Here is a 243,793-nt window from a genome sequence, read left to right as displayed (position 1 = left end):
CAAAATACTGACAACACCAAATGCTGGGGAGGATGTGGAGCAACAGGAGTTCTCATTCATTTCTGGTGGGAACGCAAAATGGTACTGACACTTCGGAAGAGATGATTTCTTGTAAAATTAAACATATTCTTACCATCCAGCAACTGTGTTCCTTGGTATTTACCCCAAAGAATTAAAAATTTATATCCACACAAAAACGTGTACATGGATGTTTTATAGCAGCTTTATTCATAATTGCAAAAACTTGGAAGTAACCAAGATGTCCTTCAGTAGGTGAATGGATGAATAAACTGGTATATCCAGACAATGGAATATTACTCAGCACCTAAAAACTCAGGAAAAGATATGGAAAAAAACTGAAATGCATACTACTAAGTGAAAGAAGCCAATCTAAAATGGCAATACACTGTATGATCCCAACTATGTGATATTATGGAAAAGGCAAAACTATGGAGACATTCAAAGGATCAGTGGTTGCAAGGCCTTGGGGGCGGGGCGGGGTAAGCAATGACCTGGTAGAGCACGGAAAGTTTGGGGGCAGTGAAAATACCCTGTAGTTTGACTACATTGAAAACAGAAATGATACAGCACTTTGATGACACCCAGTAGAATAAACCTGATTGGCTAAATCAGTGCTTTTTTCTCCTCATTTTCAAATGCCTCTGCACCATGACGCTAGTAGCAGAAATAGGAGCAGGAAAGGGAAAAGGACTGTAATGAAAGCAAAGAAATGTTACAGAAATGAGGGTTGTAGATGGGGCCAAAGGAAAAGAAAAGGCACATATCACAGGTGTCATGGATAGTATGTGTTAACAAAACTCAGAGAAAGAATGAATCATGAATAAACTGACAATGTTAAAGAACAAGACATTCACATTTCCCCAATTAATCAATGGTTCTATTAACTTTTCTGATAAAGACATATATTTCAAAAATGCTTTCTAAGAATTATGTATATAATTAGATGTTCTGTTGTGATCAGGTGCTGGGGACACCTGAAAAAAAAAAAATAGAAGGAAATGCATCATATTCATTCAGTGTCAGTGAATATCCCACCTTAAAGAAGTAACATTCTTTTTTGCAAGAGGAAAAATGGGACTGCGAAGACCAATGAAATATCAAAACAAGGTGAATAATGAGCTAGAAAGGTAATATATCGTGTCTCCCTGAATATAAGACCTAGCCGGACAATCAGCTCTAATGCATCTTTTGGAGCAAAAATTAATATAAGACCTGGTCTTACATTGTATTATATAAGACCTGGTATTATATTATATTAATTATATTATATTATATTGCATTACATTACATTATATTATACCCGGACTTATAGTAAAATAAGACTGGGTCTTATATTAATTTTTGTTCCAAACGACGCATTAGAGCTGATTGTCCGGTTAGGTCTTATTGTCAGGGAAACACGGTATAATGGCCAACAATGTCTAAACAAGAATTCAGTGGTTTTGAATTTCTGTGTGAGTACCTGGCTGTACAAGTAGCAGAGACCTAGAAATAAGGGGTTCCTTTCAGTGTGTCTGAAGGATGTTTGAATAGTATAGCTTCATTCTCTTGAAGGTTATCAGCTTTTTGGTAAAAGATCACCAATAGTCATCTTCTAGCCAGATTCAGTGATCTATTTCAATCTTATCTATCCTAATTTTTCTGGAGAAATGACACCAATAACTTTTCTCTACTTTAGGAAACCCTCTCATGCTGAGATTTCTGGGGTTACCACTTCTTTCCAGCCCTTGTCAATCCTCACTGACTTCAGATTCCCTATCATATATGAACTGTGGGTGTACCTCAAGACTTGGCGATAGAATGATAAAGATGCAGAAGACTTTTTCCAATCCTTTACAACTCAAAGAACAAAACTTTTAACCAAAGGTCTAATCCAGATCTTTCCCTATTTAATAATACAGAGGGTGCCAAAAAAAATGTATACACATTGTAAGAAAGGAAAAAAAACTATTAAGATTGTAATTCTCAATATATAGGTGACAAAAGATGAATACAAGTCACGGTTGACTTCTGCAATTACAAGAGTTGCTCAAAGTGGTTACCAGCAGCGTAATTTTAACACAGGTTTGGCACCCTCTGTGTGTCATTAAATTGACATTATATTGTATCTTGACAATCAATGTATTTAAAATAAAACTCTTCATCACACTTTTGCCTTACTTTCTATCTCTTATTTGCCTTCTGTTCCCTTGGATATTTTTGGAAAAGCTTTTATTTTTCCTTCTCTTCTTTTTGCGTAATAAAAATCTAATTCATCCTCAAACCTTTCCCCTAATTATGCCCAATTACCTAATTCTTATTTTACTAGATAACTTAGTGTTTGGTTACATATGGTCTTGTATTCTCCTTGATTAATGCATACATGATTCCCTTTTCACCTGAACTACAAACTCTTAAGAAATGTAATATCTTTTGTATCATACAGAGCTCTTAAAACTATAAACATTTGCAAAATTCTTAGTTATTGATGGAGGATCTTCTGCAATTACAAAAAAAAGAAATCACTAATGATAAAATCACTTTTTGACCCTGCCATCTGTTATAGTATTATATATACGGAGCCAATATACATCTCTCAATTGTCTTTTGAAATCATTGTGAATCTTAGGTTTACTTGCCTTTTCCTCCAAGTGCAATTCTAAAAAGCGTAGGTATGCCACAGGGGCAAAAGCATCAGCTGAATGTACCACTACTTCTGATGAATCTCTGAAAGACAAAAATTTTATAATGCATTTACCTACTATACACATTGTGGCAAATCACTCCTGCTGGTGACTATTAGTGACCAAAAAAAACCCCTCATTTTGTATTTATTTCAACTAGTATACCATATTTAGTGATTAACATCGATTTTTAATAATCCAATATTTAATTGAGAAAAGGACTGAGGATATTAAACTTTCAAGAAAAAGTGAAAAAGCTTTTCATCTTTATGAGGACACACAGTTCAACTTTCAGGTTCACGCAAAGCTCTCTGAACAATTTTGAGAACTTAAAACTCCTATTCAATTTCATTTTCAAAAATTTGCTTGGTATGGGCTAACCATTAAACAATAGTGCTTTATCTTCATTATTCTTTTCATTTTCAAGAGGTAATTCATTCAGTGTTTCACACAAAATCTCAATTATCCTTCACAAAAGCAGTACTGGTGATGGTTTTAAGCTCTAGATGAACTCTTCACACTGCAATATCATTGCTATTAAAATGGATTGCCTGACATAGTAATTACCACATTCAGGTAAAATGGTATGAATTGCTTGCTGGCACCATATGGATACATGTAAATTAACTCAACTTTTATCAAAGATACCCTGTAAAGCACATCTGAATAACTAAGATTATGTGTGAAGTTCTAATAACTAATTATTTTTTATTGTTGTTTATTAAGAAAGCAATAGTGCTTTGCATTTCAACTGAAATTTAAAAATGGAAATTCCGTATATTTCTTAAATGCCTCAGGAACTAGTTCCGTTGTTTATATTAACACATTATTAGCATTTTAACTATTGTAGTACACAACAAAATGAACCGTTACTTTATTTGAATATTTGCCACTAATCACTAATGTAAAGTGTTTTTTTAAATAAACTTTTGTAATGAAAATTTATTTAGTGGCAATAGAAGAAACCTCAAAATATTTGGCTCCAAAATACTAAAATTTTCATGGGCAAAATGTGTTTGCTTTCACCCTTGAAAGATCAGACATAAAGAAACAAACGTTTTATGGGAAAAAAAAAAGTCAACTACCATTCATGAACCTTTAGTATCAAATATGCATCTGTTAGTGCTTAGGAAAATAACATTAAAAAGGGCTTCTATGACACTGAAAGGAAAGCAACTTATAACAGAAACAGAATCATTAAAGAGTCAGGATCCTGATAGAAAGATACAACCCGCCTTCACAGGCTACATCAACCAAAAGTTCCCTCCAGATATACAGAGTAGGACGAGAAAGGGAAAGTGAAGAGGAGGCCCCTCTGACTTGACCCCTCTTGCCGTTTCTCCATTTGCTCCAGAGTTGCCAGTTCTGGTCCTATCTTGGCTCATTAGTCAGATTCAAATTCAAATTCCTGTGTATGATCTCACTTTGACGTTAAATTTCAATCTCTCTATTCCTGATGATCCAGCCTTGGAAACTGACCCAGAGCCTTAATTATGCCTAATGTAGGCAGCTTGGTTTTGATATCCTTGACAATGGAGTGCACTAAAACTGTACTTACCCCAAACCAACTCTGCGTCAGTAGAAAGGGTTTCAGGCCCTCCCTTCTCATGGGAGTTATCCCCACTAGAAATGGAAGGTTGGTAGCAAATAGTTCACTGAATTGGTATAACTACTGCATTCTGAATGAAGATTATTATCCACAGAAAATATATAATATTCTGAGCACAAAATGAGGAGAAATATGATTTTATGGATTCTATTAAATCCGTAACATCTAATTGACCAACGTCATTTCATTCAGTTATACAAAGTCAGAGTCAACTGGGAGTGACTAGATCTCAAATGAACAGTTTTTAGTTTCACACAGAATAATGCCACTATGGCTCTTTTCTCTTTCATAAACTATCATCTGAAACTCAGCTTTCAAGGAGCTCTGGTTTCTGTCTGCTTCACAGATTTCTCTGAAACTTAGAGCAGGATCTGCTTTGGAATATCCTCAGATTAACCCAAAAAATTAATACCAATTACACCACAACAAAAATGCTTTCCAGTTGGCTACCCTCCTCCCCATTCTCTATTAATACAAATAATTACCTCTTCTCCAATCGAGACTTCTCTGTAATCACGAGCTGGCCTATGTTCCCTTTCACTGCTGTGTCAGGCTTACCCCTCGCTAAAACTTCAAAAGGGCGGCTGCGTCACGTCTGAGCCTCTCTTCTCTGAATCCAGGCTCCCCAGGTGTGAGGTCAGGCTATACCTCCTCACTTCAAGACAAAACAAACCAAAAAAACTGGTGTTCTCTCTTGAGACTCCGCCATGGTTGGTTCCTGGCTCTCCTCTAACAAGACAACTGCACCCAGATACTCCCTGTGGACTCACACTCATCCTCAGACATCTCCAATGTCGTTTCTGTGAAGCCTTCTCTGGCCTCCCCACGCAGTGCTAGTTTTCTCCCATATGGGCTTTGGTAATGCATGTGTCGCGCTTTCAGAACGCATCTACTATATTATAATGATTTTGTGTACTTGTCGTCCTTCTTAGAGAGGGACCCAACTTTGTCCTCTTTGTCGGACTGTCCCACCCCACCCCCCAACTTGACCACCACCTCAGTACAGAGTAAATTGCCTGGTATTCATTAGGCAGTTGTTGAAGAAGCAAATAAGTGTATGGTTAACTTTTTTTAACTTTTATTTATTTTAAGTGTGTTTTTCCAGGAACCATTAGCTCCAAGTCAAGTAGTTGTTTCAATTTAGCTGTGGAGGGCGCAGCTCACAGCGGCCCATGTGGGGATTGAACTGACAACCTTGTTAAAAGCAATGCGCTCTAACCAACTGAGCTAACCGGCCGCCCTAGTTCAACATTTTAAAGCACAGTATCTTCACATTTACATACTAACTATTGAAACTGTGACACACCTACAATGGTTTTTCAATTACCTATCTTCACATGCTACATACCTTTTCATACATGTATACTGCATGTATACATATACAAGTATATATCTACATATATACCAGAATACCATCTCTAGCATAATAAAAATAAAGCTTAATAGGTCGAAAAATTTAAATACAAGAAAAATAGTTCATAAATTTAAATAAATTCCCAGGTGATAAAGAATAGATGTGAGAAGGAAGATAAGGAAAGTACTTGATTCATCCTCTCTACTATATGCCACATTTCTTATTATGCTCTGTGCTGAGTTATGTCTTGAATGCGTAGAAAACAGAAATACGTGGGAAAAATGAATATACCATGCTTTAACCATAGAATTTAGCCCTGCTTACCTCCCTCCCTTCCTTCCTTTTTTCCCACTGTTCCATTCATTTATCTATCCATAGATGCCATAATGAACAACTTTGCAGCAGTAGTATACTAATAGAGATAATTCAAATGGAAATATGTGGTTGTATCAGATACTGACATTAAGACAATAGGTTCATTAACAAAAAGAAGAAAATTATCATTTTTATTAAAACAACATTAGGATTTTAATTCTTACTTCTGATATACTACATATATACCAGGGGTGGCAAAAAAAAAGTATACAAGTGGACACTTGGATCAACGTTGCTCAAGCCGTAGCTGGTCGTAATCAGAAGTGTCTGGGTGCTGATGGGAACCACTGTGAGCACCTCTTGTAATTGCAGAAGTCAAATGAGACTTGTGTTCATCTTTTGTTAGCGGTATATATTATTACAATTATATAAATACAATTTTTCTTTCTTAAAATGTATATACGTATATTTAAAGTAAGAAATAAGAAAGTAGGTTATTTGAGGACCTATAATTGTCCACTTCTCTCAAAGTCTGGGCTGTAATTCTTTGTATCAAGGCTCCTAAGGCAAAAAAAAAAAAAAAATCACCTAATTTTCTGATCTAAAAATTTGTATGTAGAGGTGAGTAATCATGTACTAATTGACATGAAAATTGAATTGTAAATGACCTAGTTACAACTTTTAAAAATTACCTCCAAAGACTGTTATACCAGTCTTTCCTACAAGATTTTAAAAATGTTAACAGGAATTTGGGGCAAAATGTATCTCATAATAAACTGCTAGGACAATGATGATTTCTCTAAATTTCTTCATTATACAAGAAAGAGTCAATCTGTGTTTTTAAAAAAGTCCCTAATAATAATAAAATCATTTTTGCATGTAAAAGTTTATTTTTTCTCCTCTTAAAGGTGGTCTTCCCCTTTTTATACAAAAGAAAATTGAATCAGACATTTGAAATGGGATTCCTAATAATCACTTAGTTGTATGTCAATATTACAGGAAAGACTGTTAAATTTGTCCCAAAAGTGAATTTTAAGTTATAGGATCCAGTATTATTAATTGTTAATTGTTAACAAATAGTTACAGGGACTAAACTTAAATCTTTTAATTGTACCACATGGAAAATTATCTCTAAATAACTTTTTAAAAACAGTTTTAGAATATGCAATGCATATTCACTCACATCATCACATTTAGTGCTTATTGGTAGGTATGATAAGGAGATCTATTTTAAAGAGGAGGAAAGGTTTTGTACGTAGTAGTAACATACTTTTTCCATTAAATTGGGATGTCCCAACCTAAATCTCTAGTTATAACCTAAAAAAGGAATACACAAAAGTGAAATAGGATATATAAAATTAAACAACAATGGAATGCAAGTTAATCAACAATATTGAACAAAACATTTGTTAGCGCCAACTGTGTGTTATGAAGAGTTCAGATACAAGAACAAGTATGGAAGTAATGGCAGCTAAAGCCTTTAAAAATGAAAGGATTTAGCAAAGTGGGGAGAAGTGGAAAGGCAATCTAGGAAAAAGGAATAAAGTAAGAAAGTTATAATGCTGAGGTGAGGCAGAGACTATGAAGAAAGAAGCAAATAAGATGCTCAAGCATTAGAATTAGATTCGTGATTTACTGACAAACGAGTAAGAATGAAAAGATGGTGCTTCTTGTGTTCGTAAGGTACACAGCTGTATATTAGCACTTATTATGTACTGTTGACTTGCCCGATCATTCTTATAGGGAGAACTCCTAGAGCAGGGTGACAGCTTGCACAATCCTACCCACGTTATTCACCTCAGTAACATTCTAGCACTAGAGGGTTCTAACACACCTCCCCTGACACCTCCCTCTTTAACATTAGGTTGGTGCAAAAGTAATTGCGGTTTAAAAGGTTAAAAATGCAATTACTTTTGCATCCACCTAATAACATGACTAACTCCCCTCATGCCATTGTCTCAGTAAGGCTTGGATTTCCTTGTCTACAAAACGATGAGGTGAAAAAGATTAATTTTTCAGGTCTAAAGTACTATGATAAATTGATCTACTGGTTATGTCGTATAAAAAAGTACATGTCTTATAATTCTAGATTGTCCATAAAGATTTCTCTAGGACCTCAGCTAGTTAAGGAAATGGGAAAAGCATTATTCTTTGGTATTTTTCTCTTATCATGCTTTTTAAAACACTTGGTTAGTCTATTAATACGTAAATATATTGCAAGTTTCTCATTATACTATAACGTGACCCCAGGAAGCAAATGCTTTTCTTGAATAACCCAACAGTATTATTTCGTAGTAATAATACCTAATGTAGAGTTCATTCATGAATTGTTTTTTGATCACAGCCAGAGAAACACCTCCCATTTATAAACTTAATCTTAAGACTCTTATCCTTTAACATCCTATATCATAATATATACAGATATGTCCTCCTCCCACCATTTGGAGGCATTTTTACTATGTTTGAAAAACAATGGTGCCCAGAAAACAAACCTTTGGATATAACAGGTATTTGATAAATATTTGCTAAATACATTATTATGTTGATGATTATTAATGGAAAAAAAGCTAAGAGAAGCAAAAGTGGGTGAATATTACATGTGGTAATGAAAATGTCTTGGCCATGTTTCTATAAGATAAATGTATTTTTTTAGAAAATTTACCTAAAGTTGCCTCAGATGTACAAAGAAGTCACCTCTCAGTGCTGAAAATATTGAAGCTGTCCATTTAATACAGAATTCTAATCTTTCATCAGATTAGGTTTCTGGAATCAAGCATAATTCTGACAGTGTTTTCCAGGAGGCGTAAAAGCTTAGGAAAAGCAGATAAAGTGCTCTTTTTGCAGATGAGGAGAGTAACATAAATTTGAGTATGGATAATAATGTAACAAGCTGGAGAAAGTTCCTGTTTTTTGTTACACCACTGTTAACAAGTCACGGCAAAGAAATCACAACTCACCATAAACTGAATTCACTTAAAAACAAAGTTTATTTGTAAAAATAACCCCAAATAATTGAAGAGAAATGTTTAGTGTTAGCATTCTAAGTTGTTAAAGCCAAGAAAAAGGAAAAAGAGGATGAAGTTAATGGAACCCACAGGCTACTGATGTGGCAGTTTATCAAAGGTAGCTGTAATGAAAGATAAATAATACAGGCAATTCACACTTCATGAAAAGATAAAAGTGTCAGTGTGTAGGTACCAGTTTTACTGCAGGCCATAATCAGCAAGTAAACGAAAGTGCAATGTCTAAAAAGTTTATAGCCTTCTATGAAGGCCTCGTCTTGTCATGTATTGATTTAGGTATTCAGACGACTTCACTGGTATTAAACAAATTGAGTGTTTGTGAACTTAGAGGACATGTTCTATTTCTCCCAACAAAAGTTGCCTCCAGCTTAATGTTAAGTTGCTTCCACCACTTAAATTTCAGGAAAGGGAAGAAAATGCTGAAATGATATCTTACACAATTATTTTCTTCTTAAATAGAGGGCAATCCAAAGTGAACGTCTCGTACTCTCCACCTTCTCCACAAACATGGACTCCATATTTCTCAGAAAGCTGAAAATAAAAATAAAGAAACAGCAAACTTGAAATCAGATAGCAACAATGCTCAATTAACATACTATTTTGTCCTAAAAAATATCCATGTAAGAAGTTTTAATTCCAAAATAGATCGCAAGCTACAGGAAATTAACTTTATATTTCTGCTTAAAACATGTATTTAAAGCCGTTTGAAAATGTTATCATAGAGTGTAGAATTTTTAACCGTCCCAAAAGCCTTACAAAAAGGTGTAATCAACATTTTTGTGTATAATGCGAAAACAAAGATGACTATAAATTTTAGGAATGATACTAGCTTTAGTTTGAAAGGGCGAGACTAAGAAGGAAAGTACTATGTCATCATGTAGTAAAAGAGAATACCCAAAGCCAAAATGGGCTTCCCCCCTGCCCTTTGACCTGCATGTGGAAGGGGAAAAAATATGTTATATTTAGAGCATTTCTCAGGGACACAGAGAAAGAAATCTAAGGCCTTTCCTTAGGTTTCTGAACAAAAGAAGTCACAAGCATGGTTATTAGGCTTAAGGTTATTATTAGTAGTAAAGTTCCAAGGGTGCTGAGAACTAGTGAAGTTCCAAAGCCGTAGGCAGGTCTAGCTTCAAGAAAGGTTGAGATAGCTTATAATGTCATCTAATTAAACCTGAAAGACTAAAAAGCAAGCAAAAACACCAAAACCCCTGTGACTGGTATTACATGTAAGCTATATTATTTAAATGACTCTGATACCGAAAGTAACATAATCTCCTATTTGGCGGCTACCTGGCTGGAATCAGTGCTGGGGAGCCTCTCACCAGCTGTGTCACAGAATCTTTCTGCTCCTGTGTCGAAGCTTTAACACTGTGATTCCATCAACTTCCTTCGGAATTTCATAGTTTTCCGTGCGTATAGGCCCTCCTAGCCCTAAAATCTCATAGCCCAAAGGAAGAGTGACTGCGCTGATGCTTTCTGTTACTGCCAGAGCTGGGACTTGGGCCTAACCCTTCAGGGTTAACTGCTACTTATGCATTTATTTATTTGGTTATTTTTGTGGTTGTGCTACCATTCTGAATCTATTACATTTCAACTATTGACTATGTGCCTTTAGGGATTTAAAGCATGGGTCTATGAGAATTTTACTGTTTCCTCCAAGGATCAGTAATAATGTGAATGACACTGTAAAGCCAAATAGCAAGGGAAGTGAGGGAAAGGAAACTGGGTGGCATTTTGTAAGAGCTCACAAGAGCAAAGTAGATAAATTTTCACCACCTTGGGTCATGAAGCAAAGAATCCGCAATACAGAATTATGGCAGTTGGTCCTTCTGGGAGCAGATGACAGGAACATTAGTTTTCCATGTAATTACTGTGAAGATAAGCTTTTTTTAAAAAAACATTTTGAACAGATGTGAATGACTTGGGTCATTTCATGGCTTATAAGACTGTCTTGGAGTCTGAGCATTTAAAAGGGGAATTCCTACTAAATGAAAACAAAAGTACTTACATAATTCTATTTTTTATGATATACTTATTTATAGAGATACATATTCATATTCATAATAACTCCATCTGAATGCTACTGATTATTGAACTGAAAAGAAAAGGTTAAGGGCATCATGATTTCCTTGCTGAATTTTTTTATCTTTTTAAAAGATTGTAATAACCATGACTGTGAGAATCTCATTTTTCTCCTTTTAAACCAGCCCCATTAACCTGTTAGTCGTCTTAAAATTAGGGAAAACAAAGCCAAATGTAATTGCACTGCACCTTTACCCTGCCCTCCACCACCAAGAGAAAACCATGGGTTTTATAAAACTCGTCACAATTTCCTTTTAAAAAGATATGCTTACCACACAAAATGATTTCATGTTGCATATATTCATTCACAGCACTTACTTAAAAATCATTTATTGAATATCTACCGCAGGTTTGGCATTATTTTGAGTGCTGGGGATAATAATGGGAGCAGACCTAAATTTTGTATAAAACAGCTTACTATCAGATGGGATAGACCGAAAGTTAAAGAAGCAATTACAGTAAAGGACAGTGACAGCTTTGATGCGTGCACGAGATGCTGTGGAGTGGAAAGCAGGAGACTGAACTAGACGGAACTCCAAAGGCTTCCCAAGGTAACACTTAAGCTGAGATATGAAGGATGAGTAACCAGAAAAGGCTGGAGGCAGTGAGGGAGGGAGGGGGAGAGGAAAAGAGAGAAGACGAGAGAAGGAGACTCTTCCAGAAGGAAGAGCATATGTGAAGTCCCAGAGCACATGATGGGTACTAGAAATTAAAGTAAGTTTGCCATAGCTGGAGCACAACTAGATGAGCGAGAGTGTAGGACAGATTTTATGGGGCTTCATAAACCACGCTAAGTCATTTAAGGTCAACTAAGGTCAATTAAGAACCCATGGATGGGTTTTAAAAAGAAAACTGATCTGATTGCATTTGTCTTTTAGAAACATTCTGTCTGCACAGTGGAGAATGGGCTGATGGGGAGTAAGTCAAGAATAATAAGGAACTGTGAAGTTGCTGGAGAAATCTAGGTGGGAGGTGAAGCTTTCCTGAACTGGGGAGGGAGAGGAGAGGAGAGGGCAGATATTTTGAGAGAGATTCTTAGGAGGTTGAGATAATGATTAATTGAACAGAGGAGTAAGACTAAAACGAAAAAAAAGAGGGAGAGAATTCCCAGCTTTCTGCATTGGGAAACTGGAAGGACGGTGGTTCTGTCTGCTGGTACCTCAGCATGAGTAGCAGTTTGCTGGGAGAGTCCAATGATGTCATCCTTTTCAAACCTTCTGGGGCATGTGACAGCACTGTCTTGCATCTTTGTGACTCCTTTCCTCAGGCTTCCATGTTACTGAATTTTCTAAGCTATTGTTATGCTCCTCTGGCTCTTTTCCCTCCTGCTGCTCCTAAGTTATAAATACCCCTCATATTCTCTCTGTAAGATGCTCTTCCCTATCAGTTTATCCCCTTGGATAGTTCGTGCCCTCCATGGCTTCAAGAATCACCTTTATGCTATTCTGCTGCTGCTAATACACTATCGCTACTCATTAAAGACTATTTGTTTTATGCCTTAAAGGTAAGAAGATGATACAATTATTCAATCCAAGAAATTACTTTTAAGAATAAAACAGCATATAGGCTGTTTTATAGATTTTATATGCTTGATAGATTTCAAGCATAAATTCTAGTTCTGCTACTACCCAGCTATGTGACTTTGGAAAAGTAAGTCATCTTCTCAGTGATTCCTCATCTATAAAATGTAAACATTAATTATAGAAACCTCACAGGTTTGTTAGAGGATTAAATAAAATAATGCATAAAAGCACTTAGCACATAATATGGCCCTTACTAAGCACTTCATAAATACACAGCTTAACTGGAAGAGTAGGTAAGGGACATATGTAGTGAGGCACAGTGAAAGCAGCGTCGCAAACATAACTGGTTAAAATCAGTAACTGGGGACAGACAGTCTTTGGTTCAAACCCCGGCTCTGTCACTTTCTAGCTGTGTAAAATGGAGATGACACAGTACCGACGTCATAGGAGAGCAGATTTCAGGAACAAAATCATACGAAAGGAAAGCCCATGTACTGTCCAGCATATAATGCACACTCAGTTAAATAGCTACGGATTTTAGTTTTCTCTTTTCCAGAGGGGAGAACTAGACTGATTTGCAAAGGTTATGTAGCTTAGAACTAAACTAAACCAGAATTTAGTCATGTCCTGACTCTCTACAATATGATGATAAACAACAAACCTTGGTCTGTAGCCTGAACAGCTCAACTGTGCCCCAGCCCCACAGTGTAAAGACACATGCCTTTGGTTTATGTTACCATTTAAAACTCTGCATGTTGAACACCAAGTAATCATGTTCCTTCTCATTCCTGTTCTCCTCTGCAAAAATCTGTGCTTCTAAGCTCCCCAATCATTTACGTGTGAACTAATCTTTGATTTTTCCTTTTCCAGCTTCTGGCAATTTGGTGCCAATTTCTTTTTCATTCTTTCATCAAAACCTTTCTTTCAGTTTTGTTCTGTCTCTCTATCCCCACTGTCAGCGGCTTTAGATTCCAGTTGCTCACACCTGTATCCTGTAACAGTATTTTACACTCTTTTTCATTTCCAATTTCTTCTGCTCCCAAATCCATGAATACTGCTGCCAGACTAAATTTCCTGACATATCTTTTAATAATATAATTCCTGCAGATGAGCCCACTATATCTTATTTCTCATCCCAAATCACCTGGCCCATCTCTCAAGGCCCTTTATGATTACGTCCTAACTTCCCACCTTACCCGTTTCTTATTCCTTTACCAACACCAGCTCTTACTTTCATTTAAACCAAGTCCATCATTGTCCCTGCATGTCTTCTTGCCAAGAAATCTTCATTTGTATTGATTCACGTTGTTGCCACCACCCATGTAAATTTCACCCAACTCTTTCAAAACAGTTTATGTACTAACCATTCCATGATATAGTCCTTAGCTCCTCCATCTTCCATGTTTTAGCTCCCAATTACATTAATAGTAAATATCAATTTGGTTTTATCTGATCCTAGTTTTTAGTGCCCCTTCCCCCAACTTGTTAGACTCTATATTCCATGAATAATTCCAAATCTTTGGCTTATTTTGTGCTCCTTATAACAGTTAGCACAGAACTGGGCACATAGGAAGACCTTACAAATACTTATCATTCAATTCTATTAGTATCACATGACACTGGCAATTAAGAGTTCATCTATGACACATACTTAGAGAAATGTGAGGGACATTGTCGTGCAGGGTGTCCTGTGGTGTCTCTGGTCCCGCTCCCCACATAAGAACGCCGGATATGGTGAGGCCAAAAAGGAACACCCATGGAGCCATAGGTAGGGGAGTCATACCACTATACTCTCGCTGGCGGCTGGGTTGGAGAAAGAAGAACCAGGAGCCACACTATCCGCAACCTGCCATCCACCTGTCTCTGCCAAACAATCTCACTTGCTAGCAATCTGCTTCTCTGTAATCTGCAATCCACACTCTGCTGCTTGCCAGCTCAGCTATCATCTTCTTGCTAGCCCCCATATTTCTGCTAGCGTAGCCACAGCAGTTATATTAGTGGCCAATGGCTCACTGGTTACAGCTGACGGCCAACTAGCCACAGCTGATGGCCATCCAATCACAATTGATGGCCATTTACTACTTGAGCCAGCACCTTTCCACGTGAGGCCGAGAGCCTGGAAACTGCACTCCTGGCTCTGTCCCCACAGACATGTTCAAGGTCATATATTGAAATAGCTGCTAACTAGGGAGGACCTTCACCTCGTCTGCTTAAATACAACAATCAATGGACACTACTGCCAGGTCAAAGTCCTTTAAGTATACCTTTAAGAATTTTACTTTCTTCCTCTAAAACCTTCATGTTCTCTTCATTGTTTAGAAAATTAAATACTCACTTCAGTATTCAAAATCATTCACTATTCAGCTTTAACCTCCTTTTTCTGCTTCTTCTGCCAGTGCTCAAAATATACTACAAACAATCCAGCTAGTTAAAAATCCTATCTATCTTTTAAGTGCAGTATGGCTGTCAGTTTATTTCTGACATTATTCAGAATTCTCTCAACAACATGTAATAGTTTTCTTTGAAATTCTATGGCACGTGTTTTTTTACTTTCTTAGAGTACGTTTTGATATACTTTATAATTTATATTTCTAATAGTCATTGGACATCTCAACCATAAAGTTCCATATATCCTTCCAACTCTGTTTCGTTCAAATTCAAACTCTCCTGTCAAAGATGTTCTGCCTCCTCTTGACTTTCAAGGTCAGATAAAGGTGTTGTTTTCGGTGAAGTTGGCACTGCAGGGAACAGACTTTACATTATGTCTCTCACCCACAGCATCAAATTGGTGAAATTCTCTTTTTCTTTTTGTTTAAGTGATAGGTAGCTGGGATTGCAAATTGTACTTTTGTCGAACTCATAAGGAAGACAAATTAATTCATATAGAACACGGCTTGAAACAGAGCTTTAAGACTGAAATCTGCATTAGACTTAAGTTGGTTTAGCTCTTAAAGCTCACCCAGCAGAGTAGTATACTCCTTAAATAGTCAGTACACATCTTCTTACCTTTGGCTCAGGCTAGAAGTCAGATTTCCCAATTCTATGTCAACAGTCCAGAAAGAAGCAACCAAATCTATATACTCATCTTTTTTCTTCTTAAATATATTATATGGTTTCTTTCTTTTATCTAGTAGACAACTTAGACAATCTTAAGAAATCAAGTCTTGAAACTGCTGATGGTAAAGACAGTGGATTGAATTCCAAGCATCTACTCTCACTCCTTTCTAAAGCCTTACTGAAAAGTATTTCATAAGAAGTCATAAACTCACAAAGATGGAGAACACGTAGAATCAACCAATTTAGCAGAACCAAGAACAGTAAGTCCTAGACCAACAGCAGAGAATGTGGAGGACCAATCCATCAACACAATGGAATAATTCCTTTCTTCAAAACCACAGGAATTGCGGGCACCAGGTACCTCGAGAGGTGAAAGGAAAATGAAAAGGGTACCAAAATAAGGATTGATTGGCAGTCTGTTTAAGTCAGTTCCCTAGATCCTTTCCCTCTTGACTAGCAACTGTCTCCCCTCCACCTGGCAGAATGCTGGACGTTTATTCTCTGCAAAGGAACTGGCCTGAGAAAAATGAGACACAGCTGAGGGCAGAGGTACTATAATAAAAAAGAGGGATTCAGTTAATGTATGCACACAAGATTGTGAGACCTCTAGCCATTTTCCCTGCTGAACTCCCGGGGGGGGCGGGGAGGCGTGAGAAATGCAGCATGCCTTCATTTCAAGACTGGAGGCTGGAGAATCCTTTTCTTTGGAATATAATCAGTGCAAATCAAATGACCTAGCTTTACTTCCCTCTAGTGAAACTCAAGGTCACAAAGTCCCATCCATACACTTAGTGCTTAATATAAAAATTTTAGGCTCCTCCTTTTAAATATGAGCAGAACAGCAAAGATTAGCAAAAGCAACTCATAATGCAAGTAAGAGACCAAGCAATGTAGAAAAACAGACTATGCAGAGGAGAAGAAAACAAAACAAAAGTACCTAATATGTTTGAACATCTGGATAAGAGATTAGAAAATTGGCAATGAATATAGTGTAGAATTAGTGATAAGTACACCAAATACTAAATAAATGAAGAAAACAAGACAATTATTAGTTCAAGGGAAAAAATAAAAAGTTGTATAAGAAAGGTTTATTACCTAACTCAGCTGTGGGTTTTCATAGGTATCATAATGTAAACACTAACTACTGATTCAACTAGAATTGCAATATAACTATATGAAAAGATGGAAGGAGGGAAATATTACACATATGTGATGGAGGCAAAGGGATTAAAGATAGCTAAGTGAACCTTGGAAAATGTAACATATCACAAAAGTAGGAATACTCTTAATAAACATTTAAAGAACAGTTAAAACAGTCCTTTAAAGTTAAAGAACTTTAAAATGTGATGCAATTTTATATTAAAATTCATCTCCTATTTTGAACAATGAGAAGATAGTCCTGGGGGGGAAAACACAAAAGATAAAATAATTGTAAAATCCATTGTTCACTTATCAGATAATAATTTTAGGAGTCTGCGTAAGGTTAAAAAAGCAATGTCTAAAATTATTCCATAATTAATTTAGGATAATAAATGTACACACTTTAAAGTTGCATTTTTTGACCCAGAAATTATATCCCTACGAATTTATCTAGAGAAAATAATAATCAAAAATGTACATGGAGGTTTATTAGAAAAAATGATAATCATATAATCATAACATTATTTATAATAATTTTACAATAAATAAAATTATTTGTAATTTAGAAGTAACATATTTCCAACAAGAGATCATTTGTTAAATTTGTCATGATATATTCATATATAGAATATGAATATGATGGAATCTACACAACCATCAGTATATGTATTTTCAAAGTAGATTTGGTTATGTGGGAAAATAAACATGCCATAATGTTAGGAAAAAAAGGAGACAAGTTGTGTGTATAGTTAAACCCAATTATGTAAATAAAATATCTACAAGTATTTACCTAATTATGTGAACTTTAAAAATTTTTTTTTTATTTTTCAATTACAGGTGACATTCAATATTATATTAGTTTCAGGTGTATAGTATAGTGGTTAGACATTTATCTAACTTACAAAGTGATCCCCCCTGTAAGTCTTGCAGCCACCTGACTCCGTATATAATTATTACAATATTGTGACTATATTCCCTAAGCTATACTTTATATCCCTGTGACTATTTCATTAACTGCCCATTTGTACTTCTTAGTCCCTTCACCTTTTTCACCCAGACCCCAAACCCGCTCCGATCTGACAACCATTAGTTTGTTCTCTGTATCCATAAGTTTGTTTCTAACTATGTGAACTTGAAGAACAAGAAAGTCTCAGGAAATAAACCATTATGGGATATACCAACATGTTAGCAGTGTGCTAACACTGTTTTTTATTATTATTCTTTTTGCATATTAATAAATAGCACCTTTCAATCAGAGACTAGGCATATTAAAAAGTATATATGAGAAATGTGACAGTAGATCTTTCTAAAGAATAGCATGAGTGTTAAATAAACAAAGGAATGGATGGATGAACTGTCTTCTACGAGGTCCAATTGTGTTCTTCAGAATCCATCAGGCCTAAACCAGATGGCTAATCAAGAGCAAAGGAAAAAGTAATTCCTAAATGTCCTTCCTTATTTCACACACATTGTCCAACACTTCCTGATAGTAATTAAAGAAACAAACCTAAACCGTGCTGTCAATCAACTATTAATATTTTCCGAGCTTAGTAAAATGGCCTCACATCGAACATGGGGCAGAAGTACAATGCTTTTATTTGCTTCCCTATACTTTATTATATCTCAAATTTTTCAGCAATAGGCAAGTATCTTTGTTATTTTCTTAAAACTGTGATTTATCTCTATTCCTTATTCCCATTTTTTTCCTTGTCACAGGCAAACATTTAAAAGCATTTAATGTGTATTTTTTTCGTCTGTGCCCTTGCAAATTGTATTATTAAATGCCTGTATTTTAGATTTATTTCAATGTTGGTTTTATTCATTCAGCACTTTGCTGATATATGCACATTGAATATATTTTTCTAACTGCAGACTTGTCCTTCGTAATGTGCATCCACCACATTTAAAAATTGGCTCTCCCAGAAATGGACAACCACCTTGCCTCCAAAACCCTCAATACCAGCAAAACTAACCCTGCAAAGACTATTCTCACTAATGTCCCCTTAGTGAGAAATGCTACTTTAGGGATATTTAATCTAAATATTGCAATTTTGCCCTCCAGAATGGTAGTACCAATCTACATTCTTAGACGGGTTCTATAAATCCCTACCTGTCAACAATTGGCATTATCCAGCTTTCTCATTTGTGCCAAACTGGTATAAAGTAACATCTCACTGTTGCTTTACTTTGTATTTCACTGATTACTAAATCAGTTTGAACATCTCTTCATATCCATATTAAGTTATGAGACATTCTTTTCTGTATAGTGGTTCTCCATAGCCTTTGCCATTTTTCTGTTAAGATTGCTATTTTACATGTTGATGTTGATATACTAGTTCCTTTAGAATTTTAAATATTACTCCAATTACAATGTCTACCCATTTTCTGTGTATTTTGTAAAGCAGAAAACTTTCAGAATTATTCTTCAATCATGGCAAATTTTAGTTATAATAATAAACATTGCTAACATTTAGTTTATTGCTAACACTTAGAATGTGCCAGATACTGAGCTAAGCAACTTGTATAGCATTTCACTGTTATTAATTTCATGTTATACATGGGAAACTGACTAGATGAATGTTTCTGGTAAGCAGTAGAGTCAGGACTTACACCTGGATTCCTGGGTACAAAGGTAACTTGAAGATCACTGTCCCACGTTGCCTCTTACCCCGTGGGATCTGAATGAACTATGAAGTATTTGCAAGGACTGGACTATTTCTTGCCAAAGGTATCATCCTCTCTTCACCACCCCTGCCACCAACCCCTCTATAATTCTCACAATTAAATATGAATTTCTTCAAGGGAAATCATTATAACACGCAAAAATTTCCTTAACTCAAAATATTGACCCTTGGATACAGTAATATATTAAAGGGTTAATATATTAGCTAAATTGACTCGTATAACAAGTCATGTCGACCCACATTACACAAAGGGATTTGAGGCAGGTGAACAAAACAGGTTGTCTAACCCCTTTCTCTCCCTCCCCTACAAGTTCACAGTTTGTCTGTTTTCTCCCCTTTTTCTTTAGAATTCCTTGACTATTTAGGAGAATTGTGTCAACAACTTGAAAAATGAATATGTGGCTGATCTTTTATCTCACTTAATGAGGTTAATCCCATTATTCATAAAGATAAGGAGATAGAAGTATTCCTTAAAATCTGATTTGCCTTAGGCAATGATGCATAAGATAGAGTCCTAGATAATAAGCATTTAAAAAAAAGTACCTTCTAATTGCATAAAGAAGATGAGTTTGTCTGATGACTCATTTGCTTTTGTATTAGAATCATTGTTCTTTGGGTGTATCAGGCAATTGATGGAGTCTCCTTTATGAGTACACGCAAAAATGAAAGGAAAAAGGAGGAGGGCAAAAAACCTGGGCAGTCTGAATTAAAATCTGGGTTGTGTCAGATAACTGTTGTTAAAGAGGTGAGAAACAAATTGCTAAGAGTGTAAAATTTCATTAAGCACTTATGGAGCGCTCATGGACACACAGATTAGACTATACAGAAGCCAGAGAAAAAGACACTCATACTGCTTTGCATAATTTCTATGATTCAAAGTTGGATAGAAATATTTGCAAGGACTGGACTATTCCTGGTTTGCCTTTATTCTTAAGGTATAGCCCCCTTGAGGGGAAAGGGGGCAATGCTCAGGGCTTCCATTCTAACTGGAATTCTGGCCTCGCAAATTATCTCAGATTTTGTAATTCTTTAATGCCTTCCAATATTATTTTTGTGTTAATTTGAGACAATTTTCTAGTTGTTTGAATTGGGAGAGTAGGTCTGATGCAAGTTATTCCATCATAGCTGAAAATGGATGTCTTCAACATCTATTAAAATTAAAAACACATATAACCCTTTGACCCAGCATTTCCATTCTAGGATTTTATCCTCCAGATAAACTCACAATGCCCCAAAATTATGTACAATAACGTTTATTCTAGCATTATTTGTAATAGCAAAAGACATGAAAGAATTTAGTAAGGAACAAAGTCCATCAATAAAAAAAGGTTCAACGTATTATCCATGTAATAGAATATAATGAGGCTCCAATTTAGGTAAAAATGGATAAACACATGTATATATACGAGTATTTACAGATGCAAAAATGTTTTTGAAGTGATACATTAGAAAAGTGGTTAATTTGGGAAAGGACAGAAAAACTGGGGGCTTAGAGTTAGTGGGAGACTTTTCATAATTTTATAGGGTTCGGATTCATTTTTACATATCACATGCCTTAATTTTATCAAAAAAACATCATTTAAAAGAGAAATAAAATATACCATGAGAAATGTTACATACTAGGAGGCAAAGAAGAAAATGGCAGCTCAATGGAGGCTTACTTAAACAAGAAAACCTCACAATATTAAACCCTGAGTTTAGACTTTAAGGACAGATTGGATTTAGTCAGTGAAGGAGACAAAGCGTGCAGAGAAGGGAAGTGAAACATGAAGGTATGACAGATATTCGCTCTAGGGAAACCACCAATAGTTCTAAATTGATGAAGGATAGGGTAGATGTAGAAGACCATCTGTCTTACAAGCCTCATTCTCCACAAGGGCAGACTGTGCCACGTTAAGAAGTTTAAATTTTATTTTGAGGCAATGAGGAGAAACTCAAAAGTTCATACAAGGAAAGTATAATGTGATCATATTTGCATTTCAGATATATTATGATGGCGGTACCGTGGACAGTGGATTGACAAGGGTAAATCAGGGAGGAGACAGACTGAATTGTAAGACTGCTGTGATAACTTAGGGCAGACCCTAGTAGAGTGACAATGAAAATTAAAAGGGACAGATAATAAGATATTAAGAAAGTAGAATGAAAAGAACTTGGGGTCTTATTTATGAATAATGGAATATATATCATTATTTACAATTCACTTTTTTGGCTTAGGCGACTGAGGAGACCATGGGACCCTTCACTGTAAGGAAAGAAATGTTCCGTTCTGCACAGCTAAGGTTGATGTGCTGGAGGACATCTAAGAGAGGAAGGTGTCCAGTTGATAATACACATGTCTGGAGCATACAGACATGATGGAAGAACTGACTTCAGTGTCATAAAAATACAACTGGTAGCTGAAATCATGGGAGTATTCAATGTCACCACAGGAGGAAGGTTATGTATGGAACCACAACATATAAGGGGTGCAATTTAAATGGTAAACCCCAAAAAGAAGCTAAGAAAGTACTCAGAAAGGTTTCAGCAGTGAGTGGTAGCATAGAAGGCAATGGATGAAAATTTCAAGAAGGCGTACACTCTTTCAGAGAAAACTAGAAAGACAAGGCCTCAAGTGTGTTGTTGGTTCTAAGGAACTAGAAGATCATATCCTGGATCACTGTGTTAGAATTGCGTAGTGCTTGTTTAAAGATCAAATTCCTGGTTCTTCTGAACTGAAATTTCTTGGGGTTGGAAAAGAGTACAAGCGTTTTTAACAAGGTTCTCAGTAAACTGCACTCTCAGGTCTGAAAACAACTATGGCAGGTGGTAAACTCTTAAAGAACATTAACCTAGTTTGTTTAATTCAGCATATACACTTAGCACTCACCACCGTATATCTGTCACAGAACAAGTCCTTAAGAAATGTTAAATAATTTAAAGATGAGAGCGATGAATGGACACAGACAGATGAACACACGACTGAATGAAAGAACTAAAGAGCTAAACTTTGCAAAAATCTCGGCAAGATTATTGGGCTTGCAGTCTAGTGGGGTGGGAAAGGGGTTGACACACAATATACATGTAAACAGATATGATTCTTCAGAGAGGTCTGCATTAACTAGAATAGTCAAGGACAGCATTTCTAAGGAAGTAGCATTTGAGCTGTCACTTAAATTATAAAAAAGCATTAACCAAGAGACGGTCTGAGGAAAACAACATTTCAGGCAGAGGAAGGTCCTAAGGAGAAAAGGTAGGACTGAAGTGTGTTTAAGTCATGAAGACGCCTATAAGGCTATGACTCAGTGACACAGAGACTGGTAGAAAACGAGCCCGAAGAGATTGATAGAATGCTGATTATATAGAGTTGCATCCGCTGTGATCTCATAGGAGTTTAGATATTATTCTAAATTGAAATGAGAAACCATTTAAATTTTAAACAAAGTAGTGATATGATTTGATTTACACTTAAAAAAAAATCACTCTGGCATCTGTATGAATAATGGATCATAGCAGGGCAATGGTGGAAGTAAGCAAGCAGACCAGTTAGGGTTTGATGAAGTATTGCAGACAGAGATGATTATGGTCTGATGGTATGGTAGCAGCAGAGACAGGGAGAAGTGCATGGATTTAGAATAATTTCTGGAGATGGAGCACATAAGACCATGTTAATGGGTTGGACATAGTAGGCGACAAAAAGAGAAGTCTAAAGAATTTGGATTTTAGCCAGTAGGCAATGGGGACTCATTTATAGTTTTGAAGTGAGTGAGTGACACAATTACAGTGACTATATTAAAACAATTAACTTGAGGCAGCAAGCAAAATTAATTCTTTGGGAAATAAAATGGAAAATAGAGGCAAATTTCAAGGTGTCAGTAATACGTTAGACCTGAAGTGACAGGCACCTGAATTAAGGTGATGACAAAGGAAACAGCAAACAATGATGAATACTGAGGCCCCACTCAAGTTTGTAGAGAATTAATTTGTGCTGCCTTTGGGCACTGGAGCTTAGCAGAGAGGTGTGGACTAGAAAGATTTGGGAGTCATCAGAATAGAGAGAGTAATTGAAGCCTTGTGAGTGATTGAGACTACCCAGAAAAGGTTGTCAAGTGAAAATGCAGCCGAGACTAGGAACTGGTAAAAGAGACTGAGAGTGACTAGAATAAAAAGAGAAAAACTGGGAAAGTAATGCATCATGAAGGCCAAAACAAAAACAAAAACAAAAACAAAAAAAAGCTTTTCAAGAAGGGTGTTTAGAACTGTCAAATAAGGACTAAGCAGTATCTACTGCGAAATCCATCTAGAGGTGGAAGGAGAAGCCAGATGCCAGGAATAGGAGGAATTTGCACTATGAAGAAGTGCTAACTATGAATACAAAAAACACTTCTGAAATTTTTTGTTTGGAAGCAAGAAGAAGTGGCTAGACAAACAACTAGAGTGGAGAAAAAGAAGCTTTACGGTGGGAGAGGTGGTGGCATGTTTCAATACTGATGTGACGGAGACAATAAAGAAAGGAAGAAGATACTGCAGGGCTGACTGCAAGGTCTCTAAGAAGACAGGTGTAGGTGGGATCCAGACCACAGGTGGGGGATCAACCATATACAAGAGAAGGGACACACATTCCCACCCGTTACAGGAAGCAAGGATAGGCGTGGTCAAAGGTGAATTAGTAGAGGTGGTGCTGGGGACAGAGGATTTCCCATATGATGGCTTCGATTTTATCTGTGAAGAAATACCTCATCCACTCAAAGTGAGGGGAAAGGTGAAGGGATTTGAAATCTGAGGAGAGTAGAGAAGGAATGAAACAGTCATGAAGAACGGGTAGAGAGTGTTTTCTAGAGAAATACAAAATTACCAGGCTGTGTTGAGGAACTTAAGTTGATAAAATAATTTCTGCATTTTTATGTTTAAACCTCCTATGATAATATTCAGCTTAATTCATAATCAATATTTTGGCAGTTCCAAAACTGTACTTGTCTTTTCTACAAAGAAACTCTACGTGCTTGAAATCTGAACTCATAACTTCAAACTTAGGAAGCAGTGTACAAAAAGCTCCTTGCCAAAGGTATCGTCTCTTTCAAGTTCTCTTTCTTTTATCCTCGTAAATGAAGTTTCATTATTTACCTACATTGTTTTGGCAGAAGTGAAATTTATTCTGACCACAGTGAATAGATGTGAATGTAGACATAATGCAGGCCACAGAACAAACTGCCGTAAGCAGAGTCCTATCAGAGGGGCATGGAAAGCAACCATGTCCATTAGACAGACTTAAATAAGTGACACCAAATTATCTGGAAATCAGACATAATTTGTCACGATTATATTATCATTTCATTTTAATTTTAGTCTTTACTATTTGCTTGGCACGTATGAGGTGCTTAAAAACGCTTAATGAAAGAAGGAATTAACATTTTAGGGATTTCTAAGCATTTGGTACATATTAATAAACCATAAAATAATCAAATACAAATAACTCTGAAAGAAAATGTGAAACCCATAAAGTTAGTGAAGAGTGTAACTGCTGAGAGTTCATATCATAGCAACGGTACGTGGTACACGTATTAACAATATCTAGAGACAGTGCTGATGAATTAAGAGCCTGGGAGGGGAAAATGAGTATTAAAGGAGATCAGTTCTTTCGTAGAAGTAGGGTGATTTTCTTTCTTCCATCATGACTGTGGAATAAACAACTCGAATAATTACATTATTCTAGTTCAGGAAATACTGCCACACTATTCATAACAGTTGCCCCAAAACTCTAGTAAAACACAACACAGTTAATAGAAAAGAGAAAATAACAGAATCTTTCTTTAATATTTAGAACACATTTAGAACTTGATCATGATAGGGCTAAACAATGGTAAGGTGAAATCTTTGGATATTTTCTTTACTACTCTACAAATTAATTTCCTAACTGGTAAAAGAGAAGATGTTAGATTAGACGATCTCTAAAGGAAGTTTCCACTCACATTTTTGATGAAAAAATATCTAATAATGAAGACTATCAAATACTTTAGGAGTGTAGGACTTTTTGGGTAGCATAGAATGTCCTTATAATAAAAGTAAACTTTCTGACAGAGCAATTTCCTTTTCGGTATAGTTTACTCATTCTTTTATTCACATCAACAAGCTTGTAATAATTTTCGTAATTAATTTCAGACATTTTCATATTCATTAGAAGTTTACGTTTTTCATAAAAATATATCATGAATGTATCTGAGTTTTTCTAGAATAAAATTGATTTTATAATTATCATAACACGGCACTATTTTTCTACTCTTTAGATGCCTATATTCTGAGAAACATGTACTATAAATTTTTACCTCTAAGAGATAAGGCTGCATTTGATCCAGGGTTTTTCCAAGATGCTTATCAGGATCTAAACCTGCAAAAAAAGGTTAAATTTTTAAAAATAAATATCAGATTAAAAGTTTAAAGGCACATTCCCCTTCCCTTCGACCCTCCTCACCCAGGAAACCAGTATGTATTTTAAATTGCTTTGATCCTAACATAAAATGTACTTGCCCAATATTTACTTTCCTATTCCCCTCGAGGAACTGCTTTTCTTGCTCCTGAAAAATATTTCCTTCTAATTAATTTTAATTGCACTGTGTCAACTATCAGATACATTGTTTCATTTTTTTTCCTTCTTGAGGAATTGTAATTAGGATAGGAAAAAAACACATATTATTTCAAAGATATGATATTTAAATCCTTGATATTTTAATTTTTTTTAACTCCTGGACAATAGTGAGAATTTTCTGATTTATACCTGTTTTATCTAAACTTCAAACATATTACTATAAAATAAGAGTAGAAAATAGAAGACAGGTAAATTGTTATGCTAATATACCATGTTTCCCCGAAAATAAGACCGGGTCTTATATTAATTTTTGCTCCAAAAGACACATTAGAGCTGATAGTGTAGCTAGGTCTTATTTTCGGGGAAACACTGTATTATAGTTAATTCACTTAATAATAGTAGCATACAGACTCAAATAATTGCATTACCAAATTAAATATTTCATTTTGATGACCATTGTGTAACAATGTTTTTTCCAAGTAAAGATAGAGACAACTCTGAATAGCATGCATAACCCCTGCATAACCTCTGATAAAGATGCTGAACCATATGATAATATAATTTTAGAGTTTATGTAGGTGACGGGGTATAGGTGGACAAATATGGGCAGTAAGAACTCTTCCCACGAACCAAAACTAAACAGTCAGAAAAAAATAAATCACGTGCCACAAGTTGGCTATGAAATGAAAGAATTCATTTCAGATATTTACATCCATAATACATGTATTGGTTTAAATAAGTTAGTTTTATTTATTACTGGTTTAAACCTTTTAGCTTTAATGCAAACTGATTAATAATTACCTGCTTCTATTTAGATGCTTTTTTTGGTAACATGATATTTCTGATTATTACATATCAGAGCAATAAAAGGGAAGTCAGGTAAAGATTAAGGACTCTTCTGCCACTGAGTGTTAAATTACATCAAAGCCAAAAAGCAAACAACTGAGACTAGCAGAACTAAGCAGATTATTTAAGTCAACTCCCTTCACAGCAATCTTATTCTCATGGTGTATTCATTAAAACTCAAATTCAAATTCCAATTGTCCAGTGAACACATAGATGAACTAATTGTTAACTCTGTTCAGTTACTCTATTCCCACCAACCACTTTGCAATTCAATGTTTAAAATGAATGAGTAAATGAAATACTCTGAAACAAACACCCATGCAACTACCACCCAGGTTTAACAAGCATTAACATCTTGCTATATTTCCTCCACAACCTTTTCTTTAAGAAATAAACAGGAAACCACCAACCAACACATCACGAACACAATAGAATTTCACAGTATATCTACCCTTAATCAGTCTATTTCCCCTACTTCTTTCTACATGGATAACCACTCTCATGAAGATGGTGAATTACTTCCCAACTATGCTTTTATAATTTTATTACAAATGTATGTATCCAAAACAATATTTGGTATTGTTCATGCACATTACATTTTCACATGAATTATATAATTTTCAACTTGGTTTTTTTCAATTCACAATGTTAATGAGATTTACTTATATTGATTGCTGTGGTTCTGGTCCATCCATTTTAACTGTTGTAGTACATTCCTTTATATGAACATATCAGAATTTACTTATCCACTCTCCAGTGGGCACTGGCTTGTCTCTAATTTCTATTTTGCCACTAGTACTATGATGGGAGAGAATATATATAAGAATATATCTATATGTCTATATGTACGTGTGGGTGTGTGTGTGTGTGTGTGTGCACACAATCTTAAAGTCTAATAGATATTGCCAAAATGCTCTCCAAAGCAGTACTACCAATTTGTACTCCACTATCACGGAAATAGAATTCTCATTTCACGTATGTAAAAATAATTTAGTGTCGTCAGACTTTTTGTAATCTGAGATACACGTATATATGTGTGTGTGTGTACACACACAAACGTGTACATACACATATACCATGCATTATATATGTATATATAATATGTATATCATATACATTATATATGTGTACAGATATATTTAAAGTGTAACATACATATATTATACATTATATATATGTGTGTAGATATAATTGTTTTAGATACTGGTTTTAATTTTTATTTTCTGGTTATTATTCAAAGCAAGCACTTCTCATATTTTACTGCCCATTCATTCAGGTTTTCACTTCTGGGAATTGCTTATTAAAAGCACTTGCCCATTTTTAATGTTGAATTTCATATTTTATTGGATGATTCATAGTTTTTGATATATTCTGAATACTAATCCTTCAACATATGGGCGTTATAAATATCTTCCTAATCACTGGCTTCTCATCACATATTTTTTATTGGGGGAGGGTCTTTTGATAAATGTAAGCTTTTTATTTTAGTAAAAAGTATTGTTATCTTAAATTTGTTTCTTTTGTATTGTAATAAACCCTTTCCTGCCCAAGGTCATAATGTTAGTCTCTTCTACTTTCTTCTCAGTTTAAAATTTTTGCTATTCATCTTTAGATCTTTAATCCATACAGAATTTACTTTCAGCTATCGTTTGTGGAGTATTATAATTGTATCTCTCATTTTTGGATAACATAATAAGTGCTGTTTATGGAGTCCCTTCCCTACTGATGTACAAGCCACCTCTGCCAAACACAAAGTCTCTATACATATGTAAGTCTTTCATGTCACCTAGAATTTACTTCAAAATACTTCAGCATCAACAGTGCAATGTATAAGTGTCTGTTTTAATCTACACTAGAGTTGGTTAGTGGGCAAGTAACAGACTTTAATCAGAACCTGTAATTCCAGAAGCTACAACTTCTAGTTGTTTATTTTACATCAGCAAGAGACAGTTTGCTACTTAACATAATGGCTGTTAGAAATTATTTTCCTTGTGAAACTTATTTAAAAAATAAATCACACAGTACTTACTATGTGCAAGGCGCTGTTAAAAGTGCTCTACAAATATTAACTAAATTCTCCTAACAATCCAAGGAGAAGGTACTATTGTCATCCCCATTTAACATATGAGAAAACTGAGGCACAGAGAAATTCAGTGACTCTCCAAAGTCACCCACTGCCAAGAGGTAAAACCAGGGTTCAAACGCAGGCAGTATGGCTGTGGAGTCCATGCTTTTAACTACCATACTAAGTATGCTGTTTATACTGGGTTAAGAGTGTTTCCATCTGTCCCTCATTTGTTAAGATTTGTTTGTTTTTAGGACCATACTTTTAAAATCTGGCTATTATAGCAAGAACAAACACCAAGTTTTATACTTTGTCAATTATCTCTGAGATGTTTCCTCAATGTCTTCACCAATACTAGATATTCAATATAAAACTTTTGCCAGTCTGATAGAAAAATTGATATTTAGCTCATTTAATTTGCATGTTTTTCATTTTGTACGATTGAGGTTTAACGTGTTTTTCAGAAATTTATGGCCAGATTTGTAATCTTTTTTACTCTTCTAAACCAAGGCCATTAATCCTGTGCTTACCCAAAGTGGTTTTTTTAGGGTTTGCCATTGTTTTATAAATTTGCTTATCGCAGAATACCTTCCTGGTGATTGGATTTTTAGTCTTGGTAGATCTTGTCAGATATTTGGCAATTTGGGGAATCTCATCCAAGTGCCATCTTTTTGTTTTTGTTTTCAATGTTTCTGCCTTTTCAATTTCATAAATTTTATTCTTACTTTTACCATTTCCTTCCCTCTGCTTTTTTTGTTTATTCAATAGCTGATTTATTTCTAGCACCTTGATTTGAATACTTGATTCATTTATACTTACACATTTCTTATTTTTTTAAATAGAAAAAATTAAGTACTAATTTAGCTGTAGACCAGTTATTTGGAAGGTGGCACTTCTATTGTCATTCAGTTTTCAGCATTTTGTCATTTTTACTGAGTTATTTAGGATTACTCTTGTAAGTGTCGAAACATGTTTGTTCATTTTCACTATGTTTTGTTGTTTTCTAATTTAATTGCGTTGTGGTCAAGATTGTAGTCTTTATTGTGATAATTCTCCATATTTGGTAAAGTTCCTTTGTGACTTAGAACATGGTCCAATTTTATGAATGTTCCATTTGTGCTTGGAAAGCGTGTTCTTTGTCTGCTGAATGCAAGATTCTGTAACCACATGCACAACATCACGATCATAATGGTTAATTCTGCTGTTCAAATCTTCTATGGCTTTATTAGTATCTGGCTTCTAGAAACTATCAGTTTCTAATAAAGGGTGATAAAATCTTTCATTGTGATTTTGGTTTTAATAATTTCTTATAATTCTTTCAGTTTTTGCTTTATATATTTGACAGCTATGCTATACAAATTCATAACTTTTAATTCTTCTTGGTGGGATTATTCCTTTTATCAAGAAATAGTGAGCTTTCATTTCCATATACGATTTTTATCTTATATTCTATTTGTCAACATTACAACACCAGCTTTCCTTTGTTAGTATTTTCCCATCATCCAATCTCAAGTTTTTTCTATGCGTTTGTTTTAGAGGCTTCCTTATAAACTGCATATAATTTTTTTTAATGATCCTATCTTATAAATACAACTCTAAAGAACCGAGATTAACCATTTTACATTTTTTACATTTTACATTATATGTCTGGGTTTTTTTCTATCATCTTATTATGGATTTTCAGTTACATTAAGTTTTATGTATATATTTTCCTTTGCTATTTTTTTTTTTTTTGCCCCATATAGGATTGAAAAGAACTTTTGTCTTTTGTTTTCTCTGCTGATTAGGAAGCCGTAGATTGAATAATTTCTACTCTTTCAGTAATCACTTGTAATTTTTAAAAAATTTTATTAAATTTATTGGAGTGACACTGGTTATTAAAAAAATACAGGTTTTAAGTGTACAATTCTATAATACATCATCTATACATTTCATTGTGTATTCAGTACCCAGAGTTAGTTCTCCTTCAGTCACCATATATTTGACACCTTTTATCCTCTTCTACCACCCCCTCAACCCCTTACCCTCTGGGAACCACTAAACTGTTGTCTGTTTCTATGAGTTTTTGTTTGTTTGTCTTGTTCATTTGTTGCTTTCAGTTATATATCACACATATGAGTGAAGTCATATGGTTCTCAACTTTTTGTGATTTATTTCGCTTAGCATAATGTCAAGATTTATTCACGTTGTCGCAAATGGCAGTATTTCATCTTTTCTTATGGCCGAGCAATATTCCACTGTATATACATATACGAGTATATACCACATCTTCTTTATGTAATCATGGATCGAAGGACACTTCAGTTGTTTCCATGTCTTGGCCACCGTGAATAACACTGCAATGAACATACCGGTACGTATGTCTTTAGGGATAAATGTTTTCAGATTTATTGGGTAGACACCCAGAAGAGGGATTGCTGGGTCGTATGGTAATTCTATTCTTACTTTTTTGAGGAACCCCCATACGGTTTTCCATAGTGGCTGTACCAATTTACATTCCTACTAACGGAGTATGAGGGTTCCTTTTTCTCCACAACCTCTCCAACACTTGTTATTACTAGTCTTATTGATGATAGCCACTTCAACTGGTGTGGGGTGCTACTAGATTTATGGATGTTGGGTTCAGAGAGGATTTTATGAATTTGACCTCAAAGGCAAGGGAAGTAAAGGGAAAATAAATGAATTGGACTATATCAAATTAAAAAGCTTCTGCCCAACAAAAGAAACCATCAACAAAACAAAGAGGCAACCAACCGAATGAAAACAGATTTTTGCAAACAACGTCTCCAATAGGGGGCTAATATCCAAAATATAAAAAGAACTCATACAACTCAACAAGAAAACAAACAATCCAATTAAAAAATGGGCAGAGGACCTGAACAGACACTTCTCCCAAGATGACAAATGGCCAGCAGATATATAAAAAATGTTCAACTTCACTAGCTGTGAGGGAAATGCAAATCAAAATCACTTGTAATTTTTAACATGCATTCAAAACTGTAGTATTTTAGTGTAAATGTGTTACCTAAAAATTTATGAATCTTAGAATATAAATCTAAGAATTTACGTTTAGCATGCCTTTGAAGAGAAATTAGCATGTTTTAACTAGGCACTAAATAAGCTCCACAATTTCAGTTATTATTGTGTTAAATTTTAGTTGCATCGCTTTACCCAAGAAAAATTAAGCTTACCAACGTATATTACAATGCCTATGCTCACCATTGTTTCTCATTCATTTCTCCTGGAATTCAATCTATTTCTATCTGAACTCCACCTTTTATTTTTTCATTGAAGATCTGTGAGTGGTACTCTCCTAGTTTTGCATGTCTGATAATGTCCCATTTCACTCTCACCATTATCTAATTGTTTAGTTGTAAAATACTACTTCTTCATACATTAGTTGTTCCTAATGAGATTTATGCTGTCAGTCTAGTAGTGGTTCCTATATAAGGAACCTTTATTTTCTCTGTGCTATACTGTACAATTTTCAACTTACCTGTGACATTCTATAATTTCACAACAAGGTGTCTAAGCACATCTTTACTTTTTTTTATACTGCACAGCACCCAGTATGCACTTTCAATTACAAAACTCCTATTTCTAAGTCTAGTAAATTTTCAACTTTTCTACTTGTAAATAAAGTGTTTTCCTGCCATTTCTTCTATTTTTCTTCCTGAAAAATCTAATACACAAATATTGCAATTTTCCAATATCCTCCATATTTTTAAATTGCTCTTTCAATTGTTCCCCCCCCCCCCCCCCCCAGTTTCTCTATGTAGCCTTCTGGGTGAATTTCTCCTTTCTGCTTCACCAATTCTCTCTGACTTGGCTCATCTACAGTTTATTCTGCCCACTGAGATTTTTAAATGACTATGTTTCGTTCCCCAAATTTCTAATTGTTTACTTTTCACATCACACTGTTGCCATTTCATTCTGGGCGAGTTGTTTTTCTAATTGATTACTTTTTCTTCAATAGGTGCTATGTTTTTCTTTATCTCTGAGGTTCTCCCATATATGGTGCACTCTCAGTCTCTGTTTCCCCACAGGATTATGATCTCCCAAATGCTCTTCTCGGCTTCCTGGCTCTTTGTATTACAGCCCACAGAGTCAGTCATCCTTACTATTTTGTATGTCTTTTCACTTCTAGTTCACAGAAATGTTTATAATGTTTTCCAGCATGCCTACGTTTTTCATTTTTCCTTCATGTATTCATCTATTATGGTCATGGGTTTGGGGTGAAAATTTGGCAACCTTAAAGCATGAATGGAGAAGGCCAGCATGGGTAGATGTCACTTTTTAGCCTCCTTTCTAAATCCTTGATTCTCATATATATATATTCGTATATATATATATTCGTATATATATATATTCGTATATATATATTCGTATATATATATATATATATATATATATGTCACAACACACATAACACACTCAGCATTCAGGCACTAGGTTACACATCATTAAAATCATTTTAAAAGTCTCTCATGATTGAATCTAAGAATTTATGTTTTGCATTCTCTATAAGGGTCAGGGAGTAAATACCTGTCTAAAAAGCATGAAAGGGAATTTAAGAGCATATACTACAGGTAGGCAACGGAAGATCAAACTGAGGAGCTTCCCATTTTTCTTGCAGTCTTTTAATTCACTGTACAATCAGACCCTGGTTCTGAACTGTTAATGTATAGAAATAGCTGTTACATCTCATTTCAGAGATGGCTGCATTCCATGACTGATAAAGCAATTTGGCTTGCTTTTAAATAAGAGAGTCAGTAAAATATGTAAACATAAGCCACACTGGGCAGTTTTTCCACATGAATCTGCGATCATTATACAAGTACACCTTGGTAAAAATTACAAAATTATTTCAAGATTTTTCTGTATTCAAAGAAATATTTTGAATTTATTTATTCCTGAGCTATGCACTGAAAATGCTATGGAGCTGAAAGAACTAAAATAAAATCTGAAACTTTAGGGAAGATTTAAAAATATTTTCCTGAACCACATTATAGATCATTTCACTACAGTAGGAGAGTATTGTACAATTATGAAATAGCTAAAAGAAAAGAGCTACATTTCCTTTCTCTCAGAGATAATAATGAAATAATCTTTATGTGTGAGTTTTTATAGTTTGGAAATAGGGTCTGTGTCATGTTTAGTGAGCTTGGTAGATTACGCTATGATTTATGGTCTGATGCTTTAGACATTTCACACAGGGCAGACGAATCAGTAACACCATTTCACACACATAAAACAATAGATGATTGCAATGGATATATAAAAGCAAGGGAATGGCAGGAACTGAGAAATGAACAATTTTGACATTGTAAATTTATCAGAGGTCATATCTGGTGATTTTGGTAGGCTTCTTTGCCATGAACAACAATCTGGGAGTCCTTATCTTAAGATATAATACTATTGAAATAGACTACATTTTTCCAAAAAAAAAGTCTTCAAGTTATAATAATAAAACTTCTTATCTAGATTCAGTAAAATAGTCTACATATTCTTCTGAATGGGTCTTTCTACTTTAAATCAACATTGTATATAATACCTACTTGTGTCATGCTAACATCTTCCACTGTACTTAATTATAATGACTATTCGAGTCATTTTCTCCAGATGCCACTCTGTCCAAGTGCGGTCTGTCTTTATTTTTATTTTTCTGCTCATTAGAAAGTGACATGTCACTGGGGACCTTATGATCACCGCCTGTATGACACACATTTCAGATTGTTTTTATAAAATATTTTCTTGGATAAGATCCAGAGATCCTTATTAATTCGAACTACTGTCCTTGAGAAACCAAGGGCCAAAAGCTACCGTGATCTCGGAGATCTCTTCTAAATCAGTTGAGACTATATTATACGTGGGATGATATTAGTCAGGGATTTGATAGGAAGATTATTAAACCTAATCCAGAACAGATTCAGATATGAAACTTTTCTTAAGAAATTCTTTACTGCTTAGAACACTGATGATTCCATAAATATTAAACACAAATGAAAACATTTATTATGACTTACTTTTATAAGTATAATGAATGACTGAATATTTAATTTTCTTATACTTCTAAGTATTTTTCACAAGTTTCTCCTTCAGAAACATCTTATATTGTATTCACAGTCTTCATAATATTTACTTTCTCTAAATAGAACAACACAATTTTTAAAATAATTTTAAAACTAGGATCTGGAAAAACAGATGATTTTAACATGAAAAAACACAGCTTATCTATAATTATGAAGCTCAAAGATATCTTTTATCTTACCTATTTTGGTTTTGGTGTTTCTTAACTATTTGGTATACATAGAGAATTCTGACATTCAAGATTCTTCATAATTGAGAATGAAAGGTCGGGGTCAGATTAGCATCAATAAAATATATTTATCATTGGAATTATTTTTAAAATTTTATGCTTTAAATAAAATTTAGACAAACATTTTAAATAATGAAGTTAATGTTTGAGTTAAAATTTAACACAAAGCTTAGACAACATAACTTCTCAGTTTAATTTACTTGTTTTACCAACAAGGATCCACTATATTTCTAAGTACAACTAAAGAATGATGTTAATATGCCAATATATTTTCTCTCAAATGATTTTATTATATAGAATCATTTTAAAGTATAAGAACATATAATAATACCTCAGTAATTTTAAATTGATGTTATATCTTCATTCAATTTTCAATTTTTAAGCAGTAGCCATTTAACAGGGAAATGCAGGTAGTCCAAAAAGGATAATCTTCTCTTTCTTTAAATAAACCCTAGTATGTAGACCCACGGCAATTTCAGTATAATTTGAACATCTATCTCCTAATCTTTGTAATGCCATCATTCCCATTTTATTTGATATAAAATGGTTATTTATGTTAAAACCCTTTGAGGGACTGTGAAGAGCCTATGAAAAAGCCACAGTGGTTCATGGGATTTTTCAATGCAATTCAAATTTATCTAAAAGCTTCAATTTATCCTTGTCCTTAAAAAAGATGTTTCATTTTTAGATTCATTCAACACAGGTGCCTCTTTTCTCGTGAAGCCTGGGTCATGAATGGACATAAACTGTGCTTCCCCAGAACCCTAACAAGCTGTTCAATTTTCCTCCTGAATCAGTCAGCAAATGCCTCAGTGTATCTATATCCCTTATGAAAACCTTTATAATCATTGACATGGTTTATTTATTAATGTTGATATAAATACCAATATCAAGAAATACCAATATTATTAAAGATGATTACAATCCATAGGACCCAGGATAATGTTATATTTCAAGTACATTTTAACTCAAATATATAAATAAGTTATTAACAAAATTTTCTCCAAAGTATAGAAAAAATTTACTGTAAATCCTGACACCTAACCATTTAATCATGTCTTATAGACATTCCTTGATGGAAGCTAAGTGGATGAATAAACCCACAACAAGACCTAGGCACTGGATAAATCCATGCAGAATTAAGAAATTAATTAGGAGGAAGAATCATAATTTGCAGAGTTGACATCTATTCTACTTTACTTGCAAGTATCAATGGGAAGCAATTACAATTCAATTAAAATATTCAATTTTATTACTTTACTGACTGACCTTGAAGTTAATGCCTGTATTATTTAATTGTATCATCTATGAATAAATGTTAACCCTACAATGTTATGCCCCATTATTTTCAATGCATTTTTCAACTCAACTGAATTATATCAGTCAATTTATTATCTACTGTCATGAAAGCAAGTGGAGGTTTATTTCTTCGGGACAGCCCAATATATGATATGAGAGAAACATCACAAAATGTTTGATAATGCTATTTTTAACAGACTCAAGTAAAATGAAATGTGTTCTCATTTCAACTTTTGTAGCCTAGACTTTTACTGTAAAATCAGTAGGTGATATTAGAAAAGGTATAATCACTCTGAGAAGCAATTTCCAGTCTGCCTATAATTCCTGATAAATTCAATACAGACAGGAATGGAACATCCCATGTGTCTTTGAAAGTTAACTAGCACACACCCACCCACCCACACACACACACACACATACACACACGCACACACAATTTAATAATCTCCTCCTATTTCTACCAGGCTCACTGGCCACCAGAACAAGTAGATTCCATTTAGAAAGCTCTGATGGTTTTGTTGGTAAATATTACTTTTTTGTTTTGTTTTGTTCCCAGGCTCCAGTTGAGCACACAATTACTCGCTAATTGAGCACTTAAGAAATAAAACGACTAAATTTGTGTTAAAAAGAACAGATAAGATTCATTACGTGATCTCTAAAGTAAAAATAAGCTCAGATATTCTGAAAGTTGACCATTTGGGGAAGGATTTTATTTCAATTTCAAGATTTTCAATTTCTACAATTAGACCACTAAATGCTTACCTATCTTATCATGTTTTATAAGATGATATTTCTGAAATCTATGAACTGGTATTTTACTTCAGTGTAAGGAATAAAGGACACTCAGGTACTTTATGGATTCAATTTTAAGATCCATGGCATCTATGAAATGAATGGCCAATAAATCATACTATTAAGTATAATTATGCAGCTAATAATGATAATCAATACTTCTTGGTGGTAGCACAAATGGTCTTTTTTTTACCTTTAAAAATACTATACAGTTTTAATATGTAAAAAATAAATAAGAAGTAAAAGATATATTTCCAACAAAGACAATTTTTAAGGGAAATCTCAAATATTTATTTTAGAAGTATCTTCCTAATCTTTCATATTAGTTTTCCACATGATGAGTACTGAAAACTGAAAGAATCTCAATATGAATAGGGAGTGTTAGAAGGGGTGAAAGTTGAGGTTAAAAAAAGTAGACAAAAACCAGATCCTATAGAACCTTGTGCTTCATATTAAAGAGATTATACTTAAACATAAGGTCATAGCGAAGACAGAGAAGTTCTTAGCAGAGGAAGACAATCCAATTTGACTTTTGGAAAGATCACTCTAGCCTCAGTCTAATTCCTTGGCAGGAAACAGGACTGAAGGTAAGAAGGCAAATAAAAGAGTGCTGCAGAAGTTAGTGAGACAGGATGTGACAGACAGGGCGGTAGGTATGGAAGGGAGAACAGGTTTGAGAGCAGCATATAGTAGGTAGGACATACAGTGCTTGCTGATTATCTGAGTATGGGAAATACAGGAAACAGATGGTGAGGATGATTCTCAGGTTTCTGACTTTGACCAAATTAAAAGATGGTGGCAACAAACACCATTTACTCCAGACATAGGAAAAACACAAAACAAAAACAAAACAAAAAGAACCCAACAACAACAACAACAACAACAACAACAAACAGAACAGAAGAAAGCTTAGGAAAAAAAATAAAGGATAAATTCAATTTTTGGACACATGTTTGAGGTTCCAGTGAATCACTCAAGAAGAGATATCTAATTGGCAAGTAGGTATGTGAGGTATGGCATAGAGGTATGGTATGGCCTGGAGATACTAAGAACCAGAAATTATGAAATTGAGATGAAATTACTCAAGGAGAATATGTAAAGTGAGAAGAAAATATGCAGGAAACAGCTTTGACGAACATCCAACTTCAATGAACACTTGTCAGAGAGCTGTTTAAAATGAAAATCTGATCTGGTCATTTTTATTTTAAAACCTTTTTATCACACTGCTGGGCAAGATAGTTATGTGAGCGCCGACATCTAATTCTTTCCTTTTCTTTTTGTGACGGTTAATTTTATGTGTCAACTTGAGTGGGCCATGCAGTGCCCAGATAAAACACTGTTTCATACGTGTCTCTGAGGGTGTTTCTGGATGAGACTGGCATTTGAATTGGTGGTCTCAGTGAAGTAGACTGCCCTCTACAGTATCATCAATCCAATCCATCATCCAATTCATTCAGGGCCTGAATACGCGCGTAGACCAAGGGGCAGAGGAAGGAGGAATTCACCCCCTTTCTCCTGCCTCAGTGCTTGAACTAGGACACCTCATCTCATCTTCTCCTGCCTTCAGAATGGGATTTACATCATTTTCTGTCCTGGTTCTCAGGCCTCCGAACTTGCACTAAATTATACCACCAGCTCTCCTGAGTCTCTAAATTGCAAACAGCAGATTGTGCGACTCCTTAGCCTCCATAATCATGCAAGCCAGTTCCTCATAATCCACCTCTTTTTATATCCTATTGTTCTGTTTCTCTGAGGAACCCTGACTAATACATTTTCCCTCTCCATTCCAAACTCCACTGAAATGATCACTGAATAAAGGAGAAAATATCAGAACTGAAACTACCTAGAACTTGAACTAAATTCTACTTGAGTGAAGATGAAATAAAAAAATCAAATTCAGAAGAAAGTCTGTCTTAAGACTTTTCCAGTGAAAGAATAACTTTTTAGAAAAGGAACTAAAGGAGACTATGGAGAATCCTGATTACAACCCACACCACAGATCTTGCACTGTGAGATGCAATATACGTAACCTGGTACTTATGTAAGTTTTTACTGACTGTGACCTATATACACTTATTCAAGTTTGAGACATCAACTAATATAATAGTACCCTATCTGAAAGATAATTCACTAGATAAGCGCTACAAACTGTAACATATCCTTGCTCTAAGCAGTTTTAATATGTAAATGTTAGCCTTCAGCTAAGATAGAATAGTCTCACTTTCCAACCATGGCAAATATGAAATTATAATGGTAGTAAGGCACTAAACATAAATATTTGTTTGGACAACATAGTTATTAAATAGTCTTAATACTAAACAGACAAATAGAAAAAAGACTTGTTGACTTACCTTTCTAGGTTAATTATTATATGTTATTAGGAAAGTTGTTTTAGTGTAAACTGTCTGATAGTCATAAATGTTACTACAGATGGCTCACTTTTATAACAGTATGTGTTAAAATAAGATCTTATCTTGTTTGTGAATATTACATTTTGCATATTTTTTATTTTGAAATAGTAGAGGAAACTGGAGCTATTTAATTGATATGAAGGTAGAAAGACAGATTTCAGAATTACAGTATATATTTCTTGGAAAGTAATATATAATATTTTATACACACGTAGCTTTGGGATACACAGAATCTTAATCTATTAAAAAATTCACAGAACATAGCCATGCCAGCACCAAGTAGTTATAGGTATAACTTATTTTTAAAACAGCTTGTCCTACCTACTAAAAGAAAAGATGTGTTGTTAGCAATAAAATGAACAAAATTAGCACTTCCTCTGTTGTTATAATCTGTTACTCCCTTTTACAAACTGAGCAAAAGGTAATCTATTCAGAGAAGGGTGGCTATAGTACTAGTAGTATTTGTATTTAAATCTTAAGGAAAGATTATATTACATATACTCTGAATTTGATATTTAAACCTGATTCCCCCTCATTTAAGGTAAGTAATTTACAGTACATTTGGGAAATGTTAAAAGTCCCAACTTTTCACGTTTCAATACTTGAGTTATAAGTTTAAAAATTCTGTGCTAAAGTACTTTTTATAAAGGTAGAAATACGTTTCTCATAGCAATTAACTATTGAATGCATGATAGCTAACCTTTTTTTTTAAACAAAATAATTATCTGAACAAAGTTCAGGTGTAAAAAATGTTTAGAATATAAGAGAATAATGCAAATTGCTTTTAACCTTTACTGTTCAGCATTCTTTCCTAGGAAGGCTATTGCAATGAATAATATTAATTATGTCCATTATTATCCAAAAGAATGACAGAAGAGTACAATGTGTAGAAGTAAAAATTAATAAGCCTTATCTTGGATTATTTGGGCAGTTATAAAGGAGGAAACAGATTAATGTAACATATAGGAATTACCACGGGTGAGCATGTGTAGGAGTGGAATTCAGCAGTTGGGGAGGCTGCACAATTAAAGCTTTTGTTCGCATTAGTATGGGCATCTTTTAATGTTAACCCAAAGGGTGAGACTTTAAAAAATTTATGTTAAAAATCTGAAGAAAAACAAAAATGGTTAGTAGTCCTCCAAGAGGCAAGGAGAGAGTTTAAAAACTACCCAGGCTGCTTGGAGGACAGATAGGACACTGGTTATGAGAGATATACTTGTATGTATCGTGCCATTATTTGAAAGGTCAAGAGAAATCTGTAGTTTTTTTTCTTTGCAAACTGGAAAGAATTCCATACAGACATTTGAGAACATGTGGAAAGTATTTAGAATATTTTTTTTAACACTTAACAGTTTTTTCTTAATTAAATCCTACAAATACATTGTCAAGGAAAGGATGCATCTGAAAAATAAAAAAAGACAAAAGGTAACATGAGGACTAAACAGCCAACACAAGTGGTTGGACTAACTGCTGAGTTTCTCCCCCTCAGTGAGGACTTGCAACGAGGACAGCAAGTTAGAGGATGAGAAGCAGTAGAGAAATTTAGTTCAGTTTTATTTGGCATTGGCCTCTACTGTACAGGATACTGGGGAAACGACTATTCCAAGGGCACTTTCTGAGAAAATCAGTGGGGCAGTAGCAGAGAGCAATCTCCTAGGAGGAAATAATAGAGCAACTTGAGAAATTCCAGAGCAATAAATCACCATGACCAGATGGTATTCAACTGAGAGTTTCTGAAGGAAATAAAGTGTGAAATGGCTGTGCTACAGACGAGGATAGGCAATGTCTCCGGAAAACCAGCAACTGTTTCCAAATATTACAATTTTGCTAATATGGTATCTTTTCTGAAGGAAAGAAAAACAATCAAATTAAGATTTATAGAATTACACACCAATGGCTCTCCTGGTGATAATGGAGAAACTGATAGAGTTTAATTAAGAATAGCTTCCTTCAACATCAGGATAAGGTTAACTTGCTAAGGTCAAATCACCCACTGAGTCTATAAAGAGAACACTGTTTCTCTCCATCCTATTAAACTTATCTGGAAATGTCAATAAAATACTAGATAGAAGAAAACCAGTAAATGAAGCTTTTAGCAAGGTCACATGAGACTATTGGAGAAAATAAATAAGCACAGTCTCTGGGAGGAGAGGCCATAAGAGAAACTTCTGTCATTAACTGTAAAACTTGCTAAGTAATGAAAACAAAATTTCAGGAACAATTTCTCTTTTCTTCCCTAACATTGGGTTACCTCTTCCAGAAGTATCGATCACTTTCAAATTAAAACAAACAAACAAATTTCACTAAAGACAGGACGCAGGGTACCAGTAGGGAGGGAAGGAGTGCTCCCTAATCAATCAAATAAACAAACAAAAAACAAAAACAAGAGACCAACAGGCAACGGCAACAAACAAAAGCATGTAAGAAAATTTTTACTAATTAAATGGAATCTGAACGCCATAATTGAGTTTAAGTTTCTCATCATTGTGCTCTGTGCAAGCATCAAGTTTTAATGAAAACTAACAAGTAATGAAATAATGAGACTGATGTTTTAATGTGTTTAAGTGAGGGCTGTTGCCTTCAAAGTGGTCACCTTTGGACACTATATGAGCCTTCCAATAGTATGCATTTGCCTTTTACTCAGGCCATCTACAAAATTCTCTCTATAGAACTGCCTTCAGAGCCAGTGGCATATTGTTCTGAAATTATCCAATGGTGGCAAACCTCCGTCCTTCAAGGAGCCAGAAGCCATTAGGGGAGGATGGAAGTTCCCCTCAAAAACAACCTTAGCTAGCTCAGTTTTGTAACTTCTCATTATCTCTCCTGCCTCAGCATGAAGGGGCAGTATTATCTGGGAAAGCGCAAGGGCCATGTAATCGATGCCTGAAGAAACTCACACAAGGGCCTGTGACAACCTCTTATGTAACTATTTGAGAGCTCCAAACATGAGAAAGTTCCGATACCAAACCAAGACCTGTTTCACTATGTAACTTCTACTGGCTCTTACAATTATCCTCTGAGACCACAGAAAGTACCAGTGGGCTTTCAAATACTGTGAATTGCTGTAAAAATCTCTGTTCTCCTTGGCCCAGTAACCTGCTGCTTTCACTTCAGGCTAAATATATAGTAGTACCTTTACATAATCCTTCTATAGCACCGGTGGTTGTCCTTCCATTGTCCTGGACGCTCTCTACTCTACTGAATTATAGTTGTTTCTGTGTCCCATTTTCATGCAATCGTTCCCTATTTAAAAAAAGCAATTTCTATTCATTGTAAGAAATACAGAAAACATTAAAAAAAAACATAAAAATAAATTTTTCATATTAACACCTTCTGGAGATATCTGCTACTAAGCCGTTGACATTTTCAGGTTTTTTCTATGAATTCCTTTTTCATAGACTTTAATCTTATGTTACATACACACAAAATCTATTGTTTTTACACAGGAGGTATGTCTTTGAAAAACTGTAAGTAAAGTAAATCACATTTTAAGTATCAATAGAATTCAATATTAAAAGGGTATCTGTCATGGAAAAAAAAATCTATCCCTTATGTGGATATTACTTTGGTAATATTATTTTATCTTCCAACTGTATGGTGTGTAGTTTTTATGAGTTAGGAGTGGCAAAATCAAAATAGTGATTGAATGGAAGCTAGATCCTAGGAGATTGTGGACAGAAGACCTAAACCTAGTCTGTTAAAAAAAAAAAGAGACATACAGAGGGTGCCAAAAAAATGTATACACATCTTAGGAAAGGAAAAAACTGTATTAAAATTGTAATACTCAATATATACCGATAACAAAAGATGAATGCAAGTTATGTGTATATATGTTTTTTGGCACCCCTGGCATTTAGAGGAAAAGATTAATTTGTTGATGTGGATCTGGGTCTTGGAACAAAGTCAACCTTGTTAATTTGTAAAGATTAAATGGAAAGAAAAGTTATCACAATATAATACTTGTTCAATTATGTATTGTTTAGGTGAAACTTGAACTTTTCCAGTGAAAGGCAATAGAATAAAAGGGAACAAAGGATGGCAGTAGTTTGAAGTCATGCTAACGCTAATGAATTAGAGACACAGATATAATAATCGCATACCATCAGCTGCATTCACTTTTGACTGGAGTCTATTATTTGTTCATGCATTCAAAACTGCTTGGTTTATAAAGTACATATAGTTATTTAACTAAAAGATAAACAGATAACCTGTACTTTAACTTTTTTTGCCACTTGATAGGTTAAACAACCTTCATACTTAAAAAAAAAGCAATGCAATTATTGAAGCACGGGTAAACGGCCCCAGAGTACCCAAGCTCCATTACATTTGCTTACATCTAATTAGTCTTGACTGAGGCAGGTAAGAAATTTATTCTTATCTTTTTTATCCAGTAGCCAAATAAAATGAAATAAAATCAGTGATTTTCAATCTAATTACTATCTAAAACTATTTGTCGTATTTGCTCTCTAAGCCCCTCTAAACCTGGGCTTTGTGCAATAATCATTATAATTATGTCTTTAACTGCTTAATACAAACATTTCCTCCTAGAAAAATTAGTGTAAGGCATCATCAATGTCAACTATGAATTCACTTCCTATATCTTTCAAATTAAACATTTTGAGGTCATTTAAAAACACTGTTTAGAAATTGTGATACTGCTCCAATTTCCCAAAATATAACTACATCTGATCTGAAATATCTCTAACAAAGGAAATAAAAAAGTGAGATTAATAAGTATAGGGAGCCAAAATCCCCAAGATTAAACTACAGTTTAGACACCGACTTTTCTAAACCTGTCAAAACAGAAAAAGAAAAAGATACCTCCTAGCTCCAGTTCTAGTGAAAACCAGAGGCTTAACTGTCTTGCCTATATCCCGTCTGTTGCATGGGAAACTTCCAATGATCTTCTGAGGTGAAGACAAGAAAGAGAGGTGTGTTGGATTGATGCTGCAGCACAAGTACACAAGTTTCTTTTTTGCCAAACAGGAAAATGAAACAGCAAATGACATCTACGAGAGAAGCTTACCCACTAAGTTTACTTGTTCACATATATTACAGCATATTAAAAGTTGCTCATAATTATCCCTATGCCTACCTAGCAGTAATAGTAATGTGTGGAACATATTAAACTCATCAAAAAACTCACACATTCTGTTCCATTTTGGTAGTAAATGTTTAGTAGAACAAATGATAAAACATTGTTTAAGAAAATGGAGGCTGAAAATGGAAGTACTGGGGCTAAGTGAATCCTCTAGGTTGCAAGGCTAAGAAATGATAAACTAAGGCACTAAAATCACATATTTTGATTTTGAGTCCAGTACTATTTCTTGAGTACTATTTTGATTCTGAGTCAAGTTAAACCACACTAAACTAAAGTGCTCCTTAAACTAAGGTGCATAAACAGCAAAGTGCCACAAGCTAAAAAGCCCCGGTTAACATGGCACACCTTCGGAAACAATGATTTTGTTAAAAGAATTAGAGAAACAAATACCCAAAACAATGGAATATAATGAGGATGAGCATTTTGAGGTTAGGCATTGTGATATTGTGATTTATAGTAAGAAATATTTGGTCTTTGTCCATTTCTGGCACAGAGCTCCCAAAAATCCCTGGAATTTCTTAAGTGATGAGAACTATAAAAAGTGTTTTTTGTTATGTTAAGGAGGTGCCTTTTGGTCCCCGCCTAAGGATGGGGTCTGGTTGCCAGGAGAACCAATTTTGTGATGTTCATCAGTATCCTTTATCATTATCCTTTTATAATAAACTGGTAAACATTCCCCTGAATTCTGTGACTCACTCTAGCTAATTAATTGAATCCAAAGGGGGAAGGGGTCATGGAAACATCTGATTTATAGCCAGTCAGTCAGAAGTACAGGTAACAACCTGGACTTGGGACTGGCATCTGAAGTCCGAGGGGGGAGTGGGGATCCTTGGAACCTCAAGTCTATAGATGGTTGGTTAGAAGCACAAGTGTTAACCTGGGCTTGTGACTGGATTCTGAATTAGAGGGTGGTTTTCTGGGACTGAGCTCTTTACCTGAACCTAATGCTATCTCCAGGTAGATACTGTCAGAACCGAGTTGAATTATAGGACATGCAGCTGGTGTCATGAATTGTTTGGTGTTGGGAAAGACCTCCACACATCTGGTGAGCAGACGTCAAATGTTTTGCATGAGGAGTAAAGAAGACACACAGGAAAGAAACATAGAGTAAGAAAGAATTGGGTTTTTCCCTGATTAGGACTGAACAGAGTTTTTAAAAAGAGAAACGTATAATGGAAGGAATAACAAAGATAGCAACAGAAATTAATGAAATAGAAAACCAACATGTAATATAGAAAATCAACAAAAATCCAAAGATTATAACCAGCAAGTCCATACAAGACTCATAAAAGCAAGGAAAGAAAAAATTACCAACCGGAATGAAAAAGATTACATCACTACCAGTTCTAAAGAGACAGTAAGAAGACCTTAGGAACTACTTTACATCTATAATATTCAAAACTTAGAAAAAATGGACAAATTCAGAGAAAAACAACTTATTTAATTGAAATAAGAAATGAAAATCTGAATAGCCTTAATCTAACAAAGCGATTTAATTTTAAATTGAAACTTTCCCCAAAAGAAGTCTCCATATTCAGATGGCATAAGCAATATGTACTTCACACACTGAAGAAAGAATAATACCATCTTAAAGAAAATCTTTCAGACAATAGAAAAAGAGGAAATACTCCAAAGCTTTATGAGGCCAGGGAACTTTATTACCTGTGATTACTAGGAAAACAAATATAGGCCTCACTGTCCAGTAATGCCTACCCTAATCTAGGCTACCTGTGGTATCCCCATAAATTGGCATTCTTAGCTTGGCTTCTGACACTCCTGGTCATTGATCTTTAAAAACAATAACTTTCATCTGATTACAATATTCCATAATCTTTCCTGGGTAAGGAGACATGCCCTCTTCCTGCACTGTTGACTGATATGATGTTCCATAAAAGTAAATACTCTATTAGTCCAGCCCTTTCAAGTTCCATTGTCCCTCCAGGGCCATTTTGAGATGCAATCAATCTACTGGAAGACAGTTCCCTCTAGTGTCTCTATTTGGACTAGCGTGTCCTTTTCATCGTGATAAGCTTTCAGGAACATGATTCTGACCGGATGTCAGCACCCCAACACAGCACCAAAAATCCCTACAAAATGACAGCAGAGGCAATAGTAATCAAGCTAGAATATGGGTTATTACCATGGGCAATTTAGGAAAATGGTTTGCACACTAAAATGATGTAAGTCCCATGAGAGTGTCAATTGGTATATTATACCAAATACAGCTCTGCCTGGTGGTATAAGTTTTCCAAAAATGTACTTTGAATAATTTCAGAGAGGAATTATCAGTAATATCGATTCGTTATCTCTCTCTGAAATCCATCTCCCTCAAGGGTGGTGTTCCAATTTCCTTAAATGAATTCTACTTACATTAACATATTCTATATTTGAAGAACTAAATCAAGCTATGGCAGGCAGTAGATACCTGCTTTCCATTATAACTATGTGGAATCTTAGCAACATATTGTTTGTTTTTAATATTTACCTGTTTATTTTTTATTGATGTAACATTGTTTAATAACATTATACAGATTTTCAGGTGTACAACATTATAAATGGATATCTGTATACTCTATTGTGTACTCACCACCAAAAGTCTAGTTTCCATCCATTACTGTATAAGTGACTCTCTTTACTCATTTCACCCTCTTCCCACTCACTTTCCCCTCAGGTGACCAACATTCTGTTTTATGTATCTTTGAGTTTGTTTGTGTTTTGTTTTGTTCGTTCATTTGTTACTTTTTTATTTTATACTCCACATGAATGAAATAGTTTTTGTCCTTCATCTGGCTTATTTCACTTAGCATAATATCCTCTAGGTCCATCCATGTTGTAACAAAAGACAGTATTTCATCTTTTTTAAGGCAGACTAGTATTCCTGTGTGTGTGTGTGTGTGTGTGTGTGTGTGTGTGTGTATGTGTATAGCAAATAATGCTGTTGCGGGTACATATATCTTTTTGAATTAGTGTTTTTGTCTTCTATGGATAAATACCCAGAAGAGGAATTGCTGGATCAAAAATACTTCTAATCTTAACTTTTTGAAGAACTTCCATACTGCTTTCCACAGTAGCTGCACAAATTTACATTCCCATCAACAGTATATGAGGGTTCCCATTTCTCCACAGTCTCTCCCACACTTGTTATTTTCAATAACAGCCATTTTGGTGAAATCTCATTGTAGTTTTGATTTGCATTTCCATAATAATTGGTGATGTTGAACATATTTTCATATGTCTGCTTGGCCATCTGTAAGTCTTTCGTAGAAAAATGTCTATTCAGATCCTCTGCCCTTTACTTAATTGGGTTGTTTGTTGTTGAGTTGAATGAGTTCTTTATATATTTTAGACATTAACCCTTATCAGAAATATAATTTACAAATATCTTTTTCCATTCAGTTGGTCGTCTTTTTGTTTTGTTGGTTTCCTTTGCTGCTTACAGAAGGTTTTCAGTTTGATGTAGTCCCATTTGTTTATTTTTGTTTCCCCTGCTGTTTTTCCTATTTATTTATTTATTTATTTATTTATTTATTTATTTATTTATATTAGTTTCAGGTGTACAAAACAATGTAATACACATTTATCATTTATATCCCTCACACAGTGATAACGCTCCTCCCCCCATCTACTACCCCTCTGACATCGCATACAGTCATTACATTTCCACTGTCTCTATTCCTAATGCTGAACTTCACTGGTCTTTTGAAGTCAAATTCATAGAAACTCCATTGAATCAATGTCTAGAAACTGAGTGCCTTTGTTTCCTTCTATATATTTTGTTGTTGCATGTCTTACATTTAAGTTTAATCCATTTTGAATTAATTTATTATGTATGGTATAAAATAGTGGTCTAGTTTCATTCTTTTGCATATGGCTGCACAGTTTTCCCAACATTGTTCATTGAATAGACTGTCCTTTCTTAACTTGTATAGCATAAATTAATTGTCCATATATGTGTGGGTTTATTTCTGGGCTCTCAATTCTGTCCCATTGGTCTGCATATCTGTTTTTCAGCCAGTACCATATTGTTTTGGTTACTACGGCTTTGTAGTATAGTTTGAAATTGGGGAGTGTAATACCTCCAGGTTTGTTCTTTTTTCTCAGGATTGCTTTGGCTATTTAGGGTATTTTGTGTTTCCATACAAATTCGAGAATGTTTGGTTCTATTTTGTGAAAAATGTTATTGGGATTATGATTCAGGATTGCACTGAATCTGTAGATTGCTTTAGGTAATATGGACATGTTAACAATGTTAATTCTTCTATTCCATGAACATGGAATCTGTCTGCATTTCTTTGAGTCTCTCTTCAATTTCTTTCAACAGTGTCTAGTAGTTTTCAGTATAGAGGTCTTTCACCTCCTTTGTTAAGTTTATTCCTAGATATTTTATTCTTTTTCTTGTGACTATAAATGGGGTTGTTTTCTTCATTTCTCTTTCTAATAGTTCATTGTTAGTATATAGAAAAACATTTTTGTATATTGATTTTGTATCCCGCAAATTTACTGTAATCATTTATTATTTCTAACACATTTTGGTGGAGTCGTTAGGGTTTTCTATATATAAAATCATGCTATCTGTAAATAATGAGTTTTACTTCTTCCTTTTCAATTTGAATGCCTTTTATTGCTTAATTGCTCTCACTAGTACTTGTAGTACTATGTAACAGTGGTGGGAGTGGGCAAACTTGTCTTATTCCTCATCTTAGAGGACAAACATTTTTAGTTTTTAATCACTGAATATGATGTTAGCTGTGGGTTTGTCATATATGGTCGTTATTATGTTGAGGCACTTTCCTTCTATATCCATTTTATTGAGAGTTTTTATAAATGAATGCTGTATCTTGTCAAATGCTTTTTTCTGCATCTATGGAGATGATCATATAATTTTTATCCTTTATATTGTTAATGTGGTATAAATTATGGTGACTGATTTGCAAGGGTTGACCCATCTTTGCAATCCTGGAATAAATTCTACTTGATAGTGGTATATGATCTTTTTAATGTATTGTTATATTCGAGTTGGTAGTATTTTGTTGAGGATTTCTGCATTTATGTTCATCAGAGGTATTGGCTTGTAATTTTCTTTTTTTGAATGTGGTCCTGGCCTGGTTTTGGAATCATGGTAATGTTGGTCTCATAAAATGAGTTAGGGAGCATTGCCTCCTCTTCAATTTTTTTTGAAAGTTTGAAAAGCAGAGGTATCACATTTTCTTTGAATGATTCATAGAATCCATTAGTGAAGCCATCTGGTCTTGGACTTCTGTTTTTTGGGAAGTTTTGATTATTGTTTCTATTTCCTTATTAGTAAAGGGTCTTTTCGGGTTTTCTATTTCTTTATGATTCATGCTAGGAAGGTATTATTCTAAGAATTTGTGCATTTCTTCCAGGTTGTCCATTTGGTGGTATATAGCTTTACCTAGTATTGTTTTATGACCCTTTACATTTTACGGTATTAGTTGTTACTACTCTTTGCTTTCAGATTTTATGAGTCTTCTTTCTTCTTTGCTTAGTGAGTCTAGTTAGGAGTTTGTCAACTTTATGTGTTTCAAGAATCAGCTCTTTGTTTCATTTATGTTCTCTATTGTCTTTTTTTCCTCTATTTCACTCATTTCCACTCTGATTTTTATTATTTCCTTCCTTCTACTGACATTGGGATTTGTTTGTTCTTCTTTTTCTAATTCCTTAAGGTGTAGTGTTAAATTGTTTATTTGAGATTTTTCTTGCTACTTGAGGTAGGCCTGTGATGCTATAAACTTCCCTCTTAGTACTACTTTTGCTGCATCCCAAAAGATTTTGGTATGTCAAATTTTTATTTTAATTTGTCTCTGTATCTTTTGATTTCTTCTTTTATGTCTTCATTGACCCATAGTTGTTCAGTAGTATGTTGTCTGATCTCCACATATTTGTAATTTTTCCAGCTTTCTAGTTTCATAGTGCTGTGATCAGAAAAGATACTTGATATGATTTCAATCTTCTTAAACATACTGAGACTTCAACAGATGGTCTATCCTGGAGAATGTTCCATGTGTACTTAAGCAGAATGCGTATACTGTCACGTTGGAATGGGAAGTTCTGAAAACATCTATTAAGCCCATGTAGTCTAATGTGTCATTTAAGGCCAATGTTTCCTTGTTAACTTGCTGTCTGGATGATCTATCCATTATTGTAAGTCGGATGTTGAAGTTGTGTAGTATTGTATTGCTGTCTCTTTCTCCCTTTAGGTCTGTTAATTATTGCTTCATATACTTTGGTGCTCATAAGTTGGGTGCATATATGTTAATAAATGTCTTCTTGATGGTTTGTCCCCTTTATCGTTATAGTAGTATGTCCTTCTTTTCCTCTTGTTATCTTTTTTGCCTTGAAGTCCATTTTGTCTGAACACACACACACACACACACACACACACACACACAGCCAAAAAATGTATACACATTTTAAGAAAGGAAAGAACTGTGTTAAAATTGTAATACTCAATATATACTGATAACAAAAAATGAACACGAGTCTCGATTTGACTTCTGCAATTACATGAGGTGCTCAAAGTGGTTACCATCAGCGTCCAGACACTTCTGATTACAGTGAACTACTGCTTGAGCAATGATGACCAAAGTGTCCACTTGTAGACATTTTTTTGGCACCTCCAGGGTGTGTGTGTGTGCGCGTGTGTGTGTATGGTTACACCTTTTTCTCTGGTTACCATATGCTTGGTGTTTCACCTTCCACCTCTTTATTTTGAGTCTGTTTGTCACTGGAACTAAAATGAGTCTCCTGAAAGCAGCATATAGTTGATCTTGTGTTTTCAACCCATCTTGCTACTCTATACCTTTTGATTGGTAACTTCAGTCCATTTACATTCAGGGTGACTGTTGATGTATGAGGACTTGCTACTGCCACTTGACTTTCATTTTCTCATTGCTCTGTATTTCCACTGGCTTCTGTCTGCTACCTTAATTTGGTGGTTTAATATGGGTTTTTTTGTTGTTGTTTCCTCTTTGTGTTCCTTCTCAGCTCTGGATTTTTGTTTCTTGGTTACCATGAGGTTGTATAAAATGTCTCATAGATAAAAGAGTCCTTTTTCTTCTAATAGCATTATGTCATCATTTGCCTATACAAATTCAGTACTTTTTATCCTCCCCTTTTATGTTTTTGTTGTCACATATTGTTGTGTGTTCATGACCAAATCAAAGTAGCTATAGTTATTTTTAATGCTTTTTACCTTTTAACATTTATAATTAAATGTTTAGCACCCTATTCTGAAACAGAGTTGCAATTTTATGCTTCTATTTATTTGTTTTTCATTTACTCAAAAAAAGACAAAGTTTCATATACTTCTGTCTTTTTGTTTCAGGAAGAAGAAACCTTTCAACATTACTTGTAATGCGGGTTTTGTGGTGGTAAATTCCCTCAGCTTTTGTTTAGGAAACCTTTTATTTCTCCTTCATATCTAAGGGACAACTTTGCTGGATACAGTATTCCTGGCTGGTGGTTACTATCTTCAAATACTTTGAATATGTCATTCCAGTCTCCCCTGGCTTGCAGAATTTCTGCTGAGAAATATGGTAATAACCTGATAGGGTTTCCTTTGTAGGCTACTGTCTCTTTTTCCATGGCTACCCTGGGAATTCTTTATCATTAACTTTTGACAGTTTTAATATAATGTGTCTTAGAGAAGGTCTTTTTACATTGAGGTAATCAGGTGTTTTGTTAGTCTCTTGCACTTCTATGTCCAGTTTCTTTCCCATGTTTGGAAAGATCTCATTATTTCTTCGAATAAGCTCTCTGTTACCTTCTCTCTCTCTTCTTCTGGGATACCCGTTATCCTCACATTGCCCTTTCTAATAGAGACAGATAGTTCTCGTAAAGTTCTTTCATTTTTTAAATCTTAATTCTCTCTCCTCTTCCATCTGAGTCATTTTTAGATCTCCATCTGTGAGCTCGAGAATTCTCTTTCATATCGCCTGCTCTATTTCCAGTGATTTCTAATGCATTCTTCATCTCATTTATTCAGTTCTTCAGCTCCAGAATTTTTGCTGGCTTTTATAGTTTTAATCACCTTTGGAAAGTACTCTTTTTGTTCATTAATTTTATTCCTGAGCTCACTGAACTGCTTTTCTGAGTTTTCTTCTATCTCACTGAGTTTCCTGATGACAGCTATTTTGAATTCTCTATCATTTAGATCTCAATCTTCTATGACTTTTAGCTTGGTTTCTGAAAAAAATTATCATTTTCTTTTTGTGATACCATGTTACCACGGTTGTTCATGGTGCTTGATGGATGGTTGCCAACGCAACTGAAGTAGCAAACGTCTTTCTTATTTAGGTATCATTTTGATTTTAACAATTCATCAGGTTGGGAATAGAGGACTTTCTTTTACTTTCCAGTAGGTGACTCTGGAGTGCCATTCTTATTACTATTTGAAAAGGAATATTTCAGTTGTAGTTCTGGGAAGGAGTAAGGCATTTAATCCTCAAAGGGTAAGACTGCCAAATCCCAGTGTTAACCTACTACAGCAGGTTAGTTGTCATATCATTCATCTGCTCAACCTAAATAATCTTTTATATTCAACAATGTCTAAAATAGTGATGTGGCCCCTGAATGTTAATTCTAATAATCCATGACATTGATTATTCCCCAGGCTTTTGCTGGTATTTTCTATAAAGAGCCCTAACTCTTATACAGAATAATGCTCACTTTTTAGCATTCAGTAGTCACCTGACCTTGGTCTTCAACTGCCTATATGGTTTTTTTAGTGATTAATTTAGTTATTTTGTAAGCAAATATAACTTTCAAGAAGTAGAAGGTTTGCCAGAGATGGGTAAATATGGTCTCCTGTGTTTTCTCCAACTACCATCTCTTTTTTTGTTATTTTAAAGGGTCCTGTTTTTACCAGAGCGGTGAACAATAGTTGAGTCCTCATCATGATTTTCTATCCTATCTCTTTTCTTTCCCAAAGGTGTCTTATATCTGTGGGACAGGAAAAAAAAAATCCTATTGACTAGTCCAGTTTACAATAACAAAAGACTGGATTGTCAAATCAGATTCATACAAACCAGAGGCTCCTTACCTGGTATTACATTTTACTAATAATTTCAAGAATACAGGTAAAGGGCCAGGAGAAGCAGGGAGGGGGTAAGAACCATCAGTATCACCCTCCAGGTGTTTTCTGGATATACTAGACCTGTCTGATACAAGTTAACATGTAAAGTCTCTAAGCAATGCATGTAGTTTACATCACACAGAAGATAGTGACCTCAGTTGTAAAATATCTCTATTTCATATTCAGATAGTTACATATTTTACATGACATGTTCTATGGAGTCATGCCCCAAACCCAAAGATTCCAGGTGTATTTACCAAAATCAATCACAGCAGCCAGACACATCAAGCTAAAGACTGTCCAAAGATAAGGACTCTCCTCAGACAGTAAATATTAGTGACTTTGCTTTGTTTGTGTATGCCATGAGGCATGTAGTTAATGTTTATAAGATTATATGGCTTCTTCTTTCTTTCTTTCTTTTTAGGAGGTTTATCCCAGTTACTGGAAATAATGTGTTACAGACCTGCTACTTGGTCTTTCTGTTCCTAGTAATTGTGGAATTTTCTAATACATAACATATTACGTATCCTTGAGAATCAAAGTTTTCATTACACACACCCAGACAAGGGCAAAAAAAAAATCCCATTAAAAGATATCTGGGCATCTTGAAGAAATGGAATCCAGGTTAGAACTGGGGCAGAAAATATACAACGTGACCCATATGTTCATAGCAGCATTATTTACACAGTCATGAGCCACTTAAAGACATGGATATGTTCTGAGAAATGCGTCATTTGGTGATTTCGCCATTAAGTGAACATCATAGAGTGCACTTACACAAACCTAGTTGGTACAGCCTACTACACATCTAGGCTATATTCTTCCTAGGCCTAGTTATAGGCCGCACAGGATGCTACTGTACAAAACAACACGAGGTTACATCAAGCAAAAGGGAAAATGATGCAATCAAGAGACGTAGTAAACATGAGATATGTAGGAATACTGCTGGCATAACATGCCATGCTGTTTTAAATAAAGTTTTCTATAAAAGTAGAAAGAGTACACTTTAAAGTAACAATAAAAAGTATAGTATAGTAAACATATAAACCAGTAACATAATTGTTTATCATTATAAAGTATTAGGTACTGTACATAATTTTATGTGCTATACTTTTCTCTGACTGGCAAGGCAGCGATTTTGTTTACAGCAGCATCAAACACGTGAGTAATGCGTTGTGCTACAACATTGTGATGGCCACGACATCACTAGGCGATAGGAATGTTTCAGCTTCATTATAATCTTATGGGACCACCAAAGAATATGCTGTCCATGATTGACTAAAATGTCATTAGGCAGTACATGACTGCAACAGTGCCAAATTGAAAACTACTGACATGTCATCAATGATAAAATGGACAATTAAATTGTGGTATAGTCCTACAATGAAACTATACCATAATGAGTAATCAACAAATTATTGCTTCATTCAATAATGTGGATGAATCTCATAAACATAATTTGAGTCAAAGAAGCCAGACACAATAGAGAATATACTCTTGGACTCAATCATATTAACTTCAAAACCAGGAAAAACTAATTTACAGTTTTCAGAGTCATGGGAGTTGTTACCTTCAGCAAGTATTGAAAAAGAGGATATTAACAATGTTCCACATCTAGAGTTGGGTGTTGATTACACAGGTATGTTTACTTTGGGACAAATGCATTGAATTTCATCAAGCTCGTCGATTCTTTGTCGTACACTAAGAATTTGTGCATTTTTTTGCATTTATGTCACACTTCAATAAAAGGTTATTTAAAAACAAAACAAAACAAAACATGAGGTAGATCTATATTCATTGACATGGAAAAAATCTCCAAGATATATTGTTGAGGAATAAAGGCAAGTTGCTGATCAATACACAGAGATCAATACCATTCGTGTCATATTAAAAAAGCCATAAAACAATCATAGTATTTTTATATATACATATACACAAACCAAAAAAAAGTGATCTAGCAAGATGATCAGTCATCACTCAGGTGTGTATCTCTGGGAACAGAGTATTTGGTGGGAGAGGAGAGGCTAGATCACATACGAAATCTTTTCTTATTTTTGAAAATTTAACATTATATGGAAAGAGTGTTTTCATGTAATACTCATAATTAAAAATAAGTATTTCCAAAAGGCAGGATTGTTCTTAAATCCAATGTGAAGATGGTTATTTAAATAAGTCTAAAACCCAGAAATTTCTTTAGAAACTAAGCTGTTAATGTGAAAATTTCATAAGTTCCCTGAACCCACAGACATCAAGGGTATGTAACACAATTATTGGAAATATATCTTTATACATTAAGGTAGGCCCAACCCTTTTCTAAGACCATTCCATAATCTCAAGGGCCACAAAACTTTGCTGACCGCTTCTCCCCATGGAAAGATCCTATTGTCCCATTTTTTTTTTTAACTTAAAACCTTTTCTGAAAAAATTAAAAGCCAAGGGTGAAGACTGGAAGCCTATATTGCATCATTTATATGTTTCTGTGTCTTTAGAAGAAATGTGCCCCTCCATAAACCTTTCTTTAATACTGTTCTTGAGAATAACTTTCAGTTTTACATAGATAATCCACAGAAACTAGTCATCGTATGCACTGTACATGATAAAATCAGATATATACTTCTGTCATTGAGAGGCCAAGGACAAATTAGCCCAATTTTATACTTCACCCAAAAGTTTCATACATTTAATCACCATCTCTGACCCCTACATAGAGGCACGCACACAAATGAAAAGACAATATCAGTTATATACTATAAGAAAAGTGGTAGTAAGGTCATGTTCTATGGCTCTTTCTCATGGGGCAGGTTCTCTCTGGGTTCTAATCCATTCCATTCTGTATTAATAAAAGGGACTAAGGTTGTACTGTCTAGTGAGATGTCACATGTACTTCATTACAGAGCTAGACAATCTTAGAAAATCCAAAAGAGAGAGCAAGAGAATACACTCTGTATAGATTTACATAGAAACTTATATGACAAAAAGATCTATACTGAGAACTTCAATCATAAGAGTGGCTGAGCAACATTTTCTCAAAAATGAGAACACAACACCACCTCAGTCTTGCTCTTTTTAACAGCTAAGGTGATCAACTGCAAGTTCTCTAAGGCTTTCCACTAAAGACAATACTTAGACTTCAACAAGAAGGAGAAGCTTGGTGTTTTTATCAAGGAGAAATATTATGGGGCCTTTCTTTTAATGCTGTTTAAAAATGTGAATTTGTTTGTAAAATCTTCCACAATTTGAGACCTCATTATTTCAGAGATCAGAAAGGTAAACACTCTCAAATGAGGTACATAATTTAGGCTCTGAGAATTGTGAGGCTCCAGGGCATTTCCTGTAATGGGTTCATGAAATAAATGTACTGGGCTCAAACCCTATGGTTTCTCAAAAATGAACATAATTATAAAAATTCAAAACAACAAATTAATATGTTCGTGTGTAATACCCATATTTGAATTAGATTACCAACTGCCTGTTTTGTCTATGCTAACGGATCAAATGACATTCTCTCAAACATGATTGTCTCACCAGTCCCAACAAAAACCCACTACTCTGTTTATTTCTGATACCACAAACAAAGCCAATCATTCTACTTTAGCATTATTCAAAATATGTAAAAAAAAAAAATACAAGGAAAATATCATGTGTTGTGCCAAATACAGCTTTTAAAAAGCTTAAAAAAAAGCAACAATCTGTATTTCTTGTTACCTATGAACCTGAATTCCAAATCCTATAAAAAGAACTTAAATCAAAGGATCACAATACAATGCCAGTTGTAGAGGCAGTTACATATTTATAAAAAAAATTATGAGGCTCACTATTAATTACCTTGGTAAATGGTCAAAAACCCATTTTAAAATTTCGCCTTACTCAATTTCTTCAGCTGATGACTCCACATTTTTATATTCTAAATCATACTTCCTTTTTTGCTGTAACTGCTTATTAGTGAACTCAGATTATCTGTGTGGTACAGAAAGCTCCCTTAAGTCTGGCTACATACCCAAAGCTGCCACTTTTATGATGATTGCTTGAATGTTAGATGATATCATCTCTTGGAGCAAATCTTCTTGGTTTCTCTGCCAAAGGTAAGCTAAAGGCTGAAGATTAAGTCTTTTACACCTATAAAATAAAAAGAAAAAAATCAGATGACATCTTAATGTTCTATACTTGGATCCATAGCAATTACTTTGATTTTAAACATAATGCTTCTCTCAAGGATTTTAGCACTTAAAATGGTTTTAAAAACATGTTTCGCATAATGAAGTTTATATATACAACATAAACATATTTAATTTCCACAGGCTATACATAAACAGATAAAAATGAAATCTCCAGGCAGTTTAGAAGTATTAATTTTAGTAAGACTCTACAAGTTTATAGAAATCTATGCAAAAGAGCTTCCAAATGCCAATGGATGATTATTCTTGTTTTTAGAACTTCCTTGGGTATCAAAATTGTGAAGCATATGCAAAATAGGCAATTTAGCCTGATAAAATAATCATATGCCGATTAACTTTACAATACCTATGGTTACATGAACTATTCTTATCTACTAACTTTGAAAATTTTTAAAGGAATTTGACTCTGAAAAGAAAATTATAAGAACAAAATGTACAACATACTGAGCACCTACCATAATACGCTACAGGCATTGTACTACGTATTTTACATTGAGGCGCAAGGGAAAGAATCTGGGTTTTGGAGTCAAGATAAATTTGGGTTTGAAACCTACAGCTGCACTCACTAGCGAGGTGACACTAGCAAGTCAAAACCAAGCTCTGGGTCTTTAATTTCCTCATTCATAAATAGGGACAAAGATATTTCCTTTCAAAGACCTTGAGAAGATTAAGTGATTAGAAAGTGAAGTCATCCTTAACTCCTCTTTTCTTCACGTTTCTCATCCAATCTACCACACGCAGAATAGGATCACTCCTTCCCAACACCACTGCTAACACCCTGGTCTGAGCTACCATTCTCTCCCGTGTCAATATCTTCCTAACTTCTTTCCCTGTTTCCATCCTTGCCCTTTGAATATCAGTCTTCAATACAGCAGCCAGTGTGATCCTTTTAAAACATAAAACAAATCATGGGATTCCTCTGCTCAAAATCCTCCCCGTCACTCCCAGTAAAAGTTCTTACAATAGACCTACATGGATCTCGCTCTGGTTAGCTCTTATACTTCATTTCATACTCCTCTGACCTCACTCCAGCCGCCACCCCTGGCCTGCTCACACTTGGCCTTATACTAGCAATGCTCCCTACCTTCTTTACTTGCTTCATGCCTTTGCTTCAATGTTACTTTTTCAAGGAGAACTATAATTAAAAGTAATTAATTACAAGGAAAACTATGATTAAAAAAGTAATATAAAGAACATAGCACAATGCCTGGATAAAATAGGTATTCAATAAATGGCCAAGCCAAGTGACTTGCCCATGTCCCACTGTAAGTGGCTTAGATAAGATTTCAAGTAAGAAATACAGCTCTAAATCCCATTATCCATAATATCTCTGAGGTTACCTGACTGGCTACTCTAGCCCACACCGATCTCTCAGAAAATGCCACTACTTCGTAAATGTCCCTCATGTTTGGACATTAATTCATCCATGGTCTTAAAAATATTACTAGTTTTTCATGTACATAGAGACTGACTTCCAAAGAAATCAAAATCTTTCTTACTAGAAAGACCATTATATAATTTTCATTTGTAAAATGTCCCAGAGCATCTAGAGTAGTGTTCACACAGTTAATAAACATAAAAATGATAAAATTGAAACTACCCACGTAACACAAGCATTACAGTTCTTGCTGTTCTCTCACCGATGTTTAATGCCTACCATTTTTAGCTAAGATTTTTTATTTTTTACTGAAAAAAAACTCTTTCTGTCATTGCAAAATTCTTGGTTGTTGCTTTGATAGCTACGATCTTTTGACTATTTGTAGACTTAAGTCAAACTTCTTCACCTGTTTAAAACTTTTAACAGTTCAAAATATCATGCCTCAAATACATCTCCTTTGTAAATCATTGTTGCATTTGAGCTTGTGACATTTATTAAATGTTTGATATCTTGAAAATTTAATGATGCAACAGAAACTACAAATTGAAGACAGTCTAATTCAAAACTGAGTTTGTAGACTAATGGACTCTCAGTAACACCGCTTTAAAATTTTCAAAGATAAAATTTTTGCAGATATGCTTTATGGTATAAAATCTGGGCATTTTATAACCATATGTTGAAATGCATCTGAGACTGCATTTTAAGAAAAATCTTGCCTCTATCCAAATATGCTATGGGTCCTTCTTCCATTTAGCCTCCTAATCAAGGGCACATTTTCACTGGCTTTTTAACTTTTATAAATAGATGTCAGTCCTATCTACCTTTGACTACCCATGAAACCACTGGGTTTGAAACTATTAAAATAACAGATCTGTAAACTAAGTAATTCTTAGGGAAGATGACTAAAAACTGATGAGAATAATATCATTTCTAGCATATGGCTTAAAGAATATACAATTCATCAACATCTGTAGATCAGTTGTTTTCAAAAGTAGGTAGTCAGAATGTAAGGAAAACATTTTCAAAATAAACGTCTGACCTCCCCTGTTTCTACCTGCACTCTCTAGAGATACTCCAGAGATATTTCAATATACTCTCAATTATGAGATCATCACATTCCCCTTTACATAATTATGGTTTGCCTTACTTTCCTTTCATTTAGTTTTAAAATTCTGTATTTTTAACTGTCTTAAATTCACTGTAGAATTAGGAGAGATAAATAAAATAAAAATTTTAATTTGATTTCAGTTCCATTAATATGTAAGTATTTAATGAGATAGTCAATATGAATGTTTCTTTGTCAAGAATATGAAACTATTACATAAATACAGTTCTTATTTCCATTTATCATTTTGAATAGCAAAGTTATTTCCAGGTTAAGTTATGCTCAAGATTAATACTGGAGTCCACAGTTTCTTTTCTGCTAATATAACTATGTATAAAGTCTCTATGCAATATTTTACTAATCCAAATAAATTAAAAATGAAAAATAAATACATTCATGTGATGTTTTGCCAAACCAACATTAAATAATCAATATTATCATCTGACTTATGGTGTTTTAATAGATTAATGGAAAGGACTGTTTTGGTATTTGTAGATACATACAATATTTCACTAGTGCTACATCCTTTAGGGGATGAGAAAGAATGGGGAGCAACAACCTAAAAATTCCTTGAGAGTTGAACGGCTTTACACTTAAGTATTTCATTCATGAATATTTTTGGCTAATAACTGAATTCTAAGGACCACAGGGTAAATTCCTTAATAAGCTTTTTTAAACTTTGAAATGTTACTGCATTCTTTCTATTAGATTCTGATTTTTGTTACAAATGATATGTTAAAAGAGATTAGAAGAGTATACCAATTCAAATAAGGAAAAATTGAATACTTTTGACTTTAAAAATCTTTGCCTCAACTTATAAGTAATTTATTTCTCCTTATGGTAAGTTAAGAGTTTTCTCCATGTGTGATATAAGGATAGAAAAAAATTAAAAGTGCAACTTTTGTTACTTAGGTAAATATTTACAGTTAATTTCATAGAGCATGGAGAATACCATATCTATTTATTATTTGGATATAATTATATTTTTTATTTATTCAGATTCTTAAAGTACATATAATTTAAAAATATAAGACAAATAATGTTCTCTTACACATTTTCTACTCGAACGCGCTGATAGTCAGAAAGTATAGCACCTACAGATATTCCTTCTACTTCTTCTTTTTCCTGAAAATAAAGGAAAAAAATATAACTTTAAAAATGAATACACATATGACTCTGCACTATGCTCTGAAAATTGTAAATGAACTGTGTCTCATCTAGAAAACCACCTTGAAGCAAACTAATTTACTGAAAATGCAGTCCACATTCAGGAAAAAGAATACATATATTTAAGTCATCTTCTCAGCTGTGGGGAAAATAATTATTCTTTTTCTTAAAATCCAAATAACTAGAGACCACTTTCCATGGAAATGGCAAAGACTCAAGCAGCTCTTCTAAAATGTTTTCTCACTTAATGTATTTTTAAAGACTCACTGACATTCGAAGGAAATTTTTGAAAAATTTCTATTTAAGGACAGTATTTTCCCAGATTAATTTTTTTTTTAATTAAGCAATGACATAAGTAGATAAGGGAACATAATGATTTTTACTTGTATCTTACAAAAGCATGATTGACCTAGGAACACCCAGGAAGCAGAGATGGTAGAGCCATTGCGTAGGTAACAGTATAGTACAATGGATAAAAAATTCTACAATGGGAAGGAAGCAACGGATCATTATCAACAGAGTTACAACTGAGAACATCCAGCAGTATATATCCAGCAGAGTCCCGCAGGGAAGAGAACTAGTCTCTCCAGCATGGTCATTAATGACCTGGAGGAGAATGTAAATTCCAATATGATTGAGTTTGTAGATGACACAAATCTAGGATGGATTTAAAAAAAAAAAAAAGGAAGGAAGATCAATCAAGTACATGGATAGATATGGACAACTTGACGATTTGGAAGGATAGGTCTAAGATGAGATTCAATATAAATAAGTATAAGATAATACACTCAGGGAAGAATGACACACAATACAGGTATATACTAGGGAAGTGCTATTGAGAAAATAGATATGAAGAAAGTGACTGAGGGGTAATTACTAATAACAAACTGAATAGAAATTCTCTGAATAGGTGTAAAAGAAAATCCATTGTAGCACACGAAGTACAGAAGAAACTACTTCAGAGAGATGACTTCATTATTAATACTCTGGTCTTTCCAAACTTGGAAACGTACAAAAAAAACCCAACAGTGTTTCACATAAAAAACAAGTGTAATATTTGAGACATATTAAAATAATCCAGTGTGTCCTAAAAGGATGCCATACTAAATAAAAAAAAATGCAGAACAGGAATCTTTCATGCCTTTGGAGATAGAGCCAATTTAAAATTTCCCCTCCAAAATGATAGAGAAATATCTGCCCAAACCTCCCCAAAGTAAAATGACTCTTTCTATTAGATAAAGTTTCCAGGAAAATAGTGATTTCCTTTACTTTCCTATTTCAGCAACTTTGTGAGAACATTTGCTTATAACCTTTCTCTAACCTTCCGAAGCCATTTTCTTTTCATAAAAGTCATTGTATTCATTAGAAAAAGTCAAGGCATAGTGTTCCTCATTAAATGCAAATATAGCATAGATCATAGAGTAGTGAATAGTGTTGAAAGTTCAAAATTTCAGTTCTGCCGTAAGAAAACATAAAGTATTAAGTGTGTGTGTGTGTGTGTGTGTGAATGTATTTCTCTATAGATCATAGAAACAAAGATAAGAGCCAATGGTTTTTCTCTTTGTTAACTAAGTCAGCCACTGTTAAAATAATAATTGGCATTGATTACGCATTTAAAATGTGTTAACCTTCTAAGTTAGAACCAAAATGTGTCCAATTTTAGAAGAAAGGCTCTTTTCTTACAACAAATGGGGATAATGAGAAACCTAGTTTGGTTTCTCTGCTAAAAAATGTACAAAATAACTTAGAAAAACTAGTTGAGGTCAAATGTTGTGAGCCTACTACTGTACCTGTCTGCTCTTGATCTGAGGAAACTTGATAACCACAGTGAAAGGCAAAGCTAATGGTAAGACAGCCATGAGTTATCTATCTGGGAATCTATATAATCTACATATAGATCTAACTAGTGATTTGTTCAACAATACTGATTACCCACCAGAATTTCATCCCTACCACTGACTAGCTCTGTGATTTTGAGCAAGTTATGTAGTTCTCTGTTTTTGTTTCCTTACCCATTAAGTGAGGATAATATTAATTCATGTTTTCTAGGATTATTGTAAAGATTAAAATAATTCAGATAAATAATAGCACCTAGTAAACACTCAGTAAATATTTTCTTCTGTCATTTTCATAATCTTCTTCTTTATTACTATTACTTTTGTTATTGTTGTTGTCTTGTATTCTTTTTTAAAAATTAGTTTCCGGTGTACAAAACAATGTAATACTTAGACATTTACACCCCTCACAAAGTGATAACCCCCCCAGTCCACTACATCTGATATCATATATAGCTGTTACAATACCATTGACAATATTCCCTATGCTGTACTCCACATCCTGTGACTCTCTCTATATATATATTTAATTATAGTTGACATTCAATATTATTCAGCTTCTGGTGTACACTGCAGTGGTCAGGGATCTACACAGTCCATGAAGTGGTCTCCCTAAAAAGTCCAGTGGCCACCTGGCACCCCACATAATCTTTACACCATTACTGATTATATCCCTCAAACTGTATTTCATATCCCCGTGGCTATATTGTGATTACTAATTTGTTCTTTCGAATCCCTTTACTTTCTCCCCCATACCCCCTCCTGTCTAGCAACCATCAGTTTTTGGTTTTTTTCCTATATCTCTGAGTCTATTTCTGTTTTGTTTGTTCATTTATTCTGTTCTTTAGATTCTGCGTATAAATGAGATCATACGGTATTTGTCTTTCTCCGTCTGACTTATTTCACTTAGCATAATATTCTCTAGGTACATTCATGTTGCTACAAATGGTAAGATTTCATTCTTCTTTATGGCCAAGTAAGACTCCATTGTATAAATGTACCACAGTTTCTTTATCCAATTGTCTATCGGGCATTTCGGTTGTTTCCATGTCTTGGCTATAGACCCAATTAAAAAATGGGCAGAGGACATAAAGAGACAGTTCTCTAAAGAGGGCACACAGATGGCAAACAGACATGTGAAAAATGCTCATGTCACCAATCATGACGAGATATTCAAATAAAAACCACAACGAGATACTACCTCACTCCGGTAAGAATGGCTATCATCAATAAAACAACAAACGACAAGTGCTGGCGAGGATGTGGAGAAAAAGGAACCCTCATGCACTGCTGGTGGGATTGCAGATTGGAGCAGTCACTATGGAACAGTATGAAGTTACCTCAAAAAATTGAAAATAAAACTACCTTATGACCCAGCAATTCCACTCCTGGGTATCTATCCAAAGAAATCCAAAACACTAATTTAAAAAAATATATGCACCCCTACTATTACTTTTATAACTACTTCTGTTATTATTTCTACTGTTACTACTACTGACCACCACCACCACCATCACTACCACCACCATTACGACTATGGATTAAAGGTCTAACTTGACCTTTAATCTTCATTCCTCGGTGTTAACCTCCTGCTCTTTAGCTCTTCTCAACACTAGCCTACTAACTTATGATGGTCAATTTTATGTGTCAACTTGACTGGGCAAAGGAATGTCCACATATCTGGTAAACTATTATTTCTTTGAGGATGTTTCTGGAAAAGATTAGGATTTGAATTGGTAAACTGAGTCAAGAAGACAGTGCTAATCACTGTGATGAACCTCATCCAATCGGGTGACGGCCTGAATTAAGTAAAAAGGCAGAAGGGCGAATTTGCTCTCTGCTTGAGCTGGAACATCCACCTTCTCCTGCCCTTAGACTCCTGGTTATTGGGTCTTCACACTTGGACTGCGATTTACTTTATTGGCGTCCCTGTTTCTCAGAACTTTGGGTTTGGACTGAAACTATATCAGCTTTCTTGACCCTTCAGTTCAACTTGCAAATGACAGATCATGGGACACAGCCTCCATAATCAGATGAGCCAATCCTTCATAATAAGACTTCTGTATTATCTTTATATATCCTACCAGTTCTGTTTCTTTGGAGAACTCTGACTAATACAATTCAGACAGAGCGAAGAATATGAGCCAAAGCAATAAAGATAGCTGTAGTTGAAAGCATGTATCAAGAAGTGGAAGAGAAAAAGGCAGGGAAAGTTAAGTTGGGATCAGACTTCAGAAATGTGGCCTGCATCCTGAAAGCAATCAAGAACCCTTCTCTTAAGATGTTTTAACTTCTTGAAAATCAACTCTATATACAACTCTATATTGTATATAATTTATATACAATAAACTGCACCTATTTAAAGCACACAATTCAATGAGTTCTAACAAATGTATACACCAGTGAAACTGCCACCACAACAAAGATATAAACCATTTCAATTACACTGTACCTTGTTCTTCTTTGCAGCCCAACCCTACAGTTCTCACTCCTGGCTCAGACAACTACTAATCTGCTTTTATACATTAGTGTGCACTTTCTCAATTGTTATGCAAATAGTATCATATAATATATATCACTTTTTTCTAGTTTCTTTCACTCAGTATAATGATTTTGAGACTGATCCATGTTGGGTGCATCCATAGTTCATTCCTTTTTATTCCATTTTAATCCATTACATGAATATAATACATTTGTTTATCCAGTCATTGGTTGATGGATATTTGAGTTGCTTCCAGTTTGGGGTTCTTGTGAATAAACTGGCTACGAATTTTCCTATATGTCTCTGTGTAAATATGTTTTCATTTCTCTTGGGTCACTAACAATTTTAAGAAGTAATATATAGACAAGAAAAAAGATTAAGTCTGGGGACAGTGTACAGTGACAAGAGAGTGGAGAAAGGTCTAGTCTGAAAGAACTGAAGAACGGAGACAAGAGACCAAAATCCAAAAACAATTTAGAGACCAATTTAATAGGACTCGGGAATCATCTAAACAGAGACAAGAAGCATATATAAAGGGTAGGACCAATGATTCTAGTTTAAGTGACTTTTAGCTAAGAGAGAAAATATATATCAAAAGAAAATACAGTTGACCCTTGAGCACATGGTTTGAACTGTGTGGGTCCACTTATACATGGATTTTTTTTCAGTAAGTACATACGGTACTGTAAATGTATTTTTTCTTCCTCATTATTTTGTCTTCCCTATTATTTTAATAACATTTTCTTTTGTCTAGCTTACTTTATTGCAAGAATACAGTATATAATACTGTTAGTTACGACCACTGAAGGAAAAGTTGCAGTCATATTTAATGAAAGCAAGAACAAAACATTTGACACATATCATTGCCAAATTCCTCAAAGAATGAATTTCAGATCCTCAGTAAAATGAATATGATTAATCAGTCAATGAATATCTATTGCTAAATTCAACACAATTCAGAGAATTTGGAGAGTGGAACGCATGTTAAATTACATTCCTGTGATCAATATGGCCAAAAGGTAATCAAGGAGTGACGACCAAAGGTGGAGAAAATTTAAAAAAATAAATAAATAATGTCAGTAATAGGGAAGTTAGAGAAAAAGCCTGGACCCTAAATAGTCTGGCACATTGCTAAGCCACATGTGCTCTCAGACACCAGTGGAAACTAGTCAACTTAGGCCATTATCACTATCAATGATGGATGTATAAATTCAACTCAAGAAATAATAAAGTCAGCAATAGCATCACTGGGTACTAGAAACAGCAGCGCATAATGTCATTAAACCTTTATATCAGTCACTGCCCTCAACAGTGCTCTAAGGTAGGTTTTCATTACCTTCTTTTTGTTTTGCAAGTAAGGAATGCTAAGAGACTTTTATACAGTCAGCTATGACCAGACTGCCAAGCAGACATCACAAGCCCATTTGTTGCTTAGGGCACCTTTCCCCCCAATCTTTGTCACTCTGAAACACACTTGCGAGACTGCTGAGAGGCTAGTCCAGGCAGCTATCTGACCTACATGGCCAATCCTCACACTAGAGAAGGCACTTGCAAAAGCAAACACATACTCACAGACTACTACAAACACAGCTTTATTATTAGCATTATTTCTACAACTACCTATATGTAAAATGAGTTATACCAAGGATTTATTCAGAAAGAGCCAACATATCAACACAGTTTAAGGATCCAAGAGCTGAATACAGATGGTCAACCATGCTTCTCAGAATACATTTTTAATTGTTAATGTGGAAGAATCTCAATCTATAACTTTCTCAGTTGAGGTCGGGACATACTATTTAGAAAACAGATGATTTATTCAAAATTAGTAGTGTCGCTATGCATGCAAATGCACGTACATGCTATACTCGTACATGTACAAGTATAAATAAAGCCCAGCCTTTTGTCTTTTAAAGGAAACACAAGGAATTTAGTTGTGATATGCTTTTTCTCCCCTCTAAGGAGAGAATGACCAAACCTTCTGTCTGGAAGAACATCAGATTGCTAATATGATGACTTACCCTAAAAAGCAGGATTGAGTGAAGAATGAGAGATAAGGCACTCCCATTTTTTACTAAAAAGGGGGGAAAGGATAATATTTTTGAACAAATTATTCAGTTCTATAGAGAAGTAAAGTTGTATTTCTCCCAAAAGATTCCAGAATTTGACTATCCTTGGTAAAAACAACAACACTTGAATTCTGAGTTAGGTTACAACAGAAAAACAAAGCTAAAACAGATAATAGTTAATACATTTCTGGAGAAGAGATCAAGAAATAGAAGGAGATTTCAGGCCTAACAGCTTGGGAATAGCCATAAAAAATACCAATATCTTTCCCTGGACAGATGCTAGTGCCTGTCAAACCCAAAACCTACATACAGCTAGCTCCATTATAGCAATTTTGATAAGCAGAAAACAAAACAAAACAGAACAGAACAAAGAACCCCTCACATTGGGGCTACCAAAAGCTGCTGCAATGATGCAGAGGGGGAGAGAATAGAGGGCTCAATATACAGTGAAAATAATTTTGGAAAAACATTATCACAAGAAAAAAAGTGAAGTTTTGGAAACGTTCATGTGTATGAAATGGAATTTAAAGAAACAAATGAAATAAAAGGAGATGGAAAGAAAATAGTCTGAAAAGAAAGGTAGGTAAAAATAAAAAGAGAAGTAGATTTTTTTTAAAAGAAAGACTGTAAGGAAAAACACAATCACAAAAATAATTTTAGCATGAAAGTTAAGTAAGTTAAGTAGTAAGATCCAGAATCTGTAACACAGAAAAACAAGAACAAGCAATGTAGAAGATACAACGAAGATGCTCAGATCACAGAAGAAACAAGAAAAAAGATGAAATTTTGTAAAAGAGATAAAATAAAGGATAAGGTAAGAGAGCAGAAAATCCAGTAACTGTAATTAATGGTGCTAAAAAGAACAAATGAATGATAAATAATTAAACTATATTAGGAGAATATGTTGATAGAAGAAGACTTACCTGAGTCTTCATGGAGAACAAGTAAAATTAACCAAGAAGGACCAACCCCTAGACACAGCTACCAAAGGCTGCATTGCAGAGACGTGTGAAAATTAACTCTAGGAAATATAGATATCTATCTTCCTCTCTCAAATCAAGTGAATGAGGGGGAGAAATAAAAAACCTAAAAATAAAATAAAATTCACTTAAAATGACTTAGGGAGGAGCCTACATTACAAATTACAGAGAACAGTTGCCAAAACACAAAGTTTGCATCAAAAGGAAAGATAGGCTGAGTGTCAAACCACGATCTTCTGCCATAAGGGCCCAGTGTGATATGTAATACATAAATGCAGAAAATTCTAAGAATCACACTAATATCTCCCAACTTGAAAAGACAAGGATTAGACATGCACTAACAGGTATTTAGACATAGTTTGAAGATGCGATTATTCAAACAGCGTGGTGCTGACCCATAAACAGTTAAATCAAATCAATGAAACAGAACAGAATGTACACAAAAGACCTAAGTGTGTGTATATGGTATATGATCAAGTTGGCAGTGAAAATTGGTGGGAAAGGATTCTCTCTATAAAAAATGACACTGAACAATTTGTCAACTAGTTACAATAATAAAAATTGATATCTTTAGTCCTTGGATTTAAATACAAAAATAAATAAAAGCACAATCATTCAGAATACATGTGAATTTTCCTGCTCTTGGGAAAACCATTCTAAACATTAAGAAAGAAAACAAAACCTGAAAAATTTCACTAAGGCTCACCTACTCTATCAACCAATAAACATCTGTACCCATAGACTTTGCCTCCTCCTTTGAAAATGGGTAAACTGACACTGCGTAAGTGTCCTTTTGCTCAGGATCCCAATCCATCTGGACAACTTAAGGACTAAACATTTTCTTTCTTTCTTTTTTCCCTGCACCATCAATTTGCACTCCTGGTTCATGTTTATCATTATACAATATGCTGCAATAGCTGCTGAAAACTCATGTCCTCTTCCAGATACCACTATTTCTTCTCCCTCGTGAAGTACAACTCTTCAAAAGAGTTTACATATTTTTCTTTATGTCCTCATCACCCATTTCTCTTTTAAACCCACTCCAGGCAAACCTTGGGTTCTCGTCAGTGTACTAAAATCTCTCTTATATCAACCAGTGACAACTAAATTTGCCAAATTCAATGGTCAGTCCTCTGTCCTTACCCTGATTTCTTCCTTCTACCTCAATGGTTATTCCTCATTCTCCCTTACTGGCTCCTCATCCACTTCCTCACCTCTGTTTTGACCCAAAGTTAAAATGCCCAGAGCTCAGTCCTTGGCTCTCTTCTCTTCTCTACCTACATTCATTCCCCAGCGATTTCGTCTGGTTGCATGGTTCTAAATAACATCTATAAGTTAATAACTCCTGCTTCTTATTGAGATCCAGAATCCAAATGTCTGCTCTAATGTCTGTTTACTAAATATATCAAAGTTGAAGAGATTCAAAACAAAAAAAACCTCTTGATTCAGGTGCATACACCCATCCCAGCCGCAATCCTTCATGACTGCTCATCTTAGGAAACAACACCGCATATGCAAGGTTGTTCAGGCCAACAACCTTAGAGTCATCTATGATTTCTCTTTCCCTTATGACATACATCTAATCACGCAGTAGTTATATTAGCTTCATCTTCCAAAAATATCCAGAATCCAATCACTTCTCATCTCCTTCACCATTTCCACTCTGGTCCCTAACCATCATCACCTTTCAGTCAGACTACTGCAATAGCTTCCTAACTGGCCTAAGTCCACTCTTCCTCACTACAGTTTATCTCCACAGAGTAACCAGTGATCTTTCAGGATATAAACCAGAACATGAAGCTCCCTGATTGAAAATCCTCCAGTGGTTTCCCATACTACTTCAGCGTAATATGCGAGCTCCTTAAGATTCTATGACTTGGACCCTGTCAACTTCTCTGACACCACCATCTACCACTATCCTCTCAGTTCACACCAGTATTCCACATTGAACTTCTTGTTGTTCCTCAAACATTTAAGCTTGTTTCCATCTCAGGTTCTAAGAAAGAAACATACATAATTTATCAGCTAACAAGTCTATACAAGCCTAACTATCTATCTCCATTTGGTATCTGATTGTGGTGTTGAATCTTCCATATGAAGCAACCAATCAATAAGGGCCTAATATGCCATTTGTCCTTCTAATCATAACCTAGTCCTAAAGCCTTATTAATAACTACTCTCAAAATCAGTACCCTAAAGTACCGGGAACACAGACACACAATGATAGAAAAGGACATCTATGAAAGGTATCCAAGGTGGTGTTCTCATTCATATGCAAAGCTCTGCCACATCACAGCTCCCAATACAGAGACTGGGATGATGAAGGCAGTCAGCCACATGGTAATAGTGACAATTACAAGTTTAGAAGGTGGGCTTAAAGGTAGAAATCTAGACCCAAATTAGATTTGTTCACTCAATATTTATTTGTCTCCATACTGAGAAGTTGGTTCGCAAAGCCAATAAGATAAATTGAAAACACGCTGTCCTTTTATTACAAAGGAAATCTAGGCCTACTTATTCTAAAGATGAGAAGATATGCAGCTTGCATTTATCGGGGATATTATTTTCTTTGAAAAATGCCTCAGTTACCAGTATTATTCCGTTAATGAGTTCTTGCCTATTGAGAGAAAAAAAAAATGATCTGCCTGAATTTAAAGTGTTTTTCATCTGAAAGGCATTTAAACATTTTTTAATATGAACCATTCATTAAAGAAGCACACTTGCAGTATAGCTCTGAGTGGCAATATTTGGACGTCTGGCAACATGACATTACTAAATAAGAAACATTTGTGAATACCAACGATGTTCTAGGGCCTGGATAACTAAACAAGAAATTTATATGGAAGGCACGAGATGCTTCTTCCTTTAAAATAAAAGAAGGAAATCCTGCCATTTGCAACAACATTGATTAAATTGGAATGCATTGTTCACTTTAGAAGAGTTACATAGGTCCAGGTTAATAAAAACAACAGAAATGAATACTCTTTTGTAGGAAATAATACTGAAAGTGACACTTAGACTTTCTAAGTGATAGATGCAGGCATCTGACTAAAATTTTTTTTGACTTGTTAAAAAGGCTTTTGTTTTTAACATCATCGATATAAAACATTTTAAAATAGAAAATGATCACCATCTGGAGTTCTTCCATTTAACAGTGAGCTCATGACAGAGCATTAGGTCACGAATTTGTAGCGTTATGGTCTCCCTTTGTGAGCTCTCTCAATTAAATAGGGAAAAAGTTGTTAAAGCTGAACATTAAATGACCAAAAAATTGCCGAAAATCATAATCATTTGTTATTTATTACCATTTAAAAGAATGTATTATTTTATTTTTGTGTCTTCATCTTAGTTGCCATAATATGACACTCCCAGTTTCGAATATCTCAGGTGTTTGCTACATAGTGTGTCCTGAACTCAATGGAGAAATTTAGAGATTACTGGTCATCCTAAATCAAATTCAACCTATACATGAAGTCTAGAATGACAGTTGCTTGTTTGTCTTGAATTTCCGAAGAATGTTCTTCTTGCTAAAAAGGTGACATTTTCAGGACTTCTATAACACTTCAATAAAAAAAAATGCAATAAATAATAATTTTTAAAAGGATTAAACTGTTTAATCCTTGTTGGGAGAATAAAGCAAACAATCAAGAAGTATTTATTTCTAAGAAAACCAGTTTGGTAGCAAGCGTTTAATCTGTTTAGAAGCTATTTTCTAAACTCATTTTCTAAACGTCTATGGAAACTTCCTTTGATTAGTTTGAGGTAACTTTTAAAATGCAATTTATATAAAAGGGATTATTTTATTATCTTTAAAACTTACTCCAGCTTATTGATATAATTGATAAATAAAACTGTAAGATATTTAAAATGTGCAATGTGATGATTTGATACACATTGTTAAAGGATTCTTATTATCAAGTTAACTAACACATCCATCACCTCACATATTTATCCTTATGAGCCCATTTAAATTCTACTCTCAAAGCAAATTTCAATTATACAATACAGTATTATCGATTACAGTCACCATACTATACCGTAGATCCTCAGATCTACTCATCTTATAACAAAGTTTGTACCACTTTACCAACCTCTCCTTTTTCCCCACATTATTCAGCCCTGGTAACCATCTTTCCACTGTTTCTGTGAGTTCAGCTTTTTTTTTTTCCTTTTAAAGATTCCACATGTAAATGATAGCATGTAGTATTTGTCTTTGTCTGTCTGGCTTATTTCACTTAGCATAATGCCTTCCAAGTTCATCAATGTTGTTGCAAATGGCAGGATCTCCTCCTTTTTAAAGGCAGAATAATATTCCATTATACTCATATATATATATATATATATATATATATATATATATATATATATATCACATTTTCTTTATTCATCTGTCAATGGACACTTAGGTTATTTCTATACCTTGGCTATTGTGAATGATGCTGCAATGTACAGATTTCTCTTCAAAGATAATGATTTCATCTCCTTTGGATATATACCCAGAAGCGGGATTGCTGGATCACATGGTAGTTCTAATTTTAGTTTTTTGAGGAGCTGCCATACTGTTTTCCATAGTGGCTTTACCAGTTCACATTCCCACCAACAGTGTGCAAGGTTTCCATTTTCTCCATATCCTCCCCAACATTTGTTATCTCATCTTTTTCGTAACAGAGATCCAAACAGATGTGAAGGGATATCTCATTGAGGTTTTGACTTGCATTTTCTTGATAATTAGTGATGTTGAGCACCTTTTCATGTACCTGTTGGCCATTTGTATGTCTTCTTTGGAAAAATGCCTAATCAGATCTTTCAGCCATTTTTTAATTGGGTTTTTGTCATTTTTGTCTTGTTTTATTTTGTTTTACTATTGCATTCCTTATATATTTTGGATATTAATCCTTTATCAATGTGGTTTGCAAATATGTTCTCCTATTTCATAAGGTCCATTTTCATTTGTTGATGTTTTCCAAGGCTGTACTGAAACTTTATAGTTTGGTATAGTCCCATTTGTTCATTTTTGCTTTTGTTGTCTTTGCTTTTGTTGAATCCAAAAAAAAAATCCCTGCCAACACAAATATCAAGGAGTTTACCCCCAATGTTTTCTTCTAGGAGTTTTACGATTTCAGATCTTACTTAAAGTCTTTAAACCATTTTGAGTTGATTTTTATGTATGGTGTAATCTAGCGGTCCAGTTGCATTTTTTTGCATGTGGATAACTACTTTTCCCAACACCATACATTGAAGACATTATCTTTTCCCCATTGTATATTCTTGGCTCCTTTGTTGTAATTTAATTTACTATATATGCATGATTTTATTGCTGGGCTCTCTATTCTGTTCCATTAACCTCTGTGTCTGTTTTTACCATGCTGTTTTCATTACTATACTGTTTTGATTACTATAGTTTTGTCATATAGTTTGAAATCAAGAAGTGTGATGCCTCCAGCTTTGCTCTTTCTTAAGACTGTTTTTTTTTTTTTTGTGGTTCCATACATATTTTAGGATTTTTAGTTCTATGAAAATTGGCATTAGAATTTTGATAGGATTGCACTGAATCTGTACATCACTTTGGGTAGTATGGACATTTTGACATTAATTCTTCCAAGCAATAAGCATGGAGTTTAAATACATTAACATTGTTGAGCAATTGGACTTACATTTTTAAAAGCTTATGTAGGAGTATTGATTAGAAAAGTATAATGTTAGAAGTAGAACTGCTTAGGGAATCCTAAAGAAATCTAAGTAAGAAATGATGAAGGCCTACACTTAAGGCAGTAGTCATGACGAAGACAAGAAGGCAGACCTGTGATATAGGGAATAATCAATAGATTTTTGGTGGCAGGTGCTGAGAAAAAAATCGAGAATGTTCTCAAGTTTTTGGCTTGGTCACTTGATGGACAGCAATAGCATTGATTTTATAACAAATACACACATTTGGGTAGAAATATGATTGGTACTATTTCTGACATTGTACCTTATGTGTCTCTGGGAATTCAGTGATAGTTGTCTAGTAGATAGTTGGGTATGGAGCTCAAAAAATAGGTCTAAGTGGGTGATGTAAATGTGTACATCAGTGATAGATGAAGCCATCAGAAGAGATGAGATCGACAAGCATGGAAGTGCAGACTGAAAGAAGAAGGTGAAGAATAAAGTCATAAGCAACCATAACATTTATACAACAGGCAGAGAAAGAAGGTTCTTGAAAGAAAACTAAGGACAGAGAAACAAATAGAAAAAAACTAGGAGGGAGGGACAACACAGAAGCCAAGGTCAAAGAGGTTTCATTTTATTTTTTCAAAGAGATTTTAAAAAGAAGAAAGCCTACAATGCCATGTATCACAAAGAGGTCCAGGAAAGAAAGATTGAGGGCAAAAAATAATGAATGTGCCAACGGATTTGATTGTTATTGACCTGAACAAGAAGTTTTAGTAAATTGGTATTGATGGGAACCAAACTGAAGCAGGATAAGAGAATGGGCAATGAGAAAGAAAATAAATATAAGTAAATACTCCAAAAAAGTTTTGTTGTAAAGAGAGATGGTACAATCGCTAGAAGGGAACGTAGGATCAATGGGGAACATACCATGTTTAGTACTACAAGTTCACAAAACGTTTTGGTGGCACCACTATGGAAAGAATCTGACATGCCATCTCCCAATTCAGTTTTACTTCTACTAACATACATAAACATTATCCATTTCAGGAATGACACAGCCATGAGATAATACATCTAACTTCATAATCTCTTAAAGCATGGATATCCTTCAAAGAGCAAAACAAAACAAAACAAAACAAAAAACTCTTCCCCTTACCTCAATTATAAACAGTAATGGTACCTCAGAAGAAAGCATTTTAAAAGTTTATAATTTTCCTTCAAAAACATGTCCAAAATTAAATTTATTATAATTACTAAAAAAATTGTGATGTATGGCCAAAAGAATACATGATTTTAAATGTAATCAAGGAAGCTAGTACAGTGAATTATTAAAACAGAAACAAGGGAAGACCTGAGTTACAATGCTCACCTTAACAACATACCCAATAACAAAAGCTTGTACAAGTCTCTTAACTCTCGTAAGAACAGTTTCTACATAAAATACAAACAATATTTAGATCATAGGGTTAAATAAGGCAATTAGTATAACATGGGAAAGTGCTCAAATAGAGGGGCAATACTAATACTACTTATTCCTCATTAACCTCTTTTATTTTCTAATTTCTCTATTTTTATCACTAACATCACCCAGTCTCAAAACTTACAAGTAACATTAGACTTTACCCTCTCTGTGTGTGCTTACCTGGAGCCAAATAGTCGTTGAGATACAAAAACTCCCCATATCAAGTCACTAGGTATGGCAAGTTAGGCATTTCACTACAGTACTCCTAGTTCAGATTCTCTCAACTCGCCTGAGAATAATTATCAATGGAGCCACCACTATTCTCTCCAGCTCGAATTTCTTCTCCCTCCAATTGGTCCAACTAACAAATTTATCTCCCTAAAGCTAATCCCTTTATACTTCCCCTTCTGCCATTCACACTTCCCCCTCTGCCAAATGCATTTATCTTTCTAATATGCATTTATTTTTATAAATTCTTTCCCTAACTATCTACTATTTAAGATGAATACACTAATTTCCATCTCTACATCTTGTTCTTACTGTTCTTTCCATTCTCAATTTTACCCATCCTCTGGCCCATCTTCACCTAGTGCAATCCTACTCATTCTTCACAACCCAGGAAGCCACACCTGATCCCTCTGATCAGAAGCGATCTTGGTCTCCCTTTAAACCCATTATACCTCTTATTCTGTATACTTCTTGAAGTACTTTACATGTTATTTTATATGTAAAATTCTATTAGAGTCTGTAAGCATCCACATAGCACCCAGTATAGAGTCTTATATTCAATCATTAAAAAAACGCGTGAGAAAAATTCAGTCATTTCTATGGATTCTATAATAATAAATGTAAAGAGATAGCTATTTCATTTATGATTTAGCAATATTAAACTTATCTTTTATAAGAGTAGGACTTCAATGACTATATCAGTCAAAGCCCAACTAGAAAAACAGAAAGCATTCTAAGAATGTAAAGAAAAGTATAGGGAATTAATTACATGGGTGACAGAACTAAGAAGTCAAGTAGAGCACAGTGAGATAACCTGGGGACCAGCAATAGCAGAAGGCATTTACTACTCCTAGGTGAAGAGACGAAAGAGGTTTCCAGAGCCCAGGAGCTAAGTACCCTGGCAGAAGCTGAAACCTCAGTGGATCTGTCCAATAGGAGTGGAAGCAAGAGGCAAGCCAGCCACAGCGGAGACTCCACTCAGGGAAAAAGGAAAGAACCACGGTTTCCCCTCTCTTTCTGACCTTCAGTCTCCATAAGGGCTCCCACAGGCCAAATGCATGGGAAAGCCAGCACATGGGAGGGAGCCAAGGAATCCAAGCACACTCAGTCCCCTTGGCATACTAAGCAGTGCCTGAAAGAGCCAGGACCTGGACAAGTACAGTGATCTTTACTCTCACACTACACACTCACAACACTTCTGACACCAGATATGTGGGGTTTCCCACACCAATAAGACTGCAACACCAGCTGGGTGTCCTACAATTTAACTCAGTTCTGACACTATCTACTTGGAGAAAGCGTCCGATTCCAGATTCCACAGGTAAATGGCTCAGTCACACAAGACTGCCAGTGACACGTAGGAAGTCCGCAGGTTACCCCACTTCTGTCCAACTTGGGTACCCACTGGAGGTCCCCAGGAGCATGTTGGAACATTTTACATTTTGAACCAGGGGAATGCATTGCCTATTCAATAAATAAATACAATTAACAGCAGCATCAGGGGCAAAATCCTCGAAATCTTTGCCCTTAGCAAATTTGGCAGGAAATTGATTTATAAACCAAGTTAATTTTTTTCCCCTCTAAGAGAGAAAAATTCAAGGGGAAAATTCCAATTAGCCCTGATTTACATCTTATTGCCTGAAGTGTTGTTACAACTATAGTCACTAGGTTTAAAACTCTAGCAAAATGTTGCCACATAAACATATGGAAATGCACAAAAGAGAATTAAATACTGAGGACCAGTTACATTCTTAACTCTTCTTTGCTTTTGATATACAAAAAGCAAAACAAAAAACCACCACCACCAACAAAAATCACTCAGAGCTATAACATCAGAGTTTCACGGCAGAGACTGTACTTTTCAGAATTCTTTTAAGATTAATCTGTTGATGGCCTGCACGTGGTCAGGCTAATTAAGTCAAAACAGATCTATTTGCCAATTTTTCTTGGTAGATCATCTTTTAGTTATTCATTTTAGCATTCCTGAGAAAAAAAGAATGCTTACCACTAGCCAAACAGTGTTTCTATCAAAGCATATTGAAATACAAGTATAGAATTAAATAAAGAATTTTTTAATGTTTATTAGTCATCAATAAGCCAGCATTATCAAATTAATATCGGCTGCATAATTGCACTGAAAAGTAGTAAAGGCAAGAAATGTCTTCATTTAGAATATCTTTGGTATCAAAAGGCCCAGTACTAAGAAGGGAGAGGTTAGAGTATTGCCCCTCAAGCTACCTGCAAACTTTCACACTTGGGAGAATTGAAAAAAAGCTTAAAGGGCTACCGCCATTCTTGATTTTATCTCTCCTTCAGGCCTCACCCCTGCATCTGGACAAGAAGCACTGCTCCAGCAGATGTAGCAAAGTATATTTAATCTAAATGCACAGTTGTCCTGGTTCCAGCTGCCATCATTAAATACTGTGTGGAATAGAGATAGGAGGAACAGTGAGTTAAACAAAACATGGCAGTGGTCCTTCATAGGTCTTTCCATATATTAAACTGCGCACACATCCAATAGATTGATGGTGTGATTTTCTAGTTTCAGGGTCACACATCAGCTCTCAGGCAGATTTAGAAACACCCAAAGGTCAGTAATGATTTCAGAAGCTATAGGTATCAATGTTTATTTAGTTTCTCTGAACTCTCTCTGCAGTCGAAGACCTTCAGAAATCATAAAACTGGAGAATCTAATCGGAGCCAGCATTCCAAACTTGTGGAGGTCTTTCCAGACCCAGCATTGACTAAGACAACATCCGGTTTAATTAAAGAGACATCAGTGCTATTGGAGGACACGTTGATTAAACTGAATTATGTATTTCTTAGGTTAAGTCTTTGATATTCAGTGGTCAATGACAGAAAAGCCAACTTCTCTGATACAGTTGCTAAAGAAGGGCATTTTAATATTGCTTTGAAGCATTTTGTGTTTTGCCAGTTGTATTATAACATTTTAATAACGTTAATTTCCAGACATAAAGCAACAGAGGAACCTGAAATCAATGTATAAAAGACTAGATTAAAACAAACAAAAAACAAACAAACAAAACAGTCAAGAAGAGGGTAAACATGGCTGAGAAAAAATAATAATAATAGCAATAATAAGCCAAAAGGAACAATAATGGAAAGAATATTAAAAAGCGACATCAGCCACAATCTCTGCCCTCAAGAAGCTTACATGTAGATGGAAAAAAAGATATATGAATAGGGAATCAATAATACAAAACAGTAAACAGAAAGTATACTCAATTTTTATAAAACAAAACATTAAAACATTGCTGTAAGCGGCTACAAAGAGTACAGAAGAAATTAAAAGGACAGATTTGGGACAAGAGAAGGCTTACTAATTTTTTTTAAAAAAAGCTTTAAAAAGATATAGCTGTTTCGAATTTAAAAAATTAGATGATTTATGAAAGTAAAATATTCCTAACTGATTGAGTTTCCATGACAAAGATAGTATCTTACACTGTATATATTTCTGATAATCACCAATTATGGGTCTTTAGCCAAGATTTCTAACTTCTCTGGATCTCAGTTCCCTCGGTGGTAATAAGAGGTTTCAACTTCTTCGTGTGTGCATTCTTCAAATACTGTGCTGTTGAGACTAATAAATATGGTCATGTCTAAAGTTAGGATGATGGAATAACAAAAGATCTGAGAAGATACACCGATTCAGTCCTGCTGGTTTAAATCAAATAAATGAAACACAGCCTCATTTTTTCTAAAGCAGGTTATCAAAGAAATTAGTATAGCAGACACTAGGAATGATCTTTAATTCTAAAACAACAGAAAATTAGAGCACTACCATTAAACACAATCTAAAAATCTTAATTTTTGTAAAATTCCACACAGAAGCACAAAGCATCTGCTTTTTTCTATTTGACGGTTTCAGTTTATTGCTACTACACTATATTAAATATACAGAAGAAAAAACATGTACTAAAACTTTGCAATTACAAAGTCTTCAAGATCTATCCTATGGGATTACTTAGAGGTGAAATTTCTTTCAAAAAAGGTCCTATGATTAATCAGGTACAAGAGAAACTGACTTTAGATTGAATTACACTTGCCAGTAACAATAGGAATTATAGAGAAATCTCAATGCATTTATTTAGTCTTCAGAACATGCACTATAGAACAGTTATAAACACTAAGTGTTAAGAAAAATAATCTATGAAATACAGGTTGCAAAAAACTATCCAGATTTCCAGTTACTAAAGCTTTTGAATTTTTATAATATTTTCTTTCCATGGAAACCATTAAACTGTTGTAGAAATTAACACAACATGAGACTTTCAAAAACCAAACCAAATCAAAATAAAAACAAATATATTGTGAATTGTGACCAAAGACATTTAGAGGTCGCATAGTATTTTATTATGACTACAAAGATAAGACTTCTTAATTATAGGTTTTATTTTTCATATAAGCTGAAATGATTATATTATTTTAGTTTTTATTATACCCTGTGCATATCATTAATGAAAGCAGGAAAAAACCCTAGAGGCTTACTGCTAGATTAAAATATACAATTATACAATAACTATATATCAAAGTATAACATTTATTGTCTGAATTACATAAAAATTTAAATAAATCTTTTTAAAGATTTTCTTGTCATTGTTTTGTTAAGCGAGCTTTGGGGGGTAGGTTTTCTTTTAAATATTAACGTGGAGTTACTGTGCTTTGTTACACAGCATGAAATATTTTTCCAAAGAAAAAATGAATCATATTATGAAGTGTTAAGAGATATATAACAAACAAAGGTACTGCAAAGGCCTCATAGCATCAGTGTTCTCCATCAACCCAGCATATTCATTCATTAGAGTGGTGCCATCATACACATGGATGGTAGTGATACATTGGTCCTGGTAGACGTATTACTTTTACAGATCAGAGAAGTGTAATATTTTATAAACTTACAGTACATGGTGATTTCATTCATTTAGAAATTTCATTTCCTTGTCACAGACTAAAACGAGTTTTTCTGAACATACACAGTAGTTTCACTTTCTATCTCCAAAATGTTTTAACCGGCCAAGCAACCAATTGTTTAAATTGGTACGACTACACGGGTTTTCTTCAATTTCACATTCTCACTTTTTTCCTAGCCATCTCAGGGTTCAGCAAAAAGAAAATTAGTGATAATGCTTTCAATTTAATTAGTATATTACATGCACTGTAATTATTAGTGGGAAATGTTATATTAATGAATGTAAAAGTTAGCAGTAAATTACCTTGTAGCTATTATCAATTTCCCAAGCTACTGCTCCTTAAGATAACCCTCTCCCTATGGTCCTTCCGGTAATTTTTCTTTGCCTGATAAACATGATGATTAAATAGCACACAGAGCAAACCTTTGATACTTTTTAAATTAAATCCATGCCCAGCCTAAGGGCTGTGTCTGATTTCAACTAAATGTGTCAGTTAATCAGATAAAAAATTATCAGTAACTCAAAGAAACAGCAGCCTTAGGCTTCATCAGTGCCAGGGAAAGCTGAACAAAATAAGACATTCATACAATATCACATTATGTGTAAAGGTTACTGATAAGCCTATAACTAAACAGAACTGCCTACCACTGTAACAATGTCTGTCTGGAAAGAAATGGTATAGTCAACATTCAAATTGCTCTAAAATTTTAAAGAGAAAAATGTTATTTAGGGAAAAGTATAAGGATATTTTATCCATACACTCATACAAGCACACATATGCAAAAACACACATGCATGTGCACATATATAAACAAACCTACATAAAGATAGTAAAAATACACAGTGAAATGGGGAAGCGATATTCATAAAATGAGATACTCAGAGAGATTAAATTGAAATAGCTTATTTCTTATCACAATACTACTTCTAAAATAGTTTACAAATTATACCAAATAAGCCAAGTATCTAATGGTTTGTTAAGGGAAGGTGAACATGAATTCAAGATTACTATTTGTCCATAGTTCTATCTTGTGTCAAAAATGATTCAATTTCAGCATTTTTTTTAAAATCTGGGGTAGTCTACAATAGCAAGATCCTAAATTAATTAAGAAAACAGATCATTTTTAACCTGTAACAATGAGCACCAATAGTCATTTGTAATATTACCAATTAAAATAATACATATTGTCAGGGGCCTGATTATTTTAATAAGAGGATTTAAAAGTGCCTACCATTATTAGATAAGGAGGCTGGCAAACTCTTAAACTTTCAGAGCATATTATGATTTTCAAAGCGTTCTCAGATTCCTAATTAAGATTGCTTGAACTATAGAAGAAGGCTATCTTATAAACTGATGTATCCGTAGCAACTGTAAGAAACTAAATCTGAAAAGAATAGAAAAGTATCTTTGAAAGACATAATGGGCAGTACTATAAAAAATCCATTTATAAAGCAGGAGTCCCAAATCCTCGGACAAAGGAAGTTTCAAATTAATACCCCATCATCTTTATTCTTCTCTTCTACTGTGATCAGATAATGCATTCAATTGCGGCAAGATTCTCATTCCTCTTTATCAACTGCAACTTTTCAGTAAGTACACCTGTGACAGGAGAAGAACTCGTCTAATTCTATACAAATATAAGCTGCTAAATATCAGAGACCCACACAAATTAAAGTTTCCAACAGAATTTCAAATCTACCACCCACATAAGGATATAGGACCACTGTATCTTAAAGTTTTGATTCTCAATACATTGAGAAGCTTAATAGAGACCCTCTGAAGTCACTGCTTCAGTTAAGAATTATCTGAAGTGCAGAGGAAGTAGTTTTGCTTTCCTACAAGCAGCAACGTGTACCTTTCAGGAAATGCTTTGGCAGTGGGAGTCAATCCAGGACTCACACTGCTTAAAATGCAGTGTTAAGTCTTAGGTTAAAGCTTCTCCAAGACTTTTACACATTTCAGAGTTCGCCAAAGAGCAGCTGAAAACTTATCATCGTAGGGTGACAAGATGAAGTTCAGAGTGATCACCAAGAGGTGCCTTAATTTAGCTGCTTCTAGGAATCCCCAGGGCTTTCTGTGCTCTCAACCCACAGGGGTATTAAATGCACGTTCCCTCTGATCTCTGCGTGTCTCACATTAACGGTCACAACACTGCCCGTCTGAATGCTCCACAACTTCCAATCTAGGCAAGAGTGTTAACAGTTTGTTTAAATAAAAAGGATAATGGTCATAAGTATTAAAATTCTAATTGGAAAGAAAATTATCACTTTAGCTGAGACTCATTAATTACAATATTAGATAGATCCTTCCTCTAAAAGTAACTGAAAGACAAGTAAGAATAACGTTATTTATTGAAATAATGTATTTATTATTGGATTGTAAATGCATCTTACTGTACTTTCACATGTATTTTCCTGAATAGTAAAAATGTTACTATTTTAAAAATTACTCTCATAATAAAATTTATTTTGGTATGCAATAACTGATGCAAATCATATTAAACTTTGAAGAAAACAAAATAAAAGTTAATCTTGAATAATTTTCTGATTTTACAGTAATAATCAAATTTTGCTCCTGGGGTGGGTTCAGTCAACAAGAAGACTTTATAAATTTATAACAACATTAGCTAAAAAAGTATCAGGTAGATGATTATTTAGAGCCAAATACATATGCATTTTGTGGTTTCTCACTATAAAAGCCCAATATTTATACAGCATTTGCCTACAGGCAATTCTTTCAGAAAATCCTGTGTAAAGATGCACTCTATCAGAGACCTGATGATGACTTATATTTAAAAATGAATTTGGCACACAGACCTTGGAATCAGATGCCTGAATTCAAAACCCAATTTTTCCATGTACCAGTGACTTATCCTTGGGAGAATTCCAAAACCTCTCTGAGCCTCAATTTCTTCCTCTAAATAGTGAGAAATATAATTGTATGTAACCTGCCGGTTGTTGAAGGGACCAGATGAGATGTAAAAACTCAGTAAGTGTTAGGCACGACTCTTGTCATTATTTTCCATATTATTGTTGTGGTTGGCATTATTGCTATGATTGTGGTCATTCCTGGGAGCCCCAGGTTTGTGCATAGGCTGTCTTTCTTTCTTTCTGATTTTATAGTGTTTTCCAGAAATCGGTAAAATGAGTTTCAAAGAAATGCCCAAGGTTGTGCCCTGGACCTGTTAAGGTTATCCTGGGTACTTATGTTTATAGTTTTCTGACCCCTCAGAAAAACGCATCAGTCTTAGCCTGTGAGGACCCTGCAGGGAGAAAAAAAATAATAATAAAAATGAATTTGGCATACAGTAGCTTCCCAAGATGTAATCAGTTAAAATTATTCTGCAATGATGAGGAACCAATGAACAACCAGAGATAAATCTAAAGGCTATGTATGTTTCTACGCAATACCAAACTACAAAAATAGCAAATAAATTTGTGGGATTTTTCAAAGGATGCCTATAAAAATGCACAGTTTGCTATTTTTATCCTTCAATCAAATGTATAATGTTTAAATCAAGCACTATCATATTTTACATAATGCATGCTAATATCTAACTTAAAAACTTCATTAAAACAATCTAACAAGATCATTTAAACTATCCTATATTTAAGATTGGGCATTATCTTTAAGAAAATATTTTCAAATAAGTTAAGAATGAAGAATTTGTCCTGTTTTTCCTATATAAAATTTATTACGGGTCAACAAGATAATAGGTACGAGGGAAGTCTCTCTTTATAGAATACTGCAACTTATAAATGAAACAGGAATGATAAAATCACTAACATCACCATTTTGTAATCTCCTAAATAATAAATTTAAGCAACAATTATCAATAGCTGCTGACATCACAAAAAAGAGATAATCAGACATATGTCTCTTGATTCAAGAACATAAAACAGTGTTAGTTATTCTTAAAAAAAAAAATCAAAACTGAATTTTATCAAATTTCTGGATCAGTAGTTCCCAATAGAATTTTCAACAATGATAGCGATATTCCAGCTGCACTGTCCAATCGGTAACTACTAACCACATGTGGCTATTGAGCCTTTGAAACATGGCTAGTAATCTTTACATTTTACATATTTTTAATTAATGAAAACTTAAATTTGTATAATGATGTGTCACTAGTAGCTAATGTATATATAATGTATATATTGGACGGCACAACTTTAGACTCAACTATCAATTTACAGGAAATCATAGAGAGCAAAAAAACATATCCCCTACACTGTGGGGATTTTGTCAGTAGGTGGGAAACTCTACTGGACAAGGAACCTGGTTTATTCAACAAAGTTAAAAGAGAGAGAGAGAGGAAACATAGACTACTAGAGACTTAAAAGACGTATCAACCAATTACAACCCATAAAACTTACTTTGATCCTGATTTAAACAAAATAACTGTAAAAACAAAACTAACAAAAATTGTAAGACATTTACTAAACAACTGGCAATTTGGGTACTGAATATGTAACGAATTAAGAAATTGCTATTGATTGTTTCAATGTGTGTTTATGATACTGTCATTTAATAAAGAAAACCTTATTTCTTAAGAGATAGGTGCTGAAATACTTAAACATGATATACAATGAAACAAGAGGGGTTATGGTTTAATTGTTCATGAAGCTGTTTAATAGGTACATGGAATCATTATACTACTTTATGTTCTTTTTAAATGTTTAAAAAAATTTCAGAGGAAAAATTAAATAACAAAAGTTTAAAAAAGAGAAAGTAAGGCAGGACTTCTGATATGGTGGATTTACTGTTAGCAAATCTTCTCCCCGCAAAAGCAATGACAAACCTGGACAAACTGCCAAAAACAACTATCTTACAGATCTGAAAATTGATCCAACATCTATACCAAATTAAGAAGTGGTTATATATTAAAAAGTACTGAACTTTGGGAGTCTGTGCCATGCTTGCCTGGGGCTGCTCCCATACCAAGGCAGGGCAAGCTGTGAAAACCAGAGGTTTTATTGACAGAGGAAGCTGACTAGATTTGAAGAGGGACCTGGAAAATCCCCACACCCAGCAGCACTGTCAGTAACAACTGTGATCTCCCTGGCAAATGAAGTCAGAAGACCAGTGACTCAGATAGCCTGAGGCTGCAGTCCTGGCTGGGTTAAGCAATGGACTTTAAGAGTAGGCAGATATTTAACAGGGAGACCCAGAAAATGAGAAAGCATGGAACTAACTGATAAGCTATGTACACATATATGCAGTAGACACCAGAGAGAGACCAAGCTATAATACCTACACATTCCTGGCTGATGCTGTGTTTCCCCAAAAATAAGACCTAGCCAGACCATCAGCTCTAATGCGTCTTTTGGAGCAAAAATTAATATAAGACCTGGTATTATATTACATTATATTATATCATATTACATTATATTAGGCCCAGTCTTATAATAAAATAAGACCGGGTCTTATATAATATAATATGATATAATATAATTTTATATATATATGTAAATAATATAGTATTATATAAGACCTAAGACCGGGTCTTATATAATATTATATATATATAATTATATATATAAATACATACAATTATATATATTACGTAATATATATTACATATATATTATATATTACATATAATTATATAATGTATATAATTATATATAGTAGATACTATATATAATTATATACATTATATAATTATATAATTATATATTTATATATAATTATATAATTATATAATATAATGTTATATTATATAATATATATATCATATATATTATATAAAATTAATAGAAGACCTGGTCTTATGTTACAGTAAAATAAGACCGGGTCTTATATTAATTTTTGCTCCAAAAGATGCATTAGAGCCGATGGTACGGCTAGGTCTTATTTTTGGGGAATCACGGTGGTAAGGCTGTGCAGACAGGACACAAAAGGGAGGACTACCTGATTATAAAACACTCTATATTTACTCTAAAACCAAAATAATTAAGATAATAGTACTGGAGTAGTAATAGGCGTATAGGTCAGTGAACCAAAACCAAGAGTCTAGAAATAAACCTTTACATAATAGTCAGTAGATTTTTGACAAACTTCCATGGGGGCAATTCAATGGGGGAAAGGATAGTTTTCCAACAAATGGTACTGAGACAACTGCATATCCATATGCAAAATTATTAATTTGGACCCTTACCTCACACCAAATACAGAAAAAAGAAACTAAACAGACATTATAGCACAAACATAAAGGTAACAGCAAAACTACAAAACACTTAGAAGAAAATACAGGAGAAAATCTGAATGACTTTGGCTTAAAAACAACACTAAATGCACAACTGATAAAAGAGAAAAAGCTTACAAATTAGACTTCTTCATATTTAAAAATTTCACACTACAAAGAAGATGAAAAGATAAGCCATGGACTGAGGGAAAATATTTGCAAGTCATGTATCTAATAAAGACTTACATACAGAATATATAAAGAATTCTTACAACTGAATAAGAATACAAACAACTAAAATGTAAGCAAAATATGTCAATAAGCATTCTACCACAGAAGACATATAAATGGTAAATAAACAAATATAGAGATGCTCAGCATCTTTAGTCACTAGGAAATTGCAAATTAAAGTCACAATGGGATTCTAATACACACTCACTAGCATGCCAACAATCAAAAAGACAGATAATAGGAAGTGGTGGTGCCAATGTGGAGAAACTCAAACCCTCACTCACTGCAGGTAGGAATTTAAAATGGTGTCATCATGTTTGAAAACAGTTTGGCAGCTTCTTAAACAGTTAAGCATAAACTAACCATATGACCCAGCAATTCCTTTCCTGGAGTCTATGCATAAGAAATAAAAACAGGTGTACATACAACTTATAAGCGAACGCTCACAGCAACATTATATATACTAGCCCAAAAGTAAAAACAAATCAATTTTCTATCAATTGGTGAATGGATAAGCAAAATGTGACATATCTATATAATGGAATACTTACTATTCAGCAATGAAAATGGATGAATTACTGATACATGTACAAAATAGATAAACCTAAAAAAATTGTGCTTAGTGAAAGAAACCAGATACAGAAGACTAGATGTTAGATAGTTTCATTTATATGAACAGTTCAGAAGAGGAAATCCAGAGACAGAAAGCAGATTAATGGTGGCCTGGGGACGATGTGTGGGACAAGGAAAGACTAAATGGCACAGGGAAACTGGCTGTGATTGAAATGTTCCAAAGCGGGATTGTGGCGATGATTGCACCACTCTATAAATTTACTAAAATCATTGCATTGTACACTCACAATGGGTGAATTTTACAGCATGCTGCAAATTATGCCTCAATAAAGTTATAAAAACCCAATAATCAACAAGGAATAAGGGGTAAGAAGCTATAGATGAAACAAGTTTGGTAACATCATGATGACTTTTAAAACTAATTATATTAGTCATCTACTGCTGTATAAGAAAAACTTACCGGCTTAAAACTTATTACCCCAAACTTATTGGCTTAAAACAACAACAACAAAATATTTCACAGATCTTGTGCTTCAGGAATCAAAGTGCAGCTGAGCTGGATACCTCTGGTGTAAGGTCTCTCATGACGTTGCAGTCAGGCTGTCGGCCAGGACTATGAGCTCAACTGAAAACTCAGTTGGGGTAAGATCCACTTACATGGTTGTTGGCAGGATTGAGTTCCTTGTGGACGGTTGGCCTGAGAGTGTTAGTTTCTCACTGTCAGCCAGAGGTCTTTCTCAGTTCCTTGTCATGTGGGCCTCAAGGGGCAGCTCACAACATGGCAGCTAACCGCCTTCACAGTGACTGAGGAAGAGAGCAGCAAAGGAAGTGTACAAGACAGAAAGCAGTCTTTTGGTAACCTAATCTTGGAGTGACATCCCATCACTTGTGTTGTATTCTGTTGGTTAGAAGTCAGTCATTAGTTTCAGCCCACATGCAAGGGGAGATTCCAAGAGGCCATGGGCTCTAGGAAGCAGAGATCTTTGGGGGCCACTTTAGAGGCTGCCAAATGCAATAGGTGATGGGTACTTGGGTAAGTGACACTACTCCTTCTACTTTTATGTACGTATGTTTAAAACTTTTCATAATAAAAAGTTCAAAAAGAGAGAGCAAATGCTATTTGCAGAAAGTAACTGCACAGAAACATTTCTTATGTTTAACAGAATTTCAGAAGTTTCTATGAAGTAGCAAAATAATGAAGATGGCATTAAATGAAAAAACAAGGAAATGATGAACATTTACTGACCACTTACCATACACCAGAAACTTCTAAACACTTAACATGTACGTATTAATGTAATTTAATTTTCACAACAATCCTCTGAGTTAAGTACATATTAATCTTATCCCAATTTTAAAGATGAGAACAGAGAGGTTAAATAACTGTCCAACGTCACATAGCTAATAAAGTAGTAGAGCCGAAAGTTCCCTGGGTAGCAGGGAGGGGATGAGGACAGGGTGACACGTGAATACATTGAATTTCAGAATTAAGAATTCTTGGTTGAAGGGGACTGAGATTTTTGTGTGTGTGTTGTCCTGTGTTGTCTTATTAACATTTAAATCATCACTACAAGATTCAGGTGTCAGGATATGTTATTATGTCAAAATAACTAAATGGTCTTAATTTCCTTTGTTAATCCCCTTACAAGATTGGGTCATTATAAAGACAAATTTGTTTTCTGGTTCACCCTCTGCTCAAAACATCAGCATAGATTACCTTCAGATATAAGCTACCTGTAACAGCTAATTTAATTTTTCATTTATACATATCATAAATCTGGTCACCTTTTCTTTTTTAACCATCTTTGGTTCTTCCACCAAATCACATAGCTTCATTAGTCTCTGATCAGTTGAGAAGGCAAGACTTCCTTTTCCCGTACTTCATTCTCTGTGTCAAAGTCAAAGTCAAACATCTAATAATAACTTGTTTGAATAAAATACTTAGGAATTTATGAGGTAATTTCATATACATTATCATACTTGATCCTTCTTACAATGAGCCTGTGATGAACTTGATAGTTTACTATAGTATTGCTATATGCAGATTCTAGTTATACGATGAGTAGGTAGTGAATTCAAAACTTACATCCAGACTCCAGGGCCCTTCCCAGTACCTACTGTCCTTCTCCAAATGGTTCTGCAGTTTAGGAGACCACAAATCAGCAGCTAGTTTAAGTGATTAAATATCAGTTTAAAAAGAGGAATAAATTGCACATTATATAAAATAAAGTTCCATGGGGGCCATAAAAGAGACAAAAATGATGGGAAAGAAAATTATAATCAGGAAAATGGAATTAAGAAATCTGGTTGAGGGCCACAGACACTGTAATTCAGACATAATGAGACTTGATTTTTACTAGATTCCCTAAAAATACAAGATTGATACCGCGACTCTGCATAGCAAGCTATATAATCACCTACAAACTTGTAATTTCAGTCAGTGAATGTGGTAAATACTCAGTAGTCTGTCCAGCGTCTCTTTTTTGTAAAATGCCCACCCAACATCTATGTGGCTACCACAGCTATTTTTACAAGATTATCTGGTCCCCGTGACAATAACTAGTTGGTTCAATAATGGGCACTCTGAGCTGGGCAACAGTTTTCTTCTCAGAAATTTGAAAATGGAACTAAAAGATTTCAATCTGAGGCTAAGATGAACTCTTGAAAAGAGAGTTATAACCTTAGAAACTATGAGCAGCCATGTTTTCTACCACATGATCTGGGAATCTGAGAAAACCAATCTATTCAGAGAAAACCGAGTGGATAAGCAAAGAGAAGCAGAAATGAGAAATAATAGTTTTGAAAGTGCTCCAATTCCTAGTCCTAGTTTCATAAGATTCCCTTCTGTCCTTAAAACAGTTTTGTTTCGATCCTAGACCAGCTTAACTTGGTTTCTGTCACATGTAACCAGGGACCCAGCTAATACATTACATAAAAATAATATTATGCATATTAATAAACTAACTAGAATACCAAAACTTATTCTCTAAACTCTTACAGAAAGGACCTATATCCTTCTCATGTTTAAATTTCTCTGAATAGTCATCAAAAATATCTACTCAAGAGCAAATATTTAGAAAGATCTCCTTAAACAAATAATTAGACAAAGCTACTGAAAATGCGTAAGCCCAGAAGGAATACCCGTAAGCAGAAGGGGCTCCCAAACTTAAAGAAAACATGGAAGGCTAAAAGAAGACCGAGCAATTAACTCCTAACTTGGACTAAATCTATTATAGGCTCGCTAGCCCTTTTTCAACTACACCTCAATTCTTGGGTTAATTTGCATTTCACTTAAGAGTAAAGGCTGAGATTTGTGTGGCTCCACTTTGGTCCTCTTAAAGAAAAACAAAAATGAACATAGCTGAATTGTCAGTCATAAAGAGAGATTTGTAGTAGACCAAATGAATGTGAAATATACCTAATAAATGAAACAAAATATCTTCAGTCTATTTGACCAAAAAAGGGAAAAAATATGAATTATTATGTGTGTGACACCACATAGAGCCACATAATGATAGCAATCTGTTGTGCCAACATTTCGTTTTCTTTAGGTCCAGTATGTTACATAAGAATATTTTCTCATAATAAATTCTCGTGTGCCTCTTCATTCATGCTATTTTATTTAGCTCTTTTCTGAGATAGCCTCCTGGGACATGCATCTCATTTTCATGAGGGTCCCTGAGAGACTTGAGCATACAGTATTTACTTCAGTACAATGTCAACAACATATTGCAGAACATTTCATCTAAAATAATAATAGAAAATGTTGAGCCATCTTTCCATTTGGAAGAATGTGATGTCTGACGAAATCCACATTGCTTCAACACACTGTGCCATCTCAATTTGCTTTGAAAATTTAAAGATACATATATATTTAAAAAATGGAAGAATGAAGACAGATAAAAGGCTGTATAAACACGAGGGACGAGAACATTAAGGGGTATCTACATACAGTGTCTGACACAGAGGAAACAAGAACACCGTAAAGTCAGCTGAGTAACTGGCTTGGCCAAAAGGGAAATGACTGGATTTGTGGATAAAGAAAAAGTTTCTACAGAGCAGACTGTTACTGAAATTAGTGCCCTAAACCAAATTCTTTTAAGTTCTTCCATAACCACTTCCTCAGTGGCTCTGTTAGTTAATCATCTGATCTGCAATGGTCAACATCAAACATGAAGCCAATGAAGAAAGACAACTAATTCACCTATTATGTTATTCACATTTTTCATTCAGATAGGAGGATATTTGCCAGGTAACAAATAAAAATGCTTTCCCTCCCTTTCCATCAGTAATAGTAATCTGTACAAATAAAATTTCCTAAGATTGAAAAACACATTTTCTCTCACAAGGGATTATTTCCAATGGTCACCACTGACTGAGATTTTCCAGTTTCAGAGCACCAATAACAATAATTGAGCTGCCAAATTTAAGAGTGTACTCCTTGCTAAGAGTTTTATTTTCTTATTTAATCTTTCCTGTAACTCCATAAGGTATGTTTCTTTTATTTTTGATGTTATAAATAAGAAAACTGGAGTACAGAGAAATTAAGTAACTTGCTCAAGAACATACAACTACTAGTGCAATAGTGCACCAGAATCTGAACCTTGGCAGGCTGGGTTGAGGCTGGGCTTATAACCACCACACGAAAACAGCAGAGTAAAGGTACAGAAAGAAATGAATAATGAATTCCACTATTGTGGTTTACCAGACACAAGACAGAAATTAATAAATATAGATCCAAATGTATAAACTACTTTGATCTGATTTTCAGTGTTACATTTACCATTTTAAAAATATACAGTTCTGTTTCCTACCATAGGAATGCCACTATCTTTAAGTTCTTTGTCTAAGAGTAGTGGATTCCTGCTGACCCATCAACATTCGTTCATCTGTAATCAAAATAAAACATATTTAAGATTGTTCTCCTTGGTTACAAGTTGAATCTATATTCACAGATAAAGCAAAGCTAATTGGCTCACGCACTGTGACAAAATAAATGAATTAAACAGCCACAAATATCAAGTGTGCATGTGTCATATAAAGTGTATATGCACATTTTGATCCACAAAGGAATGATGCCTCACAAAATTATTTGAAATGATGGTTAGATTTCCAGGCTAACTTACTGAACTAATAATGTACTCATAGATATACTTGTAATGACAAAGACTAGAAAGCAGTAGTTAAAATATTAGTAATGAAACAACAGTAACAAAAAGAATTAGGTTTAAAACAATAAAAAAAAACTTTTATCTCATTACATAATGCTTGATGAAAAACAGGTTTAACTGGAGAAAGAACAGGAAGTAGAATGAGACATTCTGGGATACCTGAAGGGTCATTACAGGCATTTTTAAGAGTCTTAAAGGTTAGGTTTAGCCATTCTAGAATTTTAGAGATTAAATAATGCAATTCTGTTTTATTTGCGTGGAAATCGAGGATCTTGACGCTTCTTCATTCTATTTAACTTCACTTGGGGACACCTCTGTTGCTATCAAGAGCATGTAAAGTGGTTTGGAGTAGGAAGGGGAATATTGGGGCAAGGGTTAGATAAACGGTTTAGGAATGAGGGGCGGAGAGGAACTATGTATCTACAACATGCAGGGGGCAAATAATGAAGTCATAATGTGGAGAACTCTTGTATTCCATGTGGGAGTATTTTAATAGCATTTTTTCCCTCCTGCTGTATTTTTTTGAGTCTGACATTAAAATATACTATTATTCATCAATTTTTAGATTCTACTAAAATTAAAGATTTATATCCCAGTATAACATAAAATAGCCTTCTAGAGAAAGCTCTGGAACCAACTGCCTGGTTCAAATCATGATTCCACCATTTATTAGCTGTGTGAGACCTGGAGCAAATTACTTATGTTTCTGTGCCTCAGTCTCCTTATCTGTAAAAAGGAAGAATAAAATAGTATTATGAGAATTATTGTAACAACTATGTTAAAACATATAAATCGCTTAGAACAATGGCTGCTCAAAAGCAGGCAATTTTTAATTGCTCAAAAAATACTACCTTTAGTTATTATTACTCTTACTGCTATTATTAGTACTACCATTATGACTATTCTTTGCCATCTGAATGACCCAAAGTAAAATCTGTGATACACATTTTTTTCTGTTTATCTTTTTTGTGTGTTTTTGTGATATACTTTTTAATGATTTCTGATTAGCTCCAAATTATAACAATTTGTGCAATGCTCATTTTAACTTTTGCACATACTTATTACTTTAGAGCACTGAACTCCAGGATACCAAAGCAAAGAAACCAGAGTACTTATTTCTATTATTAACTGAAAATAAATTGGATAACAACATTGGATACCTATTTGGCAAAAACTAAAGAAACAAAAAATTGTGTTAAAATACTCAAGTGCTGATGATTATAAATATCTGGAGTTTCAGGAATCCCAAGTAGCTGAGCTTTTAAATTTTTCAATGAAACTCACACTTCAAACTAATTTTCCCATTTTCTTCCAAATCATTCCTTTCAAATTTCACAGAAACCAGGAGCCACCACAAAGCTTCAGTTTCCAATGAACAAAAACATTACATTCTTCCACTATTGTCCATTATAGCAACAATTAAATAGTTTCTGAGCTTCAAAGTTAGTTCAGGATTAAACAAAAAAACAACTCTTAACAAATGAGTAATTGAGAGAGACTTTAATCTGATGAAAAGTATCTACAAAAAGGCCACTGCAAGTATTTCACTTAGCAGTGAAATATAATACTAAACACTTTTATTCTGAAATCAGTCATTATTCATAGGTGATATGATTGCGTATGTAGAAAACCAAAGACAATTAACAGAAGCACTATTAGAATTAAGAAGTGAATTTAGCAAGGTCATTATACTTGTATATAAGGTCAATATTTGAAATTAAAATTCTATTCCTATATGTCAGCAACAAATAGTTTGATACCATTGTGCTATGTGCTGAATTGTATCTCTCCAAACGTTTTATAGTGAAGTCTTAACTCCTAGTACCTCAGGATGTGACTATATTTGGAGACAGGGTCTATGTAGAGATAATTAAAGTAAAATGAGGTCTAATCCAATATGACTGGTGTCCTTATAAGAAGAGATTAGAACACATACAGACACAGAAGGAAGACCATATTGAGACACAGGTTGAAGAGGGTCATCTATACTCCAAGGAGAGAGGCTTTAGAATGAAACCAACACCTTGATCTTGAACTTCTACCCTGTTTCCCTGAAAATAGGACCTAGCTGGACAATTAGCTCTAATGCATCTTTTGGAGCAAAAATTAATACAAGAACTGGTATATATTATATTATATATTTATTATATTGTATTATATTATATTATATTATATTATATTATATTATATTATATTATATTATATAAGACCAGGTCTTACAGTAAAATAAGACAGGGTCTTATATTAATTTTTGCTCCAAAGATGCATTAGAGCTAATTTTCCAGCTAGGTCTTATTTTTGGGGAAACACAGTAGCTGCCATAGCTGTGAGAAAATATATTTCTGTTTTTTAAGCCACCCACTCTGTGGTACTTTGTTATGGCAGCTCTAGCAAACTAATACATATTGGCACTAGCATCAAAAAATACCCAGACATAAATCTAAGTAAACATGTGGATGACTTCTAAACAGAAAACTTCAAAACATTATTGAGAGGAATTAAAGAAGACCCAAACAAATGGAGTGATGTACTACATTTATGGATTAAAGACTCAATATTGCAATGATGCTGATTCTCCTTAAATTAATTTATAGTTTCAGTGTAATCCCAATCAAAATCCCAGCAGATTATTTTTGTAGAAACTGGCAATTTAATTCTAAAATAGCTAAAAATAGCCATGTTGCTCTTGAAGAACAAAGTTGAAGAAATTACATTACCAGATATCAAGACTCCTTTTAAAGGTACAATAATTAAAAAAAAAAAAAAAAAGTTCTAATGAACCAATAGAAGAAACTAGAGAATTCAGATACAGATGTACACTAAACAGTTAATATCCACAACAAACTTAATTTATGACAAAGATGACAATGCAGTATAGTGAGGCCATTTCAATATATAATATCGGGACAAATGGATATCCACTTGGGAAAAAAAATGAATCTTTACCCCTAGTTCACATCATACACAAATAAATTTCAAGTGTATATTTAAATGTGTAAATAAACAATAGCTTCTAAAGGATACCACAGGAAGATGACTTTGGATAGTGAAAGATTCCTTAAACAAGGCATAAAAAATGCCTTATCTAAACATAAAGAAAAAAACTGATCATTTGAATTATTTTTTAATCAAAAGAGAAGATATTTTTCTACTATAAAATAAAAGGTATTTGCAATACATCTATCTGACAAAGGATTTGCATAAAAAATATAAAGAACTCCTAAATCAATATGAGAGACAGAGAATCATATAGAAAAATGGACCACAGAATCGACTAGGCAAAGCTCCCTCAAATATCAAAATGGCCAAAAAAAAATATGAAAAGTTTTCAATCTCAGCAGAGAAATGCAAATTAAAACCATAATACAGATTTCTGGTCAAGACGGTGGATAGGTAAATGTTGTGCTTGCCTCCTCTCATGACCACATCAAAATTACAACTAAACTACAGGACAACCATCATTGAGAATGGCCTGAAGTCAGCCGAACCGAAGTCCTACCTCTAAGCACATACAGAAGAAGCCACCTTGAGACTGCAAAAAACAAAACAAAACAAAACAAACCCCAAACAAAACCATGATGCAGAACATCATACACCACCCAAATGATTAACATTTATTTTTTTAAAAAACTGTCAATACGAAGTGCTGGCAAGGATGTGGGTCAACTGGAACTCGCATACATTGCTGGTGGGAGTATAAGCTGGTACAACCATTTTGGAAAACATATGGTGGTACCTACTAAAGCTGAACGTAGGTATACCCTGTAACCTAGTAATTTGACTCTTACACACATTCCTAACAGAAATGCATACATTTACTTCAAAAGATATATACAAAAGTATCCATCACAGCACCTTCTATAATGGCCCCAAAGTAGAAATAACCCAAATAGGAGGCAAGATAAATAAAACATGGTATATTCATACACTGGAATATTATGCTTCAATAAAAGTACACAAATTACTGCTACATGCAAACACAGGAGTATCTCATTGCACAAAGTGGATCAAAAGAAGCCAGACATAAATGCATAAATGTTATGATTCCAATTATATGATATTTAAGAACAGACAAAAATAACCTTGGTGATTGACACCAGGATAGTGGTTGCCTTTGATAAGGGGAGAGTTGTGAGTGGGCGTGGATGTGAGAGAACCACTAAGGTGCTCTTTTGTATAAAGCTTTGCAGCCTTAAACTATTCATTGAAATGCAGTCAAAATTTTTTAATTTTTATTGAAGTATAATATACATACAGAAAAGTGTATCAAAGGGGATAGTTAGATGAATACCTACATATAAAACAACCTATGTAACTACGACCCACACCTACCTACTCCTACAGCCTCTCCACATATCACTCTCAGCTTTCATCCGGGCCCTGCAGCCACATTCAGCCTAACACTACTCTCCAGGCTGCTCTCCGGCCTGCCAGGGGCCTTTTCCCACGCCCATCGATGGGATGAAAACGCTCTTCCTTTCCAGCACTGATTCAGGTACTGTCCAGCTGGAGAAACCTTTACACTCAAGCCTCACTTCAAGAATCCTTTCCTCATCTTTGACCAGTTTCAACTCCTTCTCATGGCCTCCTGTACTTTCCTTTGTAGCATCTGTCATAGCTGCAATTTTATGTTTTAGATAGTTTATTTGATTAATGTCTGTAGACACTAATAACTAATTACGTAATTAACTAATAATTAACATAAACATTAATTACTAGACTCTAAGCAGATGCTCACCATTATACTCCTAGCAGAGAGAGTAGGGCCTGTCATGCAATAAGTTCTTAATGAATATTTTTTAATAAATGAAATTAAAGAAATGTAATGAAATAAAACTATAAAATATCATACAAACAAGAAATGGATATTAGTGAGTTTTCCTTTATACTGAAATTGTAATTTTTGTTGTTGTTCATTAGTGAATTTCCAACTATTTACACATTTTGGAAACCATCATTGACATCAAGATACAAAGCTATCTGGCAGAGGTGGAATCAACTAGTCTCTAAAATGTGTTCCTTTTTCATACAGCAAGCTTCCTTGCCCTCCAGGGGGCACTCCTAGGTTGTTTATAACTATATCCATAGTCAGAAGTTGAGAAAGAAGAGCTCCATATCAAGGTTAACTAGTTAAAAAAAAGCAAAAACTAAAAGCAAAAAAAATCCTCTTTTGATCAGTTTCTATATTTTAGGGAGGAAAAGGAAAAGAAAGACTACTACCCTGTCAATATATCAAAATTTCAACCAACCCTCAATGAAATGATGAGCAAAAGATGATTCAAAATCATAGTTAAAAGTAATAAAACAAAAGCACAAAAATTAGTGAACGTTATCCAATGTCATTCCAAAACTATTTAATGAAAATACAAGGTATTTAAAAAACAAAGGCTAATCTACTAATGTTGCCCAATAGTGTAAATATAATGAGCACATTTTAGAAACACCAAATATTACATGGATTGAAGATAACAGACCAAAAGAATGCCATCTGTTAAAATGGTGTATTATGGTTGACTGTGAGAGAGCTGTGCTTTTTTTCCACGCTAGAAGGAAGTCTATGCAGCATTATATCATCACTGCAAACCATCCTCTTCACTTTCCGTAGGTTGAGCAGACCAAGACTATTAAGCCCAGTGTTAAGCAATATCACATTTTAATAATTAGCGCCTTCTCTCTGTTGAGTTTACAAACATCCCTTAGTTCAGAAGTTAAAAAAACCATGGCCTAATACTATCTCAAATGTCTTGCTAACCATGCTCCTGGATATTTGTAAATGCTCAGAGACTTGCCCCAAATCTAGAATGATAACATGTTAAAAAAAAAAAAACGTCCTCTCAATCTCTGGTCTTTCATTTTTAACAGCAGTCATGAGCTTACGTATATGGGTACTAGCTTCTTTCTTCCCTTTTCCCTCATTCACCCTTTCCTCTTTCTGTTTTAAAAATGAAATCACGTCTTGGGAGAGAATTAGAGAATTCTCTTATTCCTCGACTACCACAAGAAACAGATTTTTGCACACGTTGTCATGTGGTTATCAAAGCACAAGGTTAAGGTTATCCAGGAATCTTCTCCTCATCCCCCTCACCCCACCCCACAGCTCCACAACTTCCCAGGAGATCCACTTAAGAAATGGCCCCCAGTGGGAAATAAATGCTTCATTGTTGACAGGAATGGGCCATTCTACTGTGGGATTAGTCACGATTTGATCCTTAAAGATCCCCATGTAATTCCAAACAACAGACACGTCCTAATATTCTGTAAATTTTTTCCACAATACCAAGTCTAGTATTAAATTTAACATTCCAAGTAACGCAGCCCAAGTAATTTCATTTATGTTACATTCCTTTTTAGTCTCTATTCATACAGCTGTTTTTGCATAGATGTTGTCAAAGTATATGTGTAATTCTGCATCCTGTTGTATGCTTTTATGTGTTCATATACAGGCTTTAGCACTTAAAGGCCACACAAAATACCCCATACCTCTTAGAGTAGTGAGTTCTAGTAGTTTGTCATTCCTTGAGAAGGTCAGTTTATATAATTCTGTTTTCCTAAATTTGTCTCTAGCCAGTTCTAGAATATCAAATATAGAATGAACTTGCTCATTCTTCTCATACTCTTTCCCAATTCCCTCTATTTTTGAAAAAGTTTCACTTGAGATACTATGGCCATAACCAAAGAAAATAGTGTAAAGCAGAACTTCCAGAGCTTCTACAAAGGTAGGATCCTCCCCCCTTTTCTCCTGTCAAATTCTTTTTCTGATGGTTATGAGACTTAATTTACCTTTCTGATTGCAAATGCATATTAGGCTGATGTTTGTACTTCCTCTGTTCCAACCCATCACATTTGGGCCAAGTGAAAATTTTATTAATGGCACAGAATACAGAAATATCTCTGTCCCTTACCCCACCGCTGTGGAAAGAAAGCTGGTAAAATGTTTAGGTGTGAAAGGGGAATGTTCCCATTGTGTGTTTTGGGGGAAGAGGGGAGAATTAAGAGACATGGTCCCCTGGCAACTGCTATAGGGTTAGATGCTCCATCCAGGCCCCTCATGTCAACAGCATGGTGGTCATGGCCCAAATCAGCAGCGTAGCAATAAGAGAACTTATTTAAGTATTTAGGGGGACACTAGTCACATCAGCAGAAATCACAGGTTCACGGGTCTAGCAGATGCTTGCCTTATTGCTTCTGGCCACTGTGTTTGGCAAGTTTGCCTCGTGGGCATAGGTGCAAAGATGCCATGCTGGCGAGCTTCTCATTTAACTCAGGAAGTCCCTTGCCAATAGCTGCGGCAGTGTCAGTGGAAGCAGGAATGAGGTTCCTAGCAATAGCATGCCCGTAACAACCAGCTTTCGAAAGGGACCATCTAGTCTCCTGGGTGTCAACAAGGTCACAGACAGTAATGATGTGGCTTGCTTTCCACAGAGCAAAGAGGTCAAGGAGTTGATGAGATAATAGGTGAAGCTAATAATTTTAAGGACGTCGTCCTATTTTTTAGGTTCACCTCTATCATGAGTATAAGGAACGTTTTGGTTCTATCCTTTAAGTAAACCCTCTATTTTTCCAGGATAATAAATATATCAGTGTACGCCACAGCATAATCAGTATCGCCACCATTCTATACGGTGCTGATGGATCGGACCTTGGGAAGACAATGATGGGCTCTCTATCAGAAGCTTCCCATTCTCAGCCAAACCTACTTTCCGTAAGACGAAGTATATCGTTATGGTCAATGAACGGGTCATTGGTGGCTATGCTCTCCACCTTGCAAACGTTTGCAGCACACTAACCAGGAGCTCAATATGATCTAAGTCAATTAAATTTGATACTCACGACCTTTACTCAGAACTGCACCTGCTGGCAGTGAAATCTAGTGATCAAGGAGAGTAACAGTGCTAGGGCTAATTTTACAAATAAGTATTAATATATATTGACTTGGGGATCCCTGTCATGATTTAAATAATAACTCAACTTATCATTCTACAAGCAGTGTTGGGTATATTACTACATATTTGTGCACATGCAGGCTGAACTCCCATTGCTTTGTTCACTGGCATTTTATCTATTTAGTTATTTACTTATTTATTTAACAAATAACTGGGGTACCCTATACGAGGCAAGGCATCATGCCCATTTTAACCCGACATCTTTTAGTATTTTATTTCTGTTAGGAATAAACTGTAAGTCAGCACTTTTTAATATGTACTCTCTTTTCAAGCTAACTAATTTTTAACTTTAAATAAAATGGGGCTTAATTTTGATTATGCCTTATATGAGTTCCTCCACTCAGAACACTGGCCACTCAGTTCTTCCTTTTATTATCTTTGTCTCATTGCCCATTCTCTTTTCAAAAGATATTTCTTCTAATTCCATAATGACAATCAATAATAATAATAATAACGTAAGACATAGCAAAACATAGAAGCTTCCTTTCACACTTACGTCACTTTCTGTTGAAAACCACGCCTCTGATTAATATCTTATTTCTTTATTTTTGAGCAAAGTGATACTCATGAATGCCAGAGCAGCCTTCCTGTTAGCTTAGTCAAAAACTCAATTAGTATTGTCAACTGCCGACATGGGTCAATTTCCAACATGCATAACTTGTTCCAGGAATTTTCATCATGTTTCATATAAAAGATGAAAACCATAGAAAAGTTCGTTGCATATTACAACTTTTCTTCAACATCTTGGTGAAAAACAAAAGCATAGTCTGTTATATACAGAGAAAAATAAATTAGGAACCACTGAGTTGATCTGAGTACTGGAAAGTCAACCCAGTTGTTTGTTTCTTTCTTTTTTTTTTTAATAAATAAATATGTCCCTGAAAAGTTAACCATGAAATAAAATCCTAATCGTATTTTTGTTTCTTCATTAAGAAATTTCAGAAACTCCAGTTACTGTATTTATCTTCTGATAAATACAGCAAAAAAATAGGAAGCCATTCTAATTTTAATTTTGTTCACATACTTTTTTTTTGACTGGCACATAGCAAGCTTTTAATATTTTTTTGTTGTTGGCTCAAATGGCAGGATTTCCTTTTTTTTTAAATAAAAGTTTATTGGGGTGATAATTGTTAGTAAAGTTACATAGATTTCAGGTGTACGATTGTGTATTACATCATCTATAAATCCCATTGTGTGTTCACCACCCAGAGTCAGTTCTCCTTCCATCACCAAATATTTGATCCCCTTCACCCTCATCTACCTCCACCCTCCCCCCTTACCCTCTGGTAACCACTAAACTATTGGCTGTGTCTATGAGTTTTTGTTTCTCATTTGTTTGTCTTGTTCTTTTGTTGTTTTTGGTTCATATACCACATATCAGTGAAATCATATGGTTCTCTGCTTTTTCTGTCTGATTTATTTCACTTAGCATCATAATCTCAAGATCCATCCATGTTGTCACAAATGGTCCTATTTCATCTTTTCTTACCACCGAATAGTATTCCACTGTGTATATATACCACAACTTCTTTATCCATTCATCTATCGAAGGACATTTTGGTTGTATCCATGTCTTGGCCAATAAATAAAGCTTATTTATTAAATAAAATAATAAAATAATAAAAAATAAAGCTGCAATGAACATTGGAGCACACGTGTCTTGGCCAATAAATAAAGCTTATTTATTAAATAAAATAATAAAATAAAAAAAAATAAAGCTGCAATGAACATTGGAGCACACGTGTCTTTATGGATAAATGTTTTCAGATTTTTTGGGTATATACCCAGGAGAGGGATTGCTGGGTCATATGATAATTCTATTCGTAACTTTTTGAGAAACCTCCACACTGCCTTCCATAGCGAAGCACATGTGTCTTTATGGATAAATGTTTTCAGATTTTTTTAGTATATATCCAGGAGAGCGATTGCTGGGTCATATGGTAATTCTATTCGTAACTTTTTGAGGAACCTCCACACTGCCTTCCATAGCGACTGCACCAGTCTGTATTCCCACCAACAGTATATGAGGGTTCCTTTTTCTCCACAGCCTCTCCAACACTTGTTACTATTTAGCTTGTTGATGACAGCCATTAAAAGAAATTGAAGAAGACATAAAGAAATGGAAACACATTCCATGCTCATGGATTGGAAGAATCAACATAGTTAAAATGGCCATATTCCCCAAAGCAATATGCAGATTTAATGCAATCCCCATCAAAATCCCAATGGCATTTTTTAAAGAAATAGAACAAAAAATCATCAGATTTGTTTGGAACCACAAAAGACCCCAAATAGGCAAAGCAATCTTAAGAAAAAAGAACAATGCTGGAAGTATCACACTCCCTGACTTTAGCTTGTACTACAGGGCGACAATAATCAAAACAGCATAGTATTGGAAGAAAAACAGACATGTAGACCAATGGAATAGAATTGAGAACTCAGAAATAAAACCACATAAATATGGACAGATAATTTTTGACAAAAAAGCAAAAAACATGCAATGAAGACAGCCTCTTCAATAAATGGTGCTGGGAGAATTGAAAGCCACGTGCAAAAGAATGAAACTGGACTGCTATCTGTCACCATGTACAAAAATTAATTCAAAATGGATCAAAGACTGAAGCATAACACCTGAAACAATAAACTGCATAGAAGAAAACATAGGTACTAAACTTATGGACCTTGAATTTGACTCCAAAGACAAGGGAAGTAAAAGCTAAAATAAATGAATGGGACTATATCAAACTTGAAAGCTTCTGCACAGCAAAAAAAACCATCGACAAAATAAAGAGGCAACCCACTGAATAGGAGAAGATTTTTGCAAACAGTGCCTCGGACAAGGGGTTAATAACCAAAATATACAAGGAACTCATGCAACTCAACAACAAAAAAACAAACAACCCAATTGAAAAATGGGCAGAGGACCTGAAGAGACATTTCTCCAAAGAGGACATACAAATGGCAAATAGACATATGAAAAAATGCTCAACATCACTAATCATCAAAGAAATGCAAATAAAAATCATATACTTTTAAGGGGGCTGTATTTTAAAATAGGTCTCAGAGTTTTCCTCACAAGGATAAGAAGGACTATTCAATGGGTTAAAGATGCTCTCAGGCCAGACCTTAACTCCCCCAATTTAAGTATAATATTCACAAGATAAGTAATGTCCTTACCACCTAGCTGGTAGAGATTCTTAATTTGAATTTAATCTCTTATTTGATAAATAACCTAGAATTATGATGCTTTAGTTTTCCTAACTGGAAATGCTCACTTACGGTATGGGGGAAAAGTTATTTCTCCAAAGTCTGTTCATGCAAATTGATGCTTAATTTTAAATGCCACTCTGGACTTTTCTATATTTATAATTAAGATACAGCTAATTATTATTTTGACACCAAGACATCACAAGAATCTATAAACTTCAAATGAAGCATTCCATGAGTTGAAAATGATTGAAGTTGGGAAACAGCTACAGAAGGTTCATAATGCTATTCTCTTTATTTTAATTCATGTTTGAAATTTCTCTAAATCAAAAGTTAAAGAAAAAAATTAAGCATTGAATGAAACTCTAGGTAGTTATGAGAGAGGAAACAAAATAAAATAGCAAAATCTCTACACTACTATTTCCAACCACTGTTCCCCTATTGACAAATAATCTCCCAGTGATTTGTTTTTTCCTACTGATGAATCCAAACTTATAAGCACTCCATTTCTCAACAGTTAAAGAACAGCAAGTGGTTGAAATCAGGGTATTTATTAATCCTTTGTAATATAAATTAATGTAAAGTAACTGATAGTATTTTAAAGGTTATTCTCAATTCTAAAAATGAAAAAAAAAACTGTTTTATGTTAATTATAGTACAAATATTTAAAAAGGAATATCTGAATAATAAAAAAGCTAACTGGAATAACTCGAAGTAACCTACATAATAAAGAAAAACTGCAATACCATGCTGTGCAGACATTTGTTTAACTTATTTGTGGATATCTCATTCTGTTTTTAATTCATGTAAGTAGGCAGTGTAGACACCTAGTTGTACTGGTGCCATTACTACTACGAGAGTGGGAGAACTATTTGATTCTATAAATTGTTTTCTGGCATGCAATTCTTTCCTCACTGGTATCGTTAAGTGACCATCATAAAGTGACTGCATCATCTGTTGTCTGTTGCCCAGAAAATATAGCCCTTGAGCAGCTGCATTCATTTAAATTCATATTAACGTTGTATTCTCTCCTCTGAAGTATGGAAGGTTGTTCTCATAGGAGCTTTATTTAGCAATTGTTCACTACACTTTCTGGAATGTTTTATTTATATATTTATATATAAACATAGTAAAATATGTTTATTATTTACCTTTGACATAAGTAACGTCCTAAAAAGTGATCTTGGTACCAAGCATCCCTAATTTTCTTTTCAATTTAATTGAAGTTAAATTTTAAAAACCATCTCCTTTTCAAATTTCTGATTTTTAGCCACACATGGGCTCTGGGCAGTGTGGCAATCCTCAGTCCCCCCTTTTTTTTCTTCTAAGAGATCATTCCAAATATTTAAAATTGTCCACAAATCCTTTAATTATTTCCACCCCTTTGAGGTAGATGATCTGGCCTCTAAAATCACAGAGACAAACAGCAGTCCTTTATCATGACGTTTCTCCTTTGTAAACATATATTTTTCTGTCCAGAGCTAACCCCAGTACGTGTGCTTGTCACTGCATCACTTCCATATCTTCCTGGATCTTATTCAATCACTTGTACCTTCAATAATTTCTTTTCTACTGGCTACTTTTTCTCAATTTATAAACACATTCCAATCTCTTTCGTTTTATAAAACTCTTTCCCTTTTATTTCTTCCTCCTTATCAAAATAGTTCATGGGGGGATAAAACCTACTCTTAACTCTAAATAATAGCATAACAATAATAATAATCATAAGCACTACATAACACATGAAATCTGCGGAGCAATTCTATAAGGTAGGCAGTTTGTGTGTGTGTGTGTGTGTGTGTGTGTGTGTGTGTGTTTAATTTTCAAAATATTTTATTTTACCTGAATTTTATGTGGTACAAAAGTATTACATGCTTGAACCTGTCACTCAAATAGAAGGTTCTTCCCATTCTTCAGTCCAACCTTCCTTCAGAGGCAAATAAATAAGAGGCAAATCAAATTATGTAGAGTACATACAGAAAAATTTTGTTTACAAAAGCAAAAATATTTGAACATTTTATATTTAGTAAAACTTAGCAATCCAGTTATGTTCACAACTTTAGTTAATTGTTAGGAGGTACATTACATATACAAAAGAACTCAATAGACAGCAGACAGTTTAATCCTTGACTAAGGACAAAATGCCTGATTTAAACTTCTTCTTATATATTTTTTTTAATTTTTATCTCTATAAGTTTAATTGGGGAAGCTTTTTATGTCTTCCATGTCTCTACTTAACGTTTTAAACATAAAGAATGCAATTATAAAAACTGTTTTAATGTTCTTGTCTGCTAGTTCTAATATCTAGAACTGTCTGGGTGAGTTTCATTTGCTTGATATATATAGTACACATTGTGGGTTGTATTTTTCTGTTTGTTTTTTATGCCTTGTGATTTTTTTCCCCCAACCTTTTTTTTTTTGTTTTGTTTTGTTAGTTTCAGGTGCACAAGACAAAGTAATACTTAGACGTTTATCATTTATATCCCTCACACTGTGTGAACCCAAGGTAGGCAGTTTTTATCTTCATGGCATGGAAGAGGAAACTGAAGCACAGGGAGGTAAAATAACCTGCCCAAAGTCACCAAAGCTAGTAAGTGGCACCTGGAAAACAAGGTACCAGAGCCCAAGTTATTTCCCACTGTGCAATGCTTCACCCCCTGGGTGAGCATATTTACACACATGACTTTCATTATTAATTATATGCTGAGAATCACTATCATCAATTTATCCAGCCATGATTTCTCTCTGTTCAGTTTCCGTATTTCTTATTTTGAGATACCTTAATCTCAATATATTCAAAAGACCTAGCCTCCATCTCTCTTCTCCCTATGCTTCCTCTGTGCTTCTACAAAATACAAATCTACCCATTTCACTTCTTAACTTACAAACCTTCAAGGACTCTCCATTACTTATAGAATGGGGTCTCCAAACTCTTCAGCAAGGCGCACAAGGTTCTTCCCAACCTGCTCCCAAATTTCTCACTCCTACTCCTGCCATTATTACTTATATGTATCCTCTAACCACCAAACTTTGAGAAGTACACACTACACTTTGTCACATGCCATAATTCACACAGAATGTTCTCTCAGTTTGGGAAGTCATTCTTTATCTTTTCCTCCTGATGAATTATTACTAATGTGTATTTTGCCGACCGCCTATCCTGCCTCTTCCCCAGGTAAAAGCTAATCTCTCTGTCCCACTTCTATATTCCCACAACATTTGCTTAAAAAAACAAAGTAGCTCTATCATCACAATATAAGATTGTACTGTCATTAGTAATCTAGACTATGAGTGCTTAGAGAGCTGGGACATACTCTTATTGATATTTGCATCCAGGACCCAGAACAGAGCAGTCACTCAGAACGCATTTGATGAATGAATAGATGTAGCTCTTCTTTAATATTCAAAATCAATATGCCCTGGACATGGGAAGATAAATTAATAATCATAGCAGACTTCATAATCTTAATTAATCATTACATGCCTATGAAATGCTAAAATCTTAGCAACATACAGAGGGTATTTTTGTTTTAATACAATTCTACACTTTAAGTGCCAGTGAAGAAAGAACTCCACCATCTACACAATCAATGTTTGAGTAAATAATAAATTACATGAAGACAAAAGAAGTCATAAATGTTAGGCCTATATCTAACCCACAAGGTTTGATCATGAATAGCCATCCAATTATAAATATTACAAAATATCCCCATGAAACAAACACTTAAGTGTTTGTCTCAATAGTTTTCCCCACTACACTAATTCCTAGATATCTAAAGTATTTGGCACTGGTATCACACAGTCATGGCATTTACAAAATGATTTATTAACTTACAATTATACATCACAAAGGCACTGGCTTAAATGTGCAGCTGAATGTAAATGTGAGCTGAAGCTGTCTCCCTGAGCAAGCCCCAAGTGTGGGAGACGCACTGGTCAGTTTTGCGTATAATAGAAAAGGTAAACTGTCTTAAGTAGATCTTTAAAGAAAAATTCACCCAGAAAGCAACGTGATTTCCAGTATGTTTTAAATAGATATTTCCTCTGCAGTCATTTCCTCTTAATTCGACTGAGAAAACAAAATGTAAAGGTTATAAAACAAGGTGGTGAGAGGAATGCAAATAGCACAGAGCAATGACAAAATACCCAAGCAGTCTGGTTCCTTAAGCTACCATGAAGTCAATTAAATATGTCTTATTTCTTTAAAAACTGCGAGTTTTTCATCTAATTTATATAAATTCCTAACATCAACATTCTTTGCTTGCATTTAATAATGTGAGTGGTCTTGAGTAATTCTGATCCTGAAGTTACTTGCCTTGCTTATAAACTGAGGTTCACACAGGGGCAGGTCTCAAGTTCAGAGTTCAAAATAATTCAACTCTTAATACATGTAATGAAAAATTACACCTAAGTCACTCAGCAGAACACAAAAGCAACATTAATATTGCTGTTGTAGACTAAACAAAAGCAGGAGTCGTCAGTCTTTAAAACTTGTACTGTTTTTCTAGCCTCAAACAGGAAAAGCATTTTGGAAATATAGGGGCTCATTAAAGAAGCCCTTTAAACTACTGTTGGAACTTCGGCTTTTTGCCTTAAAGATGGAACTCTATGCAGAGATTTAATGACCATTCCTATTTACGTTTGTCAGTTTTTTAAAATTTTATACTCTACAGAGAACAGCTGATATTTGACATCAAAAAGTTCATCATTAAAGCTACAGTATGTCAAGTCCAAGACACAAAAAGAAAAATAAAACTTTCATTTGTTAAGGAAAACCTTATCATGTATAATTGACTTTTCCTCCTGCATCGCCAAGTTTATATTTTTATCTTATTCAGGACCTATGGCTTAAAAGCAAAATTAATTAAAAATAATTTGATACAAATATTAAATCAGCAAAATGCTAGAATAAAAACAAATCTTTAGGAATGCTTACACAAAAAGTCAGGAGCTTGAAAAAGAGCTATTTACATGCTTTTCTGCATTAACAAAAGGGCAGGTAATAATGATGGCTTGTATGACAATATTGTCTTTGTTAGTTTAGCCCCAACAGAACTAAAGATTTCCTGATTACAACTTTGTAATCTAAGTCAACTGAAAAGATTTCTGGGGAAGGGAAACAAAGAGGAGTCTGAGCGCTAGCATTTAAGTGGCATATATTACCTAAGTTTACTCTTCAGTACGGGACACTGTAAATAAGAGGGGCTCCTACTTTGACAGCCCATGCTAGGTCATGACCTGAACTCACTGTACTTGATGTAAAAGAGAAAGTTGTCTGGAGTCTCAGATTTGCACGCTTCTTTGCTTCACCTTCAGGATCCTGTAATCACATAGGGCCTTACAATGAAGTGTTCGCTTTGTACTGTATTTCACTGTCAAGATTTTTAAACAGTTGCTTTTTTATTGTAATAAGCCAATTATGAGCCAGTCACTCAAGCAGTCATTAACAATAGATTTTTTAATTGCATTTTTAATGAATTTTATTTTGGATAAAAGCCCTTAAAAGTACCTACGGCAAAGGGTAATCATACATTGAATTAACAGCAAAATCTGTTTAATAATGACTTGTCTTTTATTTACTACAACAAAATAAATTCCAGTGAGAACGCTAAAAAATTGACAGTGTCAGGGAAAAAAGGTTGAGGGGTGGGGAAGGAAGTTGTATTCTATACTGCTAAAAAAATTAAAATGGAAACATGCCTCTTTTTGCATTTAACTATCTCCTTGTTCCTTCCTAATTTAAAAGCACAAATAAAACATTATCTTATCAACAGAGATCTTGCTCTATATTTGGAAATTATCAGTTATTAATATTTTATCCTTTAGCTATTAATAATGCTTAATGTAATTATAAAATAAGTTAAATTGAACAGATAAAACAAACTTAATGTACTCATTTATAAAGAGATGTTAATAGTTATTTTTAAAACTGTTGTTTAAACAAAATACTACAGTGTAAAAATACTCATCTCAAAATACTTTCTATGTATGTACGGATAGATATGTCTTTGCTGAAAATAAAAAGTGATCTTAATGAAAATTTGAATGAGTATGGTTTATCAGTCAGATACATAAATGTGTTTTTAAGGTTGATTCTGTTGAAACTTCAGAATTCTTAATCATAATCAAGAGCTCACCACCCATGTGATCTAATAAATCACTAATTAGGAAGTTTTAAGGATGTACACTGACATTAGAAAAATCCTCTCTTTGTGGGCTGTACACGTCAGACTCTGGTTGGATTTTAAAGTTTTTAATCCATTAAAATCACTGACTCATGAAAAGAGAAAAAAAATATGTATATTTATATATTTCTACGTGTGTACACAAAACTATTCACAGAAGTGTCACTACTACACTCTCTGATTTTGTTAAGGGCAAAAAACAAAAAACTTTTTGAATGTTCACGGTTTTAAAAACCTTGTATTTTCGGCCTCAAGAATGGACTGACTGAAAGCACCGAGGCTCTGCAGCCTCTGGTTAATTAATCTGTCGGCTGAATGACAGCGCGCCTAGGGGCACGGCGCTGGCATCCTGCACAGGGCCCAACGTGCGGGAAGCCGTGGATAGCTACATTCTGCACGCTGAGACTTTGCCCAACAAATAGAGAGAGGCCTTCAGAGCCTTTCTTCTTCTGTCTCAGACATTCCATTTAATTAATGTAATCCCTCTTTATCTTAAAAGTTTTAATAAATTCAGAAGGTGAGGCAAAATCAACACATCTGTGTCACTGAATGCAGTGACTAGTTGCTCTAACAATTCTTATGTACCCCCAAGGCTTCTTTACATGGCATAAAGAAAATGAAGGCAAAAAACTGTTACAACACGTTCAGAAATTTTCAAACATGCTACTTTATCTGTTAAAAACAAAACTAAACTGTACAACCTAATGTTTAAGAATTTGATGAAATTACTCTGGCAATTTCCATTTCACTAGGCTTATAGATTTTATATTATAAAAATACAAATCATATACCTACCGCAAAACACTGAAAATTACTGATACCTAATTTTGAGCAAGGTAAGGCTATTCTTTTAGCAACAGGATACAAAGGACATTCCCCTAATCCCTTTTATTGCCAGAACAAAACATCTTTCAAATCAAGATAAAATCGCTACATCATGAATGTTAATATCACTCTGAGAAAAATAATACCTTATGACTAGAAAAGACCAACCCTTTAGGGAGAAATGTTGTGTTAAAGTGGATTATTCTTTTAGGACTGGAATAGAATGGCTTCTACCTAGTCCCAGATGGAAAATCAAAATCTGCATTTAAATGGAAATATTTTAAAACACATAGGACAAAAGGCTAAAACCGTAAGGAATACCGCCTTCCTTACATTTTAAAAACCCAAAAATGCTTCATGAGAACTTTTCTGGAAGATATGGCTTCAAAATTCTGTTTGTATGTTTGGTTCATTTTTATGAAGAGCTTCCAGCACAACGTAATTTCAGTTTTGTTATTAACACATACTATTTGTGCCTATTATATCAAATTCACAAATTGGATCAAGACGTTGGGCTGCAAAATTTTCACCATTACAAGAAACAGATTTATGATTTAAGCTTATGCAGAGTTAAAATGAGTCCTATTTTCATCCTATTTTTTTAACCATGCTGTTTTATATGTAATTCTTACAAGGCAATAGCCGTTTGTGGAAATCAAATAAAATCCGAGTTTCTTCAAGCATTGACTCAAATCACCATGGTTAGAGTAAAAAGAAAGCAAAATGCTAGGCAATATTATAACAACTGCTCTTTGCGACCTGAAAGATTATTTTCAGTTCTTCAATAGTTGGGGCAATTTTCTTAAATCCTGAAGAAGCCTGACAGCATTGCACATTTCTTAATGCTTGCATTTACTTTTACATTATAAAACAATAAAACAGCAGGATAATGTTCCTGCAGTTTAGAGACTTGTAACATTACCACAAATAATTCTACTGTATTATGGCAAAACAGAAGCTTTTTAAATGTGGGCTTACTATAAAGAAAGGGCAATTTATATTCATTGAAAGTACATAGACAAATAAGATAGGAAATATAACTTAAATGTGCTACCTAGTTCTCAAACAATGTTTGAAAAGGCTTGGAAAAGCAAAATCCATGCTGGATGAAATTTTCTTTGCCATCAATTAAAACACAATTAATGGTCAAGCACAGCGGTAACTGGCAAGGGAAAGGCTTCCCACCTTTCTTTCCTTGAGTGTTTTATAAAGTGGCTTTACAGTAAGTGGCTTCTGCCATCTCAGGAACCAACCATATGAGGTGATTTGATCATTTTCCTGGATAATGTTGTAAACCAAGATACTTTACAATTGCCAGCTTTAAAGATGCAGCTGTTTTGACAGGCCTCACGTCTGACTATTGGACTGCAAATAATGGCCCAACCTGTGGAACTTGGCCAGATCATCTCCTGTCTAAAATCAGCTCATCTTCTAATCACACCGCTGTAGGTTCTGATACATATTTATCGCTAGAAGCTCTCCATTTGTGTACAGGAAACCATGTAGATCTCTTTATTTAAAGTACATAGAATACATCATCATATTTAAAAGTGTAACGGGAACAACAACTCCTGCATATGTATTGGGTGATTTTCTCACTTTCAACAGGTAGTTCATTTCAATCCAGTTGTTCATGATTCTGCTCCTGAGTGATAACCATAGGGGTGAGACAGAGGAAAAGCATTTCTCTTCCGTAACCTAATCCTCATTTATACTCGAGCCTCCACCCCTGCTCCCAATCCCCACCCTTCACCTTCACTCCCGAAACTCCCAGCAGAAATGTTTTTCAATTATCAATTGGAGATGATATGTAATTAAATTTAATCACCAAAAGTAAACTTTGATGCATGTCATTATTACGCTACACTAAGTAGCAAACTGGATTAGGGAAGCTGTATATGGGACCATCACAGAAGATCCAAGACTCACGAATCTTTAAATTACTGTGTTTTTACTACTGCCTAAAATAGGGAACAATTGATTAAAAGAAATTATATTTGAAAAGAAAATGTAACCCCCCATCCTTGTAGATACTAGACTCTTATAGCTAATGTGTGAAGAAACTGACTTTTAAACTCACATAGTCCTGTTCTAAAGTAAATGGTACTCTCAGCCTGCAGCCAGAGTCTGAAACCTCACTACTCAGAGGGTGGCCTCAGACTGTCAGCACTGGCATCACCCTGGGCACGTGTTAGAAAAATCTCAGGCTCCACCCAGATCAACTGAATTAGAACTTGAATTTCTAATAAGATGTCCAGATGATTCGTGCATACGGAAGTTTGAGAAGCTCTGGTCTAAGAGTTTTTCTAGTTCCACCATTTATTCTTCATTGAGAGACATAAAACTGCTTGTACAGATAAAAACACAAATATTACAGATGACAATTTAAATAATAAAAGCAAAAGGGAGAAAACGTTAAGTACAACCTCAGCAATTAAACTAGATCCAGATTCTGCAATCTTTGTTTTTAACACCTGAAAATTCACATACAGGTGTGTATGTGCACGCACAGATGCATGTGAGAGATGAGAGGAAGAAGAAAAGACAGAATGAAAATGAGGAAAAAGAATAGGCAGAGAATGAAAACATCAAAGTGTACCTAGTGCGTATATGTAGATGTGTTTAGACCTGAAAAGCAGAAGAAACAAAGTGAGAACTCAGCAGCTTAGAGAAGAGCAGCTACAACCCCTCTCAAAAGCACTCCCCTTACTCCCTCTTACGCACGTGCCCAAGCCAGTATGGTGGAAATGTTTTACATATCACAAATGAGATATGAGATATATCAAAAACTAAGGATTAAAAAACAAAACATGCCACTGAATTAGCTTTGAGAAAAATAAGGAAACCAACAGCAAAAGGTAGTTATAATACTAAAACAGTGATCTCCTAGTCTTTTTCCAGGGTCTGAATAATCATTTAGTAAAAATTATCATAAACATTGTTTTAGCCTTACAAATGAACTGTTATTATAGTACTATTGTTATTATTGCTATTATTATACTAAGTCCACTAACTAAATTCAAATAGCAGCACTATAGTTTTGTTTTTAATGACATAATAAAAGTAGCCAACATAAATAATACAAGTTCATAAACAAAAGGGAAGCATCAAATACTTTCGATACGATATTTAATGGACATAAAGTAATGGCTTAAACCTGTAGTAATAATTTGTAGAGTGTAAAATATACCCAAAATATTACATTTGATATTAAAAATATATACCTCAAGTGATTAATCTGCTATGATCTCCATCATCATTCATTTGATGAGAGAATTAAAAATCATTTCTAAATACTGCCAAACTTAATGGTGCCAACAGAAAATAAACTAGTTGATATCCAGGAGAACACTGTGTGGCTAATTAGAAAACATAACCTACAGCAAAAAATGAGTTATAATTAACATTGCATACACAACTGCTTAAAAATAACATATGTGTCTATAACTGTATCTGTGTTCATGCTCATGACTCATTATTAGTACACACTATATTAAAATTCAGCCCTTTTTTGCAGCTGGTCATTGGTTGCATGTAGCCCCATTAAATCACTGGAAACTGACTTCTCACAATAATAGGGGGGGAAAGAATTACTCTGTCCCTTCATTACATGACCTAGCTGCCCCTGACACATGCCTCTTTGGTTTTGTTCCAAGAAAATGCAGTCAAAGATGGGCAGAATGCTACTCCCAGCTTATATTCACCAAATGGTAAGAACTGTTCTAAGTTGAGGTTTTGTACTATATATACTAAATATTTAGAATTTCAAAATATAAATAATGGACGCATAAACAGGTATATTATTTATGCAAATCAATTAGGCAATATGTATCAGTGGCCTCAGAAATAAACACATACTTTGATCCACTAATTCTACATCTGGAAATCTATCTTAAGAAATTAATTTTTTAAATGTAGACAATAATTGATGTACTCATGTCAAAGTGCTATTATTTACAGGAAAAAATAGATTGAACCTAATTTACAAAATTAAGGAATCATTAAGGAAATTATTACACAGCCAAATGATGGAATATTAAGTAGCCATTAAATTATGTTCATAAAGAGGTTTTAATGGCATGGAAAAATGCTCCTGATATTTCAAGTTATAAAAAACAGTCTACAAAGTTATATACACAAAGGATTATACACACACATACACACACCATATGTGTGTATGCCTATGTGTGTATGGAAATATGTGCGTATGGAAATATGTCAAATTGTTAACTCTGAATGATTGAATTTTGAGTAAGAGCTTCATATTTTTTATTCTTTTATGTATTTTCTTTAATTAAAAAAATTGTTATAAGTATCAAAAAAATTAGGTAATAATTTAGATAAAACAAGACATGAAGAACAATGCCAAAACCCTGCAAGGTTACAATAAAGCTATTCTACTAAATAAAGAAGTTGTGTATGTTTGTAAGAGGAGTATGGAGAACCTAGTTTCAGAAGAAAGAAGCTCTTTCTTAGGACTACATGAGAGCTAGAAGACAGATGAAAAAAAAGAAACAAATAGTTAAGCATAAAAACAATAAAATAAAATAAAATAAAAGAACACAAAGAAGTCAGATTGCTTAGAATCTAATAACTAGACAAAGAAAGCAAGGAAATATCATCATTACCCATGCTATTTTTACTTTGCAAATATAACAAATAACTACAGTAAATGAGTTAAGAAAATAAATTATAGCAACATGTCGTTTTAGGAGGCTTACTCCAAGTCTTGGATTGAATATAAGGAAAGAAACTAGTTACTATCAAATCATAACAAAGTAAAATTTATAGAGCCTCATTTTGTTTTCTACTAAGTTGATAGTTACAAAGACTGCATTTTAAATCACATCTTTAAGCTGTCCAGATAATAAAAATTACATATTCAAATACTTGTATAATTCACAAGCTATGTCTTTTATAAAACAGTATTTTAGCTACTATGTTAATTAGTAACAGTAATTTGTAACTTACTATATTTTCCTTTAACTTTGCTTAGTTGTAAATGCTTCATAATCATTTCCATTTCAGATTGCTTGACTGATCAATTGATTCCAAGTCAATAACAAACATGGGGCAAAGAGTAGTAACACTAAATCTGTTCTATAAAATAGGGAACTCAGTGAATGTACTGATTTTGCACACCATAGGGAATTGGTAGGCATCAATTAACCATAAAGCAGAAAGCATCACCTTAAGTTTGGTGTCTTATAAACTATGTAAAATTTTCACAAACCAGTTTAGTTTTACCTAACATACAGCACTGTTTTGTCTAAAAGATACACAAGTATCAATCTAAGAAGAAACTATATACACAATAGCATGAAAAAGCAATCAAACTTCACTTAAACAAACACCTCATAGTATAGTGCTGTGGTGGAAACACTGAAAACTAAATTAATATGAAATTATCTGCTCTCTATTGGGGAGGGCCACTCTTAGAAACTCTAAGACTAAATTGGTTAAGAATACATTGATAAATTATCTAAAGATATTAATCAAAATTATAAGCTAAGTTAAGAATCATAAATATAATTCCCTAACAAGCACAGAAAGAGAACAATTACTGAGCCTTAAAGACCACAGGATTCTTAGGACAGACTCAGTGATAATGGCCACACAAGGAAGGACAAAGTCACAGAACAAAGAAGTACACTAAAAGAAATGTGAAATATTTTTACAAGACCGAAAAATTCATCACAAATAATAATTTTGATGAATATATAACAGTGCTGTGCCATATTTACAACTCTAGCAAACTAGAAAAAAGCCGAAAACAAACCACAAGAAAAACAAACATTATGTTAACATTCTACTCATATAGCATGTGTAAACTTTATGAATAATGGTTATAATAGTGTGTAACTTCTTTACACCTCTTACATGCATCATTTTATTGAAGCTCTAAGAAAAAAGTGTATAGAATAAAAATTATCTGAAGAAGTTTCTCATATTTCTTTCTCGTATAAGCTTTTCAATTTCTTGTGTGTCCATTTTCTGCCTACAAAGCTTTCTCGGTTAAGGTTTTAGTAAGTGGGCACCTGAAAGACCCTTTAGAAAAACTGAACCCTGGAAAATAGTCAATTAATTCCAGTATCAAGCTAAAGCAAAGTCTAAACCAGACATTGAAATGTACAAACTTTGACATCATATTCACCACTGCCAAAGAAACTAGTATGTGAAGCACGAAGAGAAAAGACACAGACAAAATGAGCCACAGCAGAACTTCCACCACACTGTACCTGAAGACGCAGAAGGGTGTGGTCAACTTCTCTGAGCACCAGATCAACAGGTAAACCCTGACAGTTAACAATGATGTTATGCATGAAGTTAGCTGAGTTTGAACAATGTTCTACTGCTTCAATGCAAGAGAAATGTTATACCTAGTGATAAACAATAACAATAATAAAATAATGTCAATGATGTAATTGTCATTTACTGAGGCTTCCTTTATAATCTATTTTACATGGATAATCCCATTAAATGCTATCATGTAGGTACTACCACTAGCCCCACATTACAAATGTGAAAACCAAGGTGTAGAGAAATTAACTAAACCAAGATCACACAGCTAGCATGTGGTAGAGCCTAGAACACAGACAGGTCTGACTCCAGGGTCCCCACTTAAGGCAAAACAAAAAAACAAACAAATAAATAAAAAAAAAAACTCCACTAACATTTCTTGCTACACATAATACTGGTTTTCTTAAATATATGTAATCATGAACGTATCATTAGCCATCGTGAAGAGATGAAAATATACAGTGTAACGGATTTCTCAACCTCTTTTTGGTCTCTAGACACTGACACGGGCAACATAATATTATCCCTCGTCACAGCCCGGTGAGGAAGTTGAGAAAGAAATACCATCCAGCTAATCCTGATACAACCAGAGCTGTCTGCCGCACCTTGAGAATGCCATAGTATATACACCTCCAACTTCATTTGTGAGCAATACTACTTAGGGCTCCATTCAAACCTTGCTTGTGACACCAAAAGGTTTTTAAACAAAACGTGTATTCAAAGATTTTGCCACATTTCTTTCATGCAAAACTCATGGAAAAGAAATATATCATCACACACTTCAATATCAACTCATAATAAAGAAAATTGAATTAATAAAAAATAATAAAATGCTATTTTTCTCAGGTTTAATCTATTTCATTCAGCAGCAGTAATGATTTCGTCTCATATTCTACTACCTTGTAGAAATTTAAAGGATTTTTTTGTGTGTGGGGCTGCTATAAAATTATCATTGACATTTTAATTAAAAAAAGAAATGTATGTAGAATAAACAGGACATTTCCTCTAACAGTCTGCAGTGGCTGCTCCAATGCTTCTTTGTACAGTCTTGGTAAATTATGCAGGCTCTCACTAGACAGAGCAGCTGTATTTCACTGTCTTCAGTAATGTAATCTATATTTATCATTATTTTAATTAAGCAGATTCTTAATTTGGTACTTTCATTGCAAAGGAAAAAAATACCTTATTCATTTTTTTCCCCCTTTGGTAGACAGCATCTTGTCAGTCTTGTAAACCAAAATTTAATATTAAACACATTTCTTACTGCAACTGGTCATTATTTTAAAAAGAAATAACACATCTGGTTTATTAAGAGCTTGTTCATTTTCGTTCTATCAGCTTATAACATTGGTTCCTTCTATATAGTGATAAAAAAAGATACTTTCACAGTTCTCAATTTTAATCCAAGTGATATACTAAAAATAATATGTGGTTTATTATAATATTAAATTCAAGGTTATTCAAAATCAGTATGAAGCACAAATAAGAACTTTGCAAGCAAAATAATGAATGCTCTACTGAACGTTGAGAAAATTCAATTCAGAACTTCTTTGTGCAAGATTATTTTTATCATCAGGTCATTTGAGATGTATGAATCCTTAACTAAATCCATCATTGTGTAATATGGCAGCTTTTAATCATCTTGAAGACAAGTTCTGAATTTTTTTTATTCATTTACCATTATTTGTAGTTACAACAATCTGACTTTTAAAGAGTAAATTAATGAATTACACGGGAGGTGTGCTTGTTTTAAATGGTTTACAGAGAAACAATTACTGTGATATTACACTGTCACATTAAACTGTACATTTTTATACATATGGTATCTCAAATATTGTATATCAATAAGGGAAGGTCTGATGTTCAAAAAAATTTTATTTCAACACACATTAATTGAGCATCTTTTATGTTCCAGAATTAGGTGCTCTGAATCCAAACCAAAGTAGAACAAAGCCTTTGCACAAAACAAAAGGACTGTGTGTGTGTGTGTGTGTGTGTGTGTGTACGCATACACACATACACACATATATATGGTACAGTATCAAGTGGTTTTTAAACTTTGTTCCTTTGAAGGGGAGGAACTTTAGGCCCCCATTTCAACTTCTGCCAGAAAAGCTCCACTTTGATCTACTTTTACACATCAGTCTTTTTGTAGCTGGGTGGAAAAAGCAAAAGCACTTAGCTGGAAAATATGAATAAGGGCTCTAGACTACTATTAAGAACACAGCTAAATGAAAAGCATCCTGTGTTCCCAGAAACACTAAGGGAAAAAAAAATAAAAGACTCCTTTTTTGTTGTTTCATTTATTATCAGTTTTCACATGTTACCAAATACTGGTTTGTGGGTAAATGTCCACTAAGATAGTTTATGAACATGGCCCATTTAAGAAGTTTGGGGATGAGGTCTGCAGAGAATTGAAAGCTAACGCACATCTCATTCTGTCAATCCACATTACCAAGGAATACCATGCCAGCTTTCAGATTCACATAAATCATCAGAAGTTATGAGACAGAAATTTTTAAAAAATCTAACGTTCATTAAATGTGTTCTAGATTTATATTAAAACTTTCCCACAGAAAACACCACTTACCTTCACATTGTGATTTTTGGGATAAAGTTACCATTTGAGCAGCTATAATGACATAGCCAATTAATATACATTATCTCTAAGCCCTCACAAAAACCTCAAAAGATAAGCTATTTTTAGCTCCCATTTTACAGATGAGAAAGCATGCTCAGAGGTTAAGAACTGTGTTCAATATTACACGGTGAATACGTGGAGAAGCTAGGATCTGGGCCCATGCTCTTTACTAAAACACTTTTAAAAGCAAAATATACTTAGATCATGGACTTTCTCTCTTCTAATTACAGCTGAATATGATGCCTGCTTTTATTATCACTAATAACGTCACATAAAGTTGGGTTTTACAATGAAAAATCTAATTACCAATATATATAATCAAATAGGTAATCAAAAAAAAAAGGAAATCTAAAATTTAAATCAATGCTAATGAATGACAAATACTCTAGTCATTGTGTAACCCCTTTGGTTTGAATTTAAATAATGTCATGTATAAAGCCCGGGTTACACAATTCAGGAACAAGTAAAAGTTAAGTTCTAGGCAGCCCACTCAGCCTCTAATTAAACAGAAGAAACGAGTACAAAGGAACTAAATTATTTTTTTAAAAAAATACTCCTATTGGAACTCAACTTCAAAAAGATATTTCATGAAGAGACAGTACAGCTTGTAAGATTCCTTCTATCTCAAATTACTCTGATGAATGTCTGATAAAACTTGAGATTTACCACCGGGTAACAACAAGAGGTAGCCAATAATTCTAAATGAAAACTCAGAATGGTCTTTTGTTCCCTTTGTTTAAAGTAAAGCCGCTAGTGAAAAACAAGAATGTCTACTTAGGAAAAAGGAGTCTCTTGTGCGAGTAAAAATTAAATTTAAATATGCTGCTTCTTATCTATTTAAAAACATCTACATTTACATATCTACTGCTCACTAAAAGACTATAGAGGGCACTGTTGTATCAGCTTTGAAGCTTTACAATAGAAGCTTAGAAAAAATGTCTATAATATGTAATTTCTTTAAAGGGTCAAATGCATGGAAATCTACTAAGCCTAATATAAGGGAAAAAACCAAAATGTATGTTTTTCTAAAATAAGCTGGACTTCAATGGGGCAAAAAAAAAACTTAACAAAAACAACTGTCAAATTGAGAACACTGCACTGCACACATTTTGCATTTCTCTTTGTAGTGCTTTCACGAGAAAGGTAACTAATCATAGCACCTCCTTATCCAACGGAAACAGCACCCCATTGGAGAATCCTCTTCACAATCAATAGCAAAATGAATGTGGCACCTCATGCAATCCCTCCATAATTCTATCAACAAAAAGAATGCAGTCTGTTTGCATACTTTTGTCTAAAAGGCCAATTCCATTTGTCCCCTCTTTGGGTAAAATGACAGCTACAGATCAATCACTCTCACATGAAAGTAAACAGACTGCAAACAAAACAAAACAAAACAGAAGAAAGGATCAAAACTGAAATCTTCACCTTTTTTAAACATAATTTTATTACACAGAAAAACTCAAACTCAAAGCAAAACCGAAAACGCAAGTTTTCCCTCATAGGCATATATTTTGTGCTATTGCTCAATAGTACTGGGGTATAAAATAAGTAAGTCACATACAACAATACTCACAAATCTTACAGTTGCATGTGGATAACATTCAATTAAGCTTCCATATATTTTCTGTTCTCTCACATCATTCCTGTTACAATTCTTTGAAACTAAATTTAATTAAGTACAATGACAAAGATTTTAATACAGGTTTGCAATGTATTATAAGAACTAGTATATAAAATATAAAGCTTCCTATTAAATTACCACTTAATTTTTCAATTTACTCATTCACCAAAATTAAAAATTTCTGACGCTACAAATAATACAAAAGTAAAAGGGAAATTCAATTATTTTATTTTGGCAACTTAAAAATAATGTCCTGAATTGCTGAACCTCTGTAGCAACACTAACATTAGCTCTAAGAATTACATCATGGCTAGGCAACTAGCGACACTATGGAAAGTGAGACTGGAGGATACTCCATTAATAATCAACAAATCACAGCACCACATCAAATGTTAGATAAGTCAACCTGAATACAGGTACCATCAGAAAACGAAGGCCTCTAATAAAGAATTTCAAATTCCCTAGGAAAACAGTATACAAGTCATTTTGTCACTCTCAAACTTCTAGGGAGATTAGCACCTTCTCTGAAATCAAAGTGCAGAACTGTGAAAGTGTCAAAAAAATTGTTCAATAATATGTCAACCTACTCGTAAATCAAAAAGAGGGGAAGGGGCTTCAGATGGTATGTAGATTTCATTTTATTACAAAAGCTCCAGTTTAACAAGTTATTTTCAGCCAATAAAAGTCAAAAGTAAAGCATTTTAAAGTGGCCAGCACTGACTCTAAGGGTTTAACTTATGAACTTAACCAAAACGCTACTTGAGTATCACTTCCTTAAATTATTAATTTATGAGTTTTGCTTAGTCTCCTCCTGAGGCAAGGCGGTTTGTAGGTGTGTTGAATGCATGTAAATAAACAGAAAGCTTTTATAATAGTTTAATAATACACTAAACATAATAAAACAACCCTTTTTAATGAACATCGAATGCACAATCCTATCAACCAAGTTTATATAAATGTGCTATATAATTTAAAGAAACCGTAAGATCCTCTAGGAAGTAAATGCACAAATTCAGAAAAATTAAACATAAGCCTATTGCTTTTCACTGATATGATAAAATGCTTACGACAATCAAAGTGCTGATGTGACTATGAAGAGTATTTCACATGCTATTTCAAAAAAATCTACGAGAAAATGGGAACTGTGAGAAAATTTACGTATTTGCAATACTGCCTTTTATCTACCATAAGAATGACTGCCAAAAAACTAAAAATCAGGTAATGTCTTTTTAATATTCAGGATATTTAACTAGATATTTTAGTTTACTATTATAGAAAGAAACGTAGCGTATTAAAATCAATTTTCGTTAACTCTAATTTATGCAAAGCTTGATTGTGAGCAATAGCTGCTAAAAGGATGCAGCATTGTTGATTCATACACAAGCGTTTTACTTAACTACATTGGATAATAGCAGTTCTCCTAAAGGAGTATAAAAAGCAAAGTGATTACCAGTCATTACTGTTAATTAGGGCTCACATTACATTCCTTGGGATGAATCTCCTTTAAGCTGAATACATGGAAAGTTTATTTTTGAAGGACTGCCAAACCTTGCCTAGGTAAGGATTGGAATAAGCCGTCAACTACCAGTAAGCAGAATAAAAAGCAGGGACAGATCAGCATCCAATTAGTACATCGAAGTTTTTAAACAGGAAAAGGGCTGAGGGGAATGAGTAAAACTGGAAACTCATACTTCACATTCTGCAATCTCACTGATAAAAGGAGGAAATGTGTGTTTATCAAACTTGCTGTGGTGCACAGTTCATTTGGAGTCCTGTAAACAATCGCCTGACTGCCCCTTTCCAAATGCATGTGAAAATCTTGGAGATGCAAAGCATCATATTCAGCAAGCAAGGTCACTCTAGTGATGCCCTGGAAATGGGAAATTAGGAAAACGTGGCAATCAGAGGTTTAGGGCTGACCAGAAAAAGCCCTGAGGCTGGCTTACCATCTTTCACCACCAGTCAGGCTGTCTCTGCTTATTCAGTATTAACACAACAGGGCTGCGAGGGAATGAAAAGAACTCCACACACCTAACTGGGACATTGGCTTTCTTGTTTAGAAAATGATAGGCATTTGTCACAGGAAAAAAAAGGGGCGGGGGTGGGAAGAAGAAGAAAAATTCAAACACAACTTACAAGAACAAGCTCTGAAAGAAAAACAGGCTCCTGGTGAACCTTTAGGAAAGGACCTGGGGAATGGCAACATCCTGTTGATGATCAGGTTTCCTTTCCTCCTATACCACTCTGCCTTTTAAAATGGAGGCCAAATATTCACAAAGAAGTTTCAGAAGCAATCCATGCTTGTTATTAAAAAAAAAAAAAAAAATCAAATGTGCAAAAATTATACAAACACTTAGCACTTTCCACATACAGACATTTTAACCTTCAGACTTCTATGCATATATTTGTACAAATCAATTTACAAAAATGTAATTATACCATATAGCATTTTTGGTAATCTATTTCCTTCTCTTAATAATATATACAGATGTATTTCGGCAACTTCATTTTTGATGTCACACACTATGCTATTGTATGGATACACCATAATTTAGTTTGCCAGTCATTTCTAAATCAAGTACATCTTTAGTTTTTTTCCTTAGAATAAATTCCCCAAAGTGGAGTGGCTTGGTAAAGAGATGGTGTATTTTTGTGTCTGATGAGTTCTGCCAAATTACCCATAGAAAGGCTGAATCAATTTATATGGCTGCTGGCAGCACATAAGGGTACCCATTTCTCTAAAACCAGTATCATTTCTAAATCCTGCCAAAGTGATAGCTGAAATTTTGAGTTAGTGAGGTTAAACATTTTTTGGCCGTTTGAATTTCTTTCTCTTTGAAATGCCTGTTCATATCCTTATCTTATTTCTTTATTTGGAAGCCAGCTTTTAAACATCCTTTTAAAAAACCTAGCGATTCCTTATCAAATGCTACCTTAGAGGATCACCAGAAATAGATAATTTTAAAGAGGAGATAATGATTATACAGACATTGAAAGATCCTATTAAGACTGGTGACTTTGCATGAAACTATTTTCCAACATATTATATTATAAAAGGGGACTCTCAACCCACCCCCCCAAGAAAAGAAAAATTAAAAACTGAACTGGTGTTGCAAATATTATCTCATTGAAGCTACCTTTGCTTTCCGTAATTGGAAAAATCTATTATACTAAGTTGGTATCATGTGCAATGTTTTGTGTTGTCTTTTTTACTTTTTTACTTATACAAAAAAATCAAATTGCCTTACTAGCTTTTGGTAAGTCAAGGAAAGAGACTGGAAGTATGGAGGATGTACAAGTTCCTCATGCTATTACACTGGATCAAGGACTTAATTAAAATGTGTCATTCTTGAGACAAGTACAAGAAAAAAACGAAAAATGACCCTTTCCCCCCAAAAATCCATTCAATTCAGGATCTCTTCTCACAGAACGAAGAAACTGACTAAGTAGCCAAATATACTAACTCCTGATTCATCTTCAGAAACAGGTTTAAATCAGAATGTAATTTCAAGCTGCAGATCACGTCTTTTCTTTTTTAGACAAACAATAGCTTAAAAACTTGAAAAGCCATTACCTGGAACAGTACTTCTCAAACAATGTTAAGAAATACTTTTTAAAAAATTCTAAACCTTTAAAGACTGAAACTTCTGTGAGCTATAATTAAAATGAATTGCAAACAATAAAATTTAAAAAGATACATAATACAGGGTCAAATTTTTATAAAATTCAACAAATAAAATTACTCTCAAATGACTACAAGTTTCTCAATGCCAATTTTCAAATTCTAGAGATGGCTGGCCTTGGACCAGTAACAAATGCTACATGGACTAGCACCAACCCCCAGACCACACTCTGAGAAGCAATAATCTAAAATTATTCTGAGAGCTTTGCAATTCGATGAGATCAAACACAGATAGATCACTTTGATCTTAATCACCCCTCTTCCCCTTATCAAGCCACATGCCTGCCCCTCTGTCTCACTGTTAGGTCACACATGCCTTATTGGCTTATATATGCACTATATATGGTTTGTTATAATACGGTGCTACCTGCCTGAATTAACACAAACGCAATGCTGGGAGGCAGCAGAACACAGTGATTAAAAATACATGTTCTACTACTTTCAAGCTGTTGTAACCTTGAACAAGTTACTTACCTTCTTTATATCTCAGTTTACTTATTTGCAAAATAGGGATAATAAACCTGGGTTGAGGTAAGGATTAATTAGAATGTAACATACAGAGTTTAGAACAGTCCCCGACCGGTAGTGCTACATAAACAATAGCAATTATTATTACAATAAGAAAAAAATAATTGGGGAAAAAAATAACATGGCTCTGGGCTTTCTATTAATCAATATAAAGGGGAAACGAAATGAGCTGCATGATTTACAGTGTCCATACAATAAAACCTGTCCAGTATTTAAAGTAAGGCAAACTGTTATAAAGACTAAGTCCTGAGAGAAATCCCACCCTTGGATCATCATAAAGTTGAATGTGCGATATGATAAAAATTCTCAACAGCTTTTCTAGAACAACATACAACAAATATACAACAAAAAACTCTGAGCACCTCATATGGACAAGACACCATGATCGGCAGTGTAGAGTATCCAAAGTTGAAAAACACATAGCCCCTGCTTGCAAGAGGTTATAAACTAACGAGGGAGACATATTAGATATGCAAATAATTATGTTAAAAAGGCATAATGTAATTAACTACCCAAAGAATGCAAGGCACAAGAGAACTTCAAAAATAGAAAGCTACACTCGAGAAAATCAGGAACAATGCCTTTTGCATCCTTATCCTTCTCTCCTTCAACATCAAATTGAAAAGCCTATTAAGAACCAGCCAGAATACATCCAGGATCCGCGCCTGTTTCCCTTTCTCTGCTCCCTGTACTTCCTACTTGAAATTTTGAGCTGCCACTTTGTACTCTATTATCTTTGAGATCTTCATATCCTTTTTGAGCTGCATCGCATCCTCATATGCTCTCAGCTGCTGCTTCTATGCTGTTCTCCTCTTTACTCTTTAGAAACCCCAGGAGGCCCTCTGACCTCACAGCACACAGCACAGTACGAGTTCTGGGCTCAGAGGACAAACTGATTCCAGACTGGAGTAGTCATGAATACCTCCAGGCTACAAGACTTTCTGCAACTGATGGTTAGAACAGCAGTTCTTAAATTTTAGAAAAGAACAGACCACTGTGAGATTCTGATACAAATTTGGCCCTCTCCCCAGGAAAATTTACAAAAAATTTGAACAAAATTTGAGAGTTCAAAAACACCTCTCTCCTCTAGATTAAGAAATGCTGTCTGAAAGTATCATATTTTCCTGCACTGAAGTCCACTGGACTGATTCTTATTAGCTTTCCATGATCAAGTCTGGGTTGGATGACCACGCAAAATCAGTGGAACTTTGGTGAGGGTTAAGGAAGTCACAAAAATGACTACGAGATTAATGTTATCAAACAAGCGAAATTATGAAAGGTTCAAAAGGGAAGACCATGGGCTACTGATCAAATGCTGGTGTTTTTCTCTCTCCCCTCCTCACCTCCCTGCAAAATTACTATGTAAAAAAGAATCCATAAGAGAACTGGTCTTAAAATACACCACGCACCGTTTCAGTGGCCCTAGAACCAATCCTATGTAGTAGGTGCAAAGAATTCTGCACAAGAGAAATAAATGTCTAATAAATAGTTGTTGCCTCTTCTGATTTGTTAATTTATTTTTATAGAAATCTACAAGGATCGATTTTAGCTGAATTTTGTCAAAGTTAGATAGGTTTAACTTTGTTCAGTAAGTTTAATTTAACAACAGCTCATTAAACACCCAGTGTGTTCAAGTACACAAGTGCCCACAAGGCCCAAACTGTAGAGTGTATGAATAAGTGTGGTATAATTCTGCAGGCAGTGAGACGTAATTGTTCTTACATACAGGAATGCATGTAACAGCCCCATTCTACTGCCTCTGGACATTCAAAGAGCTACTTTTCAAATCTCTGAATTTTTCATATATACTTTTAAACATCTAAATTCTCTAAACTCAGTTGATATTATTTTGAATGGAAGTCCTTGCTTTAGGCTTTTTACAAATGAGTTAATACAAAATACACTGACTTTAAAGGTAAGCACACAGTTAAATCCTAAAAGAACATGCCAAAATATTTTTTAATGGAAAGAAAGCATCTATTAATAAAAACCTTTACCATCATTGAGTTCACCTCTGTAAGTTCATTTGAAACAACCCATGCCACAGTTTACCCATGTTGGAAACTAAACAGAAAACACTAATTCCACATCTCTTGGAAGGCTGAAAGCGTCTAAAAAAGACTCAAGAAAGCCAAAAATTATAAGCAACAAATGTCAAAGGATAAATTCAATCCAATATATAATATATATTCGTCCCCATTAAAACCTCTTTCACGATTTGAATGATTGTCATTCTTTTTCTCCTCTGCATTAACATACTAATAAAGTCAAGAGGAATTACAGTCATCTCAATCCCAACTTGCAGCTACTACTTAATAATAACATACTAGTGGAACTTCGTATGCAATGAAAAAAAATTGACTTTATTCAGCTTTACTGGATTACTTTGGAAGCAAGGGACTAACAGAGAAAGAAACCTGAGAGTGACATCAGACAGGCAGACTAGGAAAAAAGGAAAAATCTAATTTATACAGCATCATCGTTCTAGAAACCTAAAGAGGCTCTCGTATTTTCTTTAATTTATTCTCAAAACAGATAAATAAGACAACGAGGAAGATATATTCATATTTTACGATGGAATAACTGAATTCCGGAGGAGCATATTGGAACACAATGCCTGTCTATTCCAAGAGTTGTATGGAGTATCATAAGAAATAAAAAAGAATGGAAAACAATCCTTGCTCCCCGAGATACTTATAATCTTGAAAGAAAAACCCACAGCATAAAACAAAAACAAAAAAAACCTGTATATCAAAATAATTAAGTACTATAAGAGAAATACAATATTTTTAAAAGGTTCCAAAGAGAAAGATACTATGTTTAGTGAGGTCATATGAAGGAAGATATCAAAAAGGAAATGCCATGTAAAAGAAGTAATTGGAAAGGAAGGTTATTTCTGACTAAAATACAGCACTATACAAGAAATACATGTACTATGTGGGGAAAAGTAGTCTAGTTTAGGGTGGAACATAGGTTCTATGAAGGGAAATACTGGGTAAAAAAAGACAAAAGATAAATTATAGAGGGTGAGAGATTGGGGAAAGACCCTGAGAAGAATGTAAGTCATCAATTTTCAGTTCTGAAGCCAGGTTCAATCTGACATAATGCCCAAAAGCCTATACAACCTATAAAGATGTTATATTCTGTAAATAAGTGGGACTACATCACACTAAGAAGCTTCTGTACAGCAAAAGAAACCATCAACAAAATGAAAAAGCACCAAACCAAGTGGGAGAAAAATATTTGCAAATCATGTATCTGATAAGGGGTTAATATCCAAAATATGTAAAGCACGCATACAACTCAATAGCAAAAAAAAAAAACAACCCAATTAAAAAATGGGCAGAGAAACTGAATACATTTTTCCAAAGACATGCAAATAGTCAACGGATAGATGAAAAGGCACTCAACATCACTAATCATCAGGGAAATGCAAATCAAAACCACAATGAAATGTCACTTCACACCTGTTAGAATGGTTATCATCAACAAGACAACAGATAACAAGCGGTGAAAGTGTGGAGAAAAGGGAACACTTGTGCACTGCTGATGGGAATGTAAACTGGTACAGCTGCTATGGAAAACAGTATGGAGGTTCTTCAAAACACTAAAAATAGAGCAGCATATGATCCAGCAATCCTACTTCTGAGTACACATCCAAAGAAAATGAAAACAGGATCTGAGGAGGTATCTGCACCCCATGTTCACTGCAGCATTATTCACAATGGCCAAGGCATGGAAACAACCTAATCCATAAATGATAGATGAATAAAGACGGTGTGGTATATATAATGGAATACTATTATTAAGCCATGAGAAAGAAGGAAATCCTGCTGTTTGTGACAATTTGAATGAAACTTGAGGGCATTATTCTAAGTCAGTCAGAGAGACAAAGATGAATACTTATGATATCACTTATATGTGGAAACTATACACAGAGAAACAGAAAGTAGAGTGGTGGGGTGGAGCGTGGGGTAGGAGGAATGGGAAGTGTGGTCAAAAGGTACAAACTTCCAGTTTTAAGATTAACAAGTTCTGGGGATCTAATGTACAGCATAGTGATTATAGCCAATGCCATATTTCCCCAAAAATAAGACTGGGTCTTATATTAATTTTTGCTCCAAAAAATGCATTAGGGCTTATTTTCAGGGGATGTCTTATTTTTTCATGTACAACACTCTATATTTATTTATTTATTCATGTACAAAAATCTACATTTACTCAAATAGTCATGTCATCTTCTGGAACATCGGCATAACTCTCCAAACGCCAAATTCCACCTTGAATTTCTTGCAACTCCATTTCCTGTAGAACCATTGGCCCCAATTTCTCATGTCCAGCAATGGAGCTCTCCTTAAATGAGCCCTTCTTGTCCATGTAGCCTGCTCGTAGTGCATTGGCAACACAGCTGTCAGTGATCTTATCCCATGAATTCTTCACCCAAGTCACGAGCTCTTGCAGGCTAGGCTTCACAAAGTTTCCACCCTGATTTCTCTCCATTCTATTTTCAATGTAGTCATTGATTTCCATGTGCAAATGGTCCTTGAATGTCTTGTTTATTGCAATATCAAGAGTCTGGAGACAGGCAGTCATTCCTGTGGGAATCATTATTTGATCTGTTCTTCTCTGAAGGAAGTTCTTCATGTCTTTAGCGCGGTGAGTGCTGGCTGAATGCCAGACTAGCAGCCTCTTCAGCCACCTTGCAAAACAAGTGGCAGCATTAAATCGACCCACTTCTTTATAACTGCTTGTGCGTGCCAGGCTTTTTTGGTTTCAAGAACATAAATGCCTGAAATGCGTTCAACCTTATCTTTCTTGCCCTTGGTGATGATTAGAGGTGGGGCTTTCTTTCCATTCAGACGAATTGCCAAAATACAGGTAACAGGAGCACTTTCGTAACCAGTGGAGGGAAGGTAGATTGATGAGGTGCTCTTCTGATCAATTGTCGTTTGAGATCCTTGGCCCATAAACACTGCAGTTTCATCCACAGCAATCATGTTGGAGGGTTAATATTTAGCAAAGTCGATGCCATCAACAAAGGACTTAAATGAAAGTGCACATTTAATAACTTCAATATCTTCCAGCTTGAACAGTGTTGTCGATCTTCTTAGAGACAGTTCATATCGCAGAAGGAAGCCATCCAGCCAGTGTTGTGATGCTTTGAATTCTTCTGGGGATATTTCTAACTGTGATGCCATTTAAAGGGCAAATACTTGAATATCAGCCCTTTGCACAACCAAGGCCTTTGCTCTCCTGTCAGCAATCCATTCACAGATGATGTCTTCCAGCTCAGGAAATAATGGTTGCCGACCTGATCCACACTTGCGCTTCTTAGCATTTCCCTCATCCACCTGTTGACTGCGGTTATCATACTCTGCTCGCCATTTTTGGACCATTTGGAGATCCAACTTCTCTTTGCAGAAAGCTGTAAGATTCTTGCCCCGGGAGTCCTCCACGATTCCTTTCTTGTACTCAACGGAATAGCTTTCTTTTTGCACTCATCTTGTCTGGGGGTCGAAATATTATTCCCTTTAAATCTACCATTAAATCAAGTGCTAACTGAAGACTTACAAGACAGGAGTGGCAACAAAAATGATGACCATTAAGAATGATGGTCCACACAAAAGCGACGAAAAATTGCAGGCACCAAAATTCAGAAAACATTTCTTTATTTCACATGAGTGCATTAAGTACGTCCGTTACAAGACATGACGTATTGAATTATGAAGATTCATATTAGGCACAACCAAGTCCGTTCGTTATCAAGTGCGCATGTTATTCGTGCGTTGTGTCTGTACTCCGATTGGTCATTTGGCAATAAGTCTTGAGTTCATCTGTTTACATAGGTGTTTACCTCTCCTCCAAAGGCGCCCGCTTGTGTATTTACAAATACTTAATTATAATTTGTATTATCATTTATTTTAAGTATTAATGTCAATAATGTTATTTATTTATATTTAATTACATATTAATATTATTATTTTATAACTCAGTAGGTCCATCGTGTGTTGCAACGTACTAAATGAGTCCGTCTAGCAGACGATCTTACTTGGGCTTATTTTTGGGGTAGTGCTTATATTATGAGCATCCTGAAAAGTCATGCTAGGGCTTATTTTCCAGTTAAGTCTTATTTTCGGGGAAATATGGTAATATTGTATTACTATATACTTGAAAGTTGCTGAGAGCAGATCTTAAATATTTCCACCATAAAAAAGAAGCAGTAATTAAGTAGTGGGATGAGGGTGTTAACTAATGGTATGGGGGTAATCATTTTGTAATATATATCAAGTCAGAATGTTGCATACCTTAAACTTACACAATGTTATATGTCAATTATACTCAATAAAGCTGAAAAAAGAGCTTATATTTTGCGTGATTACCAGTTAATAACTTTGCAATATAATTCTATGAGAATTAGAATCCCACCTGCATGCATTTTTATTGTTAAATGCACTAAGATCATACATCTTGCTTCCTTCTGTGAATCCATACTAGGTGTTTTATTTAGTCAGGAAATAGGATAAAATATTTCAGTTGATGCATATTACATATAACTCTATGAAGAGAATGTTAAATGTTCAATTAAAAGGACCATCAAGACTAACATTTATTAAGAGTTAATCTTAATGAAATGAACCTAGAATGATATGAAGCATCTTATATACTATACTATACTATACCAGATTAAAGAGACAACAAGACAGGGTGCTATAAAAATTAGGATCATGATATCTGTAATATATAGCTATCATAATTCATTTTGATTATCAACATTGCCCAGTGACAGCTAACTAAATTAGCCATGGAACTGTCAGCTTACCAGGTACCTTACAAAGACTCTGTCATTTTTTATTTAAACACCACCCTCTAGCCCTGTCAATCCACCTCTTCAGTATCCCCTCTTCACCTTTCCCACTGTGATGCCCCCAGATCCTCAGTCTTTCCTCTGGCCTCATATCTCAGTTTGCAATTTGAAATCCTCAATTCCAGAGTTGCACTTCTCTATTCCATTTCTTGCATTACAATGGTTCGACCTAATGATTCTGAAGTTCTCTTTCAACCATACAATTCCTTTTGCAAAATCCTTCAATGTAGTGGCTTTCAAATTTGTTTCACCATAACAATCTGTTTGACACTAGGATGTACATATATGATGTAACAGCCTAGCATAGACATAACATACACATACGCACACTAACGCAAACACACACTTTTCACTAAATAATAATTAACCTTACTATGTACAATGCATTTTGATATTTTCTAAATATTTTATTCAAGTCTCTTGCATTTTAAAAAAAAAATGGTTGTGATCCATTAAACTGAGTTTGGAAAATACCAACACTTTGTAATAATCCTTGGCCTAAAATTTAAGAAACTCTCCTTTGGCTTCAAACAATGATTCCAGACTTATTTTCCACTACTCCTTAAACTCTGAGGCTCTAGACAAATTGAACCACTTGCTATTTCCCTAATATATCTCATGATTTTCTATTTCCATGACATCGGCTAAGCTGTGCCCTTAATTTGCAACATTCTCTTAGCCATTCTCCCATACCTGCCTTTGTCAAAATCCAAACAACCTTCAAGGGTATCAAATGTAACTTGCCCCGTAAAGCCTCTCTTGATTCCCCAACACGGGAGATTTTTTTCTCCTCTCAATTCCCGTTAGCCCCTTAATTGCACACTCTAATGGTAACTCTACCTTGTGTTAGTTTCTTTGTGTATATATCTTATCTCCTCAGGTTCTGTGAAGGCAGAGACTGACTTGTGTATCTTTTGACTCTATAGTACTGGTACATTATTAGCATCCAATTAATAGTTGCAGAATAAAAGACATTAAAAAGTCTCTAAATTGCAACAGTACATGTTAAAGTTAATTGTAAAAGTCAAGGTCAACTAGTACATCCTTTTGATTCACTCAATTTTTTCTCTTATCAGCATGTCACAGAATAAGTCCGTATTGAATCATCTCTTACAAAATAACAAAAACAAAAAACTCTAAACATTTGTTGATAGTATCATTGTTTTTTATGGCAATTTTATGATTTAGGCACTACAAATTTACAGAATGAAGACATTCCACATTTAAAAGGGAAAGTCAATATAAAAAGATCAAGATCTATCATATTGTTATGTGGCCACCAATAAAGTCTTGTGCAACAAGAAAATGTAAGGGCAACGATAAAGGAAAAAGCAATTCATACTTATAAATCTTGGTGTTCTTGACAATTAATATCATTTAATAGTGAATATAACAAAGACGAGGTAAACTACAGATCAAGAAATGAAGGAAAAGACTACAGGACAGAAAAATACATCTAGAGTCTTGGACAACACAACTAGAAGTAGACATCTACCAAGGTTTCTTAAAAAAAATATGTGGTTACATAGTCAGGATAAAAGAAAAAAAGTCAATAGGACACAGATGCCAGAGACTGAAAAGCATAAAGAGAAAAAATTTGAAATACAAGTGAAACGTACCCAACACACTTTAAAATACAAAGTAGAGGATAAGATAGAAATTTATAGTTTGTAGAGGAAAGGAATACAAGGACATAAAAGTAAGTCAGTTGGTGAATTTATAGAGGTACTGAATCGGGCAAAACATAAAATGAAAGAGTATATATGTGTGTGTGTAATATACATACAGAATCATCAATACCAAGTGGAGAAAGCTGAAGGTTGAAAAAACAGATTGATAGTTTTGCTGGAATGAGGAATCAGGTTTTCTAGACTTTAGGGGGAATCTACAGATGAAGACTCTAGACCTGTGATACATTACAAACTGTAATAATTGACAAGGATGATCCAACTATTTATTTCCAGACAGATCTTCCATTGTGTGCTTTCTCATACATGCTTGACTTTATTATCTGCAAGGGCCAGAGATGGCACAGCCTCAATAAAGCCACACCTGGGAGTCAAAATGACACCGGTCTGTGCTAATTCCAACCCTTCCTGTTTGAAGCCTAGAATCAATACTAGCAAAGCATTTCTTGTGCCAAGGGACCAGGTTTAATGTCCAAAATCTTGGGAACTGACAGGGCTTGAGGCAAGCTGTGCAATGCTGAAGAGCCAGGAGCAATCTGTACAGGGCTACGTGCCTATTTAATTAGCACTCTGTCTGGGTCCTCTCTGCAAATCTTAAGGCCATCCATCTTATATGTTCCTCCCACTCCAAACTCTTTGGATTTATATCAAGCTGCCCAACAAACAACAGTTTCTTTTCCCCAAGATCCAAAGTGAAATAAGATCCACAAAGAAATTTTCTACCATAAAAAGCTTGTTTTCTAACATGTAGATATCAAAAATGATTTGAAAACATATCTGTTCGGCACTTTCATAAACTATTCAGCAGCTAGAAATTATTCTTGGTACACTTAGTGCTTATCCTGCCAAATCTGATCGGATGCCTTATTTTGAAAAGTTTTACTATCATGCCCATTCTATTTAAGCTTCTAAATGGAAAAACAAAAATAAAATAAATTTATCAATAGTTTTACGTCATAGTTATGGCTCCTCTGCATTAGATAAATTATTACATAAATATAATTTGTTAAATTTTGGACTGATTTGTTCAACAATCTTTTAAAAGCCAGCCATTTGCCAGGAACACTGCTGGACAGTAGAAATATAAAAATAAAGAGCACTGAGCATGTCTATGAGGGTCTTACAATCTAGCAAGAGGCAGCCACATAGCCAATCCGAGTAGTATCCTGAGAAGCACAGTAGAGGTAAGATAAGCTGCCATGAATGAGACAGGAAGAAGGTAAATTAGAGCTGGTTTCATAGAAGGGTATGAAGCAAGAAGGGGTTCTTTAGGAAAACAAAAAGATAAGGATATATAAAAGCTTAGGCATAGACTCAGATATGAAAAAAGCAATCCCCTAGAAATGTAATTATTTCGTTAGAAATTGAACCCAGAAGCTTGTGTAGGAATGGCAGGATCAGAAAGGTAGGATTGCAAGGGCCTCTTAAAGACTCTTTTTCGTCAGGCTAATGTGTTTGGACTTTAATAGGGGTTATTTAATCATGTCTACAGATCAGCTGACAACAATGTGGTAGAAGGGCTGGATGGAGCACAGGACAATATTGAGGGCAAGTCGAATAGTTAGGAAACTCTTGCACAGTACAGATGAAAAACCAGTAACAGTGGGAATGAAATCAAAGGCTCATATTTCAGAAGTCATAGAAAGAATATCAACATGGCCTAGAGATCTGATGGTGGTGGTTGGGATGCGAAGGCACTGACAAAAATAAATCTAGTAGTGAGGCCCAGGTTAGACTTAGGTGGTGGGATAAATGATGATATTTTTAACTAAGAGGGAAAGACAGGAAATGGAGTAAGAGTGTGCAAAAAAATCATCATAATAATAATAAATTTTAAACTTGTTGAGTTTACCATGCCTATACGATTTTAAGGTGGAGAAATCATAAACAAGTGAATATACGAGTACAAGCTTACCGTTGTGGTCCCAATGGTCAACCAGTTTTGAAAGTAGGTAAGAAAAAGAAAGAGGGGAAAAAGGGAAGGAAGGAGAGGAAGGAGGGAGAAACAGGAAAAAGGAGGACAGGAGGGAGATACTGAGTGAAGAACCATCTAGGATGGTTTGTAAGCAGTTGGAACCTATTCATTTTCAGGAAACATGTTGCTCTTTGCCCCCTTGTCACAGTTCACCTTTATACTAAGAACAGTTTGCTTTATATTTGGAGTTTCTTCCCTCCCACAGTGGGTTCTGTTGTTTCCACAGAACCAAGAGACTCCATCTCTTACTCCAGGAATGACATATGATCTAGGCCTGCCCAATTAAATGGAATCATCTTCCTCCAGCAATGACTGACTCATGGATAATACAAGTCAGGACACTGACAATGAAACAACTGGATTTTCCTTTGACCTGTTAAGAAGATGGAAGCTTTTTCTACTAGATTTGAACCACAAAGAATATAACTGAGAGCCGTCTTCTAACTACCGTGTATCCCAGAAAGTAAGACCTAGCCAGACCATCAACTCAAATGCAACTTTTGGAGAAAAAATTAATATAAGACCCGGTATTATATTATATTATATTATATTATATTATATTATATTATATTATACCAGGTCTTATATTATAGTAAAATAAGATTGGGTCTAATATTAATTTTTGCTCCCAAAGACGCATTAGAGCTAGTGGTCCGGTTAGGTCTTATTTTCGGGGAAACACGGTACAAGGTTCCTGGCTGAGCAGAGAGGCAAGAGATAGAAATGGGGAAAAGGTGAAGGGAGAACTTTGATTATATAATTTGTGTCCTGTATCTAGTCTACTTGAAGCCAAACTTAGATTATTTTCAAGAAATCGTCTTTATTTAAACCAGCTTAAACATGAATTTCTGTTCCTGGTAATCAAAAGAATTCTAACCAATACAAAGAGTAAAGTGGCAATGATATTTACTAAAAATATTAAATTAAAATCTGTTTTAAAAAATAATTCATTTACAAGCTTTTCTATCAATAGTACATATTCCATTTAAAAAAAAAGAAGGCAGTTATTTATTGTTGTATTCAAATTACAAGTGCCCATTAAGGAATTCAAGGTCATCGACACCAACGTACCTAATGAGAAAAAGAGTACAAGAAAACAAAAGTATCAAAGATTAGAAGAGGAAGACTGAAATTGAATATTTAACTTAAGGAAAACTATTAAATTAATTACATTAGAATGAAATTATCACAGATTTCTCAATCAAGAGATTCCATTACAATGAAAGCAAAGGTATGTCCCCCCCAAAAAAAGAGAACAGGAGGGAGACAACAATAGAAAGAGGATTTCAGTTAATTTCTTGAGTCAGAAAGCAGAAGAAGGAATGATGACTGATAAATTAACACAGGAAGCCATAACCTACTGTTTACATGAAAAAGGATGAAAGCCAACAAAGGAACCAAATGAGGCCACAGAACTCCACGTATAACAAGTATGAGATACAAGGCTAGAAAAATTCTAAAGACAAAAATGTTCACAATCACCAATCACGACTTTTGAGAAATGCCTACAACATGAAAGAGAACATAAACATAAGGGAAAAAAAAGAAAACAAATATTTCAGGAAATGAAAGATAATGTTTAAAATCTCTAATCTGCATTTTAAGAAGGATGTAGGGATATTACAGCAAGAAGGAGAAATAGGTTCTTACAACAAGGGAACAGTCCATAAACAAGTAAAGTTCTTGGCTATATGACCGCCAATACAAAATATGTGAGAAAAGATAAGAGACATGAAGTTTCATTCTAGGAGGTCTAACGTCTGATCAGTGAGAGTACCAGAAAAAAGAAACGGAGGAAGTTGAGGGGAGCAAATTATGAAACAAATAATGCGAGAGCATTTCCCAGAGCTGTCCTCATACTATTCTATTCTATTGGCTCTGCTATTTTTTGTGTGTGAGACTTGACATCAGGTTTTCTTCCCCCAAGAAAAAAAAAGGCCATATCAGTTCTATGCCTCACATCCACACATTCCTCGGTACAACAGACAGAGCTTATCTTCTGCCAACCGTCCATCATCCTAGGCGTCGTTTTATTTGCTACAATGTAGGTTAACAAAACTATCCCTGATCCAATCACTATGATCAAGAGAATGCCATGTTGTGACTGGCTTTCACTTGGATTAATGCCATCCCTGAACCAACATTAAGGGGAAGAGGACAAGGATATGCTGCTACTCAACAGGAAGATGTGGAAGGGATGCAGGGGAAGCAACCTTCAATGTCCAGTGCATTTTGTTGTGACGTTTCAGTACACCCAGCATAAAGACACAATCATAAAAGGTAACAGAGAGGAAAAACAAGTCAGCTCAAAAGGAACAAAAATCACATCAGCATCAAACTTCTCATCAGCAAAATGCTAGAGGATCATGAAGCAATGCCTTTGAAGATTTGAGGAAGAACGACTTTCAATCTAAAATTTTAAATTCAACAAATGTATCAATCAAATGTGGAGGGCAGAATAGGAATGTTTTCAAAATGTAGGAATTTGAAAGTACCTTCTCTAAGGAAGTTTCTTAAAAATGGACTCCACTGAAATAAGGGAATAAACCAAGAAAGAGAAAGATATCAGATCCAGTAAGAAGTAGCCTCAAACCAGTGGAGAAAGAAAGAATATATTGGTCCTTAAATATATTCTCTACAGAGATCTGGTATTTATAGGTGTCTTTTAGTAACTAGTACATTGCTTATGTGACTTAAAAACACACACAGAATTTGAAAATTACTATGTTTTCAGGAAATAATACAGGTTATCTATATGCCAAATTATTCCAGATAAGAACCAAAGTGACATTTTAATATTAAAGAGATTCTAAATATAAAACTAGCTATATGAAAATCAGGTATCTTGCAAACAGCTCGGGATTTACATATATATACATATATATATATATATACACACACACACACACATATACATACACACACACCTACATATATATACATATATTATGACTATATATATACATTACAACTATATATACACATATATATGTACATATATATGTGTATATATAGTCGTATATAGTCGTAATCACCTGATCTATGAGATATAAAGGCTTATTATAGTTCTATTAGTTTTCATGACTTCTACAAAAGTTAGGAAATCTTTAACTGCAAATTCTTCCAAATCTTTCCTACTTATTTTCAGCAGTCAATTATTAATAAACTGTCTACAAAAAGGAGCATCTCCTACTGAAAAATTAGCTCTAATATTTGGGGGGAAAACAGAGCTACAAAAACAAAAACTTACATGTGAAAGTCACAAAATTGTAACTTGTTATAAATCAAAGTTTGAAAGTAAAATAAACCTAAATGCTTTCAAAGATCCATTAATATTCAAAGGATTGAAAAAAAGCAGTTCCACATTTTTCTTAGGACAAGTGAAGACTAACTTGAAGAATTATAGCTCTTCTAGATTTGTTTTTTCCATAATTGCTCAATTACTCATTGGAATATATAAGACCTTTATTGGAATCTTTGCACTAGTGTTTCATAAATGGATTTAAGTATAAAAGCCTGGTTATTCAATCTCTTCCATAAAAACAATACATTTCTGGTATTTATGTCCTTAAAATATCCCAAAGTAAAATTAGTATTTCTATACAGGAAAAGAAGGAACTATTTAGTCACAGACAACTTGATAACATCTCTTTCAACTATAGTTATAATTATCATGTACAAAATTCCAAAGCAGAAGTTGTCAAGATTTAACATTGGCATTAATTTATGTCATAACTGATGGTTATATAAAGATAATGACAAAGCATCCATTTCTTCAAAGAGCATGGATTTCTTCTTAGCTACTAAGAAGAAATTTCTGACCATTTTTAATTAAATTGATTAGTAATTTATTATCTATTCCTTTCTTGGAAGGCTGTTATTATTACATAGCTTCTCCAAAGTTTTCAGTTATCAGTGATTTTTAAGCAATCCAATTACTTCTAGTGTGAGTTCCACCATTTTGTAATACCGGTTTATGCTAAAACTTAATATTCAATTTCTTTATGTCCTGAAAAAGAAATTTTGAAAATGCAGAATTTGCACTCGGTATTTCATACCTCAAAGTGAACACTGTCAAGATTTCAGCTGCCCATATGGAGAGAAGACTATTAAAAGTGGAACTCTTTTATGCCTTCTCCTCTGTTTGATAATCAAAATAGTTGTTATTAGCATTTGTCTTCCCAAAGGAAAGAGACCAAGTCCCTGTGATTTCCTTTGAAAAATATCTACTTATTATGCTATCCAGAACTAAACAGTAAATTATGGAACTATTATAAGTGTTTCCCTTATTAGTTTCTTTTTTAAAGGATAAATAAAAATGAAAATGTTCTGGCATACAAAATAAGAAATATTTTAATCAAGGAAACTTCAAAGAAATTTAAATGCTTCACATATTTTTTGAATCAAAATCCTTACTTGATATTAAGCTTTGATTAGCATCAAAGTATAGCTTTGAAGTAGCTATTTGGGACTAGCACATTTTCATGACAAAGGTTCATGACTAACTTCTGAAAAGCTGAATTTCTCTGAAGAATGATAAAATAAAATACAATGTCCCTTGGTAGAAAAAGGGACAGAAATCTTCCTTACTTTCCTTTGTGAAAAAATGTTAAGACATCCAGGAGATACTGGTTTAAATTCTCTTATTTCATTCAGTATGCCTTATATGAATTGACTATAGCTGACTGAACAAAATTCATATTTAAGAACACTGAACTGTATTCAAATAGTTGGCTATTAATGAGAATGAAAAGGTAATTGCTTAGTATAAAAAATCTCCATTAATTAACACGTACTGAGTATAGTACCTACTAGAAAATGAGCCCCACACTTTGTCTCCTAAATTTTCTGTCTAGAGAAATTAGCAGTGAATGTACAATGGCTGCCAAACTCTTATATACAGGGACTTGAGTATCTAATTCATACCTCCTCTACTAGATTTAAACAAGGCTCAGTCTGTCACTTCCTTTAGGTTTATTTAAATTTCACCATATCAGAAAGGTCTTGCTTGGCTACTCTCTGCCATCACTCTTATCACCTTGGCTCTGCTTCATTCTTCTTCATAGTATTCATCACCAGCATACTATTTATTTGTTTGTTTATTGTCTGTCTCCTTCCACTGGAAAGTAAGCTCCAGCAGAACAGGACTTTGTCTGATCTTTTCATTGTCCTAGTCCCTAGTGCCTACAACTATATACCAGGCACACAGTATGTATTCAAAAATAAATAAATATGTATTTCTAAAAAAAAAAAAAAAAAGATTGAAAGGTCATCAGCTCCAAAATCCTAAGGGGAAAACCAACTCAGGTAAATATCATTTGACAATCCTGGATGCCAAACCATGTCAAAAATTATTATTTTTAAATACTATTTAATATAAAAACATAGTAACAATTTTCTTTTCTATCCCCAAAGACAAAATACCTTTGTAAAGAATAGTTGGGCGACTAACTGTTGAAAATTGTTTACTATACTAAATAATTCAGTAAATGTAATTTTCTAAATTACACATAAAATTCAGTAAATGTAATCGGTCGCTCTGCATACCTTAACAAGCTTCAAAAGCTCATAGAGGTCTTCAACCTCATCACCTTCACATTCGGTGTACACTCGTCCTGTGTCCACACTCCTTCCTCGTATGGTGCGGCGATAGAGGGGAAGAGCCATCGCTTCTGCATACAAATCAATGGCATGGTGACCTACTGTCTGATACATGTAGCTATCCAGTTCATCTGATCCCACTGTAACAATTAAAGTGGGAATAATCAGTAAAATACAGTGAAAAGGAAAGTGGATTTGAACGTCCATCTAGGTTTTATTGGTTGGAGAGCAGTTAACACATTACTTAAAAGCTTACTACACTATCTCTCTGCATTCACAAAGTGAAATAAAATATGAGTGGCACATTTGTCCTCAGTTGTATCCAGTTCTCATCAGCTCTAGTCATCTCTACTGCTAATTACAAATACAATTATATATACAAATTTTTAAAACTATATAGAATGAATGTTTGAAGGGAAATCTAACCAAATTTTAATTATTCAATTAAAGACTTTATTATATAAATTTTTTTTCAAATAATTCAAGGTTATTCACAAAGTCATCTAGAGTTATAGCAGAAAAACTTTCTTAAATATCTTAATACGTGACAAATATTTGTAAGAAAAAATATTTAGATGCTCTTGCTGTATTTTAAATTCAGTACTTCAACAGAACACATACACATATATAAATTGAATAGTGCTAAAGCAGTTACAAATGTGTATAGAAACATAACTTAAGCTAGTCAGTAACACAATCACTGGTTGTCACAAGATTCCACAAATATCAACATAGGTAAAATATTCAAAACAGTTGAGTCACATCAGACTTTTTGGCGAATCAAATGAACTTAAAAATATATTGGAATAGACTTTGTGATCTCACAATTTTATTTTTTAGAAAAAAGAATGAATATATACAAAGATTATTTGCAAAGATATTCATTACAAAATTATTTATAATAGATTAAAATTATAGTATATCCATGAAATACTATATAATTTGAAGAGCACTAATATAATTTGAAAAGCATTTTCTAAAGAATCATATTCTGCAGAATAGAAATCCCATGAGATATTAATAGGCAATGGATGAAAAACGATTTCATGGTCAAATCAATTTATAAAAAATGGGAATAAATCATGTTAAATAGGTGTCTTTGCTGCCTTTCTTTCTAGGCTAACGTGTTTAAGGTGCTCGAATAAGGGAAGAGAGTATGAACTCTCTCTCAAATTTATCTATCCACAAAACACATTTCATGTGGTATTTGTAGTCCAAAGAATATATCTAGGAAATGCAATGGTAGAATAATACTTAATGACATGAAAGATGTTCACAGTATATAAAGGTAAAAAAAAAAAGTGTTACGAAACAATTTGGTTGACATATATGCATATATGTGTGTATGTATGCATATACGCCAAGCAGGTCCAGGCATTCCACTGAATGTGAAAGCATCCTATCAAAAGGCATGAAAAATGGTATCGTAAGAAAAGGCCCCTTCAGTAATCAAAACCATCAACCATATGCCATCACACTTTGACTCATCAGTTTTCTGGACCCACACATCGGATTGGCTTCCATGTACTCACATCATCGTTATAAATCTGTCTACTCCTGGTCCAGTAGGAAGTAAAGATATAGCCAGTCACCTAAAAACTTTTCTGCCTACCCTCATCTCAAACTTAGACCGCTTCTTTAAATGTATTAGTTTTAAAAATATTGATACAATTGAATTAATATTATCTAAAGAACTTTGAGCTTCTTAGCACGAAATGATGTTCGCCTAATAATGAAAACATTTTGCTGACTTCAAAAATCTAGAGGACAATTTTCCTTTAAGGCTCCATTTAGTCCTAACCACAATGCAACTTTTATTAATGGAAGTTACATAGTAATAACGGTATGAGATCAAATAAAACCAAAAGGCTCCGCTGTTACCTGAAGTACCTCAATTAACATGCCACAAAAGTTCCTACTACAAATTTAAAGAGATGGTTTTATGAATTTTATGACAATTTCACATTATCCCCATTGATGGGGATAAATTCCTGTCCAGACGACCTATTGAACACCTAGTGCCATGAATTCACTCTAACCAACTTTACTCTATACTGGAGTCATCTCTACCAGTCATTCCTCTGTAAGATTTATTTTACAACATGTTTGGGCGGAAAAGAAGTCAATCAATGAATCATTCAATAATCACCAACTTCCTGCAGACTGTAAATCAAAATTATCTAAACCCTCTCCATCTCCCAACCCATAGACATCTATTTTCTTTCACTACAATTACAAAAGGTTCAGCTGATTGTTTCCAGCTTTTACTTCATAATATTTCAATTCCATTTACTACTGAATGTTTTCTCACTAACAACATTCTATATAAATGTCTCCATTCCACTGTGAGGTATTAAGATATACTTTACTTGTCATCTTAACCACCCTGCCAGTGAACCATTACCACATGGAAAATTATACAGAAATGACTCGGTACAAGGTAACTTAGTAATTCACATAGAAAAGCTGAAGATAAGACAGAAACTCCAGGGAGGGAAATTATGATTATATTAAGTATGTATTACATATTATATAAACATCTGCTTATATTTCCTGTCAAGATAGAAAGTTTAAAAAAATCACTTGTCTGACACACTATAGTTCTCACTCACGCTTAGTCAGAGTTTTCTCCTTTATTTAAAGCCCAGAAATAGGTTATTTTCAAAACAACTCACTACAGAAAAGCTATTGCTATTCATCATCAGAACACCAGAGCAAAATCCTAGAGTGTATGTTTACCCCAATCCTCTATAGAACTTGTTCTATTTCTTCCTATAAAATATGTCTAATCTCCATCTTCCCACTTCACTTTCAACAATACTTGGGTCTTAATCACAGAAGGAAAGAAAAGAAAAATTTAAATATCTGACTGAAATAACTGCTGGCTAATTTTAGTTAGTTCATTATTCATCTGCCCTCCAATGAACTGAGTGAATGCCTACCAGAGGCACAGAGCTGTCCCAAGTGCTGAGGAGCAATTAAAGGAACATAGAAGATATGACCTCTCCTCTCAAGAGGCTTACAAACAATCTATTTGGGGTTAAAAACCAAAGACAAAAGAAAAACAGAAGAAAAAAAAACAACTGTAAAATGATATAAGAACAAAATTCAATATACTGGCAGCCTTGAGGAAGGAAGGAAGGAAGAAAGGAAAGGAAAGGAAGGAAGGAAGGAAGGAAGGAAAATCTGAAGCTAGCTTCAGATTCAACTACATTTACTGAATGCCTACTCTGTGCCAGGAAGTATGATTAGTGTTTTCACATATACTGTTCTTTTAATTCATCCTAAAATAACAGTAAAGCAAAAGCATGGAGTCTTGAAAGAAGCTGAGTAAAGGGGATGATAAAAAGATCTTACTAGAAGAGCCATGTGGAGAAGTAGTAACAAATAAACTTAGACAAGAGTTAATCTCACCCTATTACGTTTTAGCAGTTAATATCTGTAGTTATATGGGTATAATAAAAAGCAAATAAGTGTATATTTTTCTTTTTTTAAAAAGTTCCAATTGGGAAAAAAATTGTAACTATGTGTGGTGATGTATGTTAACTAAATTTGTTGTGGTGATCACTTCACAATATACTTGTATACATATACCAAGTCATTAATTGTATACCTAAAACTAATACAATGGTATATGTCAGTTATATCTCAATTAAAAATATATATTGTTCAGGGTTGATATCCCTCCCAAATTCTTATTTGTAGTCCTAACATCCAGTACCTCAAAATGTGACCTTATTTGGTTATAATTCCATCTGGAATTACATCATTCCAGATGTAATTTGTTAAGATGAGGTCATTAGCATAGACCCTTAGTCCAATATGACTGGTATCCTTATTAAAAGAGGAAATGTACACACAGGCATGGACACAGAGGGAAAAAAGTTCTAACGGGAAATTTCATTGGGGAGAAATCCGAAAAAAGTGGCTAAAATGAGAAGTGTGGATTATTATGGATGTCATTGTTACTACAGACAAATAAAAAGTGGAAATGTATTACCTCACGCCTCTCTCAAGTCTCACAAATTTAGCTTACATCTAAGATGGCTAACCTGGATCTTTTCGTATATTATCATTTTTCAATATACGTCTTACCTCCCAAGCTCCTAGAGGCTGAATCTTATTTACCTGTGTATTGCCTGCAACACTTGGAAATGTGTTGTGGTGGAATGGCAGTGCACTCTGAAGTAAGGGGATTCAAGTCTCAGCTATGAAAGTTTGTTCTAGCTATTTAACCTTGGACAAATTTATAAAACTCTGAGCCTCAGTATCCCTAGCTAATGAAACCATCTAGGAGTTCCTCTGAGGATTAAAGGATATGTAATGGAAAACACTTAGCATAGAACTTAGCATCTGATAGGTGCTAAAGATGTATAAGTTCTTTTGTTTTTGCATATTGTACACAATAGAATGCAATTATGAAGTTGGTGTTTCAGCTGTTTAGAGTACTTCCAATAAAGGTATACACTTACCTTGGTTTTCAGCGGGTCTTAGATTTGCTAAAGCAACGATCTGATGCCCAGCAGCAATGCACTGCATCATATTATAACAGCTGTCCTTCCCACCACTAAAAAGGAAGTAGGTAAAGAGATAAATATCAGGTTGCTGACCATTACTCACCGTAGAATCATTAGATAACAAACTAGAACATATTATTTATTCACCTTTTTAGAATATTTCAGGGACTACCTTACAATTATAATGCAAAAGACCACATGTAATTTCCATAGCATAGGCAAACTGAGCAAATAGATTTGAATGCCTAAGGTTGTTACTCATGAGAGCGAATGAAATTATATGCCATTATAACAAAGATCATTCTGAACAAAACATAACTCTTTGGTTTATGATAGTAGCTTTACTTAATATACAAATAAAAAATACAAGTTTATATTTTAGCTAAGCACTAATTATATATAGTCCTAAAATGAAATTCTCTATGAAAAACTAGAAAAACATGTATTTTGTTCCACCATAAGTAATCTTAACAATTGGCCTCCATCATCGCTTAAAGGATCAAATAAAAGATTTGAGAACCAATCAAATAACAAAGTATGACACACTTGGTGGGTTCAAATTCTGTACAGATAGAAAGCAAAATGCTGAATTGCACTGATAAAGTTAAACATCAATACTGTCAGTACTTCAGCTTTCCGTCATCACTATATGATGGCAGGGTAAGGCTTGAGCACAAATCTAACAGATAAAAAGAACTTCTAAACTCTCATACCAAATCTACGAGAAGGTACAGACTCATTTAGTCAAGACAAGTGGTACTTCAACTATAACGGGTTGGGATGAATGGTAACCTCTTATTTTGGTTTCATACTCTGTTTCTTACTATACATGTTTCTTCCTCTCTTTTATTATTGCCTCTCTTCGGGTTTTTTCCCCCATTTCACTTCTTTCCAATCTTTGCTTAAGATCCGCAAATGTACCCCCAGGCAATGTCTAGACCTATTCATAATTCAAGAAAATAAGAGACTTTATCCTAGAAGCAGCCTTTTTGCCTGTGTAGTTCCCAACATTTGTCTGCCTCTACCACATTCTGATCAGTAACAACTGTCATTCCACAACTTCTCAAGGGGAGAGATTGTAAGGGGCAAAGTGAAGTTATACATCACACTCCCTTTCCTCAGATTTTGATATTCCCATAAATAAGTCTTCCACAGCTTCCCCTATTGAACTTTACTGCTCTATTTCTGTAGGACCAAAAGATCTAATTCTTTAGAATGTTAAAGATTAAAGGATATACCTGCACAATTCTAATTCTTTATAATACTAAAGATTAAAGGGCATAATCCTTTCAGAACTTAATGTTTTAAAATATGCTAAGCTTTTAAATATTTCCCAAATTGTGTTCTGCAGAACATTACTGTGCAAGAAGTACTCTAAGAATGAAGGTTTTCAAGGTCAAATAAGTTTGGGAAATGCCGCATTTCTTACCTCCTGGAATGTCACAAAGTACATTAGAATATGTGGCATGTGAGAAGTCCAACAGAAGATCAAATTTTAGTTTCCAACTCTGGATATTAAGCTAAATTACTCAGTGTGCTTGTGTTTACATGCTTCATTATAAAATTAGAGAATGGCCTAGCTAACCAAGGTGTCATTCAACTGCAAATTCAATGATTCAATCTTTTGTGTAGTAGTAAAGTGTTCTTTATGGTCTAAAGATATGTAAGAATCTTGGTTTCACTTATTCCCTAAAACAACACAGACATATCCCATCTCTCATTTTAGTCTACACACACACACATGCGCACACACACACGCACACGATATACTGCAAATACAGTAGATTCACTGTATTTAATTCTATATATATTCAAGTATATATGTACATAAATGCATATATAAGTACTATGTATGTATTCATTCATATGTATGTATTGTTATGTATTCATACTTACAGTATATCTAACATTTATACAGTTCTTACAGCTTACCAAGAATTATCCAACATTGCTTTTTTAGTAATTTGTTTTATTATAAAAGTAGTAGGTGCACATCACAGAATATTTAGTGTAATGGACTGCACCAGTCTTCTCTCCTTGCCTCCAAGATTTCTGAGTCTTCAGTTGGTGTGTCTTTAATAGTTAAACTTTTGGCAAACTGCATATGTATGTGAATTACTCATTTCCATGGACCACATTTTATTCTTACCTATCTAGATTAAATGAAGACCACAACGGTGAACACTTATTCACTTTATAGAGTAAATTCACTGAATAATGACACTTTATGACATTATAGTCACCTAAAAGTGGCACTGAACTAAAAGAAACTGGAATACCCAGTCACTCTAGAAGAGATTAGTGTTATATCAAGAGTCCTCAGTCGGTCACTATTGTCAGTTAGTGCAATTACCTAGGGCACTGACCAACATCAAGTCTTCAATGAGCTTACAAATAAAATGCATAGTTAGATGTAGCTCAGACACTCTATAGAGATCCTAATCGCATCCAATAATTCAAGTATCTAAATTCCCTTTTTAATCTTGTTATTGTGTTCCCTTTTGCTTCAGTTTAGATTGAGTTTGGAAACATTTAAAGGGCCTGTCCTTGGTTGTCATAGGACTTACTTTAGACACCTAAATATGATGGGTTACTATACAGATCTCAAACTCCTTTTGCAATGTGGAGTGTTACCATAAGGTCCACCCAAAAAAAGTAATTAATGAGTGTCCGAAGCAACAGCAACTGGATCTAGGATAAAACTGGTGCAATTCCATTTCTGTCCTTGAGCACCAAGGTAAAACACATCCACGTCGCAAGCAACCCAGACACACACAGTTGGGAGGCAGGTGAGGAAGTGTGGACTTAATTGGCAAGGGGCGGGACTATAAACAACGGCCTAGGGAGGAAGGCAGGACCCGGAGGACCTGACGGCAAGACTGAAGGGAACTATAGAAGAGGACGAAGAAAGCCAGAAGGAAAGGGCTCGCGTGGCTGAGTCAAGCAGGGGCTGTCCAACTTCACAGCTTTTACGAAGCCGACCCCGGGCCGCGTCAGACTAATTAAACCAGCGCTCTAGCGGTGAGATCTAGGCATCAGTATTTTAATCAGTTCCCCAGGTGAATCCGTAGGAATCCAGGTTTGAAGGCCAGCAGACGAGAAGGGCGGCAACCAGCGGAGAGGAGGAACCAGCGATCCCTAGACCGTGGGGACCAGCCGGGCCGCGCAATAGCCCCAAAGCTCCGCCTCTTCCTTTGGCCAGGATGCGCTGCGAGGCCCGGACACGCGGGTCCAGCACAGACACCCTCCTAACGCCGCCCACGGCAGCAGCACCGCCACTTCCCGCCCACCGGCAGAAAGGGACCGAAGGCTGGCAGGGGAGGAGGAAGGTGGCACCGGTGCTGCGTTACCTGATCAGAGCTGCGACTCTCATGCTGGGCGCAGTGCGCGTGCGTGTGGCCGGCGTGGGCGGGAGCCATGACGTCATCGCCGCGGGGCCTCGCGGGGGTGTTCGCTCCGCCGCCTGTCGCGGGCCGGCTCCGCAGCCCCTGCGGCTGCCTGCGGGACCCCTGGCCGCGGAGGTTTCGCCATTTTGGCCCCTTGTCCTTGGAGCAGGAACATCCCATTCCAGAAAAATGGTGTTTAGGCACAGCCTAACCACCTAGGTGAGGGCAGTGAGGCTGCCAGGGGCAGGACAAGGTGCGTGTCGTAGAGCCCGAGCATGGTGACGCTGGATTTGTTTGAGGACGAGAATGGTCAGAGTCGCCTAAGCTGAGAGTTGAAACGCATCTTTTGGGCGTGCAAAGAGAGCCGAAGTTGGCGCGTACTTCCTCAGCCACCCCCAAGAAACCAACTGCGCCCTTTAGTTTTCATATCTCCGCTGTCCGTCCAGCCTACATCTGGAGCCAGCCCCAAGACCTCTGGGCTCCCTGTCGTTTGGCTCTGTGTAATGTGGAAGCTGAGAAGCCAATTTAGGCTCCTCACCAAAGAGCACTGGCCTTGCCGAAAGAAAAGAAAATATAGCTTCTACATTTATTCAGCAAGTATCTGTTCGGTGCCTTTCATGTACCAGACACTGTTTCAGGCTCTTGATACACTCATGAATAAACAAGAATCCCTCCCCTCGTGGAGTCTATGTGGGGAAGAGGAGAGCAGACGATATACAGCTAAAAAATTACATAGTATGTTAAAAACTGGTGCTATGAAAACATAAAAGATTGCGAGGAAATTGAGAAGGAGGTGGAAGGGCAAGTTGCAGCATTAAATAGACCATCAAAGTAGGACTTAGTAAGGAGGTGAGAGTTGAGCGAATTTAAGGGAGCGTTAGCTATGTAAAACTGGGAATGTGCTCTATACAGAAGAGAAAAACTAGAGCCGAGGCCCTAGGTGCTATGGGGGAAGAATAAACTACCCTCTTGCATTTTTTTTCAGGGGTGTCTAATAATTAAATCTATGTGAGACATTAACAGGAGAGAATAATTACACACCTATGTGTGGGAACCTCACATACATGAGAGGTTCAGAGACAGAAATGAAAATGAAGTATATATTGGAATTCTGAGCTAAGGATGAGGTAAAGCACCTTGGAGCTTCAGAGGGTCATTGTAGGATGATAAGAGCAGATGTTCAGTAATTAGTTTGCCTTGCCATATAGATAGGTCTAGAAAGGTTATCTCTGATAATTCCACTATGAGCAAGGCCCCTAACTCAAATTTTTCCATGTAGTTAAGGGGAGTGGGGTGGGCAGAAGTTTCTCTTGAGCCCACATAGTCTCAGTTGTCATTAGCTCAAAATAATCTGCATACCACAGAGGCACACCTGGGGGTGACTTGTTCTGAACCCCTACAGTGCATTCTGTTTTTGTGGAAGAACCAGGCCAGTCAGTGTAGCTAGAGCACAGAATCAGCAAGGCCAAGAGTAGTGGGAAATGAGGTTCAAGTGATGGAGGAAGGAAGAAGATCATATAGGGTCTTAAAGGCCATAAAGGACTTTGCCTTTTACTTTGAGTGAAGTGGGTGACCATTGCAGGATTTTGAACAGAGTTATATGACTTAAAACTCAAAGGGTTATTCTGTGCTGTCTTGAGAATATAACTATTGGAAGCTATTGCGGTAATCCAGAAGAGAAATGATGGGGCCTGGAACCAGAATGGTACTAGTAAATTTGGTGAGCAGTGGGAGGATTCCAGCTCTATTTTGAAGGTAGAGCCAATAGAATTGGATGGATTAGATAGGGGCCTTGACAAAAAGCAAGCCATGAAGGATGGTGCCAATGTCATGACTTAAGTATTTTACTATATGTAAGGTACTTAGAATTGAGCCCAGTGTATAGTAAGCATTCAATTTTTATTATGATCTCATGAATTCCAGTACGCTTGGTATGGGGTGACTCGAGCAGTGACCGACCGTCTGCATACCAGGTTCAGCAGCTAAAATGAGGCAGTGTTAAAAGTCTGAAATTATGGATATTTACCAGATGAGTAAGCATTTAAGGAGTTTGCAGTCAAGTTGGGGAGATAAGATAAATATTTATCATAAAAGAGGGCATATTTTTAAAGTAACAAGTTACGCAGTGCATATGGCAAGAGACCCATGTGGTGAATCCACAGGGTAAATGCTAGAATAAGGACAGAACTTGAAAGATTAACAGAAATGAATAGGAGGAACAGGTGGACCCTACAAATAAAGGCAACAGACAGGTGAAGGAGTTCAGAGCGTGTCACCTCAAAATATGCCGGCATATTGATGATTACTTTAACTTAAAGTCACTTGAGAAACAGCAGATATAAGGACACTCTAACCCTCCTTTTTATTCCCGAAAACAGGAGATAAAATGCCCATGTAAAAGGGGCCCTCCCTGTCCCTGGAGAAAAGAAGACATTCTTATCACCAGAGACAGGGAATCGGAATTGAGGTGGAAAGAAATCTGTACAAACAGAAGTTGTTAAAATAGTTCTTATTTTCCTTTAGCCTCTCCACATGGTTTAGTTACTTTTCTACAATTGTTTCTCTTTGTTCAATCTACTATAAAAGCATTTAGGTCCTGCCATTCTTTTGGAGGGGGGTCTTCATTCTCTTGTGAAGGCTCCCCTGTATATGTAAAACATTTTAGTAAAACTTGCATGCTTTTTGCTGGTTCATTTGTCTTATGCCAGTTTAATTCTTACACCCAGCAGCATATCCTAAAAGGATAGAGGAGAATTTTTCTTCCCCCTCACAGAAATGAGTGTGGTATGTTCAGCAGCAGTGGAGAGACCAGTCTGATGAAGAGAGGAAAATAAATTGGATACATAGAATGATGCCAGGTTATCCAGGGTCATAGAAAGCCAAAAATGAGGCATTTCAACACCAGGAAGGTTACTCTGGTTATGTTTGCCATCATTTTTCAGGATATTGTGTCAATTAGGGATAATTAACATGATAAGTGATTTTGATGACATAGATTTAGAACACCCTCAAATGCCTCCTCTACATTTTCCACCAGGGGACATCTTTTCTATGCCACTTGCCAAAGGGGAATAGGGAGAGGAAGTACTAAGATTCTCTTCCTCAAATTCCATCCTTAGGATTATGGTGTTTTTGTTTTTGTCTGGTTGCTGGGTTCTATAAGCTTTATTTTAAGACATTCTCAACAAATAAATATATTATAATGTGTATATGCAGGAGTTAAACTGTATGTTAGGAAACATATTGAGACCATTCTCCAAGGGCACCCAGTCTTTGGCTTGGTGTCATTGCTCTCCTCTGGATTCATTCTAGTGCTTTTGTATTAAGTACCTTTTGATGAAGCATCTTTTGTCCGTTACCACCCTCCCCACCCCCGAAGAAAGAAAGTTTCTCTTGTCATCTATTTCCTCGTTTGAAAAGCTTTCTACCTGAATTCTGTCACTTAATGAATTTTTCTGGTTGCCTAATGTAACACTACTACATGTGTTGTGTCTTCTTAAAAATTTTGGTATTTCCTCACATTAGTGCCTTCTCTCAGAGTTACTATACAAAGGCTCTGTGCTTGAATGTACCATCAGGGCTGAAGTACAGTGGTACCGTATTACCCCGAAAATAAGACCTAGCGGGACAGTCAGCTCAAATGCATCTTTTGGAGCAAAAATTAATATAATTTTTCAAAAGACGCTTGAGAGTTGATTGTCCCGCTAGGTCTTATTTTGGGGGAAACACACTAAGTTCAATCCATCCCAGCTCACTAGACATGTTTGCAGTTCTGAAATCAATGTCTATCAGATTGGTCTTAACCCAGCCACCAGAGTTATTCTCAGATGAATACATGTCTTTGGAAGAGTTTTAAAAATAGCTGACTGAACAACATCAAAAGAATTCTTGACCCACAAAAGGATTCTATTAAAAACTAAAGGTTATGTTATATTCTAATGTTTTCCTTTAAGGATCTTTCTTAAGTCATTCTGATCACCTTATGTGGGTGTTGGTGTCGTTTTCCACCTTATGTAGGTGTTGGTGACATTGTCTTTTGCTGAAATTCAAAAACACTCTGTGTCAGTTACACTCCTGTGAGAAGCAAACACCAAGACAGGATTAGATGTGCAAGAGATTGATCAGGGAAAATGCCTTAAAGGATAAAATGAGAGGAAGGAGGAGAAGCCTGGGAGAGTGAGATCGGAATGTAGATTAGAACCAGGGGAAGCAGACAGGGAAGGAAGAGTGAATAGGACAACCCCAGGTTGGAGTATAATTCTCACCCAGACCAATGGGGAGCCCTGAGTTAAAGTTGTCCATTAGAGGGACCCAGACTTGGTCAGGAAGAGCCCAGTTCTAGGGCTTCCACTGTGCTCAGTCGTTTAGAGCACTGCAGGAACAGGTGGGCCCGGTGCAAACTCGGGGGTGGACCCCAAGGGCGTCAGCTGGAAACGATCAATCAGTTCACAGTAATGCTCCTCCATGATTCCTCTTGCCAAGAATAAACTTAGAAAGGGGGGGCTTAATGGGATCAACTACAGTCCCTGTCACTGCAGTTTGTTTTGGGCTATTCTGGTACTTATTCTGTCCTCCACTATCCACTCCATGTCGCTCTCTCAGCTCTGGCCTGGTCACACCACCTAAACATTCATTCCCAAGGGGCCTTAGACTTTGTTCATCAGAGCAACCCCTTCTTAGTCTGGGGTCTTAGTTTGTTCAACCCCTTCTTAGTCTGGGGTTTCTGCATGTGTCCATTCCTAGTTACGACTGGGCATGGAAATACCAACAGATACCCAACTAGATCACCTGGGTTCCATATTTATTCCTCCTTGTTTCTTCAGTGAAAATGCATCCCCATCTCTAACAGCGCGTTAGTCTATTATCCCTGCTGGCTGGCCCCTGGGTGCAAAGAGTTAAAAGTGCCCTACTCCTGGATAGCTTATAGTTTAATGGATCACTGCCATGGCCCCTGGTAGGAGGAAACCTTTAAAGACTAGGATCTCCAACTCTGCTTAGCCCAAAGTTATGGGAGGGGAAGCGCACAGTTCCCTAGCGGGTCATTGGGAGTGATTGTAAATGAGACCATTCTTGTTTCCACCCCGTTGGTTCTCAGATCCATGTATCCTTCCTATTGGAGACACAGTGCCATATAGAGATCTCTGATTTCGTGGCTATACTCTATCCTGAAGGATAGAGTGCCATCCTTGCAAAGTATTGTCTCTGAGCTGCTGATTTAGCTGTAACTTCAGTAAGCCTTTCCAGTACTCTATGAGGCCCGTTTCATGTAAATAGTACAGTATATGATATGACAGATCCCATGGACATGGGCCCACTCCCATACCTACTTCTCTGCAAAGTGGGTTTTCTTATTGGATGTTCTGCTGGATGAGATTCTGTGCCATTGCAGTTAGTGGTGCCAGCTGAAAGTGTGCTGACAGGAAAGGCCAGGCTAGCACCCCTACTGTGTCGAAAGACTGGGAGCAGCCCAGGGAAGTCATGGCTTGCAGGAACTCCACAGTGGGTCCCAAAGTGTGACAGTTGAAAGCCATCAGCCCTTTGTGCTCCCTACAGCAGGTATGTTTGAAAGCAGATCTTACTGGGTCACCTCCATGGTGGGTGACCCATGGTTGCCACACTGAGACAGAATGACTCACAGAATAGCATAATGAGAAGGAACATTTACACTATTTGTTTGACATTGTGTACTACCAGAGTAAGAAATACAGAATGAAGAGTTCATTCAAAAGGAGAGTCAATGCATTTGTGAAAGTCTAAGTTATAAACAACAGCATTTTAAAATAAATGGTTTCATTTACTTCCAAACAAATACACTAACCCTGAACATACAAATATTGAATCCTGGCAAAGTGTTTTTAAGAAGACTCACAAGTTAATAGGGAAAACTTTTTTTAAACTAGTAATGTCCACTTGCCTATGAATAATTTGCCTAAATTTCAAGGGTTCTGCTTGAATCTTGTAAAGGTGACTGACTACAGCCCAGTCACTGTCAACAGTTCATAGATATTGTATCAATAGAGTCTAAAGTAATTCCTTTTATACTATATTGAAATGATTGCCCAAGATTCACTTTTCAAAGGCCTTTGTGAGCTCCCTTCCTGAAGTCTCAAACGTTTCCATATAAATGACTTTGGATTAGTTTGTAGAGGCAACAAAATAGGTGAACAGAAAATTAACCTCAAAAAAAAAAAAATCTCAATCTCTTGCCAATTTATTTAAGGGAAACTCTGTAGCCAAACACTGTTGCTGGTAATCCAAAGTTGCAAGCTGTCACCGAATTCTGCTTCCTTGGCAGCATATCTCAATGAGGTACTGACTGATAAAGACTCAGATAATCCAATGCGACAGGTAGTTACTCCTCAGAGACCGTGAAAGGATTTCCGTCTCAAGTCAGTGCATCTCCCTGAAGTCATGGCATACAGGGAACTTTCAGAAGGTTGCTTGGTGAGGATGTAGGGAAAAAGGAGTTAAATAATTATTTGGTGCATAAATTTAAGGCAATCATGATACGAGTGTCTAATACATCCATATTAATAATACTGGAAGCTTATATAAGCCAAGCACTTCTTGAAGTGTTTTACGTACAGAGACTTATTTAAAAATTGCATCACACCTATGAAGTAAGGTCCATTGTTATTCCCATTTATAAATGAGGACACTGAGCATGAGAATTAAATAACCTTACTGTCTTGGTCAGTTTGGGATGCTTTAACAAAATGCAAAAGTCTCAGTGGCTTAAACAACAGGCAGTTATTTCTTACAGTTCTCTAGGCTGGTAAGTTCAGAATGCCACCGTGTCAGGTTCTGGTGAGAGCTCTCTTCCTAGTTTGCAAGGGGGCACCTTCTTACTGAATCCTCACATGGCAGAAAGAGTATCTTCTTATAAGATCACTAATTTCATTCATGAGAGTACAAACTCACGACCTAATTACCTCTCAAGGGTCCCACCTCCAAATACCAGCACACTGGGGATTAGAGCTTCAACATATGAATTTTGCGATGACACAAATATTCAGTCCATAACACTGTCCAAGGTGCTAGAGCTAAAAAGGGGCAAAACCAGGATTTGAATCCAGGCAGTCTACCTCTAAAGTCTATGATACTCTTAACCATGACACTATATCTGCCACTGAAATGGCCAGATGGTTACTTTGCCTAAAATGTTCTTTTCCAAAGATATGTTCAGAAGGACATTGCCATCATTCATCTCATGAATCTCCTCTTTCTGTGCTTCCAAGCTCACCAACCCTTTTTCTGAAAGATACATTATTGTATTATATTAATAAATATATGAGGTCATTGTTAAACATTGTATTCTTAGGATTCATTCTGTCTCTTTTAGGAGTCTTTTTCTTTACTCTATCATGGAGACCAGCAAATTCAAAAGCTTATAGGAGCCACGCAGGTAAGGTAAATGAGTGAAGTGGCTAGGTATAAGACAATTTGGAATGGCAAACCACTACTCACTCATCACTTGACTCCAGCTGCCCTTTGCAAATGTGGACACAATGTTACCAAATCTTCTGATTTTCCAAGAGATGACAGAAATCTTCATTCTAGTTAACTCCTTTTATTGATGTTAGAAACTAATTTTTAAAATTGTAATCACTATGTACACCGAATATGACATACCTGCTTATTATTAATTTTATAAATTAACTGTAGAGAGCTATCTTTATCCCTTTACTCAACTAATGCTTCTTGATGACCTACTATGTATGTATTTATCAAAATTTTAAATAAAATGTAAAGTGTTGTTTTCCTAGAGAAATATTTTCCACTCACATACGTTCAAAAATGTACACGAATATCTAGTGTTTTACAACATTATTTTCAAAATGGAAATCTCATCAGTGTAGGGATTTTGTGTTATTCATTTCTAGAACAATCCTAGCATATAGTAAGTAATTCATATATATCTCTTGGGAAAAAGTATATGTAATTAACCTAAATTTTATCAACAGAAACTGGTGAAGTCCATTATGGTGCCTCCATACAATGAAACAGTGTGTAGCAGCTAAATAAAAATAAAAAATTGTCTAAGACATATTTTTAGGTATAAAAAGTAAGTTGTAGATTTTCCATTTCAATCAAAGAAAAATTAAAAATATGTATGCATAAATATGTAAGTAAATCTTACTGCTCTACACAGTTATATACTAAATGGTTACAGTGATACTTCTGATGAGAGGAATAGGAGACGGGACTTCTACTTTTTATTAATATACATCTGTATTGTTTGACTATTTTAGATGAATGTATGCACATTGCTTACATATTTAAAGAGACTAAATATTTAGCCCCATTAATAAATAAAATTAAATAACCATGTGATATTATTTCTTGATTTTCAGATTAACAAAGATTTTAAAAAAAATTGAAAACTGCTGAGGACATAGACCAATGTTGGCAAGAATACGGGGAAAGAAGCAATCTCACATTCAGTTACTGGAGAAGTAAGTACAACTTTTCTGGAGGGTAATTTGGGTCTATTCATTAAATTTTTAACGAGCAGACACTCTGACTAAGCATTTCCACCCTAGGAATTTATCTTAAGAAGATAGTTGGACACTAATACATATACATACATACATATATACATACATATATACATACATGTATACATACATACATATATATATATATACTAGAACGTTCCTTGTGATGTTCTTTATAATATTAAAAAATAGAAAATGAGCTAAATATCAATAATTAGGGGATTGGTTAAATAAATGTACTATGGTATATCCAGGCAGTAAATGTACCACAGTATATCCATACAGTAAAAGATATGCAATCATTATACAGGGTCGAGTTTCCCTATATTTGTTAGCATGTAAATATAATGTTGATATGCAATATACTTGTATTAAGATACAAAGTCTACACACACACAAAATACAGAGGCATATATATGGGAGACTGTCCTAATCATGATTAAATATTTTCACTCCCTCAATTTGAATGTCAGCACTTACTAAGCTTTGTTATATGAGAGAATTCACTGAACTTTCTTTTCTTTAGTTTTGTTATCTCTAAAATCGGGTTAAAATCTATCACACATAGGGGTTGTAATAATTAAATAATCCATTATAATAACATATTCTATAATTACTGTACATAAAGAGAAGTCTGGAAAAAACTCATCAACATGTGGATGGTGGTAGTCTTTGCATGGTAATATTGAATGGATTTTTGTTTTGGCTTTTGTTTATGTATCTTTCTATATTGTTTTAATTTTCCAAAATTAACACGTATCTTTGTAAATAGAGTAGCCAATAGTTGGAAGAATGGATGATTGGTAGCATGGAAGGAAGGAAGAGAGTCAGGATATTTGACTTCTTCAGGCTAGGTCTCACAGATAGGCAATACTCTGATGAAGTTATAAAAAAGTATAGGATCTAGTCTTCAGCTCCATAGATTTAAAAAAATCAACTTTATCATTCATCCTGTGTAGATCTCACTGCAGGGAATTGACGGAAGTTGCATAACTACATGGAAGACTCATTAATAAACCAGAATGTACACAAATCAGATGATCCCTTTGCCAGTTAGAGAGCAGAAATTGGAAATACAACACTTTCATTGAAAGATTACTTGATAAAACCACAATGAGATACCAATACACACCCACTAGAATAGCTAATGTAAAGACTGAGACTACTAAGTGTTGACAAGGATATGGAGCAACTAAAACTCTCGTAGAGTGTTAGTAGGAATGCAAAAATAGTACTGACTCCTTGTAAAACAGTTTGATAGTACCTTATAAAGTTAAACATACTTTACCTTATGACCTAGCAATTCCACTCCTAGGTATTTACCCCAGATAAATAAACACGTATGTCTATGCAAAAATGTGCATGTGAGTGTTCATAGCAGTATTATTTAGTATAGCTAAAAACATAAAGCAACACAAATCTCCATCAACTTGTGAATGGAAAAACAAATTATGGTATATTTATATCATGGGACACTGCTCAGCAATACAAACAGCAACATGAATGAATGTCAAAAGCATGGTATGTGAAACAAGTCAAACACAAAATATTGCATTTTGTGTTATTCCATGTACATGAAATGCTAGAAAAGGCAAAGCTACAAGTGATAGAAAAGGTATCAGTATTGCCTGGGCCCAGAGGTAAGGAGAGGTTCTCAAGGGCAAAGGTCCTTGAGGAGAATTTTTAGAGTGAAGGAACTATTCTACATCTTGATAGAAGCAGTAGTTACACAATTGTATGCAATTACCAACAGTCATCAAACTATACACGAAAAATTGGTTAAATTTATTATATGCAATTAATATCTCAATTAATGAAACAGTTATTGGTAAGGATGCAGTCAGATTTTATTATCTGATAAATGGTATCATTCTATTAATTTTGTCCTCAAAATGAGTGTATGTGTGTATAATATATATATTACATGTGTGTAATATGTATGCAATATGTATGATATATATATATTCTTATAGTATGCAAATATATATGTATATATATATATACACACACACACACACACTATAGGAATTCAACTTTGAAGGAGACTAGAATATCTGCATCCATTTTTGGGGCATTCATTTCCTTTCATTCATTTTCCCAGCAAATGGGAGTTTTAGAATTTTCTCATCAAAAGTGTTTTAGGAGTGGCTATAGAGTTAAAAGTGCAGGCAGTGGGATTTGTCTTAAAACTGCATTTTTATATTAAGCATGCTCTTATTTAAGCTGTGAGTTTATTTGAGGGGAGTTAGAGATTATAGGGCAGTTAAAGCCTTAAAAACCATCTTTGGTGGCACTTACATTTTCAAATATTGTCCTGATTTCAATCAGGCTCTAGAGAGTTATAAATATCTAAAAGAAATTTGCGTTATACACTAATATTATCCGCAACCTGTTTTAAAACTTTGCTGTAAGGGTAAGATTTTTCTTCTATGGGTAGATAATTTCTTTAGTCTGTTTTACCATATTTAATTTCAGACACAGAGAAGTGACAGTACCATATTCTTGCATTTATTTCCAAATTCTGTCAGTCTTTTATGTTAGCCCTTCCCTCCTTTACAATATCCATATATAATTCAATAATTTAAAATATAATAATAGAGGTTTTATCCTAGGTGAACTTTTTATGGGCTTCTGACTATATTAAAGGTTGAAAAGTTATTCCAATATTTTCCTAATATCACAAAGTATGTTTTGGAGTGATGTAAAACTGGGTTTGAATTCTGGTTCTGAGACATTAATTTATAATTTCAGCAAGATACTTTTCCTACATCTGTAAAATAGAGAAATCTAGACTTACCTTATGAGATGAGGATTAAATATATATAAATGCACTGGTCACAGTATCTGTCACATGTAAACACTAAAAAGTTACAGAACAAAGAATTATAGCTAATAAGCCAAAAAGAAGTTAAGATGGAATCATATAAAAATGCTCAATTAGTCCAAAAGAAGGCAGAAAAATAGAGGAAGAGAAGAAAAAAATGAGACAGAATAGTAATATCAAAATGGTAGGTTTAAGTCCAATAATATTAATAATCATATTAAATGTCAATGTCTAAACACCTAAAATACATGTTGATAGACTGGACAAGAAAGAAAGACCCTATTTATAAGAAACTCACTTTAAATATGAAGACACAGACACGTTAAAGGTAAAAGGATGGAAAAAACATATACTATATGAACACTATTCACAAGAAAGCTGGAGTGGCTATTTATATATCAGACAACGTAAATTTCAGAGTAAGGAATAAAATTATTCTCTCTCTCCCTCCTCAGAATTCCAGTCCCCCAGATCCCTTCCTGTGAGGCAACACATTACCGATTTTTCTATATCTTTCCAGAATGAGTTTATGAATATGTAAGCATATATCACTTTTATTTTTCACCAAGGGGAACATACTATATTCACTGTGTGTACTTTGTTTTTTCAAATATATCTAGGACATTATTCTGTTTCACTACATATAGATTTATCTCATTCTTTTTAACTACTATATAGTAAAGAATAAAGTTTTTTAAGGTCTCCGTCAAGAACACTAGGGTCCCCGAATTCTAGCAAACATGGCTAGGTGACGCCCCTCCAAAATATGATTGGAATGGAATTTATTTAAAGACTACTGGACACCCATATCTCCAGCAGGTTAAAAATTAAAGTTAGTATCTTGACATGCCACACTCCTACTCCCATTACCCCAGCTTACACCAATTTATTGTTTTTTGAGGACATTATCCTCCATCTATTTAGTTACCAGTGTAATTCTTAATTTCCCCTTCTCCCTCATCCTTCCCCAATCAGTAATCAAGTCTTTTAGATTCTACTCTCAAGCTGTTTCAATTTGTTGGAGATGGATTGTGAAATTCTTTTTGAAGTTCACTGTTACCTATTTAATGTATTGGAAATAAGACTAAAATATGCACCCAATTCCAATCTCCATTGCCAGATGTTTTGCCTATAAAATTGCATCATAGAAGAACTTCAGAGTTTTTAAAGTGATAAATTTAGATTTTTAATATTCCACTTCAAAAAGTTTATTTCCAGATTGTTTCTTAATAACTTTATTCATTGTTCTTCTTATTTAGGAAGATGGTTCTAGTCGGGTGGGATATGTAGTGTTACATAATTATAAAGTGGATTTATGGATAATTTTTTTATTAGTTTCAGGTGTACAAAACAACATAATAGTTAGACATTTACACCCCTTACAAAGTGATAACCCTCCTCCCCCAATCTACTATCCCTCTGACATCATATATAGTTGTTACAATTCCTTTGGATCATTTTTTTTTCTGACAAACTCAGATTACATTAACAAATTCTGTTTTATATATCTTAATAATATCCCTGTGAAATAGGTTGAAGAAAATATTTTCTTTTCAATTTACAAATGAAAGAACAGAAACACAGATATATCAGGTAATTAGTGCTTGGCTACACAGCATGTTAGTGACAGAACTGGGACGGGACCCCAGGTTTTCTGACTTCGAAGCCAGATTATAAGTTTCAGAATTATAAAACTGTCTACTCTTCAATTTTGAAAAGTAACGGGACACACTGTCACACATTCTGAATTTCTAGAGCTATAATAATAATCCATTAAATAGAAAAAAACGTCTTTCTTCAAGAATTTCGTTAGAAAAGAACATTTCTCAAAAACTGTAGGGTTCAACCAGTGATTCTCTTCATTGATAACTTCTCTGTAAAATGAGGTTAAAATCTGATGAAATCAGGCTCAGTGTTATACCTGTGTTTTGTTCCTCTACAATATTGTCCAAACATATAAATGCCCTAGATTCAAAATCAATCATTTGAAACTGGTTGTTTACAGCTTTGAAAATATTGGGAGCATCATAAACATCATGCCCATCTGTCATTTCTTTTTCATCATGGAGCATATAGAGCCTGCAATCATGCATAGAAGTATCTCATGGCTCTGGTAAAAGCATATGAATAACCTTCTCTGTCCAGCTGTGCAGTTCTCAGTAATTAGATAAATTCAAATGTCCAACAAACTAAATTCTAAATGGTGACTCAACAGCAACAGGAATAATCAAGTAAACTGGTTTATTTAAATGGAGAATATATATTATTCTAAAGTAAAGCAATTTGCAAGAAGAAGTAAAGAAAACAGCCTATGCAAAGAGAATTTAAATTTGGAAAATTTTCATTGCAATTATAGTAATACATTAGAATTTGATTGAATGACATTTTAATTATGGTCATTTTCTCTTTGAGCTCTCATTGTATCAATAAGATTTCTGTATATTGGCTTTGCTCTTTTATAGAACCCAGTAGACTAAAATTTAATTGTGTTTAGCAATGTAGTTTGGATTATGTGCATACAAAATTCTAATATTGTTTTTCATTTCTTATCTATGTATCTGAGCATGTGCACGTAAACAGAGTATTAGTGATATTTGAGAAATATTCAGATATAAGGAAGGAGAACATATATTTGGTATGATTTAATTTATCTACAATAAAAAACATGACAGAAATTAAATAAGTGGGATTTTTAAGCAAGCAAAATTTACTATATAAGCATCGATGAAATCAAAATAATGGAGGATGTTTGATGATAAATGATAGACAACGATTATTTAAAATCATTCATCACACCATTGTTATAATTTCAGAAATTAAACACAAACATATTCTTCTGTTATCTCCTTATAAATATTAATTTTAATTTTTCCACATTTAATTTTTGTTAATACCAATATACACACATAATTTTAACATAATTGTTATTTTTAATGGGTGTAGTTATGTATTCTGCCTTGGAAAAAATGAACACTTTTTACAGATAAGTAATTATTTAGAAAATTGTGGTGAATATTAATTTTATTTTATATTTCAAAATATTGCTAATAAAAATAATGAGGAAGAATGTTTCTCTAAAATCCCTTCAAAATATTTTTGAAAAATAAAAGGTGGAGATGTAAATTGGTAAATAAGAAATAAATTAACCTGCCATATTTGTTTATAAGTCTGTCTTTCTTTTCTTTCTTTCTTCCTTTTTCTTTCTTCTTCCTTTCTTCTTCTTTCCTTCCTTCCTTCTTTCCCCCTTCCTTCCTTCCTTTCTTCCTTTCTTTCTCTCTTTCTTTCTCCTTATCCTTCCCAGGCAAAAGGAAATTTATATGTTCTTATTTCTACTCTCTTTTGAAATGTACAATAATTATTGTCAATCATTTCAAATATTCTGATATTATTAGTGTGGAATACTCATCTGTGGATGGACAGGAACATTTGCTCATATCAGTTAGTCTTAGTTAAAAAATCAACATTAATTTTGTATCTCATGGAAGAGACTTTTGTTTCCTAAGACTTAGCAAGACTTTTGAAGACTAAATGATTTCCATCCATTGACAGATGTAGTTGCTTTTATTACTATTCACCCAATTTTCTGTTTTCTTTCCCTAGGGAGGAGTCCCTTGCTGAGAGACCATCCATCTCTGCCAGGTGATTACGTTATTCATTTTGGCCAAGGACATGGACAGAGGTGACAGAAGTCACTTTCAGACAGGACCTTTAAGAGCCAGCACATTGTTCACTGGTTCTCTTTTCCCTCTGCCAAAAGACTGGCAATCATTCAACCATTGCTCTAACAGCCTAGCTCCTGAAGCAGAGCTCTTAGCTGAGAAGTAAACCTTTCTTGTTGCAAACCACTGAGATTTTAGAAGTCACTGAAATTTGAAGGCCACTGAGTTATCTCAGGGAGGAGATAATCATACCAATTTGCATGGACAGCGACGTGGCAAGCATGTGTAGGAATGGCTTCTAAGGGTGTTAGGTCAAAGAGAATTAACTGTGGAATTGAATTAGGCAAAATTTACTTTATCCTAACAGATACAAATACAGCAAAATGTTTTCTTTAAAGTCACTTTTCAAGATTCTCAAATACTTTTAGTTCACAGACTTCTTTCATGCAAAGACACAGAGGACTCAATGTGCCAAAACATAAATACCCACCGACTTGCCTCTTTACTTTTGGCTATATGATCTCACAAATCAAGCCTTCCTGGATATCGCAGGCTAGGTTAAGATACTCCTCTGTGCGGTCCCATAGCACCTTGTGCTTTCTAATCATGATATATCAAATGTTTATATTGTCACTTTCTTGAAGGCAAAGAATGTCCTGTTCTATTGTATCAGTCAAGCTAATGGCAGGAAGCTGGGATTTGAAAGAAATTGAGTGAAGAGACTTTCTTAGAATTATGGGCAAGACGAAGCAATCACCCAGGGATGTGAGACACTCAGGAACTAGCAACACCAGGAAGATAATAGAACGTACCTGTAAGCCTGAAGAGCCAAGGGAAGAAAGTGTTGTTGTTGGACCTTTATGGAGGCTGGAGTGATGGGGGAGGGGTCACTAAACAGGAGCTGTAGTAATAGAGGGACACAGCCACTATCCCGGAAGTATGCCAAGAAAGGGAAAGCACAGGGGAAGAAATACCCTGACCTTCTCCATCTGCCCTGCCATCGACTGCCAGAGCTTCCCACTGGCTGCATGTCATAGACAGTCAGAGAGCTCGTGAACCTGCTGGTACAGTTCACAGAGATCAGCTACGAGGTCAGCTACTTGGGGCACAGAGAAAGTCAGAAAAGAATGAAGGATGGGTCTTGGGAGGGCAAACAGAAGCACCCACACAGCTCCTTATTGCTGTATGTCCAGTTCCGGTTTGTTTGTATGTCTGGTGCATAGGAAGTGCTTAAAGATAGTTGACAGGTGAAAGAAAGAATTACATAGACATTAAAAGCAAAGTAATTAATCTGGAGGCTAAATTCAGCCTGCATTTCTTACTTTCTTAGGAAATTATTTCCACAAGTTTTCTTGTCACTGAATGTTGCCATGTGAGCCTTTTAGCTATTTGTATTAAATGCTTCTCAAACACATTTTGAACTTCTATGAAGAACACAAAGATGTAAAGTAATGGGGAAACTGTTGTGAGAGAGATCATATTGGTGTGCAAAAATAAGGTGACTCAATTCGAACAAGTTTATTGAGAAGATAATTAAGTGAAGAAGGTGAGTCATAAAGCGTAATTCATGGCATACAGTCACAACACAATTACTCACATTATCACTGGTATTGTTATTGGGTGGAGTGTCAGCTGGGCAAGGCATTAGATCACACTGGCTGTGGCATTGTAGCACTATGGCAACAATGATGATTTAAAGATTGTGGGCTGAGCTGACTATCTCTGTGTTGTAAAGTTTATAAAAAGAAAAAGATAAGCTAACTGCTTGAACTCTTATACCAAAGTATGAAAGGAATATCCAAAAGTTTCTAGGGAAGTTTTAAGCAAGATTTCCTAACCTAGGGTCCACATTTTGAATTCGTGTTTCTTAAGTGTAGGTAGGGGCACTTTGGAAGAAACAAAACACTAAGATTTGGGTTGGGGACATTTGTGCAGGCATAGATGAGACTGAGAACTTAGAATCTCTGCATATCCTTGAACTTTCCTTGAGAGAGGAAACTTCTCTCTCCCACTGTCTAATGAAACCTGTCTTTCCCGAATCAATTACTTCACAGGGGATAGTTCCTTCGGAAGGAGTATCTGCTCTCCTCAAGATACACCACCCCATTTTTCACTACCACCCCTTACTGCTTCCAGGGCTATAATGAGAATTAAATCTCAAAATAACTCTGTCATGAGGGTTGGCAGCCGGGGTCTCTGATCCTGCTCCCCACATAAGAACGCAGGGTATGGTGAGGCCAAAAAGGAACACCCAAGGAGCCATAGATAGGGGAGTCATGCTACTATATTCTCGCAGGCGGCTGGGCCGGAGACACAGGAAGCAGTATCCACACGATCTGCAACCCGCCATGCTAACTGCAATCTGTGCTTGCTAGCTCAGCCACCATCTTCTTGCTAGCCCCAATTTTCTGCTAGCGTCGCCACTGCAGTTTTATTAGTGGCCAATGGCTCACTGGTTACAGATGACGGCCAACTAGCCACAGCTGATGGCCATCCAATCACAGTTGATGGCCATTTACTACCTGAGCCAGCACCTTTCCATGTGAGGCTGAGAGCCTGGAAACTGCACTCCTGGCTCTGTCCCCACAAAGTCTGAGAGGCAATTGCAAGTTCTGCTCTGGGAGGAGATCATCTTGCCCATTTATAGAAGCAAAAAAAAAAAAAAAAAAAAAAAAATTGGTGGACATGAGTTAGATAGAATTCTAAAAAGATTAGGTCAAGGCAAATGAACTGTAGGATCGAGTTAAACTTACGGTTCTCAAAGTGTGGTCACTGGACCAGCCACCATCAGCTTTGCCTGAGAATTTGTTAGAATTGCAAATTCCCAAGCCCCATCCTAGACTTAATGAATCAGAAACCCTAGGACATGGGGCCTGGAAGTTGTTATAACAAATCCTCCAGGTGATTCCGGTGCATGTTAAAGTTTGAGAACCACTGGTACATGCTAAATGTATGTATATAGCCTCTACTAGGAATGGAGACTTAGTATTTTAGCTAGAAAAGTTGGGAGTGAGTCTAACGGGTTGTCAGTAGAAGCCTGGATTCAACAGTTGCCCATGGTGAATGAAATTGAAATTACAGAAATTTCCTGACATAATGTAGAAAAGGGAGCTTGATGGCTTAGAGAAATGGGAATGTTGACATATTTAAAATGTGCAGTTTATTCCACTATCCTCTCACCTTCCTCATCTCAGAACATCCAGGAGGACACCTCCTTCACAAAAACATGTTAAAGTGCGTTGGTGAGGACAACAGCAGTATCTTTGAAAACTTCTGTGGTGGCTTTCCCTAACAATGATGAAGGACCTGGGAGACGTTGCATGAAAATGGAATGATTTGAATAGAAAAAATGGGATTCCAGAGTATTAGGGCCAAGTGTTAGAAACTAGGTAGGTACGGTTTTCCAGAGTGGTAATCAGAGTGTTTTAACCAGTATGAACATGAGCCAATGACTAATTGATCATAAGGTTGCTGAGCATTAAATAGATGGGAAATCTTCTAAGGTGTTTCTTGACGTACATAAAATAAAAACTGACTTAAGTTGTCATAGTGAGAATTCTTAGCCTCATACCCAGTTCCTAGATTTAGGCCAATTCACAGATCTGAATCCCTTTAATTAAGGAGCAGGCCAGGTCTCTTTGAGGAAGAATGTGGCCTGTAGTATTGCCCCAAATGGCTCCATAGCTTTTCCAGATAAACCTATGGTCACTTACTTACCTGGATGACTTTTACTGGGGAAGGGCAATCCCTAGTCCTTCTGGAGGTTTGTAGATATTGACTCTGAGATAATGCTAGTTCTTAGGATACAAAACACTGTTATGATCCAGTGGTCAGAGGATGGACTTACGGAGGTCAGGTGACAATGAAATCTTGACTGATTTCTGTCTGACAGCAGCTCCAATAAGTCAGTAGACTCATCCTGTGCTTATTTCCACAGTTTCTGAATATATTAAAAAATAAACATTTTTATCCGCTGAGGCTGATACAGTAGCTGGCGAGTTTAGGTTTCTATGCAATGGAATGTAGTATATGCCTTAAACTAACAGTTGATACACAGTGCTATTTTCTCATAGCCAGAGAATAGAGGTTCAGGAACCAAAGAGTGGGAATGGGAGTTACCTCTCTCACTATTATATCTTGTATTTCACTTAAGGGTTCAGAAGTTTGAAAAGTTCTAATTCTCAAGGTAGGCCAATTTTTTTGGTCAGGAAACGTAGTCATTGTTCCTTTACATTAGAAGCTGAGACTGTCCTTTGGCTATTTAGGGCTCCTCATTTTCCTCATGTTCCTCCCAATAGGAAGAGAAGGGGGTTACTCTACTGGCTAAGGTAATTGGATCCAATTCCATTGGTGAAACTGGGTTACTGTAAGAAAATAGGGGCAAGGAGAACATGTATGGGACTCAGGGTTCCCGCAGAAGAACCTCTTCCTATTCCATAAGAATGGTCAATGAGAAAACTGTGGAACCTCATTAAAGATAGCGCCATTAAGAATTTTAAATTGTGTAAATAAAGGTTTAGATCACTCTACCAGGTAGGTAACCTTAATCAGCAAAAATACAGAAAAAAAGAAGTGGTGAGTATCATTTTAGTTTTCATGATCAGTTACAGAAGGAGGTATTATAGTGGCTATATTTTATGTTAATGTATGCTTTCCATTTCTCCTTTTCTCTGTTACTGAATATGAAAAGTTCTCATGGGAGGTTACTTAAACAATTTAAGTTTTGGGAAAGGCACTAATGAATTTAAATCATTCATGATTATAGGATAAGTGATGGGACTTAGTGTCACGTTTGTGTGTGTTGGGCAAGAGTTTCTTCATGTGATGGAAAGGCAAAAGTGAATGCTGTGAGGCAAAAATGGTGAACTGTGCTGCTTATTCTCTGTCCTCCCTCTTCCCATGTATTAGTTATCTATTGCTGTGTAACAAATTGCTCCACACATCTAGCAACTTAAAACAATAATCCTTTATTATCTGACAGTTTCTGGAGGTCAGAAATCCAGACACGGCTTACTTAGGTCCTCTGGCTCAGGTTCTCTCACAGGGATAAAGCCTCAGCTAAAGGCTTGGCTGGCAAAGGATCCACTTCCAAGCTCACTCATGTGGCTATTGGCAGGATTCAGTTCCTCATGGGTCGTTGGACTGAGGGCCTCGGTTGCTTGCTAGGATGGAGACATTTGTCATGTTCTTTCTGTGTGAGGCTCTCTGTAGGGCAGCTCATGATATGGCAGCTGGTTTCTCATTGAGTGAGCAAGTGAGAGTGTCCAACGTGAAAACCTAAGATGGAAGCCAGGATGGAAACATATCATGGAAATGACATTCTAACACTTCTATCATAGTCTAATCATCAGATATGTGTGACTGTCCATTGCACCTTTAAGAGGTGGATATTACACAAGGGAATGAATACCAGGAGGGAGGGATCATCGGGAACCACCTTAGAATCTGCTTCTCATACTCCCAAATTATTCTCTGCTCTATTCTGCCCTGATATGGATCTCAGTTAGACTGAATCACTCAGACTCTTGCCCTCTGGCTTTTTGTTGGGTTTTGCCAATGGGAGTCCTAAGCAGGAGAATAAAAGAGACAAGGCCATTGAGAATATTTCTTTCTCTGCTTTCTTTCTGCGTCCATGCTGTTTCTGGCAGTGACTGAACACTTCTGTCTCATGACCCTGCTTCCCTGGCTCCAGCCCACTTGGAATATTGGTAATGCCATTTCCTTCCCCCCTTCCTTCAGACCTAGGAATGGTTAAGGCTTCTCACAGTTGCCAGTCCCTGGACATCTCAACATCCCCTGCTGATTCTTCAATGCCACACACACCTCTATAAATGGTCCTTTTATTATTATTTTGTTTCTCTGCTATCTCTGAATGATATACTTTTCTTAAGAGAAGAGATTGTATATTATTATTTTTTTGTCCTAGTGCCTAACATGGTAGGCCCTTAATTTGGTATTGGACTATCAAGTGTATGGGTGGATGGGTGAACCTAGTTTGAGTAATATGAAAGAAAGGAAAAAAAACATTTTAAAATTATATGAAAATTTTTCATTGGCACAGAGACATTAGGCCTCTTAAGTTTTGTGTGAGACCATAAGAAAGAAAAGAATTAAACGATCTCTAAAGAAAAATGGCAATTTTAAAGCAGTAATTTCTTTTTTTTCCTTCTGATAGAGAAGGAAAAAAAGAAACTTATTTACATCAAGCCACTAAGGCTATAGTAGCATAAGGGGAGTTTTTCAGAGTATTACCAAGTTTATGGAGGCAAAATACATACTGAATTGGCTTAATATTAAATAACCATTACCAAAGGGTGTGGTTATTTTTATACCATCCCTAAATAATTAATATGATTCCAAACATGTGTGTCATGAAACATTTTTTACCAATGATTTTTAAATTTATGTTAAAAATCAAGTGCAAGTAAACTGATGTTTGAAAGTATTCAAGAATTCTAGACATAAAATACTTCACAACAAACCATACTGTATTCTAAATATTAATATACATGAAATAAGGAGCTTTGACCTGCTGAAGAAAAACAACTAAAAGGATTTACTGTGCTAAATGACTTTATTCCGCAAGACATAATGTCATGGAAATCTGGCATTTTCACAATTTACTTTGTCAGAGCGAAGTATCGTATTCTGTGAGATGTTGGCTTATATCCCTTTGCCACTGCAGTAAAAAATACCCTTAGTTTTGTGAGTTATAATTTTTCTATCAATATAATGCAAATCCTAAAGACCTTCTGTTTTCATTCTGTAAAATGTGTTATATCAGCCTTACAAATAATTTTCAAAAATTGACTTCCTCTATATTTCCCCTACCTGCCCTCACCTCAGGAGACATATACTTGAACAGTAAATTTATAGTCTTTATTACTCCCGAGCCCCACATAGTTACTTGCAGTAGGCATGTGAATAAGGGAATATTTGCAAGGCTGGTGTAGAAACTATGAGGAAGAGCAAAATTTATGGGTTGAATCCAGTTGACTCAAGTAATTTTATTAGCAGCGAATTTATTTTTTTGATGTATTTTTGTGTAGCTCAGTTACCTAGCTCATTTATGTTTGAAAAATCTCTAGGATTACCTTTTTTTTTTTTTTTTTTCAATTGGCAGGCTTATTGGCATAGTGTTGACAACAGCCCTCATTGATACAACACTCATCACACTTAAAGAAACCTAGGATGGTATGCTGCAGTGTGTAAAAATATCTCAAATAACTCTGCGGTTTCTTCCCAACATTTGCAATCAGTAAAATCCAAAAATTGAGAGAGAAATTAATAAAGTGACAGAAATCAATAATGTTCAAGAAGACACTCTAACACGAAAGAGCTCAGCTTCTTAATTAGGGCCTCTCATCCATTTTAAACACATACTTGCACAGGTTTACATATCTCTTAATATCAGCATATTCAAAGACATACTCACTCTTGCAGAGTTGAACTGTCTTTCAGATCCCCAAAGAGGCAAAAGTCTAGGAAATTGTCCAGTTAATAGAGAACCAAGAATTATTTTAATTAAAAAATATTTGTAATCAACCTCCCAAGTGGGTAATAAAATATGTGACTGAAAGTGGAGCAGGCAAAAGAAAAAAATCACAAATCCATGCATTTCTCAAAAATCAAAACATTATATCGAGAAATCTGTTACTCACTCACCTGCCAAGTTCTAAGATTAGAATTCTTTGTTTTCACTGCAACAGTTGATGCTACTGAAAACTGCTAAGTCACTTGAGGAACCTACTCCCTGTTCTATTTCAGATGTTTCTTCTTCAATAACTTTTTAATCACAAAGCTTTACAGATCACCCTAAACTTAGAGTCATAAGAACAATGCTTCAGATGTTTTTCTCTCTCTTGTGTGTGGCTGTATGCCTGTAGTTCTCCAGATCTATTAAAATAAGTGCAGTCCTACAGGCTGAAATAAAGCTGCAAGTACGATGTCTGTCTCAGTTCTTTAATTAGGTCGTCAATGTCTGCCATTGTGTTAGTTAGCTTCTAAACTTCATGAGTCTGTTGACTGTACCATGCCTTCTTCAATATCATCTGCTTTCAGTATTGTTCTTAGTTAAAAATAATTAAATCAACCCTTTCCTATAGGTTTCATTTGAACATAACTGGACCAGTCACCGCAGCTAATTAGTCCCCATTTCATCAAGACACACTTTATTATGCATACTATTTCCATGGTATATTTATTTCTTTGTTTGGGATAGAAAGAAATATAATAAACCACTAATAGCAGCTTGAGTACAGAGGTGCTGAGAGGCCAGAATCTGCTGAAAACCATTCTTCTTCCCACATGGTGTAGTATATAATCATCAGGGTCACTGCACTTAGTTAAGTTAAGGAGCCAGGACAATTATATAATCTGATAATGTTACAAGGGAAATAATCCAATAACACAACAAATCATGCATGGCTGGGATAACTCAAAACCTATCTAAGTAAAATAATCCATAATTCTTGACAATGGGTTTGGGACCAAACAACTTTTCATTAAGTCTTCCAATTCTACAACTTTTCTATTATTTAAGGTTCTTCAAACCTCCAGAAAGAAATTAAAGGAAAAAAAGCAATCTTCTTTTCCCCCACATACCATCATAGATAGCTGAAGTTTAAGGGAAAGCTCCAAAGATTAAATAATGTGTATAAAATATCTTAAATGACAGAACTGTTTTTGTTCACTCTCCCATCCCTTGCTACACAGTAAAACAAGAACATGGGTGACCTATAAGAATAAGGGAAATAGATTTCCATCTGTAAACCTGTAAGGGGCCATGGAACACAAGGATATAAAAAGAACTTTCAAAAGTCATTAGAAACACATTCAGAGAAGACTTTCAAAAGAAAACAAGCAATTAATGAGTTGGGTAACAACAGAAATTGAGCATATGCCAAGGCCTGGCAAGGCCTGCTATCTTTCTCATGTCTCTTTGGTGAGAAAAATTGCTTTCTTTTATTTTTTTAAATTAAAGTTTATTGGGGTGATGATTGTTAGTAAAGTTACATAGATTTCAGGTGTGCAATTCTGTAATGCATCATCTATATGGAGCATTGGATTATTATGCTGAGAGAAATAAGTCAGAAAAATTGCTTTTTTTTTTTTTTTTTTTACTATATAACCCGGTCCTAAACTTTGTGACCTTTGGAGGAAAGAAAGGGGCTTAGGAAATAAGATTAGGATTATTATTACTGGTAGTGGAATAAAGGACCAGTGGGTTTGTTGTGCTTGCTGTGCAGGAACCATTCCAAATAAGAATACCAAAGCAAGGAAATTAACTGTTTGTCAGAACTTAATTTTGATACAAAGAACACATTGTAGCTGTAAGTCTATAAACTGCATAATGTACTGGAGTAACTACATGGGTAATATGAAATGACATGTAAAGGAGTTTGTTTATGTATGCAAATACTTAATCTGGAAAATTTAAAGTAGTTGTGATCCTTGGCAAGCTGATAATCTCACTTTGTGTGCCTTGGTTTCCCCAGCCTTAAAATAGGAATAATAATATATTTATCTCATAATTTGTTTTTTTTTGTTGTTTTGTTTTTTACTATTAACCTGTACAATATTTAGAGCTGTGCCTGGCAGAAAGTAAGCGCTCGATAAATATTTTTGCCATTGCCTTAATAGCATGTAGACTTTGCTTAAGATATCTGAGTGTTTCACTTCTCCAGTATGCTTTAGTAAATAAAGGTTTTGCATGAATGCCTATAATAGGCTGAATAATATCTCCCAAAGATATCCGGGTAGTCCTCATCTCTGAAACCTGTGACTATTACTTTATATGGCAAAAATATCGTTACAGATGTGATTAAGTTAAGGATCTTGAGCTGGTGAGATTTTCCTGAATTATCTGGTTGGGGTTTAAAGGTAATCCCAAGTGTCCTTATAAAAGAGAGGCAAGGTGAGATTTGGCACAGAAGACCACATGATGACTAAGGCAAGATGACACTTTGCTGACACTGAAGATGGAGAAAAGAGCCCTAAGCCAAAGAATACAAAGAATACTGCTCTTGAAGCTGAAAGACGCAAGGAAACAGACTCCCCCCTCCACCTCCCATCCATCTCCCACCCATCTCCCACCCATCTCCCGAGCATCTGGAGAGCACATGGCCCTGCTGACACCTGGGTTTTGGTAAAGTTATAAAAGAATACATTTCTGTTGTTTTAAGCTACTAAATTTGAGATAAATTTTTTTATAGCAGCAATAGGAAGCTAACACAATGTATTACCTTTTTGTTGATTAATTATTGTATTTGTTAAACATGCACTATGGAGTGAAATGGGTATGGCAAAGTATGATTTTGATGTTTACATAGTCAAACTATAGATCTATTTGCTTGAATTTTACAAATAGATAGGCTTTCTCCACCCCCACACTCCCTCCCTATCTCCAAAACTGTTTTATTTCAACTGCTTAGACAGAGCTACGGGCCTTTCGTTGGGAGGGTCTTTTAGTGTTCTTTTTGTGCTTAGTTTACCACCTTAATCATGCACTCTTTAATTTACTTATCTGAAGAATGATACTACTTTTTAGGTACTTGTCTTAAATATAGGTAAGCAAAGAAACCTGCCAAATGTTACAAAGCAAGAACTGGATGGGTCAGGCTGGGAAACACTGGGTATTGTGGAAAACTACTGGCTTTAGAGCCAGATGATTCCAGGTTTGAATCCTGGCTATATTTTGAGTGTTGAGAACTTTGTCATCTTTGGGCTGTAGTTTCCTCCCATGTAAAGTATGAATTTATAGAAAGTGTCTTTTAAGCTGGCCTAATGTGAGTATCTGGAAGGTGATTGATCATAGAATCAGTAGTGTCTACAACAAAGAGATTAAATACTTTCAAATAATATTATTAGCAGTTAGAAAAAAAGAGTTAAAAAAGTGGCATATGTGGTAAAAATTGTGTCATTTATATTTATAACCAGATTCCAATGCTCTGAATCCACATTTGTCTTTAGAAGCAGGAATTTCAACCCTTTCCCCAGAGGTTCCCATTATCAAATGCTTCTGAGAATGTAAGTCTCCACTCACTGCCTGAGAATGGAGCAGCAAATCCGATGATGCCTCTAGCTGGATTCAAAACTGCCATCCCCTTAAAAGACCTTGGTATCTACTGGTCCCAGAGGCCCTGGTGCATCCTTTGGTGCCTAATCCACTTCTGAGGGAGGCTACAACCTGCCTTGGGACCCTCTGAGCAGATCTACAGCGAGTCTCCAGAAAAAAAAAGAAAAAATGGCAAGAATGGATTCTTGAGCTGAGTGGCCAGGCAGAGGAGGAAAGTTTTCTTTTCTTCTGTTACACTTAGTCAGGGTATATTCCATCACAGATAGCTGCACCACACAGCAGTAGCATGGGGATATTATACTTCAGCTCTTTGGATTCTCCCACACATGATTGTTTCCCCTGGGCATAATCCCCAGTACTGGATTTGATGAATCCAGCAGGGCAAGAAGAATTTAGATAAACTCACAGTTAACAAATTCAAGTATTAGTTGGGAGATGTCAGCTCTGTTTAGGAGAGCTTTTTAATCTCTTGTAGATGACAGCAAGAAATAACTGTGACCTTCTAGGAATTATCCCAGAGTGTCACTGACTAACACATAGCACTTGGCCTAGATTAGTAATTTAATTTCAGGCTCTTCTCTGCATAGAATAGAATCCACCGAATTTGTACAGTTTTCCTTAGCACCTACCATATTGCATTGTCTTCAGCATTTATCTGATCCTTATGAGCTTGGAAGCTACAAGCCAGTAAACTGTCTTAGAAAACATTTGGTTACCAGAAAAGAATGGTTTATCTTGTTCTTCTGACAAAATTTTCAAGTCTCGTGATTTTCTGCACTGAGTCTAACATCTTACAGTCGACTAGCCAGCTCATTCATTTGATGATATCTCATCATCTATCTAAATCTTTTAATTAAAATGTACATAGCAATAGATTTTATTTCTATCAGGGAACAATCTGTTTTGCTTACTGATTGGTCAAACAGAAACAGTATCCTAAGGTTTAAGTGGGTCTTAATGTTTGCGATGACACACTGGTCATTACAATCAATACGAACGCGCGAAGCCCACACAATGTGGTCCGTAATCAACAGCAACATCAAGCGGCTTCTGTGGTCTGTGGAGCCCAGGTTAAGAACTCCTGAGAAACAGAATTGCAAACATGAAGCAAAATTTTCAGACAATATCTGTGTGACAACACCGAATTTAGGAGGTTGAGTTGGATTTTTGTCCTACCGTGAGACTGAGTTACCAACAGTCAGTTGGATTGTGTGTTTTTGATGCTTTTGGATGGTAGATTTGGCAAAATAAATATTGTATTTGATTTGGTATCATATATATATATATATCCTATTCATAATGATTAGTGTATTAGTTTGTTAGGGCTGCCATAACAAAATATTACAGAGACTGGATGGCTTAAGAAACATTTATTTTTTACAGTTCCGGAAGTTCAAGATCAAAGTGCTGGCAGGGCTGGTTTCCTTGTGTCCTCTTTATTTGGTTTTCAGATGGCTGCCCTTTCTTCATATAGTTGTTCCTCTGAGGATGCACAACCTTGGTTTCTCTTCATGTGTCCAAATTTTCTCTTCTTAGAAGGATACGAGTCAGAGTGCATTAGGACCCACTCATATGGCCTCATTCGACCGAAAAAACTTTTTTAACAGGCCTTATTTCCAAATAAAGTCACATTCTGAGGTACTAGGGGGCTAGGACTTCAACATATGAATTTGGAGGGCACATAATTCAGGTCAGAACACACAGTGTCTGAATTTAATTGCCTTTATTTGTCTCCAAAGGTATTGTTTCATATTTAAAAATTTTCATAGTTGAATCATCCCTCAAGTTAATTACATGGTATAGAAATTGCACCTCATTTTCTTAGGTTACCCTGGTGTCAATAAAACTGACAATGGTTAATTTGTGGCTCAAAGCGAACAACTACAGACAAAAGGCTTTCTAAAGTCAAAATTGTAATAACTGGAGTTTGAAGAGCTTTTCTTGATTTTAAATGTCATCATGAAACAAGTAATATAAACACTTAATATGTAGCCTTGAAAAGATTTATAATATTTGCTTAATTGTAGTGTTTGGTTTTTACATAGAAGAATTGCTATACAGATTGTTCTTGGCAATGGAAGGACTGTATAAAAGATATTTTAATCCTTACCATGCTACTGATTTTGCTATGTCACAGACATATCAGTAATGTATTTGCAAATCTGTCATCTAGGGATAAAAATTGCAAGGGAAAAAGAATTAGTGGGTTTATATTGCAATAGGCTAAAAGATCAAACATTAGACGTTTATTTAAAAATAGTGTATTTATTGTTAACATTTACTGTTAAACTAACCTTCTCAAATAAAACATTTTATATTGGTGTGCATGCAGAAATGACAAAAGGTGAATACAAAGAGGGGAAACATTACACAGCTGAAGCATGGACACAAATCCAAAGCAAATAAAATTAATATTGGATATTAAAATGGTAAATATTTAGGCAATAAATCTTAGAATATCAAGGTTATCAGCAGGTCAACTTCCACATTTGGGAAAAAGGTGTCAAAAAGAGACCAGTGTAGTTAGTCCTTTTGCCTCACCAAAAATCTTTTTACAAAGAGGAAATCAGTATTTTGTGAGAATTAGGCCTTTTTCCCATTTTTCAATGTGCAACAGTTTTGAGTAATATTAAAGGCATTTAAACCCAGAAAATATGCAAAACATCAACAAAAATTTAACCCTATTGCACAGTTCGTCAGTTGAACAACAGAAATAATTGCTGTCAGTTTGTACTTTTTTGACCAATAATTCTCTGTATTTCCTGCAAGTAACTTGAGTGATGCAAATGACCTTATTTTTACAGCATGCTTTTATTAAATAGTTTATTATTTTGGCAGACTAATAAAGATTTTGGTATTTGCTTTTATTTGCAATAATATTACCACCACATAAAAAAGGATTTTATGTTCTTTTTGAGGAACAAGGAGGATAAAAGTGGTGATGGATAGCGCAACTGAGGCATCAGCAATGAGCTGGAAATGAGACACATAAATATGAAAGCAGAGCTAAGAAAATAGAACTGCACCCTTGGCCTTTCTTAAAAGAACATGCGCACTTCATGGTTCATTCACACTGTTACCGAAACTCCTTTTGTTTCCAATGAACCAGGGAACACACGTAAAGTCTGAAACACTATTCTTACTCACAGCTGACTGACTTCTATTTAATTAGACTCATTCCAGGAAAATATTTCCAAGCTTTATGATCATGTTTTGATTTGAGGAAAAAAATAATCAATTGACTGAAAAGTTGGTGGATAGAGGGGCTGAAACGGCTGAAGGGGAATCAAAACAGATTTACTATTTTCACCCTTATTTAGCACAGAGCACAGAAATAAAAGCATTCTACATGGTAGTATCTTTAGAATTGATTGAGAAATTGTGTAGTATTTAAGGACATTTAATGTAGGTGGCCGGGCGATTGAATATGTCTTTAAAGACAATTTATATATATTATATATGTAATATATATATTATATACATATATTACATATATATGTAATATATATTTTATATATAATATATATGTATATATAATATATTTATATTATTTATATTATATGTATATATATATATAATATACATATTGTATATATATATAAACATTGGACAGACCATATTAGATGGAGGCTTTGGGGATTATAGCATTATGCCTTGCCAGTGATGTATGTGTTTTTTAAAAAATTATAATTGCGTGTTTTCTGATTTATTGTTAGTATGTACATTTTATATGTCGAATATGATATTTCTTGTCATCAGAGCATGTTTAGTATTACTTTTATCTTCTTTTATTAATAACTTCTTTTATTATAGCAGCATGCAATTGTTACCACGAATGAAAGCAGATTGTGATGGGGAAACCAGAGGGAAGGTAAATCTCTTATTCAGGGCCAGAACGTGAATTGGCACACAGTAGCTCTTAGCTCAGTAATATTCATATGTGGAACTATTTTTCTTTGCACATTAAAGTGCAGCCAATAGAGGAAAGTAGGAAGAAGTAATATGTTGTGAGCTGAGAAATCCACTACTTCATTATCGACATGATTCAGATCTTACAGAGGGAGAAAGCTCTCCCATTTGGACTCTTGTCGCAAAGGCTTACAATAGACATGATTCTGACAAGAGGTTGGTGGTAGCAGAACAGACTTAACAATTAATGGTATGCCAAGGCTGAGTTCAGAGAATTGCTGTACCCAGTGCCAATCATTCATTCCTGGCAGTAGCACTTCACATCTTTCCTGGGATGCCATCCAACCACAGTGGCATCTAAAATATATCAAGCAATGTTGTTACAGTTGGAGGTGAAATTGAAATTTGCGCCAAACAGAAGTGACAAATTCACATGGCTGAGTGTTGCCTAGCAATCAAGTCCAAGGGGGATATGGCAATTCTGCCTTTACCCATAGGGGTGTATAAAGGGGGAGAGAAACATTTACATTCGAGCTTGGGTGCTGTCAAGTAGAGTCAGGTATATGAGAAACTTCATTTCACTTGCAGGTGTACAGAGGTCAGTTGTTAGAGTGCATGGGAAAAAAAGGGCAGCAGCTCAAGTTGGTGGAATAGCAGCTTTCAAGGCACAGGTCTCAGCAATGAACCTGGGGGAGGGGGAGAGCTGTACGAAGCCAAGCTGCTAGACTTGCAGAAATTCATGGCGATCGGCCATCCTTCTGCCTTTTGACTGCAGGCCTCTGATGCACCTCTGTTCAGCGGACACTTGGCAGCTGGGTGGCCCCAGGGTAAAGTGAGCAAATGGTGGCTTTCTCTCCCCAGAAATCCACTTGGGAACAAAGCTCCCAGTGGGCAGCCAGACTCAAGAGATTAGTGGGAGAAATAGAACACTCAAGCTGAAATTCTTATTTTGTGCCCTCATTTACTGTTTCTTTTTGGGGTTCCCCATTTCACCACCTTTGTTTTGATCTTTTCTTTATTTTAGGAAATACTACTCAAACTCCCCTTACCCTATCCTCTAAGGTGTGAAGTGACTATAAAATTAATGGTTAACATATGAAGCAGCAAGTGGGTATATTAAAATACCGACTCCGGGGAAAGAGGCACAGTGGTTGGCCTGTAAAATTTTTTTTTACAACCTGAGAAATTTTGCACAAATCATTTTGTTTTGTGTTTTCCACCACGCCTCATTTGGAAGAGCACAAACCGGGAAATTTGCAGTGTGAATTTAACTGTTTGATGGAGGAACTCATGGAGGTATTACAGCCACATCATAGTTTTCCGCTTTGCCTACTTTTGTTGTTCTTTTTCTTTTGAACTGTTGGGGCCTCGTTAACTCGCTAAGGCTCGTCGTCATAGTGCTGTGTGAGAGAAGCACCCAGCCTAGGCTGAGATGGTAGATCATTCTCTGGTGGTGCTCGCCACTCCATAGGCCCGCTCTTAACGAATCTCAGGCCTGAGTGAGTGTCCATTCTCACTGCTGCAAAACTTCAATACCTTGTCTATTGTCTTGGGCTAGATTCATATGTAAGCTGTTGTTTTATCAAGGAGACTATAGGATCCAAAGGGCAGGAACCATTTCTTCTAAGTAGGGTCAGATAAGATAAACATATGAAAAAGCAAAGTGCTATATGATTGTAAGGCGTTTTAGTTATTATGACTGTGTTTCCCCGAAAATAAGACCTAGACCAGGGGTGTCAAAACTGCGGCCCACGGGCCAACTGCAGTCCGCAATCCATTGTTAATTGGCCCGCAGCAAATTCCAAAAATATATTCAGTTTACTTAAATAAACCAGGTGAGGGAATATGTACTTCACCTCGAGTGAGTGGCCCGGCTGTTTGTATATTTTACCGCATATGGCCTTTGGTGAAAAACGTTGAAAAAAGTTTGGACACCCCTGACCTAGACGGACCATCAGCTCTAATGCATCTTTTGGAGCAAAAATTAACATAAGACACTGTGGGGACAGAGTCCCAGAGAGCAGTTTCCAGGCTCTTGGCCTCACGTGGAAAGGTGCTCACTCGGGTAGTAAATGGCCATCAACTGTGATTGGATGGCCATCAGCTGTGGCTAGTTGGCCATCAGCTGTAACCAGTGAGCCGTTGGCCACTAATATAACTGCCGTGGCTGCGCTTGCAGCAAATGGGGGTCTAGCAAGAAGATGGTGGCTGGCAAGTGCGGATTGCAGTTAGGACAGTGGGTTGCGGACAGTGTGGCTCCTGCTTCCTGTGTCTCCAACCCAGCTGCCAGCACAAATATAGTGATTCCCCTGTCTATGGCTTCGTGGGTGTTCCTTTTTGGCCTCACCATATCCTGCGTTCTTATGTGGGGAGCGGGAGCTGAGACCCTGCAGGTCGCCCCGCATGACAAATGGCTCAGCGAACAGGGTACGGTGCCAGCCAAAGCTCTCCGAAGGATGGTGGAGCAGTTTGTGCTTATGAATGCTTAGTCTCAGGAAGACCAGAGAGGAGCAGCTGCCGGAGAGCTGGACCCCGTGGAGGGGTAGAAAGACGTGGACGGTTCCCCAACCAGCAGAGGCCGGAGAAAGCGAAGGTCCTTGCGGCCCTGTGGGCTGGGAAGTGCTTGCTGAGGCAGCCCGGATGCAGGACTTGTAGTCCCAGGAGGAAAGGCTTGCTGAGTCCTCCGTGGGAGCTGAGGGTGAGGTCAAGGTCGTCCCTCAACCCCCGGACAGCCCTGGCGAATGACTATGGACTACGGGGAATTGCCTTCTATCCCTAATTTAATGGATCACTTGACTCTTGGCTTGGGAACATACCACCATGTAGTGGAACTGGCGGATGTTTGCTTTTGTGTTTTGACCAGCCACCGTGGAGAATATGTGAGGAAGTCTGGCTGTGCCCAGAGAGAGGGGCAGTGCCCTGAGAGGCCCTGGCTGTGCCCAGGGAGACTGGTGGTACCAAGAAGCCCAGGAACTCTGGCTGTGCCCAGTAGTGCTGGTGGTGCCCTGAGAAACCCTGGCTGTGCCCAGAGAGCCTGGCTGTGTCCAAGATATTGCATTCACCTCCAGGCTCCTCACACAGGGCCCCTCGCGGAAGACGCTTGTCGCGTAACTTGTGAGGCGAGACCCTGTAGGGGTGGAGTGTGGGGTCAGAGTCCCAGAGAGCAGTTGCCAGGCTCTTGGTCTCACGTAGAAAGGTGCTCACTCGGGTAGTAAATGGCCATCAACTGTGGCTAGTTGGCCGTCAGCTGTAACCAGTGAGCCATTGGCCACTAATATCTGCCATGGCTATGCTAGCAGAAAATGGGGGCTAGCAAGAAGATGGTGGCTGGCAAGCGCGAATTGCAGTTAGGACAGCGGGTTGTGGACAGTGTGGCTCCTGCTTCCTGTGTCTCCAACCCAGCCACCAGCACAAATATAGTGACTCCCCTATCTATGGCTCCATGGATATTCCTTTTTGGCCTCACCATATCCTGCGTTCTTATGTAGGGAGTGGGACCAGAGACCCCACATGACACCCTGCATGACAGACCCAGTCTTATATTATATTATATTATATCATATATCATACCATATCATATCTTATATTATACCCGGTCTAAAATAAGACCGGGTCTTATATTAATTTTTGCTTTAAAAGAAGCGTTATAGCTGATGGTCCAGCTAGGTCTTGTTTTCGGGGAAACACGGTGCTGTTATGTACAATATGCTGTTCATTTTGAAATGTGTGTTCAGTAGATGCTGGTGTATCAAAGGATGGACTGAATAAATGGATGACTGATGACTACATAAAACCACACATAAATTTAAGAGATGATATAGATCATAAAGCTGGCTAATCATAATAATAACTAAATTTATGCCCTGCTCATTTTGTGTCATCCTAAATTCTTTACATAAATTCGCTCATTTAATTCTCACCACATGAGTTATATATTATGATTCTCATTTAAAATGAGGGGATTGTTGCTTAGAAAGGTTAATCAGTTTCCAAAATTGTCAGCAACTGCTGACAAGTGAGAAATGCTTTCTAACTGGACTTCAGAAGTAATATCCTAATGGCATTAATTAATTACCCATATATATGAAAGTGTAAAATTTGGATCTTTTCTATTTGAGTTCTGTAAGCATAAAGAGCTAAAGCAGAATGCAGTCAGTACACTCTTGTGGGCGGCAGAATAATGGCTCTCCAAAAATTACCATATCCTAATCCCTGGAACCCGAGAATATGTTAGGTTAGGTGGCAAAGGGGAAGTAAGGTTGCCAATGGAATTATGGTTGCTAATCAGCTGACTTTGACCTGGAGAGAGCGTCCTGTGGATTGTCCAGGTGTGCTCAATGTACTCATAGGGATCCTTAAATACTGAAGAGGAAGGTAGAAGGGTCAGTGTTAGATGCAATGTGAGAAAGACCACTGCCCATTACTGGTTTTGAAGATGAAGGGGACCCTGAGCCAAGAAATGCACGTAGTCTCTAGGAGCTGGAAAAGGTGAGTAAATGGATTTTCCCTTAGATACTGCTGATATCTCGATTTTAAACTCTGTGTGAAATAATACAAAAAATACATATATTGGCCTCCGCCCTGGTTCCTGGCACAAAGCTCTTAAAACCCTTGTAATTTCCCAAGTGATAAGAGCACTAAAAGCTTCTTTAGCTCTACTGACGTGTCTCTGGGTGTGGCCCTGGGTGGCTCCCCGGGGGCTGGCCACCAGAAAGACCAAGCCATGATTAGAAGCTTGGAATTTTCATCTTCATCCCTCATCCTCCAGAGAGGGGAGAGGGACTGGAAATGCAGTTAATTAATCATGCCTCTGTGAGGAAGCCTCCATAAAATCCCAAACTTATGGCATTTGGAGACCTTCTAGGTTGGCAGACAGATTCACCAGAAGGATGACGGACCCCAACTCCACAGGGATAGAATCTATTGCATTCGGGGCCCTCCCAGACTTTACCCTATGTGTCTCTTTATCTGGATGTTTATCTGCATCCTTTATCGTATCTTTTAATAAGCTGGTAAATGTAAACAAGTGTTTTCCTGAGTTCTGTGATCTGTTCCAGCCAATTAATCGAGCCCAAGGATGGCATTGTTGAAACCTTTGATCAATAGCTGGTTATTCAGAAGCTCAGATGATAACCTGGGCTTGTGACTGGCTTCTGAAGTGTGTGTGTATTGGAGTGTGTGTGTGTGTGTGTGGGGGGGGGGTTCAGTCTATTTACACAGAACGTTTCATTCTTACACTTCTGGTCAGCAGATGTGTAGAGGTTTTTCCCCACACCAAACAATTCTCGGCAACACCAACTGGGTGTCATACAATTCAACTCAATTCTGATCCTACCTGGAGATAGTGTCTGATCCCTCTGCTGCCTTCTTGTTTTGTTTCCCCTGGGAGCAGCTGGTAGACCCTCCTGCTAGGCAGAAAGTGACTGAATTATGCTAAGAAAAGATATCCTAAGAAAAGATATCTTTCTTATCCTAAGAAAAGATAACAGCACCTGAGGCTCTGTCTTGAGGAAAGACCTAGGGGTATTTCTGGAGGTAATCGATCTGCTGACTATATCGACAAGATACTGATTGTTTATGTGTTGAAAGAAATATACAATATCAAATTCAGAAAAGTTGGTTCCATTCCCTCCCACATCCCCCCTTACCTACACCGCCCCCCCAATACTCATTATCATGATTTGGTCAGAACAACTTTCAGAGCCAGTTGTCAGGGTGACCTAGGAGGGTGTGGGGGGTGGGAAGGTGGGAGTGGAGTGGACAATGGACTCCTGGCTGTCACAATAATGCTGTGGTTTCTCTCCCAGCTTGAGCCCAATGACAGTCAGCTGAGGGAAGAGCTGCCTCTCCCTTCCCTAGTAGCCCCCAGTTCTTCCCCTGTTCCCAGATCCAAGCCCACTCCAAACAGGCCAAGTACAGGGATGTTCTTACAGAGTCTGCTAATCAGCAGGAGGAAAACTGCTCCAATCTCCCACTCCGTAAGGATGGGGGCTGATGGGCATGTGGCTACTGCCACTAAAGGAGGAGCGGGACAGCAATAGACAGACCAGGGAACACGGAGGATGTGAGAAATCCAGGCAGATGTTGTGTACTCGAAAGCCAAGACGATCTTTATCGGAAAGAAGACAATTGTTTGCTTATCTAGGAAGGGCCTCCGTTTATTTACTTTCATGTTTTGAGCCAGTGTTCAACCAGTGATTCTAAACCCGGGCTCGCTCCAGGGATGTCATATGAATGAGGCATCCCCACAAGTTTATAGTCAGTATTCCAAAATGTCAAAGGAAATTATCCATCCATAATAAGGCTGCACAGATTATTATGTGGTGCTATAGGTCAGGGATTTCTAGGAAAAAAACACATGTTTTGGCCATTGCCTAGAATTTTAGTTCAGTTAAGGTCGCATACTGGTTAGTTCATGATAACTGGAAGTTTCTGGGGTTTTTTTTTTTTTTTTTTTTGGAAGTTTCGATTAATAGGTGTGTATGTGTAATAAAATGGGAAGCCAAATATGCTTAAAATGAATTTGTTAAAGAAAATATTTCATACATGGGGGCCATGGAGTATAATGGCTTATAAAATCTTTACTTAATGGTGGAAAAGTTGAGAACCACAACGTTTACTTAAGAGTTTATTAAAAGTTAAATGAAGATGTTCATATCTTGTTTCTCCAAATACCCCATTATAACCTAATGCTTCTGTTAACACGTTAATGAATTACCTCTTGTAGTCCTCATACTTGAGTGCTAAATAGCTTATCCGTTCTACTTCTGTGACAGGTGACCTGTAGTTGATTTCAGGCCAAAGAAGGAATGCAAGTTTCAATCTGCTCATTTTCTAGAAAGGGCTGTGAAAGTTGTGTAGTAGGAAGTATTAAAGGGCTAGTTTCTTTTAGGCCAGGGTGTAGGCATAGAAGAGGGTTACATACAGAGAAAAAGTATTGAAAAAAAGAGAGAAGACAATACAGCTAAAGACAAATACTGTCTATTGCACACTTTGCCTTCTCCCGGCCTTTCCAACCAAGACAAGAACAAGTACTAAATAATTTATGAGTCTCTACTTTAAAGGAATGTGCTGTACAAAATATGTTTCTTGATCTTTGTTCTAAATGGCACGTGAGACTTAAACACAGGGCTGGCACTACGGTGAGGAGAGTGAGGCACTTCTTTTAAGCATATGAAAATGTAGTGACCAAATCCATCATAATTTCCTCCAACAGTACAGTAGATGTCATGGCGTAGTACCAAACGAATCAACTAGGGACAGGAAATGATGCAAAACCTGGGTGAGGGACCCATCATTACGGCCTGCAATCAAGAGGTTCCAAGCCAGGGTGCTGAGGTCTGGAGGGGATATCCAATCTGACTTCTCCTGTATTCCTAGACATGCAGCACACTGGATTTCTCTAAAATGGGCCTTTTTCACTCTCTCTTCTAATAAATAGAAGAGAACAACTGTAGCTCAAGGGACCCCCTTTTCTTCTAAGAACAAGCACTAAGATTCTCAATCAAGTTGGCAAATGTTGTAGCATTAACCAGAGTACTGGGCCCACAGATCTGCTCAACAAATACCTGCTAAGTGTACGGTAAAGCATAAAAAAACACTTGGCTGGAGAAGATCTCACTAAATGGCCACTCCACCATGTCCCAGCAGGATGAGGTTGGGTTAATGATATAATAATTTTAGTTTCCTTATCTGTGTAATGGGACTGCTAGCTAATTAACAAAAAAGGTTAACCGAACAATAAGCATACCTGAAATAACATGTAACTATCTCTGATATCTGTTAGACACTCAAGTGTTGACTATAAATTTGAAAGGTGACCATATGGCTATTGTCAGATGTAAGCTGACACCTGCGTTTGAGGGAAGTTGAGGGAAGTTATGTGATATTTAGAAGTTGGGTCACACTGGGCCTTGGTTTTTATATCTATGGAAAGGTGTTGAACAAGTGGATTTGGAAGGTCACTGAAAGTCTAATCATTTCTGTGTCTGAGCAGCAAGTGTTGGTGAACGATTCTAATCAAACTCTTTGTAGGCCCCAACACACTGATACCATATTGACTCTAAAAAGATTAGAAAATTCATCACTAGCTGAAAAGACAGCATCTTTCCACTCGTTGGGTATATTCTTATATCTTGGATGTGTATCACTTGGTGCCAATTGGTGATGTTCTTATTGCGTTGGCAAACACAAAGCTTAGTGAGCATTTTATTAAGCCAAATTTATTCAGTTTAGTAAGAAACTATATTTTAGGGATTCTTCCTACAACTTTGGTAGCAAATTGTCTTTTCACTATACAAAGATGGTAAATATAGTAATTGTTTATTCAAATTACCTTGTGTGGGAAAATGAAGTTAGCAACTCTATATCAATTTCCCAATTTTTTTTAATTGTCGATTAGTCTTCAGGTTCATATAATTTGAAAGTCTAGAAATCACTGACCTATAGCACCAAGCAATCGTTTTTATTTTTATCTTTAACATTGACATTATCACTAGCAATGTTGAGAGTAAACTTTCTGAAAGTAATATCCTATTGTTTGTTGAAAAGTACCATGTTTTTAAAGCCTCACTTGCCTTTCTCAGCATCAAAATCTGAAGGAAAAAAAAAAAAATCCCCCCGCCCCTCCCCCCGAGGAAAAAAAGCTGTGAGAAGAAAGAAGGGGCAAAAGTCAGATTTTTTTCCTGCCCCTGTGGGATCCTAGTGACTGAAATATTTACAAGTGTGGAAGTGGCGCAGAGGGAGCCCACTTATTACTGGAGAAGGAAGGTCAGAATCCGGCTTGCAGCATCCTTGGTGAGCTGGCTCTGAAAGCTTCTCTGCCCTGACCTAGCTCCAGGCAAGTAGCTTTCAGGCCAGTTTGGGTAAGTGATACAGAGAAGATGAAACACCAACAACAGTTTTAATGTCAGAGCTGCTGCCTGACTTGCCACACTCCTGGAAGAATGATACAGCCACGTTTTGGAAGATTTTCACGAGATGAAATTTTAACAGGTTTATTAGAAAAACTGAGGGAAGTAACTCTATAAAAGGTTAAAGTCCCTGCATAGTGGTAGACTTAAAATCCATAGTAAAGGCTTGATTTTGACCACTGTGTAACTTCAAACTTTTATAATGACTGGTGATATTTTCTGATAAGTCAATCACGAAATTTGTTAATCTATCAATCGTGTGTTAAATGTGAAAAAAACTGGTATTGTTGCTAGTATTTTTTAAATTATGAGTATTTTTTTATTCTTATTTTTTTAGGGAATTTGGCTTGAAAATGTTTATTTGTGTATGTCAACCTTGAGTGTGATGGTGAGTTCTTTAACTGTTTTGTTTTATATTTTGACTTTGTAAATTATTCTCAATTTTTCCCCCAACCTCACATGCCTGTAATTTTTTAAGACTATTTCATTTATTTGCACTATGATCTGTATTATCTTCTCCTTGTACCCACTTTGGGCTTTGCTTGCTGTTCTTTTTCCAGTTCCCTTAGGTGTAAAGATAGACTGTTTCTTTGGGATTTTTCTTGTTTCCTTAGGCCTGCATTGCTGCGATTTTTTTTCTTGTGTCCCACAGCTTTTGCTGTGCCCCATCGATTTTATGTCATTGTGCATATGCCTGTAATTTTTAAAGATACTCTTGACAGTAAGAGTGGATCTCCAGGTATATGTTGTGTGAAGGGTGGGGAAAGGTGGCACACATAACCTTAACATCTCTCCCACTTTCAAACTTACTACAGAATCCTTTAGAGGACATAATATGTTTTCATCACTTCAAAAAAAAATCAGAAATGGAATTTTTTTATAATTGTTTCAAAACTTGAATTATGTTCTAAAGAATATTTATGACCTCATGCTACCTCAAGAACACATGACTGGGATGCTTATTCAAGTGTGGCTACCTGACCAAGTCACGCAGGATCGGGATTTTACTACTAGACTTTCAGGCAAGAAGTTTTAGAGAATGAACACGTAATTCACCTCTAAATTAATTTCCTTTGGAATCAATATGTGTTCTTCTGGGAAAGCAGAGGCATATATAGATATATTAATGTGCAGGATTTGAGTGGGCCACTCTAAGAACAAACTATATATTTATACATAGGTGTATGTATATGCGTGCACATATTTAATAATCTAGTATAAAAGAACCCATAGGCCTATATTCAAATGTAAGTGCACATACTCGTATTTTATGCTCAAGCACAATTCTGACATCATTGACATGTTGCATTGGAATAGGACAAGCTAGTGTCATCAAACAGGAAAATTAATTCACTCAATCCTTAGTATGCTCCTGGAAGCCATACGATTCATTATAAGCGTATTGCCAATACAAAGACAAATAGCACACATATCCTATTAGATCTGAATCATAGCAGGAAGCCGAGCTGGTGGGAAATACAGTGCATCCAGGCTTGAGCATTCTGAGTTGTACTCATGAATGACTTACTGTATGCTTGGGTTCCACTCTAGTTGCTTATAATTTACACAGGGTTATTGTACATGTGACTCTTCCCAAATCACCTGTTTCCATAAAAGTCTCATGCATTACAGAGCCAGGGGAGCACTCAGGACCAGTCCAAAAGTTCTGTGTCCATGGGGGAAAGGGCAAAGCAAAAATCAGTTTCTATCTAAATGCACAGAAAATGCAGGTCTCAAGATGCTCCTACCCATCAGATGTTCCTGAAACCCCACCTATAAAAAGTCTAATGGCTGGTCTTAAGAAGTAGGTGACTGGCAGTTTCGAATAGATAATTTAAGCTCTCATGACGTTGGGAGCCTGGCTGGTTAAATCTTTTGCAAGCTTGCTGCTTCACCCAGTGGTCCTTGCAATGTCTAACACAGAAACAGACTTTATTGAACATCAGGCAGGGCTGTTTTCCACTTCCCCCCACTGCATTATTCAGACAAATATAAGGATTAAGGCCAGTGAAAGGGAGAAAAGTCTAAAAGATTTTTGCTCAGACATGATTTTTTTTTTTAATTTGGATATTGCAGCTCTCATTCATGGATTCACTGCTTTTAAGTTTCAGTATGAATTTAGTGATATTGTCCACTTTAGAAACTATTCTTAAACCTATATAGAAAGAGTGTTTTGAGTTCTATCTGATAGTAGGCTCACCAGTTGAAAACCGAAATATTCAGTCAATGCCACTCCACATTAAGGAGCATGCTTCTGAGAAAACAAGATTTTTTTTATGGAAACTAGATATCAGCTCTAATAATGGACACATTTTTTTATATTTTGTTCGCTGTTGTATCACTTGTGACTAGACTGTAGTAGATATTCAATACATATTTGTTGAATGGGGGGAAGAAATCAATGCTTTGTGACATGTCAGAGAGAGAACACAGCTCTGAACAGGTGATATATTTATCATAGTGGAGTTTATATCTCTATGTGTGCACGCTCAGAAATCCAGAGGAGAAAACTTAAAGCAAGTTTTAATAAAGGACATACTGATATCTGTTCTGATCTGATATTTGCATATGGTCGGTACAGGACAAAGGGGGCCTTTGGGGATGTATTTGGCTGCACACAACAGAAAACTGCCAGAGTTGCCATAACTGACAGTGCTTTGTCTCCTGCAACAAGAATTTTGGGTATAGACAGTGTAGTGTAGGTGTAGTAGCTCAAAGATGCCACTAGGAGCCTAAATTCTTTCTGTTTTTCTTTATTGCCTGACATAGTTCGTAAGCGTTGGGCCTCAAGCCTGCATCTTATGATTTCAAGAAAGATGCTTGCTGCCACGTCTTATGCTACTATTTCATTACAAAAAAATGGGAAAATAAAGGAGTAAAGAGGTAGTCAGGAATGGATGGTGACTACATCAGGAAAACGACAGCTTTCCCATCAATCCCAGCAGATTTCTGTTTATTTTTCATGGAGTAGACTGTGTCACATGGTTACAATGTCATGGAGACTGGGAAAAGAAGTGTTTTTACCTGGACAGTTTGCTGCATCTCCAAAATTCAGTCCTATTGACAAAACGAAGTGAGGAAAGATATTGGGTAGACAGCTAGCCGTGTCAGCCCCAGGGCTGAAGTGAGGAAATGACTGTCAGAACATACAATCTGAGCAGGTCTCCTCTCATTTCACCCATAGAACTAGTCTAGTCGGAAGTACGTTCAGACTAGAAGAGTCCTACGGGGCAACAATTTAAGTGGATATTTTTGTCACGACAGTTCATTCAGCATTGTAGTTTTCATAAATAGCTTAACGAATAGGTGAAAATTTCTGATGGATTTTCATCCTGCATTTGTGGCTTAGAAAAAAAAAAGTTATTGCCTTTGTACTGCCCTGAACTTAGGGTGTTATTTTTTTCCAGATCAATTTCTTCCTTTTTTTCCCCTTTCAAAACCATTTTTCTCTAAATAGCTCTCTGAGAAGGAGTATTATAAAGAAATCCATATCAAATTGTGAATGGGACAGCGTCTTCCTATATTGTCCCATTGGGGGGGGGCTGCTAGAAGTTTAATGGGATAATTGCCCAAAAGTCAATCTCTAATTTCAGAAACCACTGAAGGAGTGCCCAGGAGAGAGATTTTTGAATAGGGGAAACTTACCCTTAGTTAAATAGTTACCCATGTGGGCCGTAGACTTTCTTATCTATGTGTAGGACCTTGTTTTTATTTACCAAGTAATATAAAAGTAATAATAGTCTTCCTCTTTTTAATACTTGACAGGGTGCCAATGGAATGATTCCTTTAGCAGATGCCCTATGTGAATCATGTAATTCCATGATTCTTTGCTCGTAGAAATATGAGTGATTTAATAGCAGTCAGGAATTAGAGATGCTCCAATTTTAATAAGGTTCTGACCCTTTCCTTGGATTTGTTATTTTTTCATTAGGACAAACCTTTTATTAACATAATGTAGGGAGATATTTGGCAGAAAGATATAATGTAAACTGATCCTTTGTAAATTTAAGAAAACTAGAAAGAGAGGATGGAATAAATCATTCATGCATGAAACAATGGAGACTGTTGTTACAGGTGTTCATGGACGTTGTATGTGCACCCAGAAAGTCTTCCTAGTCTTTGAGACGATTTGTCTTCACCTATACACCACACAGCTTTCACATGTATTTACTGCTCACCCCCTCACTTGCTCCTATAATTTTCCTTCTCTGCCTGTAGGCTTAACATTCTTGGCAAAGAAGAAGGCTTATGGGAACTATTCATTGACTTCTTATTGAAGCAGTGTTGTTTCTGCATGGGAGCCAGGCTCAGGGGTGTAGCGACAGATCCCAGAACAACTTCCTTGATTTTACAAGAAGGGCTCTAAGGGACCCTCATGCATTAATAATATAAGCAGAAACTCACATTCTAAGGTTTCACAGAAATGCATACAACCCTCCCTTTACTCACATTGCTGGAAGACCTTGCCCTTAGAGAATCAGAATCTGGGCTCTCGGCATATCTGGACAAGAGATATCTTTCTGAAGGGGCATCATCTCTCCTGTTATTTGCTCTAGGACACCCACTCACCCCCATCCGTGTATCTCCCATGCAGGCCTTCTTCTAAGGGTGTATAGTCTTCATTTACTTGGACTGTGTAACATCCCCAAACTTTCTGCCCTAGGGGTGGGATCTGAGGATGTGTAGAATAAATGTAAGTGGATCTTTTTCAATAACTGTCAAGGAAAAGGAATGTTAGAGAAGGATATCTTTGCCCACACATAGAGCACATTGTCCCTGACTGTCCAAAATAAGCCTCTCAGTCTCAGAATCCTATCCCTCAGGAATGCCGTAAGAAGAGCCCCAATTAGCAGGATGTAATTACTTGAATGGGAATCATATACTTCATGATGAACCTCTCCTCCCAAATGGCATGAGCTCCTGAATAATTTAGAAGGCAAAGACAATTAAATATGAGGACTCTCCTTAGAGTTAGGGGATGTGTGTGTCTGTGCTTATGCATATGCGTGCCATAAGGTAGTGTTAGAACTAGCGAGGTTTAACTAGCTTTAAAGTGGAACAGAGTTGTTCTTTTCAACCTATAAAAAGTTCATTTAAATACATAGAGTGACATCAAGATCCCAGATTGTAAAATGGACAAAGGTTACAAAAAGGCAACTTGTCCAGGAGAAAGTAAAACCAGTAAACAAGGCAAATGTTCACCTTCAGGAGGAATCCAAGACATGCAGATTAAAACAGAAATAAAGGCCCATTTTATATCTATTAAGCAACTTAAAACTTTAAAATATGATATTATGTAATTCTGGTGAGATTGTGGGTAAGTCAGTATCTGTATCTATTGCTGGCTACATTGTAAAACTATTTGAAACAAATTTGATCGATTTATTATATCAAAAGCCTTGAGAAATGTTTGTTGTGGTCCTAAAAAATACTCAGTAAATTCATAAAAACTACATGAACTGAGAGTAATTGCTGTCTTTTCTGTAATAGCTACAATTAGAAACAGATATTTTAAAAACCACAATAGTTACAAATTATAAAACAACAATTCAATGGGATACAATGTATCTTTTATAATGGATGACTGAAATAGGCTAGAATATGATATAGGAAAAAATAAAATATTTAAATTTCACTATGGATATATATAGCTATGTAAAATATGTATCTACAGAGGGTGCTAAAAAATGTATACATGTTTTAAGGAAAAAAACTATTAAAATTGTAATACTCAATATATATCATTAACAAAAGAAGAATACAAGTCACGTTTGACTTCTGCTATTACAAGAGGTTCTCAGAGTGTTTATCATCAGTGTCCAGACACTTCTGATTAAGGCGAACTACTGCTTGAGCAACGCTGACCAAAGTGTCCACTTGTATACATTTTTTTGGCACCCCTGGTATATATGGGCAAACACTGAAAATAAATTTATGAAATACTATGAATGTGTGAGTGTGGTATGATTTTCAGGGATTTATTTTTATTCTAAAATTTATTTTAATATGATAAAAGCATGTTTAAACTTGTAATGTGTTTATCGAGGAACCTCAACTTGTTAGGGATAAACATGAATCAGATTTATTTGTCTGATAATGCTGTTCTGTGCTGATCTCTCCAATTTTTGCTGAAGTACGACTTCCAGTTCTATGACTTTCTAATAATTTCAGTTATCAGGACAGTTCTCTCATCCTTTTCTTTTTTCTTTTCTTTTTTTAATTAAAGTTTATTGGGATGACACTGGTTAGTAAAGTTACATAGATTTCAGGTGTACAATTCTGTATTACATCATCTATAAATCCCATTGTGTGTTCACCACCCAGAGTCAGTTCTCCTTCCATCACCATATATTTGATCCCCCTTACCCTCATCTACCACCACCCTCCCCTTACCCTCTGGTAACCACTAAACTATTGTCTGTGTCTATGAGTTTTTGTTTCTTCATTTGTTTGTCTTGTTCTTTTGTTGTTTTCAGTTTTATAGCCTACATATCAGTGAAATCATATGGTTCTCGACTTTTTCTGTCTGACTTATTTCACTTAGCATAATAATCTCGAGATCCATCCATGTTGTCACAAATGGCACTATTACATCTTTTCTTACTGCCAAATAATATTTCATTGTGTATATATACCACAACTTCTTCATCCAATCATCTATCGAAGGACACTTTTGTTTCCATGTCTTGGCCACCGTAAATAAAGCTGCAGTGAACATCAGAGCACATATGTCTTTATGAATAAATGTTTTCAGATTTTTTGGGTAGATAACCAGGAGAGGGATTGCTGGGTCATATGGTAATTCTCTTCTTAATTTTTTTGAGGAACCTCCACCCTGCCTTCCATAGCTTCTGCACCAATCTGCATTCTTATCAACAGTATATGAGGGTTCCCTTTTCTCCACAGCCTCTCCAAGACTTGTTACTATTTAGCTTGTTGATGATAGCCATTCTAACTGGTGTCAGGTGATATCTCATTGTTTTTATTCGCATTGTTCTGATGATTGATTAGTGATGTTGAGCATCTTTTCATATATCTATGGGCCATCTGTATGTCCTCTTTGGAGAAATGTCTATTCAGGTCCTCTGCGCATTTTTTAAAACTCAGTACTGTGTGTTTTGCAACTTCAATTTCCGTTCAGTTCAAAATTCTCCCATTTTCCCTCCAGTTTCAGTTAGATTTCAGACTTGCAATGCACTTTATGTTTGTGCCTGCCAAAAGGTATATGTTGAAACCCAAACCTCCACTGTGATAGCCTTTGGAAGTTAACCCTTTGAAAAGTAGCTAGGTTTATAGCAGGCCATGAGCATGGAGTCTTCATGATGGGATTAGTGTTCTTCTAAGAAGAGATCAGAGAGCTAGGTCTGTTTTTCTCCATGCGAGGATATAGTGAGAAGGTGGCAGTCTGTAAACCAGGAAGAGTACTCACCAGTTGTCAACCATGCTCACACCCTGAACTCAGATTTCTTAGCCTCCAGAACTATGAGAAATAAATTTTTGTTTTTAATCCCCCCAGTCTGTATTCTGTTATAGTAGCCCAAACTGACTAAGACATGACTAATTTCTTTTCCCTTTATCCTGTTCTTCTACTCTGATGGATAATGGCTTCTTATATGTTTCCCTTCAACATGGCTATTATCCATCTAGTGTTGACTGGCTATCATCCTCCTTTGGTTTCTTGGAGGGCGCCAGGAATGCCCCTCCATCATCACCTGGGAATGGGAGATCCAGGTTGGTTTTAATCTATTCCTTCAACCCTTTTCACAAGCCATCTACCCTACAACTTCTTATGGCTGGAGTACTTTTAGTTAGTAGACAACCTCCTTGGGGGTGGGTTTATGCCAGCAAGACAGCTCAAGCCCAGCCATACTACTCAGAGTCTATGTAGGAAATCATAGGTCATGGTCCCCACATAACAGTGGAATGTAGGTTGTTTCATTGACTTCTTTCGCATAACATCTTCATTTTGCCCTTTATCTATACTCAACATCAGACATTCTGCTGGCTTAGTAGCCTGGAAACTTTAAAATAAATGATCAGCAGTTGCCAACGTAGTGGGGGACAGGACTGTTCAAGCAGTCATTGATAGTAATTCTGCAGGCTTCCTGTCTTTATTTTGGCAAGAAGTGTGCTATCTCTTTTCTTTTTTGGGAAAACAATAGCCTTTTCAGTTTTATCACCTTTTCACCCTCAAAAAAATGTCCCATTTGCCATGTTCAGTCTTTAGCCTATATTGATCAGGGTAGTGGTGGTGACATTGGTGGTGGTAGATAGAGGTACATGTTGATAGTCTCTGTAAGCACTAGAGGGAAGACACTGTCTCCAATAAGAGTCATGTGTTGCTTAACAATGGGGATGTATTCGGGGAAATGTGTCTTCAGGCAATTTCATCATTGTGCGAACAGTACAGAATGCACTTCCACAAACCCACCAAACGGCTAGACTATATGGTATAGCTTATTGCTCCAAGACTATAAACATATACAGCATGTTACTGTATGGAATACTGTAGGCAGTTGTCACACAATTGTCAGTATTTGTGTATTTAAACATATGTAAACATAGAACATGCACAGTAAGAATATGGTATAAAATAAAAAATGGTCCACCTGCAGAGGGCACTTACCATGAATGGAGCTTGCAGGACGGGAACTTGCACTGGGTGAATCAGTGAGTCAGTGGTGAGTGAATGTGAAGGCCAAGGACATACTGTCCACTACTGTCCTCTTTATAAACACTGCCCCACAAGCCCTCCCCCTGCTTCCTCTGACAAGGTCAGAAATAGAACATCGAAGCTGTCAATGCTGCTGCATGATCAGGGATGTGGGCTGGATTGATTGGAAATATCGAGGAGAAACTGGCTGGCTGAGGCCTACATCACCGTAACAGTGACTGTAGGAGGGAGTGAAAGGTGGCCTGAGGATCAGTAGGAATAAGTAATAAAGATGGAGAGCGAAACGAACATAGGGGATTGTCGTGGCAATGCGGTTTGGGCTACTGCATGATGGAGCAGAGGGCGGATTAAGGAACTTTGTGGTATTCATGAAAAATAAGAGTGTTGAACATGAAGAGGGTGTAGAACTGAGGACTCAATATTTTGACTTTGGAAATTGGTGTTTGGTTCCATTGACCTCTCTGCCACAAAGGACTCTGTCCGCCATTGAATTGATGGAAGCAATAAAACTTATCTATGTTTTACATCATCACAGCCTGAAAATCTTTCCAAAGTACAGGGACAGACTGGCTCCACACGGCCACAGAAAGCTCCTACTGAAGTGACGGTGGCCCTTAATACTTGTTAAGGGAGCTCCTGTGGCCCTGTGTCCTTGTACCGCATCTTAGGCCCTCAACAAAGAATTTACAACAATGTACTGCAAAGCCCATCAAGCCAGCTCTGGGAGAGCTGTAGTGCCCTCTGAGTACGCAGCACTGTGGGGACAGGCTCCTCTGTGCTGAAACAGGCCAGTGCCTGACTGGCCGGGATGGAATCCGTGCACTCAAACCTGAGGTGCTGTGAGCGACAGGGAAGCTACCGCCAAGCCCCACAGATAATGCTCCTGTCAGAGAAAAAGGTATTCCTTCTGAACCACATATCCTGGCATTTCCTACAGGAAATTCAGCTCCATTATAATCTTATGGGACCACCATCATATATGCCGCCCGTCACTGACTGAAACATCCTTTTGCATAGCATGATGGTACTGGCATTTCTTTAAATTTAGAATGTGAAGTATCTAAATGCACTCAGTGTCTAACATCATTTAAAAGCAGAGAATTATCATTAAATGATATTTTGAGTGTAGTTAATTCACACAATCAGAGGAATAAACAAGATGCCCCTTTAATAGTGAATACAACTGGTGCTGTCACTATTTGTTGTCTGGGTGAAATGCTTTTTGAAAAAGATCAGGGCAATAATTTTAATGCTTTAGAAAGCATCACCAAAGCATCTTAACCAACCCAGTTACACAGATGTTTTATTGTCAGAGCTACTATCATTAAGTCCTACGTGATGAAAATCCTTTCTCTCTCGAAAATACTCGCCTTGTATACATCTGCTTCTAGCTGGGTTAAAATTGTCACTGTTGTGTGTGGAGAAGGGAGTTTGAGGTGAAGAGAACTGGAGTGATCCAGCCAATGGGGAGACGGGGCTTCCAAAGCAAACTTGACTCACTTTACATTTTACCGGAGTTAGCACCATCACTCACATGATAATCAGCAGGAATTTTGTATTTCCTTTTCAAATCTATTTATGTATACTTGTTAACTCACAGGAAATTAAAGGGCCCGAGGTCACAAAACCTCTGTCTCGTTAGTAAAATGCCCAAATATTGGCTAATGTTAAATAATGTGGAGACTACTATTTCGAATCATTCCTTGAAGTAGAAGACAATGGTACAACTTCAAGTCAATTAATTTTTCACAGCTAAAAATGGAAATACTAATTAGAATCAACATGGGGTGGGTGGGGCGGGGAGAGAGAGAGAGAGAGAGAGAGAGAGAGAAAGAGATTGAGATTTTCTTTTATTCCTGTTTATGAACTTTTAAAAGTTAGAAAAATTTCATCTAAACCTAAGTCTTTGGGATGCTTTTGAATTTAATCCAAACATTATTCTACAGGGGTTATTTATCTAGATTTCAACAAACACTGTCCATTTTTTTTTAATGGATTTTGCTTGAGATGTGTATCATGGATATATTTTTAAATTGATCAATTTGACATAGTAGTCTAAAATACAACATGTCCCTTAAGACCCAATGACTTTGAAAATGGGAAGCTTGAGGTAGAAATAGCTTAAGGCAGGTTTAGAAAAATGACCGATATTAATATCAGTAAGCTTGTTTTGCTTTTGATCACACACAGACAGAAAATCTTGTCTCAGGTGAAATTGCTATGTATTATCAACATGTTCTCACATTTTGCAGTGAAAGCTGCTAATGATGATTCTTTATTTAGAACTATATGTTTAGTTTTACTAGACTGTCTTTAAAATAACATATAATTGGATATAATAGACTCAATAAAATGTAAAAAAAATTATGTGCTAGACAAACTATGGTAGCTGCTATGGTACATTGACTCTGGAAAGACAAGAGCTAAATGATCTGTTGACTGTAATTTTGGTTTATGCTACATGATGCCTACCTTTCAAGAAACAATAGCCAAACAGCATAATTAAACATAAGTTTCAAATGGTCCAAGTGAACAAACATTTGACCTTTCTTGAAAATTATATAGGCTCAGGTTATATATGTTATCATCATTTACTTAGCACTTAATTGCAGTCTTGTTTTCTATTTAACTTTACATGGATGTAAATTTTTATATTTCTTTTCTATTTTTACCCTGGGATCAGTTTGTATCATAACAGGAAGATAAAAAAATATGGACTACAAACCCCTAAACTACGGGATCAATCTCTCCTTGTGTTGTTCTGCTAATTTGTATTGTACTTGGTACAACATTTGGATGCCTGACTTTTCCTTTTTGCAGTCTTGTGATAGCTTGTTACAACTTTGCTGAACTTCTGGTACTCAAACATGGCTTCTCTCCTAGTTTCTGACTTACTTGTGTTCTTTTGCTCACCCCATACCTTGGGGCAACAAATTAGTAGCTTATTGATTAGGGATAAATACTGATTATCTCACTCATGCTTCTTTTACTGGGAGTCAGTAGGCAGAAGGCTACAAGTAGCTCGATTTTGTAAAAATGGTTTGAGTTGATTCATAGTAAATGAAATCTGGTATTTTCCCACTTCCTACTTGGTTAGGAATTTTAGTTTTCCAAAAGTATTGAATTTAAGTAGTAAGAACTAATGGAAGCCACATCTATGGCTCTGAGAACAATGATTAATTTTACAGTTTCTAAAAAATCCAGTTACAATCTATGTTACTAAAGAAATCTGCTGAAATTAGATTTTTTTTCCTACTTCAAGAAATCAGTCCAGAAATTCCAAACTTTTGTAAGTCATGGTCTTTGAAACCACATTTCCCATATGTTTTACATTGTCACTGCATGAATTCTCTGTTCCTTTGATGTACTCAATAATTTATTACTTTTTGCATTTTTCTTGTGACACAGATGAGAGCTATAAGAAATTGACCATTCATTTCATAAAATTTGGGTTTAAAATATAATAGAAAAAAGAGTAAAAATAGTCACTGTATCCAAGTACATTGTAAAAGTTGTTCTATATAACAAAGCTTATTCCATTCAATAAGCCTATGAAAAAGTAATCTTATTATAAGAAATTTTATATGATGAATACTTTCTCTGCAATAAAATTCTTCTGCTTGTCTGTCGTATGATCAGTGTCACTAAGCAACAGATTTATTTGCTGCTTTACAATAATGAGCTGCAGATGAATTTATTACAATAGCTTCGTCCCACTATCAAACACCAATTACAAATTAACTCTCCTGAAGTTTTCACTCCTTGGTTACCAAAACCAGTTCAGCCAGAGCAAAAGACCCAAATATCTAAAGTTTGAAAACAATTGTGATAACTGAAGCTCAGTATGGTGGATATGGCATAGCACCTCCCACTTTTCCTGACCATAGAACATTTTATTTTCTCATAAGCTAATTCAGAATTCAGAAATCTACCAGATTCTTTTCATCTTTACCACCTACAGATGGCAAATTGAATTTCAAGTAAGGTGCCATTATGAAGCAATTGGAATGTCTCATACAGTTTGTTATAATGCTTTTGAGCTGTAGCAACCTAGTAAAATAGGTAAAAGCCTGTTATAATTATGTGTGTGCATTGTGCATGCACACGTGCGTGCATGTGTGTGTGTGTGTGTGTGAGATTTTGTGGTCCACGGAGAGGACAGGGTAAAAATACCATGTTCTCTCCTCCAGAAATCAGAAATATAACACCTCTCTGCAATCTCAAAAACATTCATACCTTCTACAAATAGTTAAACTACCGTCACTCACCTGGACTAATAGAAAACATTTAAAAAGACTCTAATTGAAAACCAGATCACACCCCATTGTCTTCCAACACTTAAAATAAATGGGATGGAGGGAACATACCAATGCACAAAAATTGTATTTTATCAAAGCCAACTACAGCTACCTACTTGGAAATAGGGGTGAATTTATCACCCCTGAGCCTTTTTTCTCCTCCTAATGTTTTCTAGCAAGCCAGGAATCTCAGCCCCACTTACCACTGTGAATTCTTGTCCACAGTGATGCTTATCTTTTGTTTTTTTATATGGTTGTGTGTCTTATTTCCTTTTCATACTTGCTGTATGTGTGGAGTAGAGGGATATGTCATGTCATGAATTTACTTTACTAGCTTAACTAAGAAGACTTTTGGAGTGCAATTTTCCAATCTAGAGCTTAAAGATTGGCATTCGTGAAAAGCCATAATTGTTCATGTAAGCTTTCTCAGAACTCTGTAAGAGGTGGGAGAATGTGCAATTGTTTTCAGCCATGGTTTCTAGAGTTATAGTGAACTTTATGAAGTTCTTAGCTTTTGGTATGCATTCACTATCAATTTTCCATTTCACACTCTGGCAACTTTTATGATGCTTTTTAGAGATGTTTTGGAAGCTGGGTTGGAAGCCATAAACTAGGCTAGTGATCCTCAAATTTGAATGCTATATGGCTTTTTTTTGAAACAGAAAAAGTTCAAGAACCTCCTTAATGTTGATTGACATTATTATTATTATTTATTAATTTACTTAAATACATGCAAATGTAAAACTAGATATATGCTCCTTATGATTAGAGCTCAGATAAAATTATAAACAAAAAGAAATTAATAAATGCAAATGAAACTATAAAACCAGTAAGATTCAGAGTAACATTTATTTTAATATGACAGACGATGTTGCTTTGCTGAAACCAAATTGATGCTTGTAATAGAAACATAGTAATGGCCATTGAGATTCATTGTATCACAGATCATGACAGAAAATGAAAGGCATTTATTTCAGGAGTATTTAAAGAGGATTCAGTAAAGGAAACATACACAAAGGTGCAGACAGGCTTAGAAGAAACTAAGGAGGGTTGAGTATAGCAATAGTGAAGAGCCATGATCACCCATAAGACTGTAGAAGCAGATGAAAGAGTAATAGATCCTGGAGAGCGTGGGTGCAGTAACAACTCACAGAAGTTGTACTCTTTGTTAGAGGGATATAATCACCTGGTAGGAACCCAGCAGGGATGAAGCCACCACAATAAATATCCTGACCTTAACTCTTCTTTACTCTTCAACCTCCTGCTACCAACTCCCATTTCCTGAACCCAATCAGAAGCCAGAGGGCAAGGAAGCCCCCTGATGAAGATTATGGGCACGGAACAGAATGGAGAGGTTAGAGAGAGTAGTCTGGAAAGGCAAAGGAACACAATCATTCAAATTCTTTGGAGTTTAATATGTACTTCTGGGTACTTTATGATAACACAGTTCTCTCATAACTTTTTTTTTTTTTAATTCAATGCGTAAAAGAAGTTTGCCTTTCCCATGGCGTAAATACAAATTTACATTTGAAATCCCCTTTGTTTTTTCCTTATTAGTCCATGATAATTTAAATTGTAATTAGTGCCAACACAATGATAAACAGAAGAAAAGCATAAGCATTGAAATTTGCAGCAATATTCAGTTATAATGTGGTCTTCAACTGGTCCTGAATTGCATTTAAAAATTATCATCACGGGCCAGCCAGGTTGCTCAGGAGGTTGGAGCTCCATGCTCCTAACTCCGAAGGCTGCCGGTTTGATTCCCACATGGGCCAGTGGGCTCTCAACCACAAGGTTGCCGGTTCAACTCCTTGAGTCCCACAAGGGATGGTGGGCTCCGCCCCCTGCAACTAAGATTGAACACGGCACCTTGAGTTGAGCTGCCTCCAGGATGGTTCAGTTGGTTGGAGTGCGTCCTCTCAACCACAAGATTGCTGGTTCGACACCTGCAAGGGATGGTGGGCTGCACCCCCTGCAACTAGCAATGGCAACTGGACCTGGAGCTGAGCTGTGCCCTCCACAACTAAGACTGAGAGGACAACAACTTGAAGCTGAAAGGCACCCTCCACAACTAAGATTGAAAGGACAACAACTTGACTTGGAAAAAACAGTCCTGGAAGTACACACTGTTCTCCAATAAAGTCCTGTTCCCTTTCCCCAATACAAATTTTAAAATAAATAATTAAATAGAAAAGCTGAACAGAAGAGTGGTATTTCACCACCAGATCTCAAAAAAAAAAAATCATCACAATGAATATGTACTATTTTTAAAAGGAAAAATGAAACAAGAATATAACAGCACCACAACAAAATCCTCAAAGAGAACTCAGATCATGCCAGTAGATTCACTTGATTTCATGGACCTCATTTGAGAATCATTCAGCTAAGCCATTTCATGCTTCAATCTGGTAATTTCTCTCTGCTCCAAAGCAACGTGCACAGAGCTGCTGGGAAAATCTATCTGAAGCTCTGTTGTGATTCTATTATTCTCTTCACAAAGAACCTTCAGTGGCTCCTCATGTCCTACAGAATTAAGTATAAGGTAGTCATCCTGGAATTCAAAGCCTTCAACTTACTTTTCAAGTTTTATCATCCATGACTGTTCCCTTTGATATATGTGTCGTATACTCTAGCCAAACTAGGATGCGTATTATGGCCCAAATGTTCTATGTTCTGTGTTTTAATATTAACTTTCTAGTTTTTATTTTTTAACTTTCTAATTTTTGTACTTTCTTATCTGTGTACCTGTTGTGTTTTTTTTTTTTTTTTTTTTCCTGCTTAGAATGTCAGCTGCCTCATTTCTGCCTTTTAACGTCCTAAATACCTCTCAAAGCTCATTTCAAATTCCACCTCCACGGTGAAGACTGAGCTAAGAGCAAGGATCAGAGTGTCAAATCAGACCTACACTAATCAGAGATCTTAGCCAGTATCAAACTTTCCAACTCATTTCGAGAATATAAACACTCAAAAGGCACATGCAGGGCACAGAGAAGGCTGAAACATCCCACGAGATTTCCCATCATTGTGCCCTCCAGCCCAGAATAATGGATGAGGTCTCTAATGAGGTTTGCTTCACATATTGGGGAGCATTTAAGTTAGGAAACATCTCCATTTCATGCTTCAGACAGTTGTATAGCTTATGTCACATATCCATGGAACCATGCATTGCAAATACATAGGTTGTAGGCTTCTTTACTCTAAGCAATTCTAAAAGAGACATCTTACATAATCAGTCTATTTGTCTGGAATTCTAGTTATTATATTTGTAAGAATATTACACTGAGGCACGCAGTCTTTCTTTTTCTGGAAGCATCCCCATGATACCTGAGGAAGGAATGGATCACAGGCCAATTACTTTAACTTATTCTTCCCCAAACACTTTCCTGATTACACCAATCTTACGGAATCTTTCCATTCTATCACTTTGTGCCTCTATTATAGCACTGATTTTCTGCTTTGCATTATATTTATTTAAATTATGTTCTCCCCTCCTGCAACCCAGCAGAAGGGACATAATTTATTCATTTTGGGATCACTAAAAGTACTTTTCAAAGTGTCTTGCGTATAACAGTTATTTAATAAATATTGAAAGAAATTAGGAGGAAGAGAAAATTTTTTATTGTCATTATTTTCCCCAGATATTACTGTTGAGTCCTGGACAGTGGAGAGGAATCAGACCAAGTTCAAGTAAGTCTAAATATCTGTTTGTATAGATAACTTAATGACAACCCCTCAGAATTACACAAAATTCTGTATTAGATAAAATTGTTTCATGGTCTTTTCTTCTCATTCCTGAGAACTATTTACCTCTCTCTTTGGGTGCCTATATCTGCATCTTGTTTGTAGGGACTAACTTTGCCCAGATGAGATGTTGGCTAAAAGAGTACTTTGCTGTTGCCAGGGTAAGTCTTAGGAGATGTTATCTAGAAACTTATCCTTGGACTATCAGAATCAATGGTAGGAAAGATAAAAGCAACAATGGAGCCAGCTTGGAGGTGGGGGAATTGGAAAGTAGTCAATCAATATATCTAGAAGAATAAGGCAGAGACGTTAACCAGGGAAACACAATGTGGAAGGGAGAGGACAGGAAATGCACTGGCTGTTGAAATGAATGATTCAATATCCAGGTCTGAAAACCTGAAGCGTTCTTGTGGGTGTTGCATTTATGTGGGTCTTTGAAAGCTTTGCTGGGTGAAGGGCAGAGACTTAAGAGGACAGAGCTAGCCTGAGCAACAGGCTCTCTTGCTCTTCCCCACTCATAACATTTCATTCTCAGTTTGTGAAAATGATTGATAATAGTTTAAAATATCTTCCTTCTGAGGAAGATATAGATATGCCTAGAGCCGAAAGTCTTAGGCTAACGTGGTGAAGGGCCTATATCCCTGTTACTGAATTGAGGAGGATTGGGGCCGTTGGAACTTTCCTAATACTACTGAAATTACCTGGTTGTTTGTCATGATGTTACGCTCCTCTTATTTGGGTCCCTAACACTGAGAACTTATAAGCCTAACCTCTCTAGTTGGTAATACGTAAAGCAACAAGTTTCATGTTATTTCTTTATTCACTGACGAGAGGGTGAAAAAGCACACAGCTATACTTACTTAATTTCATGTTTTTGTTATTTATATAACTGATTTTCCTTATCTGTTTTAAACAGTGTACTTCTTGGAGATCACATTATTTATCTATCACTACATAACAAATTACTACAAACTTAACAGTTTAAAGCAACACACATTTATCACCCACAGTTTCTGTGGGGTGAGAGTCTGAACATGGTTCAGCTGGGTCCTCTGTTTAGGTTCTCATGAGGCTGCAATCAAGGTGTTGGATAGGAGTAGGGTCTCACCAGAGGCTCAAAAGGGGAAGGATCTATTTCCATGCTCCCTAGGTTGCTGGTGGATTAACTTCCTAGGAGCTGTAGGATGCATAGCAGCTTATTTCTTTAAAACCAGCAACAGAGAGAGACTTCACCAAGTTGAGTTCCATACTAGTATGTAATCACATACATGTCCCATTACCTTTGCCATATTTCATTGATTAGAAGGAAGTCACAGGGCCTGTCCAGACTTTAGGGGAGAAGATGTAAATACCAGGAGGCAACAATAATTTGGGGCCACCTGAGAGTCTGTCTGCCATAGAGGTATAATGCTGTTTATATAAATCCAAAGTGCAAATCAGTCTATACTCATGTAGATTTTTTATAGCTATGTAGTGACAATGACTGTAATGAGATGCAGATCGTTCGAGATGCGGGATGAGATACCAAAGATTTGACAAAGGCTCTAAGGGAGAAAGAGCAGCTGAAGGTTAAAGACCTCCAGCAACATTCAGCGTGGTGTGTGCCATGTGTGCTGATGAAATATTTCCGACTAGCAGCTAAATTTCCATCCTCTACATCTCATAAGCTTGCAGGTCTGAAATCTTATATTTCCTTCACGATGTTTTGGGGGACTTTGGGTGTTTATGTCCTCTGCTGTGAGGAAATAGATGTATGAAGTAGATGGTTGAAATATCATGGCCTATTTATATTCTGAAATAATTGAAAGGAAAATAACCACTCTGGTAACTTGTGGCTGTTTGGGGTTTTGTAACTAACAAAGCAGGGAGGCTCATGCTGCTTGTCAATGTTTAAGAATTTTATACCCAGCAAAGGACCTGTGTGGGTAGACAAACCCTTGTTTCTTCACTGCATCAAGAATTTTTCACAACTGTCTTGTTTATTCTAAATCTACTCAAGATAAAAAAGCAATATGGAAGGAAGAGCATAGAAAGAACTCTTGGTTTAACTCTTTACTGTGGGAATCATTTCAAAGACCTGCTTCAAAGAAAGTGCTATCACTCTTTACTGCCAAGAGGAAAGGTGCCTTGTAGGAAGAAAGAGGAATACCTGATTTTCCAAACTACATGGGACCCAATTTTTTTCCTCACTGCTAACTTTGACCTATCCTATGACTGCAAACAGGGTTGTTAACTGCTCTCTGAGCACGACCTACACTTTACTGCCTTTTTTGTCCTACTGAAAGTGTTTTTTCTGCTTCTACTGCTATTCTTCCTCTTGTATCCATCTCTGTATTTCAAATCCTAGCCAGTCCTTAAGCTCCAGCTCAAACACAATCACTTTCATTAGTGTTCTTATTACTCTATCCTCCTTTATATTCTTACAGTGGTTGGTCACTCTCTTATGGCTCATGTGACTTGTCACATGGTAGGCCATAGACTTTTTTTTTAGGGTAAAATTCACATAACATAAAATTGACCATTTTAACAATTTTGAAGTGTACAATGTAGTGACTTTTAGTACATTTACAATGTTGTACAATCATTACCACTGTCAAATTCTAGAACATTTATTATCACTTCCTCCCTACAAAGAAATTCCTACAGTTGCTAAGCTGTCACTCTCCATTCCCCCACCCCCATAGCCCTTGGCAACTGCTAATACACTTCCTGTCTCTATGGATTTTTCCTACTGTGAAGATTTCATATAAACAGAATCATCATAATATGTGGCATTCTTTCACTTAGCATAGTGTTTTTAAGGTTCATCCATATTGTAGCAAGTATCAACAGTTTTAAATGGCTGAGTAATATTCCATTGTATAGCTATACCACATTTTGTTTATCCTTTTATCAATTGATGGACATTTGGGTTGTTTCCACTTTTTGGCTGTTATGAATAATGTTGCTATGAACATTAATGTGCAAGTTTTTGCTTAAATACCTGTTTTCAGTTCTCTTGGATATACAAGTATACTTCGAAGTATAATTGCTAGGTCATATGGTAAGTCTGTGTTTAACATTTTGAGAAACTGTCAAACTGTTTTCCACAGCTGCTGTACCACTTTATATTCCCACCAACAGTGTTTGAGGGCTCCAGTTTCTCCACATTCTCACCAACACTTTTAGTTACACCCTCCCTCCCTCCCTTCTTCCTTCCCTCCTGTTTTAATTCTAGTCTTCCTAGTGAATGTGAAGTGGTATCTCATTGTGGTTTTGATTTGCATTTCCCAAAAGACTAATGATGTTGAACATTATTTCATGTGCTTGTAGGCCATTTGTATACTCCATAGATTATTATGCTCATTTCTTATACCTCTTCTGAAAGTACACTTTGTTTTTTTTGAGGATAGGAAGTGTGTTATTGAACTTTTAATCTCTCGGAGGATCTATTAAATTGATTTGGGCACACTAAGTGCTCAGCAAACACTTCCTGACGTGAATTTAGGCGTCATGACAAAACGTTGTATGGCCTGAGTCAGCCCTGAGACAAAGTCCTCATATAATGTGTTTTTGTGTGAAACTATTCTTATTTAGGGCATCAGTAACCACTTCGTTATTAAATCCATTGGGTCTTTCTGGGGTATATGAACTGTTGACCATATACTCCTTCCTTAAGTATTTTCTTTCTTGGCTTCTAGGATACTACACTTCTCTGGCTTTATTTTCTTCTTCATTAGAAGCAGTCTCCTTTGTGGGTTCCTCTTTTCTGATGAACACTTAAAGATGAGCATTCTCTGGGCATCTATCCTTCATCTTCTCTTTTCCCAGATACCGGTGTTTCCCAAACGCTGGTCTCCAAATGGCATCATTTCATGATAAAATCATTTTGCGATGAAGGACTTTCATATACTTTAATTGGTTAATTGGAAGGATTATCCTTAATTTTAAGATTATGTCATCCATACTTTTAAAACTTGAAATGTCTTCTGTGAAATAATAGTGATAGTACATGGCTATTTATATATGCTTTTAATGTCCTTAAAAAAGTAAAAATTTAGCAACCATATACTGGCTTCCCTCCACCTATATATAAATTTGCTGGACATTGATATACTGTCCTATACTGATTCCCAGAGTAATTTCATTTATGGATATAACTTTAGTTATCACTTACATAAAGATGACCTCCCACTCAAAAATTCTATTAGTCAAAAAGTCTATTAAGTTCAAATCTATATTTCCAATTTCTTACTGATCAATGCTCCTTGAGATTCACAAGATCTTTTGATTTAGCACATCTAATCTAGAACTCATTGCCCATACATTCACCTACTTCCCCCTTCCCCATGTTTCCTATCTTATGGAATGGCATCATCTGGTTACCTAAGTCAGAAACCAGAAAATCCCTCTAAGTTCCCCCTTCTTCAACATATTTTTCACCCAATTACAAACCCCTTTCCTTTTTATCTTTATAACATTGCTATACACCATCCTCTTGCTCAATTCTCTATCTTCTTGCTGCTACCTTATTTAAGACTACCACCAACCATCCGTTATCTGTTCAACATACACTTAAGTCTATGCATGTACCAAACAGTAGTTCAACATGAAAACAATATGAGAGTCTATTTTGAGGGAGTAGTCTTCTAGGCATTACATCCTAGTATAGGTTATGGTACATTTTCAAATCATGAATATTTTGAGATTTTTCCCACACTTGATGGGTGCTGAGTATATTTTACAGATTCACATTTGAAATTTTTTGGTTTGGGGAGATTTAAAGTGAATTATTTATGTTGAGCGAAGAAATTATTCCCTGAACCTGGACTGTAGCCTAATAAAATACCCTTAATCCCTATTTCAATTTCCCATTTGAAAAATTGGATGGTTGTGTGGAAAGCTAAGGGAAGTTAAGTTTTTGCTATTACCCAAGAGCTCTCTGGATAAAAATTTAATGTACAGCTTTCTTATTTATTCATTAAAGAAAGCTTTAGCTCTGAGTTCCATGTCCTGAGTATAATGGATTATAATCATTAATGAATATTTAAGTACATTCAAATGTTGCCAATTATTCTTTTATCAATCAAAGGAAAATCAAAGCATAAACGTAGGAGGGGTTGGTTAAAGGGATTTGGCTCAGGTAGCATATCTGGAGCATGAACCAATGGGGAATGCGATCTCTGTCTTCTCTACTGTGGTTCAGAGCATGGGCTTTGGAATATGCTGTTTATGCTAAGTAGGGCTTGCAAAAAAAAAAAAAAAACTGGAGGTCTCAGACTAGCAGAAGGGTCAGTGACCTTAAGAAAAGTGAAAGCTTCTGGCTAGGTTCCAAGGAGACAAGCAGAAAAGAAGCAGAAGAATCGACTGTCTGAAGTGGATGATTATATCATCTGCTTTTGCAGTCTTAACCTTGGGCAGTGTCCAGTACTTGATGTTTCAGGAGAAAAATATCCCACCACCTTTTATATTTTTCACTTGGTAAATCATTAAATTCTGGATACTATCCTTCCTACTACCTTTATTTTTGCATTTTTCCCCCTCTTTGAGACTTGGTTCTTACAGATTTCTTTTCTGGAATAGAACTTGAAACATATTAATGATAATATTTCTTCTAAAAGGCTGGATGCATGAGTATTGCAAGCTTGCAGGTGATATAGCTGCTTTGCCAAATTCAGTATTATAGAATGTCTAGAAGGGTTTGCAGAAAGACAGCAAATACTTCACATAGTCTAATAGTCCTGAGATGTACCACTAGGATTTATATGTTTATGAGTGTTTTAATTTTTGTTAGCTATTTCCGCTATATTCTGGGTACAGAAGTGGACAGGAGAAGTTAAGAAATAGTACAAAAAAAAATACATGGAACAACTTCCTTTATAATCCTTAACTCGAGGGCTGGACACAAGGGAGATTGACATCGTGATAACTAAGAAGCTACAGATTCAGAAAGTTCACCTTTGCTGCAGCATTTGCTTAGGGTCCCCAAGGGAACGTTTTACTTCTGAGTTGATGGTCTGGGACAGCATATTTTTTGAACATTTTCCAGCCAGGAGCAAACAAGCAGAGCTCACGTTAGAACATTTCCAGGTGTCCTCCTCCATGGCTTTTGGGCCATTTTATAGAGACGTAGAATTTTTGTACTGGGAGGACCGAAGAGATTGTAAACTCAAACTTCTTCAATTTTGAATCCAATCTTTGGCCTCAGAAATTTCAATTCCATAACTTAGTCATGGTTACTAAGTTGCACCACCGTCTATAGAACCAGGTCCCCACTCCTTCCCTGTTTCATTGTTCTTTCATTACCTGATACCTAATGTTCTTCTTTCTTTGTTGATAATTTCATTTTTTTCTAAAACTTCCTTAGGAGAAACTGAACAAAACCAGTTTAGAATGGCTGCGTGCCAAGTATTTTCCCACTTGAACTTCATTTTTATTCTTTCACGACAGTGAGTTTCTCTGATGAATGATCACAGAATACTAGGACTGGAATGGATATTTATGTATTCTAATCTCCTTATTTTACAAATGTAAAAAACCAAGGCCTAAGGCATCAACTTCGTTGAGGCCACAGTAGGATAGGAACTCAGGATTCTTTAGAGATTTTTCGGCAGCTTTACTACCTTGGAAGAGCCATCTCTTTTTCTAAGTCATGTACATACTGGTTGAACACATTATGGCTATTAATTAAAATAAAAAAAATAAGAATATTTAGGACTCTGGATTCCATGAAACAGTTACTCTAATCAACCATGTGTCTTAAGAGAATTAACGAGGAAAGAAAATGATAAAAATTTAAAGAAATAAATTGTAAATAAAATTGATATTTAAAAGGGAGATTAAAATGGAATTCCAGAGATAATAAAGAATGATTTGTGGTTTTAACAATTACGGGTTAATTAATTAGCAGCTTTCCTGATGTTAAAGACTGGTGTCCAATATTTTTCCTCTAGAAAATACAAAGATACCAGCTTGTTCTAAGGCTTCCAACCATTCCCTGTGGACTGTTCTTGGCCTCTGTTGTCACAGACTATAACTAGAAAAACTTGACAGACAGAAAAAAACCCTTAACAGCTGGAGCTTTAATTTACCTACATGGGAAAAAATAAAAAATAAATCAGTTTCTGAGATTTCTCCTGGTTGCCTGATTTGAAGGTAGAAATAGAAGCCAGAGGAAAAATCGCACACACACACACACACACACCAAAACAAAAACAAACAAACAAACAAAAAAGAAAAACCTTTTAAAAGAAACACTATGAAAAGAGCAAATCCTGAGAATTGTGTTTAATAACAGCAATGATGAATTTCCTGGCAGTCTGTACTGAGCAGTTAAAGACCAACCAGCGTGTGAAGGAGGCTGAATTAGAGTGGTCTAGAGCAGCCTAATAAAGAGTGCCAGAAGATTTATTCTCTCAAATGTATAATTTTGGGATATGAATGATCCTTTATTTAAGAAATGTGTTATAACCATCAGATTAATTTTTCCTAAGAGTTTCCAGTTGGACTCAAAGCAGGATCTGAAAAATGGAAGAACAATGCTTTGAGCCACCAAGTTAGTGCCCCACAGAATATTTTAAAATTATTTAACACACATCATCTCAGTGTCAACAACTCATCAAAGATAAACTATCTAATTAACAGAACCCTTCATTGTATTTGATAACTGAGTCTTGGCTCAGTTTTTATACCAGAAGGGCAATCCTTGATAAGCAGAAATTATAAAAGCAGATTTAAAAAGCATTAATTCAGAAATAAAATCAAATCAGTCTTGAATTAACCCCCTATTGGAATTTAGACTTATGCGGAACCACTTGGCTTAAAGATGACACTTGGAGAGACTGCCTTTGACCAGAGTCAGGCTTTGTCGGGACTGTCAGCCTCTCTATTTTGATTCTCTTTGTTGTGTGCCTCAGCCTCCCCAGGCCCATGGTAATTGATATGGGTTCTGTGCTAGGGACAGATGAGTTTATCCTGTCATTGAAGCCCTTTACAAGCTGCCTTAATTATTAGAGCTAATTCGAGGATTTGTGCTCTGTCTTCTTAGGAAGCTCGCTTGTTTTCTCTTTCCAATTCCATGTTGGCAACGTTTCCAATGACAAATCCAATAATTACTAATTTGGCTCCCTGTGGTCATGGAAAAAGGACAGCAAGAATGAGCAACAATAATAGTTCCTGTTTGTATAGTATTTTTTTTTTTTAGATACAAGAGTGTTATTGGTACAGTTTAGGGACAAAAATCTCGTGAGAAAGTAGAGAAGGAATCTGAATAATTTCTGTAAGGCCTGTAAGATTTGATACTTTGCTCTCTGCTGATAATTAATATCCATTTTGCAACTAAGTGGGAAATTGTCATTTCCAATAAAGAAAGCTGGGGATAAAACAAAAGTAAGACATTTCCATTAAAAATGGCATTTCCCTGTTTTGACTACAAGGTGACAAGCAAGAGGAGACACAATTGAATTGTGGTGGTTGTAATTAGATAAATCAGGTTACCAAATGCTCAACATAAAGGTTTGGTAGAAGTGCACTCTTTTTGGCTAGGAAGCTACTCTTATATTTCCTTGGGACCACATGTTTAATTAAGGCTTGCTGAAGCTCATCCTGCATGATAGCTGGAATAGCAGCAGCATCCGTATATTAAAGGGGAATAAAATTCTCAAAATCCCAAACAGTATGTACTGCTTGCTTCCGTTTTGGTGCTATCGATATGTCAGTGCATAGGTGGTTGATACCTAAATAAAATATTAATTGTACTCATAATTACCTCCAGCTGGTAGAACTATGAATCTTTTTGTGTGTGTAACTGTTTTCTGAAATGAACATGCATTACTTCTGTAATAATAAAACTATTGTTTTTAAATAATCTGCTTGGTCATGTTCCTTCAGGAACATACATCCTGATTTCCAACATTCATTTGGGGAAACTCAGGATATACAACACAGGTAAAACCTTTAGCTATTTCATTCTTGCTATATACTGGTTTTTGGGGGTTGGTTATTATCTAGATTTTATCCTATGTCTGAAACCCGTTATTCAGTCAGAGCAGACAGATGTGGAATGTACTCTTGAGACCTGAAAGGATCTTGTTTCTGATACACATCGATTCAAACAGTTTAAAAACTTTTCTTCATCTCCCTTCTTAACTCACTACTCTTTACAACAAAGCGGAAATGATAGCATTGTAGTTTTTCAATATTACATTAACATAGTACAACTTAGCAAGAGGACAGAAGTATAGAGATTGTGTTCGTGTAGGGATTTTTTGTGACCTACAACTTGTGAACGGGCACTTCTTGGCAAATGGACTTTGCTGTCACAATTGTCAGCTTCACAGAGTGGCCCCCTTGAGTCTAATCCCTTAGGAGAGAAATTTAAATTTTCTAGAGTTTCTTGTGGTTAGGGTTATTTTACCTACTGAGTGATTATTACTTGTCTTAATGAACATTGAGAAGATTCCAGGACCTTGTTTGGAAGACGACTATTGAGAACTAGTTTTTACTTTTAGCCTAAATTTCTCATATTTCAATTTTTCATTTTTCTAAAATTTCCTGCATCTGTATCCAGATCCCTGCATAGAGATCATTCACACACTTGCAGGCCAGTATTAATTGATCCCTTAGCCTTCTCTTTTCTAGTTCTAATTTTCTTTAGAAAATATATATTTTCTGTTTCTCCATATGGCTCTTCTTTGGTCCTATATGGAAGTGGCCCTCTGTGGTATAATGAAATTCTCACGTTTTTATTTTTGGGAGCTTAAGGCAGTAATTCTTATTAGTCATGGTTCAAAACGACTTGTGGAATCCCATCCCTGGAAATACTGATTTTGTAGGTTTGGAGTAAGATATAAGCTTGCTCTTATATATTTTTTAACATTGTCTTTTTAAGAAGAAAATTTTAATTTTGATGAAGTATCATTTATCGATTTTTTTCGTCTGTACGTTTTGAGTCTTTTTGGGAAATCTTGCCTGATCTAACGTGACTAAAATTTTCCTGTATGTTTTCTTCTAGAAGTCTTATAGTTTTAGCTTTTAAATTTGGGTTGATGCTCCATTTCATGTTTATTTTTGGATATAGAGGTAAGGGTCTAGAGTTCTAAGGTTTCTTTTTTCTTTTTGTATGTGAATATTCAAACTCCAATTGTCCTAGCACATTGGAAAACAATTTTCCATATTGAATTGCTTTGGCACCTTTATCAAATATCAACAGACAATATATGTGTGAGTGTATTTCTGGACTTCTATTTAATTCCATTGATCCATTTATTCCACTTTTATACCAATATCTTGATTACTGTAGTTTTATTGTAAGTCTTAAAATCAGGTAGTGTAAGTCCTGCAACTTTGTTCTTTATTTTCAAAATTGTTGTGGACATTTTAAGTCTTTCTCATTTCCATATTCATTGGGGTGAATTGACATTTTAACAATGGATTCTTTCAAAGTGTGCATAACCATAGTATATACATATTTATTGGAGGCATCTTTTCTATTTTTAATAACGTTTTGTAGTTTTCAGTATAAAAGTCTCATATTTTAAATTTATCCCTTTCATATTTTATGTTTTAAATGCTATTTTAAATTGAATTATTTTATTTTTCTATTTTTTCCAGTTATTTATTTTCACACATTTATTGAGGCATAATTGAAGTACAACAAACTGCACATATGTAATATGTACAATTTGATCAGCGCTGACTTATTTATACACTCATAAAACCATCAATGCAATCAAAACAAAGAACATTTTCATCACCCTTCCAAATTTCCTCATGCTCTTTGCAGTTGACCCCTTCCTCCGTCCCTAGCCCCAGAAAATCACTCTATCGTTATAAGTTAGTTTGTATGCTCTAGAATTTTATGGAAATTGAATAATCTAATATTATTCTCTTTTGGCTTCTTTCACAAAACATAATGATTTCAGGATTCCTTCATGTTGTTACATGTATGAAGAATTGATTTCATTTTATTTCTGAGTAGTATTCTGTTGTATGGGTACACCAGGATTTGTTTCTGTCTTCACCCACTGATAGACATTGAGTTGTTTTTAGTTTATGGTGATAACAGATAAAGCTGTGATGAACATTATGTATGCATATCTGTATGGATATGTGCCTTTGTTTCTCTTGGGTAAATACTTAGTAATAGAATGGCATATGAATGTTCAATTTTTTAAGGAACTTCTTAATTGTATTGTTCTGATTTCAGATTCTGGTTGTTCAATGCTGGTATATAGAAATGCAATTGATCATTGCAATTTGCTGGTATACAGAAATACCATTCATTGCTTTTGCTTTGTATCCTACAGCATTGCAACACTCGCCTATTAGATCCATAGCTATTTTGTAGATTCCTGAGCATTTTCCATAAAGATAATAATGATATCAGCAAATATAGACAATTTTACTTCTTTTTCAATTCGTATGCCTTTTATTTATTTTTCTTGCCTGATTGTCCTGGTTAGGATCTCCACTACAATACTAAATAAAAGTGGTAAGGATAAACATTCTTATAATTTATTTTTCTGGCTTTTGTATCAAGGTAATGACGGTCTCATTGAATTAGAAATAATTCTCTTCTACTTTTGGGAAGAGTTTCTATAGAATTGGTTTTATTTCCTCATTACATGTCTCATAGAGTTCACCACCGAAGCTGTCTGAGCTTGAGGTTTTTTTTGTAGAATATTTTAAAGTTATAAATTCAATTTGTCTAATAGATATGGAAATAGCTTACCTATTTCTACTTGGTTTTGGTAGTTCAAGTCATTCAGGGAACTTGCTCATTTTATCTTAGTTATCTAATTATTCGGCATATAGTTGTTTGGATAATTACTTTATTAGTCTTTTAATGTCTATAGAATCAGCAGTGATTTCCTGCTTCTCATTCATGATATTGGCAATTTGTGTCTTTTTTTTTTTTACCTGTGATCAGTGTGACTAAAGGTTTATCAATTTTATTGTTCTTTTCAAAGAAGCAGCTTTTGATTTCCTTGATTTTCTCTAATGTTTTCCTGTTTCATATTTTATTGCCCTCTGCTCTGACCTTTATTATATCCTTTCTTCTACTTATTTCACTTTAATTTTCTCTTCTTTTTTTAATTTCTTAAGGTGGAAGCTTAGATCATGATTGGATATCTTCCCCCCAACCCCTCCTTTTTTCCCCTCCTAACATAAGTATTTGATGCTATAAAGTTTTCTTTAAGCACTACTTTATGAGCATTTCATAAATATTTTTATATTGTCTTTCTATATTTCATACAGTTAAAAATATTTTTTAATTAACTCTAATTTTTCTATGACCTAGGAGTTACTTACTTGTTTGTCATTTAGCTTAAAATATTTGAGGATTTTCCAGATATCATTTTTAAAATGTTATTTCTAATTTAAATTGGGGTGATCAGAGAACATACTGTGTATGTTTGCAGTTTTTTACATTTTGTTGAGTCTTGTGTTAAGGCACAAAAAGGCCTAGCTTCCTAAATGATTCATATGCACTTGAAAAGAATATGCATTTTACTATTGCTTGAGAGTATTCTGTAAATATATACTTGATTAAGTTGGTTGATATTTTTGTTCCAGGTTATATAGCGATACTGATATTTTATTTTTTATCAATCATTGAGAATGGAATATTGAACTCTCTAACTATAATTATAGATTTGTCTGTCTCTAGTTTTATCAGTTTTTGCTTCGTGTACTTTGAATCTCCGATATTAAGTACAAACACTTTTAGGATAATTAATGCCTCTTGAAAAATTGACCCTGTTATCTTTATAAATTTACCCACTCTATCTCTGGTACTATTTATTGTCCTGTGGTCTACTTTGTCTGATATTAGTATAATCACTTCTGTTTTCTTTTGACTAGTGTTTTCATAGTATCTCTTCTTGATATCCTTTTACTTTTAACATATCTATGTCTTAATGTGTCAAGGGGGTTTCTTTCATAGAATGTAAAGTTTGGCATTATTTATTTTCCATGTAATTTAACAATGTATGCCTTTGACTTGGAATATTTGGAAATTTATAAGTACTTCATATATTTGAGCCTATTTTAAACTGCATTATTTTCTTTTTTCTTCTTCTTCAGTTATCTATTTTACAAATTTATTGATATAAGTGGAGCACAAAGAACTTTGCATATTTAAATTACACAACTTGATGAACTTAAATTATACAACTTGATCATTCTTTGACTTATATATGCAGCCATGAAACGATCACCACAGTCAAATATGAACATTTCCATCACTGAACCACGGTATTGTATGAGTATTAATATAGTCAGATTTAAATATGTCATCTTGTTCTTTAGGTTTTATTTGTTCAATCTGTTCTTTGTTGTTATTTTTTTCTCTGTTACTTTTTGTCAGATTAATTCTTTTTAAAAAAAAATAATTCTATTTTATCTCCATTATTAACATGTTAGCTATAATTCTTTATTTTCTATATGGTTGGTATAGAGTTTTTATTGTATATATTTAATTTGTCAGTTTGCCTTCAAATATTATAATATAATATTTTTCATATGATGTAAGAAACATAAAACCATGTATTTCCATTTTGCCCCTTCCAGCCTTTGTGCTATTTTTGAAATAAACAATGTAAAAGTGTCTTTTGTATTTTTGTCATATACTTACCTTTCCTGTAATCTTCATTTCTTTGTGTAGATCTACATTTCCATCTAGGTTTATTTTCCTTCTGCCTGAAGACCTTCCTTTAGTTTTTTATGTAGTTCTAGTCTGCAGGGCATGAATTCTCTTATCTTTTATAAGCCTGAATAAATCTTTATTTCATCCTCATTTTAGAAGATCTCTTTTCTGGGTATATAATTCTAGGTTGACATAGAATTTTACGTTGACAGCTATTTTCTTATTGCACTTTGAAGATGTTGTTCCACTGTTTTCTGCCTTGTATGGTTTATTATGACAAGTATACTACATTTTTTTCCCTATGTACTTATGCCTGTTTTTCCCCCTGCCTGCTTTTAAGATACACTTTTCCACCCCTTAGGTTACATTAATTTGATTATGAAATGCCTTTGTGTAGTTTTGTTTTTGTTTCTTCTGCTTGAGTTTTGTTGAACTTCTTGGATTTGTGAATTTTCGTTTTATCAAATTTGGAATATTTTCAGCCATTATTACTTTAAATATTTTTTGTCCCCCCAGCTTTCTGAGATTTTAATTATCCTTTTCTTAGGCTTGTTATTTTTCAAAATGCTTTTTAAATTTCTTTGTGTGTTTCATTTTGTGTACCAATGAACATATTGCTGTGTTTATAAATTCACTGACTGTTTCTTCTATAAAGCTTATTCTGTTCTTAATATTATTTGGTGTAATTTTTATTTCATATACCTAGAAGTTCAGGAATACGTTTATTTTAACATTACTTTTTTACTTTTTTTTTTTTTTTTTTTTTACTAATTCTATTCTCCATGTAATTTTTGAGTATGTTTCTCATAATTGATATTTCTTTTGGTTTGGGGCATATTTTCTTTGCATACTTGGTAATCTTTATTGTATGCTAGCAGTATGAATTTTAAGTGGTTGTTTTCTGGATTACTTGGGGTGTAATGCTTTGAATATTTGAGAACATGGTTCTGGGATAAAGTTAAGTTACTTGGATTCAATTTTATCCTTTGGAGTTTCCTTTCATGATTTGTTAGAAAGTGTCTAGACATCCTTTAGTCTAGGCTAATTTGCTATCAGAGGTAATACACTTCTAAGGACTCTGTCCCATGTCTCATATTTTGAAGGTTTTCCTACTCTGGCTTTTAACAATAAAATCTATTTATGGACCGATTGAGCCTTCAAGCATTGCCCTGCCTCTTCCTTTCTGATGGTTCTTCTCTTGGCCTCACACTCATGTGCAGACCAGTACCAAGCCTAGGACTCAAAGAGAATCTTTCTGCAGTTTTTTTTCTCTTAGTAGCAACATCCTATTCTCTTTGGTACTTTGCTCTCGAAATTATAACCACTCTTGCCTCCCCATACTCCGAATTTTGTCTCTTTTTGTACTGTGGAATTAGAAAATCTCTTCAAGCAGTGAGCTCAGACACTTATAGGAATCAAATCATTTGTTTCTACTCTCTCAGGGATCACAGTCCAGTGCTTCCTATTGTTCGATGTCCATTTCATTCTATCTTTTTTATCTAGCTTTCTACCACGTTTCCCCGAAAATAAGACCTAGCCGAACAATCAGCTGTAATGTCTTTTGGAGCAAAAATTAATATAAGACCCGGTCTTATTTTACTATAATTTAAGAGCGGTTATAATATAATATAATATAATATAATATAATATAATATAATATATAACATAATATAATATAATGTAATGTAATATAATATTGTTGGGTCTTATATTAATTTTTGCTCCAAAAGACACATTAGAGCTCATTGTCTGGCTAGGTCTTATTTTCGGGGAAACACGGTAGTTTTAAGTATGCAGGGTAAACCTAGTACCTACTATTTCATCATGGCTGGTTGTATGTTTAAAATGAGAAAAATAAGGAATTTATTATAAAGATACAAGGACATAGGATAAAACTCAAGGGCAAGAATACAAACAAAATTTAGGAATGAGGAATTTATAAGCTTTAGCAACCCAGGCAATACTTTCTTTCTATATTTCTCATCTTTCTGTGGACTAGATTGGGTTTCTCTGTTTTTCTAGGCTATATGGTTAAATGTGTCCACTCTACAGTTGCCAGATTTACGTATTATTTTTCCAGTCATTGCAGATACTCCTTTTCTTCTTTTCCTTTACAAAATAAATTTATTTGAAAAAAGTTTGAGATTACTAGAAAACATATTATTAAATCTATTTAATGACATTATTTTACTTATTTTCAAAAACATGTTTAATGTCACTGAATCTTGGTGAACGTAGGTAGTGCTTGGTTGATAAGAATACTAATTTGAATTCAGTAGTCTTATTTTGTCGATATATTCATAACAATGTCTCTGTTCTTGAGTTATACGACTAGAACCCATATGTGTCTACAAATAACTTAAAATTCCTGCCAATGTATATTACTTTATGTTCATCTGTACTCAATTTTATGTTTCATTCCATTGTCTGATTAACATCATTAGGCGTTTCTGGAAGCCATCGTTATCTTCTCACCTTTGCCTTAATTAAATTGTTTGGTGCTGTTAAGAACTTTTACATTTTAACAGTTCATTAAATACCTAGTATAGGAATTATTTTTCTCATAAATTGTTCTATTATTTGACACCTACTACTGAACTTTTTCTGCTATAAAACAGATATCATTCATTTATTTTTAGTAAATTAAAAACTGATTTGGAACAAAACTGATAGTTTATAACTGTACATTTTCTGGGGACCTGTTGTACAATATAGAAATACCATGGTTTTAAGAATCAATGTAAACTGGATCAGTAGGATTTTTGAATGAAAGTAAGTGACAGGTTATGGCAAGCATACAGTATTTGTTCAAAATTTTGGTTGAACAAATAAATGAATAAATTGAATGCAACACGAGCTATCGTCTTTCATAAGTTAAACATGAATCTTATTGAAGTGGAAAGAAATAGATCATCTGCAATAGTCTCTAATAAAATACTTGATTATAGTCACTATTATAAACCCATTTATCTTTTCTAATTTTTCTCAGTTTGTAAAACTTGCTGCTGTTTGATTTTAAAAATAATTTGTAGCTGCTCTTTGAAAATACATACAGTGTTGATTTTATACCTTCCTAGACTGCTTGAATTTTATTTTTACCATTTGCACATATTTCTTTTTAAGAAATAAAATTCTTATTAAAAATTCAAAATAAAGAAGTAATAAAAATGGTTACGGAGAGTTGACACCAAAAGTACACCCATAAAAGGAAAAATTGATAAATTTGACCTCATCATAATTTAAAACGTTTGTTCTGCCAAAGACTCTGTTTAGAGAGTAAAAAGACAAACTACAGACTAGGAGAAAATATTTGCAAACCATATACTTGACAAAGAGCTTGTATCTAGAATTTATAAAGAACTTTCAAAACCCAACTGTAATAAAGCAAGTAACCCCATTAGAAAATGGGTAAAAGACATGCAGACATATCACTGAGGAGGAGAAACAGATTGGCAAATCAGCACATGAAAAGATGTTTAACATCATTCGCTATTAAGGGAAGGGCAAATTAAAACCATAGTGTGATATCACACACACCTATCAGAATGGCTAAAATAAAAAATAATAACACTAAATAGTGGCGATGGTGTAGAGAAACTGGTTCACTCATACATTGCTGATGCAAATTTAAAATGGTACAGTGACTCTGGTAAAGAGTGTGGCAATTTCTTACAAAGCTAAACATGTGTTTGCTGTATGACCCAGCAAATGGACTCTTGGGCATTTATCCCAGATATATGAAAATGGACATCCACACAAAAATCTGTATGTGTATATTCAAAGCAGCTTTATCTTAATAACTAAAAACTGGAAAGAACCCAAATGTCCATCAATGAATGAATAGTTAAACAAGTGGTGGTATGGACTTCCTGTGTACCACTACTCAGCAATAAAAAGGGGAGAACTATTAATACATCTCTTGGGTGGATTTCAAGGGAATTGTATTGAGTGAAAAAAAGCGCCACTCTTAAATGGTTATATGCTATATGATTTCATTTATACAACAGTCTTGAAATGACAGAGTTCTAGAAATGGAAAACAGATTAGTGGTTTCCAGGGGTTAGGGACGGGAGATGGGAAGGACGTTGTTGTGGTTATAAAGGCCAGCACCAGGAATCCTTGTGATGGAGCTGTTCTGTATCTTGACTGTTGTCATGGTCACACCTATCTCCACATGTGATAAAATTGTGTGATAGAATTACATGTACTAGAATTACAAACATACAGATGCAAATGAGTACATGTAAAACTAGTGAAATCTGAATAAGATCAGTGGATTAGATCAATGTCAATTTCCTGGTGTGATACTATATTATAGTTGTGCAAAATGTTACCATTGCATGAAACTGGCTGAAGGGTATTTGGGATCTCTCTGTATGATTTTTGAAACTACATGTGAATGTACAGTTATCTCACATATTAGATGACTGATTGGACCAGGTCAGAAAGCACTGGGGATGTTTCTGAAAGGAGCGATCAACTGTGAATCCTGAAAGGGAATGTCAAGGAACAAGGCTGGATGGAGTGTCTGATTCAATTGGAGGACGTGATACCGTGCTAGCATTCATGCTGTAGATCCAGGTTGGGCAGAAGGGCACTGATAAAAGCTTGACTGGGTTTTCTGGAAACAGATGATGAAAACTGCTTTTCAGAGTCATCCTGAGCAGCACCCATGGCCTTGCTTAGTCATCAAATGTGGACCACCCTCCAATGGGCATGACCTCAGGTGAAGTGGCTCTCTACAGCTGGGGCAGATCCTAAAACACTGATAGATGGAGGGTGCCTGCTGATGGCACTCCTCACAGATGGGCAGCAAGTCTGGTCTGGAAGGGGTCCAAGCAGTATATCTCTGGGTCTACCATAGTGGGTGTACATAGACCCAGGTCAGTGACTGAGTTAGTACTGAACTCAAGCAAATAGTCAAAAAATGGAATTTGGAAAAAGAGAAGGGGAATAAACTTGCAGGTCTCCTTAACAACATGACGGGATGTAACTTCATCTAAGAATAGGAATGGTGCTGGAAGACACTTGTTTCTCCCTGCAAGCTGATAAACATATAAAGATATGCAGTGAATGTGGCATAAGCTTTGGTCTTTTAGATCTCGCCTTTTTTTTTTTTTTTTTTTTTAATATCCCATTCTAGATAGTGTTTGCCATTTGCTGGAGTATTAAGAAATACCAGTTGAAATAATACAAAGGCTTTTCTTATTAGAATAGATGTTTTGGCTTTGCAGAAAAAAAGTTTCAACCCACCTACTTGTATAAGGGACAGCCTGCTACCTATCAGTCAATTGCAGAAAATGTTGACAAAGTCTCACTCACTGCACTGATTTCACCCTCCATTTGAGCAATGTGATCGTTTACAGATATGAGAAGCTGCTGTTTGTCTTCCACTTAGGACTCTCCTAATGCATTCATAAGGAGATGGTTAGAACTTGCACATAACACAGGAAAGCTCTTCAAAGGAGACTGTTAGCAATTCCTTATCCCTGCTGAATGGAACCTGAAAAAAACTATTGTTACATTTCTTATGGAGTTCCCCAACGCCTCTTATAAATGAGCCATATTTAGTTTTAAACAAATTTCCTGAAGTAAACAATATATTTCCCTGATTTTCATCTCTTTTGGTTAGCTTCCAAAAAACTTGGAAGTGAATTAGTGTGCAATTTGCATCCAAATCTTAGCCAAGGGGATGTGGTTTATTATAATACATGGTCCTCCTAATTATTGAACAGCTCAAGAAAACTCGGCCCAGTGTGCATCTGTTCTTGCTTGACCACACTGCCAAATATAATTTGGCAAGCACAGAAATGTACATTGAGCAGATCTACAGTCTAATTTGCATTAGAGTTTATGGTAATTATATGAAAGCTATAACTGAATGAGCTTGTCTTCTCTTTTTTAGATCACTTCATTTCTAAAAAATAAACAAAAAGCAACCCCCCCCAAAGAATTTCTCTCTTTATAATGTCTTTGAGGTTTCTCAGTGTGATTTAATCATTGCCCAAGTGTTAGTTCTGCTTATATATGAAGAGAAAACCTCTTTCCCACATATTTCACACAGACATTCTTCTATTATCCTTGATGTCTATGGGTTGACAGTGCATGCTTCAGTATCTGTTTGATATCTTTACTCAAGAGAGTGAAATACGCTACTACTGACCAGACGTCTGCATCATTTGGGGAATTTGCATCCAAGAATCAACAAGTAGGTTCATGCTATAATTATTTTAAGGAGTAGTAAGGAATCATAGAAAGAGCTGTGAACTAGAAATCAAAGTTCCTGTTGAATTACCATCTTTCTGGCGCAACCTTAAATACATCACTAAATTGCTCTGAGTCTCCATTTCCTTATCTATAAAAGGGGAATATTGATGCCTGCTGTATCTAACTTACGTAGTTGATGTGATTGCCAACTGGAAGAAAAAGAACACTTTAAAAATGTTTTGGTACAAAAGGTATGAATGACAAAGTTGTGTGAAATGATGTTATTATTAAGTATGTAGCAATGCCTACACAAAGCCTCTAGTGAATAATGTAGCATATTGCACAAGCTATCCTCCGAGACCAGCAAGGAATTTGAAGATCCAGCCAGGGCGGGGGTTCTGGGAGTTGGGGTGATTATAGCCCAGGTGCTCTAGGGTTGCACTGTCCAAATGTGGTAGTCACTTGTCACATGTAGCCATTGAGCACTTTAAATGTAGCTAGTCCAAAATGAGATACACTTTCAGTGTAAAATACACTCAAGATTTCACTTAGTATAAAAGAAATCTTAGTATAAAAGATTCCACTTAGTATAAAAAAGAGTATAGATAATTTTATTATTATTTTATAATGATTGTTTTTGGCATTTTGAGTTAAACAGAACATACGAAATGGATTGCTTCTGTTACTGTTTGCTTTTTAAATGTAGCCAGTAGAAAACTACCTATGTGGCTCATGTTGTATTTCTCCTAGACAGTGCTACTGTAGGCATAGAGCTATGGGCTATCTGCGTTACATCCAGGGCTAAAGCTAAAGTTGGGAACTTTGAAACACAAAGGAAGTACAAAGCAACAGAGTAGTGACTAGGGGCACCAAGGCAGAAGTAGTAGATTTGGAAGGGTGGGTAGGAAATGGAGCTTAGAGATATTTTTTGGAACACATATTGGAACTGCGCTTCTAGGAAGCTCTCGGCTTGGTTTGTGAGTCGAGAGGGAGCTGTTAAAGGCACCTACCAGTTCAGACATATCAGTATTCTTCTTCAAAAGCAATTATATTTAATAAAACCACAGCAGTATAGACCCTTCAGGGAATGTATTTTGTGTGTGTGTGTGTGTTTGAGTACTTTGGTTATTTTAGTGTTTATCCTTTAAATTTCAAAGCTAAGACAAAATTTCAAGCATTTCATATGGAAATAGTTCTTAAAATATATTAGAAACCTTTGCCTTCTTATCCAGAATATACTAACTATAATTTTTGTGACAAACTACTTACACAAGGTAATCAACATGGATAAAAATCGTAGTTTTCTGTAATATATTAATGATTCACGCAATATTATGGGGGTTGATTCGGGAGTGGCTGTTTGCTTCAACACTTAATGGCCCCGGGTGGTAATATGGTTCAAGTTGTATCAGATTTCATATTTGTCCACATTTCCTCTTGCTATCAGACTACCAGTCAGCACATTCTTGTACTCTCAATGTATCGGCAAATAGCAGTCTTCATCCATTAATTTATTGCATCTAATCTGCTATGGGACTGGAAATTGAAAACAAAACAAAACAAAACAAAACAAAAACCACCCACCAACAGGCCCTTTTGAACAACGAGGAGAAGCAAGTGTAGATATGTTCTGATTGATGACCTGAGGGTTTTCCCCCAGGCATAACTTATGATGATGGATTTTGTTTAATCACAGGCGTTTGTTGTGGTGGTTGTTTCAAAGTTATGAGCTGGGATATAAGCTTGTTTGCCTACAAAGTAAAGTTTCAAATACTTGAGATTTAAATATCGTAAGTTTCACTGTTACAGTCAGAAACAAGAGACCTGATCAGGCTTGCCAAGCAGGATGCCTCTCTTCCCGTTGGAAGAGGCATCACGCTTTCAGGTGTTGAGATCCACCACTAACCTCATGGATCAGCATAGAACTCAGCTGTCTTCTGTTATTTCACATGCAATTAACATAGCATTCTGTGCAAAGTCATTGAGAAGGGGATGGGGGAAGAAATAAGGGCAAAATAGTTTTGCCAAATGCTTGGTAATGTTACTTATAAACTTATTTAGATGCTAACACTCTGTTAAACATAATCATGTGAACCGCATAAAATACCCATATTAAACATGTATAGATACGTTTAAAAATAGAAAGCCAGTTGTCTGGGTAGGTCAGTGGTCTTCAGTGAATATTTTTTATCTATTTTATCATACTTTTATCATTACTTGGATATTTAGTGAGCGTAAAGGCATTTCATCTAAACTTCATGACAACCAAAAATATGGGTTCGACCACTGTAGATGAACTGAAATGTGTAAAAGACAATGTTTCCATGCCCTTTCTGTCTGGGAAACTTTTTTTCTTTCTGTCTGTGAAACTTGAACTTGTTGGAGGTGCACACGCTACAAATTATCATCACTAATCATTGAGTCTGAAAGAACAACCACGTTGTTATTGCTAGAAGATGCCCAGTTATAGTTTAGCCACTTAGCGCTGCCATCCCTGTGAGGTGAAGGACAGTACAATCCCAGGACGCAGTGCCATTGGGGTTAACGGCATGACAGCCTGGAGCTAATCTTGTCTTGGCCAGATAACAGCTGTGTGATCCTTCCTTTCTGTTCTAAACTCCTCCCTACTCATCTGTGACGTACAGATGGTGATAATACCTACTCCCTGGCACCTAGTTAGTTATTATTGTATTTAGGCCTAGCGACAGTTTTTAAACAAAGTTGAAGAAAGAAACATGAATTTTTCTCCATAGGTTTTGATTCTGAAACAGAGCATCATACGTGTTTATTTGACACTAGGTTTTGTAATAATTCAACCAAGGATAAAGTGGCCAACTTTCCGGAAGGCCATCTATGGCCTCTGAGGAAAAGCAGTGACAGCTTATATAATGAGAAATCCCACAAAGAATTGATAAAAACTCACACCAGAAAACAGACTATTGATTTGGTCAATATGGAGAACTACACGTTCATGTGCCAACAAAGACAAATGTAGGTAGAAGAATATGTTGTGAACACAAGCAATCCAGCACTTTTAAAAGGAATATTATTGAGTTAGTAGAAATGATCAGTAAACTTTCTACTCCAATTCTTCTTCTTTTCCTAACTCTTATTACCACCAACACTAAAGAAATAGACATTCCGAAACTGAAAAATACATAGTTCACCATAAATTTAGTAAACCAGTTATTAAATTGTTTTAAATATGTTGTTGGAATTATTCCTTAGGTTAAAACATATTGCTAACATTGTTAGTTTAAAGTGTTGAGTGCCTTTTGCAAGTGTTTATTCTTGTTTAATCTTTACAGCATCTCCTTTATTATTCTCACTTTACATATGAAGAAATTGAGGCAGAGAAGGGCTAATTAAATTTTGTTAGGTTGCCTATCATGTTTCCCCAAAAATAAGACTGGGTCTTACTTCAAAAGATGCATTAGGGCTTTTGTTCAGGGGATGTCATCCTGGAAAATCATGCTAGGGCTTATGTTCCGGTTACGTCTTATTTTTGGGGAAACACGGTAGCTAGTAAGAGGCAGAGGAAATATTTGAACCCAGACAGGTTATTCTTAATTATCAAGTGAGAGCAGAAAGATTCTGAGCTATTTCAGCTTAAACAATCAGCAGGAATCAGTGTATATGATAGACTCAGAAGTGAAAATGTATTAACTGCTCTGCTTTATAAACACATAGACTGACCCAGAGAGTCTGACCCAGATTATCCTTAAAATGTTTTCAAAAGCCATTGGATACCTACTTATAGAAGAAGTCAAATCATTTTTGTACTGTCATTCCTATTCATAGAGATTCTATCCCAAATATAAAGAGGCACAAATTCTACTCAGAGAAGCAGGCTACTTCCTGAAGATCTTCATCTTTTTGATGAGCTCTGTGTGGAATCTCCACTAATCGTGATGGATCTTTCTCTTGGGTTGATGTCTTAGTCTGTTCAGGCTGCTGCAGTAAACTAACACACACTGAGTGTTTTATAAACAACAGCCATTGGTTTCTCACAGTCCTCGCGGCTGGAAGTCTGAGGTCAGGTGCCCGCGTGGTTGGGTTCTGGTGAGGGCCCTCTTTCTGGTTCCAGATTGCAGCTTCTCACTGTGAGTCCTGTGGTGGAGACCAGGGAGGGGAAGCAAGTTCTCTGGTGACTCTCCTGAGGACACTAATCCCACCATGAGGGCCCCACCCTCACGACCTCATCTAACCCTAATTACCTCCCAAAGTCACCACCTCCTAATACCATCCCATTGCGGGGTAGGTAGGTTTCGACATATACATTTTGGGGGAGCACAACATCTAGTCCGTGACAGTTGAGAATAGCTATAATTCATCCGTCATATCCGAACTGTAATGTTCCACCAAATAACCGATTTCTTTGACATTTTCAGAGTAAATCACCTATGTGAAAGCATTTTGAAAACAACCTCAATGTAATTGGTTATAACATTATTTTGAACCCCTAAATTTTTGGCCACATACTCCATAGGCACAAGTGGCTGAGTTGTAAGTTGTCTTTCATACCTGCCCACTTGGACTCTCTGAGACCCTAAATCCATCAAATAATCTCTAGTAGAAAATATTTATTTCTCTGTTTACATGAGGCATACAGTATGCCACCAGCTAGCCTAACTCTGGTGGTGGTGTGAGGGCCTGAGATCTGGAAAGAGTAAGAGTTATCCTTGCCTGCTGCTCTGTAGATTACAGCAAGCTTCCTGAGAGTAGGGACTGGGTCTTATTGAATTATGCATTACCAGGCTCAAGTCATAGTAGGCACAGTAAATGTCAGTAGAATTTAATTCCTTGTGGTAACTCCATTGGTGTGGTGGTGAAGAGGAAAAGAAACTGTGTCAAACACTGTGCCCCAGCCTAGCACTACCCGCACCTCCATTCTTGTGTTCTGCCCAGGGCACAGGTAAGGAAGTCTGTTTTGGGTCAGAGTAAGATATTTATGCTCCATAAAGATGCAATAAAAAGCCTGTAACCTACTCTCTGAATGCAGTCACTCAGGGGCAGGGAGTTTGGAAAACAATTCCAGTTTTTCTTCACATGTAATTCCTTAGACCGCACCTCCCCACCCCAACCATCTGCAATAATGGGCAATGAAGCATTAAGGTCCATTGAGTCCCAAGGAATATCAAGTAAGGATCTCATAGCTGTACACGGTAAACATGAATAGTAAAATTCCAATTGTGCTATTATTTCTATAAATAATAATACTTTCCATTTCTCTTTTTGAATTTATATTCAAGATGTATATGTTTAAATTGATAAGAGTTCTGGTTATTCATGATGTATTAATATGCTCCCTGTGACACCATTCTGCTCCTTGTCTGCTATACACAGTATTTTATGGTGCTATAAAATCTATGCTGGAGAGATGCAGTGAAGTCTACATTACTTAAGGTCAAATTCTATTCTTAGCCCAATGTGTTGAGAAAATTGAGATGAAAGATGCTGAAATTTTGGATTTGATATCACTCAGCAATACCCTGCAATGAAATCAGCTTTCCTTTGTGAGTCTAAAAGTAAACACTAATATCTGAATCTTATACTGAATCTAATATCAAAGTAGTGCTTAGACTGGGTTTCAGGCTGGAGGAGAGGAAACTCTTCTTTATGCACAGTCTGTAACACTCTAGCATTTCATACATTTCTAGGGAAGCTTATTTAATCCACCTTGTCATCTGCTGACGTTTAATAAACACCTCATATTCCTTTCCAGCTATTTTTAACAGTGAGCTACAGAATAGTAAATCCCTGGCCAGTTATCAATATTGAAATGACCAAATGAGCCTTTGTCTTGAAAAATAAGGTTAATGGAAAGAACTCTTGTTTTAATATGATTTTTCTTTAGTCTGTCAACTGTGTACATGTGCACACCTACCATGTACATTGCTTGCTGCGAGGGAACCAAACTTTTTGTGACGATAATGATGCTTCTATAGTATTATGCATAGGGTTCCCTTTGAATGACACATAATTCAATACTCTCTTTTATTGGTTACTATTTTCATGAGGATTTTTCCCCCCTGACCAATGCAATATGTGCCTCCCTGTGTACTACACACATCCACAAAGAATGCTAGCACTTTACAAATTTGCTGGCTAATGTGTAATCTGCAGAGAATATCCACCTCATCTGACAAACAGCATCTCAGCTCAGGAAGCCGTGTTCAATCCATCTATCAGATCTGACACTGGAGATATCCACGCAACCCTTCCCAGAACACACCCTGCCTCGAAAGGCCTTCTCCTCCCTGTTATTGGCCTTACAGATGATAGAGTATGACACTCCATAAACAATGAGCTAGGCCTTTTGTAGGCTGCTTTGCTTTTCTTGGCTTCAAACTGCCACTGAATGTCAAATCAATTTGGCTTTCATTAGAACAGCTTTATATGTGCAAATGTATTTGGGTCTTGTTGCCACTTTTTTTTTTCCATATTTTTCCCCCTCCTTTCCATTCCTCTTCTTCTCTTTGAGATGATGTCATTTTTCTGTAATCCATGCCAACACCTGTTTCTTTAAAAGAGAGAGGAGAGAAAAAAAAAATGAGAGAAGAGAAAGAAGAGTGAGAGAAAATTCTCAGTGTGCTGCTCTTTATCACAATCCGTGTGAACACCAGGCTGGCACATTATGGCTCAAGTTTCCTCAGAACAAAGAGAAAAGGCCTTGCTGCCACGATAGTGTATATCACAGGCCCCAGATAAAGTCAGGATCTCTGTAAACCTCGGTTCCCAATGTCTGGAGAGACGGCTGTCGAGATAGAGCAAGGTGTGTAAGCTGGTTTTATTGATAAGTGATGAAGCCAGCAATAAATCTGATGCAGTGCTTAAGGAAGTCTGAGCGAGAGTACCATGTGTGATGGAAGATTGTTTTCCTCCTGAGTCGGGAAAAATAGAGGGCTAACCTTAGAGAAGAGCACAGAGTGAAAGAGGAGCAGGAAGCTGAATGATGAATAGACTGCTGGAGAGACACACATGAAAACACAAACGAGAGTCTGGCCAGTCTTTTTATGTTGACCTGTATACACGTTTTAGTTTATTTGAGAGTATTTCCCTCCCTGGAAATGGACTTTGAGGTCTCTGATTCAAATATGTCATTTTACTCTTAAAAAGAAAATGTACAATGTGTCTGATGGCTTTTTAAATAAATGTGTGTGGCTGGATTTTTTACTTCACTGCTGTGTACTCTTGTTGGATTTATTGATTGAAATAAATGTGAAGTAGGCTGGGTTGAATCTAAATTCATAAACCAGGTAATTATCATTTTAATGCTGTGTGATATTCCTGAGAAATTCAGGTGTTTGAGAGTTCACAAATGTGTATTTACATCCATACTTCTTCATGTATTGAGCACGTATTATATATACCATGTTTCCCCGAAAATAAGACCTAGCCAGACCATCCCCTCTAATGCGTCTTTTGGAGCAAAAATAAATATAAGACCTGGTATTATATTATATTATATTATATTATATTATTATATTATATTGTATTATATTATACCTGGTATTATATCATATCATATCATATCATATCATATCATATCATATCATATCATATCATATCATATCATATTATACCCGTTCTTATATTATATTAAAATAAGACTAGGTCTTATATTAATTTTTGCTCCAAAAGACGCATTAGAGCTGATGGTCCGGCTAGGTCTAATTTTGGGGGAAACACTGTACACTGTTTTTAGGTGCTTGGGGTACATCCACATACAAAATTTAAAGTAATCTCTGTCCTTGTAACACTTATATTCTGGTAGGGGGGTGCAGATGATAAATAATGAGCCTAAGCAATAATTGAAATATAAAGTCTGTTAGAAAGGGATAAATTTTACCAAAAAAATAAAATAAATAAAAGCTGAGTAGTATAAAGAGAATTGAAAATTCTTTCCTGTATTTGATTATAATTTTTAAGGAGAATCAGGGTAGACATCATTGAGGAGGTGACTTTTGAACAAAATCTTGAAAGAGGTAAGCGAGTGAGCTGTCTGTAAATCTAGGAAAGAAGGCACCAGGCAGAGCGAACAGCCCATTGTGAAGGCTCTCGTGAGTGAGTGCAAGACTAGAATACATGAAGGGCAGTGTGGCCAGAGAACACGAGCCAGGGAGAGAAAAGGAGGGACCACCAGAGAGGTAATAGAGGTGGGCAGGCATTCTAATGCCTTGTAGGCCATTACTAGAAAGCCAATGATTTTGTACTCTGAACAAAATGAGGGTTTAATGGAGGGTTTTGAGCAGAGGAATTGTGCAATGTACGTGCCATACGTGTGTTTCTATAAAAGCTTGTTTGCTCAGATTGTAATCAGTTTGGAGCTTGTAGGCTATTTCAGGAAGCCCGATGTATGAAGAGTTAGATCAGGACACTTTAGATCTTTTGTAGACTTCTAGGAAGGATTGCTGATAAGGATGAAAACCAAATTCATATCAGAGCCAAAATCTTGCTTGGTAAGCTACTGGAGAAGTAACTGAGGAATTGGAAGTAATGACCTATTATCCTAAAAGTGGGTGCACAGGATTTGTGTAGACTCAAGACACAATTAGTCTGATTTAGGTTTATACCTCAGCTATGTTACTATTTGTGTGTGGTGTTAGACAAGATAATGTCTTTGTTTCCTCATTGTAAAATGAGAATAATACAATTCCCTTGCACGGTTGTTTAGAGTGTTCAGTTATATATCCTATGTGTGCTTGGCATAAAGTATATCTGAACATATTGTAGTTTTCTTCCTCTATACCCTCAATGGAATTCATATTCAACAAGTATTTTCAAATTATTTGAGAGACATTAGTGATTGATTTAAGCAGTGAGGGAGAAAAGCACGATGAAATGAAAGATATCTGATTAAATCAGGCTCCTACAACTGCCCAGGCAGGTGATGGTGCATAAAGGTGCACTGACCTACACATTTCTAGGCATCCCAAATCGTAAAAGTTGCAATGCAAATCAAATATACTATAGATGCAGAAGCAAAACAGGCTTCGCTTGGTAGACATCGATCTGCCAGTTTGTAAACTGCTGCAGATTCAACTCAGTAAGTATTTGTTTAAAAAGGCTATGTGGACAGTGAGGTAGACCAGGCATTGTCCTCTCCCTTCAGAAGCTTCTGGTCTAGGATCAGAGCTCCAGTTGGACATGATTATCTGATTTTTTCTTCTCAAATGTAAAGTTTCAACTCATTAATTTTTTTTGTATTCTGAATAAAACCGTCATCATCTACACCTTCTAGAAATATTCCTTCTGTTTGCTTGGTTGGCAAGTAGTCACTAGTATGTAAATGAGCAGGTGTGAAGGGAAGGGGAGAAACATTTCTCCCTTGTGTGTTATATCAGTGCATGATTGCAGAATTTATCATTCTCCAGAAGGTTATTTTTTCAAGGATAGAGGGGCTATACTCAAGGTGGTGTTTGGGTGGTGGGGGGCAAGAGTTAAGATACTTATTTCGTCACTTACAGTAAAGAGTAAAATACTTTAATTTACTATTTTTTCTGGCAGATACAAGCCAACATCCGCCTCGAATTGCTTTAATAAAACTGACGAAGAAAAATGAAGTAAAACTTTCAAGGCCTGAAGATTTTTAAAAATAGATTTTAAAGGATAGAAAGAAAAGAAAAAAAAAAGAGAAGAACAGAAAAATTCTTTAAGTTCCTGGGTCCCACAAATGAGATTTTAGTAGTGGCAAGTAAAACATATTGATTGGCACCAAAGTATAAGATCTTTGTCACCATCTGTTTCCTGATTGTGTCAGCAAGTATTTTTTCTCCATGAGAGTGTGAGAATACACCATAGCCTAAAAGTATCAAAGTGTCAATTATGCACCACATTTAAAATTTGGAAGCCCAGTTCATGAAAGTCAGTGACAAAAGTCCTGATTCCTGTTTCTGCTTGAAGTGAAATCCTTACACTTCATTCATTTTGCAACCTAACAAAAAGACCGATGGCTCCAGGGCTTGGGTGGGTAGGGGGTGGAAGAAGCTGTGGTAAAAAGAGAGGGGGGAAAAGTCATCTTAAATGAATATTTATTGAAAGCCTCCCCCATGAAAGTCACTTTGCTAGGATATGAAGTTATTATGAATGCTATATGCAAATAATTTTTAACGAGTACCGAGTGACTGTGGGGAATAAAGAAGTGAAAAGAAGAGAAGAAGCGTGGGTAAACAGGCAAACATTTGCGAGTCTGGGCTAGAAAAAAAGGGAAAAAAAAGGGACATGAATGGTACGAGTTATAAAAAAAAAGGCCACAAACAATGGAAGTTTGAAAGGATGGGATCTTTCAGAATGATTCAAAGTCCAGCATTTCAGGCTGAAATCAAGATTATTCTTACCTTTCTTCTCTGTTATCTAGTAATATTCCTGTTGTTGCTTGAATTGGATTGTGACATCCTTTTTTTTTTTTTTTTATTTCCCTCTCTATTATAATCACTGCTATTGTTAATTGCAGCTCATTGTTGACTGTGCTGATTTTCTTTGAGTTCCAGCACATGCCACTCTGGGCTGCTCTGATCATTTTTTTGATGTGTCTATAGGTTGGTGGGGTTGTCAGTTTCTACACATTCTTCCCCACACTTTTTGCAATAGCGTGTTGAAGTCATATTGCTGATGACTGGAGGAGGGACCTATGCTCAGATCAGGTTTTTACAGATACCACCTGCCTACTCAAGAGTTCTTTCTTTTGTGGTAAATCCTGGGGAGTTGTTTCTCTGGGTTGGCACAACTCCTTTCTTAACTATGGAGATGGGAGACTTAGGTTCCCATAGCACACCCAGTGCTGTTAAAAGAGAAACTGAGGCATACAAGAATTTTAAGAGTTTATTGAAGCAAAAATCGGTTCACATCAGGCAGTGCCAAACCAGAGTGTTTGGGGGGGGCACACTGCTGACAGGAGCTGTGGGAAAGGCTTATACAGAGAAGGCTTGGAAGCAAAAGAAGGGAAGTTATTTGATTGGCTATAACTCAAAGCCTATTTGGCGATCTGTGATTGGTTGTTCTTAGGTTTTCATTCCATAACCTTGAGACATTTCAGACAGAGATTTTGGCTTGCTTACGTAGGCTGCTGTGGCTTTACAGTCACTTCAGTCTAATGGCCTGTTTGTTTAATTAATTTAATAGTGCCTCACATCAAAACTTAGCATCAAAAGACAAGGATTTATTTTCTAACCAAGGGGTGTGTAGACTTATGGAGACAGAGGCCTGGCTGTAACAGCCAAAAGCTTGTACAAACTAGAACAGAATCATGCCACTCTGCTTTCTTGTACTCATCCAGGTTAACCTGTGATGTGGCAGGAACACCTTAGCAGGTGGAAGGACCAGCTCCAAATGTAACCAGCTGTGCTCTAAATTAAAGTCTGAGGCTTCACGTGTATCAGGATAGTAAGCTGCCAAATTCTCTGTTCAGGTTTGCTTAAATAGAGTATTAGAGCCTGCCAGATGGATCTCTTGTCATACCCTCAAATCATATACCCTGGGATACCTTAGGTATTGTGAGTTTGACATGTGTTTGAATGCACTGATTGTGTGAGGAGAAGAGAAAGTGAACAGCTCTTTGTCAGAGAAATATCAGGTAAAGTATCACGGCCATCAGAAAACATGATCACTCCTCCATTCATTTATTCAATAAAACTTAAATTGAGTACCTACTATTTACAGGAGCCATGAAAAGCATTGGACATGTATTATTAAATAGGCCAACTGGGAACTTACATTTCACTGAGGGAGAGAAAAAATAAATAGAAAAATTAATAAAAACAGCATCATATTATAATAATGCTATGAAAGAAAAAAATCAAAGAACCTAGCCAGAGTGAGGAATATGGACAGTGGTGTAAGGGGGTAAAGGTAAGTGTACCTGAAATGATAACAAACTGAGATATGGAAGATTAAATATTGGTATTTTTAAGAGATATTTTCAGTGGCATGCCATTGCTTTCTTAATAAACTGCTTAGGCTGAGACTCAATGATATGATAATATCCTAACTTTCCACCTTTATCTTTCATGATTTGTCCCTGTTATGCATTGTACTTGCAACAAATGGAACTACGCTCATATATACTCTATGCTTTCCTGACTCAGTGTCTACATTCATCATTCCTTCTGCCTACAATACACTTTTTCAGGACTTTTGGATGCCCAAATTCTGTTGCACTTCAAGATCCAGTTCCTACATCACATCCTTTAATCTTTCTTTCCTGGACCCCTGAGCTCCTTCTTTCTGCCTCTCACATTTGTAATTTTTTTTTATTAATCCTGTTTTATACATTCTGATACAATTTTTTGAAAATTGTAGCTCCTGTTTTTCTTTCTATGCTAAGAATTCCATGGTTGTAGTGTCCTGCATGATAATACAAAATTGCCTATTATCTTGTAGGCATTCAATAAATATTCTTTGAATAAAAAGAAATCAAATCCAACAGGCAGAAAGCCTGGAAGATGGAAATCACAGAAATTTTATGTCGGAGTTGCAGATACTGTCTTCAATTGGGTTCCCTCAAAAGCAAATCCTGTGATAAGGATTGGGTATAAGGAGTTTTGTTTACTGAAAGATTACCTTAGGAAACATTAGAGAGAGAGAGAGAGAGAGAGAGAGAGAGACAGAGAGAGAGAGAGAGAGAGAGAGAGAGAGAGAGAGAAAGAAAGGAAAGGGAAGCTAATAAAGAATAAAGAATACATTAATGAATGGGTTTCCACCATAGGTAACTGGGGCTTAGTCTTGGGGAATTCTGAGAGACTTTTTAAAATACAATTCCGGCTCTTCCCTTGAAGGTTAAGAAAGAGCGAGGAGCCATCCCTCCTTGGCTAGAGATTGCTCCTAGGATGTCCAGCATTAAGTTCACCCTAATTTTGTCTATTTGACATCTTTTCTCTTCTATGACTTTTGTGCTCATTCTCCAACAGTTGGGCTGGGCCATTGTGACCTGACGACTTAGGGGTCTGTTTTACTATGAGTGGTGGGGCATTCAAGAGAATTCCAAAGTTGTACAAGAGCCTTGTGCTCGCTGGCTTAGCTTTTGTCCTTTATGTTTCCCAAAACAGTTCTTTAAAAGCATTATATATGTAGGGTATATACATCTCATTTGTAAGTAAAATTGCTCTATATTATTTTATTTTATTCTTTATATCCACTTACTATATCAAGTTATGCTAGCTATAATGAGTTTTGGTATATTAAAAAATGTATAAAGTGTCTTATATAAAGTGTCTGTAGGGGTGCATTTATCTTTTTGAATATGTGTTTTGGGTTTCTTTGATTGCAAATTGGTGTAGCCACTATGGAAATTTGTTTGGAGGTTCCTCAAAAAATTGAAAATAGAGCTACATTATGTTTTATCTGGTGTTGTATATCTGCTCTATCTTAATATCACCAGTTGGTTACATTTTGTGTCAATCATGTCCAGTGCTTATTTTGAATTGCAAAAATTACAGCCATGTATTCCAATTTCTTTGCACAAAACTACTTTTGAAAAATAAGTGCTTGGGCATTTCTTTCTGATCTTCTGTATTCAAATATTTCTCACTTAAAAAAATTATTTAGAATTTCTTTCAGAGGTAGTCTCTGACTCTTAAACTCTGTCATTCTGTATATGAAAGTACATTTATTTCTTTTTCGGTCTTAAATAATAAACCATGTTTATAATTAAAAAAAAAAAAAGCATTATATAGCCTGCTAGTGGTAACAGAGCCTGTTGAATTTCCAAAAGGGTGTGCCTCAAAGCAGTTAAGGAAACTTTCTTCAACTGACACAAAGTTCTTTACGAAAATAGTTTCAGGATGGTGCCCAGATGAATGTGACAATAGTGTTTGAAGTAGAGGGAGAGGTAATATCAGCTTGTTCAGCCTCCTCGGGCTCCTTAACATCATGGAAATCCAGCTCGAAACCCTGAGACGAGGCTTCTACAAGGGTTAGAGCTTTCCCCTGTTGAATCCAGTGTCTATAAAAGAGATTTTGTTCAAGTCCTGTTTTTCTTCCTGGGAAGGAAGCGTTTGAACCTTGAATAGCATGCTTGGAAGAGGTGCTTTAGGAGGGCCAAATGTCCATCACATAATATCTGAGATGTCCCGCAGAGAGCCGAGGGCCATTGCGGTAGATGTTATGCAAACTCGTATGCTTGATCTAACTTTCCTAACACAGGAGTGCTTCAAGGCTTCAGAAGAAATCATTAGGAACATGGAGAAAACCCAGGCTACTCTGGTGCTGGTTACATTTCAATAAGAAAGTCTCCTGCTGTGAATGGCAATAAAAGAAATTGTTGTCGATAACCTTAGCAAAGAGGACTGCCTCTAGCTTTACAATATATTGATTATGCTTTGAATCCAAAGAGTTGAGCTTCAGAAAAAATTGTGGAAATGCTAGCTGCCTGCAAAGAATCCCTGAGATGGTAACTTTTGATTGATGGTGATTATAAGAGACTAAGGAAAGCCTTCCAAAGAATGAGAGTTTCAAAGATGAGGCTCACCCACATTCAGGCACTTGGCCGTGAATGTAGCATAGGAAGGGAGTCAAAGATGCTATATTCCCCTTTACTCTCCACTGGATCCCAAATTGCAGAAGGAGAAAAATTTATAACTTAAACACATGATAATGTTGTCAAAAGTACATGAAGTCAGCTGCATACATTGTGAAACGAGTCATTTTTGTACTTGTTCTTTGGCTATGTAAAAATATGCTAACTGTTTCCATCAAGATAGGAAATAAAAAAACAACAGAGATGCTCTGGAATCTAGATGAAATTATACTCTTTACTAGGTATAAATGACCCTAGGGTTAAGAGAAAGAATTGTGACCTAGATGCCTCCTAAGTTCTGTCACCCTCTGAGTTAATATTCTGTGCCTGTATCTTAGCCCTTAGCTTTTTACTGTCACATTCACTCGTAGCTACAATCTGTGAGAAGATATTTTGGGAGGCCTACTTTTGCCTATTTGCTACTTTGGCTGAGTAGTACACTCACTTTACACTCACTGTAAAACCCGAATTTGTTTTATGCTTTCTCTTAATATTTATGGCCAATGCACATATATGCCCAGATCCTCATCATGGAGGCCAGCATAACCCAGAAGATAAATCTGATTTTTAAAAGCTTTGTTCACAGACCAGTTCTTTTCATAGACTCTATTCTAAAGTTCTCAAAATGAAACAGAGATGAAACATTAGTCATATCCCTAAGTCTTTTTAAAATTTTTATTTGTCGAATGATCATACAGTAAAACTGACTTTTGTGGTATAAAGTTCTATAAATTTTAACATGTGGAAAGATTTATGTAACAACCACTATGATCAGGATACAGAAGCATTCCATCACCTCCCACAGCCCCCAGTACTATCCCTTTATGGTCACACCTTCCCCCTCCCTTGGCAGCCACTAATCTCTTCCCTATAACTATAGCTTTGTCTTTTTGAAAATTTCATATGAATTGAATCATATAGTATGTTATCTTTTGAGACTGATGATCTAGATAGACTAGATAATAAAAGGCAGTGGAAGGTAACTTCTAGATTGTGTGATGCAGGAAAGTAGTAGAAAAACTTCAGTCAATATTATTGTTGGACAAGGATCAGTCTGGACATGTGTCGTGGAAGAGTTCAAGTGTAGAGGTTGAGTCTTAGAGAAGTACAAAATTTCTATGAATGGCAAAACAGGATAGCATTTCAGAGATCAGAGAATGCTAATAATGTGTCACTCAGGAAATGAGGAGACCCGTGTGATTAGAAAGGGAAAATCCAGGCATCTTTGTTGGCTCTTAAAATGGAAAGCAACCTGAACAAAGCTATGGTATTTGAAGATTAATTAGACAGAGATGTATGAAGTGTGATACTTGGCCTGTAATATTTGGAAGATAAAGATGGTGGTTGAAGTCTCAAGAGCTTTGTGAAGGAGAGAAAGCAGAAGGCAGTTAAGCATAGGGTCAAACATTAAAACATGAGTGACAGCTGGGGGATGGAGGGAGGGAGACCTATGGGAGATTTAAGCAAAGAACAGTGAAAGAACAATTGTAGAGGTTAGGTGAAAACTGTTCTTAAAAGCAAGGCAGGTGATCAAAACATTAAATGTCATACAGTATTTGGAAGAGTATAGTATAGAAGAAACCATGGATGAGGTTGGAGAAATTTGGTTTCAGAGGAATCATGGTGGTAAAGTCCAGAATGCAATGGGGTTAAGTAGTCACACTGAAGGTAAAGATGAAGAAATCAAGGCAGATTTGGTTATGAATTGGCCCCACATTTAGAGAAATGGTGGGATCAAGTAAAGGGTTTACAAATTGAGTAATAAGCATTAGCATTGAAGACAGAGATGTAGTGAGTAAAATCAACAGAGCCAAGAAAGTTCACTGAGGATCCAGAGCTTGTGAGGAGCTACTTTAGTCAAATTACCTGTATGTGTATTTTATCTGATCAGATTCATGGGTCAAATGGACTTCCAATAACCTGTGTCTGCATCTCTCATCACCATCAAAAGCAGTCCTATTATAATTATCTGTTACTTAAGTTTTTTAATTGTCACAGAATTCACTCTCATCTACCACAAATTCTCATTGACTTAAAATGAGGACTCTACTAATTCTGAAGAAGTGAATTAGTATGGAGGTACACTAATAGCAATTGTTTACAAACGTAAGTGCTTTCATTTACAAAAACTTTCATAAAGATATTTATTTCACCTGTTACTAATATTTAGCGTGAAAAAAAATTACTACTACAGTGTAGCAGTACGTGGAGATTTCCCAAACCTCATTAGAAAGACCCCACAATTCTCTCCTGGAACTCAGCCATGTCAATCACACAGTAGTATCCCAAAGCATTTGCCTTTAATTTTCTTGAATCGAAGAAGCTCTCATAGTTGTTAGTATCTAGCAAGCTGAAATTTTAAACAAGGCTTTGCTTGCAACCAAAATTGATTTCTGTAATTCTCTCTAGCACGGATTTTCTGACAAGGCTATTTCTAGATTACCCAGTATTTGGGTTTAGCTCATGATGCTTATGCAACTTTAATTGTTGCCTCTAAGCTGCTGCCTAGTCCCTCTGCCAATCACAGCTGGAAGTATCCTCCCACGTTATGGACCTTTTCATCAACTGGGCTCTTACCAATCACTACTATCGACCCTCTACTCCTCATAAAATAAAAACAGAGATTTCGAGGGCTTCTTGACATTTTGTTCTGGTTCCCTGAAGACTCATCCAAGACACCTCCATGGATCTGCTTTACTCTGTAAGGATGATCTATTTCACGAAGACCTTACCATAACTCAAAGTAATCTTTAAAATAAACCTTGCAGGACAGGCTAGGGCATATTGATTACCTCTCCTCTACACTGGATAGAAGCCAAAAAGACTCCTGTGAATTCTGGAAACTTGTAACTTTCTATTAAAAAAGGATGGCAGTATGGTATAGCTAGCACCTGGGGTCCAAACAGAATTTAAAACTATTAATCCCTGAGACCCTTCAGATGCCATTTTTTGCTTAGGCTGAAGGGCATGTAAATTCCGCTGTTAATATTTGCAAAGAACAAGAATTTCCCCAAAACTCTATAAATCTCTATTGTGTTCTATCTGGAATTCACATCCTTTGTACTTCAGTATATCTTCCTAAATTTACTGAATAATCAAAATGTGGCAGAGTTAATAATGGAGGACCATGTTATTCAAGTCTCTGTAGTTGATTGTTGTCTGTCTTCCAAAAAGCCCAAGATGGATGGTCAGAGTCACTAGGCTCTGCTTTGATTTTTTGCAGAAAGGTAATGAGTAATAGGAAATAAGCTGTCTTTTCCTGACAGGGGACGTGAACTCCCGGAAGATGATTGTCTCT

At 35.6% G+C, this 243,793-nt stretch overlaps 1 protein-coding gene across 2 annotated transcripts; it reads right to left on the bottom strand.

Moving 5' to 3' along the window:
* Positions 1–275: 275 nt before the first annotated feature.
* Positions 276–150,928, bottom strand: DPH6 (diphthamine biosynthesis 6). Of its 2 annotated transcripts, none has more exons than XM_033107080.1 (9): positions 150,519–150,928; positions 147,124–147,218; positions 142,598–142,722; positions 61,670–61,743; positions 57,958–58,076; positions 25,774–25,835; positions 9,422–9,516; positions 2,640–2,727; positions 276–995 (listed from the first exon to the last, which is right to left on the bottom strand). In XM_033107080.1, the coding sequence occupies exons 1-9, from the start codon at positions 150,593–150,595 to the stop codon at positions 942–944; spliced, it is 789 nt and encodes a 262-aa protein (XP_032962971.1). In that variant the 5' UTR covers positions 150,596–150,928; the 3' UTR covers positions 276–941. The 2 variants fall into 2 exon arrangements, with proteins under 2 accessions (XP_032962971.1, XP_032962970.1); XM_033107079.1 differs by having other exon boundaries at positions 142,598–142,791; positions 150,519–150,921.
* Positions 150,929–243,793: the final 92,865 nt, after the last annotated feature.

This window comes from Rhinolophus ferrumequinum, chromosome 6, assembly GCF_004115265.2.
Source record: "Rhinolophus ferrumequinum isolate MPI-CBG mRhiFer1 chromosome 6, mRhiFer1_v1.p, whole genome shotgun sequence".
In the NCBI taxonomy this organism is placed as follows: Eukaryota; Metazoa; Chordata; class Mammalia; order Chiroptera; family Rhinolophidae; genus Rhinolophus; species Rhinolophus ferrumequinum.
Note: the sequence above shows the minus strand (reverse complement) of the source record. Positions and strands in the feature narration are given on the sequence as shown.

What these genes read in the sequence shown, in the direction of transcription:
- DPH6 (XM_033107079.1), bottom strand. Translation starts at nt 150,595, where the DNA reads ATGACGTCATGGCTCCCGCCCACGCCGGCCACACGCACGCGCACTGCG. An exon ending in AGAGTCGCAGCTCTGATCAG is followed by an intron (nt 147,219 to 150,518) that starts GTAACGCAGCAC and finishes CTTCCTTTTTAG; the next exon opens with TGGTGGGAAGGACAGCTGTT. An exon ending in CGCGTTCGAGTAGAAAATGT is followed by an intron (nt 58,077 to 61,669) that starts GTAAGAGAACAT and finishes TTTATTTTATAG; the next exon opens with GTGTAAAAGACTTAATCTTC.